We start from the raw sequence: 243,793 nt of genomic DNA, 5'->3' as shown, positions 1-243,793 counted from the left end.
CTGGGTCTTATTTCCCCAGGTCTTACGTGTTTTTAAATGAGGCTTCTTTTAATTCACTAATGTGATCACTTAGCCACTCAACACGGAATTCCAGGAGGTATGCGGAATCGCACGTGCGGCATTTGACCATGTGTTAAGAATGTTTTACACTGGTTGGGAACGTTTACCATATTTTTAGACACTCTGATAAAATATATACAGAGTAAATACGTTGCTATGTATTAGGTGGAGCTGGCGACGATAGTCGCTAACCATTGGTAGGCAATGTGTAGGCGGGGTTTCCCAGTACCTTTGCCGCTCCCCCCTCGCAACGAACTATGGGTAATGTAGTCCGGCCGGCCAGATGCCGCGCGTCTGTGCTTTTTCCGCAATCCCTCCCCTTGACCTCTCCAAACACAGGCGGACGTGACACCCGGAAAGGGCGGGGCTACCTCCCGCATATACCGGATGTTTTCAGCCCGCCTCAGCAATAGGAGCGCAGCGTGACCAAGCGTCTAGTAGACGCGAAACGGCCGTCGCAAGCCCCGACTGACACCTGGCACCCCCACCTCCAACTCACCACCACCAGCACATTGATGTTTAGCTGACAGCTCCAATGGTATGTGACCTGCTATAACCAATAAACACCGCCACGCATTTAAAGACGGATGGTGCCCGGATGTTTCCTTCTTTCTCTCCCTGATCCATGTTTGACAGTCTTTGTTCCTGCCACGATCCGAGGAGCACACGTCTGTGCAGGTGGACGCGAGGTCACTGGAGGAAGGGTGAGAGACATATTGTTTGCTTGTTGCCACATACACGTTTCTTTGCAATTCTGTAAGAAGGGAGTGCCACTCAATACATCTAAGTCTCACAAGGTATTGGTACACATACAGATAGTCACTGAATGTGCTGGGCCTGGCAGTGGCACACACACAGTATGAATTATCAAGGCTGTCTATGCAACACAAGTGTCAGTGAGAAAAAAACAAAATAGATCACAAGAACAAGATTAACTCTCAAAAGAGCTGTTGTGGGGTGCTATTTTAGCAATAAGAATCAGCAAGGAGCAAGCTAAGAAGCCTACAAGAGCCTAACTAATCTTTCCCTATGAGAGAGTCCGCAGCAGCTGTCCCTTCTCTATTTACTGCAGGCACACGAGTGAGTAAAATGGGCGGCGATGCCTGCCTTTTATAAGGGGGGGAGTGGCTCCAGGAGGGAGTGTAGCCTGATTGGCTACAATGTGCCTGCTGACTGTGATGTAGAGGGTCAAAGTTGACCCTAATGGTGCACTATGGGTGCGAACCGAACTTCTGGTAAAGATCGCGGTTCTCCGCGAGCGTGAACCCCCAGAAGTGCGCCTTGAACCGTTCGCCGGCGAACCATTCGGGCCATCTCTAATGGTCACTGCCTAGAATAGGATTTTCTGCTTTTCCTTTATAAAATTCACAGGAATCATTACGTGGATAGCACAATACACGTGTTATGTAAGTAGAAGTAGTATTTATCTACTTATATATGTGTTTTTTATTTGTAGGTTAGCATGGGTGTCGCTTGTTCTTTAACCACTCTTACTGTAAAGAACCCCTTTCTAAATTGACGTCGCAAAACTTTTTTTCCTTCATAGCTTTGTACACGCCTCTGGACAAATAACTCATCTGCCAATCTGTTGTATTGCCCTCTGATGTATTTATACATGTTAATAAGGTCACCTCAGGGTATTCTTTTTTCCAAGCTAAATAAGTCCAATTTGGTCAAACTTTCTTGGTCATTTCTGATCCCTTTGATTAATTCAGCTGCCTGCCTTTGTACATGCTATAAGGGGACAGGCAAAAATGGCGCACAGCGCCAATAGTGTCAGAATGGCGCTGGCGCTGCACTTAAAACGATATTTATCGTTTCATATGTTAATATTTTTTTTGCAGTGATCGGGCTGGAGAGGCAGTGGGCTGGCAGCGGGGGTCAGGCTGGAGAGGCAGCGGGGTCAGGGTGGAGAGGCAGCGGGCAGTGGGCTGGCAGCGGGGGTCGGGCTGGAGAGACAGCGGGGTGGAGGGAGGATTACGCAGCATGTGTATACATTACCTCGTCCCGGCCGGCGATAGCTCCTTCACTTCATAGCTTGCACGAGTCCTGCATCCAGCCAATCACCATGCGGAAACTGAAGCCGCATGGTGATTGGCTGGATGCAGGACTCGTGCAAGCTATGAAGTGAAGGAGCTATCGCCGGCCGGGACGAGGTAATGTATACACATGCTGCGTAATCCTCCCTCCACCCCGCTGTCTCTCCAGCCCGACCCCCGCTGCCAGCCCACTGCCCGCTGCCTCTCCACCCTGACCCCGCTGCCTCTCCAGCCTGACCCCCGCTGCCAGCCCACTGCCTCTCCATCCTGACCTCGCTGCCAGCCCGCTGTCTCTCCAGCCCGACCTCCGCTGCCAGCCCGACCCCCTCTGCTAGCTCCCTGCATTGTTCAATGGCACACCATTCTGCTGTTTTATAAAACGCTATTTACCATTTTAATGTATTTACATTAAAACGGTAAATAGCGTTTTATAATCGGCAGAACGGTGCGCCATTATTTCCTCCGCGCCATTTTTTACTGTATGCTGTTATAAAAGGTGAATGGCTTTGCTACAGTATAGTGAGGTGCCCAGAACTGTATCCCATACTCAGATGTGGCCTGTGGATTTATACAGAGAAAGTCGTATACCAGCATCTAGTGATTTTTATGCATTCAAAAATTTTATATGCTTTAGCTGCTGCTGCTTGACATTGTGTATGGTTGCTTAAAGAGACACTTAAGCCACAAAAAAAAAATGAGTTTTACTCACCTGGGGCTTCTACCAGCCCCCTGCAGCAGTCCTGTTTACTCGCAGCCACTCACTAATCCTCTGGTCCCCCGCTGCCACCAAGTTTCGTTTTTACCGACAGGCCCGTCAGGACTGGCCACGCGTAGCTTTTTCCGCATTCCTGACTGTAATTAGCGATATTGCGGGCCGCAACTCTTACAAAAATACGCGTTGCCGCATTACGAATGCATAGATATGCGCAATATCGCTAATTACAGTCGGGAATGCGGAAAAAGCTACGCGTGGCCAGCCCTGACGGGCCTGTCGGCAAAAACGAAACTAGCTGGCAGCGGGGGACCAGAGGATTAGTGAGTGGCTGCGAGGGAACAGGACTGCTGCAGGGGGCTGGGAGAAGCCCCAGGTGAGTAAAACTCATTTTTTTTCTGACTTAAAGGGAACCTTAACTGAACGGGGGGTAAAGAGTTTCACTTACCTGGGGCTATTACCAGCCCCCTGCAGCAGTCCTGTGCCCTCGGAGCCGCTCTGGAACCCTCCGGTCCCTGCTGTCATTTAGTTTCGTTTTTGACGACTCACCAGCTGGCCGGCCGCCATGCGTATAATTGTACGCATTTCATACTACAATTAGCGCGGTTGCGGACCGCAACGCGTACAAAAATACGCGTTGCTGCGTTCCGCACACGTAGATATGCGGCAACGCGTATTTTTGTACGCGTTGCAGTCCGCAACAGCGCTAATTGCAGTAGGGAATGCGTCCAATAATACGCATGGCGGCCGGCCGACTGATGAGTCGTCAAAAACGAAACTCAGTGACAGCGGGGGACCGGAGGGTTCCAGAGCGGCTCCGAGGGCACAGGACTGCTGCAGGGGGCTGGTAATAGCCCCAGGTAAGTGAAACTCTTTACCCCCCATTCAGTTAAGGTTCCCATTAAGGTTCACTTTAAAGGTGTTGAACCATATATATATATGCTTTTTTTCTTACCTTGGGCTTTCTGCCAGTCCCTAGAGTGGCTCTCGCCGCAGATACCTAGTAATGGGAACATTTGTAATAGTCCAGAGATTTCCTGGATTCTCCTGGTGTCTGGTCCCGTTGAACATATCTGATAAGAGCTTGCCGGATATGCTTTCATGACTGCCCATGCACGAACCAGCTTCTATCTATTGGGCATGTGTACCCTTTTCCTCACACATGCCCAGTATGAAGAGGCTTGTACTTGGGCAGGAGCATAACCATGAAGAAGAAGAAGGTCCTGAGCAGCTAGTTGTGGTCTCAAGGAGGGTCTGGGAAACCTCTGGAGCATCGAGAGGCTCCCTACTACTTAGGTAAGTATGATTTTTTTCCCCTCAAAGTTTTGCTTTGATGTAAGTTATAAAATGGACAAGCAGCCATTTTGATAATTCAACATTTATTTAAAAAAACAGTATACATTACAGTGAAAATGGTATCAGATGTTTAGTGCTCTAACAACACTTGAATACAAAATAATGCATTGTGGAATCATACAAATTATAATAATAAAATCTTTGACCATATACTGCATAGACAAGTAGATCGTAGAACTCTGAGGTTTATTGAAGTGTGTACTAGATTCAGTCTAGACAAGCTTATTTCATTTGTTGATGCAGTGCAATGTTAAAATATTTAAAAGTATTTTTTTCTAGAAAGAATACAATTTTTCCAGTTTACATCATTTTATAGCTCGAGTTTCATCATAAGCATATCTATGAATCATGGAACCCCATAGCAACATTTTGTTGGGGTCCCCAGCTGAAGGCACACTTGTATAATAATAACAGAGAAAAAGGAGCAAGAAGTCACCATGGTAAAGTAAATGATTACCTTGAAGTGTTAATGTACAATAAGTGTGGTTAAAGAGAAACTGTAGTGAAAATAAGATAATGAATACAATTCTTTATATTTTACAATATTCATTTAAAGATTATTTCCTCTCCCTGATTTACATTCTGAAATTTATCACTGGTAGTGACATGTTTAGTTCTGCCAGGTGATCTGTATGGAATGTTTGTTACTGAGAGTTCTATGCACAGAGGGAGATACTGCTTGCTTGGCATTCGTTACTTCCCACAATGCAATAAGGTACTGTAATGACCATGGTCAAGGCATCACAGTGTGGGAGGGGTCAGCCATACACACCATCCCCCTCCCCACCCCATCCATGATCTATTTGAGAAAAGGTATATATTTCTCATGGGTAAAGGGGTATCAGTTACTGATTGGAATGAAGCTCAATCCTTGATTAAAGTTCCTCCTCCAGTGTTCAAAAATGTATATTGGTCAAATTGGTGATCTACATTACTATTACTATTTTGAGGTCACCTGACCCCAAAGTTGTGCCCCTTGGAAGGGTCTGAGGGGCACAACCAGGATAATTGGGGTGAGAGGGAGTTAAAGTATAATTCTTTGACATATGTTGTAATAATCTGGTATATTGCATTGATGATTTTAAGATATTAGTATTTTACTTCTAGTACTTACAGTAAAAACGGACTCCTTGCAGGGGCATAACAATAGAACCTGCAAGGGATGCATCCGCAGGGGGGCCCACAAGCCACAGGGGGCCCCATGGGGGGGAGAGTTTGAGAGACTGACAACTAAGGGCATGGAGAGAAAACACTTTCTGTTCTCGTACCATTGTTATATTGACTGCATGTGTCCACCACACAGATAAGGAATCATACACACTTTGAAATTTGTACACTGTCCCTGCTCCCTAGGGTTCGTAAAAAAAAAAATCTGTCTCACACTGCAGCAGTTCTGCTGACTTCATGTACAATGTTACAAACAAAGGAGTCACAGGTTGAAAAAAGTTGTAAACTGGCCCTTTTTAACCTATTTTAGTTCTTGGACGTTGAAACTACGTCCAGGAACCATGCGCGCTCCCTCGGCCGATCGCGCGCGTGCACACGCGCTGCCGGCCGCGGTTCGTTAGCCAGGCAATCAGTGAATCGAGCTATGGTGCCCGATCACTGATTCCTCTCCCCCGCTGAAAAAGCGACAGCTTCTCTCTGAAGCTTTGCTTTTTCTGGCTGTAGCGTCCCCCATTCGTCTCTCTAAGCGTATGTTACGCTTAGAGTGACGTCATGTAAACAAACTCATGGCCGCCATCTTGTGGCCAAAAAGTAAAACTACAACTAAAAGTAAAAAAAATAAAACTTAACACACATTTACATTATAAATCTATTGTTTACATCCCACCCTCCCAAAACTACCCAAATAAAATGTTTAATATAAAAAAAAACATTACAAAAAAAAAACAGACATGTAAATATTTACCTAAGGGTCTAAACTTTTTAAATATCAGTGTAAAGATGAAATATTTCTATATTTTTTTTATTTTAAACTTTTAAATAGTGATAGATGCAAAACGGAAAAAATGCACCTTTATTTCCAAATAAAATATTGTCGCCATACATTGTGATAGGGACATAATTTTACCGGTATAATAACCGGGACATATGGGCAAATACAATACGTGAGTTTTAATTATGGAGGCATGTATTATTTTAAAACTATAATGGCTGAAAACTGATAAATTATGAATTTTTTCCTTATTCTTCCTGTTAAAATGCATTTACAGTAAAGTGGCTCTTAGCAAAATGTACCCCCAAAGAAAGCCTAATTGGTGGCGGAAAAAACAAGATATAGATCAGTTCATAGTTATAGGCTAATGAATGGGAGGTGAACATTGCTCAAGTGAAAACGACGGAACGCGAATGGGTTAAGCAATCCCTCAGAAGAGATTCCTAGATTCTTATCACACACAGGCTAGTGACCTTATGGTGTCTGATTATGGACACAGTGAGTTGGTAAGTCTGATGTCTGACTGTCGCTGCCTCATTGAGAGCCTGTTGTCTTGTCTCATACTGAGTCCAAGATCCTGTAATAACAGTATCAGTGACATTCTCAATGTTTTGCCAAAGTTACAGTGAATACTATATCTTATGTTCAGCATGTCATTGTTGTTTCTCCATATAGCATGTGCTCTCATGTAGTAAAATAAAATGGCTGTGTGTGTATGTACAGTGGTGGAAATAATTATTTGACCCCTCACTGATTTTGTAAGTTTGTCCAATGACAAAGAAATGAAAAGTCTCAGAACAGTATCATTTCAATTGTAGGTTTATTTTAACAGTGGCAGATAGCACATCAAAAGGAAAATCGAAAAAATAACCTTAAATAAAAGATAGCAACTGATTTGCATTTCATTGAGTGAAATAAGTTTTTGAACCCTCTAACAATAAAAGACTTAATACTTAGTGGAAAAACCCTTGTTTGCAAGCACAGAGGTCAAACGTTTCTTGTAATTGATGACCAAGTTTGCACACATTTTAGGAGGAATGTTGGTCCACTCCTCTTTGCAGATCATCTCTAAATCCCTAAGGTTTCGAGGCTGTCTCTGTGCAACTCTGAGCTTGAGCTCCCTCCATAGGTTTTCTATTGGATTAAGGTCCGGAGACTGACTAGGCCACTCCATGACCTTAATGTGCTTCTTCTTGAGCCACTCCTTTGTTGCCTTTGCTGTATGTTTTGGGTCATTGTCGTGCTGGAACACCCATCCACGACCCAATTTCAGTTTCCTGGCAGAGGGAAGGAGGTTGTCGTTCAGGATTTCACGATACATGGCTCAGTCCATTTTCCCGTTAATGCGTTTAAGTTGTCCTGTGCCCTTAGCAGAAAAACACCCCCAAAGCAAAATGTTTCCACCCCCATGCTTGACGGTGGGGACGATGTTTTGGGGGTCATAGGCAGCATTTTTCTTCCTCCAAACACAGCGAGTTGAGTTAATGCCAAAGAGCTCTATTTTGATCTCATCAGACCACAGCACCTTCTCCCAGTCACTCACAGAATCATTCAGGTGTTCATTGGCAAACTTCAGACGGGCCTGCACATGTGCCTTCTTGAGCAAGGGGACCTTGCGAGCCCTGCAGGATTTTAATCCATTGCGGTGTAATGTGTTTCCAATGGTTTTCTTGGTGACTGTGGTCCCTGCTAATTTGAGGTCATTCACTAACTCCTCCCATGTAGTTCTAGGATGCTTTTTCACCTTTCTCAGAACCATTGACATCCCACGAGGTGAGATCTTGCGTGGAGCCCCAGAGCGAGGTCGATTGATGGTCATTTTGTGCTCCTTCCATTTTCGAACAATCGCACCAACAGTTGTCACCTTCTCTCCCAGCTTCTTGCTAATGGTTTTGTAGCCCATTCCAGCCTTGTGCAGGTCTACAATTTTGTCTCTGACATCCTTGGACAGCTCTTTGGTCTTTCCCATGTTGGAGAGTTTGGGGTCTGCTTGATTGATTGATTCTGTGGACAGGTGTCTTTTATACAGGTGACTAGTTAAGACAGGTGTCCTTAATGAGGGTGACTAATTGAGTAGAAGTGTCTAACCACTCTGTGGGAGCCAGAACTCTTAATGGTTGGTAGGGGTTCAAAAACTTATTTCACTCAATGAAATGCAAATCAGTTGCTATCTTTTATTTAAGGTTATTTTTTCGATTTTCCTTTTGATGTGCTATCTGCCACTGTTAAAATAAACCTACCATTGAAATGATACTGTTCTGAGACTTTTCATTTCTTTGTCATTGGACAAACTTACAAAATCGGTGAGAGGTCAAATAATTATATCCTCCACTGTATATACTGGGAGCTGAGCTGTAACGAGGGACTTGTCGGCTGCAAGGGGCTGGAGGAAGCCCCGGGTAAGTTTCCTTTAACTCAAACTGTTTTTATCTGCATGGGGAACACACATTGGTCCTCAGTTTTTCTATGCAGAAAGCGAGGCAGGTGGGGGGGGGGGGGGGGGGCATCTAAAGTTTACCTTTAGCCCCTGGTTACCTCATTTTCAGTGTGTGCTAAAGTTTTAATAATAAGGATAAGGTGTGCAGAGGGATACTTTACAAATGGGGAGGGTAACGTATATTTCTTGAGGCACACTTTTGAAGTAAGGATCATTACACGCTGTACCTAGTTTACTATCAGTATAAGCATAGAGTAACAGCTTTTAAGGTGCATTTTGTGGGGTGACATACTAATCTGTAAATGAGGCTAAAATCAATATAGCAAATTTATGGTATTATTGATCAGAGTGTTATTTTAAGACATTTTAACCACACTTAACTACATTAACACTGTAACAGCTTTATCCAAAGAGGAGAAGGCAGTAGTAACCAATTTTAAATCAGTTTTCACCATGCTTTCTGCAAAAATAGCCCACCTAATTGTATCTTGTGGATTATTGTTAAAGTGACACCGAAGTGAAAAAAAAAGCTTTTGATGTAAGGATTTGTATGTGTAGTACTGATAATTAATAAAACATTAGTAGTAAAGAAAATAGTCTCATATTTAAATTTTTAGATATATAGCTTTTTTTTTATAACAATGCATCATTATCTAATATTAGTAATTATAAGCAATTTTCTGTATTTTAAAGGATACCCGAACTGACATGTGCCATGATGAGATAGACATGTGTATATACAGTGCCTAACACACAAATAACTATGCTGTGTTCCTTTTTTTCTTTCTCTGCCTGAAAGAGTTAAATATCAGGTATGTAAGTGGCTGACTCAGTCCTGACTCAGACAGGAAGTGACTACAGTGTCACTGATAAGAAATTCCAACTATAAAACACTTTCCTAGCAGAAAATTGCTTCTGAGAGCAAGAAAGAGATAAAAAGGGAAATTTCTTATCAGTGAAGATCACTTCCTGTTTGAGTCAGGACTGAGTCAGCCACTTACATACCTGATATTTAACTCTTTCAGGCAGAGAAACAAAAAAAGGAACACAACATAGTTATTTGTGTGCTAGGCACTGTACATACGCATGTCTATCTCATCATGTCACACGTCAGTTCGGGTATCTTTTAAACTATAACACAAGCAGAGCTAATGACCCTTTTAACTTCCTGGGAGTAAAAATGTTATCTAAATCTGTCTCTGACTGTTTCTTTGATGTGTTAGTGCTCCAGAAAGCAGCGACCAAGTTGGTGGTGGAGCTCAGATAAGCTCTTTGGCATAGATAGCAATTGAGGTTTCTAACCTCAATTCTGAACGGGCATGCGCGGTTCAGAATTAGAAAACCGCGCATGTGCAGGACTGTCACGCCAGCCGCCGTGATGACGCATAGCGGCTGGTGTGATGATGCAGAGCGTCCCGGTCCAGGAAGTGTTTGGCTGGTAGAAAGTCGCTGGTAAAGGAGCCGCCACAGGGACCCAGAGAGGAGCCAGGAGGATGCCGGTGGACCTCGCGGCCTACGGTGGGCTAGAGGAAGCCCCAGGTAAGTACCAATTTCATTTGAATCCACTGCTCAGGGTCCCTTTAACTCTTCCTGTACTGGAAACAATATGAGACTCATAACTGTGCTACTAATGTTCTATTTATTAGCTGTACTACACATACAAATCATTATATCATAAGTTTATTTTCACTTCAGATTCCCTTTCAAAGAAATAGAATTCTGACACAAGTACAGCTGGTCAAATTTTTCTTCTTTGGTGCAAAAGTGAAACATGCAAAGTCATCTTGCACAACTCCTGCGGTCTAATGACGCTTCTTCCTTGGAGACAGACACATTGCCTGTTTGCATTTATGAACCACTATTGAAAAAAGATTAAATTGCATCCAATTTACATTTGTACACACACAGTCCCTATAAGCTATAATTACCCAGGGTGAAATGCACTGCAAATACTTTTCTCCTATGTTGCTGTCACTTACAGTAGGTTTTAATCCATCTCTACATACTGGATTTTCAAAGTTTATTTTATTCTTTTTTAAAGCACTCCCTGGAAAAGACCTACACAAAGATGAGAGTCAGCCTGCCTATTTGCATGCCTAACATTTTGGCAGTTAGACTGTGCCTCTGCTGTGCAATAATAAAGAAATTGCTGAGAAACCCCCATGAGGAGATGGACTTGTCCAAAACCTGTCAGTAAGAAGTTGATAGCTGTCAGATTAATGCTACCTTCTTTAAGTGACAGCTACATAAGAGAAAGTCATTTATGTTACATTTTATTCTAGGACAAATCTACCTCTCTTATGTATGTGTATTATACATTTTTTTGTTGTTGTTATAGTGGTCCTTCAGTTGAGTTGAACATAATAAGCTCTACTAGTGAACTAAAGTTTGCTTCACCATCTTACTCGAAGCTCTCACTTTTGGCATAGGTGGCGGTTAGGCAGTAGCATAGCCTGGAACGTTAATTGCTGCTATGGTGCGCTAAAGGTGTACATGTAAAAAAGCGCCGGGTATAGCCGCTAATAGCGTGTCAGTTAATTACTGAGTTGAACATAATCAGCTCTACTAGTGTCCTAAAGTCTACTTCACCATCTTACTCGAAGCTCTCACTTCTGGTGTAGGTGGCGGTTAGGCAGTATTATAGCCTGGAACGTTAATTGCTGCTATGGTGTGCTAAGGGCGTACATGTAAAAAAAAGCGCCAGGTATAGCCGCTAATAGAGTATCGGTTCACTTAGGTGCAGGGGTAGGAAGGTTAGTGTTGGTTGTAGAGGTAGGAAGTTGAGTGTTAGAATAAATGGCAATGAAGTTAGTGTAGGTGTAGCGACAGTGAATAGCGGTAGTAGAAAGGTTAGTCTTAGGAGAATCGGTAATATAAGGGTTAGTGTTAGGTGTAGTGGCAGTGAGTAGCGGTAGTAGAAGGGTTAGTGTTAAGTGTAGTGGCAGTGAGTAGTGGTACTAGAAGGGTTAGTCTTAAGACAATTGGTAATAGAAGGGTTAGTGTTAAGTGTAGTGGCAGTGAGTTGTGGTAGTAGAAGGGTTAGTCTTAGGAGAATCGGTAATATAAGGGTTAGTGTTAGGTATAGCGGCAGTGAGTAGCGTTAGTAGAAGGGTTAGTGTTAAGTGAAGCAGCAATGAGTAGCGGTAGTAGAAAGGTTAGTGTTAGGGGTAGCTGTAGTAAATGGGTTAGTGTTAGGTGTAGCTGGAGTAGGAGGATTAGTTTTGGGTTTAGCTGGAGTAGGAGGGTTTGTGTGAGAGGAGGAATTAGGATAAGTTTGACAAGCATTACATTATTAAAAGTATAATATTGGTAATATAAAATTAACTATATTACTAATGGCTACTTGCACCAAACTCATTAGTGTCTGTAATAAATGTACGCGTTTTAGTTTTCTCGCTGAAAGAACATGTTGGTTACACTTTATGTATTTTCATATTTTCATAGTGAAATACAATATTTAATTCAGCTATATCTAGTTATATATAATATTCCATGTAAAAAATAGGCACTTAAAATGCAATAATGTGAGTTTAAGTAACTAAATTCATTACATTCCGCATACTGAAATAATCGAATGATTAAATGAATGCCACAGACTGTGGCACAAAACACATGAAATGTACATTTATCTACTGCAAACATATTTACATGATATGAACAAAAGTATAATTGTAGTGTTTTAAATCATCAGAAAAGACATTATATGTTACGTATAAATCTACACAGTGGAGGCTGCAATTATTTATAACAGCAATGACAAGATTTATGTTATCTACATTTCAGAGCCTACTTACAAAAATCACAAAGGTAATTTAGTCACAGTCAGTAATCTTGATGCACAAAAAAATGGGTGACTGGTCCTTTGGGAGCTCATTATCACAGTATCCACGCTCTAAATAAGAATTGATAGATTTTCGGTAGGTAAGATCAGGGAAGACTAGGGTTAATGGGCATCCTGGGACTTAAAGTGGAGCCAGACTCTTGTACAGCACACAATGAAAAATCTATATTCCACATCTAGTTGATGAACTGCTCTCTGTTCTGTGTTTTTTTAGACAGATCAATGCGTCTAATTAGTTCTAATATCAGCTGTGAATAGACTGCATATTTCCTTACACTGTAATGAAGAATTTTTGCTCCATAAAGGTTATCATGCTGTGGCTAATCTTTAAAAACAGAGAGGATGTTCTGAGTTTAGTTCCACTTTAAGTGTTCTGGACTAGAGATTGGATAGGCTTGGGTCAGTATCTGCTTTACTTCCTACAAAATGTTGATGTCCTGAGGATTTTTTGGGGTATAATTTACGAAAGCCTTTCCCAGAGGTGTATCTATAGGGGAAACAGCCCCTGCAACTTAGGGAGAGCCTGGAGAAGTGTGAGGTTCCAACATCTCACTCACTTTTTCTCCCTCCAATACAGGGCCCATCCTCCAGATCAGGAGTTGTTGTGTCTACCCTTATTATTGGTGGGGGATCACGATGGTCATACATGACCTTTTGCAGATAGACCCCCCCGGGATATGGAGGTCACCAAGGGGCGGGGAATTCACCATCGGTCAGCTGCTACTCTGCCATGGGCACTTGGTAGTGCTCGGCATGAGCATTCGATAGGCTTACCTTCTATGGTGTTATGTCTGTGTGTGGCAGTAGCCATCCTTGGATGTGAGCTTTTTTGCTGCTGGGCGACACCCCCACATGTCAACAATGACACACATGGTGTTACATGGTGTTGCCATTTGGCTGCATGAAATTTCAGCTTGAAGGTGCTTGTGATTGCCAGCCGGGAGGCGGAACTGCATGACGAGTACGCAGTGCAAACATAAGTGAAGGGGGGGGGGGGGGGGATTGGTGAAAATGGCGAATTCTAACCACTTAACAGTGGCTGGATAGTGTACTGGTTAAGGGCTCTGCCTCTGACACAGGAGACCAGGATTCAAATCTCGACTTTTCCTATTCACTAAGGAGTCCTTGGGCTAGACTCCCTTTCACTGCTACTGCCTACTGAGCATTCCCTAGTGGCTGCAGCTCAAGCGCTTTGAGTCCGCCAGGAGAAATAAAAGTTATTTGACTTGTCTTGATTAGTAGCCAATGCTTATAAATCTAAGGAGTACAGGTTTGTTGGATACCTTGGCCCATATGCAATTTACTTTTTCTCTGGAGTTTTCTCCTAGGAGATAATTTTTTATCTTCTATTTAGAATAACTTTTCAGCACTCTGTAAGTGAAAAAGTATCCCAAAGTAGGCGAAAAAGTACTATTTAAACTATTTTAAATATTTTCTTGTTTGCTGCTAGTGATTTAAAAGGCATTTGACTGACAAGTTTAAAAATATCACTTACGAGAAAACTAAGGAGAAAAAGTTAATTGCATATGGGCCCTTATGTGGAAATGCTTGCAGAAAGTTGGCGATGCCTTGGAAAATCCCACCCTAAAACCAGGTGTGTGAGTATGTGAGTGCCTGCATGTCACTAGATTAAACAAACAAACAAACAAAAAACAAGGGTTTATTTTCAGAAAAACTGATAGATTCCAGTTTGGTTGCCCCCACATAGTGTAGACATTCAGTAAGCATAAGCAAGTAACCAAGAACAGGATGTATGTGAAATGCTATGATGTTCATATGGTGTGCAAAAGCTACATACAGTATATAAAATGTGACTGGGACAAAACACCTATAAATAATGAGTGATGCGCTGTAGAGTATATCATTTTATTGCTTCCAGTGTTCATTTTTGTTACACCCAGGCACTAAAATGTATATGGCCCGACTATTACTGTTAACCGTAAAATTGAACTTGAACTGTAACTCATTAAGCTGCTCACTGTTGTCATTTCTAAGTCGACGATGTATTCTCTTGGCCCGGCTAGTGGTCTGATCATGACGAGCATCGCGCTTACTGGACTCGTTTGCTGAAAAACAGGAATATATACGGTAAATGAAGTTTCAGGAGTCATGTTTCTGTGCAGATAAAATCAATGCTTCATTAACCTCCCTGGCAGTCTATTAGAAACTGCCAGGGGGCAGCACTATTTAAAAATGTTTTTTTTTTAAATCATGTAGCGAGCCTAGGGCTCGCTACATGATAGCCGCTGTACAGCGGCATCCCCCCGCCCGCTTCGAACGCCTCCGGCAATCTTTGATCAGGAAATCTCGTTCAAAGAACGGGATTTCCTGAAGGGCTTCCCCCGTCACCATGGCGACGGGGCGGGATGACGTCACCGACGTCATGGACGTCGTGACATCTAAGGGAGTCCCCGATCCACCCCTCAGCGCTGCCTGGCACTGATTGGCCAGGCAGCGCACGGGGTCTGGGGGGGGGGGGGGCGACGCGGCGAGGTGAACAGCGGTGATCGAGCGCGGAGCGGTGACGATCGGAATGCACACGCAGGTAGCAAAGTGCTAGCTGTGTGTTGCAAAAAAAAAAAAAGTAAGTAAATCGACCCAGCAGGGCCTGAGAAATCCTCCTGCGCGGCATAGACCGAGCTCAGCTCGGGCTTACCGCCAGGAAGGTTAAAAAAAGCGTGGTGAAATTTGCCTTCTTAAAACAGAAGGAAATTTGCAATAATTCAGCTATAAGTGAACATTTGTGGTTACCCACAATGCACCACTACTGAATATGCAAATGATCTCTTTTCACCCCTGTAAGCCAGTAAAGCATCCAGAACCGCTGGTGTATAGCAAGCCTATAGGTTTATATATTACGCAGCCACACCAACCCCACGTGTAGACAGCCTGCTTTGGGCTTTTGGTCCTCATCAGTACATGGCAGGGATTGATATGGGTGTATGGAGATAGGGCTTGGACCAGTACAACAGAGTAACCAAGCAGCTCGGGGTGACCCAAACCACTAGAAATGTATGGGGGATAAAAGGAACCAAAAAGCCCTCCTACTAATAAGCAATGCTTGGTGAAAAACAGAAGGAAATTTGCAATAATTCACCTATAAGTGAACATGGTTCCCCACAATGCACCACTACTGAATATGCAAAATTATTGCACATTTCCTTCTGTTTTAAAAAGGCAAATTTCACCAAGCATTGCTTATTAGTAGAACGGCTTTTCGGTCTCTTTTATCCCCCTATACCGGGGGTGCCCAATAGGTCGATCGCGATCTACCGGTAGATCGCGACCGCCTATTTGGTAGATCGCGGTCTCTTGGCCGCGTCCCATCACATTTTGCGGCTGGCAGCTGTCCCATCGAATTCTGCTGCCAGCCGCTGGCCAATAGGAAGCAGGGGAGGAGAGAGGAGGCGCGGCTGAAGAGGCCATGACGCGACGTCATCGCTGGAGGCAGCGCCGGGCACGCATGTCCGCCTCATGCAAGCATGCTGCCCGCCTCATGCAAGCACGCTGCCCGCCTCATGCAAGCACGCTGCCCGCCGGAGCGCTCCGAGTCTGAGAGGGGAGACCAGACATCGCCGCTGGAGGGAGGTAAGTGTTTGAGCACCCATCCTACCTACGCGAATGGCACCTATCCCCACCTATGCTAATGGCAGCTATCCCCACCTATGCTAATGGAACCTATCCCCACCTATGCTAATGGCACCCATCCCCACCTATGCTAAAGGGACCCATCCCCACCAATGCTAAAGGGACCCTTCCCCACCTACCTATGCTAAAGGGACCCTTCCCCACCTACCTATGCTAAAGGGACCCATCCCTACCTACCTATGCTAAAGGCACCCATCCCCACCTACCTATGCTAGAGGCACCTATCCCTACGTACCTATGCTGACACCCATCCCCACCTACCTATGCTAATGGGACCCATCCCCACCTACCTATGCTAGAGGCACCTATCCCTACCTACCTATGCTGACACCCATCCCCACCTACCTATGCTGACACCCATCCCCACCTACCTATGCTAATGGGACCCATCCCCACCTACCTATGCTAAAGGGACCCTTCCCCACCTACCTATGCTAAAGGGACCCATCCCCACCTACCTATGCTAAAGGGACCCATCCCCACCTACCTATGCTAAAGGGACCCATCCCCACCTACCTATGCTAAAGGGACCCATCCCCACCTACCTATGCTAAAGGGACCCATCCCCACCTACCTATGCTAAAGGGACCCATCCCCACCTACCTATGCTAAAGGGACCCATCCCCACATACCTATGCTAAAGGGACCCATCCCCACCTACCTATGCTAAAGGGACCCATCCCCACCTACCTATGCTAAAGGCACCTATCCCTACGTACCTATGCTGACACCCATCCCCACCTACCTATGCTAATGGGACCCATCCCCACCTACCTATGCTAGAGGCACCTATCCCTACCTACCTATGCTGACACCCATCCCCACCTACCTATGCTGACACCCATCCCCACCTACCTATGCTAATGGGACCCATCCCCACCTACCTATGCTAATGGGACCCTTCCCCACCTACCTATGCTAAAGGGACCCATCCCCACCTACCTATGCTAAAGGGACCCATCCCCACCTACCTATGCTAATGGGACCCATCCCCACCTACCTATGCTAGAGGCACCTATCCCTACCTACCTATGCTAGAGGCACCCATCCCTACCTACCTATGCTAGAGGCACCCATCCCTACCTATCTATGCTATAGGCATCCATCCCTACCTACCTATGCTATAGGCACCTATCCCTACCTACCTATGCTGACACCCATCCCCACCTACCTATGCTAAAGGGACCCATCCCCACCTACCTATGCTAATGGGACCCATCCCCACCTACCTATGCTAATGGGACCCATCCCTACCTACCTATGCTAGAGGCACCTATCCCTACCTACCTATGCTAGAGGCACCTATCCCTACCTACCTATACTAGAGGCACTTGTACCCAGTGAAGGGACCTGTACCCAGCTACCTTTGCTGAAGGGACCTATACATAGCTACCTATACTGGAGGCACTTGTACCTGGGGGCTGTTCATGATCGGGGGGGGGGGGGGGGGTTGTCTGCAACACTTTTTAAATGTTGGTAGATCTCCTGGACTTGGCAAATTTTAAAGTAGCTCGCGAGCCAAAAAAGTGTGGGCACCCCTGCCCTATACACTCCTAGTGGTTTGGGTCACCCTGAGCTGCTTTGTTACTCTGTTCTTCATTAAAAAAAATTAAATCTGCAATCAAAGACATAAAAAGGGACCAATACAATTCACCTTTTCTCCTAAGTTTTCTCCTATGAGATGATTTTTCATCTCTGCAATTGAAAAAGTACCAAAAGGTAGGTGAAAATGTAAGGTCAAAGTTTTTCTGAGTATTTTCTTGTTTGCAGCTGGCTTAAAGGGTATTTTATTTATTAGGTGTGAAAAGTATCACCTAGGAGAAAACTTAGGAGAAAAAGTGAACTGGATTGTGTCCATGGGGCCAAATGCAATTCACGTTTTCTTCTAGGTGATACTTTTGCATCTTCTCTTTAAAATAACTTTTCAGCATTTCACAAATGAAAAAGATGATATCTGCAATCAAGCTCGGATACTGGTGTGGGATCATTTCCGACGATATTGGATTGGGAACCTTTTTTTTAAAGGTAAGTATTCATGGTTAATTTAGAAAAATAAAATCCTATTTTCGTGGTTTTTATTTTTTGTAACCCTTTGTGGAAATGGTTAAGGGGTACTATGTACCCTTATACTAATTTTTCCAAGGGAGTGGGCTGGCATCTGGGGGTCCCTTTCTTGAATGGGACTCCTAGATGCCACCATGAACCTCCCTGGGCGTCATCGGCCCCCACCTCCTCCTAGGGCACCAGAGGTGTAGAAGAGCCCTCTTGTCCATGGGTTGGGCAAGGGCTCTGTGGGAGAGGGGAGGCTTGGCCACCCCTCTCCTCCAGAGCACCCCAAACCATGGACCATGCAGGCTGGTATAGCTCAGGGGGAGAAGCCCCACACGGCCGAGGCTCCGCATCAGAATCAGAATCACTTTATTTCGCCAAGTACAGCAGGAGCTGTAATCGGAATTAGTTGTGGTTCACATGGCATAGACAGAGTATAAGACAGACAGCGTGTACAATTTAAAATGCAGAATCAGTTCATATCGTCCAAAATTTCACTGCTGTGCAAATACAGTCCAGTAAATAATAACAATGATAATAATAATGGTGGTAAAAGTGATAGGGGTGCAGGTGGTAGCCCCGAGTCTATCTGGACAGGCAGGCATCAGCGGGGACCGGTTTGATCGACCCAGCTAGAGCGCGATGGTGTGCGGGCCCGTCAGGGGGAGGTTGGAGTTCAGTAACCGGACAGCTTGGGGGCCATGTAGGCTCGGACAGCTCTGGCTGTCCGAGCCTACATGGGTGTAAAGGGGTTAAGGAAGCTCGGGAGGGGGGACCCCACATAATTTTTTTTTTATTTCTCACACTCTGAACATTTATTTCCCACACTATGAACTTTAAAATCGATTTTCTCCAAAACCACAAGGTCTTTTTGACCGTTCATCACTCATCACTGCAAAAAAGGACTCAAATTGAACTACAGGGCGTTGCTAGGATTCTTAGAGATCCGGGGCACTTTTGGGCACTCCAGCTGGAAAACGGGTGTGGCTACGCACCAGAATATGGATGTGGTCATGAGTGGAGCCAAATTTACATGAACTTAACAGTGGTCTAAGTAGGCCTGCCCAGCAAAATCTTGGATGAAGCCCCCTCTCCATTAATACAACCCCCCCCCTAAATGCAGCACATCACATAAATAGGCAGTGTTACATAAACATAACTAGGCAGAGTTACCTGGCTTCTGTGCTGGCTGGTCTGGCTTTCTGCTGGGTGAGCTGGCCTGCTACCAGATTATCTGGCTGTTCCCCCCCATAGCATTCCCTGACCTTCTAGTGGACCCCCTCCCATGCTCCCACGGACCTCCCATTAAAGCACCACAACTCCCAGCATGCCCCCATAGAAGAACCAAAGCTCTCTGCATGCCCAATAAAGGCATCACAGGACCCAGCATGGAACCACAGCACCCAGTATGCCTACGTAGAAGCACAACAGCGCCCAGCATACCTCTAATTGATGCACCACAGCTCCCAGCATGTTCGCCATTGAAGCACCAAATTTGATCCCTGGGGGACATTCAGGGCACACCAGAATAGATCCGGGGGCCCATGCCACTGATCTTTGGGGCTAGCAAAGCCCCAGGTTCTTCATAAATGTAATTTTCATAATTTTTTTTCACCTTACTTTAAAGTGAACCAGAGACAAAGCATCCTCATGTATTTTACCATACAGGGAGTGCAGAATTATTAGGCAAGTTGTATTTTTGAGGAATAATTTTATTATTGAACAACAACCATGTTCTCAATGAACCCAAAAATCTCATTAATATTAAAGCTGAATATTTGTGAAAGTAGTTTTTAGTTTGTTTTTAGTTTTAGCTATTTTAGGGGGATATCTGTGTGTGCAAGTGACTATTACTGTGCATAATTATTAGGCAACTTAACAAAAAACAAATATATACCCATTTCAATTATTTATTTTTACCAGTGAAACCAATATAACATCTCAACATTCACAAATATACATTTCTGACATTCAAAAACAAAACAAAAACAAATCAGTGACCAATATAGCCACCTTTCTTTGCAAGGACACTCAAAAGCCTGCCATCCATGGATTCTGTCAGTGTTTTGATCTGTTCACCATCAACATTGCGTGCAGCAGCAACCACAGCCTCCCAGACACTGTTCAGAGAGGTGTACTGTTTTCCCTCCTTGTAAATCTCACATTTTATGATGGACCACAGGTTCTCAATGGGGTTCAGATCAGGTGAACAAGGAGGCCATGTCATCAGTTTTTCTTCTTTTATACCCTTTCTTGCCAGCCACGCTGTGGAGTACTTGGATGCGTGTGATGGAGCATTGTCCTGCATGAAAATCATGTTTTTCTTGAAGGATGCAGACTTCTTCCTGTACCACTGCTTGAAGAAGGTGTCTTCCAGAAACTGGTAGTAGGACTGGGAGTTGAGCTTGACTCCATCCTCAACCCGAAAAGGCCCCACAAGCTCATCTTTGATGATACCAGCCCAAACCAGTACTCCACCTCCACCTTGCTGGCGTCTGAGTCGGACTGGAGCTCTCTGCCCTTTACCAATCGAGCCAAGGGCCCATCCATCTGGCCCATCAAGACTCACTCTCATTTCATCAGTCCATAAAACCTTAGAAAAATCATTCTTGAGATATTTCTTGGCCCAGTCTTGAGGTTTCAGCTTGTGTGTCTTGTTCAGTGGTGGTCGTCTTTCAGTCTTTCTTACCTTGGCCATGTCTCTGAGTATTGCACACCTTGTGCTTTTGGGCACTCCAGTGATGTTGCAGCTCTGAAATATGGCCAAACTGGTGGCAAATGGCATCTTGGCAGCTGCACACTTGACTTTTCTCAGTTCATGGGCAGCTATTTTGCGCCTTGGTTTTTCCACACGCTTCTTGCGACCCTGTTGACTATTTTGAATGAAACGCTTGATTGTTCGATGATCACGCTTCAGAAGCTTTGCAATTTTAAGAGTGCTGCGTCCCTCTGCAAGATATCTCACTATTTTTGACTTTTCTGAGCCTGTCAAGTCCTTCTTTTGACCCATTTTGCCAAAGGAAAGGAAGTTGCCTAATAATTATGCACACCTGAAATAGGGTGTTGATGTCATTAGACCACACCCCTTCTCATTACAGAGATGCACATCACCTAATATGCGTAATTGGTAGTAGGCTTTCAAGCCTATACAGCTTGGAGTAAGACAACATGCATAAAGAGGATGATGTGGTCAAAATACTCATTTGCCTAATAATTCTGCACTCCCTGTATATACTGTATCAGTGAGAACATTAGAGAAAACACCTACTCTGCTCTCTGTTTCATTCTTCACTGCTCAGCCTGCTTCTTACCAGCCCTGATAAAATGCCCGACTGAGCATTCAGTCTGGCTTTGCTCAGGAATCATTATAGCTGAGTCATTATAGCAGAGCCAGAAGGGGGCAGGCTTGGGCTTGAAAAGACATCAGAGAAGATATGACATAATGACTCCTGAGCAAAGCCAGACTGACTGCTCAGTTGGGGATTATATCAGGGCTGATAATAAGCAGGCTGAGCAGTGAAGAATGAAACAGAGAGCAGGGTAGGGGTTTTCTCTAATGTTCCCCATGATATATATGGTAAAATACATGAGGGTGCTTCATCTCTGGTTCGCTTTAAATACTTTTTGGTTTTGCTCGGTGCCAAAAAGAATCGAGGTAAATATAAAAAGTTGCAAGATAACACATGAGATATGTCCTGCCATATTAGTACCAGGGCCAGATTTAACATAAGGCACTGTAGGCACGTGCCTACGGGCCACTTATGATGGAAAGGTGGCTCTTTTCCCTTCCCAAGTCCTCCCTTCTGCCTTGCCTATGCAGAGTCCCAAGTGAATTATAAATGAGAGGTTAATCACACGGGTCTCTGCATTCCACTGACCAGATCTCCCTGCAGTCAGGGGCTCCCTTCACTTCCTAAAACTTGGGGGCAACTCTAGCTACTTAATACCAAGAATAGCTTTGGCTACCTAATGCTAAAGGGGCACCTGTAGCTACTTATGATGGGCAGGGGAAAAGGGACAGTGGGGACAGCAGCACACTAATGGTGCGGTGTGGTTCAGCCGGTGTTTGTAGATTCATGGAAGGTGAAGTCTAAGGTGCCAGAACATCTGTGCCTATAGGCTCCTGTGATGTAAATCGGGGCCTGATTAGTACCATACCTAGCAGAGCAGCATTCTTTATTCATGCGATTTGACATTTGACCAAGCAATTCAATTTCATGTCAAGTCAGAAATGTATGATTTGCCTTTATTTTTCAACATATAATAATAATAATAACAATAACAATAACATTTGTAAAGCGCTTTTCTCCCATAGGACTCAAAGCACATAGCTGTGTCTCAGATTAATACAGGGTTGCAGGCTGGGTTGTGTTACAGAGGAGATAGTCAGATGTTCATGAATGCCAGACTGAAGAGGTAGGTTTTCAGTTTAGACTTAAATGCTTCCAGGGATGGAGCTGTCCTGATTGGGTGTGGCAGGGAGTTCCAAAGTGTAGGGGCAGCATGACAAAAGGCTCTGTCTCCAAAGGTTTTGAGGTGGACTCTGGGGGTGACCAAGGTGTTACGTCCTTTTGATCTAAGATTGTGGGGGGTGTGATGCAGTTGCAACAAGTCCTTCAGGTATCGAGGGCCCAGATTGTGCAAGGATTTGAATGTCAGTAAGCCAATCTTAAACAGAATTCTCCATTTTATCAGTAGCCAGTGGAGTGAGCACAGGGTTGGTGTTATGTGGCAATGGCGGGGTTGGCTCGTTAACAGCCTTGCGGCGGCATTCTGTACTAATTGCAGGCGGCGTAACATATAAAACAGCAACAAGCCAATAAACTCACCTGTAGTAAAAATCTTTAGCTTTTTTCCTGAATAACAATAAAAATAAACAGAATACCCAAGCAGCTCGGGGCGACCCAAAACAACTAGCAAAGGATATGGGACTAAAACAGACCGAAAAGCCTTCCTACTTAAAGAGATTCTGTAACAAAATTTTGAGCCTTATTTCTTCTATCCTATAAGTTCCTATGCCTGTTCTAATGTGGTCTGGATTACTGCAACCTTTCCTACTTGCACTGTCTCTGTAATAAATCTTATCTCCTTTCCTCTGTCGTGTCTGTCGGGCTGAGGCTGGAATGCGTGGAATGTGCAGCCCTGCTTGTCATTGTCAGAAGCTTTACACACAGGGGGTGTGTAAAGCTTATGCCAATGACAAGCAGTGCTGCACATTCCACACATTCCAGCCTCAGCCCAACAGACATGACAGAGGAAAGGAGATAAGAGCTTTGCATGAGTCACACAGTAAGCTAGTTCTCAGCCTATGATACTGTGGTTAGAAGCCAGTCTTTTGTTTGTAAACACTGCCTAAAACTGTTAATTACAAGCCAGGATTGCAGCAGGGAGTGGCAGAAACAGCACAGAGGGGTCCGGGAGAACATAAGGAATAGAATGGTATGCTTTTTTATTGTAAGAATTCTAGAGTACAGATTCTCTTTAAAACCAACGCTCAGTGTAGTTTGCCTTCTTAAAGAGACTCTGAAGCCTCTTTAAAAATCAGTTTTTAACTTTTATTTAGTTTAAGGATCATTGCCAGACCTAAAACGCAGCTATGCCGCGGCCAACAAGGGTTTTATCACCCTCAAATCCTAGGGCAAAAATCCACGTCTTTCAAAGTTGTAGATTTTACTGCCCAAGAAGGCAGAGCTTAGCGATGTAGCTCAGCCTCCATTTGCGTCAATCCACAGCAGATCTTTGCCTCTCTCCCGCCCCTCTCAGTGAAAGAAGACTGAGAGGGGCGGGGAGAGGTGGCGATCAGTGGGGATTGATCCGAGGAGAGGCAGAGCTACTGCAGAAAGCTCTGCCTCTGCCAGGAAATAGTGCCCGGTTTTTGCCCCGGGGATTTGGGGGTGATAAAATCCTCGTTCGACCGCAGGAATGCAGCGTTTTAGGTCTGGCAATGATCCTTAAAGAGAACCCGAGGTGGGTTCTAAGCAGGGCAGTTTCTAGGCCAAAATGAACCCAGGGCGAGGGTGTAAAAATTGCGCCCCCCCCCCTCTTTGCGGAGCCAGGTATACATGCCCACAGTATAGGTTAGCCAGGTCTAGTTGCACTCAGTATAGGTAGCCGGCTATAGGTACCCCCAGTATAAGTAACCAGGCATAGGTGCCCCAGTATAGGTGCCGGGCTATTGGTCCCCCCAGTATAGACAGCCAGGCATAGGTGCCCCAGTATAGTTGCGCCCAGCATAGGTTAGCCAGGTAGGTGCCTCCAGTATAGGTAGCCGGTATAATTGCCCCCAGTATAGGTTAGATAGGCAGGTGCCCCCAGTACAGGTTAGCTAGGTGGGTGCCTCTAATATAGGGAGTCAGAATAGTTGCCCCCAGCATAGGTTAGATAGGTAGATGCCCCCAGTATAGGTTAGTTAGGTAGGTACCTCCAATATAGGTAGCCAGTATAGTTGCCACCAGTATAGGCTAGGTAGGTAGGTGCTCCCAATACAGGTTAGATAAGTAGGTGCCCCCAGTAAAGGTTAGATTAGGTAGGTGCCCCCAGTATAGGTTAGATAGGTAGCTGTCCCCCAGTATAGGTTAGATTAAGTAGCTGTCCCCAGTATAGGTAAGATTAGGTGGGTGCCCCCCAGTATAGGTTAGATTAGGTAGCTGCCCCCCAGTATAGGTTAGATCAGGTAGGTGCCCCCCAGTATAGGTTACATTAGGTAGGTGCCCCCAGTATAGGTTAGATTAGGTAGCTGCCCCCAATATAGGTTAGATAGGTAGCTGCCCCCCAGTATAGGTTAGATTAGGTAGCTACCCCCCAGTGTGGTTAGATTAGGTAGGTTCCCCCCAGTATAGGTTAGATAGGTAGCTGCCCCCAGTATAGGTTAGATTAGGTAGGTGCCCACCAGTATAGGTTAGATTAGGTAGTTGCCCCCCAGTGTGGTTAGATTAGGTAGGTAGGTGCCCCCAGTATAGTTTAGATAGGTAGCTGCCCCCCAGCATAGGAGGAGACCCGTGGCGAGTGAGCGGTGATTGGAACGCAGGCAGGTGAGTTGCCCTCTGTACACAGTGCTTCCTTGCGCTCACTCTTCAGTCAGACTCGGAGGGGGGAGCACGGAGGGCAGCCCGCGGAGAGGAAGGGACAGAGAGGTCGGGCTGCCCTTCCTGTGGCTGACTCCCTCTTCCATTACAGCGCCCCCACTCCTTCAGCGCTCAGGGCGGCCACACGGGTCGCACGGCCCTAGAAACGGGCATGGTTCTAAGTACGCTATTAGCACACAGCAGCTGGGTCTGCATGATTGGAGGGAAGGGACACGGGCGGGGACCGGCGCTATAGAGGAAGCGGGGAAGCGGCGAGAGTGACACATCAAGAGGTAAACAGCCGGCTGCGACACGCTGTGTGTTGCTAACTTGGCGTGTGATTTATGGGGGGCAAGCAGAGAGCAGGGGGGCCTGTGGGGGAAACTGTATAGCAACAGAGGCTGGGCAGGATATGCAGACCCAGCCTCTCTGTGCTAATAGTGTTCTTAGAACCCACCTTGGGTTCTCTTTAAACTAAATAAGAGGTAAACACTGATTCTTAAAATGGCTTCAGACTCTTTAAAACAAGGTATTTGCAATAATTCAGCTTTAAGTGAGCGACTGTGATCACCCACAATGCATCACTACTGAATAAACAATTGATCACTTTATGCTGCTGAAGGCCTCTTGCATACTGCATGCATTTCAGATTCCGATTCCGCTTTTTAATCTGTTTTTACATCCGATTCCGATTCAGATTTTTAATCTTAACTGCATGCTGCGTTTTTTGATCCGTTTTTCTGTTGAATGTATTCAAGGAAAATCGGAAACGGAATCGGAATCGGAAACGGAATCGGAATCGGAATCGGAAAACGGATTTGCAGTGTGCAGGGAGCCGAAGCCAGGTGTACATCTACAACCTCTGGTGTATAACAAGCATATAGCTTATAAAATGTACAGAGCCACATCGACCTGAAACAGGCTTGCTATACAGCGGCAGTTCTGGATAAAATTAAACCGACCAACGCATGGACATATTTCACTTACCCGTAAATAAAAATCTCCATTTTCATTTCCAGCTTTAATCCTAAATGTGTTGATTGTATTAGAATAGATCAGTGTGGCCTGGATTTGAAAGATATCAGATGGCACGGTCCTGCCAGATCTGATGCTCATGTATTTGTAGACAATGCTGTACGGCTGATCCCGACATAAGGGGTTTGTCACATGGCACACACACCGGCTGTAAAATAAAAGGCAAAATTGTCATGTTAGCATGAGAAAGTATTAACGCAAATGGTTTAACTTTTTTTTGCTGTAAATATGAAAGCTAAAAGAGGAACTGTAACCAAGGATTGAACTTTATCCCGATCAGTAGCTGATACCCCCTTACTCATGAGAAATCTATTCCTTTTCCCAAACGGATCACCAGGGGGCTCTGTATAGCTAATATTGTGGTAAAACGCCTCCCACAGTGTGATGTCAGGACCTAGGTCCTGACAGTTTCCTTTCTGTGAGCATTGTTGCATTGTGGGAAATAATGGTGGTCTCCAACTGCCAAGCAACCAGTATCTACCTCTGTGCATATGTATATCTATTTAAAAAAACAAAACAACCATTTAGCCTATTGCACTGTTAATGGGTGTGGTTATAGATATTGGTAGTTGAAGCTGTCAGTTTTTTTCATGTCTACCAGTAGTAAAGATGATGATGTGCAGGCTGATTGTGGACCAAACAATATGATCAAATTACATGGAGAATATCAATAATTTATTTGTCTCTCTTCTATTTTTTAACTTCTCACTTGCAATGTATTGATTTAGTTTTTTCCCCTTTTCACTTAAAGGGAATCTGAAGTGAAAATAAACTTATGATATAATGAATTGTATGTGCAGTAAAGCTAAGAAATAGAATAATGGTAGCAAAGGAGAGTCTCATATGGTTTCCAGAACAGGAAGAGTTAAGCCGCATCTACACGAGTAGATGCGGCCGCGATGCTCCTTATCAATTGATAAGATCCGACAGGACGGATCTCCGCACCGCCGATTCCCTGCTCGCTCCCCGCGAGGGGACAATGGCAGGGAATCGAGCGGAAGATAAGCGGCGCCGGCGGGGACGAGCGGGCACGAGTGGGGAATCGAATGCGGCGCACGCGTAGCGAGCGGGGACGCGGCGGGCACGCGGAAGAGGCGATCCGGCGGCTAATCGAGCCGCCGGATCGCTACAATGTCCCATAGTCTAGATGGGGCTTTAAATTACTTCAGTTGTTATGTAAACAGCTGTTATTCCCCATAATACAATGAGGTTCACAGACAGGAAACTGCCAGGCCCATGGTCCGGACATCGCACTATGGAAGGGGGTTAACCATAATATCAGCCATACAGAGCCTCCTGATGATCTGTTTGTGAAAAGGAATAGATTTCTCATGGGAAAGGGGGTATCAGCTACTGATTGGAATGAGGTTCAATCCTTGGTTACGGTTTCTCTTTAAGTTCCTCTTGAAGCAAACCTGAGGTGGTTTAACCTCCCTGGCGGTAAGCCCGAGCTGAGCTTGGGCTATGCCGCGCAGGAGGATTTCTTTGGCTCTACTGGGGCGATTTGCCCCATTCAAAGTGCTGTGCGCGCAGCCAGCACTTTGCTAGCCGCACGCACAGCTTGATCGCCGCCGCTCTGCGGCGATCGGCCTCACGCAGCGGCGAAAGAGGGCCCCCCCCGCCAGAGCCCTGCGCTGCCCGGACCAATGAGTTCCGGGCGCCGCTATGGGCTGGATCGGGTGCGCCTGACGTCAGGACGTCGGCTGACGTCCATGACGTCATCCCGATCGTCCCCATGGCGACAGGAGAAGCCAAACAGGGGAACGCGTTATATACTTGATGCCGGCGACGATCGCACTAGAGGGACACATGCGCCCTCTAGTGGTGTTTCATGTAGCTACCACTCTGGTAGCTTTACATGAAACAAAAAAAAAAATAAAAAAAAAAGGATTTTTACCAATTTGGCAAAAAAAATTAACCGCCAGGGAGGTTAAAAAAAGTTAGAGACTTGCCTAAGAAGAGGGAAGCCTCTGGATCCTCCTCCTCCAGAGGTTTCCCACGTCCTCCTCGAGACCACCACCACTGCCCGGGTCTCTCTGACAGTGCTCTTCTTTATGCATGAGTGTGGCAGTACTACACTTGTGTGAGTAAAGCCTTGCCTGAGAAGTGACATGAAGCCAAAGTGTGCCCCTCCATTCCTCCCACCCCAGCCATCACACACTGATTACTATTAGACTAAGAGGCGCTCCAGGGCACCCAACCTCCCAACACCTTAATCTCTAGTTATCTGGCTTGTAGTCACAGCCAAGTATCCCCTTTTCTTATTTCTCTCTGCTTCAAACTCAATAGGGGAATGATAGCTGAGTGACTTTTGCACCCCCTCCTACAATGCGCCCTGAGGCTGGAGCCTCTCTCGCCTCTGCCTCGGCCCGCCTTATAGCAGCAGACTTTGCAAGGTGACCTTCAGTGATGATCGTAATGAGCTAATTACGACTATACGAAATTTTGTGTAAATTTTCGCAATTACAGCGGTATGTAATGGCATATTGTTAATTCAATTTATTTTGTATAATCATTCGTAATTCTGCATGAATTTTCACATAATTATTGCGTAATTTTGTGCAAAGCCCCCAAACATGATGTTCTCACTAAAATTGCCACATATGTTCAGAAGAATAGTGGATACAAGTCTAAAAAATAATTTTTCAAAAAGACCTTGCAGTTTTTTGAGAAAATCGATTTTAAAAATGCAAAGAAAAATGTTTTTTAAACTCAGAAAAATGACAGTTTAGAAACTATTTTTCTATACATCTGTTTGAAAAATTCCTTTTTAGACTTGTACCCACTACCCACTATTCTCTATAAAGAGGAACTCCTGTGAAAATAATGTAATAAAAAAAGTGCTTAATTTTTTTACAATAATTATGTATAAATGATTTAGTCAGTGTTTGCTCAATCTTTCCTCTTCCTGATTTGCATTCAGACATTTATCACATGGTGACATTTTTACTGCTGGCAGGTGATGTCACTGGAAGAAGATGCTGCTTTCTTTTTTGGCAGTTGGAAACAGCTCTTATTTCCCACAGTGCAACAAGGCTCCCACAGTGTGATGTCAGGATCTCAGAGCTGTGAGGCGCTGACATCACATGTGGGAGGGGTTTCACCACAATATCAGCCATACAGAGCCCCCTGATGATCCGTTTGAGAAAAGGAATAGATTTCTCATGAGAAAAGGGATATTAGCTACTGGTTGGGATGAAGTTCGATTCTTGGTTACAGTTTCTCTTTAACAGATGTAGCAATTTTGGTGGCAATAGCATGTGTGGTAGCTTTGCTATTAACCGCTAAAGTCTTAATTTTACGTAAAGAATTACGCTAAATTAAGAATAATTACAATTACATATGAAATTAATTACGATTTTTCTTGAAATTTCGCATTAGGATAACAATGTGTAATTGTGAATTACAACGCGTAATATTTGCTCATTACTAGTGATCTTGTTACAGAGTGCCCAGTTAATTCCTGGACACCAACACCCAAACATTTCTTAGATCTTTATCTAGGTAGAAGGAAGCCTGTGGATAGTCTCCTCCTCGACCTGACTGTTGCCATGCACGGACCCTCTAAACATATCCGACAAGAGTTCGTTGCATATGCTCTCGTAGCCGCACTCTCCTCCATGTATGAGCATGGCTGTACTGAACCTGTGCGAGTATGCGAGTTAGCTGAAGCAGCTCGTCCGCGAGTGTCTCTGTGCTGCTGCACAGATGTGGCTATACATGCGCAGGTGCAGTACAGTTGCACTTGTGCACATAGAAAAGAACGGCTGCAAACTGTCAGAGGATCGAAGGCAACAGCAGTGGTCGTGAGGAGCACATGGGAAGCCTCTGGTTCCAGAGGCTTCTGTCTTGTTAAGTAAGTATCTAACTAGCACTTTTACAGCTACGTAACACATCTAAATAATTGTGGGACACATACAACTGAAACAGTGCCTTTTCTGCTTCCAAAGAGTGAGAAGTGGGAGGGGACACACCCTAGTGCTTCTGGTATGATTTGTTAATGCAATCAGGGGCGTAACTAGAAATCCCCCTGCCCAAAAAAAAATCTGGCCCCCCTTCTCCCCCGGCCTGCTCATCGGACCCCCCCCCCCTCTCCTCCCTCACCTCGGGCTCTCCTCTCAGTGCTCCCCCTCCTGCAATCATTAGTGGCAGCGGGCGGGCGGCGGCAGGCTGAACACATACCTTTATTGCACAGCAGGTTCCGATCAGTAAGTGCTTCATGTTACTTCCTGTGTAAACAGGAAGTAGCAGGAAGCTCTTAGAGATCGGAGACCTCCTGCACGATGGAGGTATGTATCCAGCCTGCCGCTGCCTGCCTGCTGCCACTAATGATTGCAGGAGGGGGAGCACAGAGAGGAGAGCCCAAGGTGAGGGAGGGGGGGAATGTCCCCCCTCCCCGCCGATCTGCCACACTCTCCTCTTATGTTGCGACCCCTCCTGCCCCCCCAAAAGGCCCTGAGCGGGGCAGGGGTTGCATCCCCTATTGTTTTACGCCCCTGCATGCAATTGTAAAGTCTGAAAAGCATTCAGTTAATAGGATACAATACACATGGTTTGCCCCTTTCCAGGTACAAGATGTACGAACTTGCCAATAGAGTCATAATGATTGTTTCTTAATCTGCACCCGCACTGGGTGAAGAACACGCCCGGATTTACATCACAGAAGCCTATAGGCACAGATGTCCTGGCGCCCTAGACTTTGCCCTCCATGAACCTACAAACACCTGCCGAGCCACACCGCAAGTGTGCTGGCTGGCCCAGCTGTCACTCCTCCCTTTCTTCCCTTGCCCATCATAGCTACCCCTTAGTAAGTTAGCATTAGGTCCTGAGGAACCTTCAGTATTAAGTAGCTAGTGGTACCCCCACTGAAGGGAGATCTCGTCAGTGGAATGTCAAGAGCTGGGTGAGTAACCTCTCATTTAAGCTCTGCTCGGGACTATGCATTAGGGATGGAGGGAGGGTGGAACTAAGGGTGGGGAGTGAGCCGCCTTAGCATCATCAAGTGCCAGTAGGCACGTGCCTACAGTGCCTTATGTTAAATCCAGGCCTGGTGAAGAACATCTAATGACTTAAAGTGACCGTGTTGTAAAAATACTTAACTAAGTCCATCCCCATGTAGCACAGGTTGTGCCTAAAGTCAATGCTATCAGCAGAGTCTGACCAGGATGTAGTGGTCAATAGAGATGGCCCGAACCTCCGATTTTCGGTTTGCGAACCTGGTCCGCGAACTTCCGCAAAAGTTCGGTTCGCGCGAACCTTCACGAACCGCAATATACTTCAATAGGGAGGCGAACTTTGAAAACTAGAAACACTTATGCTGGCCACAAAAGTGATGGAAAAGATGTTTCAAGGGATCTAACACCTGGAGGGGGGCATGGCGGAGTGGGATAGATGCCAAAAGTCCCGGGGAAAAATCTGGATTTGACGTAAAGCAGCGTTTTAAGGGCAGAAATCCCATTGAATGCTAAATTGCAGGCCTAAAGTGCTTTAAAACATCTTGCATGTGTATACATCAATCAGGGAGTGTAATTAGAGTACTGCTTCACACTGACACACCAAACTCACTGTGTAACGCACCGCAAACAGCTGATTGTGTTGTGACGGCCGTGCTGGACTGGTGCGCACCATGGCGAGATTGCTCTTCCTCAGTGATATCAGGTAATGTCTGACTGCCTTATCAACTTTCGATGGTTCTTTCTCTACCATTGTTAAAGCTTACATCTGATTTTTTAAATACTTGTTCTGCTTGCTGCTCAGTACCTGCAACGAGAATCTGTTATGGAGGGCAAGTTTGCCATTGTGAGTGACCACGGGTAATGGCCGGGGAATCAGGGTTCGATTCCGGTCCGGAGTGGGAGCCTAAGAAACTGCTACCACCACCACGCATCAAAGGAAGGCAACAGGCACGCTGTGGGCAAAGGAGCAGGAACGGCTACCACACATCCAAGGAAGGCAGCAGGCATGGCATGCACGCCCCGAGGTAGTGACCAAAAATAACAATACAGGAGGACTTTTGAGGCTCTGCTGTATATGACACTGATCGACTTTACTACCTGTACTGAAAATCTGTTATAGAGGGCAAGTCTGCCATCCATTCAAGTGAAAGGTATGCACTGTCCGCCAGGTATAATACAATGTGCAGTCACTCACAGATGCAGTGACTGCAAACAGCTGTTTGTGTAGTGACGGCTGTGCTGGACTGGTGCGCACCATGACGAGAGTGCAGGTGATGGCGGCTTTCCAGCCCATATGGTCGCCGGGTTAAGGTAGCTGAATGACAGAACAGTGACTGTCCAGCTGAACAAATTTGGTCTGTCCACACTGAAGCAACGACCTTATTATCGTGGGTGTGCCCCCCCCCCCCCCCCCCGGAGACACTCATATAGCCGTCAGTCATTGCTTCATTGTGATACGCAAGCTCCTTCGCCGCGGCAAGGTAATGATCACGAAGGGGAATTGGCACATGTACATGCCTTTTGTTTTGTTGTTGCTGCTGCAGTGCTGCAAGAAAAATTAGGCAGGCATGTACACGCACCAGAAAAATTATTATAGCGGCCGCTGGACCCTGTTGGTGGTGGCGGAGAAGGCAGTCAAACGGCCTGCGGGCAGAGGTGCTGTGTGGGGAGCGACTTAGTCTTGGGGCAGGCAGTCAGACGGCGTGCAGGCAGAGCTGCTGTGTGTGGGGACGGACTTAGTCTTGGGGCGAGCAGTAGGCCTCCGGGATCCATGCTTCATTCATTTTGATAAAGGTGAGGTACTGAACACTTTTGTGACTTAGGCGACTTCTCTTCTCAGTGACAATGCCTCCAGCTGCGCTGAAAGTCTTTTCTGATAGGATGCTTGAGGCAGGGCAAGACAGAAGTTGGATGGCAAATTGGGACAGCTCTGGCCACAGGTCAAGCCTACGCACCCAGTACTCCAAGGGTTCATCGCTGCTCACAGTGTCTACATCCACACTTAAGGCCAGGTAGTCGGCTACCTGCCGGTCCAGGCGTTGGTGAAGGATGGATCCGGAAGCGCTTAGGCGAGGCGTTGGACTAAAGAATGTCCGCATGTCCGACATCACCATGAGATCGCTGGAGCGTCCTGTCCTTGCCTACGTGGACATGGGAGAAGGATTACTGGCAGTGGTACCTTTATTGCATTGTGCTGTGACATCACCTTTAAACGCATTGTAGAGCATAGTTGACAGCTTGTTCAGCAAGTGCTGCATCCTTTCTGCCTTCAGGTGTGTTGGTAACATGTCCGCCACTTTGTGCCTATACCGAGGGTCTAGTAGCATGGCCACCCAGTACAGCTCATTCCCCTTAAGTTTTTTTTACACAGGGTCCCTCAACAGGTTGGACAGGATGAAAGACGCCATCTGCACAAAGTTGGATGCAGAGGTACTATCCAGGCATGGTCGGAAGAGCCAATTTCCGATTCCGTGGTAATTCCGCATACCGCCACTACCGAAATTCCGCTACCGTTTCATTCCGACGGAATTCCTGAGCTGTTCCGCGGAATTCCGACAGAAAATTTTTAAAATCTCTCCCTCTCCCTCTCCCTCCTCCTCCTCCTCCCCCTTCTCCTCCTCCTCCTCCTCCCCCTCCCCCTCCCCCTCTCCCTCTCCCTCCCCCTCCCCCCTCCCCCTCCTCCTCCTCCTCCTCCTCCTCCCCCCTCCTCCTCCTCCTCCTCCTCCTCCTCCCCCTCCCCCTCAAACAGCTGCATGAGCCTGCATGCATTTTGCATCAGTGTCCAGTTGTTGGACCAGAACATCCCCATCTCCCCAGATTGAGTCCTTCTACTGAAATTGTAGAGGTACTGGGTGACGGCTTTCTCCTGTTCTAGCAGGCGAGAGAACATAAGGAGGGTCGAATTCCAGCGAGTCGGGCTATCGCAAATGAGGCGTTTCACCGGCAAATTGTTTCTCCGCTGAATTTAGGCAAAGTGTGCCATGGCCGTGTAAGACCGCCTGAAATGCCCACACAACTTCCTGGCCTGCTTCAGGATGTCCTCTAAGCCTGGGTACTTTGACACAAATCTTTGAATGACTAGATTCAGCACATGTGCCATGCAGGGTACATGTGTCAGCTTTCCCAAATTCAACGCGAAAATGAGATTGCTGCCGTTGTCACACACCACGTTGCTGATCTCCAGCTGGTGTGGGGTCAGCCACTGATCCACCTGTTTGTTAAGAGCAGCCAGGAGAGCTGGTCCAGTGTGACTCTCCGCTTTGAGGCAAGACATGTCTAATATGGCGTGACACCGTCGTACCTGGCATGCAGCATAGGCCCTGGGGAGCTGGGGCTGTGTAGCTGGAGAGGAGATGCGGCACCAGTAGAGTTGAACTGCCACTCAGCCAAGGAGGAGGAGGATGCAACAGGAGGAGAGGAGGTGGCAGGAGGCCTGCCTGCATGCCATGGAGGTGTCACAAGTTGGTCCACTGCACAGCCACGTACTCCCTGTTTGCCATCGGTCACCAGGTTGACCCAATGGGCTGTGTAAGTAATGTACCTGCCCTGACCGTGCGCGGCAGACCAGGCATCCGTGGTCAGGTGGACCCTTGACCCAACGCTGTGTGCCAGAGATGAAACCACTTGCCTCTCAACTTCACTGTACAGTTTGTGTATCTCCTTTTTAGAGAAATAATTGCGGCCTGGCATTTTCCACTGCAGTGCCCCAATGGCCACTAATTTACGGAAGGTCTCAGAGTCCACCAGCTGGTATGGTAACAGCTGGCGAGCTAACAGTTCTACCAAACCAGCTGTCAGACGCCGGGCAAGGGGGTGACTGGCAGAAATTGGCTTCTTCCGCTCAAAGATTTCCTTCACGGACACCTGGCTGCTGTGGGCAGAGGAGCAGGAACCGCTCAAGGTCAGAGGCGGAGTGGAGGAGAGTGGCTGTGAAGGTGCAATGGAGAAAGCGGCTGAAGATGATGCACCTGAAGGAGGAAGAGTAGAAGGAGGGTGGCTTTTCTTTTGTGTGCTGCTTTTGCTCTGGTGCTCTTCCCATTGCAGTTTGTGCCTTTTCTCCATGTGCCTTCGTAAGGCACTTGTCCCTACGTGGGTGTTGGCCTTTCCACGGCTCAATTTTTGGAGGCAGAGAGAACAGATGGCATTGCTCCGATTTGAGGCAGACACACTAAAAAATTTCCAAACGCTGAGCCCCCTGGGGTGATGGCACTATGGTGGCATCAGCAGCTGACATTGATGGGCATGTTGGCTGGCTGTACATAGGTGGCGATACATGCCGCCGGACACTGCCACCAGCTGTTTCTGACGACGAGCTCCCCCTGCTTCTTTCAGGAACTCGTCTCCTCCTACTCCTCTCTGACTCCCCCTCTGAACTGTTCCCCTGTTCATCTACTCTATTGGGAACATTCATTGGGATCCGTATCATCGTCATCATCATAATCATTCTGCCCAGCTTTGTTTGTCTCGCACACCTCCAAAACTCCACCAACAGCAGGTACTTCATCATCCCCCTCCGTACACGTTACGTCCATAGTGTCGCCTAACTCAGACATATGAGGTGGTGTAACTTGCTTAGCGCCTTCATCTGGTTGTAACAATAATGGCTGTGCATCAGTGATTTCCCCACCAAATAACTCCTGCGAACTGTCAAATGTAGCGGATGTGGTACTTGGAGTAGCGCTGGTGGCTGCGGAAGATGAGGTGTTCTGTGTTATGTGTCAACCACGACCTGACAATCTTGGGAGTTGATGGGACGTGCCTTCTTCTGAGCACTGTACTTTGGTCCAGGGCCGCACAAAATCACATAACCACGACCTTGCACAGACCTGCCGGGTGGTCTTCCTCTGGGTCTGCCTCTACCTCTGCCTCTACCTGTTTTGTCCATATCGGGGGGGGGGGGGGGGAGGTGAAGTGAAATGTATGCACTGACTTGAGTAATACAATGTGCAGTCACACAGGTGCAGTGAAAGGTATGCACAGAGTGGTATATCACACTGCGTGCGCTCACGTGGGTAGGTCGGTGGGTGCACTGAAGTGAACAACAGGTAGGTATATGCAGTGATGGGTATTACAATGTGCACCTCTCACACACAAACAGGTACCAGACAGGCACAGTGACACTGCGTGCGTTCACGTAGGTGGGTGGGTGCACAGTGAACAACAGGTAGGTATATGCAGTGGGTATTACAATGTGCACCTGTCACACACAGACAGGTACCGGACAGGCACAGTGACACTGCATGCGTTCACGTGGGTGGTTTGGTGCACAGTGAACAACAGGTAGGTATATGCTGCAGGTATTACAATGTTCATCTGTCACACACAGACAGGTATCGGACAGGCACAGTGACACTGCGTGCACTCATGTAGGTGGGTGGGTGCACAGTGAACAACAGGTAGGTATATGCAGTGGGTATTACAATGTGCACCTGTCACACACAGACAGGCACCGGACAGGCACAGTGACACTGCGTGCGCTCACTTGGGTGGGTTGGTGTACAGCGAACAACAGGTAGGTATATGCAGTAGGTATTACAACGTGCACCTGTCACACACACAGGTAGTAGTCACTGAATGTGCTGGGCCTGGCAGTGGCACACACACAGTATGGATTATCAGGGCTGTCTATGCAACACAAGTGTCTATGGGACACACACACACACACACACAAAATAGATCACAAGAACAAGATTAGCTCTCAAAAGAGCTGTTGTGAGGTGTTTTTTTTACAATAAGAATCAGCAAGGAGCAAGCTAAGAAGCCTACAAGAGCCTAACTAATCTTTCCCTATAAGAGTCTGCAGCAGCTATCCCTTCAATAATTACTGCGGGCACACGAGTGAGTGAAAAGCCTGACGCTGCCTGCCTTTTATAAGGGGGGGCTCCAGGAGGGAGTGTAGCCTGATTGGCTACAATGTGCCTGCTGACTGTGATGTAGAGGGTCAAAGTTGACCCTAATGGTGCACTATGGGGGCGAACTGAACTTCCAGAAAAGTTTGCGATTCTCCGCGATTGTGAACCCCGGAAGTTCGCCGGTGAACCATTTGGGCCATCTCTAGTGGTGGTCAACTCGGCTTCTCTCTGCCTACATAAGGATGCCACTCCTTACCCACCTCCTTGTCACCAGTCTGTCTCAATGACAAGGGGAAGGTGGACGAGGACTCACAACAATGTGATACTACAGGGGTTATGTGGCCACTGCATACATAGGACACTGGGAAATAATATACTATACTAACACATTACATACATTTTCCCCTAATGCTAGGCAGAATTGGCCTGTTGCATCCTATAAAGAGCCATGCTTCTGCTGGCCTCCAGGTTGTGGAAGGGACCCGAGTGGCGGGACCAGTGGTGGGATCAGCAGGGGCAGCAAGAGGTGAGCAGCGACATGCGCTTGGACCGGAACGTGCCCTACCATCCAGATGAGACTTGTGGCAAACCGATCAGTTTTTCAGAAAAACTGATCAGTTTGACACAGATCCGATCTGGAACCGGACAAGTGTGGACCAGTCCTTAAACGGTGCTTTATTAGGGTGGGCTTAGAGTTTAACCTCAATAAGGTATCATTTGAGCACATTAAATGGGAAATCCACATTTAAAAAAAAATAACATTCATTTTTAATGAAAATTAGTTTTCAATTACAATTTTGTTTACAAGCCTGACACTAAGTTGTTTAAGAGTATAACCACTGAGCTCAAAGAAATTCCCATCCTGCTACATTGCTATAGAACTCAGTTTTTCCATTTAGGCTACAAAACTGAAGCATTGTATACGTAATCTACTTACTTGTCTGACATGCGCACATAAGGCTCTTGGCAAGGGTTGGCTGGATAGCATCTGAATCCACCATAGTAATTCCAGCACATGCCTTCTTCACCACAATCGTGAGTGTTCGTTTCACATTCATTTATGTCTACAAATAGTTTAGAGAAGAAAGATATCACTCGTTGCGAGTCATTGAATTTACAAAATATGCTCAATATCTTGCTATCATGGAAATGACATACCATTAGATATGTAAAATAAATATGCTGAAAACAACACTTAGCTGCCCCATCGCAGCCCAGTCAATACTTTTTTTGATTAAGGACTGTGAGTCTCAGCTGGATGTTATTGTTGTCTGTGTCCCTGTTTCTCTTATGTCTCATCTCAGTGACATCAAGGGCTCTGTTGTAGCTCTAATGTGACTTCTGTGTGACACTGGGACAGGAAATGGAGAACAGTAATAGTCTGTCTTCTCCATGATTTCACCTCTGCTCCTCTTTACAAAAATGTATATTGTCTTTTAGTGTTGCTGTTCGAATCTGGGTTTCCTAATTTGGAAACCTGTATAATGCCGTCCGCAGCACTTGAGAAGTTTACCATGTATACTCGACTATACGTCTAGAAATTAGGGTCTGACTCAAGAAATAAAAGTTTAGGGGTCGACTTGTACATGAGTCAGACCTAAATTTCGGACTCAATAGTCAAGGGGGTGGGTGACGCAACTCTCTCTCAACCTTTGCAGAGGGAGGAGCAGCAGCCAGCATGCTTTATAGTTGACTTACGAGGTGAAAATTAAAAAAAAAAGTTCAGTACCTGCATCAAATTTGAATCCACAAAGGACTCCATCCGTGCTCTCCGTGTAGTTCAGCCAGGTCCGCGCTGTTTAATCGCCCCCCCCCCCCTCGGTCTGGCTCCTGACCCCACAGCAAGGGTCAGGCTCTCATGCCACAAGTAAAATGGCCGCCGGAGCTTGCCGCGGCTGCGCAGTCTGCATAGACGCGAGTGCGGCTGCACAGCTCTAGGGCTCCTCCCACCACATCTTTGGTACAGGCTGTCTCCTGTGTGTGGATCGGGAGGGAAGCCCTAGAGCTGCGCAGCTGCACTCACGTCTATGCAGACTGCACAGCCGCGGCAAGTTCCGGTGGCAATTTCACTTGAGACATGAGAGCTCGACCCGGGCTGTGGGCTCAGGACCCGGTGGAACTACACAGAGGGCACGAATGGCATCCTCCGTGGATTCAAATTTGATGCTTAACTTTTTTTTTTTTAACCTCGTAAGTCCTTTAACCACTTTGCCACCTGGGTACAGTATATCTATGCCCCTTTTAACTTACTTTCCCTGCCTGGGGCATAGATATACGCACCTCCGCCGCTACCGCCGCTGTCCGTGCTCCTGCTCGCTTGTGCGAGCGCTCCCATGCTCGTGCACGCTGCCGCCCGTTTGCCATAGATCAATGAATGGGCCCGTTCGCTGATCTAAGTCACCGCAGCAATGATCGGCTGCTTCCATGAGAAGCTGCGCGATCATTGTGTAAAAAAAAACAGTTTCCCATCCTCACTACACTTCCTGTAAGCGTACTTACTACGCTTACAGGACCATGCACAAAAAATTACTGTGGCCATCTTGTCGCCAAATTGTAAAACTACAGTCAAAAGAATTTTTTATATACAAATACATATTTTTACGTTTTAAATTAACTGATTACCCCCCACACTTCCCAATTGTTAACAATTTTTTTTGTAAAAAAAAAAAAAACGAAATAAAAAATTTACAATTAAAAAAATACATAAATATTTACCTTAGGGACTGAACTCTTTAAATATTAAATTCACTACCTGACGCAAGTCAGGAAGAGAACTCTTTGACCCGGAAAACGCGATCACAATTGCTGCACAAAGTGATTTTGTGAGCGTTTGCGTTTTTTCCTATACCTTCCATTGAGGCAGAATGGTATAGGCAGCGCTTTGCTGAGCGGATTTGAAATGAAACGCTCAGATGTGAACTCTCTCATAGGGAGTCATTGCACAAGTGTTTTTAGGGCGATTTTGAAAATCGCCTGCGCTTGGAAAAAGGGCAAAAACGCCCTAGATGTGAACGAGCCCTGTATGTCGACTTTACTTCTGATATCAAATTTATGTCAGAATAGAGAGAAAAATGAATGCATAATACAAACCTTGACAAGATCGTGTTCCAACAAGCTGATATCCTTCCGGGCAAACACAGGAGAACCTCCCTGGTTCATTAACACATTGATATTGGCACAGATAGCTGGATGTTCTGCACTCATCAATATCTGTTAAACAAGACAATTACAACAGAGCTTTGACAATAAATTAATCTCAGTGTATCCACGGGCAATTTGTGAATTAAAGAGAACAATGAAGTTGATGGCAAAATAATTAAGCATATTGAGAAAATCCATTGTGTACTTTTATTGGTAAAGACCATTAGTAGAATGCGTTAGCTAATTACTTTAATTAAAGATCAGCCACAGATTTTACTTAAAATAATGATGACCTATTTTTGAAGTTTAATCGGCATCACCTCTTCTGTGTCACATTGTAAAGCATTTTAGTTCTGCCAAAGATGTTATCGTACTTACAGATAACAGACATCCTCTATAATAAAACCCCTGTGTCCGTGCGCTGTCCCTGTGTAGCGTTGTCCGTGCTGAACCGTTGTGCGCAGCATGGACAACGCTACACAGGGATAGCGTGGGACCAGGGAGCCGAGCGGGTGGCGTGTCAGCGGGTGGCCGGGCGTGCGGCGGGTCAGCGGACGACTGGGTTTGCGACGTGTCAGCAGGCGGCGTGCGCGCGCGAAGTGCGCGTAGTGTGATTGCGCGGCGTGTGCGCGCATGCGCAGTGACACTGCGGCGGAGAGTGGGAGGGGAGTGGAGGAGAGGGGAGTAGAGGGGAGTGGAGGAGAGGGGAGGTGGGAGGGGAGTGGAGGAGAGGGGATGGGGATTCCACACAGACCTAGAGCACGTTTTTAAACAGGCTTAGGTCACCTAGTAAAATTATAATAAGTCTTTATACAGCCAAACATGCCCAAACTGATTGTCCAATATGTTTTGTAAATAAATGCGTAATAGGTCCAGTGTTTATTTAGCATTTAGCCTCTTTGACCTCTTTAACCTTTTGGGTTCCGCTGCAAGTAAATCCTACGCCACACTTGTGGCTGCCTTACTCTGATGCGGCGTATGATTTACGCCACCTGCCATTTCCGCTCCCAACATGAACAAGTACAGTTTCGCTTCTGCCTATCCCTATCCAGGATAACAGATGAATAATGAGATTTCAATAATTCTGTCACGGAAACAATTTATAATAAAATTTGCATGCATGTCAAAATAATTAGTAGGCAGGCCCGAATTCACACCACAGAAGCCTATAGGTACAGACGTCCTGGTACCCTAGACATTGCTCTCCATGAACCTACAAATCCCCACCGAACCACACCGCAAGTGTGCCGGTTGTCTCAGCTGTCACTTCTCCCTTACTTCTTTTGTCATAGGTAGCTACAGGTGCTCCTTAGCACTAGAAAGCCAGAGGTACCTCTCATTTATGCTCTGCTCAGAACTTTGCACAGGGAAGGATGGAGGGAGAGAGGCACTAGGGGATGGGAGTGAGCCGCCTTCCCATCATCAGGCGCTTGTAGGCATGTACCTACAGTGCCTTATGGTAAATCTGGCCCTGTTAGTAGGTTAAATAGTCTAGACTTTTGAAATCAAAATGGCATTTTAATATCACAATGGTTTGGAATGACAAAATCCAGAATGTGATTGAAGTGTAATTTAAGGATTTAAGGGGTGGGAAAAAAAAAAAAAATATATATATATATATATATATATATATATACATATATATATATATATATATATATATATATATATATATATATATATATATATATATATATATACAGACTAACCAGCAAGCTCTCATGGTGACCCAGAACTCATTGGAGTGTGTAAGGGACTACAATGGTCCTAAAAGCCCCCTTACTAAGATGTTAAGAAAAACAAAGGTTTGCTTTCTTAAAACAAAAAGAATATGCGATAATTCAGGTTGGAGTGAGCTTGAGATGTCTCCCAGTGCATCACTGCTGAATATATGCAAATTAACCATTGTAACCTTAGCAGCTAAACACACCTCCAGAACCGATGGAATACAATGATGTGTCAGCTTGTTAATTTGTACAGAGCCATAATAATCCAACATGCATACTGTAACGATTGTGGAATTCTCTCCGTGATCAGTGCACAAGACGTGCGCTGACACTGCAGAAATCCTCCACAAACGTGTAATTTGAGGGAACCCAGCAAAAGGTGCAATGCACCTGTAGAGGCAAATTCCTGTCGGCAGGTGGAGCTGTGGAGTGCAGAGGAACAGCTCCACTGCCCTGCCACACACGCCAGACAGGAATTGTACGAAGGGAAGAACCGCAGGGCAAGATAGCCCTGAAAGAGAGAGATCAATGCGACAGAGGGTATGTGTGTCCACCAAACTAGTCGCCACCCTGCGACGATGAACACACAACCATGAAGACAAAGTGAGAAGGCAATTGCCAGAGATGGCGATTGCTAACAGCGACACAAGACCGAATAAGCACAGATGAGGAATGTATGTATGTCCACCAATCTAGCCGCCAACCTGCGACGGTGGACACACAACAGAAGAAACCAAGTGAGAACGCAATCGCAAGAGAAGCGATTGCGGAAAAGAATGAGCACAGGGACAGATTGTATGTGTGTGCACCAAACTAGTCGCCAACCCGTGACGGTGCATACACAACAGCAGATATGAAGTAGGAACGCAATCGCGAGAGAGGCAATTGCCAGAGGTGACACAAGGCTACAGCAAGGCAGAGCACGAGAGTAGCAAAGGCACAGCAAATAATACAATAAGGAGACAAGGAAAACAACAAACGCTAACTAAACGCGAACACCGCACTCATTCGCAACACTGCACGCGTTTATGCGCGGTCTACGCATGATAAGCACAACAGAGACAAGCACGCCTAACTAACCACCGACAGACAAACATGAAACAGAGGACGCGAGTGCTTGCTTAACGGTTACCTCACGGAGCCTCCAGCAAGCGTTCGTAGCAGACAAGACAGATACACGAAAACAGGAATAAGCGAGAGATAGGATCCACAGCACTAGCGCAAGAGGCTAGTGCGATCCAGGAAGACAGAACAGAAGGATCCACAGCACTAGCGCAAGGCGAGTGCGATCCAAGTACAGCAAGAGAGTAGCAGACCAGAAGGATCCACAGCACTAGCGCAAGGCGAGTGCGATCCTGGCAAGACAGATCAGATGAGGTAGCTGGTAGCAACCGCTGCTCCAGCTATACTCCAAGAACAAAGATCAGAACGACTTCCTGTCGACCACCGCTGGGATAGGACAATCGCAACAGACAAACAAAACAGATATGCAATCCTAACTGCACTAGGGAACCTGCCTAGTGCAGTCCCAGGAATTACTCTAAACTAATCTTCAAACAATGAGCAAGGCTGACACTCAGGAGTGTTCCACAGGACTAACTCTTATGACCAGCACAGGTCTGTGATATCACATGGTATATATAGAGCAAGCCTACAAAGGATGTGGCTAGGCAATCTGCATGACAAACGTATGCAAATTCCTCAGCAGCAAGCTGCCAAACTGAAAAAAGGTCTCTCTTCCAGAGACCTGCAGAATGCAGACCTGAACAGTGGTCAAAAGGCTGCCTGCCTGCGCAGGCAGCCGAGCGGATCCTCACACCTACAGAGTGTTTCGGATTGCTTGATCCTCATCAGTGCATGGCATGGATTATTTTGGCTCTATGCAGTAGGGCTTGTAAAACCGAGAGGTACAGACTAACCAGCAAGCTCATGGTGACCCAGAACTCATTGGAGTGTGTAAGGGACTACAATGGTCCTAAAAGCCCCCTTACTAAGATGTTAAGAAAAACAAAGGTTTGCTTTCTTAAAACAAAAAGAATATGCGATAATTCAGGTTGGAGTGAGCTTGAGATGTCTCCCAGTGCATCACTGCTGAATATATGCAAATTAACCATTGTAACCTTAGCAGCTAAACACACCTCCAGAACCGATGGAATACAATGATGTGTCAGCTTGTTAATTTGTACAGAGCCATAATAATCCAACATGCATACTGTAACGATTGTGGAATTCTCTCCGTGATCAGTGCACAAGACGTGCGCTGACACTGCAGAAATCCTCCACAAACGTGTAATTTGAGGGAACCCAGCAAAAGGTGCAATGCACCTGTAGAGGCAAATTCCTGTCGGCAGGTGGAGCTGTGGAGTGCAGAGGAACAGCTCCACTGCCCTGCCACACACGCCAGACAGGAATTGTACGAAGGGAAGAACCGCAGGGCAAGATAGCCCTGAAAGAGAGAGATCAATGCGACAGAGGGTATGTGTGTCCACCAAACTAGTCGCCACCCTGCGACGATGAACACACAACCATGAAGACAAAGTGAGAAGGCAATTGCCAGAGATGGCGATTGCTAACAGCGACACAAGACCGAATAAGCACAGATGAGGAATGTATGTATGTCCACCAATCTAGCCGCCAACCTGCGACGGTGGACACACAACAGAAGAAACCAAGTGAGAACGCAATCGCAAGAGAAGCGATTGCGGAAGAGAATGAGCACAGGGACAGATTGTATGTGTGTGCACCAAACTAGTCTGTGATATCACATGGTATATATAGAGCAAGCCTACAAAGGATGTGGCTAGGCAATCTGCATGACAAACGTATGCAAATTCCTCAGCAGCAAGCTGCCAAACTGAAAAAAGGTCTCTCTTCCAGAGACCTGCAGAATGCAGACCTGAACAGTGGTCAAAAGGCTGCCTGCCTGCGCAGGCAGCCGAGCGGATCCTCACACATACAGAGTGTTTCGGATTGCTTGATCCTCATCAGTGCATGGCATGGATTATTTTGGCTCTATGCAGTAGGGCTTGTAAAACCGAGAGGTACAGACTAACCAGCAAGCTCATGGTGACCCAGAACTCATTGGAGTGTGTAAGGGACTACAATGGTCCTAAAAGCCCCCTTACTAAGATGTTAAGAAAAACGAGGCAAATTAGGGAAATTGTATAAATGCCAAAGTTGTATCTGTCTCATGTAGTCGGTTTTATTTTATTCACAAGGAATCTCATTTTTTTGCCCACACAAATTGGCTTGTAGGGATTACCTCTCGAAATGGGAACAGTTCTAAGTTCTTATTTTCACATTGGAATTTGGCCATTCCAAGTAAAATTGCGAAAATCAAAAATTACTCTGTTCAAAGTACCGCATTCTGCATTGCGCTCTGCCGATGCGAAAATTGGCTTCAGAAACAAGAATTTTTGGCAAACACGGCGTTAAAGGGACTCCGGGCACCTCTAAGGGCATGCCTTTAAGACAGACGTCTTCCAACAAAGTCGTGCTATGACCCCTCTGGAGGAGCCTCTTGCAATGGCCATGCGTGTCACTTCCTCTTCCTGCTACATTCAGTGATGCACTTCTCTAACAGAGAAGACAGGGGTGACCCGGAATTTATAACATAGCCAAGATGGCAGCAGCGATTTTTAAACTGAAATCGAACGAAAACTATTTGGTGTAGAATGGCGATTCAGGCATCAAATGAAAGAGGAGCAGTACTTTGCAGTACTAGTCGGAGTCTTAAAGGCATGCCCATGAGAGGTGCTCGGAGTCCCTTTAACACAATGGCTAGGAAAGTGAAAATTGGCTTCTAAAACAAGAATAATGATGTCAACAAAATTCCCTGGTACCCAGAGGCCACACTAAAGTGGCAAAACCAGCATCTTTTCACATTTATGTGGAAAACGGCTGTTTCTGCCACTGTAATGTGGCCTCTGAGGACTGGGTTTTCCCCAGCAGCCATCTTGTTGGTGTCACTGGTTGCCGAAACATCTTGTTTCAGAAGCCAATTTTCGCATTCCTAGCCTCTGCAATACAGATGCAGAGGCTGTCTATGGCCATTCAGTTTGTCAGGATGACTTTTGAGTATATTTGCGCTCGACTATCGAAAGGCATTAATACTTATTCACCGTTAATTTAGAACTGGGGTGCCCACACTTTTTCAGCTCATGAGCTACTTTAAAATTAGACAAGGCCAAGAGATCTACTGACATTTCAAATGCATGTACCGCCCCCCGAAAGGTAGTTAGGTATAGGTCCCTTTAGTATAGGTTAACTAGGTTTGTGTGTTTTAGTATGGTAGTTTGGTATCTGTGCTTTAGTATGATAGTTAGGTATATGTGCCTTCAGTATAGGTTAGCTAGGTATATATGCCTTCAGGATAGGTCGCTAGGTATATGTGCCTTCAGTATAGGTTAGCTAGGTATATGTGCCTTCAATATAGTTTAGCTAGGTATATGTGCCTTCAGTATAGGTTAGCCAGATATATGTGCCTTCAGTATAGGTTAGCCAGGTATATGTGCCTTCAGTATAGGTTAGCTAGGTACATGTGCCTTCAGTATAGGTTAGCTAGGTATATGTGCCTTCAGTATAGGTTAGCTAGGTATATGTGCCTTCAGAATAGGTTAGCCTGGTAAAGCAATCCCCCTCCCCTACCCACCACCAGCACCATAATTTAAAATTGCCCACCTCGGCAGCAAAGCCTTTAGCCTCCGTTCTCCTCTTTTCACAAGATGGAGGAGCATTGGTTAGCAGATCCGCGGGACCTGGGAGAGGCGTGGCCACATGGTCTGCACTCTGCAGCATCATAGAGGAGGGAGAGGAAATGCTCACAATTGTCTCCTCTCCCCTTCAGCCACACCTCTCCGCTTCAGCCGCGCCTTTCCCCTTCAGCCGCGGCTACACAGTTTTGACAGGCCGCCGCAGCTATATTTGACAAGACACGGCCAAACGGCTGCGATCTACCAAATAGGCGGTCGCGATCTACAGGTAGAGCGCGATCGACCTATTGGGCACCCCCGATTTAGAACAATAAAAGACTTTATCTGTGGTTGTTTTTTTTATTTCTTCCTTTAACTCTTTGTGGAAATGGGTGTACAGCACTACCACCATACTCATTTCACCTGGGGAGAGGGCAGGCATCTGGGGGTCCACTTGTTATCCACTTGTTAAAAGGGATCCCTGGATGCTACTATGAACTCATCCAGGGCGGCAACGGCCCCTACCTCCTCCTAGGCACCAGAGGTAAGGAGGAGCCTCTTGTCCATGGATTGGACTAGGGCTCTGGGGGAGGGGGGAGGCTTGGCTGCCCCTCTCTTCCAGAGCCCCCATCATACCATGAACCATGTGGGCTGGTATAGTGTTAAAATTGATTTTCTCAAAAGCCATAAGGTCTTTTCTCAAATTTTTTTGAGAAACCACGAAAATCGGTGCTATTGGTTTTAATAGAAAATGCTTTCGGAACACGAAAATCAGAACACAAAATTCGGTGGTTGCCTGCAGAACACTGAATCTTGATGAAATCGAAATTCGGCAGTTCTTATTAACCACAATAGTGTGGCATTGCATTTATCATGATTACTGTATTTGAGATCTGAATTGTTGTATAAAAGGCCCTTTACATTATATCTATTGTTAAGTCCATATTAATGCATGTCAAGCAATCCCCTCATAGGTCAGCATAGCACAGTAACAAATTATCACCACAGAGTCCACCAAAATGAAAAGCACATACATACATTTTTCACCCCGCTGGATATCTAGCCAAATTGGTCATCTGAGGTCATCTGCTGAATATTACATTGTTAAGCCAAGGCCTGCTAAAATCTTGTTTGCTAAGGCTCTCAACACACACATATTGTTATTATTTCAGTTAATGTCCTAATACTCCTAGAAATATTGAACCTCGCTGAATCTCACATATGTCATTTGTTGAAACAAGCCAAACTGGAAAAAATAATTTGTTTATCTCTCAATCACTTTCGTTTTTGCTAAACAGATGCAGCAATAAAGAGGAACTGTGACCAAGGATTAAACTTCATCCCAATCAGTAGCTGATACCCCCTATCCTATGAGAAATCTTTACCTTTTCTCAAATAGATCATCAGGGGACTCTGTATGGCTGATATTGTGCTGAAACCCCTAAAAAAGTATGATGTCATGACAGTTTCCTGTCTGTGAATCTTGTTGCATTGTGGGAAATAAGGGCTGTTTCCCAGTATCTTTCTCTGTGCACATGTATATCTATAAAAAACAACCTTTTACCCCATCGCATTGTTAGGAGGTGTGGTTATAGATAAAGGTAGTTGGCGCTGTCGGATGCCGCCTCTTGCCGATGCGCTGCACACTGCTCTCCACCTTTCTGATGCATCCAGTTTCTCAGCAGAGCTTGGTAAGTACTACAGTTTTTATATGAAAACTGAAAGTTCACATGGAAACTCACACAAATTTTACATGAAAACTCAGTTCCAGAAAACAGTGTTGGACACCTCCTATCCAACTTGGCAGGGGCAGTTGAAGTCATACTGGGGCCCCAGGGCACTTGGACTTCCTGCCCCCCCCCAGCATATTCACCCCTGGGGCCCCTGAGCTGGGCTTTGCTCCCCCCCCACCAGATCTCCTCCCTCAAATTTGCTTTACTCACCAACCACACATACACCGTTTTTGTAGCAACTCACCTGTCCCGGGACTCTGCTCCAATCCACGTGCTCTCATTTTCCTCCTTGCAAGGGCGCCTGCATAATAAATTGTGTTTAACACACAACGGGTCATGGAGAAGGGCCAGCCAGCAGAAATGAAGACACAGAGCACAGACGGAGCAGTGTGCTGGGGCAGGTGAGTTGATATGTTGACAAAACTTTGCAGAAGCCCCATGGAGCACAAGGAGGAGGATACCTGTGGAGACCAGCAGCACTCAATGGCCTGGGGAAAATTACCCCCTTTGCCTGTATAGTAGCACAAGCCCTGCAACTTGGACAGTTGCATGTTGCCTGAATTCAGCGTTTGAAGTCAAGCTGCTGAGTTCAGGTACTGTTGGGCTAGAAAATCCTAAAAGAGTCGTCATTTCAGAGATGCTAGCACCTGCTCTTCTTGCTCCTTTGATCATCCCTCATTCAAAGTCACTTAAATCTTTCATCTTACCAATTTTGGCATTAACTTTCGTGATAACTACTTCGTCTCAAGCCGAGCGCTCCTTAACCACTTGAGGACCCAGCCTTTACCCCCCCCTTAAGGACCAGAGCTGTTTTTTATGATCTGTGCTGGGTGGGATCTGCAGCCCCCAGCACAGATCAGGTTGCATGCAGAGCGATCAGATCGCCCCCCTTTTTTCCCCCCTATGGGGATGATGTGCAGGGGGGGTCTGATCGCTCCTGCCGGCTGGCATGTTGCGGGGGGGGGGGGGGGCACCTCAAAGCTCCCCTCCGCGGCGAAATTCCCCCCCTCCTTCTCCTTCCTCTCACCCCTGGTGATCGGGGCTGCACAGCACGCTATCCGTCCTGTGCAGCCTGTTACAGGATGTCCTCTGTCACATGGCGGTGATCCCCGGCCGCTGATTGGCCGGGGTTCGCCGATCTGCCTTACGGCGCTGCCGTTCAATGTAAACAAAGGAGACAAACGTCTCCTGCATTTACATTTAGTCTGCGAGCCGCGATCAGCGGCTCACAGGCTATTCACGGAGACCCGCTCCGTGATCTAACAGGAAATGGCCGCTCGCGCAAGCGGCCTTTCCTGATTAATTAGGGAGGCACCTGGCGACGGAGATGTGCGTCGCTGGTCCTCCAGCTACCACTTTGCTGCCGCACGGTATAAGTGTGCGGTCGGCAAGTGGTTAAAAGCAACTCTGCATTGTTACATCACTCTACGTCACTGTTGGACTGGTTTACATTCAAATAAGGAGTGTCTAATTTTTTGGTCACTCAGTTTAAATATTTATATATACTTTTTTTTTTTTTTTACATTGTCCTTCAGAAGTTAGCAGCTTCAAAGCTTAACTTTATAATGCTAGTCACATCACTAAGAAGGGAAAGATAATTTCACAAATGGATTCGGTCTCTGAAATAAAAGAACATCCTGTAGATAAAGAAATGTGTAGAGGGATATGCAAATATAATTACCTTCACAATTAACTCTGTCCCTGCTGAGTTCATAACCAGGATTACAAAGGCAACTATAGGAGCCAATCACATTGTAACATTCTTGTGCACAAGGGCTGCTGGTACTGCATTCATCAATATCTGCAAAAATAGAAATATTGTCTTTTTTAACAGATTTCAGTCTGAAATTATAAACAGATTTTTTTTTAAGTAAAGCCATTTATACTTGAAAACACATGTTGGAATAATTTTCAGCTGAAATATGTTGTATAGTGACGTGCAAACAAAACGTGCAAACTCAAATTTGCAGCAAATCCAACTTGTGGCCTAAATTCAAGGCTTATTATTGCACATAAGCACATAATTGTGTGCTTCTACTGTTATTGTGCACATTTGCACAAAAGTGTGTATTACTAATGTTAACAGAAAGGTTAATATTGTGCACATGTGGGTTGATATTATGAAAGTATTTACAGCATTTCTCTTTATTACTGCTATCGTAATGGTTGATATTGCACATATTTGCACCTTTATCGTCAAAGTTTTAGGGTTGCTCGTAAACTACGCCAGCGCGAATCTACGCATCGTAGTCCGCAACTATGCATCGTAGTTCATAGACGAAGTTTAAAAGCTTTGCGTATGTATTTCCGCGTAGTCGTAGTCCCGCTATGCGAAGCTTCACCCGCTATGCGTAGTTGACATATGTATTGCGAAGTCAACTACGCGTGCGGTAATTGCGTCTATACGGATCATTGCGCATGCACAGAAATATTATTGCCCTTCTATACATATACAATTCCGCATTGGAAGGTGGAATGTACGCATATATTAGTTCACCCATGCGCATAGTTAGAGGATTATTGCGGCAATTTTTCCGCATAAGGGCATAAGGGTCCGCATCAACTACGCTTCGAACTATGCAAAGCTTCCGTATTTTAACGCGTAGTCTACGACATGCAAACGTAGCAAAGTTTCTGATTTCGTAGCCGTAGTTTGCGAAGCGTAATTGCGGAAAACATTGCGTAGTTCCAGTGTAGTGAAGTTGGCTGACTGCGACCATCCCTACAAAGTTTATATTGCACACATTTGCACATAATTGTGCTTTAATATCAGGATACATTCGTTATCATGACACCATCTCTTTCTTCTGCTATGTTTTTTACTTTAAAGGGGCACTATGGCAAAAAAAAATTGTAAAATTTAAAATATGTGCAAACATAGACAAATAAGAAGTACGTTTTTTTCCAGAGTAAAATGAGCCATAAATTACTTTTCTCTTATGTTGCTGTCACTGACAGTAGGTAGTAGAAATCTGACAGAAGTGACAGGGTATTCTCAACAAGGCTTTTATTCTTTATAAAGATATTCCCTAAAAAGGATTTAAACAATGATGCTGGCCAGCTTCACTGCTCGCTACACCGTTTTTTGGCATTTGGACAGAGCAACTGCCATTAACTAAGTGCTTTTGAAAATAAATAAATCCCAGAGAATCCCCCATGAACAGATGGACTAGTCCAAAACCTGTCGCTTCTGTCAGATTTCTATTACCTACTGTAAGTGACAGCAACATAGGGAAAAGTAATTTATGGCTCATTTCACTCTGGAAAAAAACATACTTCTTATTTGTTTATGTTTGCACATATTTTAAATTTTAAAATTTTTCGCCATAGTGCCCCTTTAATGCAGAAATGCTGGTATATATAGTGTGGCACTGATTGTACTTCTACCTGAGTGTCATATGATCACATTCGGGACTACCCCTCCAACTGCCAATAAAAGAGGATGGATGAAATATGAATGAAAACCCCAAGCTCCTGTCTCTCTCCAGCAGTAACCTAAATGTTCCGCTACTCTTTTACTCTGAAAAGTGGTGCAGCTGCACGAATCCATGGCATAGACATCAGCTTTCAGAATACCCCTTTAGTGCTCTGGCTCTCTAGTTTGCATTTAGGGCTTGTCATGTGACTTTGCTTACTTACATTATGTTTTGTGACACAGAACTGGATGACCAGGAAACCAAACCCAACACCAGGGAGCAAGGCTACGCTTCCTCACAACCAGCTGTGCCACTTTTAATTTTTAGGTAGGGAGGGAGGTGGCGAGCAAAGGCACATGTCACAAAAGAAGCTTTTTTATTAACAGCAGCTGAGGTAAATAGAGCTTTCAATTTCAGTGTGCAGGGTAAGGGAGTGCTGTGGACTTCACCTTCATTAGGCCTGGTTCAGCCTAGGAAGCCAGTGCGCAATCATCCTGTGGGTCACCAATCCATTAAGATGTAACACAATAGACAAGAAGGAGGCACTCAAATTGCTCAATAAATTTGCATTTATCAAATTTTCAACAGTAACACGACATGTTTCGGGGTTACCCTCTTCATCAGGTGTACGATTACAGGTATACACCTGATGAAAGGGGTCACCCTGAAACATTTCGTATTACTGCTGAAAATTTGATAAACGTAAGTTTATTGAGCCATTTCAGAGTACAGCCTGGTGTTTGTGTCACAACTGTTAGGCAATTTTCCCACAGAAAAAAAAACGGTACTTTTTAGTGCTTTGTGCATAATATCCACCATTCAGAAAACACCCCATGAGAACCCCTCTTCCTACATTTGTAAATTAGCTGTGTTGAAGGTCTGGAGGAGCATCGCCGGTTCTACCCAGAAACCGATCACACCCAGAACTCACTTTGCATAAAAAATGTCTTGTGATGAGAAGAGCAGAACTTTTTTTTTTAAATCCAAAGAGTGAAATTTCATGTAATCGATAAGAAGTGCAGGAGATAGAACCTTAAACTTAGTGGTAATTGCCACAAAAATTGGTAAATATGGCAATGAATGATCTCCAAAGACACTACACCAGTATTACTTACCTACACAACTGTAGTTATTAGCTGCAAGCTGAAAGCCAACATTACACTGGCAGTAATATGATCCCAATGTATTGAAACAGTGATGATGGCAAAATGAAGATAATGAACATTCGTCAATATCTATATTAAGAAATAAAAAAAAAAGAATAAATTAATAAAAAATAATGCAGAGTATGTTTAATTTTACATGCATTCAAGAAGCCAATCATTAAACTTTGTAGTTGATACTGGAAGTTTAGAGCATTACGCTAGGTTTCCACTCGAGCTGAACCACGAATGGCCAGCGGGAGTGGACAGTATAGTGTCCGCTCCAATGGTCTGTTTGGTGTTTGGGGCAGATGTTTTTCAACCATAGATTATATGGGAAACGCAACCATTCTCCTGCATAAAGTGTGGATGGCACAAAAAGTGCAGTCCGCTTACTGCAGCTGCTTCAACATATCCATTGTAGTCTAACAAGAGGGAGCGGATCCTATTTATAAAAGAGGACCTGTTCACAAAAAAATATATTTGTTTTCCGTGTAGTTGCAACACAGACTAAGTGCAAGAAGCTTGGCACTGCCAGGGACATAAAATTCCTGGAGCCTCACTGTGAAAACTTTTATGGGGGTCCTACCATAAATACATATTTTGACACTAGTTGGGCAGTGGGTGCCAGGCCCCTTTGACCACTGCTACTTGATCACAGGGCCATGTTACAGAAACTAAATAACCACAGAGACACACTGCACACACTAAGTTACTCCCCAGTCCCCACACAGTCATGCTACATTGATACAATAATCACACAGCCATGCTACATAGACTGAGTGACCATGTTACAATGTTAATGACCACAGGGCCATGTTACACAGACCAATAAACTGAACTCCTCCATGTAAAGATGCACAAAACACGGTTTCACCAGCTTGCGTCTGTCCCAATAGTGTATGAATGTTGAATTTTACCAAAATAGACATCTGCGTAATGACACTCACCAAGGCATTGCTCGCCTCTTTTCTGGTACCCTCTGGGACACAGACAGCTAAATGATCCCCTCACATTACTGCACACTTGATCTGGCCGGCAAGTGTGTGTTCCAGTGAGACACTCATCAATATCTGTAACAAATAAAGCAATTATATTTTTTAATGAAATGCTTAATGGTTCAAGGAGTACTGTTAGCTATAAAAAAAACAGCTCTACTCTTATAATGTATGCGTTCACATATTGGAATATAATGGATCGATTTGTAAAGCTTTGAATACCATTTCTGGGCATGAGCAACCTAAGCACCAAGTTAGTACACCACCTACTGTTGAGAGCACACAGATAAATAAATTGCTGAAAGCCAGACACAATGGCAACGGAGGGTGAATTGATACTGTCTGTCCAATTGTTCGAGTCCTACAATAACACCCCAACATATGTGTCTTCCTCTGCTGCTCCTCTCTGTCAAGCTCTTCATTGGCTAGTGGCTACCAATTAAATAGAGGATCCAGTTCAAACTCTTAACCCTAACCTACAAAGCTTTCCACAATCTCTCTCTCCTGCACATCTCCTCACTGGTTTCCAGATACTAACCCAACCACAATCTCAGATGGCCTTCTTTTGTCCTCCTCTAGAAGTACCTCCTCACATTCACGTATCCAAGATTTCACACCTGCTTCACCACTTCTCTGGAATGCTCTTCCACAACACATCTGTCACTCTCCAACCTTTGATATCTTCGAACGCTCCCTCAAAACTCACTTTTTCTGACAAGCATACACTCTTCCTTAGGCCATTCCTCCTTTGACCTAAGGCCAAGTTGCACTCCTACTAGATATTCTTAAAACACACTGCCACCAGGTATGGTTTTTTTTATATACTACCCCACCTCTTGTTCCCCCTATTCCTGTAGATTGTAAGCTCACAAGGGCAGGGCTCTCTCATCCTTTTGTGTCTTGAAATTTGTTATACATTTTATTCATCATGTTACTTTGATCACTGTAATTACCAATTCTGTGTTTTGTATATTGGTGTACACCATTGCCTGTATTATTATGTACCCCATGTTTGTTTCTTACTTTGTACAGCGCCACAGAATATGTTGGTGCTTTATGCTGGGAATACACCGTTCGTTTCTGCCATGCGTTTCTGCTCTCAGTCGTTTTTTGCTGCTCAATTCTGCAGTCGATTCTCTTATCTCCCGCTCGTTTTTCTTATTTTTTTCTATTCACTTCTATCAGAAATCGAAAGGGGGATCGGACATGTCGGAAATTATCTATCGAAGCATCTCGGAAATTATCTATCGAACCATCTCGGAAATTATCTATCGAACCATCTAATCAGCTAAAAAACGAACCGTGTATTCCCAGCATTACAAATCCATAATGATAATAATAACAAAAATAATATTAATATGTTTCAAACAGTGCTGTCATTTAGACAAAGAGCCAAATAGCTGTTATTTGGTATAACTCTGACTTCAGCCAAAATCCAAATAGCAACTATTGCATCAGGTCACTTGCATACCTCCCAACTTTTTGAGATGAGAAAGAGGGACACTTAATCCACGCCCATGCCACACCCTGACCACACCCCCGCCATGTCCCTGGTCACGCATACCATAAAGATTTCATAAGAAAAATATTGTTTAATAATTCAAACCACACTGGTCTTTTCTATCCTGCTTCATTTTCCTTCATTAAAAATTAGTAATATATCAATTTAAAGGATGGGAATAAAGTTTAGAGTCAATCAAACACATTTTTAGTATACATACATTTTTCTTTACATAGAAAGAGGGACAAAGTCCTGAAAGAGGGACAAATGAGGAGGAAAGAGGGACAGAGGGACAGGGCTCCCAAAGAGGGACTGTCCCTCCAAAAGAGGGACAGTTGGGAGGTGTGCACTTGGTTGCCGGTTACAGGAGGCATCTCATTGACGCAAGCTGTAATTGCTTTATTTGGACACCGGGAAGCCAGTGAATGACGTCAGAAGCAAGTGGCTAACGTCAGCAGGGTTTGGCTATCACTAGCCGGGCTCTGGTCATCGGCAGCAGCAAGCGACTAATGAGGGCGAGTTCAACTATCACTAGCTGAGCTCCAGACATCGGTGTCAGTAAGTGGCTAATGCAAACCTCCCAATATTTTGAGATAACAAAGAGGGACACCTTCATCACGCCACCACTACTCCTAGTCCCTAGTCAGGAAACCATAAAGAATTAATAACCAAAATATGTAATTTAAACCCCATTGGTCCTTTTTATCATGAATACTTTTCCTTCATATTCACATTTTAAAATAAGAAATATATTATTATTATTATTATTTATTTATAAAGCGCCAACATATTCCGTGGCGCTGTACAAAGTAGGTAAATAAAAAAGGGGTAATGATACAGACAATGATATACATCAAATATGGACACTGGTACAAAATACAGAACTGGTGATTACCATAACAGATGTAACATGATGAATAAAATGTATAGCCGAGTGCGGGCTATGAAATGAACAGCAAATTCCAAGACACAAAAGGGTAAAAGAGCCCTGCCCTTGTGAGCTTACACTCTAAAGGAGTTGGGGGGGGGGGGGGGGGTAAGAGGTGGGGAAGTATGCAGTATGCAACAGGCAGTGCATGTTTAGATTATTGAGTAAGGAGTTAAACTAGATGTGAGGTCGAAGGGGGGATGGCCTAAGTTAGAGCATATGCTTCTCGGAAAAGGGGCGTTTTGAGGGAGCGTTTAGAGATTTCAAAGGTGGAAGAGTGACGGATGTGCTGTGGAAGGGCATTCCAGAGCAGGGGTGAGGCACGCAAGAAGTCTTGTATACATGAATGCGATGAGATAATTCTAGAGGAGGATAAAAGAAGCTTAATTTTATAAAGCAGAGAATAAAGTTGAAAGACAATGAAATATATTTTTCAGGAGTAAAATACATATATTTGTATAGATCTTTACATCAGTCCTGAAAGAGGGACAAATGATGAAGAAAGAGGGACAGAGTGACTGGGTTCCAAAAGAGGGACTGTCTTTCCAAAAGTGGCACAGTTGAGAGCTCTGCTAATGGCACCAGGGTTCGCTACCTCTAGCCAGTTTCGGTCATTGGTTTCGGTTTGGCTTCAGCTGTGGTGTACAGACAATTACCCATCAACCCTCCAATATACCATACTACACACAGATCAGCTCACAGATAGAAATTGCTGTTATAATCCTCTATGATAACAGCCTTGTCCGTTTTGCCTATATAACTGCATTCCTTATTTCAGAATAAAAAATTAAATCGCATGCACAGTCTTGTAAATCTGGAATGTAAATAGATGTTGTTACGCAACTTTTTCAAAACAAGCCCAGGAAAGTAAAACTGCTTTGAAGAGTGAACACTTCTGGCTGCTGCTAGCTGACACAAAATAACGAGGAATGCTTAGTCAGGGGCTGCCTTTGTGTCACTAGACGTTGAGAATTTGAGCTGCAGTCATTAAAATGTTGCTAAAACAGGTGTTATCACAACATTCTAGTCTGTGGGTGATTTATGAAAACTTTAGCAAAGGGAAACTAGGCCTGTTGTTTATAGAGCTGTTCAGGTTTAAAGAAAAATTCCACAAAGTTTCCTTGGATTGGGCACTGAGTAAGAATAACATTCATAATTTAACACTGTTTGTCCTTTAACAGTTATTTCTTGCATAAGTTTGCAATACTAAACTGTTCGGTGAGCTCTTAGGGGGCCATTTCTAAACAGTGGTGACCTGAAAACATACCGTTTTTTAAAACCTGATTACCATTATCATAGTACAGTCATTGGGCTGCACGGTGGCGCTCTCGTGAGCCCTTCTGAGGCACAGTTAAGTGACAAGATTATATACTCTGTACAACACTGTATAAATACTAAAAATTAATAATAGTACAGACAGTCCGCTACTTACAAATGAATCAAGTAATGAAGTTTCATACATATAGTACAAAGCTGTGTTCACATACAAAATTATATACAGTGGAGGAAATAATTATTTGACCCCCTCACTGATTTTGTAAGTTTGTCCAATGACAAAGAAATGAAAAGTCTCAGAACAGTATCATTTCAATGGTAGGTTTATTTTAACAGTGGCAGATAGCACATCAAAAGGAAAATCGAAAAAATAACCTTAAATAAAAGATAGCAACTGATTTGCATTTCATTGAGTGAAATAAGTTTTTGAACCCTCTAACAATAAAAGACTTAATACTTAGTGGAAAAAGCCTTGTTTGCAAGCACAGAGGTCAAACGTTTCTTGTAATTGATGACCAAGTTTGCACACATTTTAGGAGGAATGTTGGTCCACTCCTCTTTGCAGATCATCTCTAAATCCCTAAGGTTTCGCGGCTGTCTCTGTGCAACTCTGATCTTGAGCTCCCTCCATAGGTTTTCTATTGGATTAAGGTCCGGAGACTGACTAGGCCACTCCATGACCTTAATGTGCTTCTTCTTGAGCCACTCCTTTGTTGCCTTTGCTGTATGTTTTGGGTCATTGTCGTGCTGGAACACCCATCCACGATCCATTTTCAGTTTCCTGGCAGAGGGAAGGAGGTTGTCGTTCAGGATTTCACGATACATGGCTCCGTCCATTTTCCCGTTAATGCGATTAAGTTGTCCTGTGCCCTTAGCAGAAAAACACCCCCAAAGCAAAATGTTTCCACCCTCATGCTTGACGGTGGGGACGGTGTTTTGGGGGTCATAGGCAGCATTTTTCTTCCTCCAAACACAGCGAGTTGAGTTAATGCCAAAGAGCTCTATTTTGGTCTCATCAGACCACAGCACCTTCTCCCAGTCACTCACAGAATCATTCAGGTGTTCATTGGCAAACTTCAGACCGGCCTGCACATGTGCCTTCTTGAGCAGGGGGACCTTGCGAGCCCTGCAGGATTTTAATCCATTGCGGTGTAATGTGTTTCCAATGGTTTTCTTGGTGACTGTGGTCCCTGCTAATTTGAGGTCATTCACTAACTCCTCCCATGTAGTTCTAGGATGCTTTTTCACCTTTCTCAGAACCATTGACACCCCACGAGGTGAGATCTTGCGTGGAGCCCCAGAGCGAGGTCGATTGATGGTCATTTTGTGCTCCTTCCATTTTCGAACAATCGCACCAACAGTTGTCACCTTCTCTCCCAGCTTCTTGCTAATGGTTTTGTAGCCCATTCCAGCCTTGTGCAGGTCTACAATTTTGTCTCTGACATCCTTGGACAGCTCTTTGGTCTTCCCCATGTTGGAGAGTTTGGAGTCTGCTTGATTGATTGATTCTGTGGACAGGTGTCTTTTATACAGGTGACTAGTTAAGACAGGTGTCCTTAATGAGGGTGACTAATTGAGTAGAAGTGTCTAACCACTCTGTGGGAGCCAGAACTCTTAATGGTTGGTAGGGGTTCAAAAACTTATTTCACTCAATGAAATGCAAATCAGTTGCTATCTTTTATTTAAGGTTATTTTTTCGATTTTCCTTTTAATGTGCTATCTGCCACTGTTAAAATAAACCTACCATTGAAATGATACTGTTCTGAGACTTTTCATTTCTTTGTCATTGGACAAACTTACAAAATCAGTGAGGGGGTCAAATAATTATTTCCTCCACTGTATATATATATATATATATATATATATATATATATATATATATATATATATATATATATATATATATTTATTTATAGACTGAGCGGATAGATTGATACAATAGATAGATAGATAGATAGATAGATAGAGCATAATGCAAATGACTGTGGTAATATTGCCATGCACAAACAGCTCACAATAATATTACCGTTACTTCTGCCAGCTAGTTCAATGAGTCCCGCTATAAGCATGGACCGCGGTACTCACGTACGTTAACACTTGTTACCATAGCAACAGTCAGGCTACTTGAGTACTACAATGGATATAAGGGCAATATTGCCGTGCGCTGTCTGTGCATGGCAACATTACTGCAGTGACGTGCATCCGGCCCATAGCTAGATAGATAGGCTGATTTTTGTTTTAGCAAATATCACCTCACCCAGCTGTAACAGCCTCCTGAGATATCTGAATGTCCTATGTAAATAAGCAGATTCTTGAGCAGCTTCCAGAGATGAACATTCTTTCAGCATTATCCTGCTGATCTTGTTTTCTCATTTCATGTCTGTGCTTATTTTCATCAGGCTTCCGAACAAATGAGCACTTTACACCTCCTTCTTCATTGCAGCATTTCTTTTAGCTCCATTAGCAAGTACAAGGTTTTCATGAGTCAAGGTGAGCTTGTCTTCTACATCACACAGCATTTCTATTGTTGGTATCTATAGCTTGTTACCGTAATAGTTTTGTAGACTCACTTTTATTATTGCCAAGGCAACCATTGCTATAGTCTAACCTGCTGTGCATTAATGATATTTTAAATCTAGATTGTGTTAAAGGAAATCTAAAGCCCACTTAAAAAAAGTAATCATCCTGAAATATAGCAAACTCACTGCAATAACATTTTTAGAGAATGTCAATAATGTAAAGAACAGGTCCTGTATTCACATTTCCCTCCTTCTCCTGCAGTGCAGGGGAGGGACATTATGTAAACACAGCTACATTTTAATGCTCGTACACTCTTGCAACTTTTCTGCCCAACTATCATTTCAGCTTGGTGTTCTGGACGATAGTTGGTTGTGTGCACAGGCAGGAAATGACTAGACTCCAATACGTAGAAGAAGGCACTCCACAGGCTCCAAACTTGCTTTTGACTTCTTTATTGTGTGTTGTTGCTTAAAGTCAACCTCCAGACTAAAAATCTACTCAGCAGCACTGAAAAGGGTTGGTGTTTCTTTAACAGTTTCACAGCATCAGAACTTTATTTTTCTTACCCAAGCCTCATTTTTAGCTGCACAGAAGAAAACTGCCCGGGTATTTTTCTCCTGATGCTGTGCAAAGCATGATGGGATTTCTGATGTTGTTCTCGTACTGCTGTTTTGGTGCACTTTTTATTTTTTGAATTTGAGATTTGAAGCCTAGCGCGCTCAGCTGGGAGGGGTGATCAGGGCACAGGACAGTTGGAACTGTGTCTCATGCTCCCTGTCACCACCTTTCAACCAAAAAGATGGCTGCCCCCATGAAATCACAAACATTTGCCTGTTCTGGGTGGGTAAGAGATTATATTACTTATCTATTTTAATTAACATAACTAATGTAACTTAATAACAGTATGTTTGTTAAGGCTGAAGTTCCCCTTTAATAAAGAAGTGGAGCCTGTGGAGTGCCTTCTTCTATGTATTGGAGTCCACTGGTTTGCAGGAGTGGTGTACCTGCAGGAGAGGAGCACCGGCTGACGCTACCTAGCAAAGGTTAGCGGTGGTGAGACTCAAGGTGAAAGACTCTAGGAAATGACTATATAACCAACTGATAATGGGGGATTTGCTCGATTCAACTGGCAGATCAACTGACTATGATTGGACATGTGTGCAAGTTGTTTGAACATCTTTTTTTTTAATGCACATATGGTGCGTGCTCAGTATTCAAATGAGTTGGTTGTTTAGTTGGTCCGCGCGTGTGTAGTACAGTCTAGTCGTGCAAACAATAAGTTGTGCGGTTCGTCATGTTTGTCAGTTGGTCGCGCATTAAGTTGCATGTTTGTACGAGCCTTTAGAGACAATGGCCCATATGCAATTAACTTTTTCTCGTGAGTTTTTTCCTAGGTGATATTTTTAAACTTGTCAATAAAATACATTTTAAGCCACCAGAAAGCAAGCAAATACTCAAAATACATTTGATAGTACTTTTCAAACTACTTTTTAGTACTTTTTTAGTTGAAAAGTGCTGGAAAGTTATTTTAAATTGAAGATGAAAAATGATCTCCTAGGAGAAAACTCAGGTAAAAAGGTGAATTGCATATGGCCCAATGAGTGACCACAAATTTAAAGTGCATGAACACACTCAATTTCACCTGAAATTGTTAAAGAGGAATGCTGTATAGATGTGTTGCTAAGCAACAGCCGGGCAACATGTTCTGTCTCTGTGGAGGTGGGAGGTGGTACGACGGAATGGCGCATGAGGGGGTGACTTCCATGGGCAGGACAAAGAGGGGAGCAATGGAATCAGCTCATGATGATCACTTAAAGACAAGGAAAGGTTTTAGGTAAAATGGGGCTGTCACAGGAGCCCTGGTGGCTGACTGCAAATGGCCTTCCAAACGGTGCCAGCGCACGGTTCTTACGAACTCTGGTCGCAGTCAATGCGCAGGAACCGTTGGGAATTAGCCGCAGACCATCCAGAAGGGAGCCTGTGAGATATGGGTAATTACAACTCACACACGATTCAGGGTATAACTGCCACCACCACGGGTAGGGGCCCGTGGACCCGACTGCCTGACTAGTCCTGCGAATAATAACGGTTAAACACACTCTATTCTGTCTAGCCAACAACAAACAATAGTAGTAGCGTCTCTCCAGAGGTCTGGTTCAGTGGTGCGGCTGATAAGCAGGGTAGCGGACAGTGAATGACTTTGATAAAGTCGTTTATTCACGGCAATATAAATAATTAATATATACAGACAATTATTAAAATCAACAATTATTAAAACAGTAATAGCCAGTATGAAATAAAAAGGGAGAAAATACTTAGGGTTTGTGGAAATATGTCCTTTTGTGGGAAAATCATCAAGTCCAAGCAAAACGGTTTCAAGTTCTCAAAGTTCTTTGTTCCAGAGATAAATTCAAAGTTCAGTAAGATTTAAAATCCAAACAAAATGGAGGATGTCCTTTGTTTCAATTCAGACAAGATGGCCGCTAGCCATGTGCCCTTTGTTTCAGCTCCGGCAAGATGGCCACCACTTGTTCCTCACAGTGGCCGTGTGTTCATGAAGATGGAAAATGGAGGAATGCCTGAGTGGTTCCTTCCAAACACTTTTGAACAATGCCCACCTTTGGGTGGAGCCTCAAGTACAGCCCAGGGGTTGGACAGGGGCGATGAGCCCCCTGGCTGGGTGCTCTCTGCCCACCAAATATGACATTTGTCATATCTCGGCTTACGCTTTCCTCACACACATGACCATCATATATTCATATTTCTCAGACTAGGCCAGTTCATATGATACCAAACTTGGGCATGTTTGCATGCCCGGTTAAAAAACAGTGGAATCTCTCGAATTCTGGTTATGCCAGTGGCCCCGATTTAATATCAAAATACTCACAAGATCCGGACCAGCAGAATGATATAACTTTCACATTCCTCACCTGAACGGTATTCCTTAAATATGCACAGAACCATATACAACATTCATTTCTTCCTGCTTATTGCTGCAGCCAGGATGTCTAGCTCCAAGCTGTGACTAGCTTCCTGGGATGCCCTGTATGAAAGGGACCTTATGGTTCCTGTAATTAGCATCTGAATGTGAAATCAGCTGGGACGAGCTTTCTGAACTCAAGGGTTTGTCCCTGCTCATTAGCCTATCAAAAGAGCCATCCTGCAGTTAAGGTGATGCTATCTCTCTGCTGAGAAAAGACTGCAGACTCTCCTACACAATAAATCCAGATTCTATTGATCTGAAGCGCAATCGATGCAGAGAATCGAGTGCAATCACTTTTTCTTTACGGGCGGTTCCAGGACGCGTCTGCGTCCCCGCAACCGTCCGTGACAGCCCCCCCCCTCTTGTCTGCGGCTTAGACACACATCCGCAAGATGTTTGGCGGCGCCGCTAACCTGGCTGATGAGTCTCGAGCTGCCGGCGCGGCGGGAAAACCCATTGGCGCCTGCGGCTCGGTTCCACTGGACAGGTCGCAGTCTGCTACCTTCAGGTTTGACCCGACATGGACCGTTCTGGACAGGGCATTTACGCCACTGCGGTCGGATGTGGTGTCTGCCGGGACTGCTGACAACGGGCAGTGGTTTGGGTAGGTCAACAGCCAGCCCACGCAGGAGTTCCCTGCGAAGTGGCTGTGGACCTAAGGGAACCCCGCGGGAATCCCTGGACCTTCCCAGCTCCTGACAGACGGCACATGCTTTGCAGTGGTTTGCTACATCCCTGTTCATCCTGGGCCAATAAAACTGCCTCCGAATACATGCAAGTGTCTTGCGGACCCTAGAGTGTCCTGTCAGGGAATTATCATGTGCGGATTTCAGCACATGTCCCCTGATCGTACTCGGGACCACAAGCCATTTGGTATTAGTATGTGATCTACCGGTAGGGGGCTGTACAGACTCGCTGTACAGTCTCCCACCTTCCCAGTACACCTTAAAAGCGGCCCCGTCTGCGAGGGGCTCAGCGGCTTGCTGCCTGAGCACCTCCAGGCTGGGTCCCTTTGTAGTGCTGCTGTGAGTACCGCGCTGTCAGTTTCAGCCACCTGGCTTATGTCACATGAGGCCAGCGGCTGAAAGGTCTCATCCCTGCGGTCAGAGGAGGGGGAGGAGGCCGGAACCTTAACACCTGTTCTGAGCTCGGGTTCTGAGCAGTATAGCTGCGCGGTACTGCTAGTACAGGTACACCTTCAGAAGGGCACAGACGGGCATTACTCAAATCATCGTTGCATGCATTAATGACATTGACAGGTATAGACATTTTTTCATTACAGACAGGTTGTACAGTAAACTCAGGTACAGTTACATCATCATCACAACAGACAGTCTGTACATCAAACTCAGGTGCCTTTGAAGCAGGCACTATTGAACGGGGTACCCTTGAACTGGGCACATTCAACCCACCTCCCCCTGGTGCTCCCCCAAGTGTATAAAGTACCTGGTGGTGGGTGGAGAGTCCGTCTCCTTCCGTGAGCGACAAGGCGGTTGTGGCAGGTTCGTAGTAGGACACAAGCTTGCCCAAATCAGTCCCCAGCAACACAGGGACTGGGAGATCCTTCATAACCCCAACAACTCTTTCTTGGATTCCCACCCCCCAATCCATCTTCACTCTCGCGTGGGCTATGTGAAAAAGGGTGCCCTCTACTCCAGTAAGGGCAAGGGATCGGCTGGAGCTGATGCTCTCCTTTGGCACAAGGTGTGAGTGAACTAACGTGATGTCAGCTCCGGTGTCTCGGAATCCGGTGACAACTTTGCCGTTCACTCTAACAAGTTGCTGCTGGTCGGTTCGGTCGCGGATTCCCTTTCCGCGGGCAAACAGAACAAAATCCGAGGATCCAGGCTGTGGTTCGCTGGTGGGTTGCCTCTGCTGTGGGTGAGGTACAGGTGATACAGGTGATGCAGGTGCTGGTGGTGTCTGTCTCCGCTCCGGGCAGTCGAATTTCATGTGTCCGGGCTGACGGCAGTAGTGACAGGTGACCTCTCCAGGGGCTGCAGGCCTGGGGGCAGCAGCTGCGCTGGTTGGCCTCGGTGGCTGATGGCTCACAGGGGCAGGAGAGTCTGCCAGAGTATTGGGCTGACCTTCTCTCCAGCTGGATGGGACAGTTCTGCGTGTATCAGACACCCAGGTAGTTGCAAAGGTCTCAGCGAGGTTTGCCGCGACAGTTGCTGACGCCGGCTTGCGCTCCAACACAAACTGTCGTACCTCAGCAGGGCAAATGTTCAGAAATTGTTCCAGGACTATCAAGTCCTCCAGGACATCATAAGACCCTTTGGTGAGGCCTAGAGTCCACTGGCGGAGTGTGGTGAGCAAGCTGCTGACCACATCTCGGTACGAATCAGAAGACTTTTTCTGCCAGGCCCTGAACTTTTTGCGATAGGCTTCTGGCGTCAGCTGGTACTTAGTAATGATAGCGTCTTTTATAGCAGCATAATCATTATCGTTCTCCGCAGGCAGTTCTGCGAAAGCATCAAGCGCTTTGTAGCGCAGCAAAGGTGTCAGATGTCTGGCCCACTGGTCTTGGGACAGACGATACTGACGGCACGCTTTTTCAAAAGATCGCAAAAACAAGTCAATGTCTGTGTCTTTTTCAATAGCAGCAAATTTAAATTTTGCACTTACGGGTGATGCTCCTTCCGCAGGGAGGCTGGGCGGCGAACTCCGGCTGGCCTGTTGAACTTTTGCCAGGTTCAGCTCATGCTGTCGTTGCCGTTCCCGTTCCTCTCATGCCTCTGCAGATTGGCGCTCCAACTGCGCTTGCATGTACTGCAGGTACTTGTCCAGGTCAGTCTCCATCAGCTTTCGTAATGCCTGCTGCATTACCGGGTCAGTACAAATGGACAGTCCAGTACTGGCCGTTTCCGGGCGAGTACTTCCAGAAACTCTGGGATTGGGGTCCACACTGACAGCCTCCTGCGTAGCCGTTAGTGCAGGGCCCTCAGGATGCACAACCTCTGTACGGTCAGGATTCTCAGTCTCTGGTTCCCCTCGATTGTCAGATGGGCTGGTATCCACTTCAGCAGACACTCCCGGCTCCCGCAGTTGCTGGGCATCCCATCTGGACAAGTCTGCTTTCAGGTCCCGTTTTTTCTTGCGGAGGATGTCAATACTTCTCTCTTCGCAAAGATTTTCCAGGTCGGCTAGGCACATATTCTGGTAGTTCCCGGACATTTCCATGCCAAATAAAATAAAACTTTTGGGGAGGGGTAGTGGCTACACAGTCTCTCTGTATATATAAAAAATATATTGCCTTCCAGCTACACCAACGAATTAGTTCGTTTCTGGATAGCGCTAGCGCTATCTTAGATACTTTTCAGCACAACACAGGTCCCAACCGCTGCCTAACACTGTCACAGGAGCCCTGGTGGCTGACTGCAAATGGCCTTCCAAATGGTGCCAGCGCACGGTTCTTGCGAACTCTGGTCGCAGTCAATGCGCAGGAACCGTTAGGAATTAGCCGTAGACCAACCAGAAGGGAGCCTGTGAGATATGGGTAATTACAACTCACACACGATTCAGGGTATAACTGCCACCACCACGGGTAGGGGCCCGTGGACCCGACTGCCTGACTAGTCCTGCGAATAATAACGGTTAAACACACTCTATTCTGTCTAGCCAACAACAAACAATAGTAGTAGCGTCTCTCCAGAGGTCTGGTTCAGTGGTGCGGCTGATAAGCAGGGTAGCGGACAGTGAATGACTTTGATAAAGTCGTTTATTCACGGCAATATAAATAATTAATATATACAGACAATTATTAAAATCAACAATTTTTAAAACAGTAATAGACAGTATGAAATAAAAAGGGAGAAAATACTTAGGGTTTGTGGAAATATGTCCTTTTGTGGGAAAATCATCAAGTCCAAGCAAAACGGTTTCAAGTTCTCAAAGTTCTTTGTTCCAGAGATAAATTCAAAGTTCAGTAAGATTTAAAATCCAAACAAAATGGAGGATGTCCTTTGTTTCATTTCAGACAAGATGGCCGCTAGCCATGTGCCCTTTGTTTCAGCTCCGGCAAGATGGCCACCACTTGTTCCTCACGGTGGCCGTGTGTTCATGAAGATGGAAAATGGAGGAATGCCTGAGTAGTTCCTTCCAAACACTTTTGAACAATGCCCACCTTTGGGTGGAGCCTCAAGTACAGCCCAGGGGTTGGACAGGGGCAGTGAGCCCCCTGGCTTAGTGCTCTCTGCCCACCAAATATGACATTTGTCATATCTTGGCTTACGCTTTCCTCAACACATGACCATCATATATTCATATTTCTCAGACTAGGCCAGTTCATATGATACCAAACTTGGGCATGTTTGCATGCCCGGTTAAAAAACAGTGGAATCCCCCGAATTCTGGTTATGCCAGTGGCCCCGATTTAATATCAAAATACTCACAAGATCCGGACCAGCAGAATGATATAACTTTCACATTCCTCACCTGAACGGTATTCCTTAAATATGCACAGAACCATATACAACATTCATTTCTTCCTGCTTATTGCTGCAGCCAGGATGTCTAGCTCCAAGCTGTGACTAGCTTCCTGGAATGCCCTGCATGAAAGGGACCTTATGGTTCTTATAATTAGCATCTGAATGTGAAATCAGCTCGGACAAGCTTTCTGAACTCAAGGGTTTGTCCCTGCTCATTAGCATATCAAAAGAGCCATCCTGCAGTTAAGGTGATGCTATCTCTCTGCTGAGAAAAGACTGCAGACTCTCCTACACAATAAATCCATATTCTATTGATCTGAAGCGCAATCGATGCAGAGAATCGAGTGCGATCGCTTTTTCTTCACGGGCGGTTCCAGGACGCGTCTGCGGCCCCACAACCGTCCGGCTCCCACATTTTCATACTGTACTGACAGTAAACTTTGCGACCTCTACTGTCTAACTTTTGGGGTGGAAAAGGAGCTTGGGGCCCTGGGTAATTGCCCAGCTTGGCCCTATGGAAACACTAACCCTATTTAGAGATCATTAATGTGTCCTAGACGGATGTAGGGGATACTGTAGTTAGAGCTAGATTCTGGACCGATATAGTCCCAACTGGCGGCACAGGCTGAGCACACTCTAGCATTTGTACGAAGGACCCTCTAGCATGTGTACTGGCCTTTGGGGGCCATTCAGCACTGGACTGCTAATGCAAAAGGCAAATTCTCAAAACCTTTGATTGGTTACATTTGCTGAGCACTTTATTAGGTAGACCATAACAATACTGGATAGTTCCTCTCTTTGCCCACAAAACAGCCTCAACTTTAGTGGCATTGATTCTACAAGAACTTGAAAGCGTTCCAAATTCAAAAGGCTATTTTGTCCTCTTCAGCTGCCCAGTATTGGTGAGCCTCAGTTTCCTGAACCACGGAAATGCCACTCATAGGATACTTCTCTTACCTTTTTGAGAGATCTCTAGAGACTGTTGTATGTGAAAATGCCAGGAGATCAGCAGAATATTCAAACCAGACTTTCTGATACCAATAATCATAACAAGTTCAAAATCCCTGAGACCACATTTTTACCTTTAGCATTGTCTGGACCAGTATTAGCATTATTTTATATAGTACAGTGCTACACATGATTGGTTAATTCAATATTACCATGAATAAGCAGGTGTTGGCACTCCTAATAAAATGCTTATTGCATACACATTTGTTTTAAATAGTGGCATTTCTTCCATGACTTTCTATATGATGAGTTGCTTTCTTTATCTGACTTCAGCTCTGCAGTAAAACAAAGAACCTTCATTGCAGGTGTTATTATGTGATAAAAATATTCCAAGATAATGTCAACCTGTCATTGAAATGCACTGTTCTCTAGACTGCATTAATAATTACATTTCAGCAAAGGAACACTGAAATCAGTTTGAGTAAATTAGCATGGAAATATATTAAGTAGACACAGACATCCTGCACAAGGTTTTCTTTTCCGTTCAGGCATTTTCAGAATATACAAGCCCAGTCAGATTTGTAAAATCCAACGTTCAGTGTGTTCGGTGAACATCTCATCCCAGGCTTTTGAATTCGATGTCCAGGGATTAACCGTCCCGCTGCTAAATATCTTATTAAAATTTAATGATGTGTGCCTGGGATTGCTGTGATTGAAATGATTACAGGCCAAATCTGGACATTCTGACTTGTATACCTCCTAATCCCCTTCCTTCTTGCCTTGTCAGTTTTAATTAGCAACATTTTACAAAATATGTACCCAATATCCAGGTTAAAAAAAGTAAAGCTAAATCAGGCAACATCATATAGCCAATGCATGTTTTTATTGATCTGTGGCTTGGATACCAACTGTGTCAGTGGGGTGCCAGTGCCCAACTATTGTATAGTTGAGCACCAGGTACTTGCTATAGAGCATAGGTGAGTGCTCATTATCATCTAAAGCCGAACTACTGCTATTGGCTACCAGAGGGCCAACGCTTAAATAAGAGACTTGTCAGCTAAGATGACAGACGATGAGTATTGGTGAGGGTAAGTGTTTAGGGTTAGATGCTATTTAGGATGTCTCCAAGCCACTATTCTCCAGATTGTATCTAGTGTTGGACATGGGGAAGGACATTAAAGTTACACTCAGGGAGGGAGGTTTGTGTTAGGCATGGAGGGGAAGGTTAATGTTAGGTGTGGGGAGAGAGGTTAGTGTTAGGCGTGGGGAGGGAGGTTAGTGTTAGGCGTGGGAAGAGAGGTTAGTGTTAGGCGTTGGGAAAGAGGTTAAAAGTGGGGAGGGAGGTTAGTGTTGGACATGGGGAATGAGGTTAATGTTAGGTGCGGGGAGGGAGGTTAGTGATAGGCGTGGGGAGAAAGGTTAGTGCTAGGCGTTGGGAGAGAGGTTAGGAGTGGGGAGGGAGGTTAGTGTTGGACATAGGGAATGAGGGTAATGTTAGGTGTGGGGAGGGAGGTTAGTGTTAGGTGTGGGGAGAGAGGTTGGTGCTAGGCGTGGGGAGAGAGGTTGGTGCTAGGCGTGGGGAGAGAGGTTAGGAGTGAGGAGGGAGGTTAGTGTTGGACATGGGGAAGGCGGTTAATGTTAGGTGCGGGGAGGGAGGTTAGTATTAGGCGTGGGTAGAGAGGTTAGTGCTAGGCGTTGGGAGGGAGGTAAGGATTGGGGAGGGAGGTTAGAGTTGGGTGTGGGGAGGGAGGTTAGAGTTGGGTGTGGGGAAGGAGGTTAATGTTAGGTGCGGGGGGGGGAGGTTAGTGTTAGTCGTGGGGAGAGAGGTTAGTAATTGGCGTTGGGAGAGAGGTTAGGTGTGGGGAGAGAGGTTAGTGTTGGACATAGGGAAGGAGGTTAATGTTAGGTGCGGGTAGGGGAGGTTAGTGTTAGGCGTGGGAAGAGAGATTAGTGTTAGGCGTTGCTTGGGAGGGAGGTTAGGAGTGGGGAGGGAGGTTAGTTTTGGACATAGGGAAGGAGGTTAATGTTAGGTGCGGGTAGGGGAGGTTAGGCGTGGGAAGAGAGGTTAGTGTTAGGCGTTGGGAGGGAGGTTAGAAGTGGGTAGGGAGGTTAGTTTTGGACACGGGGAGGAGGTTAAAGTTAGGTGCGGGAAGGCAGGTTTGAGTTAGGCATGGAGAGGGAAGTTAAATATCTCTTAGTATTTTGCACCAATGTTCGCCTGCAACACTAAACACACTCTAGTAAATAAAGTGAATGATGCTGTAAAAATACTATTTTAGTGGTACCAAGAAAAAAGTCTAACAAGAAAAGTTCAAAGTTATCTTATGCATGATTCATACCTGCGTATCCATTTACTGCGAGCCAAGAAATCAGGGGAAAAACGGCACTGCTTATATTATCAGATTTAAAGGCTGCAATGCTCAGAAGGGAGTGGATGACTGTATCTACACAGAAGGTCCTTCAGTGTTCAGCATGATGTCAGTAAGAGCGTTATGGCTCCCTTGGGTCAACTATTATTTTTAAAATGGGTCCCACGACATCACGTTGCTCGTAAAATATAATTTAGTGCCGCTGAAGTGGAAGAAACATGTCATACATCTGTGGATAATTACAAGAGGGTGCACATCATGTTTTCATTAACCCCATAATAAAGTCAAGTTAAAGTGTGACTCTTGCTCCATGCGTGTGAGCTGTTTGATTTCCCTCATGCATAACTCATTTACCACATAAACTAATGAAACTTCACACTTAGAGACTGTGGTAAGCTTTGTACTTCAAAAGGAAATTATCACGTATTTTAGTGAGTACAGCGGTGATATTTAAAGTGTGCCCGAGGCGGCACGGTGGGGGCAGATGGGACACAAAGGCACGTTCCCTGCTCTATGCCATGTCTTTGTGTCCCCATGAGCTGCTCTTAGCCCCCCGTGCACCACGCTGTGTCCCCTTGAAATTGGCGACAAGCTGCTTGTTGGCAGTCTTGAGGGTAAGGGGCTTCCCTTGCAGGTGAGGCACTCTTGCAAACCGCCCACTCTGGCATTAGGACCCTAGGGCCCTTCCCCAGCTCTGATTGGCCTGCTCTGCCTTTCCCCCACATCTCTCATGCTGCTCTCTCGCCTTCCTGGCTCTGTGTTGACACACACAGAGCCAGAGCTGCAGCATTGTAACCCCAGGGGTTGCAGTCATGGTTTTTTATTTTCTTTCTACCTTTTTTCTGCAATTGTGGGATGCAGGAGTCCATGTAGTAGAATCGGCTTTCTTGCTAAAGCAACATACACACCACTGATTTTTTTTCAGTCACTTTAAGGGAAACTGTATCGTGTGTACAGGTGTCCTCCCCAACATTGGCTGCCTCCCATTTAGAAGTGGCCAAGGTGGATAATTCTTAGCAGGTACTACTGTGGTTCTCATAGCAGGGTTTGTCCAACTTGTCCTCTCCTCTCCTATCTCTTATCAGCACTGATTGAACAGGTGCTGAAACCTTGAGAGTAGATTGTGTTTTCACTTTCCAGGCTGCATATTGGCAGAACTCTCACTCTTTCACTCTCCTACTACTCCGTCTTTTCTTTTCCTCTTCTCTGCTCTAGTTTACCTCTTCCCTTTCTCAGGAACGGATCTAGACCAAGTTGCGCCTGGGTCAAGGTCAGGTTTTGGCGCCTAACTGCCATTCCCCATCCAAATTTTGCCGCCTTATTAAGAATTCAACAAACTGCGCCTGGGGCAAGATACCGCTTGCCCCCCCCCCCCCTAGATCCGTCCCTGCCCTTTCTCACAGCTCTGTCTTCTCCTTCTCTTCTTCTTAACTCTGTCATCTCCTTCTCATTCTCCTGACTTTGTCTTCTCCTTCTCATCCTCTCAGCTATGTCTACTACATCCTCTCAGTTATATAACTTCTCGTCCTCTCAGCTCTGTTGACTATCCTCTCTCAACCCTGTCTTCTCCTTCTCATTATCTCAGCTCTGTCTTCTCATTCTTCCAGAATTCTCTATTACCCCTCATCCTCTCATCTATGTCTACTATAGTGGCTAGATGGTGAAATGGTTAAGGGCTCTGCCTCTGACACAAGAGACCAGGGTTTGAATCTCAGCTCTGCCTGTTCAGTAAGCCAGCACCTATTCAGTAGGAGACCTTAGGCAAGTCTCCCTAACACTGCTACTGCCTATAGAGAGCGCCCTAGTGGCTGCAGTTCTGGCGCTTTGAGTCCGGCAGGAGAAAAGCGAGATATAAATGTGATTTGTCTTGTCTACTACCTTTTATTATATCAACTCTGTCTTCTCATTCTCATGTTCTCAGCTCTATCAATTCTCATCCTCTCAGCTCTGTCTATTACTTTTCATTTTCTCAACTCTGTCTTCTTCGTTTCAGCCTCTCAGCTCTGTTTTCTTCTTCTCATGTTTTCAGAATTGTCTTTTACTTCTCATCCTTTCAGCTTTGTCTTTTCCCTTTTCACCTTCTCAAAATATCAGCTCTGTCTTCTTCTACTTATTCTCTCAGTTATGTCTTCACCTTCTCATCTTGACAGCTCTTCCTATTACTTTTCATAATGCAAGCTCTGTCTACTCATTCTCATCTTCTCTACTTCTCACCCTCTCATCTCTATCGTCTTCTGCTTCTCCTTCACCTTCACCTTGTCTTCACCTTCTCATCCGAACAGCTGTGCCTATTACTTTTCATCCTGGGAGCTCTTTCTACTCCTTCTCATTTTCTCAACATTGTCTACTACTTCTCATCCTCTCAGCTCTATCTACTACCTCTCACCCTCATAACTCTATCTACTACTTGTTATCCTCTAATCTCATCTTCTTAGCTCTGTCTACTACTTGTCATCCTCTCCACTCAGTTCTCCTTCTCATCTGCCCAGTGCCCAGCTCTGTCTTATCCATTTAATTCTCTCAGCTCTTTATTTTCCTTTTCATCCTCTTAGCTCTGTCTACTGCGTACGTTAAAAAAGGGCGTCGGGGAAAAAAGGGTGCAGGGTTTTAAACGATAAGCATGAATAACGTTTACAAAAAATTGTGCTATATTTCGTTTAAAAATAATGTTTTATAAAGTTATAAATCATTAAATAATGTGTATAAAATCGGCAATTATAAAAACGTTAATTTTCCCTGTTTAAAAAGTGAAATGTATAATAACATTTTATAAAAGATTAATAAGAATTTTACTAAAGCTATACCTAACCCTACTCTCATACAGAACCCTCCCTGTACCTACCCCTAACCCCTAGACCCCCCTGGTGGTGCCTAACCCTAAGACCCCCCAGGTGGTGCCTAACCCTAAGACCCCCCAGGTGGTGCCTAACCCTAAGACCCCCTGGTGGTGCCTAACCCTAAGACCCCCCTGGTGGTGCCTAACCCTAAGACCCCCCTGGTGGTGCCTAAACCTAAGACCTCCCTGGTGGTGCCTAACCCTAAGACCCCCCAGGTGGTGCCTAACCCTAAGACCCCCCAGGTGGTGCCTAACCCTAAGACCCCCCTGGTGGTGCCTAAACCTAAGACCCCCTGGTGGTGCCTAACCCTAAGACCCCCCTGGTGGTGCCTAAACCTAAGACCCCCCTGGTAGTGCCTAACCCTAAGACCCCCCAGGTGGTGCCTAACCCTAAGACCCCCCAGGTGGTGCCTAACCCTAAGACCCCCCTGGTGGTGCCTAAACCTAAGACCCCCCTGTGATAAGCATTAATAACGTTTGAAAAAAATATTGTGCTGTTTTTCGTTTAAAAATAATGTTTTAAAAAAGATTGTACTGTTTTTCCTTTAAAACTAATGTTTAAAAAATTATAAATCATTAAATAATGAGAAGCAGTTATAAAACAATAAAAGTCTCCGGACGCCACTTGTAAAACGTTATTTTTCTCCGGCGCACTTTTTTCCTGTTGGGTGCCCATTAAACGATATTTATGATGGGAGTGAATGGCGGCGCCCTTTTTGTCCACTTGCCTCAGGCGCCCGAATTTACTGTTTCCCTGTCTACTACATCTTATCCTCTCAGCTCTGTCTTCTTCCATTTATACTCTTAGCTCTGTCTTCACCTTTTCAACATCTAAGATCTAGCTACTACTTCTCGTCCTGACAGCTTGGTCTATTACTTACCATCCTTACCATAAAATAAATAAAAAAAAATCACTTTTATTACAAAAAAAACAACAACAAATAAGCAACACAGCAGTGATCAGAGCCCACCAACAGAAAGCTCTGTTGGTGGGCAGAAGGGGGGGGGGGAAATCACTTGTGCACTGAGTTGTATGGCCCTGCAGCAAACCCTTAAAGCTGCAGTGGCCTATTTTGTAAAAAAAATAGCCTGGTCACTTGGGGGGGGGGGGGGGGGGGGGGGTTAAGGCCAGGGTCCTTAAGTGGTTAATGGATATTTGTTTTTCCACTTTGAAGTGAGCAAGATCATCACATGATCTTCCTGAGGGTTCTGGTGCTGAAGGCTGCATGACCTCATAGCCTACACCTAACTTTATTTGTACAGCAATATATAGATGTGAGCAGCATTTCTGTCACTAAAACCAGGATAATTAAAGGAACCCTTAAATTATAATAGAAAAAGGCAGTTTTACCTACCTGGGGCTTCTACCAGCCCCCTGCAGTCACCCTTTGCCCGCGCTGGTCCTCAACGATCCTCCGGTCCCCCACCGAGTATCGGTTTTGTGTCGGTGACTGAGCCTGTCACTGGCCACTGCGCCTGCATGGCCCTGGTCGTGTGCGTTTCACATTCCCATCACCGGGAGCATCTTGCACAGGCGCAGTATGAGAAAATCTCTACTGCTCGTGCGCTGGACGCTTTTGGCGATGGGAGCACAAAGGAGTATGCGTGTGGCCAGGGCCACACAGGCGCATTTGTAGGGCAACAGACTAAGGGCCCTTTTCCACTAGCGGCGTTTGCGATGCTGAATCGCAAAAACGCAAACCGCTAGCGATTTTACAATCGCTACGGTTTGCTTTTTAACATGGGAATCGCGGTAGGTCATTTCCACTACCGCGATTCGTTTTTGCGGGGAACGCGAACGCGCGGCGGAGCGATAATTGCCGCGATTTTGCTATGCAGTGCATAGCATAGCAAAATCGCGGCCGCAAACGTCGGGGGAATCGCCGGTTTTGCGATTCAGCAATCGCTAGCGTTCAGCGTGAACGCTAGCGATTGCAGGTGGAAAAGGGCCCTTAGAGTCTGATCACATTTTTTTTAAAAACGTATCCGTGGCTCCGTTTTTTGGCCCGGACCAAAACCGGAGCCACGGGTACCAATGTTAAAAATAGCGGCTGTCTTCACACATTTCAGAAACAGATCTGTGGGCGGTCCGAGGGATCCGTTTTGAAAAACAGAAATGAGAGTTTAGATTTGTTGGGACTTCACAGACTCCCACAGACCTCAGATACACAGAGGGGTAGCGAAAGGCAATGCAAAAATGCTTCTCCCTCTACACAGAGAACTTTGCACACAAAAATGGAGGGAGATCTGGATTGCCTATTGCCTGCTCCTCCCCCCCAACGTCATAGATTTCCCCAGGTAGGCTGAAGGGGGAAGCAGCCAGGAAGGGGGGCAGCAGGCACAGCGGCGGGGACCTCACCTGGATTCCCCCTTCTGCGCTCCCCCTCCAGCTAGTTTGGTTACAATCAAGCCAGCGGCGAGTGGGGAACCTACTAACTTCCTTGTGTTTTACCGCTCTCTGCATCACATCCTGCAATGCCGCCCTCTGTACTTCAGTGGGCGGCATTGCAGGAAGTCACGTGGTGAGCAGTACAACAAGGGAGTGAGTTACCCGCTCACTGCTTGCTTGATTTTAAGGAAACTAGCTGGAGGGGGAGCATGGAAGGGGGGACCCAGGCAGGGGCATAATTAGAAGTCAATGGGCCCCCTCTGCAATAATTTGAGCCCCCCCCGAAGCTCGCTCAGGGCAGTTTTGGGGGGCAGGAGGGGTTGCAGCATGAGGGGAGAGATTTTGCACATCGGCAGGGAGGGGGGACAGTCCCCCCCCCCTCTCACCTCAGGCTCTCCCCTCTGCGCTCCCCTCCTGCATCTCTTACTGGCAGCAGCGGAGGCAGCTCTACATATGTCCATTCACCGCCAGAGGTTACGATTTGTAAGGGCTTCACATAACTTCCTGTTTTAACAGGCAGTGATTGGAGGCATGTAGAGCTGCCGCCGCTGCTGCCAGTAATAGATGCAGAAGGGGAGCGCAGAGGGAAGAGCCCAAGGTGAGGGAGGGGGTGGGGACTGTCCCCCCTCTCCGCGGATATGCAAAGTTCTCCCCTCATGCTGCGACCCCTCCTGCCCCCTCAAAACGGCCCTGAGGGGGCCCCAGGGGGGCCCGGGCCCCCACGCAGGTTCAGGGGCTGCTTCCCCTATTGTTACGCTCCTGGACCCAGGTGCCGGTGAGGTGTCCAACCCCCTTCCCCGCCGCTGTGCCCGCTGCCCCCCTTCCTGGCTGCTACACCCCCAGCATGGTGTCCCCCTCCCCACCCACAGCTATGGGACACAGATACGTTTTTAAAAACTTAATCGGACTGGAAACGTGCTGAAAAAGGGCAGCACAGATCCGTTTTTAATCCGTTTACGTTCCGGTTTTTGAAAAACGGATCCTGGACCACGGATCGCGTTCTGCAACCACACTAGTGTGGACCCAGCCTCAGTCGGCTAAATTGAAACTTAGCCGTGGCGGGGGACAGGAGGATTGTTAAGGACCGGCGCGGGCAAAGGGCGAATGCATGGGGCGGTAGGAGCCCCAGGTAAGTAAAACTGCCTTTTCCATTTTGACTTAAGTATCCCTTTGAGGTAAAAAAAAATTATTACATTTTACTATATCATTACAGTTACTCTCTAAGGTAGATTTTTTGGCTACAAAAAAGGTTGTGCCAAACAATTTTTTTACAATGCTTCTGAGCCTGATCTCTAGTCTCAATGGGAAAGAAGCTGAAAACTGCCTAATTTCCCACCTTGCTGTCATGTCCTCTTTTCTTGATCTTATCGCAAAGTTCCACCCACCACAAAGCCAGCCACGGTTACTGATTGCATAAGAGGTTCAAGATTCATAACTGTACTTTAATTACTCTTTTAAAGCCAATGGGTACCGGATTCAAAAAGAAAAAGTCAGATACTCACCTAAGGAGAGGGAAGGCTCGGTCCTAATGAGCCTTCCCTCTCCTCTCCCGGTGCCCTCGGTGCTGCGCTGGCTCTCCCGTTCGCGTCCGCCGCCGCAGGGACTTCGAAGGTCTTCGGGAGCACTCGGGCTTCCGTAGACGGGCCGCTCCATACTACGTACGCGCGAGTGCGTCATAGAGGGCGCTCGCGCATGCGTAGTATGGAGCGGCCGCGTCATTGGGAGCCCGAGTTCTCCCGAAGGCTTCCGAAAGCTCCCGAAGGCATGCGGAAGTGGCAGTATTTGACCGAACTGGTCGAATACTGCCACGGGGGATCCTGCGCGGGACCGGGCACCGGGAGAGGAGGGGGAAGGCTCATTAGGACCGTGCCTTCCCTCTCCTTAGGTGAGTATCTGACTTTTTCTTTTTGAATCTGGTAAACATTCACTTTAACACATTCTCTTTCCCTAAAAATAAAAAAATAAAAAAACCTTACCAATCATCTCTATATATTTCAAATATTTTAACAAACCACACTATACTGTCATAGTTTGGGCAATTCACACTGGCATAAAACACGGATGTGAATCAATAGAATCCATTCACATTGCTCCATTCGAACATATCCATGCTCACGAGCAACTAAAAATCTTGCGAATAAAAGAGATTCTGATTCTGATTCTGAGACACAAGGATGCATAGAAAAGGAGGAAGTGGGGCACTGTCCGATGTTTTGGTTTTACAGGTTTAGGCACTAAGCAGGCGAATACAACGCAGAAGATTTGGGCGCAGCCGGCGCCACCATAGACCGTAATAGGAATTACAGCTATAGTGGCATACAGTGAGTAACTTCAGCGCCGTCAGAGGACGAGCAGAAGTTACTTTTAAAGCACTGTCATTCGGCTGCCAGCAGTAGCTGGCAGCCGTATTACATCATTCCTTACCATCCATGTCGACCTAGAGGGGGAATGGTAATTAACACTGTACAGGAGCAGGGTAAGCCGTATATCGGCATCCAAGTCTACCGACGGCAATCTCATCAGTACGCCTAGGCAGGTGCCTGGTGTCTGACCCTATACCTCATCTCCCATTTGCAATGCACTGATACTGTGTTTGCATTTCCTTCATTTACCTTGCTGTATCTAGCTGCAAAATTAAAACCAAAGCATCGAGCAGTGGTGATGTGTCGAAATATTGTATTGTGCTGTGCAATTACGACACATACTCACATAATGTGTAATTCATTTTACTGTAATTCATAATGTCCTAATTTTGCATGAACTCGTAATCTTGCATTTGATTTCGTGTTACTCGTAGTTCCATAATTTCACGTAATTTTTATAAGTACACTAAAATTATACGTAATGATGTATTAGCTATCACAAACATTACGCATATAGTCATAATTACGCAAAATGTTGTGTAATTTCCCGATTATGATTTACTATTACGACTGTAATCATAATTACGAAAAATTACGCAAAATTTTGCTAATTCGTAATTTGCACAATACGATCATCACTCTCCGACAGTGCCCGCTCCGTTTCATTCTATACCTATGATCACTTCTATGCTTTCTTCTGATTCTCTCTAGTGGAGAACATCAACGAGATGCAAATAATTCTGGTTGACACCCTAACTTAAAGGAACACTGTAGGGGGGTCAGGGGAAAATGAGTTGAAGTTACCCGGGCTTCTAATGGTCCCCCACAGACATCCTGTGCCCGCGCAGCCACTCCCCAATGCTCCAGCCCCGCCCCTGGTTCACTAATGGAATTTCAGACTTTAAAGTCTGAAAATCACTTTGCCTGTGTTGCCGTGTCCTCGCTCCCGCTGATGTCACCAGAAGTGTACTGCGCAGGCCCAGTATGGTCCGTGCCTGCTGCACAGTACGCTCCTGGTGACATCAGGGGAAGCGAGGACACGGCAACGTAGGCGCAGTGGTTTTCAGACTTTAAAGTCTGAAATTCCATTAGTAAACTGGAGGCGGGGCCGGAGCATCGGTGAGTGGCTACGCGGGCACAGGATGCCTGCGGGGGACCATTAGAAGCCCCGGGTAACTTCAACTCATTTTCCCCCGATCCCCCTACAGTATCCCTTTAATGAGAATTGAGATTCCTGTGCGTAACTGCTGGTGCAGCTTTTTACAAACCATCCAACACAGTTTTTTTTTCCTGAACTGTGCACCCATTTGGAACAAGAAGCAGAGATGGGGACATTTTACAAAAATAATAATAAGAAGAAAAAATCAAGCAGAATATAGTTTTCTGCCAATGCAGGTCAAACAGAAATCTCTACAAGAACACTATAAGGGCTGGTTCACATGGGCGATTTTCAGGCCATTCAAGTACTTTTACCATCCAAAGGCCTTGTTCCAATCCTGAGTTTTCCCGTTGTTTCGGCTAAACCTGGAAGCAACATGCAGCTTCCAGGGGTCGCTTTACCGCTGCATCTTCGTGTCCCCCTACAGGGGTGAAAAATGCTGAGCATTGCAGTAAGCCGCTGAAAGCCGCCAAATGCTTTCCTGGACACTTACAAACAAGCATTTGACCGAGAGGCTGTGGGATGCCAGGCAGTCACCCCTGTGAACCATCCCTTACATATAATATGATAGTGCAGTCCAACTTCATGGGCAGGGGTGTGGCAAGCACCAAGATTTTTTTGGCTGGAGGAGGCAGAGAATCAATGTCCCAGCTTCGAGGGCAGAGCCAAGTGTGAACAAGAGGTGGGCCTGCCAGAGTGCAGCCTGTGGGTCACCAGTTGGACAGCACTATAACATGACATCGATATAGCACATGTATTTTAGACATATATTAGGATATGAAAGGAGGTGAAGCCATTCTAAATGAGAACTAACCAAGTGTGTCACCATCGAGAAAACTTTGTGTAAGAAGTTTTACCTGCCCTGACCTCTAAATACACACAAAATGATCTCTTCTCGCTCCCCCTCCCGCCCCATTGATACCCATATCCTCAGGTTATTTACCTTGGCACATGTTTTGTGCATTGAGTTCATAGCCGGACGCACACTGCAATAACTGTGCTGAATCCCTGGGAACTGAGCGTGGTACCTCCAGAGGGAAGCTGGGACTACGTCGTGGTACATCCAGAGGGGAGATGGGATTAGTTTCTGCTACATCCAGAGGGATGCTGGGATTAGGCACTGATCGTGGTACTTCCAGAGGGATGTTGGACCTCTCTGCATATGTGTTTTGGCTGCTTGTCCCACCTTGCTGTGGTCCAGAAGGCTGTGAGGCCACTGTATCATCTTGTCCATTATTTACCAATATCTGGGCTGTTCTTGGTAGACAAAGGTATCCTCCATAATGGTTTACACATTTCATTCCTCCCTTACAAGGTTCTTGCATTATCCCACATTCATCTATATCTGCAACAGGAAATAGTGTTAGTTCACAGTGATCAAAACACACAATTCTTATTAAAGTGATAAAATACAGAGACTACCATTGCTGATATTTTATAAAAATGTATTTGTTTTCTGTTTGTCTGTGTTATAATACCAAATCAGTGTTGGTAGTTTAGGCAGTAATGTTTGGCACAATAGACTTGTTTTAGCAGTGCTTCGGTGGGTGAGGCACCCAACACTGATACTGAAAGTTTGGCTGTGAGGTCAGGTGCCCAAAAGATTACTAGTAAAGGGACAGTGCTGATACAGAAAGATGACAACATGTAATTATCAGTTAGGTTTAGGCAATCATTAGGAGGGTACGTTAAGGGTAAGTGGAGGTTAGATTTAGTAAATGAGGTTAGAAAATGGAGGTTAGGTAAACATCAGGTGAGACAAATACACAACCGCCATCATAAACAGTACAGGAGACCCAAAACACAATGCAAAACTGTGTAGTTTAAAGCATGACACACAACCCAAGCCATCAGCATTAAACTCACGCATACATTCTAGCCACCCATTGCTTCAAAATGTAGTCATTCAGGAGCTGGAACAAGTGGATGCCCAGTGCAGACAAAAAGATCTGATTTGCGTCCCTTTTTCCTGATATGCCTATCAATCATATAGTATCTAAGCTTGCATGTTCCAATCATGGTCAATGTATTCTTCTGTGGTCATAACTGTCTGATACTTCATGTAAATAAGTCTGTCTGCAGTTTGCCCCCCTTACTATTTATCCTCTAGTACCACATAATGGGCTTGATTCACTAAGACAAACAGCATGCCTTATCAAAGTTAACACGCCTTATCAGAGTAGTATAGCAAACTTATGCCTGCTAATTGGCAATGACGAGAGAGCCACTCGTCCTGCCCTGAGCCCCTGCGGGTTCGTAGCGCTCGCTATGCTACTCTGATAAGGCGTGTTAACTTTGATAAGGCATGCTATTTGTCTTAGTGAATCAAGCCCTATATGTTGACGCTATACAAATAAAGGACAAAAATAATCAAATATTAATAATCATTAGTACTGAAGCTATAGGAAACACAACAGCCAAGGAACTTGAAACCTCTACATAAATTAGAAATGGCATTGTGCAGATTTTTACGTGTATGGCAAATAAAGGTGCCTGGAAATTTGGGCAACCAGTAATGCTGATAGTAAAACATCAGTATTAAATACCGATACTTTACTCTAAAAGTGTAATATATCGATATTAAATACCGTTATTTTACTATGGCCAAACCTAACCCTACTCTCACACAGAACCCTCCCCCCGACTCCTATTGGTTTTTTGACCCTGCATAGTTTGGCATGCAAAAGCAAATGCACATGCACATTTGCATGAGCATTGCCTCATGAATAGCCAATTAGGCAAAACCAGACTTGCTAGGGTTAAGCTTGGTGTTTGAGCACGCATACATTTTCTCATGGAAAGCGTAAACCTAAACTCCCCCCCCCCCCCTCGCACACAAACTACCTCCCTAATACCTAAACCAAACCCCGCACCAGCACACACTACCTATGTATCTGTGAATCACCCCCACACTAGCTGCAGTGTGATGCGATGATCACATCACATGCGCGGGAAAAAGCACAAAATCTCTGGCTCTGCAAAATATCTGCAGTTGGGCACCCGATATATAGCTATTTACTCAATCGCTATTTACCATGTGCCCAAATTTACCGGTTGCCCAGTAAATAGTGGTGCTATTTACCAGGCGCCCATGACTCTGTATGCTTTTATATGAGGCGCTCACCCAAGCCAAAGAGAAAATCAGGAATTTAGTTCTCAATGTGCGAGAAAGCGAAAGGTATACTTTAAAGGGAACCAGAGACGGATCGCTCCCACGCCACCATCCACCGCTGTCTGCATCTACAATAACCGGCTGACGTCATCGGAGCCAGGCTACGCAGGAGAAGTGTGCCCGCTGCTGCAGAGATACGCAAAGAGCGCACTTCTCCTATGCTAGACTGACTCCGACTGACGGAAGAGCGAGGAGCCGGTTCTTGTAGTTGCAGGCAGCGGTGGACGGCGGCGTGGGAGCAATCCGTGCGTATGGGGCTGGAGGAAGTCCCAGGTATGTATAAAATATTTTCTTTAGATTGTCTCTGGTTCTCTTTAAAGGACCGCTGTCACGAAAAAAGTAGGCAAGTAAAATCTGACAGAACCGACAGGTTTTGGGCCAGACCATCTCCTCATGCGGGATTCTCAGGGTTTTCTTTGTTTTCAACAGCATTTCCTGAAAAGCAGTTGCAAAGTCTAACTGACAAAATAGCGTACAAGTAAGTAGGGAAGCTGGCTGGTATCTTATTATTTTGGCAGTTAAACTGCTGTTCAGGAAATACTTTTGAAAACAAAGAAAATCCTGGGAATCCCCCGCTGAGGAGATGGACTGGCCGAAAACCTGTCGGTTCTGTCAGATTTTAACTGCCTACTTTTTTAGAGATAATGGTCCTTTAAAACTGGAGCAAAGCTATTCTATAAGAAGGATGTCAAAGAATAATCAAGATATAATATAACAAAGCATTCATTTCATATTGTGCAATCCCATTCAAAAATAACTCTCATCCACCATGGATAATCAGAACCTTATTGTTAGCAGCTCAGCGTTTATTTGTAAATTGTAATTTAAGCACTATTATGCTGTAGCTTAGACCCCCTTATCTGGAAAACAGATATCATATGTTCGTGACTCAACATTTATAGCCTTTTAGCTCTTGTTTTTTTTTCCCTTTTTTGGATGATCTTTATTTAACAAATAGAGCTATTTATACAACTATGCAAAATTCTTCATGGTCATAAAAAAAGGCTGCATTTTTCATAAGTTCTTGTGTGATGTCCTACACACAGTATGTACACAATAGTGGCAGATGTATCTTACCTTTGCATTGCTGCCTTATTGGGTCCCACTCGTAACCATCAGTGCATTGCTAAAGGAGAGGACATCAAGAATGCAGTTAGTACTGTAATTCCCAGACATCAATTTAGGCTGCATTGCATCATATATTACGTTTTTAGAATTATTATTATTATGAATATTACACATTTGTATAACAGTACCATATACTGTATATTCGAATATATAAAGTGACTCTAATATAAGCCAATGTACTTGTTTTTTTACATCAGACACCAGAAAAATTGTTTGACTGGAGTATAAACCTAAGGTAGAGACCCAGTCCACTACTTTTAACATCCCAATATTGTTTCTCTGGTGGTCTAGTGGCCCCCTCCCTCCTCCATACAGTGGTAGGTTGACTCTAGATATTCCCCCTACCCCATATAGCATTACCTGGTGGTCCCCTCTCCCTACCCCATACAGTGCACCTGCATGGGGAGGGAGGTGAACCAGGAAACAGAGAATGAGCTGCAAACACTAGAGGCCAAATCTAATGGAATTGAAGACAATAGCCGCAATTCACTAAGCTTTATCGAACACTTTATCGAACGTTTGATAATTTACCTCATGAGTACAATCTAATTTTGAATTCACTAAGGTGCTATAGATTTATTGAACGTTTTATCGATAAAACATTTGATAAACTTATAGCACCTTAGTGAATTCAAAATTAGATTTTACTCATGAGGTAAATTGTCAAACGCTCGATAAAGTGTTTGATAACGTTCAGTAAAGCTTAGTGAATTGAGGCCATAGAGAGTCATGATGCAATGTCATCTGGCCTCAGTGCTTCCCACTGCTTCCGCTGCCATTACTCTGAAATTAGGGGATGCAGGGAACACTGTATACAAGAAGGAGGAGATCCACTAGACACCAGTACCAACATATGACCTGAGTATAAACCAAGATTTTGCTTTGAGGACATTTTAGGAGCAAATATTGTCAGTTTATACTAGAGTATATACAGTAATAGATTGTTGCACAGAGCACAATGGATAATACATGTTACAATTCAAATTCAATTTCAGAGAGATTGCAATCCATCCCAACAGGGGCGTTGCTAGCCCCAAAGATCAGTGGCACATGCCCTGGATCTTTTATGGGGTGCCCCGGATGTCCCCCTGGCAGAGCCAGCTGTATTGCCTCAATTGCGTGCATGCTGGGAGCTGTGGTGCATCAATCAGGGTGTGCTAGGTCCTGTGATGCCTCTGTGTGGGCATACTGGGTGCTTTGGCGCCATGCTGGCTGCTGTGATGAGGTCATGCCTTTATGGGGGCATGCAGGGAGCTGTGGTTCTTCTATGGGGCATGCTGGGAGTTGTGGTGCCTGAATGGGAGGGGGCCCACTAGAAGGTCAGGGAATTCTATGGGGGAACTGCCAGATAACCTGGCAGCAGACCAGCCCGCCCAGCAGAAAGCCAGACCAGCCAGCATAGAAGTCAGGTAACTCTGCCGGGTTATGTTTAAGTGACACTGCCTATTTATGTGATATGCTGCATTTTTTTTTGTATTAATGGAGAGGGGGCTTCATCTAACATTTTGATGGGCAGGCCTACTTAGACCACAGTTAAGTTCATGTAAATATGGCTGCACCCATGACCACACCCACATTATGGTGCGTGGCCACACTCATTTTCCAGCTTGGGTGCCCAAAAGTGCCCCGGTTCTCTTCGGATCCTAGCAATGCCCCTGCATCCCAGTAGTTCTGTATAACAGAGATCCTTATTTGAATGAATTATACAGCAGTCTCAACCAACCAACACAAATTAATTACAGTGGTGAGGTCCAACTTTTTAGGCTGTTTGTGGGCTCTGCTGTGCTTCTCCAAGGTGAATATACTTTCAACTACTGTATTTTAACATTTAATACAGAGTTTATGGTATGTATATAGAGTGGGGTATAGTACTGTATTAGCTAGGCTTATTTTGAGTCTCAAGCAACCAGAAAGCACATTTATGCGGTATCAACCGATCCCCATCAGTGCCAGAAAACTGATACTCTACTGTATTACACTATTCAGTTATAGTGTTTAAAATTTAGTGTAGAGGGGTCCTAGTTCACAAGTTCTCAAACTTCAACAAAGTTTTCTAAACTTTTATTATCAAAATGAGATGCACCCTTCTGGAATCCAAGTTTATACTTGAGCTGTTTCTCGTTGAAAAGTAATATCCAAGGTATCTGGCACACAGATGTTCCTCGCTGTGCTGTTTAAAGGTTCACTGCACTTCAGGGAGTAAAATAAAGTTCACTAGATCAGCTGTTTTGTTATGGCCGGTACAGGTACATTTGTATTTTTTTCCCCATACATTATGGTTTTCATCCATGTTCAGAAACCCTATACAGTATCTAAAATATCATTGCTGGCTGTGGTGAGCTCCCTCAGTCTGTTAAAGTAAAAAAAAAAATTGAGTTTAAAGAGTAACTGTCAGGCTGCAAAAGCTAATTTAAACCTCTATTCTCCTGTGTTAAACAGTTTAGAAGGAAGCCAAAAAGGCAATACTGAAGTTGAAACTCTCTCTTACTTTTGATGTGTGCTGAACAGCAAGGCTGTTATTCCCAAGCTCTTAAAAGGACGAGAGGCCACATAACATACTGCAAAGCATTCTGGGACTACTTCTCCCCACCTTGGGTCCTCCCCTCGGCTGCTAGTGAGAAGTTACAGGCTCATGTTACAGCAGCTTGTAATGCAGTCCAGCTCACAGCACTGAAAAATCACAGGGCAAAGTATACTGCATGAGTCCGCAATTGTTCCTAGCCACATGGCTAATTAATATTCACTGCACAGTAGTGTTGTCCCTAGGATCTTTTTTGTGAATTGAATCATCAGGAAGCAGGGAGGGCATGACGACACAATTGGCTTTATAGGAGACAGACAAACATGGAACCTGCCATGAGCTGTCAGGACTGGAGCATCATACTATATAAAAATTCTGTGAAATCCAAATGTGGACAGAGAAATGCATAATGTAAGTACAGCCAATATTTAGCTACTGATATATGTGTTTTTTTCTCTGAGACCTTATACCTAACAGCTCCTCTTTAATATAGCACACAGAGAGAATTTACTGTACATGAAGTCTGAGTGATATTTTAAGAAGGGTGCAATGAAAACTGGATCAGTTGCTGAAAGTAACCAATAAGGTATCAGATGTTAACCTCTTCTGCCTCTGCTACAGTAAATCTACGTCATTTCTGGAGCCTTTGTGTGCACCAGGCAGGATCTATGGCAGCTTCAGTAATGAGCACAGAGTTTCGTAAAGGCCAATAGTGGTTACTGCACCCTATTTGTAAAAAAATAGATTTGCAGTGATTTGTTAGTATACTTTGTACCGATGAGTCCAGCAATATTTGTTATCCTGAGCATTCAGAATGACAATTTCAGTAGTGATTGCTGTGTAGACATGCTGCTCATATGTAGCTGGGAACATTCTATTGGGCGGGGGTTGGTGGGTTAGTGAGTGTGCGGCACACCCAGCTGTAAGAACAATGGTTTCGCTTTTGGTTTAACCAATAATGATCCATTAAGATGAGCAAACAATGCAAATGTGTTATCTGTACAAAGCTGTAGCCAGGGCTGGATTTCTGGGAAGGCCACAAAGGCTAGGGCCTTGGGTAGCTGCACCACAAGGGGGTGGCTGGACATGGAATAAGGTTTGCTGAAAATGGAGAAGGAGGCTGCAAATAGGGAGCAACACGTGGAAGAGGGGTGCTGCTTCCCAGAAGAGCTGTACATGAAGGAGAGGGGCTGCTTTTCATGGACATAACATATGAATGAGTGGTCTGCACATGGAAGGGGAACAAGAAAGTTGGCCTAGGGGCACTAAAAGTATAAAACTGGCCTTGGCCATAGCTGGTAGTTTGCAGATTGGAAGCTTATGTCATGTAATACTGTTGGTTGAAGTATAAACATCCAACATATGCTTCTGAAACTAATGTGAACAAACCTTAGCATAACGTGCAGAGAACATCTTTATTCTAAAAATCCTTCCAATACATTCCAGCCATTTCGGATGAAATTACATCCGGTTAGAATTTAACACAGTGGGATAAAATTCGTTTTTATTCTGTAGTTACACATATTTAGTATCTCATGGCACTGATAATGTGGTAGGTTGCAGCTGAGTAGAAGCACTAATAATGTTTGATGTATAATGAGTTATTAATAACTGAGTGACAAGTATGTGATAAGCCAGAGGGGATGAAAGATGAATAATAAGCAGAGATGATGGGATCTAAAAAAAATCCCTTTCCATTTTACTGGATGTGAAAGATAGCGTGGATTCTCTTTATAATCATGGTGATAGCTCACTATACAAATGCAGATCAATTAACACATCAAATAAAATATTATTATATTAGATGATATAATATGCTCAATACAATTTGGATCTCGGATCTACAGAAGCAATTTGCTTATATCTTGTAACAAGGAATACAAAAAAGTCAATGAGGAAAAAAATGATTGTTCACAAATTGGGGTAAATTACAGAGAATAGGTAAATTCAGTAGTTAACCAATAAGTGGCTAGGTAGCCGGTTCAGCCTACAGTTGTTTTCACTTCAAGGATGGAAGCAATTTTCCCCTGCCAGCGCTCCTCCCATTCAATAACTTTATTGCTGCTCATCACATGTAAAAGCTCTATATCTTGTTTTTTTTTCGCCACAAATTAAGCTCTTTGTGGGCAGTACTTGTTTTCAGTAATTCATTTTTTTCTATGCATTTTATAAGCAAATACAAAAAAAGGGGGGGGGGGGGGGATACACTATTTCTCCTATTCCATCCCCTATAGTTTTAAAATAATGCAATTGAAGGCTTTTGGTAGCCCTTATTTGGGGACTTTAGCTTTGCCTATATATATGTTTAAACCTGCTATATCTGTGGTGTGGACCTATTGGTCCTTGTATTTTTAATTGTTTTTAAGGTTATGATTAAGGGCCGACTTGCCCGAAACATGTCAGCTTATGTACTTTTATACTTGCTTGAGGATATGTCCTAAATAAATTACGGTTTTGTGGAGAGATTTTTGTTGCGGACCACACCTTTCTTAATATTTGTTTTTAAGGTTGTTTGTCTCTTTTTTTTAGCTGATTATTACTAAAGTAAAGTACTTTGATACATTATATGAGTGGATGCTTGACTTGACTGTTTCCAGGTAATGAATGAATATTGCAGTGGTGCTGTTTCAGGAATATGTTTGCCTTTTTGTACATTGATCTTCTCTATTACTAGCACACTGTTGTCAGCCAATATAATAATTTACATTACAGTAGGGCACACCCTCTCTATTGTATTGTGGTTCAGTTAGACTTGAGCGGCGCCTATCTGGACGAGTATACTCGTCCAGATAGGCTGAAGTGGTTAAGGATGGGGTAGGTTGGGGTTCTACAGGGTTATTTTAATGTTAGTAAAGCAATGTTTTAATTTTGGTATGCTGTCAGAAAGGGGTTTATAATTAGGGATGCTCATTGGGATTTTGCTGAATTGAAATTTCCTGTGGAAAGTCTGCATTATTGAAACTCGGTAATTATAGGTTATAGCCCAATCACAGAACTCGTAAGCATTGGACCATTTAGAGAATTCAGAGTCAACTCAGAAGTATTTGGCCAAACAGAGAATGCACTACTCAGAAATTGGAGCTTGGAAATCGGAAAACAGAAATCAGTAATCCTCAGAATTGGTAATCGGCGCTTGCGGAAATTGGAATTTCGGTGGAGTCGGGAATCAGCATTTCCGACCAACCCTATTTATAATGTTGTTCAGATGTCATTTCTGTGCAGCCATGGTTATGGTACAGCGTTTGGTCTGCATAATCCAGAGATTCCTATATCTTTACATGTAATTGGATGTACAAGACAGGCAGGGAGTAAAAACTTTAGCATCTCCAGACTATATCCTTTGGTTCAAAGCAGTGAGTGTTTCCTATGTAGAGAGGAAAGATGTAGGCAGAGATATCAGAGTGTTAATAATCCTGTTTCTCTGAGGAAATAACCAAAATCACTTGTCTTAAAATATCGAAGGCCTTGATCAGAGTGGTGCATTGCGGTGCAATGGATGCTTTGTAACGCAGCTTTGTAATGCAGCCCTCATTCCTACAACAGCCCTGGTTGAAGATATTTGACCAGCTAGGTCTTTGGTACTCCTCGGGAAGCCTTTGAAACTACTCACATCCTCTGGTAGTTCTAAAGAGGAACCCACCTGTACTGCGCATACACGAGCCTGGAATCGCACATGCAGAGTACAGATGCGCTTGTCTTTACAACTAGCTTTTTCCAATAGAAAAGGTGGTCACTGTGGGGATACCACGGTCACCTGTATGACAAGGAGATACCAGGAGCCAAATGGTGCAGTATTGTGGGGTATTAGATGTTAGATTGTAGTACAAGAGTATTTATACTCACAAAGGTGGGTTGCAGTCCCTGCAACCACCGTATATCGCCAACGGGGAAATAACCATCCCCGCTCGGTATTCCAGGTCCAACTGGAACTGGATGGTCGCACTCCTGGTTGGTCCTTCTTGGTTGTAGATGACACCACACCTGGAAGGTGAACACCTCCAAAGAAGATGTAATGTATAGTACTGGGGGTGGAGGCGCCCCAAAAATAGGTAATGTAATTAAAACAAAAATAAGGTGGAGGGAGGGTGTCTTTACCACTCAAGATGGAAGAACCCAAACCAAAGGGTTAATGTAAAAAGATTAAATTATTTATTCAGCACGATAAAAAGGACAACGCGTTTCACGGGTCTCAGCCTGCTTCTGCAGGTCAATACAAGTACCTTTAAAATATGGTCACAAGCATGGACGCCATGCTTGTGACCATATTTTAAAGGTACTTATTTTAAAGGCACTTGTATTGACCTGAAGAAGCGGGCTGAGACCCGTGAAACGCGTTGTTCTTTTAATCCTGCTGAATAAATAATTTAATCTTTTTACATTAACCCTTTGGTTTGGGTTCTTCCATCTTGAGTGGTAAAGACACCCTCCCTCCACCATACTTTTGTTTCATTACATTGCCTATTTTTGGGTGCCTCCACCCCCAGTACTATAGTATTTCCCAAGGCTGCTTGAGGAGCACCGAATAGCTATTGGAATAACTTGAACCAGGGATGGCACAGTGACATCAGGATGGACCTAGGACTGGGAAGACTCTGTGGTATCCAGGTATGTATAAAACCTGAAGTGAGTTTCCAAACCTCAGATTCCCTTTAAATATACTCATATAGACTTGCCAGCAGAGCAAGGGTATAACTAGAGGGAAGTGGCCCCTGCGATTGCAGGGGGGGCCCAGAGCTTTGACCTAACCTTCCCTTCCTGTGATACGGGGACTATACTTCAGGTCAGGTGTTTTGTGGCTACACTTGTTATGGGTGTGAAGATTATGATGGTTTGTGACCCTTGTGGGATGGGCCCCAAGGCCATGAAGGGCACCAAGGGGAGGCAAGGGAAGGGCTGCAAACATTAAGGGGCCTCATCAAAGTTTTGCTAGGGGCCCACATGAATTGTAGTTATGCCACTGCAGAGTAGGAGTTTCTTCCTTTGCACAGAGTTGTCCTCTGGCCACACCCACTTCCTCCCTCTGCTCTCTCTCATGGGGCATACAGAGAGCAGGTGGACGAGGCTAAAGGACACCTGAAGTGAAAGGGATATGGAGGCTGCTATATTTATTTACTTTCAAGTAATATCATTCGCCTGGCTATCCTGCTGATCCTCTGCCTCTAATACTTTCAGCCACAGACCCTGAACAAGCATGCAGCAGATCCGGTGTTTCTGACACTATTGTCAAATCTGACAAGATTAGCTGCATGCTTGTTTCAGGTGTGATTCAGGCGCAACTGCAGCCGAATAGATCAGCAGGTCTGCCAGGCTACTGGGATTGTTTGACAGGAAATAGATATGGCAGCCTCCATATATTTCTCGCTTCGGGTTCCCTTTAACTTTGTGTTTACAGAAAACAAAAAGGCTAGTGCCCCGATTCCCGGCATCTCCCTTATTGTCTCCTGAGGGTGAGGATGTGTCAGAGGAAGGAGATTAGACAGCTCATAAACTGCTGTTCAGTCCAGGCAAGTATTGCAAGCATGTGACATTAGCACAGGAAGCAAGCATTGCAAACATTTCAAGCCATGTCATTAATCAATGATGCAAACATGATTATGTGCAGTGTATAAATCTTTGTGCTTTGCAAATTGTGATACTTTCTACATATGCATTAAAAACACAGGCCTAGACTAGAGCTTTAAGTTTTTGAATCTGAATAGTTTTCAAAAGAATGACTGCACAGACTTACCGTATATGTGATTGTCTCATCGGTGTCCTGCGTTGATATTGATTGAATCAAGGTGGCGAAAAACAGTATGCTCAGCATGCTGAAATGAAAAGAGACGCACATCACATGCTGTTCGCCTGAAAATGATTCAGTTCCAGGGAATCTCAGTATTTTGAAACTTCTCCTGACTAGACATATGAGTAATCTGACTACTACTAGTAATCTAATAGTAATCTACCATCAACTGATATAATTTTCAAAAGTAATTTAGTAAAAAGTAATTTAGACGTAAGCCGAGGGCTACATGAACAATTTTAATTTGCTCAGTTTCAGTTTTGCACGATGTATTGCGTTTACTATTTTCCTCATTAAAGTGTAACTGTCGGGCATAAAATAAAAAAAAATCAATTCTTTATTTTTACCTGTTAAACACGTAATACGCATGCTAACCAGGCAATCCAAAAGTTAAAATCTCTATTACTTTTCTTGTTTATAAATGATCATTCCCCAGTTTACCTGACTCTTATTTGGTACATTGCCGCACAAAGGAAGTTGCAGGGCATGCTGGGTTGTCTTTTTTTGTTTCTTTATTTCCCCACAGACTTAACTAATGTTCAGAAGCCAAAAAGGACAACCCAGCATGCCCTGCAACTTCCTTTTTGCGGCAACGTACCAAATAAGAGTCGGGTAAACTGGGGAATGATCATTTATAAACAAAAAAAGTAATAGAGATTTTAAATTTTGGATTGCCTGATTAGCATCCTTATTACGTGTTTAACAGATAAAAATAATGAATTGATTTTTTATTTTATGCCCGACAGTTACACTTTAAAGGGAATCTGAAGTGAAAATAAACTTATGATATAATGATTTGTATGTGTAGTACAACGCGGAATTCCGGATGCAGCTGTCACTACACTGCTGGGGGGAATCGGATGTGTGCTGCAGAAATCTGCAGCATGCAATACATATTTTTCCCCGCAGTGCACTGTATCGCTCTGCAATGGCACCAATGCATTTCATAGAAATGATTTCATTGACAAGCATTGGTTGCAGATCCATTGTGGAGAATCGCAATACGAATTCGCATTAAGTGGAAACAGGCCCTCGTTCTCCTGGTTTTTTATGCTGTATTCTGCTTGATTGACAATTTGGTACTGCTCAGATCTGTATATTGTGTATATAGTTGTGTCATTACTAGATATTTAGCCCTCTTTGGTGAGTGTGGGATTATTTCGCTGTGCTTATACTGTATTATCTATTAGATCAGTTTTTCACTGCTGTATATATTGAACATTATTTTCAATAACCACATCATTATTATATCTTTTGTCTCATCTAGTGTACAGATATGTGCTGCACAAAGTTGGCACCAGCTCCACTGTCAGTGAGGTTCAAAATAGGGATGGCTCGAACCTCCAATTTTTGGTTCGCCAACCTCGAACATGAACTTCCGCAAAGTTTGGTTCACGCAAACTTTTGCGAACCGCAATAGACTTCAATAGGGAGGCGAACTTTGAAAGCTAGAAACATTTATGCTATCCACAAAAGTGATGGAAAAGATGTTTCAAGGGGTCTAACACCTGGAGGGGCGCATGGCGGAGTGGGATACATGCCAAAAGTCCAGGGGGGAAAAAAAATCAGAATTTTACGTACAGCAGCGTTAAAGGGCAGAAATCACGTTTTATTGCTAAATTGGAGGCCTAAAGTGCTTTAAAACATCTTTCATGTGTATACTCATGTGTATACATCAATCAGGTAGTGTAATTAGTGTACTGCTTCACACTGACAGACCAAATTCACTGTGTAACGCACCGCAAACAGCTGTTTGTGTAGTGACGGCCGTGCTAGACTGGTGCGCACCATGGCGAGAGTCCAGGCGATAGCGGTTTTCAAGCCCATATGGTCACCGGGCTGAGGTAGCTCAATGACAGAACAGTGACAGTCCAGCTGATCGAATTTGGTCTGTACACAATGAAGCAACAACCTTATTATCTTGGGTGTGCCCCCCCCCCCCGAGACACTCATATAGCCAGCGGTCATAGCTTCATTGTGATACGCAAGCCCCTTCACCGCAGCAAGCTAACGATCATGAAGGGGAATTGACACATGTGCATGTCTTTTGTTTTGTTATTGCAGCTGCAGTGCAGCCAGAAAAATTAGGCAGGCATGTGCACGCACCAGAAAAATTATTACAGCGGCCTTAAAAATTCAGGAATCCGCCTGGAGTCCTGGACCCTATTGGTGGTGGCGAAGAAGGCAGTCAAGCGACCTGCAGGCAGAGATGATGTGTTGGGAGCAACTTAGTCTTGGGGCAGGCAGTCACAAGGCGTGCAGGCAGAGATGCTGTGTGTGGGGACTGACTTAGTCTTCGGACGGGCAGTAGCCCTCCAAGATCCATGCCTCATTAATTTTGATAAAGGTGGGTACTGAACACTTTTGTGACCTAGTCAACTTCTCTTCTCAGTGACAATGCCTCCAGATGTACTGAAGGTCCTTTCTGACAGGACGCTTGAGGCAGGGCAAGACAGAAGTTGGATGGCAAATTGGGACAGCTCTGGCCACAGGTCAAGCCTGCGCACCCAGTAGTCCAGGGGTTCATCGATGCTCATAGTGTCTACATCCAGACTTAAGGCCAGGTAGTCGGCTACCGGCTGGTCGAGGCATTGGTGGAGGGTGGATCCGGAAAGGCTAAGGCAAGGCGTTGGACTAAAGAATGTCCGCATGTCCGACATCACCATGAGATCGCTGGAGCATCCTGTCCTTGCCTACGTGGACATGGGAGAAAGATTACTGGCAGTGGTACCTTTATTCTGTTGTGCTGTGACATCACCCTTAAACGCACTGTAAAGCATAGTTGCCAGCTTGTTCTGCAAGTGCTGCATCCTTTCTGCCTTCAGGTGAGTTGGTAACATCTCCGCCACTTTGTGCTTATACCGGGGGTCTAGTAGCGTGGCCACCCAGTACAGGTCATTCCCCTTGAGTTTTTTTATAAGGGGGTCCCTCAACAGGCTGAACAGCATGAAAGACGCCATCTGCACAAATCTGGATGCAGACGTACTATCCATCTCCTCTTGTTCTTCCTCAGTGATGTCAGGTAAGTTCTCCTCCTCCCCCCAGCCACGAAGAATACCACGGGAAAGTTGAGCAGCACAAGCCCCCTGCGACACCTGCTGCGGTTGTTCTTCCGCCTCCTCCTAAAAAAAATCAAACCACCTTCCTCATCATCTGACTCCTCTTCCCCATATGACTCTTCCTCCTCCTCCTCCCCCCTCTGTGCTGCCGCAGGTGTTGAGGAAACATCTGGTACTGATGAAAATTGATCCCACAACTCTTCCTCCTGTTCCTGTAACTGTTCCTGTTCACGCTCCTCCACAGTTTTAACCACAGCTCTACACACGGCTTGCTCCCGGAAGAAAGCATATGGTATCGAGTCGCTGATGGTGCCTTCACTGCGACTTACCATGTTTGTCACCTCCTCAAACAGCGGCATGAGCCTGCAGGCATTTCGCATGAGTGTCCAGTACTTTGGCCAAAACATCCCCATCTCCCCAGAGCATGTCCTTTCACTGTAATTGTAGAGATACTGGTTGATGGCTTTCTCCTGTTGTAGCAGGCAGTTAAACATCAGGAGCGTTGAATTCCAGCGAGTTGGGCTATCGCAAATCAAGCGCCTCACCGGCAATTTGTTTCTCCGCTAAATATCGGCAAAGCGTGCCGTGGACGTTTAAAACCGCCTGAAATGCCCACACACCTTCCTAGACTGCTTCAGGATGTCCTGTAAGCCTGGGTACTTACACACAAATCTCTGAATTATTAGAGTCAGCACATGTACCATGCAGGGTACATGTGTCAACTTTCCCAAATTCAAAGCCAAAATGAGATTGCTGCCGTTGTCACACACCACGTTGCTGATCTCCAGCTTGTGCGGGGTCAGCCACTGATCCACCTGTTTGTTAAGAGCAGCCAGGAGAGCTGCTCCAGTGTGACTCTCCGGCTTTGAGGCAAGACATGTCTAAGATGGTGTGACTCCGTCGTACCTGGCATGCAGCATAGGCCCTGGGGAGCTGGGGCTGTGTAGCTGGAGAGGAGATCGCAGCAACAGAAGAGTTGTATTGCCACTTAGCCAAGAAGGAGGAGGATGACAGTGAAGAAGATGTAGCAGGAGGAGTAGGAGGAGAAAGAGAGGAGGTGGAAGGAGGCCTGCCTGCAAGCCGTGGAGGTGTTACAACTAGGTCCGCTGCACAGCCACATACTCCCTGCTTGCCAGCGGTCACTAGGTTGACCTAATGGGCTGTGTAAGTAATGTACCTGCCCTGACCGTGCTTGGCAGACCAGGCATCCATGGTCAGATGGACCCTTGACCCAACGCTGTGTGCCGGAGATGACACCACTTGCCTTTCAACTTTATGGTACAGTTTGGGTATCGCCTTTTTTGAGAAATAATTGCAGCCTGGTATCTTCCACTGCGGTGTCCCATTGGCCACAAATTTTCGGAAGGCCTCAGAGTCCACCAGCTGGTATGGTAACAGCTGGTGAGCTAACAGTTTCACCAAGCCAGCTGTCAGACGCCGGGCAAGGGGGTGACTGACAGACATTGGCTTCTTCCACTCCAAAATTTCCTTTATGGACACCTGGGTGCTGCTGTGAGCAGAGGAGCAGGAACCGCTCAAGTTGAGAGGCGGAGTGGAGGAGGGTGGCTGTGATTGTGAAGGTGCAAGGGAGAAAGCGGCTGAAAACGATGCACCTGAAGGAGGAAGAGGAAAAGGAGGGTGGCTTTGTTTTTGTCTGCTGTTTTTCCTCAGGTGGTCTTCCCATTGCAGTCTTGCCTTTTCTCCATGTGCCTTGGTAAGGCAGTTGTCCCTATGCGGGTGTTGGCCTTTCCACGGCTCAATTTTTGGTGGCAGAGAGAACAGATGGCATTGCTCTCATCTGAGGCAGACACACACAAAAATTTCCACACCGCTGAGCCCTGGGGTGTGGGCACTATGGTTGCGTTAGCAACTGACGTTGAAGGGCATGTTGGCTGGCTGTCCATAGGTGGTGATACATGGCGCCAGACACTGCCACCAGCTGTTTCTGACAACGAGCTCCCCCTGCTTCTTTCAGGAACTCGTCTCCTCCTACTTCTCTCTGACTTCCCCTCTGAACTGTCCCCCGTTCATCTCTATTGGGAAACCACGTGACATCCGTATCATCATAATCACCATCATCATAATCATCCTCCCCAGCTTCGTTTGCATCAGACACCTCCAAAACTTCACCAACAGCAGGTACTTCATCATCCTCTTCCTCACACCTTACATCCATAGTGTTGCCTAACTCAGACATATGAGGTGGTGTAACTTGCTTAGCACCTTCATCTTGTTGTAACAATAATGGCTGTGAATCAGTGAATTTCCCACCAATAACTCCTGCGAAGTGTCAAATGTAGCGGATGGGGTGCTTGGAGTAGTGCTGGTGGCTGCGGAAGATGAGGTGTTCTGTGTTAAATAGTCAACCACATCCTGACAATTTTGGGAGTTGAATGGACGTGCCTTCTTCTGAGCACTGTACTTTGGTCCAGGGCCGCACACAATCACGTCAGCACGACCTCGAACAGACCTGCCGGGTGGCCTGCCTCTCGGTCTGCCTCTGCCTATTGTTTTGTCCATATCGGTGGGGATGAAGTGAAAGGTATGCACTGACTTGACTAATAAAATGTGCAGTCACACAGGTGCAGTGAAAGGTATGCAGTAACTGGTATTACAATACAATGTGCAGCTGTCACACAGGTGCAGTTAACAGGTATGCACGGACTGGTATATTAAACAGCGTGCGGTCACACAGGTGCACTGAACAGGTATGCAGTGATTGGTATTACAAATGTGCAGCTGTCACACACACACAGGTACTGTGAACAGGTGCAGTGACTGTTATATAATATAACACTGCGTGCGGTGACGTAGGTAGGTGCACTGAACAGGTATGCAGGGATTGGTATTACAAATGTGCAGCTGACACACACACAGGTACCGTGAACAGGTAGTCACTGAATGTGCTGGGCCTGGCAGTGGCACAGTAGGAATTACCAAGGGGCCAAAGGCCAGCTGCGACTGACTGACAGGGCAGTATATGCAAGTGTCTGTGGGACACACACACACACACACACACACACACACACACACACACACACACACACACACACACACAAATAGATTACAAGAACAACATTAGCTCTCAAAAAAGCTATTGAGGGGTGCTTTTTAGCAATAAGTATCAGCAAGGAGCAAGCTAACAAGCCTAACAAGAGCCTAACTAAGCTTTCCCTATGTCTCTGCAGCAAGCTCTCCCTTCTCTAATTGCTGCAGCCACACGAGTGAGGGAAATGGCTGATGCTGCCTGCCTTTTATAAGGAAGGGGGGGGGGGGGGGGCTCCAGGAGGGATTGTAATTTGTAGCCTGATTGGCTACCATGTGTCTGCTGACTGTGATGTAGAGGGTCAAAGCTGACCCTAATGATGTAGTATAGGGGGAGGGTCAAACTCGCATATAGTTTGCGTTCGATCGCGAACCACGGAAGTTTGCGCGAATCGTTTCGCGGTCAAACCGTTCGGGCCATCTCTAGTTCAAAACAGTTATAAAGAGGGACAGCCACCAGGGGGAGAATTACATGGGGGTAAAGACAACTACATGGAGGGGAGCAGTGTTTTTGCAGCCAGAAGCTAAGTTGTGAGGATGGGCTCCTCCTGACTTGAAATTATTATCCAGGGCCCAACAATTTGCACTGCACATTATAGCTGCGCTGTGGCCAAAAATACAAATGCCCTCTATATAGGTAGGTCGCTAGTTATAAGTGCCCCCAGTATAGGAAGCGATTTATAGGTGCCCCCTGTATAGGAAGCCAGGTTTAGGTGCCCCTGTATAGGAGGCCAGGTACAGGTGCCCCCAGTATAGCTAGCCAGGTATAGTTGCCTCTAGTATAAGTAGCCAAGTATACAGGAGGTGACCCCAATATAGCTAGCCAGGTATAGGTGCCCCCAGTATAGCTAGCCAGGTATAGGTGCCTTCAGTATAGGAACCGAGGTATACGTCCCCCAGTATAAGTAGCCAAATATAGGTGCCCCCAGTATAGCTATCCAGGTATAGGTGCTCCCAGTATAGGTAGCCAGGTATAGCGGCCCCAGTATAGGTATCCGGGTATAGGTGTCCCGGTATAGCTATCCATGTATAGGTTCCGCCCAGTATAGTTAGCCAGGTATAGGTGTCCCCAGTATAGGTAGCCAGGTATAGGTGCCACTGAGTGGGAAGAGATGGGTGACACTGCGGAGAGGGGGGCCAACATCATTCCTCTCTCCCTCTCTATGGGCCTCCCTCCTGTCCTCTCCTGTGGCGCACAGCGGTTTGTAATTAACTCGCCTGCTCACACGCTACATGCGATGCGTCCGCTCCCAGCAGGCCAATAGTTTACATTACATCTTTGACCATTCTGTTGGTCACTGCACTGGCTAATGACTAAAAGGAACTATTTATGCCTAAAAGGAACCTCCTCCCACCTACTTGTCTCCTACAATGCAGATTCTGAGCCAAGGATATAGGAGAGCAAAGAACAGAAACAACAGTCATTACTAAAACTTTAAGAGTAGGAATCACACGCCAGTAGGTACAGTTGAATCTCGTTATAGTAAACTATGATATAGTAAACCTCTGGCTATTGTAATCTCTTTCCCCGGGTCCCTGCAAATGGGTCTGTATTCATATAAAATGCATGACAAATTGTGATATAGTAAACTTCTGGTCCCTTGAAGTTTACTATAAAGGGATTCTACTGTATTTCACTTATACTAATGGAGACAGGGAGTAGATTATGAAAAGGGAAGAAAAGATGGAGCAAAAACCAGAAGAAGAGTAATGGAAGAAACTAGGAAAGTGAGGAGAAGAAGAAAGAGAGGGAGGAGAAAGTCCTGAGTTTCAGGAGGTGGAGGAACTTTTCACCCATGCCTAAATTATGCATGAAGGACTAGGAGTCTCCCTTTTTATTCTGTTCTACAGCCTACTCATTCCTTTCCCCTTAAAGGCATATATAAATAATAGACAAGAAATACAAATCCCATGTCAAAAGGTACAGCTGTCCAAAAATAAAAAACACAGCTTTTTCCCATAACGTTATGGTACTTATACTTTCCTCTGTATTTGTATTCATGGAGTAAAATATATCAGCTAAATTGAAGAAAGAGGAGTCCCCAGTGATAAGTGCACTCTTGACATGTGAACATCAAAGATTGGTTATGCCGACAATCAGATTGAGTAATTTCCCTTACTATGTGATGTTTCAGCTTGTTGGCAATGTCCCTTGTATAACTCGGACGTCTGTAATATATGGAACTCAAGAGACACTTATAATCAGATCCACATGGCCTCTATTATTGACAGGAGTGAGCTGCACTGCAAGGTGTGAGCTGCAGCAGTCGAGATTCTTAAGCATAATTCATAGCAACATAATACACAATAGTACACAAATACAGCAACATTTAATAAAAGCTTGCAAAGCAGGAACTGGAGCAGCAAGTACAGGGAGCACTCCATGGAAAGCATATACAAACAGTCCAATCCTAAAGGATGAAAGTCTGCTGAGTAAGTGTTGCATTTCTTTGCCACAATTTTAAGTGGGAGATTAAAGAAGACCTGACCTAGGACATAACTAATAAAGTGACCACGGAAAAAATATATGTGTATGTTATGGGCATGGCCAAAAGTTGGCCAAAGTGGAAACTGACTGGGCATTTTCCAAACTGATTGATTTAGTTGTAACATCACTGGCCAAAGCTTTCCTGCAATTTTGCCCGATGTGACATTTTCTTGGACTTGGCGGAATTTGGACAAGAGACAAGGCTAATATTAGGCAGAGACGAGTGGAGGTTAGTGTTAGGCAGAGGAGAGGGGAGGTTTGTGTTAGGTAGAGGAGAGGAGAGGTTCTTGTTAGGCACAGAAGAGGGGAGGTTAGGGTTAGGCAGAGGATAGGGGAGGTTAGTGTTAGGCAGAGGAGAGAGAAGATTAGTGTTAGGCAGAGGAGAGAGAAGGTTAGTGTTAGGCAGAAGAGAGAGAAGGTTATTGCTAGGCAGAGGAGAGGGGAGGTTAGTGTTGGGCAGAGGGGTTAAGCACAGGAGAGGGGAGGTTAGTGTTAGGCAGAGGAGAGGGGAGGTTAGTGTTAGGCAGATGAGAGGTTAGTGCTAGGCAGAAGAGAGGGGAGGTTAGCATTCCGCAGAGGAGAGGGGAAGTTAGTGCTAGGCAGAGGAGAGAGGTTAGTGTTAGCAGAGGAGGGAAGTTACTGTTGGGCAGAGGAGGAAGGTTAGTGTAAGGCAGAGGAGAGGTTAGTGCTAGGCAGAGGAGAGCGGTTAGTATTAGGCAGAGGAGAGGGGAGGTTAGTGTTAGGAGTAGGAGAGGGGAGGTTAGTGTTAGGCAGAGGAGAGGGAGGGTTAGTGTTAGGCAGAGGAGAGAGGAGGTTAGGGTTAGGCAGAGGAGAGGTTAGTGCTAGGCAGAGGAGAGGGGAGGTTAGCATTAGGCAGAGAAGAGGGGAGGTTAGCATTAGGCAGAGGAGAGGGGATGTTAGCATTAGGCAGAGGAGAGAGGTTAGTGTTAGGCAGAGGAGGGAAGTTACTGTTAGGCAGAGGAGGAGGGTTAGTGTTAGGCACAGGAGAAGGGGAGGTTAGTGTTAGGCAGAGGATAGGGGAGGTTAGTGTTAGGCAGAGGAGAGGGGGACAGGGGTGTAACTACAAATCTTGGGCCCCCCAGCAAAATTTTGATGGGGGCCCCTTAATGTTCCCAAGTATCAACTCCTCCACAGTCTCCCCTTGGTGGCCTTCACAGAGTGGAGGGCCAACTTACATGGGCCATAAGTGCGGCCATCAGGATCTTCACACCCGCAACATGTCGCCATAAAAAAGAAAAAAGAAAAAAAAAGAGGGATTGGAAGTAAAAAATGGCAAAATGCAGAATCGCCAATACAAAAAAATGCCTGAAAAATGCAGTTAGAAATTACAGGGATAAGTGTGAAGGCACCCTTAGGCTTTCATTCTACGTTTACATGGACACGTTAAATTATGACGTACATGTAATGCAATGCAAACTGATTGATTTTATGGCTGTCAACCCCTTTAACTCAGGCATGTCTAGTATGGATGCTCTTGTCCACAGCCAGTAGAGTGGCTCCAAGATACATATTGGACTTGCTACAGTCAAACAAGTTTAGAAGGTTCCTTTGCCAGAATGGCGTAAGAAGATACAGAACATATCTACCTTTTAATTTCTGTGATTCTTCCTTTAAATCAAAAGGAAGAAATAACAATGTTATAAATGTTTTAAGAACAGAAAGGGTACCCTGTGAAAAATGAAAATGAAACAGGAAATAAAACTATGCAGGAGATAAATAATGTACTTCACTGTACAACTCACTGGTAAAACAAAAACAAAAAATGTACAAGAATCTATCTGTAGGAAAACTGGTTGCATCCAGAAGCAGTCAGTCCATGCTCAGGGCTGCCGACAGAAATTATTTAGTGCTTGTGCTTTCTCGGCCTTAAGATAACTCCCTCACCTAAATGAATGGATATAATGCAGAGATTCTAGTAAATGAACACCCTTTATCAACTCATACTAAATTCATTGTAAGCTCAAGACTATAGGCCTGTTCTGCAAATAGCATACAGTTTATATTCATATGCAGCTCCATTTTCAAATGAGGTTACAATGTTGATTTACCCTCCTGACGGTATGCAGTTTCAGTGGCTGCGTCTGCGGGAGGGATTTTTGTAATAAAACTTGTTGCAATAGTTGTAGCTGGAACTAGGCTAGCTACCAGTGTCCCCCAAGTCCCCCGCACCTCTCTGATCCCACCGATCGTCACCGTTTATATTTACCCAGCCGCGATCCTGCGAGAGCGCCAGGTGTGACTCTGACATACTGCTGTTGTGTACTCCTTCCCTTACTGCCTGATGAAGCGGGGATATAGACCTGTGAAACACATTGTGATTAACCCTTGGAGTGTACCAATAAATATATTTTTGTTGAATACACAGCTTGTTGTGTCTGCTTGAAGGAGGTAAGTCCACCACTGCCTCCTAAGCAATTTTTAAATATTTTAAATACTGCTTTTATTCTTTTGGCGCCTCTGTTCAATTTACAATATATTATACATCCACCCTTGGTGGAGGGGGATACCCCATCTTTCTTCATATCTACAGAGAGCGACATCTTAATCCTGAGTGAGGACAGGTTAATCTCCTCACCTGCCTATTACAGTGGTTGCCTGGAGGTAACCCTGGTTTGTGAGTATATATTTTACTCTTTCTCATCATATCAATTGCCTTGACTTACTACACTATATTGGGCTCTCGGTTCTCTCTTTTTACATTTTCAAATGAGGTTAGGATGTTGATTTACCCTCCTGGCGGTACGCAGTTTTGGTGGCTGCATCCACGGGGATTTTTGTAATAAAACTTGTTGTAATAGTTGTAGCTAGCACTAGGCTAGCTACCAGTGTCCCCCAAGTCCCCCACACCTCTCTGATCCCACCGATCGCCACCACTTATATTTACTCAGCCGCGATCCCGCGAGAGCCGCTGCCTCCGCAATCAGCTTCAGTTATTGCTATGGTGACAATCAGACATGACGTCATGCGCAGTCCCGATCCTCCCCATAGTGAAGCCTGGAGCTGATTGGGAGGCTGCGCCATCGCGGGATCCCTGGGGGGTATGTATTGTGGCTGCGATCGGGGGCGATCGGAGGGGACCAGAGGGACTTTGGGGACACAGGTAGCTGGCCTAGTGCTAGCTACAACTAATACAACAAGTTTTATAACAAAAATCCCTCCCGGGGCCATGCGATCCTCCGCGACGGCTACCCCGAGTGTAGGTCGGGGTTACCGCCAGGAGGTTAAAAAATGAGATAAAAATAATGGGCAACACGGTGGCGTAGTGGTTAGCACTCTCGCCTTGCAGTGCTGGGTTTGAATCCCAGCCAGGGCATTATCTACATAGAGTTTGTATGTTCTCACTGTGCCAGTGTGGGATTTCTCTGGGCATCTCAGTTTCCTCCCACATCCCAAAAACATAGACAGTGGCATAGCTAAGGAGCTGTGGGCCCTGATGCAAGCTTTACAATGGGGCCCCCCATGCACTCTATTCATAACAATTGATACGGCGCACCAAAACCTGCCAATGGCACCTACAGTGTCAGAGGTGCAAGAAGGGGATGGGGAACAGTTTGTTAATGATTACCACTATTCAAAGTATCTATACAAATGATTATTATGAGCACAGGACCAATAGAGAGCTAATACTGTAGTTGAGGGAGGGCCCTTCGGGGGCCCCTCTGGCCCAAGGGCCCCGATGCGGTCCCAACCTCTGCAACCCCTATTGCTACGCCCCTGCATACAGATAAGTTAATTGGCTTCCCCCTAAATTGGCCCTAGACTACGATACATATACACAACACGATCCATGCATAGACATATGTCTCATAGAGATTCGATTGCGAGCCCCTCTGTGGGACAGTTAAGTGACAGACAATATACTATGTGCAGCGCTGCGGAAGATGTTGGCACACTATAAGTAATAACAAAATGCTACAATATGCACATTATGTAATCCACATATTTAATTTATAATAGTTCAAAGACAAAATAATAAATGTTAAAACTGTAAAATAATTTTTTTTTTAAATTCTTTGCTCATTTTGAATTTGATGCCGTCAAAATCTTTAAACACACCTACAGTATACTGAAAGTTTAAATAAATGAGTGGGGTGCAAACACACAAGACTCTGATACTCTTTATTTTCACTTTATGCTCATTGACTTCGGGCCCCTCCCATCCCCCAGTCCAGAACCTCTTCCTGTCATGAAGGAAGAGACACCGAGAGCCCAATATGATGTAGTAAGTATTGGATAATGATGGCTAGTGTAGGTAAGTAAAATAATACTCACAAACCAGGGTTACCTTCTAGGCAACCACTGTAAATGCAGGTGGGGAGATTTAAGAACTGACCTGTGAGAAAACGCGGAAAAGCCGCCGCGTGTACTGACAGCAAGGCGGCTGATTCCGCGTCCAACGCGGCGGTCTGCACGCGGAAGCGTGCATCTAGTGACATGGCGGAATGCGGAAAAGCCGCCGCATGTACTGACAACAAGGAGGCTGGTTCCGCGTCCAGCGCAGCGGTTTGCACGCAGCAGCGTGCAGCTGGTGTGGCTGAGCCTGTTAGTTCACACAGGTTTAGGGCTACGCACGCGCGCGCCAGAAGTCAGGACTTTTATGCCAGCAGGAAATGTGTCAGCTGATCAGGATGATCAGCTGATTCCTGCTGGACTCCTGATTGGCTGAGTGGTTCGGGCGGGGCGGCTGTATATATACAGCTTGCTTGTCAGTTGCTGGTTGTCTGCCGTTGGGAACACTATGTGGAAGCACTCAGACCTTAGTCAGATCCTACAGTGTGTTTGAACCAGGTGGACCTGGGAATTCACACTGAGCCAGATTACTTGTACTGTTATTCTGTTTATGCTTAGGCTAGTTCCAGGGTGCTGAGACCACGGACCTCACACCCAGACTAGGGAACTGTATTATCATCTGTGTTATTCTCCAGACTAGTTCCAGGGTGTAGAGACCACGGATCTCACACCCAGACTAGGCATTGTTTGATATCTGTTATGACTTATTGCTTTCCTGACTACTCTTCTGTCCTCTGATTCGGTACCTCGCATATCTGATTCTCCGTTGCCAAACCCTGCTTGCCCTGGATACCGAATCAGTCTTCTGTCTTTGTACCTTATCTGTCCGTGTGTTACCGACCAGGCGTGCCTGACCTCGAGAGCTATCTCTCCTCTCAAGAGATAGTCTCCAGATCAGATAGTGACATCCACCTTCAGGTGTCACTCACTCTCTGGTCCTTCCTATCCCCAGCCTGACTCCACCCCTTGGAGAGTCTCAGGCTGCTGGAAGGTTCCTGTGTCCTCAAGAGCAGTATTCCTTACTGCCTATGATCACCTGCTTGCAGGTGCATAGCTCAACGTACTACTGTTACACCAAACACTCACATACCTATAGGTGTCCAGAGGTTAGTAATATATCTGTATTATCGGTGATTCTGCAGATCATCAATAATCGGGTATATATCTGCATTTTTGGTGATACTGCAGATCACCAATAATCAGATTCTCTCTGCGTGCTGACATCAATCGTTACATGACCCCACTAAGAGTTAAGAATTCACTCTCTGCATATCAGAAAGAAGGGGGTATCTCACCCCTCCACCAGGGGTGGACACAGATATCGTAGGAAGTGAACAGAGGTGCCAACAGGATAAAATATACTAAAAACTTAAAAATACTACGAGGTACCTCCCCGAAGCAGACATGAAACTGTCAGTTTTCAAAAAAGCATAGATTTATTAACATATTCCCAAACAGTGTTGCAACGCGTTTCACAGGTATAGTCCCGCCCCATCAGGCAATAAACAAAGGAGTATTCTTTCTGCCAATGTACCACACACGTATATTAAATTTCTAGAAAATCTTGAAAAAGAGATCGGATAATTCAGAAATATTGGGTTGTCGAAAAAATGTAAATAAATACCGGTAAATATTTCTTTCAATCTAATATGAAATTACGTTTTTATGCGCATTTTCTTTTTAATTACACCTGTGTGTGTGTATATGTATATATATATATATATATGTATATATATATATGTATATGTATATATATATATATATATATATATATATATATATATATACATATATATCAGTGATGGCTCAAGCTTTACATTTATTTGGGGGGCACAAAGGCTGGATGGCTGGATGGCTGGCTGGTGGGGCCCATTTGGGTGATCAAAATTGATGTTTGTATGGCGAGCTTTAGATATTTTTTGCCCACCTAATAAAATTAAGGCTAATGAGTTCAGAAATAATGGGAAACAAATGTTAACATCTCAAACAGAACTAGGAGGCTTTTGAGCAGAGCATATTGTCCAAATGATTCTGCTATCATTGAAGAACAGTTACCTACAGATGTACTTGGCTAGTTTGCTGGCATGCTTTAATCCTTACTTGGTACCAAGCTGCTCCCGTGTGATCAGATCACAGACAAATCATTCTAGCCCCCAGCCTGTGTCTCATCATGACTCTACAAGCAAGGGGAGGAGGAAGAGGCAGGAAGAAGAGAAACACTGTGTGTGTAATTCCTTATCTTAATATCTAAGCATTGCTGGAGACCAGAGCTTGTATTTTACAGACAGGAAGTTTTGAATCAGGATTATCCAGATTCAAAACTTCCTGTCTGTAAAGTACAAGCTCTAGTTTATTGGCTAATTTAAAAGAAAAACAGTAAGATTTAAAACTGTAAGCCTTCTACAGACTCTATTCTGTTGACTGACAATGTTAGAACCTACCATCAGAAGAGAGAATTTTTTGTGTGTGCAAATTTAAGTGTCATCCAGATACATTAATTACAGGGGATCTTGCAAGGATTGTGAGGTATTTATGGCCAATAGATAGACAATTGGTTTACTTAACATATAAACAGACTCAGGCTAACATGGAGAGTTTCTTACAGACCCTTGTTTATACTTAAAGTTATTCACAAATTGTATACTTCTGTTCGATTTTAATTGGTTGCACATCAATTTACAATCTAACACACACTATATGAATTTTGGAAAAACTGATGAAAAATTTCCATCGATAAAAATAAAAAATGGGAAATCCAATCTGATTTTTCAGTCAAATAAAAAAAAAATCTTTTGATTTTTTTGGGACAATCCAATCCTTATAATCGAATTGCCGTGAAATTGGATCATTTTATTGTATCATGTGTGGCCACCATTAGACTATGAGGAACATATGGCTATGGTAGGAATTCGATTGTGAGCTCCTCTGAGGGACAGTTAGTGACAAGACAATATGCTCTTTAAAGTGCTGCGGAAGATGTCAGTGTTATATAAGTACTAAATAAATACTGTAAATACAGCAGCCATTGCATTTAATTGTTTTAATCTGCAAGCTCAGTTTTCAAGCTGCATGAAATGAGTGACCATAACATTTACATGCACTCTGAATTGGCCATCCCCAAATTCTCCTTTTATATGGGTATGAATTACATGAATTAGAAACAATGGGAATTACAGTGGGATGTTTGGGCAAGCTTGTTAATCATCACGATTTTCCTGTATAAATCGTTGGTAAAAAATATCAGTTAAATATATCATATAGGAGACACACACAGTGATATTTAAGAATGAAATTAAGTTTATTGGATTTACAGAAAGTGCGCAAAAGTTGTTTAAATAAAATTAGGCAGGTCCATAAATTTGTGCACTGTTGTAATTTTATTGATTCCAAAACCTTTAGAACTAATTATTGGAACTCAAATTGGCTTGGTAAGCTCAGTGACCCCTGACCTACATACACAGGTGAATCCAATTATAAGAAAGAGTATTTAAGGGGGTCAATTGTAAGTATCCCTCCTCTTTTAATTTTCTATGAAGAGTTGCAACATGGGGGTCTCAAAACAACTCTCAAATGACCTGAAGACAAAGATTGTTCAGATCATGGTTTAGGGGAAGGATACAGAAAGCTGTCTCAGAGATTTCAGCTGTCTGTTTCCACACTTAGGAACATATTGAGGAAATGGAAGTTCAAGTTAAGGCTCGAAGTGGCAGACCAAGAAAAATCTCAGATAGACAGAAGCAACGAATGGTGAGAACAGTCAACTCACAGACCAGCACCAAAGACCTACAACATCATCTTGCTGCAGATGGAGTCACTGTGCATCGTTCAACCATTCGGAGCACTTTACACAAGGAGATACTGTATGCGAGAGCGATGCAGACGAAGCCTTTTCTCCGCCCACAGCACAAACACAGCAGCTTGAGGTAAGAGGTATGCTAAAGCACATTTGGACAAGCCAGCTTCATTTTGGAATAAGGTGTTGTGGATTGATGAAACTAAAACTGAGTTATTTGAGCATAACAAGGGGCGTTATGCATGGGGGAAAAAGAACCCAGCATTCCAAGAAAAACACCAGCTACCTACAGTAAAATATGGTGGTGTTACATCATGCTGTGGGGCTTTGTGACCAGTGCAGGGACTGGGAATCTTGTCATAGTTGAGAGACACATGGATTCCACTCGGTATCAGCAGATTCTGGACCATTGTCCAGGAATCAGTGACAAAGCTGAAGCTGCGCCGGGGCTGGATTTTGCAACAAGACAACGACCCTAAACACTTCTCAAAATCCACCAAGGCATTCATGCAAAGGAACGAGTACAACGTTCTGGAATGGCCATCTCAGTCCCCAGACCTGAATATAATTGAAAATCTGTGGCGTGAGTTAAAGAGAGATATCCATGCTAGCAAGCCATCAAACCTGAATGAACTAGAGATGTTTTGTAAAGAGGAATGGTCCAAAATACCTTCAACCAGAATCCAGACTCTTATTGGAACCTACAGGAAGCGTTTAGAGGCGGTAATTTCTGCAAAAGGAGGATCTACTAAATATTGATTTAGTTTCCTTTTTGTGGTGCCCAAATGTATGCACCTGCCTAATTTTGTTTAAACAATTATTTGCACGCTTTCTGTAAATCCAATAAACTTAATTTCACTTCTCAAATATCACTGTGTGCGTCTTCTATATAATATATTTAACTGAATTTTTTTTATCTAAACAACCAACGATTTATACAGGAAAATCCTGACGATTAACAAGGTTGCCCAAACTTTCGCATCCCACTGTACATGAGTTCTTTATCATTACATTTTAGGCAGGTGTACTAGGAATCTTGCCAAGGCAGATTTATAGATCTCTTACTACATCTGTAGTATAGAGAGAATAAAGGTAGCCATACACACACAGAATTTTGCCTGATGGTCCCAAACTATTGATTCTTATCTGATCAGATTCAGAATTAATTCAGAAAGGAATCGTCAGGGCCGGCGCTACCATAAAGGTAAAGGGGGAAATTGCCCTAGGGCCCCAGAGTCTGTAGGGGCCCCCAAGGTGTCTCCCCCTACTTAACTGTTGTTCCCCAGTAACCCTTGCAGAGTCTTTGAGTGAGTCAGGTGGTGTCAGCTCCTGCCTTAGGGGCATTGGGTGGAAATTTGGCTGCAACATAGGGTCCCCAATGCCAATTTTTGATTGGAGGGGTGTTTTTTGGGGGGCCCGGGATTCATTTTGCCCTGGGGCCCCCATTGTTACTAGAACCGGCCCTGGGAATCGGTTACATCCATATACACTGCAGAACAATTTTCAATAGTTTCCACCAGGTACTTTATTGAAAATCGATTAAAATGTGGCATTTCACTGTTCAATAATATGTAATGCTATGGACTGTTGACCCACCACCCCTCCTGTCCTGCCCATAATCGACCAATAGCATCCAAAGAGTTTGATCAAGGCTTCTGATTGATTTTGGCCTAAGAATCCATCGATAAGACATTTTTGTGGCAGCGATTGCCAGCAGATTTTCTCAGAGTTATGAAAATGACTGAGAATCGAATGGGAAAACTGATGTGTGTACAGCCTGCTTTATTTACATTGGATGTACTACAGAGACTCATTAAGATTTTGTATACTTCAGAGACGTACGTTTGATAAGGGCACAAGGAAACAAGGGTGCGGGGTAAAGCTGACTTTTCAAATGATTATTTATTTATTCATTATTTATCATTTCTTGATCATTATCTCCATTAGAATAATAAACATGTTAAAATACAGCATTAAAAGGGTGCAAGGTGAAACTGAAAAAAACACTGGTAAATATTACCAATATTTTACTACAACTGAACCTAACCCTACTCTCACACAGAACCCTCAGCCTCCCATGCCTAACCCTAAGACCTTCCTGACACCTAACCCAAAATCCCCTCTCCTGACTCCTTTCTCTTAACCCTAAAACTCCCCTGACGCCTACTCTGAGGGCGTGATTCCACTTGAGCACCGCGCATCTGCGAGAAGCGCGCGGCTCTTCCGGGTCTGTGGGGAAAGCAGACGAATCCAATCAACCGTGCCATGCACGGCTATGGGATCCGCAGCCTCCCGCACCGATTCGAATGGAAAAGAAGGCTGAATCGCTAGCGGTAGCGATTCGGCCGGCGTTACTATTGCTGCGGATTCGTGGAGGTTTCCGCTCAAGTGGAAGCGCTCCCTAAGACCCCCCCCCCCCCTCCTGATGCCTAGGCCTAAAACCCCCCTTGCCTAACCTTAAAGGGAATCTGAAGTGAAAATAAATAATGAATTGTACGTGTAGTACAGCTAATTAATAGAATATTAGTAGCAAAGAAAATATATTGTTTCCAGTGCAGAAAGAGTTAAGAAACTTCACTATCTATGCAAAGGAGCTTCTCTGAACTCTCTGACCCAACCTGGATTGGAGACAGTCCTGTTTTCTGAAGCACTTATACATAAAAAAATGGCGAGAGACTGCTTCAGATAAGGTTTTACTGCAGGGAAGTTCAAAGGTCATTAGCTCTGCTCTGTTTCATAGTTTAAAATATAGTGTAGTTTGTAAACTGCAAATATTAGAGAATGATGCAATGTTATAAAAAAAAAGCTATATAACGGAAAATAAAAATATGAAATTATTTTCTTTGCTACTAATGTTCTATTAATCATCTGTACTACACATACAATTCATTATATCATTTTTTTTTTTGCACCAATTTCACTTTAAAAAACCCCTACCTCGTAAATTCAAAAAATGATACGTTTCTAAAACAATTAATTTCAAAACTATCATTTACACAATGATAATTCTGAAAAAGAAATTCAATATTATAATTTTCAAACCGATAATTCTCAAAACGAGAATTTTCGATTGGATGGGCCCAGCACCCGCTAGTTATCGGGCACCCAAATTTCTGCTTTTGGTGTACAACAGCTGATACTTTGTATAAGCGCCTATTGGGCGCCCAAATAGCCAAATAATAGGGGTGTAAATCAGGTCTCGGCAATGGCCGGACCTTGAATTACTACGACTCAGAGGGGGAATAGTAATTAACCACTTCAGGACAAGAGGTTTATACCCCCCTAGTACCCAGGCCTTTTTTTTACAATTCGGTACTTCACAACTTTAACGATTTATTGCTTGGTCATAGAACTTAGCACCCAAATTAATTTTACCTCCTTTTCTTCTCACAAATAGAGCTTTATTTTGGAGGTACTTGATTGCTGCTGCTATTTTTAGTTTTTTATATTAATTAAAAAGACCTATATTTTTGAAAAAAACACAACAATTTTTTATACACCCCCCACTCAAATTGGCCCTACACTACGTTACATACAATACGTAATACATATATAGACATATGGCTATGGCAGAGATTAGATTGTGAGCCCCTCTGAGGGACAGTTAAGTGACAAGACTATACTCTGTGCTGCCCTGCATGAGATGTCAGCGCTATATAAATGCTAACATTGATAAATACTAAAAAAAAAAACCAGACTGCCAGCTCCGATCGACGGCTGGCAGGCTGATCGCTGGGGCCGGCTGTTTACAGTGATGAGAGCTCGCGCTCATGCGAGCTCCCATCACATCTCACTCCTCGCGAGATGACGCCATATGGCGGCGCTAAGGAACAACAGAGCCACTCTGCGGCCGCCAATTTGCGCTAGGCGGTCGCAGAGAGGTTAACGCTGCCCAGTATTTCAGCGGCAGCAGGGTGAGCCGTCATTCGGCTCACCTTGTGCCCAAGTGACCAGGTAGCAGAATGCATGTATCGCTTTTCCACTATCACCATTTTGCAATCCAACAGTCAAACCACGGCAATCCACTGCAAATATTTCCATTCGTGCAATGCATTTGTGGCGCAATTTTCCTGAGCACAATCGCAGTCCTGCTCCATTTTTGATGTGCTTCATTTAGCTCCTATACAAAGTATAGGAGAAAATTGCATAGTAATCAGTTGCTATGCAATTTTCTTGTGATTGGACTGTTATTATTTAGTATTTATATAGCGACAGCTTCCGCAGCGCTGTATAGATTATATATAGTCTTGTCACTTAACTGTCCCTCAGAGGGGCTCACAATCTACTGCCTACCATAGTCTTATGTCTGTGTATGTATCGTGTAGTGTGGGTATCGTAGTCTGGAGCCAATTTTTTAGGGGAATGCCAAATAACTTATCTATATGTTTTTGGGAGGTGGGAGTTCAGATTATTTTCCTGCCAGGGGCGTAGCAATAGACCCTGCAAGGGATGCAACCGCAGGGGGGCCCAGAAGCCGCAGGGGGCCCTGTCCTGAGAGGCTGAAGACTCAGGGCAAGGAGAGAAAAAACTTTCTGCTCTCTGCACAATTGTTCTAATGACTGCATCTGCTCAGCCACTTATAACAAATCATACAAAGTGTTGTAGACAAAGACTTGTAGACAGTCCCTATTAAGTGTGCAGGGAAAGGGGGGGCCCATCTAAAGTTTTGCAGGGGGGCTCAGTAATTTCTAGTTACGCCCCTGTTTCCTGCCGTTTTTTCTCTCACCATAAATCGCAAATGCACTGCAATTGCACCATACACCCCACTGATCGTACTGGAATTACGGTTGTAGAAAATAGAAAGAAACACGGTTGCGCTTTTCAGTGGAAAAGGGCCCTTAGGAGTTTCACTAACACCCTGTAATGAAGAAAGATTAGGCCTGCAGGTGTGATACATACTTGCATCAGATTATAGAGAATCTGAATACAAAGCAGCCTGCAATGTGACCTACGTTGGCACGCAGATACATTTATGCAAGGGAGTTGTATCATTCCATTCCACAAGGTATAAGCAGGGTCAGCATCGCGGATATGGAACACAATCATAATAGTTGTAATAGTCTTGTTTTCAAAGAGTTTTTTTAGGTAAATTATGCAAAATTTAAATTACACAAATACATTTCTGAAACCAAAACCTGGCATAAATTAAAACTAAATCAGCCAGCAGCGTACTATATCCCACTGCAGCAGAATACAGTGCCTTAGGCAGGAAGAAGGAGTTTAATAATCCAAAATGTAACATTCTACACGTGTTCAAATTAAATGAGTTTGAATTACATGAATTTTTAAAATAACATGAGTTCGGCCTGGTTCAGGGCTGGAACCCACTAGAGCAATTTTTTGAGCGTTTAGGGAGTGATTCAAAACGCTAGCGATTTCCCTAAACGCTCAGCTAATGTTAATGGATGTGCCAAATTCCACTGGAGCGATTGCGATTACCAAAATTGCAAACACAGGACATGCAGCATTTTTAGCGTTTAGCATTAGCGTTTCTGCAATGTAAAGTATATAAACGCCGGTGTAATTGCTCATCAAAACCTACACAGAGCGATTTTGCTAGCGTTTTTAAATTACTGCACACTGTAAAAAAATTAAAATGAATTGAAAGGACCAATCAGAATTAAAAACTCTAATCGCTAATCGCTACACAGTCGCTGGCAAAACGCTTACACTTTTAACAATCGCTACCAAAATCGCCAGAAAACGCTCATGAAATTGCTTACAAAACGCTCATTAACCCCCTTGGCGGTACGCAGTTTCTGAGGCTGCGTCCGCCGGAAGGTTTTTTTGCCTAACATTTTTTTTTGAATGCTTTAGCTAGCATTTTGCTAGCTAAGCGTATGGCCAAAGTTGCTCCGGTCCCCCCATGCCTGCCGATCGCCGCCGTCTCAACGTACCTCACCACGATCCCACGAAAAGCGCAGTTTCCTGATCGGCTTCCGGCGTTGCTATAGCGACGATCAGAGATGACGTCATGACGTCATCTGGAATCCCGATCGCCGTCATCGCGAAGCCTGGAGCCGATTGGGCAGCTGCATCGGCGTGGGAACGCTGGGGGGTACGTATAACGGAGGCTATTGCGGGCGATCGCAGGGGACCGGAGCAACTTTGTGCATACGCTTAGCTAGCGAACCGCTAGCTAAAGCGTAATGCACCGATTTAAAAAAAAAAAAAAACATCCTGGGGCCATGTGATCCTCCGCGGCGGCTACCCCGTATCTAGTACGGGGTTACTGCTAAGGAGGTTAAAAATGCTAGCGGTTGCGATTAGTGATAGCGCTTTGTAGTGGGTTCCAGGCCTCACACTGTGAGAGATTGTGCTACAGCAGTGTGACCCTATGAGGGTGTTCTTACTGCAGGGTTTCGCTTTTAAGAAAAACAAAAACAACTTTTTAGAATGATTTTTCATAAAGTAATGTGCAAAACCACACATTCCGTTCAAAATCACTCTGAAAATTGTTTTGCATTATCGCAATTGCTAAGCACTTAGCGATTGCATTTTGTAGTGTGAACTAGGCCTAAGGCCTCATTCACAATCAAGCGCTTTTTGCCCGCGATTCACACTTTGCTGACGGCAGGCGGTCAGCAAAGCGCTGCTGCACACGTAATTCTATGGGATTACCCTCACTGCAGCGATTGCAGTGCGTTTGCGATTATCACAGATTGCAAACGCACTGCATGCAGCATTTTCCTATTCAGTTTCTAGATTTTTCAAATTAAGTTCTTCAGAATAGCCATCGTGTTTACCTGCCTGAAAATTGTTACCGTACTTACAGCCACTGTAGCAGAGACCTTATATATTTGGCATTGACTATTTGCCATTGTCTTTTACAATATCACTTTATAAATGATTTAGTCAGTGTTTGCGCATTGTAATATCTTTCCTCACCCTGATTTACATTCTGATATTTATCACAGGCGGCAACATCTTTACTGCTAGCAGGTTCATCTCTGCGGAATGCTTGTTGATTTCCAAAATCAGTGGAAATATACCTGATCTCCCAGAATGCTCAGAGGGGGGCGATTGGTAGGGAGAATTCCACACAGCTAAGCAACCTTGGCTGTGACATCACTGGGAGGGCAGTACTACATACCAATATACAGCAATATATACTGTAGATAACGGAAGAGTTTCTAATGCTGAAATTTACTGTAAAAGTGGGTATCTTGAATAATTGACTGCCTTCTACTATATGTCTCTACAGTGCCTCTTTAAAGAGGAACTGTAATAAAGACGCCTGCACAGTAGAGCAGACCCGATCGGGCTCAGCGATTTACACCTGAGGCCCCGTTCACACTTGCGGTTCTCTGCCAAACGGACCGTACGGTTCTGATCCGGATCCGATCCGGATCCGGTCAGGTTGCATCAGGTGTACATCAGGATGCGATCCGGATCCGTTTGGCAAAAGATAGTAGAAATAAAATAAAAATGTTGGGGTCTGGGAGGTCAGCAGAAGGTGGACCTGTGGAATCAGGCCCTCCGCTGTTTAGAACTCACCTCCACCTCCGACATACTGCCAACATCTCCAGCACGTTTAAAGTCACTGCTGCTCCACTCCAAAATGCTTGCCCATGTGTCCCCATCCAAAATCGCCGCTACAATACGCATAGGAAGTGGGGTAGAACGTCCAGTTTTTATAGCCAGTGTGTTGTGCGCTCTCCGTTTCTCATTGGTTTCTATTGGCCGGATGCAACAGTCCGGCTCTGCTCCGGATACGTCAGCCGGAGGAGCCGGACCAAAAAATAGCGCATGTTGGGTCTTACGCCGGAGTCCGGATCGGCTCCAGTCCGGACGGAACGGACGCATGTGAACGGACGCATAGACTTTCATTGCTATGCCGTGCGTCCGTTCCGTCCGTTCCGCATGCGGTCCGGCTCCGGCACGGCGATTTCGGACGGCGACCACCAATGTGAACCGGGCCTGAGCCTGAGGGGAGGTGATGGTACTGAGCCTGTACAGGATCTCAGAGGTAAATATCTCTGCATGCTGCAGGCACTACTGCGCTTGCCCGGATCCGCTGAAACGAGTTTCAGGGTGTGTCAGTGCTGGATCGAGGCTACAAAGGAGGATGGGGGAAGCCTCATTAGGATCCAGAGGCTACTCGTCCTCCCAATGTATGTACCCACTTTGGGGCACTTCTTTCCTTACAGGTTCTCTTTAAAGAGACTCTGAAGTCTCATAGAATTCAGGTTTTTATTTTAAAAATCTCTTTAACATCAATGTCCTAACTAAAACACTGCATCCCTGCGGCGGAACACTGACTAGATCACCCCAAACTCCCCAGTAAAAATCCACAACTTTCTTGGTCGTGGTGGATTTAGCTGCCCCGGGAAGCTGAGCTTGGAGCTGCATCTCTGCCTCCATACGCGTCAATCCGCTCCTATCTCCGCCTCTCCCCCGCCCCTCTCAGTGAAAGAAGACTGAGAGGGGCGGGGATAGGTGGCGATCTGCGCTGAGGGACGCGTGTAGAGGCAGAGCTACAGCCTAAAGCTCTGCCTCTTCATGGAAACGCTCCCCGCAATGTGTCCCGGGGAGTTTGGGGAGATTTAGTTTGTGTGCAGCCGTGGGGATGAGGCGTTTTAGTTAGGGCATTGATATTAAAGAAATTTTAAAAATAAAAACCTGAATTTTGAGAGACTTCAGTCTCTTTTTAAGCTGATATATCCCTGGTTCCTATTTCCCATCAGTTGTACAGTCAGTGTAATAAGAAGTCACACAAAGGGTTGTGGAATGAAGCGGTTCTCTGAGGTAGTGACTCACCTCTCCCTGAAACAATTTGTTATTTCTTAGTAGCAGAGTTGGCGACCCTGGTGCACACTAAGTCATAGCTGCAGGAGATGATATAATGTAACCCCCTGCTGCTCACTGGCTAACTTCCTTTCTTGATATTCCGCGGTGGCAGACTTATTGGTGTTTACAATCATGAGTCACGATACATTTTCTCAGCAGGAGCTTTCTGTCAAATTCCCTAGAAGGAACAGGGCATCCATTATGATGATAACCGAATAATCAAATAATACAGGCAGGAGCAACGTTACAAAACAGGAGTTTATTGGCAGCTCACCTCTGATGGCTTATGTCATATTTCATCCACACTGAAACCAATCATTGTTTTGTACTGACATTTAGTGCATTTTTTTCAAATCCAATCTGCCTGATGCTAGTGCTACAATAAGACACAGGGTGGGGTCCTGCTAGCCGCGCTTTTGGGGCGCTGCTTTGCTGGCGATCGGCAAAGTGCTAGGACAGTGTGGAAGCCAATGTGGTGATTTCATTCAATCGCAAATGCGCTACCTGCAGCATATTCAGAGCCATCGCACTTGAAGGAATGCTGCAAAAGCTCTCATTCCTTATAGTATATGTAAGAGTTTGTGTTTACTTTCATGATGTTAATGACCACTGGCATCTCGCTCATGCCGGTGATCATCACTGCAAGTACTTTGATCGGCTTTGGGAACACACGTTCCCATTCACTGACCACTATTCTGCTGCAAGGTGTAGTGTGCACGCCACAAGTAAATAGAAAGATACATGTATCAACACCCCTGGTTGTTAAGTGAAGTATACAGGGACGTAGATGAACTGTCCAGTGGTTGGCAACTGCTTAATCTAGGAAATCCAGGCAGCAATAAAACAGGTATAGTCAGCTCAACTCTGTGGTTCCTGTCAGTCTAATTTGCAAGTGCCTGGAAAGTGACAACGTTCAGCTCCCAGAGCATTGCACACACTTCTGGTCACTGATTTGGATGGTGATCAGGATGGGAGAGGGGAGCCAGGAGGATGCCGGAGGACCTCGTGGTTATGGGGGGCTGGAAAGGTAAATCCAGCTTTTAAAGTTCTCCTTCTGCTCAGGGTCCTTTTAAATGATGTTGCAGCAGCTTCTACTTATGTCAAGAAATAACCCTGCTCCCTCACTCTGTCAATCAATTAGTAATTGTTTTCTGCATTGATTTCTAGCAGATTTGGACAAATAATCTAATCTACCAGTGTATGGTCACCTTAACAATGCACAGTGGGTGGGTCGGCAATAGGATAGAGAGTAGCAAATATATCGGCGCCAAGGGACAATGGAACCGCCGCTGAGAAGAACAATGTCCAAAAGTTCAGAAGTCAGGCATACATCAAAGGTCAGCGCAGGTTTAGAAAGTCATTGTATGTAGGGAATGGTAAATTCTTCACCACAATATATCAAATGCTCAGAGGTAGGTATCCGCCAAACATCAAAACTAGAAAAGGCTTACCAGCTCCCAACAACCCACATTATAAGGTTGTGAAATGGCTCAGGTCACAAATAACGTCCAGGGAACATCAGACGTCGTGAAGATCCAGTGGACATCCGTATGGAGGTAAAGTTTCAGGAATTTATATAGGAAAACAAAAACGGCAATATCTAAGCGTAACCCGTTTATTTAGATAAAATTTCTTTAAAAGGCAGTAGATATAAAAACGATAACTCACATACGGGGCCCATAAACAGGGAACCCCAGAAGATTAGCGCGCATGTAATGGTCAATCGTAGATCAATAGACAATGGTGCCGCCTGTTACCTTCCCGACTAGTTTCGCAGTCTTGCGTCATCAGGGGAGATGATGACGCAAGACTGCGAAACCGGTCGGGAAGGTAACAGGCGGCACCATTGTCTATTGATCTACGATTGACCATTACATGCGCGCTAATCTTCTGGGGTTCCCTGTTTATGGGCCCCGTATGTGAGTTATCGTTTTTATATCTACTGCCTTTTAAAGAAATTTTATCTAAATAAACGGGTTACGCTTAGATATTGCCGTTTTTGTTTTCCTATATAAATTCCTGAAACTTTACCTCCATACGGATGTCCACTGGATCTTCACGACGTCTGATGTTCCCTGGACGTTATCTGTGACCTGAGCCATTTCACAACCTTATAATGTGGGTTGTTGGGAGCTGGTAAGCCTTTTCTAGTTTTGATGTTTGGCGGATACCTACCTCTGAGCATTTGATATATTGTGGTGAAGAATTTACCATTCCCTACATACAATGACTTTCTAAACCTGTGCTGACCTTTGATGTATAATAGGATAGAGAGAATATGGTGCGCATGTTTTACATATATTTCTTGCTGCTATTCTCAGTCTTCCCACCTTTTTTATGGGTGGAGCAGCCATAGATCAAGGTCAGAAGAAACAGCCAAGTAGTAAGTCTAGTAGGAGCAGGTAAGTATGCTTTTTTTCTTGTTTACAAAGGTCAAAATATATTCTAGCCAATAATTCCACAATACATGAAATAATGCTACATTTTGTTCTTTATGTGCACATCTCTACAGTTAAGATTACAATTGATAATTGTTTACAGTTTTCACCATAAACAGTTGTCATGCAAGTATCTAGCTTGAAGAAATAACCCAACGTTAAAACTGGACTATCCTTACATTTAATCAAAAAAAGTGTTTGTCTCTCATTGAAGTTAGATGAAATATGGCTGGGCACACAAGCCATCACACAAGTTTCAAGAGCTGTTGCCACTTTTATACAGCCTGCAGCTACAATCAGCATATCATTTCCTTGTGAAGCTCACAGAGCAGTCATGTTTAGTACCTTAGTTACAGAGAGCCATATGATTTCCTTCTCATCATTTTACAGCAATCTGAACAGTGAATGGCTTTTGATTAGATGCTATCGGTTATTGTACTTTGCACATATTCTCCATCTCGGTATCTGTTCACATCAGAGGCAATTTATGCTTTTTGTTAAGGCTTTAGCGAGACTAAACTTTTACAGAATAAGATTGACTCTTATGTAAATAGGCCTCATTGTGATCTTCTGGTAAATGGGAGAGACTATTAACTGTAACCTTATGCTAAAGAGTATCTATATGGTCATCTGATATATTACTGTAATCATATTTCATACTACTCACTTTAACTGACGGATAACTGTTCTATGTCCCATTGGGCATGTACGAAGTGTATGAGTGCAGTTCAGTTTATTCCCCCAGCAACTGATTAGGAGCATGTACAGTATTGCGGCACCCTGGCATGAGCTACGTACAGCATATCAGTAATTCAGATTTATTTTCCTATACACTACCCAGCACCCATTCTCACTTGAACCCCCTCCTCTAAGTGCCTAACAAGAACCACCCACCTAATGCTTAGCCCTTAACCCCCCTCTAAGTGCCTAAAACGAACCTCCTAATGACTTCTAGTTGTAGCCAATCGTATATGGTCGGCTACAACCAATCATTTTTGTGTGGTAGCTGATCGGCTACTACCCACATCAGGTGCCCAACTCGCCATTTTGGTGCCAGATTACTGATGGTTAAAGAGAAACTGTAGCGAAAAGGAGAAAAATAAATAAATCAATACATTGCAAAGTGAGAAGGTAAAATAATAGAAAAGAGATCAAGAAATAATTGATATCCACCATGTTGTTTGATCCACAATCAGCAGACATGAGAAAATACAGATCACACCAATTGCCTTTATCTATGACCACACCCCCTAACAATGTGAGAGAGATCAAGAAATGATTGATATTTGCCATGTCATTTGTTCATATTGTTTGATCCACATTAAGCCTGCTCATCATCATCTTTACTACTGGAAGACAGGAAAAAAACAAACAAAAAAAACAAACAAACAGCACCAACTGCCATTATCTATAACCACACTCCCTAACAATGTGATAGGCTAAAAGTTTTTTATTTTTTATTTTTATTTTATAGATATACATATGGACAGAGGGAAGTACTGGTTGCTAGGCAGTTGGAAACAGCCGTTATTTCCCACAATGCAAAACAAGGCTCCCACAGTGGATTGTCAGGACCTAGGTGGTGATATCACAGTAGGAGGGGCTTCACCAATATCAGCCAAATGTCTGATGATCTATTCGAGAAAAGGTAAACATTTGTCATGGGAAAGGGGGTATCAGTTGCTGATTGGGATGAAGTTCAATCTTTGGTTACGGTTCCTCTTTAACACAGGCCTCTATTAGATGCCTGCCGATCTCAGTGCCCAAATGACCCAATCGGACCAATCAGTGTCACTCTTTCATACTCTAACCTGCTCTAATAACAGGGAAAGGAGAAACAGCTTATTGTTAGGCTAGGTTCATACTGAGGCGTTGCATTGCACTTGTTGTAAAAACAGGATCACAATGCAATACATGGGAAGTTACATGATGCGTTATGTGTGTCATGTGACGCATGCAGTGAAGCATGCAATACATGAAGAGTATGCTTCACTACAACAGTGAACTGCACATCATGCATCATGTTATACTGATGGATTCTGCTGCAACACATTATAGATGTGCCGATGTGAATGATCCTCTACAATATAATCGCATTTGTGATATTGTCCAATTGCAATGCACTGCAACGAGTGTTAAAGTAACTTTAACCTCTTAAGTACCAGCGGTCTCTGCCCCCTTAAAGGGAAGGTTCAGGGAAACCTTTAAAAAAATAAAAATCCATATCCACTTACCTGGGGCTTCCTCCAGCCCGTGGCAGGCAGGAGGTGCCCTCACCGCCGCTCCAAAGGCTACCGGTCGTCTTCGGTGGCCGACCCGACCTAGCCAGGCTGGCTGCCAGGTCGGGCTCTTCTGCGCTCCAAGGACGGGCTCTTCTGCATCCCACGCGGGCGCGCTGACGTCATCGGACGTCCTCCGGGCTTTACTGCGCCTGCGCAGTACAGCCCGGAGGACGTCCGATGACGTCAGCGTGCCCGCGTGGGACGCAGAAGAGCCCGTCCTTGGAGCGCAGAAGAGCCCGACCTGGCAGCCGGCCTGGCCAGGTCGGGTCGGCCACCGAAGACGACCGGAAGCCTCTGGAGCGGCGGTGAGGGCACCTCCTGCCTGCCACGGGCTGGAGGAAGCCCCAGGTAAGTGGATATGGATTTTTATTTTTTTAAAGGTTACCCTGAACCTTCCCTTTAAGGACCAGAGACCACTGGTACCAGAACGACAGAATCCCGATGAATAGCCGCGCATACCCGCCGCAACCGCCGTCATCGTCGCTCGCCGGGACCCCCAGGAGATAGACTCTGCCGTCTCTATAACGGCAGAGCCATGTGAGCCGGTCAGGAGCTGCTTTCATTGGCTCCTGACCCTGTCTTTCAATGTAAGCCAATGGGAGCGGTTTACATTGAAAGACACGGCCAGGAGCCAATGAAATCGGCTCCTGACTGGCTCACATGGCTCTGCCGTCATAGAGACAGTCAGAGCCTGTAAGATGCGGCGAAACTCGTCGGGTTTGAGCGGCGCGATCGGCAGGGAGCGACGGAAACGGCGAATGCGTGCAGCGGCTGCTAATTGAAATCTACGCCCTGCCAGCCAGGAGCCCACCAAAACAGGGCATAGATTTCAATTAGCTTGGTCCTTAAATAGTTAATAGAGAAAAATAAACTGTTACAAAACAATACACTTCATACACAATATTTTGTTTTTCTGCAGAAAAATCTATTTTAAACTCTATAAAAACAAACATATTAAGTATTCCTATAAATAGAAGTACTGTTTTAATTAGATAGCATAAAATGGAATGACAATAGAGAGTTTGTAGTGATTTGTAATAGCCAATCAGATGAAATCGCTTTGGTTGCTGTTAGTACACTCATTAAGAAGGAGCTGTTAACGTCACATACTCATTAACATATTGTAATAATCAGTTCAGAGCTAGAATAAAATAGTCCCAGTTATCCAGACCTTAAATAACCAGAAGTCTCAACCATCCAGCACAAATCGCCGACAGCACTCACAGTGTTGAAGGCCAACTTCTTAAGGTGGCCACACACCATACAATTTTTTAAATATCTGTTCAATTTAAGAATTGCAATCGATTTTTCTGACTGATTGTAACATTTCAAAAATCTGACCAATGTACCACACACCTATGTTCAATTTTTCCCCAATTATGATAAAAATGATTGGAAACTTAAAATTGCTAGGGTGTGTATATTAATAAATTGACAATCTAACACACACCATACAATCTTTAGAAAGATTGAAGAAAAATATCTGGCATTCCAGATTGATAAAAAACGAAGAAAACGGGAAATCCGATTGGATTTTTCAGTCGAATGAAAAAAAAGCTTTCGATTTTTTCGGGAGATCCGATCGTTTTTATCGAATTGCCGTAAAATCGGATCATTTTATTGTATCGTGTGTGGCCTTAAAGGGACACTTAAGTCAAACAAAAAAAATGAGTTTTACTCACCTGGGGCTTCCAATAGCCCGCTGCAGCTGTCCGGTGCCCTCGCCATCTCCCTCCGATCCTCCTGGCCCCGCCGGCAGCCACTTCCTTTTTAGGTGACAGGAGCTGACAGGCTGGGGACGCGAGTGATTCTTCGCGTTCCTGGCCACAATAGCGCCATCTATGCTGCTATAGCATATATCATATACCATATAGCAGCATAGAGGGTGCTAATGTGTCTGGGAACGCAAAGAATCACTCGCGTCCCAAGCCTGTCAGCTCCTGTCACCGAAACAGGAAGTGGCTGCCGGCGGGGCCAGGAGGATCGGAGGGAGACGGCAAGGGCACCGGACAGCTGCAGGGGGCTATTGGAAGCCCTAGGTGAGTAAAACTCATTTTTTTTTGTTTGACTTAAGTGTCCCTTTAAGGCTGTTAATGGGGGCTGCCGGGCTGGGTTTCCCAGATCCCCTAGGTTAATATACTTTCAATTACTGTATTTTAACGTTTAATACAGAGTTTATGGTATGTATGTAAACAGTGGCCCACATGCAATACACTTTTTCTCCTGACTTTCCTCCTAGGAGATACATTCTCATCTTCTATTCAAAATCACTTTTTCAGTATTCTGCAACTGAAAAAGTACCAAAAAGGAGGTAGAAAAGTACTATCAAAATTATCCTGAGTATTTTCTTGCTTGCTGGTGGCTTAAAAGGCATTTTATTAGTTTGAAAAGATCACCTAGGAGAAAACTCAGGAGAAAAAGCTTATTGCATATGGGCCATTGAGTCTCAAGTAACCAGAAAGCACACATACCCGGCATCAGCCAATCGGCGTCGGTGCTAGATAACTGAAACTCTACTGTATTGTGCATCTTATACTCCAGCATGAATTTGATACACAATTGACCACAATGCCACAATCTATATAAAAATATGACAGGCAGCAAGTTTAAGAATCTGTGCAAGTCATTCCCAGTGTGCCTGTAACATTACCATGTTTTATTGATGTTTTATTTTAGCGTTATGTCTATGTATCTCTTGCCTTTACTGGGCTATGTATTGTGCCAAACCCAATCATGCTTGGCGAAATAAAAGGATTCTGATTCTAATTAACATTTAAATCAGCAAATGCCCCATCTTCAAATATCTCAGGTCAGCTTCATGTACTAGACTGTCAGCCTCCTGGCTTCAAATTCCAGTCAGGGCACTATCTGCATGGAGTTTGTATGTCCTCCCCATGTCTGTGTGGGTTTCCTCCGAGCACTCCAGTTCCCTCCCACATCCCCAAAACATAAACATAAGTTAATTGTTTCTCCCTAAAAAATGACCCTAGACTATTAAACATAGATTACACAATAAATACATAGACATATGGCTGTGGTAGGGATTAGATTGTGAGCCCCTCTGAGGGACAGTTAAAGGGAACCTAAACTGAGAAGGCTATGGATTTTTCCTTGTAAAATAATACCAGTTGCCTGACTCTCTTGCTGATCCTTCGTCTCTAATAATTTTAGCCACAGCCCCTCAACAAGAATGCAGATCAGGTGCTCTGACTGAAGTCAGACTGGGTTAGCTGCATGCTTGTTTCAGGTGTGTGATTCAGCCACTACTGCAGCCAAAGAGATCAGCAGGACTCCCAGGCAACTGGTAATGTTTAAAAGGAAACATCCATATCCCTCTCATTTAAGGTTCCCTTTAAGTAACAAAACAATATACTCTGTACAGCGCTGCGGAAGTTGTCGGGGCTATATAAATACTAAATAATAATAATAATAATAATAATAATAATGATGATGTTTTTTCAGAATATTAATAGAGACAGTTGAATATACAATGCAGTTATAACTAGGCATGCACTGCACTGTAAGAAATGAAGCCAATATTAAACAGCTAACACACAATCAGAGGTGAGCATCTGGGATGCTGCGTAGGTGTCTAAAATAAAAACCTAGCATTGCAGAATGAAGTTGGAAGAGAGCAGTAATAAGCAGTTTAGTCTCTTACTTTCAAACAGGTCAGAGTAAGCTCCAGTTGGATATCATAAACGGTGTTTCCTGTGCAGGTGGGATGGTGGAGGCAGGAGTGCGATCAAGGCATGCAGCACACAGGGAGTATGTGCAGCAATTTAGGCAGTAGAGGGAACAGATAAACGCTCCAATGCTCCAGGCATGTGGATACTGTGTTGAAAGGAGGTATTCATTTCAGCCCCACTGCTGGGACACTCCTCTTTCTTTCTTTCTCTCTCAAATCCATATCCTCCCATTATCCGAGCATATGTGATGTGTTAACTGACTTTGCCAGCTCACATACAAACCACCTCTTCCAATGAAAACATTACGACCCACGTTTATGTGAAAAAGTGTATATTTTTATGATTTGGCATTAAATGTGCCGCAGAACGTAGGCTTTCCTTTTTATTGCCCCTTAGTCATCCTAAGCCACATATCAAGTATTTTATTGGCTTTCGTTTCCAAACCTGCTTGATTCAATTTGGCTGCTGAACATACAGAAGTTCGGCTGTGTTTGTCGTAATTATGACTAATAAGTTTGTCTGAAGTGTGAGGCTATGTAGGCATGACAGATCTCGCTGTTTGTGGCGGAGGCTGGTCCGGGATTAAAGTATAAATAGCACCAGGCAGGCTTACATTTATGACACAGGTAAATATACAGGGCCTCCGGTGTAATGGGGCAATACTAAAGTGCATCGCTAACAAACCATGTGGATGTTTTTTTCTTTTATTGCGTAATTCTCTTAGTACAATAGCACATTCCATTACATATCGGGTGTAGAGGCTGCAGAGAGGAGCTAGAAATCTCATGTCGTAGGTAGTATCCATTCTTCTATGGGCTAAACATTCCAAAGGAAATGCTAAACGTAAAGACCTAGATTATTGTCATCATTATTGAGTTATAAAGCGCCAACATATTCCATGGCGCTGTACAGAGTACGAAACAAACATGTGGTTCATAATAAAACAGACAATGGTATACATAAAATGTAGACAGCGGTACATAATACAAAATTAGTAGACATGGGGCTTGATTCACAAAGCGGTGCTAACTGTTAGCACGCCTTTGAAAACCCCCTTAGCACATCTAAACCAGCTTTTCGCGCATAAAACTTTATGCGCGTAAAACTTTACGCGCGTAAAACTTTACACGCACACTGCACAGAGCGCAGGGCGCACCGTGCGAAGTGCCCATTAAAGCCTATGGGACTTAGCGCGCATAAAACTTTGCGCGCGTAAAACTTTGCGCGCGCAAAGTTAGGGCGTGATCTGATTGAGAAATCCGGTGCTAACCTACTTAGCACCCTGGTTAGCACGTCTAAAGACTTTAGACGTGCTAAGTAGGTTAGCACCGCTTTGTGAATCAAGCCCATAATAGTTATAGTATGAAATCTTTTGTATGCAAACGATTTTGGAAGCTAACATCCTCAATTTTGACGCAGTTGTGTCCGCTTTTCGGTTAAACATCAATGTTAGAGATGCTGAAAAGCAGACAGAAGCAGATACAACTGCATCAGTGGGCTCAGGCCCTTAGTTTTTAGCCCCTGTTTCAGCTGTAACAAGCACAGTTGTGCCTTTAAAGGGCCTATGCAGAAAGTGACAGTCAGGTGCAGCTTGGTTTTAGATAATAATATTAATAATTCCTTTTTTTTTATAGCGCTTTTCTCCTGTTGGACTCAAAGCACTTGCAAGGCAGCCACTAGAGCGCACTCAGTAGGCAGCAGCAGTGTTAGGGAGTCTTGCCCAAAGAACTCCTTACTGAATAGGTGCCGGTTTACTGAACAGGAAGAGCCGATATTTGAACCCAGGTCTCCTATGGGCCCTTAACCATTACACTATCCAGCCAGATGCGCTTGCCATTTCTTTCTATATAGTTATTGGAGCGACAATTGTAACATTGTAGCAAATGAGTAGCAAATTCCAAGACACAAAAGGGTAAGAGGGCTCTGCACTTGCAAGCTTACAATTGAAAGGAATAGGGAGGAAACAAGAGGTGGGGTAGCACTGAATACGTATTATACAATATGCTTATCTGGAGACAGTGGCCCATATGCAATTCACTTTTTCTCCTGATTTTTCTCCTAGGAGATATTTTTTCATTTTCTTTTTAAAATAACCTTTCAGCACTTTGTATTGCAAAAAATGAAAGGACAGCTGTGTTTAACTGTTTCAATGCTAATACAAGAGACAGTTTCATTGACTCCCGATCCAGTAATCAGTATTCGCTGATCATAAACAGAAATAAATATAAGGCTCCGGTGCTCAAGGGGCCAGAATCAGGGACGTAACAATCACCCCTGTCAGCAGCATTGGAGACATAGAAGGCTGAGACACACAGAGCTCCATCGCTCCTTGGAATACTCAAGAGGTAAGTTCCTTGCCTGCTGCCGCTGCTGACATTTCTGGAGGGGGAAGCAGGGAGCACTGAAGAAGGCAGGTGAGGGGGGTTGAGCCCCCTCTGTGTGCCCGCTGCGCTGCACCCCTCCAGGCTACCTATCCTGGGGGCACCTGTACACCTGACTAACCTATACTGGGGGCACCTGTACACCTGACTAACCTATACTGGGGGCACCTGTACACCTGACTAACCTATACTGGGGGCACATGTACACCTGACTAACCTATACTGGGGGCACATGTACACCTGACTAACCTATACTGGGGGCACATGTACACCTGACTAACCTATACTGGGGGCACATGTACACCTGACTAACCTATACTGGGGCACCTATACACATGGCTAACCTATACTGGGGCACCTATAGACCTAACTAGCCTATGCTGGGGGCACATATACACCAGGCTAACCTATACTGGGGGCACCTGTACACCTGACTAACCTATACTGGGGTCACCTGTACTCCTGACTAACCTATACTGGGGGCACCTATACAACTGACTAACCTATACTGGGGGCACCTATACACATGGCTAACCTATACTGGGGGCACCAATAGACCAAACTAAACTATACTGGGGGCACCTATACACCTGACTAACTTATGCTGGGGGCACCTATACACCAGGTTAACCTATACTAGAAGCACCTATAGACCTGACTAACCTATTCTGGGTGGGCCTATGCCTGGCTACCTATACTGGGGGCACCTATGCTTGGCTACCTAAACTGTAAGTATGTTTTTTCTGAGTTTTTTTTTTTTTTAAATATCCCACCTAACCTGGATTTCCAATTTGTGTCTATGTGTTTTTTTCCGTGTATGAGTGTGTGTGTGTGTGTGTATGTGAGTGTATGTGTGTGCGTGTGTGTGTGTGTGGGGGGGGGTTGTGTGCGGAGAGAGGGCATCTAAAATTTCACAGGGACCCAGTGATTTCTAGTTACGCCCCCTGCAGGTCCAGTAGAAGTTTATATAGCGAACAGGTGAAAAAAAACAGTAGGAAATAATAATTTGTAAGATAGGTTCTGTGAATCACCCCTGAAGAACTCAAGATACCAAGCAAACACAATTTATAGGAAATTTTAAGTGTGAATAAAAAAATGAGTTGAATTTACCTTGGCCTCACTTGCACTTAACTTGTAGCTGTAACGATTGTGGAATTCTTTCCGTGGTCAGCGCACAGGATGCGCGCTGACACTGCGGAAATCCTCCACAAGCGTATAATCTGAGAGAACCCAGCAAAAGGTGCAATGCACCTGTAGAGGGGAATTCCTGCCGGCAGATGGAGCCGTGGAGTGCAGAGGAACAGATCCTCTGCACAGCCACAGTGTCATACTCACCATCATGGCCGTCCGCGGGGCTCTCGGGTGCGCTCTCTAGTGCGCACGTGCGGGGGTTCTCTGGGCCTTGTAGTCCCTCTCCAAGCCTGGCATATGGCGTTGCGCGCTGCCTTAGCAAAAATCTCTGACTGAAGAGTCATGAAGGTCGGGACAGCCCGACTAGGCCCACTTCCAGAGTGAATCCTGCCGAAACCGACCTCATCAGAAGCAGAAGCCACCGAAACATGCCCATCAGTACTACAAGTCTCAGCTTAACACCCATCAGAACTGTGAATGCCAGAGAAGCACCCATCGACACCCTCTGAGCCATGCCCGCCACCTTCCAGGGACCATCCAAAAATACCAAACCCGCCACAATACCTATTTGAAGTGTCCCTTTCCACATAGAAACCACTGTTGATCTCTTCCAGGGTACCAGTAAATATTTCTCCCAGAATCTCCCAGAACACTTTGAAGCTCCGCAGAGATCCCAAGAGGGCAGAACGATCACCAGGCTCACATGGAGAACTACCAAGAACCCCTATGGAACCAATGACAATTCCGGATTCAGGATTACCAGGACAAGCATCAAGATCAGGGCCTTCAGGGACCACTTCTGGGCATGCAAGCAGGCAGGCAATATCAGAACATGTCTCCACTGAGGAAGCATCTGAGCATGCTGGCAACCGAGACACACTTGCGCTTTCTGGGTCACAGAGCACATCGGGGTACACTAGCACAAGAGAAACCTCAGGACACGTCAAGGAACTGCCAACCTCAGAGTCTGTCACGACAAGATTAAAACCAAAACCGGGCAGAGAATCAACACGAGTAGTGGTCAAAAGCACTGGACAGGGGCGTAGCAATAGGGGGTGCAGAGGTTGCGACTGCATCGGGGCCCTTGGGCCAGAGGGGCCCCGTAGGGCCCTCCATGAAACTGCAGTATTAGCTCTCTATTGGTCCTGTGCTCATAATAATTACTTTTATAGATACTTTGAATAGTGATAATCATTAACAAACTGTTCCCCATCCCCTTCTTGCACCTCTGACACTGTAGTTGCCATTGGCAAGTTTTGGCGCGCTGTATCAATTGTTATGTATAGAGTGCTTGGGGGGCCCCATGTAAAACTTGCATCGGGGCCCAAAGCTCCTAAGCTACGCCACTGGCACTGGACTTACAAAAGAAGTCTTGGACTCAGACTTAGAAATTTCCGTGACTGTACTGGTATCCAACCAACCCTCATTATTGACTACGCATGACTGAAGCTCCCCAAGAGCTGTAAAAGTAGTCAATATAGCAGCGATGCCTACTGAAGTGGGCAACACCTCAGGTGACCCTGCAGGACAGGAGGCACCTCCTAAAAGTTCTGCACCCTTTGGGAGTAAGTCGGAGACCTCCAGAACAGCAGACAAAAGCTCAGGAGCATCGTTTCCCAAGTTCTCTGCCAAAGAAATCAAGGATTGTGAACTATCCATGTTACAGGGCAAAACATCAGATACATTTTGCGGACAGAGCAAATGTCCCAGGGATGGTTCTACAATCCGCTGAGACTGAATTTTATCTTCAAGAACAGGATGCACAGGAATATTTACTGGAACATACACTGACTCCCCAACTCTAATCTCACTGCACATAGAATTCTGCATAACAGTCAAACTGGACTGCAATTCCAAAATGGCAGAAAAACAGGTGAGAATGGTAGCAATACATAGACGAGCCTCCAGGGTCACTGCAGGAGATTTTATGCAAGGCAATATTGACTCATCCAGAGTACAGGGTGGAGAGTCAGTACTATCTGCTGAGCAAGAAAGGGGCTCACAAATGTCATTGTGAATGGACATCATGTCTTTATTCATGGTACAGGGCAGGCTCACAGAGATCCTCTCTGGACAAGGCAAAGATTTCCCAGTATCATATTCGCAAAACCAAAGCGCTGTCTCACTCTTAGATTCGGCTAACAATGTCGAATCCGAGGAGTCAGAACGCAAAATTTGTGAATCCAAGATCGCTTTAGGTTGTTAAACTGACGCTTCCATAGCGCAAACCTCCGCAATCTATGGGCCAGCCTGCAAGGTGTTCAGGACAGAAACACTGGAGCAACTGTCATCAGGCAACGGGCCATTACAGGTGTGAACAGGGTGAGACAAAGATTCATCTGCAGAAGAAGTTGCGACAACAACAGGAGAAACTTTATTAGACATATTAATATTACTTTTGATGCTGCATAGTTTAGGAACTTTCCCCAAAGCAGGATCATAGATGGAAGATCTGAAAGAATTACTGAGAGGAAAAGATCTGTTTTTAATTGACAAGGGATCCCACATATCTTTGACAAAACTGACACATTTATGTTGATCACAATCTGCAGAAACAGGAGAGAATCTTTCAGAATTCACACAGGTATCAACCACAGTGGTACACCCATTCATTTCAGATCGCACAATATCTAGACTCACATGCTTTACCCAGAAAGGCAGGAACAATCATCCGATAACGATGTCTCTTTATTGAAGTCAATTGATTGGTGTGTGTGCAATTCATCCAAAATCGTCTGCCACACACAAATCACCGGATCCACAAAACATTCGTCACACTCATCAGAGTCAATCAAAGCGTACACCGAATCAAGACAAGCATAAAGAATCTCTTCGCTTTTTGCGATGTAAAAATCGCAAAAAGCCTTCCAATCAAATTCTAATTCTTCCATCAAGGCCCCAATTTCCCATGAGGCAAATGGAGGCTCAAACAAGCCTGTATCAAAGTAAGATTCATATGGATTGAGATCATGAATATGTATACATTTTTTTACACCTTTAATATACCAAATAATTCTGGCTATCATAGGTTCCACATATGCTTTAGCCTGGGGCAACAAACCCTGAGACTTAGAAGTCTCTCTGAATTCATCACACCCAAAGGTTTTACACATTTCAGACTTGACAGAAATAATTTCCTTATTTGTAGTTGCTATGGGCAACGGATTTTTTGGCTGAAAAGCCAAATCAGCAGACTGGCCTGCAAGCACCAACTCATTAGCATATGGTAAAGACTGAGAGGTGTTGCATAAACCAATATGATAAGCATCTTGCACTGCAGGAAAAAACTCATAGAAATAGCATGGCATGGGAATTCCAAGCTTACGAGAGAACAAATGAGCAAGAAACCTGCGAGGGTTATGTCTCAGATTCTTGTATCTGGCATACTCAGCAGCCCACACAAACAGATCTCCTTGGAAAAGATTGTAAGCAATCTGAACACTCCAAGTGGAAATGTTGGTGGCCTGAAATTCAGGATTTGCCAAGAATCTGGAACATTCTGATATGAAATCATCTCTGGTTTCAGAGTCCAGTATCTTAAACTTCTTAAAGATACAGGACCCATATGCGACAAAATCGTACAAATCGGAAATTCCCTCTACACTGGGAATTTCGGTTTGGCTGGTCATACTGTAATGATTGTGGAATTCTTTCCGTGGTCAGCGCACAGGATGCGCGCTGACACTGCGGAAATCCTCCACAAGCGTATAATCTGAGAGAACCCAGCAAAAGGTGCAATGCACCTGTAGAGGGGAATTCCTGCCGGCAGATGGAGCCGTGAAGTGCAGAGGAACAGATCCTCTGCACAGCCACAGATGCCACTTAGGAATTGTATGAGGGGAAGCAATGCAGGGCAAGATAGCCCTTAAAGAGAGAGAGCACAGCGACAGGGTGTATGTGTGTCCACCAATCTAGTCGCCATCCAGCGACGATGAACCCACAACCGTGAAGATCAGGTGGGAAAGCAATCGCAAGAGAAGGCGATTGCTAACAGCGACACAAGACTGAATAAGCACAGAGAAGGAATGTATGTATGTCCACCAATCTCGTCGCCAACCTGCGACGGTGAACACACAACAGTGGAAACCAAGAAAGAACACAATCGCAAGAGATGCGATTGCCAATGAGAATGAGCACAGGGACAGAATGTATGTGTGTGCACCAATCTAGTCGCCAACCCGCGACGGTGAACACACAACAGCAGAAACAAAGTAGGAACGCAATCGCGAAAGAGGCGATTGCCAGAAGTGACACAAGACTGAGCAAGACAGAGCACGAGAGTAGCAAAGGCACAGCAAACGACAATGAGAAAATAAGGAAAATAACAAACGCTAGCTAAACGCGAACACCGCACTCATTCGCAACAGCGAACACGTTTACGGCGCGGTCTCCGTGCGATAAGCGCAACAGAGACAAGCACGCCACCCTAACTAACCAACGCCACACAAACACGAAACAGAGAACGCGAACGCTTGCTTAACGGTTACCCCACCGAGCCTACAGCAAGCGTTCGTATCAGACAAGACAGAGAGAAGGAGCAGCCAGCAGCAACCACAGCTCTGGCTTACACTCCCAGACAGAGTTCAAAAGGAACCACCGCTGCTACCGCTAGAGTGAGAGCGATCCAGACAGACAAACGAACAGAAACAGGAATAGGTCAGATAAGATTGTAAGCCTCTGGCAGGGTCCTCCACTCCCTAGTGTAATCTACAGGATCATGTGCTCCTGTCCTATGACAGCCTGTACTTGTATTACTGGGCCTACCTAACCAGCCCATATTGCATGATCATGTATTTTGTACAATTTGTATGTATAACTTTGTTCTATGTGTATAACCCTATGTATGTCATCCTTGTATCATTGTATATATTTATTGTCCAGCGCTGCGTAATATGTTGGCGCTTTATAAATACAATAAATAATAATAATAATAATAATAAGATCCACCACTCTTCCGCCAGAGCGAGTGCGATCTAGGTTCAGGGACAGGACAGGAAAGATCCACTGCTCTTTCCGCCAGAGCGAGTGTAAACCAAGTAGGGAAACAGAGTTAGCAGGATCCACTGCTCTTTCCGCCAGAGCAAGTGTGATCCAAGTACCAAAACAGGCTAGCAGGATCCACTGCTCTTTCCGCCAGAGCAAGTGTGATCCAAGTACAGAAACAGAGCTTAGCAGGATCCACTGCTCTTTCCGCCAGAGCAAGTGTGATCCAAGTACAGAAACAGAGCTTAGTAGGATCCACTGCTCTTTCCGCCAGAGCAAGTGTGATCCAGATTCTGGAACAAACGATTCACCATCGCCAACCGCTGGCGACAGTGCAATCGCAAGGACAAACAGAAGACAGAGCAGGCAATACAAATAATACAACCTGACTGTACTAGAGGGTTGCCTAATGCAGTCCCCAGGAATACTCTAAGATAATCTTTAGCAAACAATAGCAAGGCTGACACTCCAGGAGTGTTTCAACAGTGACAAACCATGATGACCAGCAAAGGATTGTGGGATCACATGGTATTTATGCTGCAAGCCTTCAAGGGAGGCGACTAGGCAATTTGCATAATCAGTATATGCAAATTCCTCAGCAGAGCAGGTCTGAAGCTTGCAAAGCAAAGACAGGTATATTATCCAGAGACCTGCATCCCACAGATTCAAGGAATGGTCAAACAGCTGTCTGCCTGTGCAGCCAGCTGAGCGGATCATTACAGCAGCATCCTGGAGTGATCCTGTTCCCATGCGGTCCTTCTGAATCCCTCAAAGCTAGCCGGCCACGCACCTCCTCACCGATGCTGGGACCGTACTGCGCATGGGCAGCACGTGAAAATCGTTACTGTGCATGGGCAAAGCGCTCCTGGTAGTGGGAGTACAATCAGGGTGCGTGCGGCTCAGGGCAGTAGCCGCCGACTGGTGGTGACCGGCTAGCTTTGCGGGGGGTCGTTGCTGCTGACCGCAGGGAGGGAGAAGGACGGCGTGAGAGCAGGATCACTCCAGAGGGCTACAAGAAGCCCCAGGTACGGTAAGTTAAACTCCTTTTTAAAAAAAACAAAAACAAACATAAGTCTCCCTTTAACAAGAAATATGTTTTTCAAGGTCAGGGTTACACACAACCAGTAAATGTAAGAGGCATTATATTAAGATACATTTCTTTCTATACAAACTCATGCAAAAACAATAAAAACAGTTTTCGTAATAAGTGTTTAGCTGTATGCTTGTATTTTATAACCGACATTGAAAAACTAGAACTGTTTACAAAAGGATTCATGCTTTCTTTGGCGCATAAAGGCTACACTCTTGATGAAATACATGTCCTTTTTTCTGCTTTCAAAACTTGCCTGGAAATTGACCTAGATAAAGTTGTACAATACGACCTACGGATATACTAAAATCTCAATCTACAGCATAAAACATATTTCACAAACTGTAATAACCTAACAGAGTTAACAAACCATATCAAAATACCCCTCTGAGAATTTATAGAGCTCAGGTGTCACAGATGAGGATTTACATTCTGGAGATACTTCAAACGACAGTATACCTAGCCCGCCAATTACACTGGCTCTCTTTTCTATGACAATAGATGCAAGAGTCAAATTTGACTATTTTTTTGGGGGTAAGAAAATCTATGTTCAAATGCTGTATAGCTTCTGTAACGATCGGTGAAGTACAGAGAGGTCTGATTACCGGTGACCTGCAGCGTCACGGGGAATACAGACGTATACCAGATTATATGTGATCTGCAGTATCACCGATAATCCAATATACTGGCTAACCTCTGTTCACCTGAGTAGAGTGTAGTGTTTGGTGTAACAGTAACACTAAGAGGCCGAGGCCTTGGTGCAGCAAGGAGAACTGCACGGATTCCTTCCGCAGACCTGAGCTCTCCAAGACGGGAGGAGTCAGACTGACAGTAGGAAGGAAAGTCCACGAGTGACCCTCAGAAGGAAGTATCACTATGAGGACTGGGAACCGCCTCCAATCGTGAGGTCGGTTCTCGAGGTCGGACAAGCCAGATCGTAACACACGGACAGATAAAGTACAAATACGGTAGGCAAAGGCGGAGTCAAAGTACAGGCAGGATTCGGCAACGGGGTATCAGATATATCGGGGTACAAAATCGGGAGGCAGAAACAGAGTCTAGGAACGAGCCGAGGTTCGGCAACAGGGTATCAGAAAATATCGAAGTACAAGATCAGAGTTCAGGCGGATAGTCGAGGCAGGCAGAAGTCATAACAAATAATCACAATCAAACTAGTACTTTAGCTATCAAAATCTATCTAAGTGTAGGATTACAGCTCCAGCTGGTCCCGGCACACTTAAGGATCTGACTACGGATCTGGGTGCTCCCACATATGTGATCGCAACGCCAGACACCAGATGAATGAACAGCCAGCAGTATATATACATTAGGTGTCCCCCAGCACCTCCCTGATTGCTGGACCAATGGGAAGTGGAGCTATGGTCAGCTGACCTGCCTGGTCAGCTGACTCTCCCCTGGTGTCATAAATTTTGTCTGAGTGTGCGCGCGCGTCACTCTGAATCTTGAGGGACCACGAGTCCCAGCCAGCACAGCCCCGCTCTGCGGTGTCTCCGCAGCGGGGACCTGCCGGCTAACCGCCGCATCCAGCGCGGTGGTTTCGCCGCTCTCTGCCGGCTGATGCACGGAGGTAGCCGCCTCATGATGTGAGGAGGCGGCTGCCTCTCCGTGCGAGTAGCTGCCGTGTGCGGAAGGAGCCGCCCGCCGCTGGCTCATGGCGGCGGCTCCTCCGCGCTTTCTCACAGTACCCCCCCCCCCCCCGAGGAGTGGACTCCGGACAGCTCCTTCCAGGTTTACCTGGATGTACAGTATGAAATTCTTTCACTAACTCGTCTGCATGCATGCGATTCCCAGGTACCCATTGTCTCTCCTCAATGCCGTACCCCTTCCAATGTACGAGATACTGCACCGAGTTCTGTACCATACGTGAATCTATGATCTTTTCCACTTCATACTCGGGTTGGGTATCGACTAAGACAGGAGGAGGAGGGGTGGGACCCCCCTGGGCTGCGGGTTTGAGAAGTGATACGTGGAAAGACCTTACTCCACGCATGCTGGTGGGAAGTTTAACGGAGTATGTGACATTGTTAATCTTCCTAGTAACCGGAAATGGACCCACGAACCTGGGACCAAGTTTGTCAGAGGGTTGTTTCAGGGTCAGGTGACGGGTTGACACCCAAACCAAATCTCCTGGTTGGAATTTCCACTCCAACGAGCGTCTCTTGTCAGCCTGACTTTTCTGGCTCTGGAATGCTTTTACAAGATTATTCTTGATGATCCACCACATATCCTTAAATGACCTTAGCCACGTCTCCAAGGCTGGGAACGGAGTGGCCGCAACTGGTAATGGGGAGAATTTGGGCAGTTTACCTGTCACAATCTGAAATGGGCAGAAACCTGAGGACGAACTCTTTAAGTTATTGTGGGCAAATTCTGCATAAGGTAAATACTTAACCCAATCACTCTGTGCCTCAGCAACGTAGCATCTCAGATTGACCCTCTCTGTCTGGCCATTAGTCTGTGGATGGTACCCTGAGGAAAACGACAATTTCATGCCCATTTGGTGACAAAATGCCCTCCAAAATTTCGAAATAAACTGAACTCCCCGATCAGATACAATGTCTTCTGGAATGCCATGTAACCTGAAGACATGGATAATAAATAAATCGGCCAGTTCCTGGGCCGAAGGGAGTCCTTTCAAAGGCACGAAGTGGGCCATTTTACTAAAACGGTCAACCACCACCCAAATAACTGACATGCCTTCAGATCTAGGAAGCTCTCCCACAAAATCCATGGACAAATGGGTCCATGGTTCACTCGGGGTGGGTAAAGGCTGCAAAGTACCTACAGATGCCAGCCGGGAGGGCTTGCTTTTAGCGCACACCACACATTCCCTGACAAACTCTCTACAGTCAGCGGCTAGCGAAGGCCACCATGCACATCTGGCCACGAGATCCTGCGTCCTAGCCGCTCCCGGATGCCCCGCGTTCTTATGGGAGTGAAACATCTCCAAGATCTGGAGACGGAATGGTAACGGAACAAATAATACCCCGTCCGGTTTCCCTTCTGGGATATCCTGCTGAAAAGGACTTAAAGTCTCTTTCCAGTCCTCCCAAGTCTCGGTGGCGGCCAACACCATACTACGTGGGACAATGGTCTCAGGAACAGGGGGCTGTGCTGTCTCTGGCTCAAAACACCTAGAAAGTGCGTCTGCCTTGGTATTCTTACTCCCTGGCGTATACGTGATCAAGAATGAAAATCTCGAGAAAAATAGAGACCATCGAGCCTGCCTTGGGCTTAACCTTTTAGCCCCCTCGATGTATTCTAGGTTTTTGTGGTCGGTATAAACTGTGATAGAGTGCTCAGCTCCCTCTAGCCAATGGCGCCACTCTTCAAAGGCCAATTTGATGGCTAGGAGCTCCCTGTTGCCTATGTCATAGTTTCTCTCTGCCGGAGAGAACCTTCGGGAAAAATAGGCACATGGGTGAAGTCTACCCTGTAGACCAGAACGTTGGGACAGCACAGCCCCCACCCCGATCTCTGAGGCGTCTACCTCAACAATAAATGGAACAGAAGTGTCCACGTGTCTGAGAATGGGTGCTGAACAGAACAACCTTTTTAACTTAGAAAACGCTTGTACTGCCTCGGGAGACCAATGAGTGGTGTCTGCCCCCTTTTTAGTAAGGTTAGTGAGCGGGGCGACTACTGTGGAGTACCCCTTTATAAACCTTCTATAATAGTTCGCAAACCCCAGGAATCGTTGCAATGATTTTAACCCCACCGGCTGCGGCCACTCCAGGACCGCGGAGACTTTGGCAGGGTCCATAGACAACCCTGAGGTGGAGATTATATACCCCAGAAAGGCAACCGATGTGACCTCAAAAATACATTTTTCGAGTTTGGCATATAAGAGATTCTGCCTCAGTTTGTCTAATACCATCCTGACATGGGTTCTGTGCTCTGGGAGGTTGCTAGAAAAAATGAGAATGTCGTCTAGATAGACTAAAACGAATTTTCCCAAGACCTCCCGAAAAACCTCATTGATGAGTTCTTGGAAGACGGCCGGGGCATTACACAACCCGAAGGGCATCACTCTATACTCGTAGTGCCCATCCGGGGTATTGAAGGCCGTCTTCCATTCATCGCCCTTCCTTATACGCACCAGGTTGTATGCCCCCCGTAAGTCCAGTTTTGAAAATATGCTGGCCTCTGTGACCTGTGTGAACAAATCGTCTATAAGTGGTAACGGGTAGCGATTTTTCACAGTGATTTTATTGAGGCCTCGGTAATCGATGCAAGGCCGTAAACCCCCATCTTTCTTTTTAACAAAAAAGAAGCCTGCCCCAGCGGGCGACCGAGACGGCCTAATGAAGCCCTTAGCCAAGTTCTCACGAATGTATTCCTGCATGGCAAGTTTCTCGGGGCCGGATAAGTTATATAAATGGCCTCGAGGAGGCATACAACCGGAACGAAGGTCAATGGGACAGTCGAATGGACGATGAGGGGGTAACTTATCCGCGGCCTTGGGACAAAACACATCGGCATAATCTGCGTATTGTTCTGGTACACCCTCCACCTGTACCTTAGTTAGGCCCAATGTCAGTTTTCCCAAACACTGCTGGAAACAATGAGGAGACCATGCTGTCAACTGTCCTGTGGCCCAGTCTATTTGTGGGGAATGAACCTGCAACCAAGGCATGCCTAGGATAATAGTGGAGGTGGACATGTGTAAAACAAAAAATGATAATTGTTCCCCATGTAGTACCCCTATGGTGATCTTCACCTCCGGAGTCTGAGACAGTGCATGATTCCGTTGTAGAGGGGAATCATCTACTGCCGTGACCTGAATGGGGGGTCTCACAGGAGTGAGGGGGATACCCAACTCCTGCGCGAACTCAAAATTCATAAAATTGGCCGCTGAGCCTGAATCAATAAATGCCTCAGTGGCCATAGACTTATTCTCCCATGTAACCGTACAAGGGAGCAGTAATTTCTTTTCCTTAAAGGGTGCAGTTTGTGTGCCTAGGGTGTCACCCCCCACTACTCCTAGGCAAACTCGTTTCCCGACCTGTTAGGACAGTTTCGCACTCTATGCCCTGCTGCTGCACAGTACAGGCACAGCTGTTCTGTCATTCTCCGCCTTCGCTCCACCTGAGTCAGTCTCGACCGACCAATCTGCATTGGCTCGGGCGGTGGTAAGGCCGGGGAGGGTGAGACAGGCGGAGAAGGTGTTACTAGGGGTGTAGCAGACGGTGCCGCGTACGATGTCACCCTTACACGGTGACTGCCCCTAACCTGCCTCTGATGGCGCAACCTGCGATCCACTCGAATGGCCGATGATATGGCCTCATCAACTGTCTTGGGTTCGGGTACCGTTAACATTAGGTCGGAAACCTCTTCCGACAACCCAGACAGGAAGTAGTCCATGAGGGCAAAATTATCAAATCTCGAGGTGACCGACCACCTACGGAACTCTGCCGCATAATCCTCGACCGACCCTCTGCCTTGTCGTAAGAGTTTGAGCTTCCGCTCTGAGGATGCAGCAAGGTCAGGGTCGTCGTAGATTATGGCCATGGCCTTAAAGAATTCCTCCACTGAGGTCAAGGCAGTATCGGTAGCCGGCAGGTTATATGCCCATGACTGGGAGTCTCCAGTCAACAAAGTTTTAATGAAAATGACCCGCTGGGTCTCAGTCCCCGAGGATCGGGGCCTTAACTCAAAATATGACAACACTCTACTCCTGAAATTCCGGAAGTCAGATTTGTGGCCGGAAAACTTATCTGGGACAGGCATACGAATGTCATCACTATGAGGGGATCGCACTGAATCAACTGATGTCTGGAGGGTTCTCACAGAGCCTGATAAGGCATCAATTAAGGCTTTGTGCTGGCTTAGTGATTGATGAATGCTATCCACCGAAGTGGCAAGCACAGTCAGAGGATCAGTGCGTTCCATCAGTATTTTGGTCTGGCGTTCTGTAACGATCGGTGAAGTACAGAGAGGTCTGATTACCGGTGACCTGCAGCGTCACGGGGAATACAGACGTATACCAGATTATATGTGATCTGCAGTATCACCGATAATCCAATATACTGGCTAACCTCTGTTCACCTGAGTAGAGTGTAGTGTTTGGTGTAACAGTAACACTAAGAGGCCGAGGCCTTGGTGCAGCAAGGAGAACTGCACGGATTCCTTCTGCAGACCTGAGCTCTCCAAGACGGGAGGAGTCAGACTGACAGTAGGAAGGAAAGTCCACGAGTGACCCTCAGAAGGAAGTATCACTATGAGGACTGGGAACCGCCTCCAATCGTGAGGTCGGTTCTCGAGGTCGGACAAGCCAGATCGTAACACACGGACAGATAAAGTACAAATACGGTAGGCAAAGGCGGAGTCAAAGTACAGGCAGGATTCGGGAACGGGGTATCAGATATATCGGGGTACAAAATCGGGAGGCAGAAACAGAGTCTAGGAACGAGCCGAGGTTCGGCAACAGGGTATCAGAAAATATCGAAGTACAAGATCAGAGTTCAGGCGGATAGTCAAGGCAGGCAGAAGTCATAACAAATAATCACAATCAAACTAGTACTTTAGCTATCAAAATCTATCTAAGTGTAGGATTACAGCTCCAGCTGGTCCCGGCACACTTAAGGATCTGACTACGGATCTGGGTGCTCCCACATATGTGATCGCAACGCCAGACACCAGATGAATGAACAGCCAGCAGTATATATACATTAGGTGTCCCCCAGCACCTCCCTGATTGCTGGACCAATGGGAAGTGGAGCTATGGTCAGCTGACCTGCCTGGTCAGCTGACTCTCCCCTGGTGTCATAAATTTTGTCTGAGTGCGCGCGCGCGTCACTCTGAATCTTGAGGGACCACGAGTCCCAGCCAGCACAGCCCCGCTCTGCGGTGTCTCCGCAGCGGGGACCTGCCGGCTAACCGCCGCATCCAGCGCGGTGGTTTCGCCGCTCTCTGCCGGCTGATGCACGGAGGTAGCCGCCTCATGATGTGAGGAGGCGGCTGCCTCTCCGTGCGAGTAGCTGCCGTGTGCGGAAGGAGCCGCCCGCCGCTGGCTCATGGCGGCGGCTCCTCCGCGCTTTCTCACAGCTTCCCTTGGTTTAGAGTGGTTGCTAGACAAAGACAGAGTCAAGTAGGGCCATCACGTGTGAATCAACAAGGTAGAATTATTGTCCGAACTGTTGGAACTGTAAAAAAGGAAGATTTTTAACCTGTTCCTGATCTGCTTATATTTATCCGTCAAGCCATAAACTACAGTAAGTCCTGATACTTCCTTCTTTCGTCTTTGAAAGAGTATCGGGAGGGTGTTCGTCAACTATAACCGACCATACAAAGAAAATACTTCAAAAAACATTAAGACAGTCCCTTGTACCACAGCTGATTGAAAAATTGATGTAGGAAACTCCTGCACTACTCCTAAATTTGGTAGACAGGACCTTTATAGATTTGCTTGAATAAGTGTTTTTGCTGTTGTTCACTATAGGTCCTTAAAGTGGGATTGTCACCATAAAAATCAAATTTTAACAGCAACTGGTCTGAGTGTATTAAGTGATATGCTAATCCTGCATTCAAAAACTTTCAAAACTTTTTCTGCAGTTATGGTGTGGAGTTATCGCATACCTTAGAAGCACTGGTCCTTTAATTGCCATTGCCATCGGCTGCCAAAACAGTTGCATGCTGGGGGGTCTTTTTATCTATAATATATTGCTCCTCTTCTCTCTATTTCCCCCTCCTTCTAATGACATAAGACAGTGCACTTCCTAGTATAGACCTCAGTGGGAGTGTCTGAAGACTCTGGGAGGAGTGCGGGTAACGAATACACAATTAGCAAGAGGAGAAAAAAAAAGTGAGGGAGAAAATTTTGTTAGGATTTGCTTCATTCAAAGGTAACCAAGATGGAAACTGTCTAGAATAGGATTTCCTGCTTTTCCTTCATAACATTCACAGGAATCATTACGTGGATAGCACAATACATCTGTTATGTAAGTAGAATTAGTATTTATCTACTTATATATGTGTTTTTTTTATTTCTAGGTTAGCATGGGTGTCACTTGTTTGTAAAGAAAACCTGAACTAAAAATTAAAAGTAAAAAACAAACATACACAAGAAATGCTTACCTCCCATACAATGTGACCCGCCTCAATGTGGGGGGCTCCCTGTATTATCCCCATTTTGTCCTTTACTGCACCGTGAGTCCTCCTCTGTCCCGTATATAAATATTAGAAGCCCACCTAATCCACAGCTCCAGCGGCGGCGGTCACAGACCTCTACTCTGCTGCACAGCTCCCCTTGTGCCGGCTTCTGCTGGTGGAGGTCAAATGGGGGAGCTGAGGATAAACGGGGAGGGAGGAGTTGAGGACAAGCAAGGGCAGAGGAGGACAAACAGGGGCAGAGGAGGACAAACAGGGGCAGAAGAGGACACACAGGACCAAAAAGGGATACACTGGGGACAGAAGGGAGCACACTCAGGAAAGAAGGGAACAGAAGGGGACACACTGGGTACAGAAGGGGATACACTGGGGAAATAAGGTGACACACTGGGGACAGAAGGGGACATATGGGGACACAGGAGTACACATTGGGGACACAGGAGGACACAATAATTGGGGGAGAGCATCTACTGCTCCTGGACCATGGACGCACCAGGTTTAGCATATATATTTGTTCTCTGTTTTTTGCTCTATAAACCTAGGTGTAGTCTGGAGCATCTTGTATGCCAAAAAATATGGTAACTCATGATGTATCTCTCCTTAACTGACTTAACTTATGGTTTATCTCTACTTAACTTTTTATCATTAATTATATGTCCTTATTTGTTTATCTCATGCATTAGCTCTCCCTACAGTTAAGGTGAAAGATGAGTACGCTTTGTGAATCAAATCAACGGTCCCCATATGGACATTTTTTTGTGTGACATTTTTCATACTTGTCACAGTGTCACTCTTGCTTCCTATTGCCTACGCCACAGGTGTTAAACTCCAGTCCTTGGGGACCATATCCAAGCCTGTGTTTAGGATGGATTAAGAAATGTGCTCTAATGAACCACACCTTTTTGTGATTTAGCACAATCAATTTTTCGGCATATAAGATGTTTGGCAATGGTGGCTTTGTGGGGACAGCACAGTGGCGTTGTGGTTAGTGCTCTTGCCTTGCAGCGCTGGGTCCCCGGTTTAAATCCAAGTCAGGTCAACATCTACAAGAATTTTTTATGTTCTTGTGATCTGGTTTCCTCCCACACCCCAAAAACATACACATAAGTTAATTGGCTTCCTCCTAAAAATTGGCTCTAGACTATGATACATGCACTACATGATACATACATAGACATATGACTATGGTAAGGATTAGATTGTGAGCCCCTCTGAGGGCCAGTTAGTGACAAGACTATATACTCTGTACAATGCTGCATAATATGTCGGCACTATAGAAGTACTTCAAATAAACAAATAAAAATAAGACGCCCCTAAGTTTAGAGGGCAAAAATCAGGAAAAAAAGAAAAATACTAAACCTGGTGTGTCTATAGTGCAGGGGTATCTTATGGGCCTCCCCCACCCCTAAACTGTCTTTATCCCAGCTACACTGCAAGCTACTCTGACTACACTCCCAGCTACACTAACTATACTCTCAGCTACACTCGCTACACTCCCAGCTACACTGATTACACTCCCAGCTACACTGACTACACACCCATCTAAATTAACTACACTACCATCTAACTGCATGCTTTTACGGATCCAGCAACGTGCTCAGAGTCCTCCATCCATCTCCTCCGTCCATCTCCACTGCTGTATACAACCTATTATGCTGCTGTATACAGTTATCCTGCGTGGCCTCCGTACTTCTGTGTTCACTGGCGCCCTCTAGCTCCGCACGTCATGCATGACCGAATGCCATGTGCAGCTAGAGGGCACCAGTGAACTCTGAAGGACAGAGGCCATGCAGGACAAGTGGATACAGCAGAGGAATCGGCTGGCAATTTGAGCTTTGCCAGCAATGTGTGAGGACCTCGGCCCTTAAGAATTGTAGTTTGACATCCCTGGCCTAGGCAATGGACAGACAGCATGACATAACATCGTGGAATGGAACATGCTTCAGGCCTGGAACCCACTAGAAAGCTTAAAACGCTATCACAATCGTTAGCGATTTGTGATAGCGTTTTGCAAGCTATTCATTAGAATGGAAACGCTCCCAAAATGATGCATGGCTATTGCGATTTCCTTAATCGCAATCGCTCTAGTGGAATCTGTCAAATTCATTTACATTGGCAGAGTGGTTAGGGAAATCACTAGCATCTGAAAGCGCTCCCTAAACGCTCAAAAAAAGTTCCAGGCCTCATGGTGTTTTGTGGAATCCATGGACAGAAGGGTAGTCCTACCTTTTCCATGTAGTACATATTTCATGTTGCACCGGATTTCAGAGTTGCATGAGAATCTCTCTAAACCTAGAAGTCCAGCATGGCGATAGCCATAGTCTTCCTGCTGATTTATTTCACAGGAAACAGTGACATGTTTTATCCCACCGACACACTTTGCTGTAGAGAGGAATAGAGTTGGGCCGAACGGTTCGCCTGCGAACGGTTCCATGCGAACTTCAGTGGTTCGCGTTCGCGTCCCGCAGGCGAACCTTTGCGGAAGTTCGGTTCGCCCCATAATGCACATGGAGGGTCAACTTTGACCCTCTACATCACAGTCAGCAGGCCCAGTGTAGCCAGTTAGGCTACACTAGCCCCTGGAGCCCCACCCCCCCTTATATAAGGCAGGCAGCGGCGGCCATTACGGTCACTCGTGTGCTGCCTGCGTTAGTGAGAGTAGGGCGAGCTGCTGCAGACTGTCTCTCAGGGAAAGATTAGTTAGGCTTAACTTGTTCCTGTCTGGCTGCATACCTGTTCTGTGAACCCACCACTGCATACCTGTGCTGTGAACCCACCACTGCATACCTGTGCTGTGAACCCACCACTGCATACCTGTGCTGTGAACCCACCACTGCATACCTGTGCTGTGAACCCACCACTGCATACCTGTGCTGTGAACCCACCACTGCATACCTGTTCAGTGAACCCACCACTGCATACCTGTGCTGTGAACCCACCACTGCATACCTGTTCAGTGAACCTGCCACTGCATACCTGTTCTGTTCAGTGGACCCGCCACTGTATACCTGTTCATTGAACATACCACTGCATACCTGTGCTGTGAACCCACCACTGCATACCTGTTCTGTGAACCCACCACTGCATACCTGTGCTGTGAACCCACCACTGCATACCTGTTCAGTGAACCTGCCACTGCATACCTGTTCTGTTTAGTGGAACCGCCACTGTATACCTGTTCATTGAACCCACCACTGCATACCTGTGCTGTGAACCCACCACTGCATACCTGTTCTGTGAACCCACCACTGCATACCTGTGCTGTGAACCCACCACTGCATACCTGTTCAGTGAACCTGCCACTGCATACCTGTTCTGTTCAGTGGACCCGCCACTGTATACCTGTTCATTGAACCCACCACTGCATACCTGTGCTGTGAACCCACCACTGCATACCTGTTCTGTGAACCCACCACTGCATACCTGTTCAGTGAACCCGCCACTGCATACCTGTTCTGTTCAGTGGACCCACCACTGTATACCTGTTCAGTGAACCCACCACTGCATACCTGTTCTGTTCAGTGGACCCGCCACTGTATACCTGTTCAGTGAACTCGCCACTGCATACCTGTTGTGTTCAGTGAACCTGCCACTGCATACCTGTTCTGTGAACCCGCCACTGTATACCTGTTCTGTTTAGTGAACCCGCCACTGTATACCTGTTCTGTTTAGTGAACCCGCCACTGCATACCTGTTCTGTTCAGTGGACCCGCCACTGTATACCTGTTCAGTGAACCCGCCACTGCATACCTGTTGTGTTCAGTGAACCTGCCACTGCATACCTGTTCTGTGAACCCGCCACTGTATACCTGTTCTGTTTAGTGAACCCGCCACTGCATACCTGTTCTGTTCAGTGGACCCGCCACTGTATACCTGTTCAGTGAACCCGCCACTGCATACCTGTTCTGCTCAGTGGACCCGCCACTGTATACCTGTTCTGTTTAGTGAACCCGCCACTGCATACCTGTTCTGTTCAGTGGACCCGCCACTGTATACCTGTTCAGTGAACCCGCCACTGCATACCTGTTCTGTTCAGTGGACCCGCCACTGTATACCTGTTCAGTGAACCCGCCACTGCATACCTGTTGTGTTCAGTGAACCTGCCACTGCATACCTGTTCTGTGAACCCGCCACTGTATACCTGTTCTGTTTAGTGAACCCGCCACTGTATACCTGTTCTGTTTAGTGAACCCGCCACTGCATACCTGTTCTGTTCAGTGGACCCGCCACTGTATACCTGTTCAGTGAACCCGCCTCTGCATACCTGTTCTGTTCAGTGGACCCGCCACTGTATACCTGTTCAGTGAACCCGCCACTGCATACCTGTTGTGTTCAGTGAACCTGCCACTGCATACCTGTTCTGTGAACCCGCCACTGTATACCTGTTCTGTTTAGTGAACCCGCCACTGTATACCTGTTCTGTTTAGTGAACCCGCCACTGCATACCTGTTCTGTTCAGTGGACCCGCCGCTGTATACCTGTTCAGTGAACCCGCCACTGCATACCTGTTGTGTTCAGTGAACCTGCCACTGCATACCTGTTCTGTGAACCCGCCACTGTATACCTGTTCTGTTTAGTGAACCCGCCACTGTATACCTGTTCTGTTTAGTGAACCCGCCACTGCATACCTGTTCTGTTCAGTGAGCCCGCCACTGTATACCTGTTCAGTGAACCCGCCACTGCATACCTGTTGTGTTCAGTGAACCTGCCACTGCATACCTGTTGTGTTCAGTGAACCTGCCACTGCATACCTGTTCTGTGAACCCGCCACTGTATACCTGTTCTGTTCAGTGAACCCACCGCATCAGTGCGCATACCTGTGCAGTTAAGTGAACCCACCTACCTACGTGAGTGCACGCAGTGTGATATACCACTCCGTGCATACCCGATATGGACAAAACAGGTAGAGGAAGAGGTAGTGCCAGAGCCAGAGGAAGGCCACCCGGCAGGTCTGCGCGAGGTCGTGTAAATGTAATTTCGTGTGGACCTGGCCCACAGTACAGTGCTCGGAAGAAGGCACATCCCATCACCTCCCAAGATTGTCAGGACGTGGTTGAGTATTTAGCAACACAGAACACCTCATCTTGCTCAGCCACCAGCGCTACTACTAGCACCACTTCCGCTGCATTTGACACTTCGCAAGAATTATTTAGTGGTGAAATCACTGATGCACAGCCATTGTTGTTACAGCCAGATGAATTTTCACCAGCTCATATGTCTGAGTTACGCGGCAACACTATGAATGTAACGTGTCAGGAGGATGAAGGACCTACTGATGGTGCAAGTTTGGATTTGTCTGAGGCAAGCGAAGCTGGGCATGATGACTACGATGATGACGGTAATAGGGATCCTCTGTATGTTCCCAATAGAGGAGATGAAGAGGGGGACAGTTCAGAGGGGGAGTCAGAGAGTAGTAGGAGGAGAGAAGTTGCTGAAAGAAGCTGGGGCAGCTCTTCGTCAGAAACAGCTGGTGGCAGAGTCCAGCACCATGTATCGCCACCTATGTACAGCCAGCCAACTTGCCCTTCAGCATCAGCTGCTGAGGTCCCCATAGTGCCCACATCCCAGGGTGGCTCAGCGGTGTGGAAATTTTTTAATGTGTGTGCCTCAGATCGGACCAAAGCCATCTGTTCGCTCTGCCAACAAAAATTGAGCCGTGGAAAGGCCAACACTCACGTAGGGACAAGTGCCTTACGAAGGCACCTGGAGAAAAGGCACAAACAGCAATGGGATGGCCACCTGAGCAAAAGCAGCAGCAGCACACAAAAGCAAAGCCACCCTCCTTCTCCTCTTCCTCCTCCATCAGGTGCATTATCTGCTTCTGCCGCTTTCTCCCTTCCACCTTCACAGGCACCCTCCTCCACTCCGCCTCTGCCCTTGAGCGGTTCCTGCTCCTCTGCCCACAGCAGCAGTCAGGTGTCCGTGAAGGAAATGTTTGAGCGGAAGAAGCCAATTTCGGCCAGTCACCCCCTTGCCCGGCGTCTGACAGCTGGCGTGGCGGAACTGTTAGCTCGGCAGCTGTTACCATACCGGCTGGTGGACTCTGAGGCCTTCCGTAAATTTGTGGCCATCGGAACACCGCAGTGGAAGATGCCAGGCCGCACTTATTTTTCGAGAAAGGCCATACCCCAACTGCACCGTGAAGTTGAGAGGCAAGTGGTGTCATCTCTTGCGAAGAGCGTTGGGTCAAGGGTACACCTGACCACGGATGCCTGGTCTGCCAAGCACGGGCAGGGCCGCTACATTACCTACACAGCCCATTGGGTGAACCTGGTGGTGAACAATGGCAAGCAGGGCGCAGCGGACCAAATTGTGACACCTCCACGGCTTGCAGGCAGGCCTCCTGCCACCTCCTCTCCTCCTGCTACATGCTCTTCGCTGTCCTCCTCCTCCTTGGCTGAGTGGCAGTTCTCCTCTCCAGCTACACAGCCCCAGCTCCGCAGGGCCTATGCTGCATGCCAGGTAAGACGGTGTCACGCCATCTTAGACATGTCTTGTCTCAAAGCGGAGAGTCACACTGGAGCTGCTCTCCTGGCTGCTCTTAAGAAACAGGTGGATGAGTGGCTGACCCCGCACCACCTGGAGATAGGCAACGTGGTGTGCGACAACGGCAGCAATCTGCTTGCCGCTTTGCATATGGGGAAGCTGACACACATACCCTGCATGGCACATGTCATGAATCTAGTGGTTCAAAGATTTGTGGCAAAGTACCCTGGCTTAGCGAATGTCCTGAAGCAGGCCAGGAAGTTCTGTGGGCATTTGAGGTGGTCTTACACAGCCATGGCACGCTTTGCGGAAATTCAGCGCAAAAACAACATGCCGTTGAGACGCCTCATTTGCAATAGCCCGACTCGCTGGAACTCGACCCTGCTCATGTTCTCCCGCCTGCTAGAACAGAAGAAAGCCGTGACCCACTACCTCTACAACTACAGTAGAATGAAACAGTCTGGGAAGATGGGGATGTTCTGGCCCGACAAATGGACACTGATGGAAAATGCATGCAGGCTCATGCGGCCGTTAGAGTTGGGCCGAACCTCCGATTTTAGGTTCGCGAACCTGGTTCGCGAACTTCCGCGGAAGGTTCGGTTCGCGTGAAAGTTTGCGAACCGCAATAGACTTCAATGGGGATGCGAACTTTGAAAAAAAAAAAATTATGCTGGCCACAAAAGTGATGGAAAAGATGTTTCAAGGGGTCTAACACCTGGAGGGGGGCATGGCGGAGTGGGATACATGCCAAAAGTCACGGGGAAAAATCTGGATTTGACGCAAAGCAGCGTTTTAAGGGCAGAAATCACATTGAATGCTAAATGACAGGCCTAAAGTGCTTTCAAACATCTTGCATGTGTATACATCAATTAGGTAGTGTAATTAAGGTACTGCTTCACACTGACACACCAAACTCACCGTGTAACGCACCGCAAACAGCTGTTTGTGTAGTGACGGCCGTGCTGGACTGGTGCGCACCATGGCGAGAGTGCAGGTTTTGGTGGCTTTACAGCCCATATGGTCGCCTGGCTGATGTAGCTGAATGGCAGAACAGTGACTGTCCAGCTGATCAAATTTGGTCTGACCACAATGAGGCAACGACCTTATTATCGTGGGTGTGCCCCCCGAGACACTCATCTAGGCGCCGGTCATTGCTTCATTGTGATACACAAGCCCCTTCACCACGGCAAGGTAATGATCACGAAGGGGAATGGGCGCATGTACATGCCTTTTGTTTTGTTGTTGCAGCTGCCCGCAGTGCAGCCAGAAAAATTAGGCAGTCATGTTCACGCACCAGAAAAATTATTACAGCGGCCGCTGCCAGCAGCGGCCTAAAAAATTCAGCAATCCGCCTGGAGTCCCAGACCCTTTTGGTGGTGGCGGAGAAGGTAGTCAAGCGGCCTGCAGGCAGACATGCTGTGTGGAGGGACTGGGAGCGACTTAGTCTTCTTGGGGCAGGCCAGGCAGCCAGTCACACGGCGTGCAGGCAGAGATGCTGTGTGTGCGGGGACTGACTTAGTCTTGGGGCGGGCAGCAGCCCTCCGGGATCCATGCCTCATTCATTTTGATAAAGGTGAGGTACTTAACACTTTTGTGACTTAGGCGACTTCTCTTCTCTGTGACAATGCCTCCAGCTGCGCTGAAGGTCCTTTCTGACAGGACGCTTGCGGCAGGGCAGGAGAGAAGTTGGATGGCAAATTGGGACAGCTCTGGCCACAGGTCAAGCCTGTGCACCCAGTAGTTCAAGGGTTCCTCATCGCTGTTCACAGCAGTGTCTACATCCACACTTAAGGCCAGGTAGTCGGCTACCTGCCGTTCCAGGCGTTGGTGGAGGGTGGATCCGGAAGGGCTACGGCGAGGCGTTGGACTAAAGAACGTCCGCATGTCCGACATCACCATGAGATTGCTGGAGCGTCCTGTCTTTGACTGCGTGGACACGGGAGGAGGATTAGTGGCAGTGGTACCTTGCTGGCGTTGTGCCGTTACATCACCCTTAAAGGCATTGTAAAGCATAGTTGACAGCTGGTTCTGCATGTGCTGCATCCTTTCCACCTTCCGGTGAGTTGGTAACAAGTCCGCCACTTTGTGCCTGTACCGAGGGTCTAGTAGTGTGGCCACCCAGTACAGGTCATTCCCCTTGAGGTTTTTTATACGGGGGTCCCTCAACAGGCAGGACAGCATAAAAGACGACATCTGCACAAAGTCGGATCCAGTACCCTCCATCTCCTCTTGCTCTACCTCAGTGACGTCAGGTAAGTCAACCTCCTCCCCCCAGCCGCGAACAATACCACGGGAAGGTTGAGCAGCACAAGCCCCTTGCGATGCCTGCTGAGGTTGTTCTCCTGCCGCTGTCCCCTCCTCCTCCTCCTCCTCCTCCTCCCCCAAAGAAACACCTTGCTCATCATCCTCTGAGTCTGACTCGTCTTCTGCACACGACTTCTCTTCTTCCTCCTCCTCCCCCCTCTGTGCTGCCGCAGGTGTTGAGGAAACAGCTGGGTCTGATGAAAATTGGTCCCATGCCTGTTCCTGCCGTAACGGTTCCTGGTCACGCTCATTCACAGCTTCATCCGCCACTCTACGCACAGCACGCTCCAAGAAGTAAGCGTAGGGAATTAAGTCGCTGATGGTGCCCTCACTGCGGCTCACCAGGTTGGTCACCTCCTCAAACGGCCGCATGAGCCTGCATGCATTTTCCATCAGTGTCCAGTTGTCGGGCCAGAACATCCCCATCTTCCCAGACTGTTTCATTCTACTGTAGTTGTAGAGGTAGTGGGTCACGGCTTTCTTCTGTTCTAGCAGGCGGGAGAATATGAGCAGGGTCGAGTTCCAGCGAGTCGGGCTATTGCAAATGAGGCGTCTCACCGGAATGTTGTTTTTGCGCTGAATTGCCGCAAAGCGTGCCATGGCTGTGTAAGACCGCCTCAAATGCCCACAGAACTTCCTGGCCTGCTTCAGGACATTCGCTAAGCCAGGGTACTTTGCCACAAATCTTTGAACCACTAGATTCATGACATGTGCCATGCAGGGTATGTGTGCCAGCTTCCCCATATGCAAAGCGGCAAGCAGATTGCTGCCGTTGTCGCACACCACGTTGCCTATCTCCAGGTGGTGCGGGGTCAGCCACTCATCCACCTGTTTCTTAAGAGCAGCCAGGAGAGCTGCTCCAGTGTGACTCTCCGCTTTGAGACAAGACATGTCTAAGATGGCGTGACACCGTCTTACCTGGCATGCAGCATAGGCCCTGCGGAGCTGGGGCTGTGTAGCTGGAGAGGAGAACTGCCACTCAGCCAAGGAGGAGGAGGACAGCGAAGAGCATGTAGCAGGAGGAGAGGAGGTGGCAGGAGGCCTGCCTGAAAGCCGTGGAGGTGTCACAATTTGGTCCGCTGCGCCCTGCTTGCCATTGTTCACCACCAGGTTCACCCAATGGGCTGTGTAGGTAATGTAGCGGCCCTGCCCGTGCTTGGCAGACCAGGCATCCGTGGTCAGGTGTACCCTTGACCCAACGCTCTTCGCAAGAGATGACACCACTTGCCTCTCAACTTCACGGTGCAGTTGGGGTATGGCCTTTCTCGAAAAATAAGTGCGGCCTGGCATCTTCCACTGCGGTGTTCCGATGGCCACAAATTTACGGAAGGCCTCAGAGTCCACCAGCCGGTATGGTAACAGCTGCCGAGCTAACAGTTCCGCCACGCCAGCTGTCAGACGCCGGGCAAGGGGGTGACTGGGTGAAATTGGCTTCTTCCGCTCAAACATTTCCTTCACGGACACCTGACTGCTGCTGTGGGCAGAGGAGCAGGAACCGCTCAAGGGCAGAGGCGGAGTGGAGGAGGGTGCCTGTGAAGGTGGAAGGGAGAAAGCGGCAGAAGCAGATAATGCACCTGATGGAGGAGGAAGAGGAGAAGGAGGGTGGCTTTGCTTTTGTGTGCTGCTGCTGCTTTTGCTCAGGTGGCCATCCCATTGCTGTTTGTGCCTTTTCTCCAGGTGCCTTCGTAAGGCACTTGTCCCTACGTGAGTGTTGGCCTTTCCACGGCTCAATTTTTGTTGGCAGAGCGAACAGATGGCTTTGGTCCGATCTGAGGCACACACATTAAAAAATTTCCACACCGCTGAGCCACCCTGGGATGTGGGCACTATGGGGACCTCAGCAGCTGATGCTGAAGGGCAAGTTGGCTGGCTGTACATAGGTGGCGATACATGGTGCCGGACTCTGCCACCAGCTGTTTCTGACGAAGAGCTGCCCCAGCTTCTTTCAGCAACTTCTCTCCTCCTACTACTCTCTGACTCCCCCTCTGAACTGTCCCCCTCTTCATCTCCTCTATTGGGAACATACAGAGGATCCCTATTACCGTCATCATCGTAGTCATCATGCCCAGCTTCGCTTGCCTCAGACAAATCCAAACTTGCACCATCAGTAGGTCCTTCATCCTCCTGACACGTTACATCCATAGTGTTGCCGCGTAACTCAGACATATGAGCTGGTGAAAATTCATCTGGCTGTAACAACAATGGCTGTGCATCAGTGATTTCACCACTAAATAATTCTTGCGAAGTGTCAAATGCAGCGGAAGTGGTGCTAGTAGTAGCGCTGGTGGCTGAGCAAGATGAGGTGTTCTGTGTCGCTAAATACTCAACCACGTCCTGACAATCTTGGGAGGTGATGGGACGTGCCTTCTTCCGAGCACTGTACTGTGGGCCAGGTCCACACGAAATTACATTTACACGACCTCGCGCAGACCTGCCGGGTGGCCTTCCTCTGGCTCTGGCACTACCTCTTCCTCTACCTGTTTTGTCCATATCGGGTATGCACGGAGTGGTATATCACACTGCGTGCACTCACGTAGGTAGGTGGGTTCACTTAACTGCACAGGTATGCGCACTGATGCGGTGGGTTCACTGAACAGAACAGGTATACAGTGGCGGGTTCACAGAACAGGTATGCAGTGGCAAGTTCACTGAACACAACAGGTATGCAGTGGCAGGTTCACTGAACACAACAGGTATGCAGTGGCGGGTTCACTGAACAGGTATACAGTGGCGGGTTCACTAAACAGAACAGGTATACAGTGGCGGGTTCACTAAACAGAACAGGTATACAGTGGCGGGTTCACAGAACAGGTATGCAGTGGCAGGTTCACTGAACACAACAGGTATGCAGTGGCGGGTTCACTGAACAGGTATACAGTGGCGGGTTCACTAAACAGAACAGGTATACAGTGGCGGGTTTACTAAACAGAACAGGTATACAGTGGCGGGTTCACAGAACAGGTATGCAGTGGCAGGTTTACTGAACACAACAGGTATGCAGTGGCGGGTTCACTGAACAGGTATACAGTGGCGGGTCCACTGAACAGAACAGGTATGCAGTGGCGGGTTCACTAAACAGAACAGGTATACAGTGGCGGGTTCACTAAACAGAACAGGTATACAGTGGCGGGTTCACAGAACAGGTATGCAGTGGCAGGTTCACTGAACAGAACAGGTATGCAGTGGCGGGTTCACTGAACAGGTATGCAGTGGCAGGTTTACTGAACACAACAGGTATGCAGTGGCGGGTTCACTGAACAGGTATACAGTGGCGGGTCCACTGAACAGAACAGGTATGCAGTGGCGGGTTCACTAAACAGAACAGGTATACAGTGGCGGGTTCACTAAACAGAACAGGTATACAGTGGCGGATTCACAGAACAGGTATGCAGTGGCAGGTTCACTGAACACAACAGGTATGCAGTGGCGGGTTCACTGAACAGGTATACAGTGGCGGGTCCACTGAACAGAACAGGTATGCAGTGGCGGGTTCACTGAACAGGTATACAGTGGCGGGTCCACTGAACAGAACAGGTATGCAGTGGCGGGTTCACTAAACAGAACAGGTATACAGTGGCGGGTTCACTAAACAGAACAGGTATACAGTGGCGGGTTCACAGAACAGGTATGCAGTGGCAGGTTCACTGAACACAACAGGTATGCAGTGGCGGGTTCACTGAACAGGTATACAGTGGCGGGTCCACTGAACAGAACAGGTATGCAGTGGCGGGTTCACTAAACAGAACAGGTATACAGTGGCGGGTTCACAGAACAGGTATGCAGTGGCAGGTTCACTGAACACAACAGGTATGCAGTGGCGGGTTCACTGAACAGGTATACAGTGGCGGGTCCACTGAACAGAACAGGTATGCAGTGGTGGGTTCACTAAACAGAACAGGTATACAGTGGCGGGTTCACTAAACAGAACAGGTATACAGTGGCGGGTTCACAGAACAGGTATGCAGTGGCAGGTTCACTGAACACAACAGGTATGCAGTGGCGGGTTCACTGAACAGGTATACAGTGGCGGGTCCACTGAACAGAACAGGTATGCAGTGGCGGGTTCACTAAACAGAACAGGTATACAGTGGCGGGTTCACTAAACAGAACAGGTATACAGTGGCGGGTTCACAGAACAGGTATGCAGTGGCAGGTTCACTGAACACAACAGGTATGCAGTGGCGGGTTCACTGAACAGGTATACAGTGGCGGGTCCACTGAACAGAACAGGTATGCAGTGGCGGGTTCACTGAACAGGTATACAGTGGCGGGTCCACTGAACAGAACAGGTATGCAGTGGTGGGTTCACTGAACAGGTATGCAGTGGTGGGTTCACAGAACAGGTATGCAGTGGTGGGTTCACAGCACAGGTATGCAGTGGTGGGTTCAATGAACAGGTATACAGTGGCGGGTCCACTGAACAGAACAGGTATGCAGTGGCAGGTTCACTGAACAGGTATGCAGTGGTGGGTTCACAGCACAGGTATGCAGTGGTGGGTTCACAGAACAGGTATGCAGTGGTGGGTTCACAGCACAGGTATGCAGTGGTGGGTTCAATGAACAGGTATACAGTGGCGGGTCCACTGAACAGAACAGGTATGCAGTGGCAGGTTCACTGAACAGGTATGCAGTGGTGGGTTCACAGCACAGGTATGCAGTGGTGGGTTCACAGAACAGGTATGCAGTGGTGGGTTCACAGCACAGGTATGCAGTGGTGGGTTCAATGAACAGGTATACAGTGGCGGGTCCACTGAACAGAACAGGTATGCAGTGGCAGGTTCACTGAACAGGTATGCAGTGGTGGGTTCACAGCACAGGTATGCAGTGGTGGGTTCACTGAACAGGTATGCAGTGGTGGGTTCACAGCACAGGTATGCAGTGGCAGGTTCACAGCACAGGTATGCAGTGGTGGGTTCACAGCACAGGTATGCAGTGGTGGGTTCACAGCACAGGTATGCAGTGGTGGGTTCACAGAACAGGTATGCAGCCAGACAGGAACAAGTTAAGCCTAACTAATCTTTCCCTGAGAGACAGTCTGCAGCAGCTCGCCCTACTCTCACTAACGCAGGCAGCACACGAGTGACCGTAATGGCCGCCGCTGCCTGCCTTATATAAGGGGGGGTGGGGCTCCAGGGGCTAGTGTAGCCTAATTGGCTACACTGGGCCTGCTGACTTTGATGTAGAGGGTCAAAGTTGACCCTCCATGTGCATTATGGGGCGAACCGAACTTCCGCAAAGGTTCGCCTGCGGGACGCGAACGCGAACCACTGAAGTTCGCATGGAACCGTTCGCAGGCGAACCGTTCGGCCCAACTCTAGCGGCCGTTGGAGGAGGTGACCAACCTGGTGAGTCGCAGTGAGGGCACCATCAGCGACTTGATTCCCTACGCTTACTTCTTGGAGCGTGCTGTGCGTAGAGTGGCGGATGAAGCTGTGAATGAGCGTGACCAGGAACCGTTACGGCAGGAACAGGCATGGGACCAATTTTCATCAGACCCAGCTGTTTCCTCAACACCTGCGGCAGCACAGAGGGGGGAGGAGGAGGAAGAAGAGAAGTCGTGTGCAGAAGACGAGTCAGACTCAGAGGATGATGAGCAAGGTGTTTCTTTGGGGGAGGAGGAGGAGGAGGAGGAGGAGGGGACAGCGGCAGGAGAACAACCTCAGCAGGCATCGCAAGGGGCTTGTGCTGCTCAACCTTCCCGTGGTATTGTTCGCGGCTGGGGGGAGGAGGTTGACTTACCTGACGTCACTGAGGAAGAGCAAGAGGAGATGGAGGGTACTGGATCCGACTTTGTGCAGATGTCGTCTTTTATGCTGTCCTGCCTGTTGAGGGACCCCCGTATAAAAAACCTCAAGGGGAATGACCTGTACTGGGTGGCCACACTACTAGACCCTCGGTACAGGCACAAAGTGGCGGACCTGTTACCAATTCACCGGAAGGTGGAAAGGATGCAGCACATGCAGAACCAGCTGTCAACTATGCTTTACAATGCCTTTAAGGGTGATGTAACGGCACAACGCCAGCAAGGTACCACTGCCACTAATCCTCCTCCCGTGTCCACGCAGTCAAAGACAGGACGCTCCAGCGATCTCATGGTGATGTCGGACATGCGGACGTTCTTTAGTCCAACGCCTCGCCGTAGCCCTTCCGGATCCACCCTCCACCAACGCCTGGAACTGCAGGTAGCCGACTACCTGGCCTTAAGTGTGGATGTAGACACTGCTGTGAACAGCGATGAGGAACCCTTGAACTACTGGGTGCACAGGCTTGACCTGTGGCCAGAGCTGTCCCAATTTGCCATCCAACTTCTCTCCTGCCCTGCCGCAAGCGTCCTGTCAGAAAGGACCTTCAGCGCAGCTGGAGGCATTGTCACTGAGAAGAGAAGTCGCCTAAGTCACAAAAGTGTTAAGTACCTCACCTTTATCAAAATGAATGAGGCATGGATCCCGGAGGGCTGCTGCCCGCCCCAAGACTAAGTCAGTCCCCGCACACACAGCATCTCTGCCTGCACGCCGTGTGACTGGCTGCCTGGCCTGCCCCAAGAAGACTAAGTCGCTCCCAGTCCCTCCACACAGCATGTCTGCCTGCAGGCCGCTTGACTACCTTCTCCGCCACCACCAACAGGGTCCGGGACTCCAGGCGGATTGCTGAATTTTTTAGGCCGCTGCTAGCAGCGGCCGCTGTAATAATTTTTCTGGTGCGTGTACATGACTGCCTAATTTTTCTGGCTGCACTGCGGGCAGCTGCAACAACAAAAGAAAGGGCATGGACATGCGCCCATTCCCCTTCGTGATCATTACCTTGCCGTGGTGAAGGGGCTTGCGTATCACAATGAAGCAATGACCGGCGCCTAGATGAGTGTCTCGGGGGGCACACCCACGATAATAAGGTCGTTGCCTCATTGTGGTCAGACCAAATTTGATCAGCTGGACAGTCACTGTTCTGTCATTCAGCTACATCAGCCAGGCGACCATATGGGCTGTAAAGCCACCAAAACCTGCACTCTCGCCATGGTGCGCACCAGTCCAGCACGGCCGTCACTACACAAACAGCTGTTTGCGGTGCGTTACACGGTAAGTTTGGTGTGTCAGTGTGAAGCAGTACCTTAATTACACTACCTGATTGATGTATACACATGCAAGATGTTTGAAAGCACTTTAGGCCTGTCATTTAGCATTCAATGTGATTTCTGCCCTTAAAACGCTGCTTTGCGTCAAATCCAGATTTTTCCCCGGGACTTTTGGCATGTATCCCACTCCGCCATGCCCCCCTCCAGGTGTTAGACCCCTTGAAACATCTTTTCCATCACTTTTGTGGCCAGCATAATTATTTTTTTTTTCAAAGTTCGCATCCCCATTGAAGTCTATTGCGGTTCGCAAACTTTAACGCGAACCGAACCTTCCGCGGAAGTTCGCGAACCTAAAATCGGAGGTTCGGCCCAACTCTAGAGAGGAATGTTATTTTGTTGCCATTGCAAAACTCACCATAAACTTCAGAACTTTCAGCAGCATATTTTTCATCTCCTAGATTACAGTTATTTTTGGCCTGCATTGCAGATTGGACTTAGTAGCGATTAGTCATTAATTGCATAATAGTGACTATAAAGATAAATCCACTTTGTATGAAACCCATTGTGATTCAGATACGGCTCTTAGTCTTTGGGGGTATGGAAGTGTCAGTGATGGCTTTTGATGTGGGAGAATGGGCTGCCTAACACATATGGTTAGTTTCCATAGCTGAATGCAATCTGGTTATGATGATGTTAGCCTGTTCGTGCAGTGTTAGTAAAACACCTTGTAAATATATTAAAAATGTGTTATTTTTCTATGTAGTAAGCTGCAGAACAGGCTGTAGTAAAGCAAAGCACCAAATGCTCTCTGTGGAAAGAGGTTTGAATGTCTTTTGAGTTTTATTGATGTCTAAAGTGGGAAAATTGCTCCATCATTTGGTACAACGGGGAAAGGCTAGAAGAACCCTGTCATTGTTTTATTGCTGTCCCTGATTTCCTGACCGTAGGACCACCAGAGTTCAGCTTAAAACTACGGAGGTCCACGAGTTTTTGGTAATGAGGGTGGTTTCAAACTGGCAAAAAAAAAAACAGTTTGATCACTTGCACCATTACACTAAACTAATATATCATTTCCATTAAAATATTTGCACTACATAATGGGCATGATATCTGAAAGTGGTGAGGACAAACAATTAGAAAAAAAATCCCAGTATCTGATTTATTATTAGCAAAGGGCAAGCCAAATACAACTGCTATATCACTTTGGAAATTCATTGGCAGGCCCTTATTCAATTAAATTTTTCTCCAACATTTTCTCCTAGGAGATAATTTTTAAAAACCAAAACCTAAGGAAAAAAATATACTAAACCTGGTGTGTCTATAGTGCAGGGGCATCATATGAATGTTTTCCCCCCAAAATATTGTGTCCCCTTGTACTTCTTGTGTACCCCTTTTATTTCTTGTGTTCCTCTGTGTCCTCCTCTGTCACCCTTGTGTCCTTTTGTGTCCCTCATATGTCTGCCTCTCTCCCCCGTGTGTCCTCCTCTGTCCCCCTTGTGTCCATCTCTGTCCCCGTGTCCCCCTTGTGTCCACCTTGTGTCGTTCTGTCCATCTTGTGTCGTCCTGTATAATGTATAGGGGGACAAAAGAGAACTAAAAGCCCTCCTACTAAAAAGCAATGCTTGATGTGATTTGCCTTCTTAAAACAGAAGGAAATTTACCAAAATTCAGCTATAAGTGATCATTTGTGGTTACCCACAATGCACCACTACTGAATTATCTCTTTTCACTCTTGTAAGCAAAGCTCAGATCCAGAACCGCTGGTGTATCGCAAGCTTATAGCTTTACATTTTACACAGCCATATCAAACCCACATGTAGACAGCCTGTTTCGGACTGTTGGTCCTCATCAGTATATGGTAGCAGCGTCGGACTGGGCCACAGTAGTACAGTTTTTTCCCTCGGTGGGCCCCGCCTCCAGGTCTCTGGTGGGCCCCCCTCATTGTCTGACAAAGCTCCAATTGCTGCCTGCAGCACAAAAATTCTCTTCTCAATGCTGTTCTCAAGGGCCCCGATGAGGTTGCAACCTCTGCGGTCGCAACCTCTGCAAAGTAGGACATTACTTTATATTGAAGGAGGGGACTCTATGAAGTTTTGCTGGGCAGCAGTGTCTCTGAATTACAATGCTGCTAAGATCATGTACATTTGGCTCTGTCCATAATACATCATGACTAGTGTTGGGCGAACATCTAGATGTTCGGGTTCGGGCCGAACAGGCCGAACATGGCCGCGATGTTCGGGTGTTCGACCCGAACTCCGAACATAATGGAAGTCAATGGGGACCCGAACTTTTGTGCTTTGTAAAGCCTCCTTACATGCTACATACCCCAAATTTACAGGGTATGTGCACCTTGGGAGTGGGTACAAGAGGAAAATTTTTTTTAGCAAAAAGAGCTTATAGTTTTTGAGAAAATCGATTTTAAAGTTTCAAAGGGAAAACTGTCTTTTAAATGCGGGAAATGTCTGTTTTCTTTGCACAGGTAACATGCTTTTTGTCGGCATGCAGTCATAAATGTAATACATATAAGAGGTTCCAGGAAAAGGGACCGGTAACGCTAACCCAGCAGCAGCACACGTGATGGAACAGGAGGAGGGTGGCGCAGGAGGAGAAGGCCACGCTTTGTGAGACACAACAACCCAGGCCTTGCATGAGGACAAGAAGCGTGCGGATAGCATGCTTTGTACCGCCATGCAGTCATAAATGTAATAAAGATAAGTGGTTCAATAAACAGGGACCACGCGGCAACGCTAACCCAGCAGCAGCAGACGTGATGGAACAGGAGGAGGCGCAGGAGGAGAAGGCCACGCTTTGTGAGACACAACAACCCAGGCCTTGCATGAGGACAAGAAGCGTGCGGATAGCATGCTTTGTACTGCCATGCAGTCATAAATGTAATAAAGATAAGTGGTTCAATAAACAGGGACCACGCGGCAATGCTAACCCAGCAGCAGCAGACGTGATGGAACAGGAGGAGGCGCAGGAGGAGAAGGCCACGCTTTGTGAGACACAACAACCCCGGCCTTGCATGAGGACAAGAAGCGTGCGGATAGCATGCTTTGTACCGCCATGCAGTCATAAATGTAATAAAGATAAGTGGTTCAATAAACAGGGACCACGCGGCAACGCTAACCCAGCAGCAGCAGACGTGATGGAACAGGAGGAGGCGCAGGAGGAGAAGGCCACGCTTTGTGAGACACAACAACCCAGGCCTTGCATGAGGACAAGAAGCGTGCGGATAGCATGCTTTGTACCGCCATGCAGTCATAAATGTAATAAAGATAAGTGGTTCAATAAACAGGGACCACGCGGCAACGCTAACCCAGCAGCAGCAGACGTGATGGAACAGGAGGAGGCGCAGGAGGAGAAGGCCACGCTTTGTGAGACACAACAACCCAGGCCTTGCATGAGGACAAGAAGCATGCGGATAGCATGCTTTGTACCGCCATGCAGTCATAAATGTAATAAAGATAAGAGGTTCCATAAACAGGGACCGGCAACGCTAACCCAGCAGCAGCAGCAGCACACGTGATGGAACAGGAGCAGGCGCAGGAGGAGAAGGCCATGCTTTTTGAGACACAACAACCCAGGCCTTGCATGAGGACAAAAAGCGTGCGGATATAGCAGCAATGCTTTTTGCCGCCATGCAGTCATAAATGTAATACAGATGAGAGGTTCAATAAACAGGGACCGGAAACGCTACACCATCCCAGATGTTCATTGGTCATGTTACTTGGTTGGGGTCCTGGAGTGTTGCGTAGTCATTTCCAATCCAGGATTGATTCATTTTAATTTGAGTCAGACGGTCTGCATTTTCTGTGGAGAGGCGGATACGCCGATCTGTGACGATGCCTCCGGCAGCACTGAAACAGCGTTCCGACATAACGCTGGCTGCCGGGCAAGCCAGCACCTCTATTGCGTACATTGCCAGTTCGTGCCAGGTGTCTAGCTTCGATACCCAATAGTTGAAGGGTGCAGATGGATTGTTCGACACAGCTACGTCATCTGACATGTAGTCCTTGACCATCTTCTCCAGGCGATCGGTGTTGGAGGTGGATCTGCACGCTTGCTGTTCAGTGGGCTGCTGCTGCATGGGTGTCAGAAAATTTTCCCACTCCAAGGACACTGCCGATACCATTCCCTTTTGGGCACTAGCTGCGGCTTGCGTTGTTTGCTGCCCTCCTGGTCGTCCTGGGTTTGCGGAAGTCAGTCTGTCGGCGTACAACTGGCTTGAGGAGGGGGAGGATGTCAATCTCCTCTCTAAAGTCTCCACAAGGGCCTGGTGGTATTCTTCCATTTTGACCTGTCTGACTCTTTCTTCAAGCAGTTTTGGAACATTGTGTTTGTACCGTGGATCCAGAAGGGTATAAACCCAGTAATTGGTGTTGTCCAGAATGCGCACAATGCGTGGGTCGCATTCAATGCAGTCTAGCATGAATTGAGCCATGTGTGCCAGAGTCCTACCAGAATCCTCATCATCCTCTTGTGAGCGTTGTGATAATTGTTGTGATGCATCATAGTCGTCACCTTCCTCCTGGTCTGCTTCTGCTGACCATTCGCGCTGAATTGTGGAAGTCCAACGTGCACCGCTCTGGCCCTCGTCAGTGGTGGCATGAAATTCCTGCTCCAACTCCAGCTGTTCCTCCTCCTCTTCTTCGTCATAGCTGCTGGGGCCAGCGTTCCCTGAGGCGGATGGCCTGATGTTGGTACCATCACGCTGATCGTTTTCTCCTTCAGATTCCCCCAGTTGCATCATGACAGCTGTTTCCTTGATTTTCAACATTGACCTCTTCAGTAAACACAGCAGTGGTATGGTAATGCTGACTGAAGAGTTGTCACTGCTCACAAGCAACGTGGATTGCTCAAAATTTTGGAGGACTTAGCAGAGGTCCAACATGTTGGCCCAATCGGATCCACAGAAGCTTGGCAGCTGTCCGGATGCGCCTCGGTACTGCGCCGTCATGTACTGGACCACTGCACTCTTCTGCTCACAAAAGCGTGCTAGCATGTGCAGCGTAGAATTCCAGCGCGTAGGGACATCACACAGCAAGCGATGGTGGGGGAGATTGAAGCGCTCCTGCATCTTGGCGAGTGCCCCCGAAGCAGTACTGGAATTTCTACAATGTTTGGCCACTCGACGCACCTTCAACAGAAGATCGGCCACGCCTGGGTATGTCCTCAGGAACCGCTGAACTACTAGGTTCATCACGTGCGCCAGGCAAGGGATGTGTGTCAGCTTAGCCAACCTTAAAGCGCGAATGAGATTACTCCCATTATCACACACAACCATGCCCGGTTTCAGGTCCAGCGGTGCCAGCCACAAATCCGTCTGTTCCTTTATTCCCTTCCAAATTTCCTCCCCTGTGTGCTGCTTATCCCCAAGGCAGATCAGCTTCAGCAACGCTTGCTGACGCATGCCAACAGCTGTGCTGCACTGCTTCCACGATCCTACTGCTGCTGGGTTAGCGTTTCTGGATGAGGTACAGCTTTGAGATGCGTTGGAGGAGAAGGAGTCAGAGAGGTAGGTGCTGCTGTTGTTATCCAGTGGGAGGGACGGCGGTGCAGCTGTTTGCGGCGTGGGCAACACCCGCGCCGTAGCAGGTGAGGAATCGCTGCCAGGCTCCACAAGGTTCACCCAGTGCGCGGTAAGGGAGATGTATCGACCCTGTCCGAACGCACTCGTCCAAGTGTCAGTGGTGAGGTGAACCTTGCAGGCAACGGCATTCTTCAAGCTTCGGGTTATTTTGCTGACCACGTGCTCATGCAACTCAGGCACTGCAGAGCGCGCAAAGTGGTAGCGGCTGGGAACCACGTAACGTGGGATGGCCACTGACATCATGCCCTTGAAGCTGTTTGTCTCCACCACTCGATATGGCAGCATTTCGCAGGCCAGAAGCTTGGCTATGCTGGCTGTTACTGCCACGGCCCGGGGGTCATTTGCTGGCAATTTCCTCTTGCGCTCAAACATCTCCGACACAGACAACTGAACCGTAGCGCTGCACACGGAAGGGCTGTTGGTTGTTGTGTTTGATGAACACTGGGAGACCTCAAGAGCACTACTCCGGAAAGTGACAGTGTCAGCGTCGTCTGATGTTTGTGAATGTTGTGAACCACGCAATGGCTGGGCTACTGCTGCTGCTGAGGCGGGTCTGGTGGTGAGTCTGGTGAACCCAAGGGAGGCAGTGTTGCTGGTACCCTGTCCTGCCGCGTTTGCCCACAGAGTGGGATGTTTGGATAGCATGTGGCGGCTCATGCTGGTGGTGGAGAGGTTGTTAATACTTTTCCCCCTGCTCAGGCGGGTCTTGCACACCTTGCAAATCGCCATGGTAACATCCTCAGTGCAGTCTTCAAAGAAAGCCCAAACTTTGGAGCACCTGCCTCCTTGCTGGCGATTTCTGTTTGCTCCTCTTTTGCCTCTCACTTGAACTTCCACGCTTGTGGTGCCTGAAATTGCGCGCCGCCTACCTTGTGGCACAAGGCGAACTCGTGCAGCAGTGGGTTCTTCAACAGACTCATCTGTGCTGCTGCTACGATGGCGATGTTCTCGTTCACAAACAAAATCTGGGTCTATGTCCACATTGTCCATACCCTCCTCTTCCACCTCCTCAAACTCGTCATATGTCATTGTGGGGGGCCGCCGCCGTGGAGTAGAGCTCCCCAGAACAACCTCTGCGCAGCTCACTCCAACGTCGTCTTCCAGATCTTGTCGGCCGACCTCCTGCAATTGCAACCCCTCCTGCCCAACTTGCTCTGGGATTTGGGTTTCCGAGTCCTCCTCGAACTCGCTTTGTATTTCAGTGCGCGGTGCATTTCCCACAGTTAATGGTTGTGAATCCGGGCACAACATTTCTGGCTGTTCCTCCATTGACCTTTGAAAGGTGGAAGTTTGTTGGGCTGGGAATAGCTCCTGCGAATACCCCATTGTGTCCTGAGGTAATTCATCGGACTGGTTATCTGGCAGTTGTGTGCGTGGTGTCACTGCCGGTTGTGTCAGCTTTGTGCCCACTGGCTCCTTGTAACTGGCTGAGGACTCGGACCTCGTGCGTGATGTGCTGGTGCTGCTTAACCCACTGCTGGACGCTTGAGAGGTCATCCAAGTAATTATCTGGTCCTGTTCTTTTCGATTTGTGAGGGTTGTTGTCCTGGACAACATGGGCGGTATTGAGTGGGTTTTCTTGGGTGCTCCCCTGTGGCCTGTACGTGAACCGTCAGGGGAAACACCTCTTCCCTTGCCCCTTCCTCTTTCACCGGATTTCTTCCTCATTTCACTTATCCTTACAGTACACGCTGACTGGTAGCAGTACAGTGGCAGTACAGAAATGCTATACAGTACCACTATTCCCAGCAGCGACACAGAGCACAATGCTATACAGTGGCGGGTGAGCGGTGTACCACTATTCCCAGCAGCGACACAGAGCACAATGCTATACAGTGGCGGGTGAGCGGTGTACTACTGTTCCCAGGCCCAGCAGACACAGAGTGGAAGTAAACACAATGCTATATAGTCTGGCTGAGCGGTGTACACAGAGTGGCAGTACACACAATGCTATATAGTCTGGCTGAGCGGTGTACACAGAGTGGCAGTACACACAATGCTATATAGTCTGGCTGAGCGGTGTACACAGAGTGGCAGTACACACAATGATATATAGTCTGGCTGAGCCGTGTACACAGAGTGGCAGTACACACAATGCTATATAGTCTGGCTGAGCCGTGTACACAGAGTGTCAGTAAACAATGCTATATATAGCGTGGCTGAGCGAGGTACACAGTGGCAGTACACACAATGCTATATAGTCTGGCTGAGCGGTGTACACAGAGTGGAAGTACACACAATGCTATATAGTCTGGCTGAGCCGTGTACACAGAGTGTCAGTAAACAATGCTATATATAGCGTGGCTGAGCGAGGTACACAGTGGCAGTACACACAATGCTATATAGTCTGGCTAAGCGGTGTACACAGAGTGGCAGTACACACAATGCTATATAGTCTGGCTGAGCCGTGTACACAGAGTGTCAGTAAACAATGCTATATATAGCGTGGCTGAGCGAGGTACACAGTGGCAGTACACACAATGCTATATAGTCAGGCTGAGCCGTGTACACAGAGTGTCAGTAAACAATGGTATATAGTCTGGCTGAGCGGTGTACACAGAGTGTCAGTAAACAATGGTATATAGTCTGGCTGAGCGGTGTACACAGAGTGGCAGTAAACACAATGCTATATATAGCGTGGCTGAGCGAGGTGCACAGTGGCAGTACACACAATGCTATATAGTCAGGCTAAGCCGTGTACACAGAGTGTCAGAAAACACAATGCTATATATAGCGTGGCTGAGCGAGGTGCACAGTGGCAGTACACACAATGCTATATAGTCAGGCTGAGCCGTGTACACAGAGTGTCAGTAAACAATGGTATATAGTCTGGCTGAGCGGTGTACACAGAGTGTCAGTAAACAATGGTATATAGTCTGGCTGAGCGGTGTACACAGAGTGGCAGTAAACACAATGCTATATATAGCGTGGCTGAGCGAGGTGCACAGTGGCAGTACACACAATGCTATATAGTCAGGCTAAGCCGTGTACACAGAGTGTCAGAAAACACAATGCTATATATAGCGTGGCTGAGCGAGGTGCACAGTGGCAGTACACACAATGCTATATAGTCAGGCTGAGCCGTGTACACAGAGTGTCAGTAAACAATGGTATATAGTCTGGCTGAGCGGTGTACACAGAGTGTCAGTAAACAATGGTATATAGTCTGGCTGAGCGGTGTACACAGAGTGGCAGTAAACACAATGCTATATATAGCGTGGCTGAGCGAGGTGCACAGTGGCAGTACACACAATGCTATATAGTCAGGCTAAGCCGTGTACACAGAGTGTCAGAAAACACAATGCTATATATAGCGTGGCTGAGCGAGGTGCACAGTGGCAGTACACACAATGCTATATAGCCAGGCTAAGCCGTGTACACAGAGTGTCAGAAAACACAATGCTATATATAGCGTGGCTGAGCGAGGTACACAGTGGCAGTAAACAATGCTATATATATAGTGTGGCTGAGCGAGCGGTGTACTACTGTTCCCAGCAGCGACACACAATGACTGGGGGGGACCCTGGCTAGCGTGGCTGGAGAGCGAACTACCCTGCCTGCCTTCCCAAAGCTAAACCCACAGAGAAATGGCGGAGATATGACGTGGTTCGGGTATTTATTTACCCGAACCACGTGACTGTTCGGCCAATCAGAGCGCGTTCGGGCCCGAACCACGTGACCCGTTCGGCCAATCACAGCGCTAGCCGAACGTTCGGGGAACGTTCGGCCATGCGCTCTTAGTTCGGCCATGTGGCCGAACGGTTTGGCCGAGCACCGTCAGGTGTTCGGCCGAACTCGAACATCACCCGAACAGGGTGATGTTCTGCAGAACCCGAACAGTGGCGAACACTGTTCGCCCAACACTAATCATGACCACGCCCACCTTCCGGTGCATGGTCAAGCCCTTTTTTCACTGCAATCATGGGATGTGTGGGCCCCAGGTTGAAATTTCTTTGGTGGGCCCCAGTGTCCCAGTCCGACCCTGCATGGTAGGGAGTGATATGGCTGTATGGAGATAGGGCTTGGACCAGTACAACAAAGTAACCAAGCAGCTCAGGGTGATCCAAACCACTAGCAGTGTATAGGGGGATACAAGAGACCTAAAAGCCCTCCTACTAAAAAGCAATGCTTGATGTTTATTTCAATAGTTTATTTTCAACTTGGGTGTCCTTTAAAGCAAATGTCAAGATTTACCATTCACCATGAAATGTTGAGGAGAAAATGCAAGACTGTTTTGGAGGGACCAGCTGATAGTGTTTGAATTTGAGACCACATATTTCAGAACCTGAATACAGGAACTCAGCACCAAAGAGCAGGATTTAACTATGGTACTTCCTCCTTCCAGCTTGAATGAAATGCACCCCATCCTTTTTTTCAGTGCTTAAATGGTGCTGCTGAATGCATGTCTTCTGGTACTGAACCACGTGGTCCCAAATTAGAACACCAACACTACCAACTGACTCTAGATCTTAATCTCATTAAACCCTTTGGACTATCAAAAAGTTTAAAGGAATACTGTAGGGGGGGTCGGGGGAAAATTAGTTGAAGTTACCCGGGGCTTCTAATGGTCCCCCGCAGACATCCTGTGCCCACGCAGCCACTCCCCAATGCTCCGGCCCCGCCTCTGGTTCACTTCTGGAATTTCAGACTTTAAAGTCTGAAAACCACTGCGCCTGCGTTGCCGTGTCCTCACTTCCCCTGATGTCACCAGGAGCGTACTGCGCAGGCCCAGTATGGTCTCTGCCTGCTCCGTACACTTCTTGTGACATCAGCGGGAGCGAGGACACAGCAACGCAGGCGCAGTGGTTTTCAGACTTTAAAGTCTGAAATTCCAGAAGTGAACCGGAGGCGGGGCCGGAGCATTGGGGAGTGGCTGCACGGGCACAGGATGCCTGCGGGGGACCATTAGAAGCCCCAGGTAAGTTCAACTCATTTTCCTCCGACCCCCCTACAGTATTCCTTTAAGGACCACTATCACAAAACTTTTAACATTTAGAATACATGTAAACACATACAAATAGGAAATACATTTCTCCCAGAGTAAAACGAGCCATCAACTACTTTTCTCCTATGTTGCTGTCACTTACAGTATGTAGTAGAAATCTGACAGAACCAACAGGTTTTGGACTTCCCCATCTCCTCATAGGGAGGTTTTGGGGTTTCCTTTATTTTCAAAAGCACTTTGTAATCCGTCCAAATGCCAAAAAAGTGTGCAGCGACTAAGGAGACTGGCCAGCATCTTTGTATAAAACCTTTTCAAGGAGTGTCTTTGAAAAGAATAAAGGCCTTGCTGAGAGTCCCCCATGAAAAGATGGACCAGTTCAAAACCTGTCGGTTCTGTCAGATTTCTACTTACCTACTGTAAGTAACAGCAACATAGGAGAAAAAGTAATGTATGGCTCATTTTACTCTGGAAGAAACATACTTCTTATTTGTACGTGTTTACAGGTATTTTAAAATTTACAATTTTTTTTTGCGATAGTGGTCCTTTAATTCATGACTATAAGAAGGTCTTGATTTTCATTATTCTTTTTAAGGGTGTGCTACCAAATACTAAGTCAAGGATATCAATCATTTCGACAAAGTCCATTTTTAACTGATTCAAGAGGATAAAATTAGGTTTTGAATATAATACAAAACAAGATATAATGGACTTATGCTTAGTTAGGTCAGTGTCATTTCCACTAGACATTTTTTGGGTGGAGTTAATGGAAGAAAAGTGCAAAGGTGCCAGCCTTGTTATCAAAAGTAACTGCACAAGTTTGCATCTGAATGTTATTAAAGGCAGTTATGGTTCTCTAAAACTGCCCTATAGATGTGTAACTACTCTTGCTTGTTGTAACCATAGAAACAATATACCGGTGTTCAGATTATTCCTGAAATCTAATGTCTCTTTCCAAGAAGTCTAATTGCTAGGTACACACCATACAATTTTCTGTTAGATTTTCTCTTAGATTTACCTGTTAAATAGCTTTTTTCAATGTTGTAGGTAAATCTAACAGAAGAATCTAACAGAAAATTGTATGGTGTGTACCTAGCAGAAGCTGCACCTAAACAAAGCTAGAGAGATATGCTCTCACCCACCCAACATAACTTGAGAGCTGGAACTTGTAGCTCTGAGGCCCAATGCACACCGAGCGGATTTGGATGCGATCCGCCAGCCGCATCCGCCTGTAAATCCGCTTGGGTAATGTATTTCAATGGGCTGGTGCACACCAGAACGGGTCGTTTTTAGCTGAAACGCAAACTCCTGCAGCATTTTTGGGATTTCGGAGGCGTTTCTGCCTCCAATGTTAAGTATAGAAAAAACGAAAAACGCTTGATAAAACGCCAGATCAGAGCGGGTTTCCAGGTGTTTTTGTTACAGTAGCTGTTCAGTAACAGTTTTACTGTAACAATATCTGTAATCTGCTACACAAAAAAACGCTGCACAAAACCGCAAAACACTAGCAAAACGCTTCAAAATAATAAGAAAATCAGCTTCAAAATCCGCTGGTGTTTTGCGGATCTGCTAGCGGTTTTTGGTGTGCACTAGGCAGTTAAAACATTTCAACAAAACACTTTCAATCCATTATGAGTTAATAGAAAACTGTTTACAAAGCATGTTAGGCTTTCAAAAAAAAAAGCCTGACACTTCCATGCCTGGAGGGATCCCTCTGTGACATAGAGACAAACAGGAGTCTAATGTCCTTTGCTGGGATGGGGGGGACATGTTATTCCACCTGCAGTATGTTATAAGATGATCGTTTCTATTTTCAGGAATTTTTTGGTCTACCTGACCCTTCCTTTAGCTAGCCTAACGTTGCAGTCTCTATGCTCAACTCTGAGGGTCTTCATGGTCATGTGACACCACCATATGGATGGACAGCCATGGAACAAACGCCACCCAACCCATGCACCACATCTTGAGAATGCCCTCTTGTTCCCCAAAATGCAGCTCTCCTTGTGGCACCACAGTACTTAAACCTCAACCCTGCTGTCCATTTTTTTTTGGGGGGGAAGTCTGTGCCAGTGCCAGCACCAACCACACCTGAAGGCAGGAGGTGAGGGATATGAGTGCCAAGCTCCATCGCAGATATCATCTTGGAAGGAATCACTAGGAATCACTGTGATGGTCCTCCATCAAAAGCTGATGGATAACCACACGGAAACCCTAGCTTGATGCTATGGCAGGAATATTTGTGGGGTCTACTGAGTATAACAGATTTTTTTAAGGAAGGGGGGCCGGATTAAGTTCTTTACAGAAGTGCTTCCTGGAAAGGAACTGTATAATCATGGCAGCTTCCCTACCCGTTTGCACACTAATTTGGCAGTTGGACTGAGCAACTGCAGTTCAGTAAGTGCTTTTGGAAATAAGGAAATAACTGAGTTTCCCCCATGAGGAGAAGGACTAGTAAAAAAACTGACAGATTGTCAGATTTTCACTGCCTACTGTAAGTGACAGTGACATAGAAAAAAAAATAATTATAGTGAGATTTACTCTAGGGGAAGTGTACAGTCTTAAGCATGTCTATTTGTTCTTGATAATTGTACTTTAACAAGATTTCTGCTTTCCAGAGGAACTGTAACCAAGGATTGAACTTCATCCCAATAAGTTGCTACCCCTAGGTCCTGACAGTTTCCTGTCTGTGAACCTTGTTGCATTTTGGGAAATAACAGCTGTTTCCAACTGCCAAGCAACCAATATATCCCTCTGTGCATATGTATAGCTATAAAAAAAACAAAAAACTTTTAGCCTATCACAATGTTAGTGGGTGTGGTTATAAATGACAGATGGTGCTGTCTAGTTTTTTTTTTCTTGTCTGCCAGTAGTAAAGATGATGGCATGGAGGCTTATTCTGGATCAAACAACATCAACAAATTACATGGCGAATATCAATCATTTCTTGATCTCGCTTCTATTTTGTAACTTCTCACTTTGCAATTAATTTTTTTTTTTTTCCCCCTTTTCACTAAATTTCCTCATTAAAGGGAATCTGAAGTGAAAATAAACTTATGAGATATTGAATTGTATGTGTAGTACAGCTAAAAAATAGAAAATTAGTAGCAAAGAAAAGAGTCTAATATTGTTTTCAGCACTGGAAGAGTTAAGAAACTTTATTTGTTATCTATGCAAAACAGCTTCTCCGAGCTCTTTGACCCAATTTCAGTTACAGTGCTGTTTTCTGGAGCATTATAAATCAAAGTAACAGTGAGACACAGCTTCAGGTGAGGTTTTACTGCAGGAAAGTTCAAAGGGTCATTAGCTGTACTCTGTTTCATCGTTTAAAATACAGAGTGGGGTTTGTAAATTGCAAATATGACAGAAAGATTCAATGTTATAAAAAAAAGCTATATAACTGAAAATAAAAATATGAGACTCTTTTCTTTGCTTCTAAAGTTCTATTAATTATCCGTACTACACATACAATTAAAGAGAACCCGAGGTGGGGACCTTAGAACGAAATCTATACACAGAGGCTGGGTCTGGCTATAGTTCCCAGCTTCTGTTGCTATTAGAATCCCCCCTAATTCCCCCCTGTGCTCCGCTCTCCCCCATAAATTACAGCCGCGCTGGCGACACGCAGCGTGTCGCAGCGGGCTATGTTTACCTCCCTAGTGTCACTCACGCTGCTCTCCCGCCTCCTTCAGAGCGCCGGTCCCCGCCCGCATCCCTTCCCTCGCCGCTGATTGGAGGGAAGGTACGCGGGTGGGGACCGGCGCTCTGCAGGAGGCGGGGGGAGAGGCGTGAGTGACATTAGCTAGGTAAACATTGCCCGACAGTGAGGCTGTAATTTATGGGCTAGAACGGAGCGCAGGGGGGACTTAGGGGGGATTCAAATAGCAACAGAGGCTGGGCACTATAGCCAGACCCAGCCTCTGTATATAGATTTCGTTCTAAGATCCCCACCTCGGGTTCTCTATAATTACATCATACAGGGTTTTTATTTGCTTCAGTGTCACTTTAAAACTCTGTTTTCCAGACTACGATGCCGATGACAGAATACTTATTGTGAGTGAACTCATCATGCAAAAAATTTGATAAACAAAAAATGGAGAAGCTAATGAAAGTATGAGATTATGCAAACCAATCCTGACAATTACTCAGCGAAGTGCAATGAATCAAAAAGAGTCTGTAAATGACACTGAAGGGATGATGTAATAAGGTCACAGCGTACCAGGAAGGTTAATGAACATCAAGAAAGATGAGGAGGTAATGGGGTGTGGAAAATCTGACAAGCCAGTTGAAAAGGACAAGCTAAATATTTGTAGTATGTGATAAGGGAAGAGAAAGTGGTGTATGTAAGACTTGGTTTGATAGCTCTAATCCTCTATTTGTAACATTAGATGTTATCTGCTTATGCTATGCATTGGAATGTTGGGAAGAATATTTTCACACCTTCTGCAAACGGTGTCCTACCTTCTGCAGCTCAGGACAAGAAAGTATAGCCAGCACCCAGATCTGCTGGGTTTCCTCTTAGGGCTAGTTCACACTTGTTCAGGAACCATATCCGTGTTGTACGTTTTTTGATGCAGACAAAAACGGAGCCACGGATACCAATGTTAGCGGCCGTCTTCACTCTGGTCAAAAAATGGATCCCTGGGAGAGGTGCATGAAAACTGAACGGAGAGTCCAGACTTTGCACTTTCTCCCGGAGCCTGGATCCCCGCGGAGGCAATGAAAGGCAACACAAAAACGGACCTCCCTTCAGACACAGAACTTTGCACACAAAATGGATGTCAAAGCGGATTGCCTACTGCCTGCTCCTCCCCTTAGCATCATCTTTGCGGACCTCTTATCCAATAGAAACACACATAAAGGAAGGACATGTTTTTGACATATGTTTAAACGGACTGTAAACATACTCTGCTGCAAAAGCACAACATTTTGAAAAAGGGATGGCTGTTTAAAACGCATTCCGATCTGCAACCTGACAAGTGTGGACAGAGCCTTAAGGTAGCCATATACACTTGTCGATTTGCCATCAGATCCGACCAACAGATAGATCCCTCTCTGATCAAATCTGATCAGAGAGGGATCGTATGGCTGCCTTTACTACAAACAGATTGTGAATCGATTTCAGCATTAAACCGATCACAATCTGTGAAGTTGCCGCTGCCGCCACCCCCTTCCCCCGCATACATTACCTGATACGGCCGGTGCGTGTCCCCCGGTCTCCGCTGTCTTCTTCTCCGTGCTCGGCTCCTCCAGCTTTACTGAACTTCCTGTCGGGGAAGTTTAAACAGTAGATGGCGCTCTAGTGTTTAAACTTCCTGCCGGGACAGAAAGTTCAGTGAAGCTAGAGGAGCCGAGCACGGAGAAGAAGACAGCGGAGACCGGGGGACACGCGCCGCCCGGAGCAGGAAATGTATTGCCGCTAGCGTCGGTCGTCGGGCATTCGAACGCCGCTATCGACGCACTCCCAACCCACCGGCGATCGAGCGAAATCTTCTGCACGGACGGATCGATGGGAACGATTGATTTCGGGTGGAAATCGATCGTTCTGTCAGCGTTTGCGCAATGATTTCACAGCAGATTCGATCACAGTGATCGAATCTGCTGTATATCGGCGGAAAAATGGTTAGGTGTATGGGCCCCTTTAGAGCAGGTCCAGCATCTGATCAGCTATGATCACCAGCCTGTGCCTTGAAGGCTACTGCTTTCTGTCAGTCGGTTGCCTGAACATGTCCCTTGTCCAGGTAACCTGGCACATCTACAAATGGTTCTTCAGCAGCTGCTCGCACACTGCATACATATCACTACTGTGAGTGCGTAGAGGTGATTCCACCCGGACTTCTCCATCTACATTATGGAGCAGCAGACAGACTTTTGCCATTGAGCATTTCTTGCCTTGATAAAGGGACCTAATATGGTCCCAAAACATTGGAATTTTTGTTTATTGTTTATTGTCTTGAAATGAATGGCAAATATCAATCATTTCTTCATCTCTCTTCTATTTTTGAACCTCTCACATTGCAATGTATTGTTGTATTGTTTTCCTCATTTGGCTAAAGTTTCTCTTTAACCATTTCAGCCCGCAGGTATTTTTCACCTTATGGACGAGAGGAATTTTCTCATTTTAGCACTTGAAATACTTATCACAAAGAAATGATCTATACCTTGTTTTTTTCCGCCACCAATTAGGCTTTCTTTGGGTGGTACATTATGTTAAGAATTATTTTATTCTAAAAGCATTATAATGGGAATAATAAGAAACAATTGAAAAAATTCATTATTTTTCAGTATTCAGCCATTATGGTTTTAAAATAATTCATGCTACCATAATTAAAATCCACACATTTTATTTGGCCATTTGTCCCGGTTATTGCAACATTAAAATTATATCCCTAGTATAATGTATGGTGAGAATATTTTATTTGGAAATAAAGGTGCATTTTTTTTAGTTTTACATCCATCACTAAATTTTAGCCCATACATTTATAATAATATTGCCCTCTTTACATACATATACATTTTTTTAAATCCCTAAAGTCAGTAGTTGTAATTGTACTGTTTGTCCACAAGATGTCCCCGCTGAGCAAATCCATATGTAGCGTACAAGTATGCTACATAGGAAACAATGTGTCGCTACATTGTAACTAGGGAAGTGACGCAGACTTCAATGGAAGCCTGCATCACAGGTGGCCTGCGGGGAGATTAATGAATGGGAAGTTTGTTCTCATTCATATTTTAGTGATTTTTCTACAGTAAAAATAGAGAAAATCTATCTTAGCATTTCCCATTTTAAGTGTGGCTATTTTGAAACCAATCCTGATGTCATTTCCTCCCTTACTCTCCTCTGCCTTATTGTGCATGCATTGCCCGCCCTCCACTATAGAAAGTGCATTGTCTCAGCATGAGAAATATTGGCCAATCAGAGAGGAACAGAGGTGTGGGAGCGGAAAACAGAAGGGAAATCAGGCTGCATTACTTAAGTCTGAGGGGGAAGAAGAGAAGCAAAAAAGGAGAACCCAGCATGCCCTGCAACTTCCTTTTTGTGTACCAAATGGTGTATGTACTACATAAGGGTCAGGTAAACTGTGGAATGATCATTTATCAACAAGAAAAGTAATAGTGATTTTGACTTTTGGATTGCCTGGTTAGCATCCTTATTACTTGTTTACTGCAATGATCCGCTCAGCTGCCTGCGCAGGCAGGCAGCTTTTTGACCACTGTTCAGGTCTGCATTCTGCAGGTCTCTGGAAAAGAGACCTTTTGTCAGTTTTGCAGCTTGCTGCTGCTGAGGAATTTGCATACGTTTGTCATGCAAATTGCCTAGCCACATCCTTTGTAGGCTGGCTCTATATATACTATGTGATTCCACAGTACTTCGCTGGTCATAAGGGTTTGTCCTGTGAAACACTCCTGGAGTGTCAGCCATGCTTAGTAGTTAAAGATTAGCTGAGAGTAATTCGTGGGACTGCACTAGGCATCCTTGCTAGAGCAGTCAGGATTGTATTATTTGTATTGCCTGTCCTGTCTGTCGTGCTTACTCTAGCGGTAGCGGCTGTGGATCCTTCTTATCTACTATTCTCTTACTGTACTTGGATCGCACTTGCTCTGGCGGAAAGAGCAGTGGATCCAGCTCGCTCTGTTCCTATACTTGGATCGCACTCGCTCTGGCGGTAAGAGCAGTGGATCCTGCTAGCTCTGTTACTTTACCTGGATCGCACTCGCTCTGGCGGAAAGAGCAGTGGATCTTTCCTATCCTGTTTCCCATTCATCTGTCTGTCTTGTCTGAGACGAACGCTTGCTGTAGCCTCAGTGAGGTAACCGTTAAGCACGCGCTCGCGTTCTCTGTTTCATGTTTGGGTGGCAGGGGTTAGTTAGGCGTGCTTGTCTCTGTTGTGCTTAACACGCGGAGACCGCGCAGTAAAGCGTTCGCTGTTGCGAATGAGTGCGGTGTTCGCGTTTAGTTAGTGTTTGTTATTTTCCTTATCTTCTTATTGTATGATTTGCTGTGCATTTGCTACTCTCGTGCCCTGTCTTGCTTAAGTCTTGTGTCACCTCTGGCAATCGCCTCTCTCGCGATTGTGTTCCTACTTTGTTTCTGCTGTTGTGTGTGCACCGTCGCGGGTTGGCGACTAGATTGGGGCATACACATACATTCTGTCCCCGTGCTCATTCTCATTCGCTTCTCTTGCGATTGCGTTCTCACTTGGTTTCCTCTGTTGTGTGTCCACCGTCGCAGGTTGGCGGCTAGATTGGTGGACATACATACATTCCTCATCTGTACTTGTTCAGTCTTGTGTCGCTGTTAGCAATCGCCATCTCTTGCGATTGCCTTCTCACCTGATCTTCATGGTTGTGTGTTCATCGTCGCAGGGTGGCGACTAGATTGGTGGACACACATACCCTCTGTCACTCTGATCTCTCTCTTTCAGGGCTATCTTGCCCTGCGTTTCTTCCCTCCGTACAATTCCTGTCTGGCGTCAGTGGCAGGGCAGAGGATCTGTTCCTCTGCACTCCACAGCTCCATCTGCTGACAGGAATTTCCCTCTACAGGTGCTTTGCACCTTTTGCTGGGCTCTCTCAAATTATACGCTTGTGGAGGATTTCTGCAGTGTCAGCGCACGTCCTGTGCGCTGACCACAGAGAGAATTCCACAATCGTTACATTTACCAGATAAAAATAAAGAATTGATTTTTGATTTTATGCCCGACAGTTACACTTTAAGTGCTTTTGAAAAACTCAGAGAATCCCCCATAAGTAGCTGAAGTTGTCCAAAACCTACTCCATCTGTCATCTGTCAGATTTTTACTGCCTAATGTAAGTGACTGGAACATAGGAGAAAAGCAATTTATGGTGTGTTGTAATCTGGGAGAAATGTACTTCATAAGTATGTGTACACATGTATTTATAGTAAACCTGTAACAAAAAAACAGCCCCTATAGCAGAGTTCCCCAACCCTGTCCCCAAGGCCCACCAACACTATATGTTTTGCAGGAAACCACAAACATGCACAGGTGAGGTAATTAGTGTCTCAGCAGAGCTGATTAACTACCTCTGTGGCTTTCCACAAAACATGCACTGTTGGTGATACTCGAGGACAGGGTTGCGGAACACTGCCCTATAGGATACTTACCTCAGGAGGGGGAAGCCTCAGGATTGTAATGAGGGTTCTCCATCCTCTGTAGCCTCGGGGATCTAGCGCTGACACCCCTGACAATACCCCCCACAAGCACTGCACAGGGACAGCTGCACGCGGCAATATTTACCTTCACGGCTCCAGCGCAGACGCAGTAGTGGATTTCCGATTGTCTCCTGCGGAATAGCCTACCCTGATCAGTCCACTCTACTGCGCTGGATTGCCGGGATGGAGGATGGATGCCATGGGAAGTCTCATTAGGATCCAGAGGCTTCTCCCTCCCAGGGTAAGTATCCACCAGAGGGTTTTTTTTCTTACAGATTTCCTTTACATTTTTTTGGGGTAATGGTCCTTTAACCTCTTGAGGACCACAGTGCTAAACCCCCTAAAGACCAGGCTATTTTTTTCAAAATAGGCCACTGCAGCTTTAAAGAAAACCTGAACTGAAAATTAAAAGTCAAAATAAGCATACACAAGTCATACTTACCTTCCATGTAGTCTACTTCTCAGTCTCTTTCTCCTCTCCCGCGTCCTATTTGTTCACTGTGATCAAGGGAATTTTCCGTCCTCCATTTTGAAAATGGCCATTACCCATAACAGCTTTCTGGTCAGCACACTGTTAAACTGTAACATCGCCCACTTGAGCCATAGGGAAACATGGACATTACCTGGTACATTCAGTTTTCCTCTCAGCTATAACTGACAGCAACTGATATTTTACTGACAGCAACTGATATATTTCAGATCTGACAAAATGTTGTCAGAACTGGAAGGGATTATTGTCAGAGGAAAATGGTGAGCTTCTGAGAGGAACTGATGGCAAGGTAACTATGTAATGTTCATTTGAAGTTACCTCATGTGTTTATTTTTAATATTTTTACTCAGTACAGGTTCTCTTTAAGGCCAAGCTACAGGTCCGCACAACACAGCACACTAGTGATCCCCCCCCCCCCCCTTTTCTCCCCACAAACAGAGATTTCTGTTGGTGGAGTCTGATCGTCCTCCAGTTGTTAATTATTTTTTTACAAATATTTATTTTATTAATTATATTTTATTTTTTTAATTTTTTAAAATACATTTACGTATTATTTATTCTATTTTCTCCCTCTGCCTCCCTCCCACCCCCACCAGCCAATCATAGCGATCGGCTGTGATAGGCTTCAGCCTATGAGAGCCAATCGCTCTCTTGTGCCCCAGGGGGACAGATGTGTCACACGGCTGTCCCCAGTACAGTGCTGCTGCAGATCGCAGCGCTGTACTAAGTAAAAAGACGGCGGTGTCGGCGTCTAACAGTCTCCGAGTGGCGATCGACGCTGGGAGACTGAAGGCGGAGCCCCGCTCCGCCTACCAAGCAGGAGATGCACGCAGCTTGCGCGCGATCTCCTGCAAACTGAAGCCCCAGGACTTTAGGGCGTTAGGCAGACCTGGGGCTGCCACGGCGGCCACGCCCATCGGCGTGACGCCGTCGGCAAGCAGTTAAAGAGAAACTGTAACCAAGAATTGAACTTCATCCCAATCAGTAGCTGATACCCCCTTTCCCATGAGAAATATTTTCCTTTTCCCAAATGGATCATCAGTGGGCTCTGTATGGCTGATATTGTGGTGAAACCCCTCCCACAGCGTGATGTCAGGACCATGGTCCTGATATGACACTGTGGGAGCCTTATTGCATTGTGGGAAATAACAGCTGTTTACAGCTGTTTCCAACTGCCAAAAAAATCAAGCAGCATCTCCTTCCATGGACATCACCTGCCAGCAGTAAAAATGTCACCATGTGAAAAATGTCAAAATTTAAATCAGGGAGAGGAAAGATTTTACACTGACTAAATCATTTATACATAATTATTGTAAAAATTGATTACTTTTTTTATTACATTATTTTCACTGGAGTTCCTCTTTAGGTAGAATGGATCAACCATCTCTTATTAGTAAAGTGGGGAGCCTGGATTTGTACTTCCTATGGACACAGAAAGCGAGGCACATGTCGCTGTAGCATTTGAATCAAGTGGTGATGGTACATACTGCTCACAGTTCAAATTTCAAGTTATCCAATATCTGGCATGCAGTAAATAATGAATTCACAAACTGAACAAAAAATGCACACATTTAAACATCCAATATAATGTATTTCTCCTTTTGTCAAATCAGGCATAGTTTTTTTTACATTCAGCTGTAAATTGTATTAAAAAGACCACTTTTTTTGTTAAATCTAGATTGAGATCATAATAAACACGGATGGGAGGCTATTGGGTAATTCCCCACATAGCAAGAAATGAATCATGTTTCTCCCTTGGGACTCAAATGCATTATGTTCAAATAATTCTCTGAAAACAAAATAATTCGTTTTTTGGAGGCCAATCAGAATGAGTAAGCAAGCAATGTGAATTAAGTAATATTACGTTTTAGGTCATTTAAACAATTTGACATGTGTTTGAGATTTGCAGCTTTAAGTTTACATAAGATCTGTACTAGGTTACATAGGCCCAGAAAGGTCGTCAATGTTTAGTTTGCTTAGAGATCATGATTCTTTTTTTGACATATAGTAAAACCCCCATTATCCGGCACCAACAGGGATCGGCTAATGCCGGATAAGTGTAGTTTCTGGTTGGTTGGGAGTCAATGTTAAAAATAGAACTAGCTAAAAAAACATTACTGTACCCCACACTGTATACTTACCATAAACTCTGTATTAAAGAGACTCTGTAACAAAATTTTCATCCTTATTTCTTCTATCCTATAAGTTCCTATACCTGTTCTAATGTGCTCTGTCTAACTGCAGCCTTTCCTATTTGCACAGTGGCTGTATTATCTCTGTTATATGCTCTAATGTTCTCTCCTCTGTCGGCTCTGTCGGGCTGAGGCTGGAATGTGTGGAATGTGCTGTGCTGCTTGTGATTGGCTAGAAGCTGTACACACCCTCTTCAGGCCCCCTGCACACTCTGTATGCCTCACACACTCAGCTCTTCTCAGTGTATCACTTGCTATGTCTTTTGTTAGTAAACACTGGATAAAAATGGCAATTACAAGCCAGGATTGCAGCAGGGAGAGGCAGAAACAGCACAGAGGGGCCCAGGAGAACATAATGAATAGAATGGTATGCTTTTTATAGTAAGAATTTTAGAGTACAGATTCTCTTTAATGTTGAAATACAGTAATCAAAAAAAAATTAGGACAAAGGACAGACAACACAATGTAACAGAGGTTTATTGCTGTATAAAGAAGTGTAAAAGTAGATTTATGTACCCTGCAAGGCCAGGATTTTGTTTCTGGTTGCTTGAGACTTCTGGTTAACTGAGTTATGGATAACAAGGGTTTTACTGGATTATCTTTTGGTAAAGTTTTAAAGCAGTAACTATACATGTAGAACAGTACAGAAATCTCCTAGGTGATATTTTCCTAACTTGTCATAAAATGCTTTTTAAGCCACCAGCAAGCAAGAAAATACTCAAAATAAATTTGATTGTACCTTTTCACTAACTTTTGGGTACTTGTTCAATTGTAAAATGCTAAAAATTTAGTTTAAAGATAAGTTGAAAATGATCTCCTAGGAGATTACTCAGGTGAAAAAGTTAATTGCATATGGGCCATTGTAGTTAAATGATCAAATCCGCTTATAGAGAAACTCAGACCAAGAAATGAACTTTATCCTAATCAGTAGCTAATACCCCCTTTTACATGAGAAATCTATTCCTTTTCACAAACAGACCGTCAGGGGGCGCTGTATGACTGATATTGTGGTAAAACCCCTCCCACAAGAAACTCTGAGGACCATGGTCCTGGCAGTTTCCTTTCTGTGAACCTTGATGCATTGTGGGAAATAGCTGTTTACAGCTGTTTCCAACTGCCAAAAAAGCATGCAGCAGCTACATCACTTGCCCACAGTAAAAATGTCACCAAGTAATAAATGTCAGAATGCAAATCAGGGATTTAAAAGCTTTTACAATGGGCAAACACTGACTAAATCATTTATGCATAATTATTGTAAAAATGAAGCACATTTTTATTACATTATTTTCACTGGAGTTCCTCTTTAAATCAACCTGTTACAAGGGCAATAAAAATACTGCAAAAGGCAATCCATATTGATAGAGGAAAGAAGGAGATATGAACTCCTTAATTTTAGAAGGTCAGAATTGTATTAAAGGGGCACTACAGCGAAAAACTGTAAAATTTAAAATATGTGCAAACATATACAAATAAGAAGTACTGTAACGATTGGTGTAGCAACACAGACGTCTGATTATGTGGTGATCTGCAGAATCACCAATAATACAGACACTATACCTGATTATGTGGCAATCTGCAGTATCACCAATAATGCAAATATAGCTGACAGGATAGCAAGATGTATAGTGCTTGATGCAACGGTAACTGATTAGTTTAATGAGACCTCACCAGAGGAGCTGGTGGGTACTATCAGAAACAGTAACTGAGTAGATATAACTAAACCTCACCAGAGGAGCTGGTGGGTACTATCAGAAGAGCACCTCACCAGTGGCGAGGGCCCACTGGTGAGCAGAGAGGTCAGGCAGGCTAGGTTCGGCAACTGAGAGGCAGAAACAGTACAGAATCAGTAGGCAAAAGAGTAGTAGGTATTCAGGCAGAGGTTCAGCAACTAGATCAGATGGGCAGAAGTACAGAAACGTGAAGCAATAGCAGAGTCAGAGATAAGCCAGAGTCATACACAGAATATCAATAATATAATACAAAGCAATAGTCCTAGTCTTGCGTGAAATCCCTGGTTTCCTCCCAGATCAAAGCGCACCGGACACTAGTCTAAGGTCTGAGCGCTAACACGTATGTATTCGCAACAGCAGACAGGTTGCGACTGAAGACTGAAGGCTTTTGAAGCAGAGGAGACCCCACGGCCGCGCCCACTACCAATCAGCCAATCCTGAGCGGCGTGAGTCCTCTCTGACGTCAGCCGACCAGCGGGTCAGCTGACTGCCCTCCTCCCAGCATAAAGGTCCTGTCTACACGCGCGGCCGCGCGATACAGCAACCCTATGTGCTAAGGACAATTCCGTCCCCGGCGTGCTAGACGCCGGCGGAATGGAAAAAAACCTCCGAGCAGGGAACTGAGGCGGCTGTGGAGACACCCTGCGTGCCCGCAGCTGCAGATGTTACAAGTACATTTTTTTCAGAGTAAAATCAGCCATAAATTACTTTTCTCCTATGTTGCTGTCACTTACAGTAGGTAGTAGAAATCTGACAGAAGTCCATTTCTTTATACTTCTTATTTGTATATGTTTGCACATATTTTACATTTTACAGTTTTTTGCTGTAGTGCCCCTTTAAGCAGGATTTCCATAATCTTCCATATTTCTCTATATATCCCAAGGTTTCCAGATATTGTGGACTTTATTATGTAAAACCACGATCCTTTTTGCTGTACTGTGCTGTATATTAATTGAAGGGAATGAACAGTGTTGATTTCATTTTCATTTATTTGCAATGTTTATTAGATGTATTATTAACATTTTATTTTTAAGTATTTTTCATTTTTTTTTCTTTTTTAGATTCTTTATATATTTAGTCTTAAAAAAAAAAAGAAATAACAGCAAATACAAAAGTTACATTATAGGTTTGCAACATATTTGCATCAGCAAATCAGTTCAATTATTATTGTTATTGATTTAGAAAGCGGCAACATATTCTGTGGCACTGTACAAAGTAAGAAACAAACATGGGGTCCAAAATAATACAGACAATGGTACACCAATATACAAAATACAGAGTTGGTACAAAATACAGAATCGGTGCAAAATACAGATTTGGTACTTACAGTGACAAAATTAATATCAATAAATGTGAAGCAAATTCCAAGACACAAAAGGGTGAGAGAGCTTACAATCTAAAGGAATAAAACTCTCACCATATCCAAACTAGTATTTCCCTGCAGTGAGTGGCCACAATGCGCAGCTGGAGGTCCTCCTCACTGAGCTCCTTTGTCTTAGCCCTGACTGTCCACAAACCAACTGCAGAGAGCTGCTGTTTTTCACCTGTTGAGTTGATTAAAACAGCTGTTCCCAATTTATAAGGATAATTAGGATGCTTTAGAACAGCTTGGACTATTTGGAATAGTATAGAACTATAGATTTTCCCACAGGCTGAGACAGTTTGTGAAGGGTATGAATAATTTTGGACTGGACAATTTTTGCTCAAATGTAAATGAAAGCTGAGAAATGGTTTTTTTTCCACACTAATGCCTCTTGTACATCGTCTTATCTTTTGGGAGACACCTTTGTCATTTCCCGTCAAAAAATGACTTGCTGGTTGAATAAAAGTAACTTTATGTCAAAATTTGCCAGAGGTATGAATAATTATGGGCAGCACTGTAGCTACTTGGAAGAAAATGTTGTTTCTTCCACAACAATTTTGATATCCTGTATTTATTATCCATTTTCTATGTGATATTTATGTGTTCGAAATTGTAATAACATGATACATGAATAATATAAGATAAATTTCAACTTGAACAATACCCAGGTTACACAATTCCTGTCTAATCTCGGACCTGCTTCTGTTTGGCTTTGTTCAGAGCTTCATTCAGTGACAAATCCTGACCCAAAGCAGCAGATTTTGATAATGAGGTACTTTTTTCATTTTTTTTTCTTTTTATACTGATGATCCATCAAAAATAAGTCATCAGTCTTGAAAATACAAAATGCTTTAAATGCTGCTAAAAACTTCTGCTTCAAGGTAATACCAGGGCTGTGGAGTTGGAGTCGAGGAGTCGGAGCAATCTGCATCATTAAATCAGCTGTTATCAGGAACAGCTTATTTAATGACGCAGCTCAGCTGTGTTGGAGAGCAGAATTTGTGTTAGCAGCTATTTTTTTAACACAAGCTCTATGATGAAATGTATGCTGTCTATATCAAATAACTGATGGTGGAAATAATGGAACATTATCATTTTCACCATAGTGCCCCTTTAACCCTCCTGTCGGTTTGCTAAAAATCCGCCAGGGGGCAGCAAATCCGTTTAAAAAAAAAAAAATTCTTTTTCATGTAGCGAGACAAGGTCTCGCTACATGATAGCCGCTGCTCAGCGGCATCCCCCCAGCCCCTCCGATCGCCTCCAGCGATCGGAGATCAGGAGATCCCGTTCAAACAACGGGATCTCCTGGAGGGCTTCCCCCGTCGCCATGGCGGCGGGCGGGATGACGTCACCGACGTCATTGATGTCAAAGGGGACTCCGATCCACCCCACAGCGCTGCCTGGCACTGAATGCTCAGGCAGCGCACGGGGTCTGGGGGGGGGGGCGGCCGCGGTGCGACGAATAGCGGCGGATCGGCGGGTAGCGGCGGCAATCGCATTGCACACGCAGCTAGCAAAGTGCTAGCTGCGTCTAGCAAAAAAAAATTATGCAAATCACCCCAGCGGGGCCTGAGCGGTGCCTTCCGGCGGTATAGCCCGTGCTCAGCATGGGCTTACCGCCAGGGAGGTTAAGGATAAACCTCCTGGTAAGACTACAACATTAACTTCCTGGCACTGCTGCCTGCAACTATAAGTTATGACTTCTACCTTGCAAAAAATGGGGCCCACTTTGTTCAATTTTCCCCATCCCCCCTTTTCCCTTGTGAGTCCCATGGCCTAAGAGCCATCTGCCAGAAGTCATACACTAAGAGTAGTCACTATGATCCCCTCCCACAACAGTGCAGCCACAATGAATCCCCCAACCCATAACAAACATGGGCAACACCAATTCTAGAGAAGAGACCTTTATGAGATAGGCAATAAGATGGTGCCCCCCTGCATCTACAAGGTCTGATCCCCCAATAAATATGCCTGCACTTCCTCGCTGTAACATCTGATTTTATGATTTTTATATATATTTTTTAAATTACTTACCAGGACCAAATCTTCAAATCAGGTGTTCTTTACTCTCTTTTGACCTTCATGATCGTTGTTCCTGGTCTGTAACTAGAGAAAGGCCCAGCACTGAAGTTAGGCAACTAGAAGGATGTTATCAGTTGCCCTTTTATCGATCTGACTGTCAGGATCACTCCTGTAGCATGTTCTGTCGGTTGCAGTGGAACTGCAACTGAGCAGTTCTGACTTATCTGCTTGCATGCGGTTGCGCATTCGCAATAAGTCTCATTGTCATTTGCAATCACTCTGCAGTTCAGAGCAGTTCAGGATGCTATCAGGATTCCTCCTGTTGCTTGCTGCGGTTGAACTGTAGCCAGATATAGCCCTAGATTTCTTACATGCATATTGTTGCATAATATTGCATGTATTTGTTATGAGAGTCCTTTTTCAAAGTTGGCTGGCAGCTTGTGATCAAGCTAGCTCAGGACTGAGTGATTACTATTCAACTGTGTGGGAATTTGCATACCTGCATCCATTCGCTTATGTCCACATAAAAGTCTGCCTCCCATTTCAGACTCTGCCCGACATAGCGTTCAGCTCCCTGAGTTGTTGCTGGGTCATTCATGTGTATTGTATATTGCATTGTTTAAACCTTGTTTCTTGCTTGGACGTTTGCTGTATCCACGGGGATACAGTGAATTCCTTCTTCCCCTGTTCCTGAGGACGTAACTGCCACAGCCAGGGGCGCCTCTGGCCATTTTGTCACTCCAGGCAAGAAAACCTGTGGCGCCCCCTCCCCCGCCGCCCTCTCCATGAAAATACTCGCAATGCGGCAGCATTTCACCAGAAAATAATCATAGTACAGTAGTGGTTCAGTGCAATACTACGAGCCGCCTATCTACCACCACTATACCACTGTGTCCAACTGTAAAAATGTACTGTTTGATTGTACTTTTGATACATTTTTGCCATGGATTGATTGAAATTCTGACCGATGTGGTGGTTGATAATCGCCAGATTCGATCATTTTGAAAGAATCTGTCTGTAAAAATGAATGCATGTATTGACAGCTATAGGCTAGGGTTACTAATAACATTCTTGGGTGATTCAATTGTAAGGGTAAGATTGGGGGGGGGGGGGGCAAAGTAGAGAATAACAAGGAACATTTATAATTACTTTTCTCCTGGCAGACTCAAAGTGCTGACTTGTTCAGTAGGCAGTAGCAGTGTTAGGGAGTCTTTCCCAAGGTATCCTACTGAATAGGTGCTGGCTTACTGAGTATTAAGAAGCAGAGATTTGAACCCAGATTGCCTGTGCCAGAGGCAGAGCCCTTAACAATTACACTATCCAGAGAGAGGAGCACTTTTATTTAGCTTTCCTTTAAGACAAGAAGACAGCCAGCACTAGGGGAAGGGGGACACAAAGGTGAATGAGGGAGAGAGCAGGAGTGGAGAGAGACTGAGAATAGCCTGAGATGGAGCAGAGAGCTTATCTGTTTTTCAGCCACATCACACAGAGGCTACTTGCCTGTAATGTGACTCCTGCCCTGCCAATCTCTCACAGAAGGCTGCAGCAGCCCACATGGAGTCTAGGGACTGTCTAAATCTTTTCACCCTGTGTAATACCTTATCTAGCTGACCACATGCAGTCTTTACAATGGTGAGAGAGCAGACAGAGTTTTTTCTAAGGACACTGTAGGAGGCAAACCTCTCTTCTGCATCATGCTGTGTACATTTACCAGCTTGCCGTCAAATTGTTCTTTTATTTCCTTCAACCAGCCTAATTGCCTTATACACTGTACCAGCAGCCTGGGGGAAAATCTCCCTCCTTTCTCCTGTCCAGTCCGTTCTGGAATGCACACAAAGACACCATCCTCATGGGACTGGGGTCACACAGACACACTCTAGATCCCTAGATCCCACAGGAAAAATAAACTTTTTTTCCCCTCAAAGCGCCCCTAGATAAACCTGCCTCTCTAGGCAATTAGCTTATCAGCTGGTCTCTAGAGGTGCCTCTGGCCGCAGCGGTTGCCATTAGTTTTGCTTCTACCTGTTTGTCTTGTCTATGTCAGTGTGAATGTTTGCCGTCGCTGGGACAGCGACTAGATTGGCAAAGCATTCCGTCTGTCTGTCTGTTGTTTGTCTTGTTAATTGTTATTACTTGTGCTTTAGCCAGTTTCTTGATAAATATATATGCAGATCTGCGATATATATTTATCCGTTAGTTGAGCCGTTTGTTATTTTTCTGAATTAACGTGTATGACCTTAGCCTGTTACTGACTCCGATTCCGCCTAGTCCATTGTACCGCAGCCATCTGATCTAACGTGTATGACCCTAGCCTGTTACGGACTACATCTGTTGTGTATTGTATCTATCTATCTAGCGTGATAGGTGATATCGGAAGCCCAGAGCTGAAGTTGCTCTGGGCAATCTTGCTCCCTTTTTCATTACTCCTGTGGCCACCTGTGGAGCCTCTTCCATTACCCAGCTACATAGTCTTGAGCACACACGCTGACTCAGAAAGTAAACCCCTTAAGCATTACACTGACATTACAAGTTTACTTTGATATTATGATAAAATATTTTCCATAGCTTAGGCAAAGTAAAACCTTTTTGTTTTGAAAATGTACAACCTCTGTTAGCGCACAGGATTTTTTTCTTTTAAATTAGTACAGATAACCCTTTTACAGTGTATGTAAAGAGTAAACGCAAATGTAATCAAAGTACGTGTAAGTTTGCATTAATGCATGACACATCATTTGTTACCGCCTTGATTTTTATTACATAACAGGATAAAGCATTTTCTTTTATCATTTTCAAAGCACAGTAAAAGCCTCCTGCTCTCTGAAGGGTCCGTTGCTTGATTAGATGCTGGAGGCAATGCATTAGGAACTGATGGTAATTGATAATCATCCAATCAGTTCCTGATGCAGTATCTTCGACATCAAAATCAAAATTGCTGACTGTATGGAAAAAGAATTCAAAACCTTCATGCATTCCTAGCTTCACAACACGTATACTTCGCTAGTTAAAGGCATTTGCTGATTGTGTCATGAAGTGAATTTAAAGAATAATGTCAGAAAACAAGTAAAGGCAGTGCTAACCAGGAAGCAAAGGATTCATTAGGAAAACATTGAAGAACATTGGAAAATATAAGTTATTTTACAAATTTGTACTGAATTTCTTAAAGTTAACCTCCAGACAAAAAATCTACTCAGCAGCACTGAAAAGGCTTGGTGTTTCTCTAACAGTTTCACAGCAACAGAACTTTGTTTTTCTTACCTAAACCTAATTTTTAGCTGCACAGAAGTTAAACTCCTCCCCATCAAAGAAAACTGCTCAGGCATTTTTCACCTGATGCTGTGCAAAGCATGATGGGATTTCTGATGTTGTTCTCGTTACCTAGTACGCGCAGCTGGGAGGGATGATGATCAGAACACAGGACAGTTGGAACTGTGTCTCATGCTCCCTGTCACCTCCTTTCAACCAAAAATATGGCTGCCCCCATGAAATCACGAACATTTGCCTTTTCTTTTAAAACAGGATGAGTAAGAGTTTATATTACCTATCTAGTTTTCTCCTGGATGATATTTTTAAATGTGTTAATAAAATGCATTTTAAGCCATCAGAAAGCAAGAAAATACTCTAAATAATTTTGATATTACTTCTTCATTTACTTTTTGGTGCTTTTTTAGTTGAAAAGTGCTGGAAAGCTATTTTAATTTGAAGATGAAGAATTATCTCCTAGGAGAAAACTCAGGTGAGAAAGTGAATTGCATATGGCCCAGTATGTTTGTTTCGGCTGAAGTTCCGTTTAAAGTCTTACTGAAATAAAATTTGAAAAACTAAATCAGCTACTCATCTAAGGAGAGGGAAGGCTCTGGATCATATAGAGCCTTCCTTTTCCTCGCTCAGTCCCCTCATTCCAGCACTGTCACCCCCATTCCAGGTATTTGACCAACTAGTCAAAAAAGGCCTTCGGGGACCCTAGGAAGGCTTAAGAAATACTTGTGTGCTTTAGAAGACAGATGGCTCCGCAAGCACAAGTATGCACTCGATAACTCCCAGATGAGGCAAATTCAAATGGGTACAGTGCAGGAACTAGTCTAGGACACCCACAGAGGACATGAAAGGCTCTATTGGACCCAGAGCCTCTCCTCTCCATAGGTAAGGATCTGCCTTGTTTTTATGCGCTAAAGATTTGCTTTAAACATCACCTGTAATGAGATAGAAATAACTTGTTTAGGTTATATTAGATCATAGAAAAGACTGCTTGATTTAAAGGCAAGTTCCAAGAAGAAGAAAAAAATAATTTAGAATACTGTGGTAAGGTGTTAGAATCTGTGTTGTTGTGTTTTGTTTTATTGTTGTTGAGTGTTCCCATCTGTGATCATTTCCTGTTAGGAAATCATCCCAAGAGTGACAGAAAGAGCAACAAATAAAATATTTTTATAGAGTGAGAAAGAGTTATAATCCTTCACCAGTTTTTATTGCAGTCCCTTATTTCCTGCCCTTGGAACATATTAAATGCCCAATGCTCAAGGGAGGTCCCAGAGGGAGGAAGTGAAGGGAATGCGTTTCCCTGGGGGTAGCCAGGAAGAAACGCCTTACAGTTTCTAACCACTCTCCACACTATTTAAACAAATTTTTTTCTTATTTGAAATGAAAGTTTAAATTAATCTTAATTTTAACAATTACTGCTGTTGCAGTTCTCAACTACAATATACCAATTTCAAACCCAGTGGTAGTGTTGGGCGAACACCTGGATGTTCGGGTTCGGGAAAGTTCGCCGAACATGGCCGCGATGTTCGGCATGTTCGGGCCGAACCCCGAACTCCCCGAACATCCCGCTTTTGGGGGCCCTATGGGGTCACAGGCATAAGGGGGGAGCATGCCCCGATCGCGGGGGGGAGGGGGGGTCGGAAATTCCCCCCACCCCCTCCGCTAGCGCTCCCCCCTCTGCCCGCTTCCCCATACAAAAGTTTCAGGAAGTAAAACAGTACCGGTGGTACTAGTGGGTGGCTGGCAGTGGGCGGCACTGTGAAGTGAGTGACTGAGGAGGAGGAGTCCGGAGAGTGACGGGTTGAAGGAGGCTGGGCAGCGTGCGGTTCAGCAGTAGTACGGTACTACTGCTGAACCGCCCGCTGACCGGCCTCCCTCAACGCGTCACTCTCCGGACTCCTCCTCCTCAGTCACTCACTTCACAGTGCCGCCCACTGCCAGCCACCCACTAGTACCACCGGTACTGTTTTACTTCCTGAAACTTTTGTATGGGGAAGCGGGCAGAGGGGGGAGCGCTAGCGGAGGGGGTGGGGGGAATTTCCGACCCCCCCCCCCCCGCGATCAGGGCATGCTCCCCCCTTATGCCTGCGATCCCATAGGGGGGCAGTATTCGGCCGAACAGGGCCCTGTTCGGCCGAACAGGGGCCCTGTTCGGCTAGTCATTCTGCAGTTCGGGCGAACCCCGAACAGTTTGGCCGAACACCACCAGGTGTTCGGCCGAACTCGAACATCACCCGAACAGGGTGATGTTCTGCAGAACCGGAACAGTGGCGAACACTGTTCGCCCAACACTACCCAGTGGTTCCAGCATAGCATATGCAAATCCATGCAAATCTTTAAGAGCACTGTCACACCTAGTGACAGCAAGGAGTTCATATTAGGTAAGTATAGTTTAAGTTGGTGCCTTACGAACATGTGGCTGTCCGATTTCATTCACTTGTATGCATTTTCTTAATTGATTTTATTGTTTAAAAATGTAAACTAATCCACATTACACTATTCATTTTTTTCTAAAAATTGATCAGAGTGAATCATAGTTTTCCCTCACGGTCAATAGATAAAAATGATCAAAAAATCTTGAAAATCAAACATTTTGGTTGAATCCTGTTACAACAATTACGCGATTAGCCATTGTCAATTTAATCTGTTTAAATTCTGCCTATTAAAATTGAATGCTATTTTTTTAGCAGTGTTTTTGTCAAATGGATGTTGATGTGACTTAATCCACATAGATTTTAACCACTTCAGCACCACAGGGTTTTTTGCTTAAAAACCAGAGCAATTTTCACATTTCAGCGCTCCTCCCATTCATTCACCAATAACTTTATTGCTACTCATCAGATGTAAATGATCTATATCTTGTTTTTTTTGCCACAAATTATGCTTTGTGAGGGTGATATTTGCTTTTAGTAATTATGCTATTATCTGTGCATTTTAAAGGGAAAAATTAGAAAAAAAAGAAAAAATACACTATTTCTCCATTTCCATGCACTATAGTTTTCAAATAAACAATGTTACCATAGGTAAAACCCACACATTGTATTTGCTAATTTGTCCTGGTTATCTCAACATTTAAATAATGTTCCTAGTACAATGTATGGCGATAATATATTAGTTTCTGGTTTGTGTTTTTTGTTTTCTCATTGTACTCTATCAGTAATTAAAAGCCCTTATCTTCATGATTAACAGTAATACACTCTCATGGCATACATATTTTAAAAGCTAAGTCCCTAGGGTAACTATGTATTCTCTTTTCAATGCTGTCACTTTTGTTTTTTTTTTTACAAGTATTTATTTAGGGGTATAGAGTACAGGAAAATATCAGTTTTATTGCTTTTCATTCAGTTTTCCGGTAAAAAAAATCACATGACTTAGCCCTCAGTTGTCAAACAACACAAAATCTATTCTCTCACTTGTCACGGTTAAAATGATACCCTATATACATAATCAGATAGCTTATTGGGCATACAGCACACTGTTTACCACAAGTACGCCTATCTACTCCCCTGAGCTTCAAGTAAAGTTTTGTGGGGAGTAGATAAGCGTAGCAAGGGAGGTGAAGTGGTTAAAGTAAAACTCTAGTAAAAAAAAATCTGCCTTAGTAATCCCAGCCCCAATAATTGTCTAAAAATGTACACATTTATGAGTCTCAACTTTGCAAAATTAGAATTGAATTTTATTTGTTTCATGCAAATTTGCAAACTAAAATGGAATGGTTGGAAGGGATTTAGATGGTGTTGGAATAATAATTATCAGGTGGAGGAGGTTCAGTGTGGGTAATGCTTCTACATTTTTATGTTACATGAGCAGTACTTGATTTAAAGAAATCTAATTAACCACTAATGATTTTTGCCTATTAAAATGATAGATTCAACTGTTACAACTTATTATTTTTGATCATTGAATTCAACTGTATTTGTTCAAGTTTAGAGAGATTTCAGACTTCCATGCAAGTATACACATATAATTTTGTAACCAAAGTTATATAGTGAGACACAGCAGTTTGATTTTAAAAATTTACCATCAGAAATATAACTGCTTCTATTCCACAATACAGGGGTCTATACACCTTTCTTGCACCAGTCTGTTTTGCTGTTCGCACTTGTGCTACAGGCTTTCCACATCCTCCTCCTGATCGCGGGTACAGCACTGGGACACTCTGGAAGTTTTCAGCCGTGCTCCCATCCATGAACGAGCATGGATGGACTAAGCAGGTATGGGATGTCTCACGCCTGTTTACTAGCTCGGGCTCAGCGGAATAAGTCATGCCCGACCAGTTTCGTGCTACTGTGCAGATCCCACTGCCGACAAGGGCATATTGAGGAGTTTTCTGGGGGTCTCAACCCTGGATCAGTGACTTGGATGGGAGACTTCCCTCTTCTGAGATAACTACCTATTGGTGGCACTTTTTCCCCTTGAGGTTCACTTTAAAGGCAATGGCATAGACATGGAGCTTTAGGACCCAGTGCCAGTTTTACATTGGGAACCATCAATCAATAAATATATATATACGATCTGATACGGAGCACCAACATCTGCCGAGGACAGCCACACTATCAGAGATGTTTAAGCTGGGAAGAGGAACAGTTTGTAATAATTTAAAAACCATATCAAAGTCTTCACTAGCAGCATAACACCTATGAAAAGTAAATACAGCTAGTATGGTAAAAGCAAAATAAAGATAATGGTTGAAGGAGGACTCCTGTTAAACCCTTCTGGTGCAGTCACAATTTCTACATCCCTGATTGATATATCACTGCTTAAAGGACCACTACTGCTAGAAAATGTAAAATGTAAAATACATATGACAGAACGCATACAAATATTAAGTACACGTATTCCAGAGTAAAATATGCCATTAATTACATTTCTTTTATGCTGCTATCACTGACAGTAGGTAGTAGATATCTGACAGAACCAGTAGGTTTTGGGCAAGTCCATCTCTCTTCGTGGGGGATTCTTAGCATGGCCTTTTTTCTTTAAAAAACTGCCTCAAAAAGATTTATACAAAGATGCTGGCCAGCCTCCCTGCTCGCTGCACACTTTTTGAGCAGTTGAACGGAGCAACTGCCATTCACTAAGTGCTTTTGAAAATAAAGAATCCCTGAGAACACCCTATGAGGAGATAGGCTATTCCAATCCTGTCGGTTCTGTTCAATTTCTACTACCTATTGTAAATGACAGCCAGTGACGTGGCTAAGAAGCTGTGGGCCCCATTCAAGTTTTGCATTGCCTCCCTACCCCCAAGCGCTCTATACATAACAATTGATACGACACACCAAAACCAATCAAGGACAACCACAGTGTCAGAGGTGCAAGAAAGGGTTGGGAAGCAGTGTGTTAATGATCACTACTATACAAAGCATCTATAGAAGTGATTATTATGCGCACAGGACCAATAAAGAGCTAATAATGTGGTTAAGAGTGGGCCCCATGGGAGTCCTCTAGCCCAAGGCCCTGATGCGGTCGCTTCCTGTGCACCCCCTATTGCTACGCTACCAGTGACAGCAACATAGGAGAAAAGTAATTTATGGCTCATTTTACTCTGAAAGAAACATACTACTCATTTGTATGTGTTTACACGTAAATTTTGCAATTCACGATTTTCATGATTGTGGTCCTTTAAAGGGCAAGTGGACTTTTGCACAAGAAGTTTATACCCTTGTGGTGTTGTGGATTAGAAGTATAGCTGAATAACAGAAAGTGACACGCACACACTCACGGATAGGCAGCCTAAAAACACCCAAGACATGCTGTGATTAGTAGTTCTCCGACAGCCAGATTGTGTAAATGAGCAATACTTGCCAGTTATTATTAGATGCTATTGTTAATATGCATAGTGTTTAGCCTTTTACAGCTCCACCAAACGTTGATTGAGGTGACGGTGTAGACCTATTGATCCATAAAAGCGTATGAACTGCAGTGTTTAGCATAATCCCAGAGACCACTGTGAGATAATTTATTAACTGCTCACAGTTGCCAGCTGAGATTAAGCCAATTCACAGCCACTGAGGTTATCCCTGCAAGTGAGGTCTTGTCAGGCGCGTTCCTCTTCTATATTCCTCCGTAACGGCGCATGGCTCCATTCCACACATGAAAAACACCTGGCGACTGAGAAGATAGGCAAGCCTTTAAAGTTCTCATTATTTATGAGTTTCATTTATGGAAATGCAATTATATGAAATATTTATTCAGGCCTGGCGAAATGAAAAGGGAACCGGCAGTGATGTGAAATAATGATGAAGCAGAATCCAACTATAGCTGCATAATAGGAATTTAAGCAGATGGGAGCCATAATAATGCATCGACACATAGGAGAAATGATCCCCAGATACGTTCAAATCTTCAGGCTTAGCATCTGGATGATCATAGAGATAAATTCTTAGATTACTTGTTGTTCAATTATTGATCCAGAATGTAGATCACTAGGCCAAATGTTTCCTTGTTCTTAGAAACAGCTGAACGCTTTTAGCAGCAGTGTGTTGTTAGCTGAAGAACCATAGTCTTATCATGTAATAATGTATAGACAATATCTACGCATTGGGTGACAAGACACAAAATCCACGTTGGTCATCTCCCAAGTTATGACGCTTAAAGTCTCGTACACACGCCTATCTTACCGCCTCACTTACCTGCTGCCGCTGCCCCACGTGTCTCACCTGCAAGTCCCGACTCCCACTACTTCCACGTGTGTGATAGCTCCCCCCAAGGCCGGATTTGTACTTTTTACCACCCAAGGCCCACTATCACCTGCTGCCCCTGGATGGACAGCATCCTAACCCCCAAAACATGGCAGGGATTAAACTATAGGCTCCGCTGAGGACAGTTAGTGACATGATGGCAGGGATTAGACTGTAAGCTCTTTGGCGAGGGGCACATTCGGTGAGTGACAGGCAACTCAGAGATCACTTTAAGTGCCTGCTCACTGCCCCTTCATCCCGAGTGCCAGATCCGACTGTTGGTAGCCACCCATCGCTATGTGCAAACTCTGTGTAGCAGGACAAAGGTTTGGCAGGCTAACTGCTACTGCCACCCTGCTGCCCACAGCCCGCCCCTTGCTTTCCTGGTGCCCTAGGCCAAGGGCTTTTGTGGCCTTGCCTAAAATCCAGCCATGGCTTCCCCTACTACTTCCCACTACTTCGCACACGTGGAAGTAGTGGAAGCTGGGACGCAGGTGAGGGACGCAGAGCAACGGCGGCAGATCAATGAGTAGCAACAAAGGAGCCAGTGGCGGTGCCTGATGAAGAGGTAACAGGGGAGAGCCCGTAACAAAAACTCTCGGCAATGTAATGTGATCGGAACGTGAGTGCAATCCTCTATAATAAAACCCCTGTGTCCCTGCGTCACGCTCTCACTGTGTAGCTTGGTTTGTGCTTTTTGCTACTGCGCATGTGCGCAGCACGGGCCCAGCCTCAGAGAGACAGGAGGACGGGGCCAGGGAGCCGGGCGGGCGTGTGAGCGGGTGGCCGGTGGGTGTGCACATGCGGCGGGGGCGTGCATGCGGTGGCTGTGCGCAGCAAGTGCGTGCACGTTTGGGGGGGGGGCGTTAAACACAGACCTAGAGCCAGTTTGGCTTGGGTCTGCTAGTATTTTAATGAAGCATTTACATTTTAAAGCAGTATAACGCTATGGGAGTGTTTTCACTCTATTCAGCTATGAAACTGCCAATTTTTCTCCAGTCGGGATCCAGTTGAATTACTGATAAGGAATTACAGCCATAAAATACTTTGCTCTAGAAAGCCCAGTTCTCTGCCAGTAGAGGATAGATAAAAAAAGGTCAATAGTTCATATATTTGAGCACTCTGATACACAAAGACAGTCAGACAGTTACATTCAGCTGAGACAAAATAATAAATCTGTTTTTTTAAGTTTTTGAACATAACATAAAACTGTGGGATATCTAAAAGTAATTTTTAGGAGCAGGAGGATAAATACAATTGTTTATCTCTTCACTGTTTTTTTCACATATGAATCACTTTAAGGACCAGTTTTGATGATTTAGCTATGTTCCTATTCAATCAGCAATAACTTTATCACTTCTTATGACTATTAAGTGGTTTGGGGGGGGGGGGGGGGGGGGGGGCAACAAACTACTACTGTCTACTTTATACTGAGCTCCCTGGTAGTAGTTTAGCGGTTTCTCTACGTATATGTTTCCCTGGTGGTTTGGTGAGTTTCTGGTGGTTTGGGGCATGCCCCTGGTGGTCTGGTGAGTGTCTCTGGTGGACTGGTGGGTATCCCTAGTGGCCTGGTGGGTGTCAATGGTGGCCTGACTGGTGTACCTGAAGGTCTGGTGGGTGTCCCTGGTGGCCTGGCAGGAGTCCCTAGTGGTCTGGTGAGTGTCTTGATTGTCTGGTGGGTGTCCCTTGTGGTCTGGTGAGTGACCCTTGTGGGTGACCCTGGTGGCCTGGTGGGTGTCCCTGGTGGTCTGGTGGGTGTCTGCTGGATGTCTTTGGTGATCTGGTGGGTTTTCCTGGTGGTCTGGTGAGTGAGTGCCCCTGGTGGTCTGGTGGGTGCCCCTGGTGATCTGGTGGGGTGGTCTGGTGGTCCGCCAATATAAAGAGCTGGCAGCAGGGAGCATGCTGGATAAGTATTTACCCACCTCTCCTAGATCCAGGAACAAGCTATGGTTAGATGTCAGGAAGAGGTTACTATGAAGCGGGGAGGTTAGAGTTAGGTGTAAGGAAAGTGTAATGTAATGGGAGGGGGGTCTGTTGTCAATAAGGGATTATATTAGGGGAGAGGTTAGGGTTATATTAGGTTGGAGATTAGGGTTAGGTGTCAGGAATGGGTTATATTAAGGGAGAAATTAGTGTTAGGTGTCAGGATAGGGATATAGCACCACAGCGATTAAAAGGATAGAGATAAGCTTTTTATAGGCATTAGATTTATGTCACCTGAAACAGCTGTTTATTATTGCTTTGGATGGCCCTGATATCTATAGAGGCATCCCCTGTCATCTGCTATTGAGCCTTTTGGATGAAATACCAATTGGCAAACTGAAATGTTTTACTCAACCCCCATTGTACTCCACTTTAGCCGGTGACCTCCTGCTCTTCTGCCTTCTCCATTTCCCATGGTATACTCTCTGCCTTTCAGTATAGCTGAGGTTGTTGTGCAGACAAAGAAAATAGTTGTATTGCACATTGCATGGACAACTTTGTCAAGGTCATTCGGCTAACCAATCACACCACATTGAACTGAACATGGCCCAATTCAGCATAACTTTAAAGAATAAAGCTATTCGGTAGACAGTGGCGTACCTAGGGCATTTGACACCCGGTGCTGGGTATTAAATGACACCCCCTCACCCACCCAAAAAGGTAAGGAATGAGTGCAGCGTGCTAAGTGCGCCACGGCGAGTAATGCCAGTAATTGCCCCCAGTATAGGTAGCCTGGAATAGTTGCCCCCAGCATAGATAGTATGGAATAGTTGCCCCCAGCCTAGATAGTCTGGAATAGTTGTGCCCAGCATAGATAGCCTGGAATAGTTGCCCCCAGTATAGGTAGCTTGGAATAGTTGCCCCATGCATAGATAGAGAGCCTGGAATAGTTGCCCCCAGCATAGATACCCTGGAATAGTTGCCCACAGTATATGTAGCCTGTAATAATTGTCCCCAGTATAAGTAGCCGCATGCAGAGTAAAGCGCAGCTGGAAGATGTTCTGTTTAGCCTATCTGCTACATCGCACAGTCCACCACTGTCGACAGACTTCCTGTCACCACTCAGCTCTCCCCTACTACCTGGCACCACTTCCTACATCACATGATTACACACGTGCAGGAAGCAATGCCAGCACTAGGGGAGAGTTTAGCAATGACAGGAAGTCTGACATCGCTGGACTCCAGGAAACAGGTGAGATAGTGGCACGTCTACTGCAGCAAGCTGTACTCTGCACAGCGGCGGTCACTGAAGATGGAAGGGGGCCTATTGTCACCCCCCCTCCCCTGCTGAGACCCTGGGCAGGCCACTCTCAGCGCTAGCCCCTTCAAATGCCACTGTCGGTACAAATGTTAGGCGACCATATATCATTTTTTTTATTTTCTTCCTTTTTATTTTTCATAAAATAAACTAGCATACTTTGTCAATGTCTTCAAAATCAGGGGATAAAATTACAGCCTATGATTTATTTAAATCGTTAAATAAATAGTCAAGGAATGTTTTGAGAGTTATGTTTTAGAACTTGTTGTGTTAAGGAGGACAACATTGTTCAAAGCCATACTTTAAATTCTTTACAAATCTGTGATGAAAGTTTCAAGGCTTGCTGTAACAAGTTTAAAATACAATTTATAAAACCAGCGCATATTAAATTGCATAACCTGTGTTATAAAGCCTTTTTTATTTCATTATAGATTAATCAGAGTGCAAAATCAAATAAAAGCACATAGTACTCACCAGACTGGCAAACCTTACCAGCAGCTGCACAGAGTAATCCACCAGCGCTCTGTGTATAGATTCAAAAAAACACAATAATCAATTCAGTTTAAAAAGAATAAACAGTCACTTTTATGTAGCGTGTGCAAGAGTAAAGACAACAATATCATTATTTTGCAATAAATTAAATGAAATAAACAAACATAAATGGTAGATGATAAAACTTGGTAACTTTCTTCTCCAGCTTAAATGAAACGTACATCTCTGCACAAAAAATGGTTTGATTATCTTAAAGGGTGGCTGTACTTTTCCTATGTGTGGTCCCAAATGAGGGGTTAATCAATAATGCAATTACATAGCATTATTGATTTTTCTCTTTTTCCTAGATTTCCCTCATCTATTTAAACCCCCTGAAAGCCAGCTGCTAAGTCCTTACATCATCTGCAGAATTTGCTGTGTGTGGAGGCTACATTTACTTTGGCCCCTACTTAAAGTGGGATAAAACTCTGACATAACATTCAATAAAAATGTGTTTTCCTACTTTTTGTTACCCCTACGGTTACCCTATTTGCATTTGTGCACAAGTTATAATGTCTGTTTACAAATTACATGGTCCCAAAGTTCAGTTTATCTGCTCTGAAAGCGGTCATTGCATTTTAGTGCATAGTTGCTGTATTTGTATACTAAAATCTATCAAGAGATCACTTCTCAATGGCGCACATACTACAAGCAGAGAGAGCTCAGCTTCACCACTTTGCTAATGTTTATATTACTTTGTCAGACACATTTAGTAAACAAAAGATAATGTTATTATCCCCTCTTCGGATGCAGCCAGAAGCTTTTCACTGAAGCAAGGAGCTTTCTACTGAAGAACAAAGTGCTGTGTTTAACTGGTTGAATGCTGCTCTGTTACATTTTTTTTTTTTGAGGTAGTAGGTTTAAGGCTTTAAATAATCTTCTAGAGCAAAGAAGAAATACTGAGTTTCATACTACTTTAAAGAGGAACTGTAACGACAAAACGGCCCCTGGGGGGTACTCACCTCGGGTGGGGGAAGCCTCAGGATCCTAATGAGGCTTCCCACGCCGTCCTGCGTCCCTCGGGGGTCTCGCTGTAGCCCTCCGTACAGCCGTGACGCAATATTTACCTTCCTGGCTCCTGCGCAGGCGCTCTGATGCCTCTCGGCGCCGAAGTAGGCGGAAATACCCGATCGCCGTCGGGTCTGCTATACTGCGCAGGCGCAAGTTTCCGGCGCCTGCGCAGTAGAGCGGACCCGACGGAGATCGGGTATTTCCGTCTATTTCCGTGCCGAAAGTCGCCACAGCGCCCCCGCTGGAGCCAGCAAAGGTAAATATTGAACTGACAGTCGGCACAGTCGCCGGCTGTTCGGAGGGCTGCGGCGAGACCCCCGTGGGACAGAGGACGGCGTGGGAAGCCTCATTAGGATCCGGAGGCTTCCCCCACCCGAGGTGAGTACCCCCCAGGGGAGGTTTTTGTTGTTACAGAGTCTCTTTAAGTGTTTTTTTTTTTTTTTTTTTCAAAAGACTAGTAACTACTTTTTCGGCCTGTCTGTGAGGATTTTTTTTTTCTTTGCTGCTCTCCTAAACATATCATGATTTATGCAGAGAGCTTATGGAGACCTAGAACCGGTATGGAAGTATAAGGGTTAGCCCCTTAGAGGCCAAAGAAACCTCAAAGCCCTAAATCCCTAGTCGTTTCAACACACCAGCGTGTCTTTGTCAAGTCAGGATCAGATCCTGACTTGACAAAGACACACTGGTGTGTCGAAACTCGTTGCCATAATCACCCGCCACATGGAGCTTGCCTGGACTTCAGACCGACCAAGTACCCCTGTTGATGTCCCGCGCTGCCCACGGTCAAGGTCATAGGAGTAGAACATTGGGCATGTGAGATACGCTTGCAAATTTTTGCGATCTTGTACGTACATTTCTTTTGCAATATTCAAACTGAATTAAAGGCATTGCACCATAGAGGCGCTCTCTTCTCTCCTTTTCTGATACAGACACCTGTCAAATCCCACCACTGAGAGAGCTACGCTGGATGCTACCTTTCCTCCTTTCATTGTCTGACACTGGCATTGGAGAACTGATTCACTTTGGACATTATATCCTTTAGTCCTGGTTGTAACAAGCAGCGCGCATATATTTGTCTATGGTGTTTCTGACAGTATTGTCAGATATGACAAGATTAGCTGCATGCTTGTTTCTGATGTTATTCAGACACTACTGACATCAAACAGATCAGCAGGGCTGACAGGCAAGTGGGATTGTTTAAAAAGAAATAAACATGGCAGCCTCCATATTTTTTTCACTTCAATTGTCCTTTAAAGGAATACAAAGCTGAGTTGAAAAAGTATGCTATGAGTTTCCTGGGGCTTCTTCCAGCTTCCTTTAGTTTTGAAGGTCCCTCACTGTTCAACTGGCCCCTTCCGTTAATGTGCTTTCAGCCTCGGTAAAGTTCGTAAGTTGGCTGGGTGGGTCACACACTACTGAGCATGCTCTGACCCGGTGGCGAGCCTCCTCAAATGCGCTACCATTGCCTGGAGAATACTGAGCTTGCACAGTTTGTAGAGGCTCAGTGCGCTGCCGGGTCAGGGCATACACAGTAGTCTATGACCCAGCTGACACGCAGACTTTTCCAGGGCTAAAAGTGGATTAACAGAGGGGAACGGCAGGATAGTGAGGGACCTTCACTTCAGTAAAAACATGTGTTTTCACTTTGTCTCAGGAGTTCATTTAAGCAAAAATATCAGTTTTATTTCAGTATAGGTAGCCCCTTTTCAATATACATAGCCTGATGACCCCCAGTACAGTATAGGTAGACGCTTTTCAGTATACAGAGCCACATGACTCTCCCTCTATCTCTGGTAGCCCCTTTACTACCCCCCAGTACACTATAGTTAGCCCCCTTCTGCCCCCCCCCAGTCCAGTATAGGTAGCCCCTTTCTGTCCCCCCTGTACAGTATAGGTAGCCCTCCTCCCGCGATCTGAGTAGTCACTCACCCGTTCTCCTCCTCGCTCACCCTCTTGACCCTCGCCCGCTGCCAGGCATCAGATCTCTGATCAGCACTGGCCAGTGCTTACAGTGATGACAAAAGAGAAAGTGGTGCTGTGCACAGTGCAGTGGCAAATATTTAAAATACAGGAAGTGATCAATGATGTCACTTCCTGTATACAGTGCTGCACTGTGCTCAACACCTCTTGCTCTCTCGTCATCACTGTGAGCACCAGCCAGTGTTGATCTGAGATCTGATGGCGCGAAACAGGCAAGGAGGGGTGACAGCTCAGACATGGATAGTGGACAGTGGGTGGACGGACAGCAGAAACAAACGGGCACAATGATGCACACTGTCGCAGCATTCCCAGCACCCTACGCACCGGTCTCTGTGGCCTGTACACTAATCTGGCCCTGAGGATAAGACATCACTCTCAGGGTAATATCAGAGTGCAGGTTTGATTAGTCTGCTGGGAATAGATCTCCCAAAAATGTCTGATTGTTCTTATATCGATCATCAACGGAACAGGGTGGAAAATCTAGGTCGATCAGGGTAGGAACGGTAGTTTATCGCTAGGCCATTGAACAGCGCACCACTGTCGTTTCATCAGTTTTCAGTAGATACCTTGCTGGAACCTATTGAACATGTGCTGTGTGTGATAGATTCTTTTCAGAGAGAAATCAATCATTTGCCACATCAGGTAACAATCTATAAGTGTATGGCCAGCTTTATGTAAATAGATTGTAAAACCTGAAACAAAGATGCTGAAATCTCATTTCTATGAGTTTTACGATGGGAAGCATTTTGCTGTCAGTCAGCCACGATCCAGGATTGAACAGCTTGTAACTGGTTTGATGATCCTGTGAGTTGGAAAATGGATTAACGCTGAGGAATGTAGGGAGATGGCACATACTTGGCATTACTCCCTCCAAGCAGATATCTTCACATCAGATTATAATAGAGATGCGAGATCGTGCCTTCAAGCACTTGTTCGAAATCAGAAGCAAAGTATATTCGGCAGTGCTTGCTATAGAGCTTTTCTATTTTTTCCTTGTTACTATATTGTATGAGTTTATTCACAACCACGCTGTTGCATTGGCCATTTAGCATGTTCTGAAATTTCCCCTTCGCATTCCAAGTTTCACTGTGCTTGGGAGGGGTTATGGAGATAAGAGAAAATTTGCAGCATTAAGTTAAAGTATTTAAGCTATGCTGCAGATAGGAGGAAAAAAATGGCATTACTTCCAATCCAGAAACGAGCACAAATTTTGAGCGTGTTTCGGAAAATATGCTAGAAAGAAAATCAGTCACTGAAATGTCATATTTTCACTTACACAAGAGGAGAAATATTCCGTGCTGGTTATGCAGAGGACAGCGGCTTATTCTTTCATGCTATTTTCAAAACGTTCTGTAATCTTATACATCCATAACCCTAAACAAAAGTGCTAGTGACATGTGCTGAAAGGGGGTGGATAGTGGGATTCTTGGCAGGGCAATAAACACACGGTTATGGCACCTACAACCTGTCTCTTAGTAAATTAAACATACAATAAAAATGATCCTTTGAAATGCCAGTGATTTACAAGAGAAGTGGTGGTCAGATGTTCCAGGCCACTTAAAGAGTAACCGTCAGGCTGTAAAAGCTAATTTAAACCTCTATTCTCCTGTGTTAAACCGTTTAGAAGGAAGCCAAAAAGGCAATACTGAAGTTAATAATCTCTTTTACTATGATGTGTGCTGAACAGCAAGGCTCTTTATTCCCAAGCTCCTAAGGAGGACGCAGGCCGAATAACAGATACTGCAAAGCATTCTGGGGCTGCCTCTTCTTCCCACTGCAGTACCTTGGGTCATCCCCCTTCATTTCCCTATCACGCCTAGGCTGCTTTCTCAGTGAGACGTTACAGGCTCATGTTACAGCAGCTTCTAACAGCAGCCAGCACTGAAAAATCACAGGGCATATGTTCTGTTAGAGTATACTGCAGGAGTCCACTATTGTTCCTAGCCACATGGCTAATTAATATTCACTGTACAGTAGTGTTGTCCTTTACCATCTTTTTTGTGAGTGGAATCATCAGGAAGCAGGGAGGATATGACATCACAATTAGCTTCATAGGAGACAGACAAACATGGAACCTGCCATGAGCTGTCAGGAGCATCATTCTCTGCAAATACTATAAAAAAATTCTGTGAAATCCAAACGTGGACAGAGAAATGCATATGTAATGTAAGTACAGCCAGTATTTAGCTACTGATATATGTGTTTTTTTTCTCTGAGACCCTATACCTAACAGCTCCTTTTTAATGCTGTTACTGGCAGTGGCGTAGCTACAAACCTCTGGGCCCCGATGCGGAATCTGGATGTGGGCGCCAGCTATAGGTACCCCCAGTATAGGTAGTCAGGCATAGGTAAGCCAGTATAGTTGCCCCCGGTATAGGTGAGATAGGCAGGCGCCGCCGGTATAAGTTAGATAGATAGGTGCCCCCAGTACAGGTTAGCTAGGTGGGTGCCTCTAATATAGGTAGCCAGAATAGTTGCCCCCAGTGTAGGTTAGATAGGTAGGTGCCCCCAGTATAGGTTAGTTAGGTAGGTGCCTCCAATATAGGTAGCCAGTTTAGTTGCCACCTGTATAGGCTAGCTAGGTGCCCCCAATACAGGTTAGATAAGTAAGTGCCCCCAGTATAGGTTAGATAGGTAGGTGCCCCCAGTATAAATTAGATTAGGTAGGTGCCCCCCAGTATAGGTTAGATGAGGTAGCTGCCCCCAGGATAGATTAGGTAGCTTCCCCCCAGGATAGATTAGGTAGCTGCCCCCCAGGATAGATTAGGTAGCTGCCCCCCAGGATAGATTAGGTAGCTGCCCCCCAGGATAGATTAGGTAGCTGCCCCGTCCCCATAATGGAGGGGGGGGGGGCCCAGCTGCGGGGAGGGCAGCCCGACCTCTCCCTCCCTTCCTCTCCCCGGGCCCCCCCCCCCCCCTCAGATGCAGAGTGAGCGGCTCACGGAAGCGCTGTAGGCAGAACTCACCTCCGTCCCTAGTTCCAATCGCCGCTGATCTCCTCTCTGGCTGGCTCTGCATAGATGCTTACACACGCAGCTTCCTGTTTAGCCGGAAGCTGCGTGTGTAACAACATCTATGCAGAGCCAGCCAGAGAGGAGATCAGCGGCGAGTGGAACGCAGGGAGGTGAGTTCTGCCTATAGCGCTTCCGTGAGCCGCTCACTCTGCATCTGAGGGGGGGCCCCGGGGAGAGGAAGGGAGGGAGAGGGCGGGCTGCCCTCCCCGCGGCTGCGGCTCCCTCCTACCAGCGCGCACAGGCGCATGGCCCTCCAAACGAAGATGGGCCCCCCGGGCCCCTCCCCCGCCTCCTCAGGAGCCGAGCCCGGTCGCCAAGGCGACCGCTGCGACCACGGGCCCTACGCCCTTGGTTACTGGATATTTATACAACTTTTACAGCTTGCATTGAAAACTGCTACAAACATTTATCAGTGTCCATTAACCACCCTGGCGTTCTATTAAGATCGCCAGGGCGGCTGCATGAGGGTTTTTTTTAAATAAAAAAAAAACTATTTCATGCAGCCAACTGAAAGTTGGCTGCATGAAAGCCCACTAGATGGCGCTCCGGAGGCGTTCTTCTGATCGCCTCCAAGTAACACGGAAGGCCGCAATGAGCAGCCTTCCGTGTTTGGCTTCTCCTGTCGCCATGGCGACGAGCGGAGTGACGTCATGGACGTCAGCCGACGTCCTGACATCAGCCGCCTCCGATCCAGCCCTTAGCGCTGGCCGGAACTATTTGTTCCGGCTGCGCAGGGCTCAGGCGGCTGGGGGGACCCTCTTTCGCCGCTGCTCGCGGCGGATCGCCGCAGAGCGGCGGCGATCGGGCAGCACACGCGGCTGGCAAAGTGCCGGCTGCGTGTGCTGCTCTTTATTTCATAAAAATCGGCCCAGCAGGGCCTGAGCGGCACCCTCTGGCGGTAATGGACGAGCTGAGCTCGTCCATACCGCTAAGGTGGTTAAAACCTTTCACACTTTTAATCTAATTGTTCTAGACTTTTTTCTGCCTGGAGCAAACTTGCGGGCATGGACCTCCCCCCCCCCACACCCCTAATTTGGAATGATTGCACAGCACCCGACAATTTGCACTGAACGTTACCACCAAAAAACCCCCTCCTTAGTATAGGTGAGGTAGGTAGGTAGCCAGGTATAAGGTATAGCAGTTAATTTCCTTGTTTTCCATAGGCACCATTTTACCCAAATACGCCTCTGCAGCTGTAAGAAAGAAATATTTTTCTTTAAAGGTTATTATGCCGCTGCTTTTCTTTTAGAGCAGAGAGGGAGTTCTGGGTTCAGGACCGCTTTAAGTGACAAGACAATATACTTTGAGAAATTGTCGGTGCTATATAAATGTTAACTACGGTAATAATAATAATAATAATACAGGGAAAACTCAGCCACATTTCTACATGTACACATTTCCTTTTATTGCTTCAGGTTCATTTTCCCTTAGACGTTCTGCTACCTGAAGCAAACTTTGGAGTATGCAGGCCACCGTAGATCCCCCCTCTTCCCCCTTTTCCGCCATGGTGGCTATTGTTACATCACCGAATATGAGCACAGCATAACTGATCATGCTATACATAATAGGTTTGGAATGCCTGTAGCCAATAAAAACAGGTGTAAAATAACAATGCTTATTCCATGATTGATCAGGGCCAAATAATAGTTATTAAAAAAAAAAAAAAAACATACACTTGGATTTAAGTCCACTATCACTTTAAAATTGTTTTCTTGCTTTTATTGGTGTGTGTGTGTGTGTGTGTGTGTGTGTGTGTGTGTGTGTGTGTGTGTGTGTGTGTGTGTGTGTGTGTGTGTGTGTGTGTGTGTGTGTGTGTGTGTGTGTGTGTGTGTGTGTGTGTGTGTAGTGTGTGTGTGTGTGTGTGTAGGTAGTGTGTGTGTGTGTGTGTGTGTGTGTGTGTGTAAATGCACATGTGTGTAATGTCATGTAGACATGTATGATTTAACTATGATCTGATCTATCAAATATAGCTTTAAGCTGGTATGGTTATGACACGGGACTTAAGCCAAGCAGAGCTCTGCTACATTTTATTTTATTAGGTTTTTATCTACTGGGCAGAGTGCCCACAGACATAAACATGGTTAATCACAGCTTCAAATGTAATCCAAGTCAGAGGCCACACAGCAACAGTCTGTTTAATACCAAAATGAAATGCAGCACTGATACATTTATATATGTTATTCTTCCCTTATGTGATTTAAAACAATCCTGAAACAAAAACAAAAAAATTGAAACCAAGAGAAAGGCTGAGCAAGAGAGATTGTTAATTACCAGTTTGCACTGCTACCTTTCAGGAGCAAAACTCCAATATGTCGGACACATATGGCCATACGTCCTGAAAGGGAAAGTACCTCCATGCGGGTACGTTTAGCAAAGGATTCTGGGTTCAAGATATTACTGATAGTTAAAACAATGGTAATGTCTGCATGCTCGCCCTTCCTTACACCAACCTCCATCCCCACGCTGAGCCAGAACCCACAAAGCAATTATAGGCAGTTGCCTAGGGCCTGGGGAGAGTCTAGGGGCCTGGTGGATGCTAGCCCCCCACCAAATTATGCTAAAAAAGCCAGGTGATCATTAGCACTGGTTCTAGTAACAATGGGTACCTAGGGCATAATTAACCTGGGGGCCCTCAAAAGACACTCCCCCTGACCAAACTTAATTGTGCTCCTCGGGGTCCCAGCAGAATATTTAGTAGTGTAGCATCTCATATTCCCACCAGCACAGGTGAGATGCTACTCTGCCAAAAACTCTGCAGAGGTAGCAAAAGTTAAGATGGGGGAGACACCTAGGGGGCCCCTACAGGCTCTGGGGCGATTGACCCCTTTGCCTCTATGGTAGCGCCAGCCCGGACCTTAATCCATTTCTGCTCCCACACCTAACAGTAACCAAACTCACAACTGATTTGTGTGCTGTCCCCACCACTATATGAGTTTGGCTATAGTGTAGCCAAACTCATAACCATTCTGTGTGCTGGTGACCAAACTAACCATCTAACCATCCTCTGATCCATACTGGCAAATCATGTGCAGTTCCTACCACTATATCGCATATGGATACACTGGAGCTTCCGTGCCCAAACTAACCCCCGGTCTATGGAGGTGCGGAGTTGTGACTGTTACTTTCCTAAATCATGTACTTTGCCCCTACACCCGTTATTCTCTGTACTCTGTACCAATGAAAAGGTTGGATCATGATCAAACTGGGTAGAGTACGCACAGCATCTGTCCTCAATAAGATTCAACGTCTTTCATAGATGGAAGAATTTTTTTTTTCCAGAAAGGCGGAAGACTGGGAAAAGTGATTGCTCTGTACACTAAAGTAAGACATACACAGGTTAATTAGGCCCTAATTTGCCAAGCCAATCAATCCCTCTCTGATCAAAAAATCAATCAAAATGTGACTGATTGGGACGTCACCTGGCATACTCAATATCAATAGATTCCAGCAGAAATCTGAGGAGTATCAATTGAATTATAGGTGTTGTGCCGCCTGATGCTATGCAGCCATTGATCCCCTGGTGGCTCACAAGGAAACATACCAGCATGTCTGATCCCTTTCAAAATCCAATGAAACGGAATCGATCGGATTTGTTAGGGGTGGATTTAGTGATGATCGTAATCAGCTAATTACGATTACTTGAAAATCTTCGCAATTACGCCTATACCTAATTACAAATTGTAAATTCAATTAACTTTGTATATGCATTCGTAATTACGCATGAATTTACGCGTAATTTATGCGTAATTTCGTGCCGACTGTGACGGTGAATAGCAAAGCCCCCATACAAGCTATTACTACCAAAATTGCTACATATGTTAAGTAGAATAGTGGGTACAAGTCAAAAAAAGAACAACATTTTTCAAAAAGACCTTGTAGTTTTTGAGAAAGCCGATTGTAAAAATACCAAGAAAAATGTTTTTTAAACTCAGAAAAATGTATTATTAAAATCGATTTTCTCAAAAACTACAAGGTCTTTTTGAAAAATTTTTTTTTCTACTTTTACCCCCTATTCTACTTAACATATGTAGCAATTTTGGTACAAAATTACATGTAAATTACTAGTAAATGTATGCGTAATTACAAATGCTTAAAGTGAGATACAAAATTCCTTACGCTTTTCCCCCAAATTTTGCACTACGATTACGGTGCGTAAATGCGTATTATGATGCGTAATTACGCATAGGCGTAGTTTCTGCTCATCACCAGGGGTGATAGATAACAAACAGGTTTTAAGATTTTATCAAACTGGAAAAACATGTGAATGGCCAGCTAGATGGACTAGTAGCATTCACTACATCTGTTCAGAAGAGAGCAACTTTGTCTAGGCAGTCTAGCAGGTCTTCAGCCTTCTCTACCTCCAGCAATGACAAGAGGAAAAGTAAAAGAGCCAGTAGAGGGATATGAAGGCTGCTAGTTGGCACACATCACCCATCTATGATGTTTCACCATATTTCACTCCAATGTATATCGTATTGCCATCTCAGCCCCCATCTCCAAACAGTGGCATAGCTAGAAATCATGGGGTTCCATAGCAAAACTTTCATGTGGCTATCAGATGTAGGCACTCTTAGGCAATGCCACCTACCCCTACCCTATGGATATGAGTTAATTTGGCAATTTGCATTCTCATCCAATCAACACTGCACATAGTTCATGGACACTGAGACAAAGCCAGAAGGTGGGGAAACACAAGAAAGTTAATGGTGAATGCATTAAGTACTACCTGGGCCCCCTAGGCTCCAGGGCCCCATAGCAGCTGTTATGGCTGCTATGGCTATTGCTATGCCCCACCTCCTAAATACTCCACACCCAGTGCAAGGGCACCTGATCACAATAAAAGGTCTTGTAAGCGTGGGTAGGGGTAGTACATATTTATTATAGCACACTGGGCAAGCAAGCCACAGACTACACTTGCTGAGTTAATGGTACCAGTGCTAGTGGTGTTAGATTTTAATATTATTATTTAGTATTTATAGTATATATATATATAGCACTAACATTTTCCACATTGCTTTTACAGAGTATATATAGTCTTGACACTAGTTGTCCATCAGAGTGGCTCACAATCTATATTTGATTATCTTTGGTATTTTCCATTTCATTGGGGCAATCTGGGCAAATGCCTCAGAGCCCCGAGCCGGCTGCCGTGCCTCTAGGTCACCCTCCTAACTTAACTGCGCTCCCTGGGGTGATCACAACATTTTGGCAGAGTAGCATCTCACCTGCCGGCTTCTGCTGATGATGCGATCAGCAGAAGCCAGCACTAGGGAAGCAGTGCGGTAGAGGAGAGGTCTGTGAGCTAGAGCTGATGGATCAGGTGAGCTAGTACTGCTGCTGCTTGTAACTACGGTATACACACGGAGTGGAGGGGACACAAGGAGCAGTGGAGGAAGACACACAGGCACAGTGCAGGGGGTCCCCGACATTTGGGCACGTTGGCGGTTCGTATTGGCGGTTATTTTTTAGTCGGGTACTCCCTGTATTTGTCATATAAGATACAGGGACTTTTTCTCGCCTTCTTTGGGGGAGAAAAAGTGCATCTTAAATGCCTAAAAATATGGTACTTGGATGCTCCAGAGGCTTTCCATATGGTCCTTGACCCCACTGCTGTTGCCTGCAACCCTCTTCTATGAAGCTGCCCTCCTATCTGAACAAGCACAATTGTACTGCACATGCACAAATACCATCCGCACCTGCAAAGCAGTTCGAACCCGCTCATGCATGGAGGAAAAAGACATGCACAAGTGGCTTTGTGCTTCCGTGCAGCCGTGGACCAAGATTCCGCATGGGAGAACACAAACCAGAGCATGGCCATGAGAACATATCTGACCTTGTTGGATATGCTTAGAGATCCCAGCGTTGGATCAGTGGTGTCAAGAGCAATGGGGCACCTAGTAAGGTAAGTATCTCGCTCTTACATTATGATCAGCTTCTTGTTCACTTTAAGAGTATCCATTCATGCTGGTAAACTCAGAGGAAAAAAATGATTTTAAAATTATTTATTTGTAAATGAATGAATACATGTGATGTGGTCACGGTGAGACAACCACAGCGATCACTTAGTAAAAAGAAAACAAACAAAAAAAACACTCTAGTCATTAAGGGGCTACAGCCTGCCAGTTCTACAGTGTTTAACCTTCTGGGCACCGGCAGTCTAACCCCCTAAAAGGCCAGAGTATTTTTACATGGGGGGGGGGGGGGGAGGAAAGGGGTGTGTAGATAGCCAGGCAGCAGTGTCCCCAGTATAGATAGCTAGGCATGGGTGTCCCCTGTATAGATGATTGTCCCCCGTATAGCCAGCAGCCATTACTCACCTCCCAAGCTCCTGCGTTGAGTAGCTCTAGCCCACCCCCCCCCCCCCTTCCCCAGCATCCCTGCTAGCACTACTGCTAAGAGCCGGAGCGAGCAAGGATGCCAGGCAGAGCAGAGGGAAGCGATGATCGCTGGGGGAATGTCAGGAAGGTGAGTCCCAGTACTCTTCTTCCCTCCCCCTCGGCCGGAGATTGTAGTGATCACGTGATCAGGAGCCAATAGCCATGGCTCCTGATCACTGAGGGAAGATGTCAGCTGTCATACAAAGCTGGTGGCATAAATCCTACACTGCAGCCAGCCACAAGTGCGGAGTAGGATTTCCTACGTGTGGTCCCCAGGAGGTTAAACTTATATCCAGTATGGATACATAATGTTTTCAATAGCATAATTGCTATTTTCAGCAGTATAGCAATGAAGAGAAAAAAACCCTATAAAGATTATTAAGCTCCTCCTGGAGTCCTTTAAACACACCAAAAGGGGAAATATCAAGTAAAAATACAGTTATATTCAGTGCAGGCTTCTTAGGTTAAGCTGTGCAGTCTGTGTCTTCACCTAGTACATCGCCTTTGCCATATTCATTGTCAGTGGCATCCAACTGCTTGTCTGCAGCAAATGTTAAATAACATGTGGCACGTGTCTCTTGACAAAAGCCTGATTAGGACAAAGCCACCACTGCTTGACTCCAGTTTCTGTAGCAACAGTTCACCCGCACGCGTTTCATTGTTTCACTAGGGCGACCCCCTCTGTCTGTGCAGGTGTGAGTCACAGAATGTCACAGAGGAGGTCACAGAGTTCTCAGTTCTGCGTATTCATAGAACACTGATGGAAATCCAGAGCGCGTTCTGCAAATCCCATTAAATGGCCATTAAAAATAGATGACATGTTCATTTGCTATAAAGATCTATATACGCATGCGATTTACAATCTTGTAGCTGATATACTACCATTGTGCTGTATGTAGCCAGTGTATATAGCCCGGCAGGTTTTCTAAAATGTGTACCATTTTTCAAACTTGAACCGGAGGTGAAAATAAACTGATGAGCTATATAATTATATTTATCCTCCTACTCTTAAAAATGACTTTTATAAAGGAATACTGTAGGGGGTCGGGGGAAAATGAGTTGAACTTACCCGGGGCTTCTAATGGTCCCCCGCAGACATCCTGTGCCCGCGCAGCCGCTCACCGATGCTCCGGCCCCGCCTCCGGTTCACTTCTGGAATTTCAGACTTTGAAGTCTGAAAACCAGTGCGCCTGCGTTGCCGTGTCCTCGCTCCCGCTGATGTCACCAGGAGCGTACTGCACAGGCACAGACCATACTGGGATTGTGCTATACACTCCTGGTGACATCAGCGGGACTGAGGACACAGCAATGCAGGCGCAGTGGTTTTCTGACTTTAAAGTCTGAAATTCCAGAAGTGAACTGGAGGCGGAGCCGGAGCATTGGTGAGTGGCTGCGCGGGTATAGGATGTCTGCGGGGGACCATTAGAAGCCCTGGGTAAGTTTAACTCATTTTCCCCCGACCCCCTACAGTATTCCTTTAAGTATCCCAGGTTTTTCTTTTATATTTAAATATTTACAAAGTAGATTGAATGTTTTATTGTCTCTAATCAGAGACCACCTTTTAAGTGTCTCAGAGTTAAGGGGCCCATACACTGTTCGATTTTTAGCAATCGATTCTAATCGATTCTTTCTAATTCCTGATCGATTTGCGGCCGTTTTCGATCAATTTCGATAAATTTGATCTATCTGACAGGATGGAAAATCTAGGTCGATCTGCTGCTGGCAGTAGATCGATGGCCCATAGAGTTGCATTGAATCTCATGGTTCAATAATGCATTTAGATCGATTTCCAATAGATTTCATTGTGAAATCTATTGGAAATCAGTTCCTAGTGTGGGGCACACATCAGATAGATTCCTGTCAGATTCAACTTGACAGGCATGTGACAGAAATCTATCTGATGTCGAATCTGCTGCAAATCTATAAATGTATGGCCACCTTTAGAAAAAGGTCAATGTATTATATCTCTCCCTGCTCTCAGAAGTTGTATTCTGCCAGCCTGCCAGGGAATCTTATGGCTGTAATTTGCTTATCAGTGATGTTCACTATATTCCTGACAAGGTACCGACAAGACAGAAGCTGTCACTTCCATTGCTAGAAATTAACTTTTTCAGGCAGTAAAATAATACAAGTTAAGGGGCCCATACACTCAGCCGATTTTCTGGCCGACCGATCGATCCATCGATTGATCGTTTGCAAATCGGTTGGCCAATCGACCGATCGATGGCCGATTTCAATCGATTTCGATGGATTTCCATCGAACTGGCAGGGTGGAAAATGTAGGTCGATCTGATGAGATTGCTTATCAGTTTGCATTGGCCTTAATGGAAATCTGATGGCAAAAAAATGCCATCAGATCGAATTTCAATAGATTTCAAACTGAAATCTATTGGAATTCTATCCTGGTAAAAAATGTTCTAAAAACGCATCAGATAGATCATCAGATGCATTTCTTATCTATCTGCTGCCAATCTGACGAGTGTATGGGCACCTTAAAGCAGCCTGGTTTTAATATGTGTTATACTGTACTTACACATTTATTTCATCACATCATCTATCGCCTCGGGTACACTTTAAAGCCAATGGGTACCGCTACAAAAAAAAAAAGTCAGATACTCACCTAAGGAGAGGGAAGGCTCGGTCCTAATGAGCCTTCCCTCTCCTCTCCCGGTGCCCTCGGTGCGGTGCTGCGCTGGATCCCCCGTTCGCGTCCGCCGCCGCAGGGAGTTCGGAGGTCTTCGGGAGCACTCGGGCTTCCGAAGACGGGCCGCTCCATACTACGTACGCGCGAGCGCGTCATAGAGGGTGCTCGCGCATGCGTAGTATGGAGCGGCCCCGTCCTCGGGAGCCTGAGTGCTCCCGAAGGCTTCCGAAAGCTCCCTTCGGCATGCGGAAGTGGCAGTATTTAACCGAACCGGTCGAATACTGCCACGGGGGATCCTGCGCGGGACCGGGCACCGGGAGAGGAGAGGGAAGGCTCATTAGGATCGAGCCTTCCCTCTCCTTAGGTGAGTATCTGACTTTTTCTTTTTTGAAACGGTAAACATTCACTTTAAGGAAAACATGAGTAATCAGGCAAAACACATCTCTTTTATTTTTAATGGGATTTAAATCAAACTATAGAACATCTCAAAATAACGCAATTATTTGCGCTAATCGCCGCAAATCGCCCCAAATCGCGAAACGCACACCGCCACTGCCTGGAGGAAACTAACGCAGATGCAGGAAGAACATGTAACTTCAGGGCACTACAGTATCTGAACTCTGTATGCTTCTACTTATGCTCCTTTTAGCTTCTTCTCACATTGTTTATAGATAATGGCAGGGGATGTTGTCTCCTTTTTTCTTGTCTGTCAGCAGGATGCTGACCTGCAGACTCATGGCGGATCAAACAACATGAACAAATTAGACAGCGAATATCAATCATTTCTTAATCTATATTCTATTTTTTAACTTCTCACTTTGCAATTGATTGATTTGTTTTTGCCCCGCACGCACTATTATCTTTCGGTAAAGTACCTCTTTAAGCAGGAAAAATATCCATCAATTTTCCCTGGCAAATTTGATCAATCTGATCGAATCTGCTGGAAATCACAAACACAACATGTCACATGGGTTGTAATTTTGATTCATTTTTGGGGAAACACTTAATTTTTGGGCAAACCAATTCTCCTGGCAGTTCTGGCAGAAATTTTTGTTGGTCTGCTGAAGTGTAACTTGGAGTCAACAGAACCTTTCAATTGCCATTTATTTACCATTTGAACACTATTGATTAACATTCTCAACTATCTTGATATTTTTTTATTAGGTAGGTAGCCTGGGGTGGTTGCGGGGTATGAGTTCCCATACATTAGTATGCATCACAGTGCATAGCTTACAATTTTACCAAAATGTATGTTGGCGGTGTTAGCGGTGTACACTGATTTTGAGCACGTGGAGTTACATGAAATTTTCAAACATGCCTGAGTTGTGAATAATATAATTCATTTTGCTTTGATTAACAAATAGATATACATTATCTTGAGAGGTTATTCTGTTATTCTGTTTGGCATTGTATTCGGCCTGAGGAAGTGGGCAAGTACCCATGAAACGCATTGCCAAGTGCTTATTAATAGTTTGTTATCGATTATACAAATTTGTCGTCATTTGAAGTAAGCCACCTCATCTTTTCTGTTTTTAGCTGTTTTTAACACAGTTGTATTACCCATTGGGCGTCTTTCCTTACCTTGTGTTACCCACCCTCCCTTGGGAGAGGTGTTCTAATTGGTTAGGTGTTTACCACATGTGCAACCATCTGGAATCTTTTACCTGGAGAGTGACCAAATCCAACTCGTCTGGACACCCGAGTGGAGTCGGGTTTGTTCATTTCCACCTGCCTTAAATGGCCCATTTGCAACCCTCTTTTGTGAGTACCACCATCTATTACATCATCCTACTCATTGTTGCCCCTTACTACACCATTGGGGCTCCCTTTGTCTCTGTGTTCTTTTTTCATTCCAGAGTGTTCTTTGATCACCCTACACATCTGTGTGATGTGGATGTGGCATATGTAAAGGGGTGAAGTTTAAAAAACCAGGATTCAAAGTTGTATATTTTTTTTACATTTTTTTGGTGTACTTGTGACCTTTACCATCAGCACATGATTGAAGTGTTATGGGCCCCATATTTTTTTTGTGAACTAAAACCCCGGCTTTTAACTTAGCTGTAGGGATAACAGTTGTGCCTGGATGAGTGAATCTGTGAATGCATTTGTTTGAACATTTGCATGCGAGAGTGCGAAGGGTTAATAGATTTTTCCATATTTTTTCTTGTCTGGGGACCCATACCTAAAACCAGCCCTAGATTCAGTCATGTAAACTAGGCCCTAAAAGCTGGACATGTTTTTGCTGTGCTGTACAGGGCCACAATCAGAAATTATAGGGCCCCATACTAGGCGATCCTACTAAGGCTGCACCCCCACTCCCCACTGGGAAATCTGCGCCCAGGAAATAGCCACTAGTAAAATATTGGTAAATTTACTGATATTCTTCTATTGTGCAATGCTAATTCCAAAAAATCCAGTAAATGTTGCCGATACTTTACTACAGCCAGGGCCGGCCCTAGACTTTTTGCTGCCTGAGGCAAAATTAGAAAAAATTGGGGGGGGGGGGGGGGCCGCCGAGCTGTAGGGGTAGCTGGCAGAAAGGGGGTATTGGGCCTAGCGGTGGGGAGGGGGGTCGGACCCCCCTCCCTCGCCTGGGTTCCCCGATCTGCGCTACTCCTCCAGCATAAACTACCAGCCTGCATATGATGAAGAGGCAACGGGCGGGGGAATCACTCACCTCTTCCGCGTTCCATCGTGCGCTCCACTGACGTCACTTCCTGCAAGGCCGTCCACTTACAATACAGTGGGCGGCGTTGCTGGAAGTGACGTCAGTGGAGCACGCGATGGAACGCGGAAGATGTGAGTGATTCCCCTGCCCGTTGCCTCTTCATCATATGCAGGTTGGTAGTTAACGCTGGAGGAGGAGCGCAGATCAGGGACCCAGCAGCGGGTGCCACCCCCCCAGATCTGCCGCCTGAGGCAAATGTTTCACCCCGACTCATGAGCGGGCCGGCCCTGACTACAGCTAAATCTAAGCTGGGGGAATTAGATTTGCCTACCTGGGGCTACTTCTAACCCCTAGCAGTCTAGCTGATCCTCGGGCCCCATTCACCATTCCCCCCAGTGATGCCCTGATGGCGGCCCTGTGCTGTGTAATTTCTAGTACCCACAGGGCCAGTTTAAGCTACTATGGGGACCTGGAACAAAAGTAATCTTGGTGGCCCAACCCCACACAGCCCACAGCAAATGTACCACTATGGCACCTGAGCCGGCTGCCCCTGCCTTCCTGGTCTGTGACCCTTCAACGTTATTATTCTCCCCAGGTTCCCTGCACTGTTTTTGGTAGCATAGCAACCTGTCACTGGAAATAAATATGGCAGCCTCCATATTCTTCTCACCACAGTTGTCCTGTCCTATAAGCTGCTCATCATTCTACTTATCTCTAATTGATCAGAACTAAATGAACAATAAAATACTGGTATTATCAGTAAGTATATCTATTTTTTCATTATAGCATTTGATTTCTCAATGTTACAGCCACGAGTCATTTAGGCTGTATCTATCAACATGTTCATTAAGGTCATTTTAAAATCTCTTTCTTTGTCCATGCGAAGCCTTCACAGCTCGCCAACACACTTTTTCAATTACAATGAGTACAGAACGTAACATCTTGATCCACCCCCCGCTAGCATCACTTTGTGCAAGTCAAATTGTAGCAGTTAGTCATCAAGGGCGTACTCTGCTTGTAACTGTACTCTAGGTCAGCAAACACATGGGGGAAAGAAAGGGATATATCATTTTCAGCTATATACAGTACATGGAAGAGAATAAAACGGAATGATGTGAAGGTCGTTGTGGTGAGCTGAAACACAGCAGAGGTCATTCACTGTTTTAAATGATCCCTGGCTTTGAAATTCACCAAGTGAAAGAGTTCCAGGTTGGGTAAACAATACAGTCATGTCAACTGACAGTAATGTATTTTTCCCTCAATTTCCTCTCTTCCCATCAGTGGATTTCCTGCAACTGGGAGTTCCCTTCTCTGTTGTAGACATTTTAATAGCCTATGATGATAAAGGCTTCTCCTGAGCTTTGCAGCAAATTCCCACACATAAAGGCCTCCCCAATGCACTAAGGCTGGGTGCCCACATAACATAACTTGAACGTGTGTTTTATGTCCAGTTTTATGTTAATGTTGTGTGCTTTTTGCTGCGTTTTTGGTGTGTTTGCGTTTTTCAATCGTTTTGTGTGTGTTTTCATATTTACATTTATGCAAATCACTAAAAAGACAAATCACATACAGGTAGTCCCTGGTTTACGGACACCCGACTTACGAACAACACGCTGATACAAACCCCCGCCGACCCGCCGCGATGACGTGCACGCCGCCGGGGACTACCTCTTCTGCTGCCGTTTTTAATGCAGAGTAGGTGCAGTGGAAGGTAGATAGAGGACATCTCACCTGTTCCACGGCGGTAGAAGGTCCCGTCGTGCTGCCCGGAAGCTGCACGGCCCGTCCTCTCTCTCCGTCCACTGTCCTCCCAGCGGCTTCTTATGCGTCGCACAATGACGCAATAAGGAAAAGCCCCCTAGTGGCGGCGCCTCCTAATGCGTCATTATGCGACGCATGTGAAGCTGCCCGGGGGACAGTGGACGAAGAGAGAAGATGGGTCGCGCTGCTTCCGGGCAGCACGATGGGACCTTCTACCGCCGTGGAACAGGTGAGATGTCCTATATCTACCTTCCGCTTCACCTACTCTGCATTAAAAACGGGGGCAAAAGTGGCTGTCCCGACATAAAGGGATACTGTAGGGGGGTCGGGGGAAAATGAGTTGAACTTACCCAGGGCTTCTAATGGCCCCCCGCAGACATCCTGTACCCACGCAGCCACTCACCGATGCTCCGGCCCCGCCTCCAGTTCACTTCTGGAATTTCTGACTTTAAAGTCAGAAAACCACTGCGCCTGCGCAGCTGCATCCTCGCTCCCGCTGATGTCACCCGGAGTGTATTGCACAAGTCCAGTATGGTCTTTGGTCTGCGCAGTATGCTCCTGGTGCCATCAGCGGGAGCGAGGACACGGCAATGCAGGCGCAGTGGTTTTCTGACTTTAAAGTCAGAAATTCCAGAAGTGAACTGGAGGTGGGGCCGGAGCATCGGTGAGTGGCTGCGCGGGCACAGGATGTCTGCGGGGGGCCATTAGAAGCCCCAGGTAACTTCAACTCATTTTCCCCCGACCCCCCTACAGTATCCCTTTAAGGACAGATTCAGGTTAAGAACGAGCCGACAGTCCCTATCTCGTTTGTTAACCGAGGACTACCTGTATAAAAACGCATAGAAAACGCATTACAAATGCATTCCATTGCATTCCCATTGACTTTCATTATGTGCGTTTTTGATGCATCTATGAATATTATACAACAAAACCTGAGTTTCCAAAACGCATGCATACAAAACGCATATGCGTTTTTTATCCGTGTTTTTTCCTGCAGCCCATAGACTTCCATTAGTGGCAAAAACGCAGCGTTTAGCTTTTCTGCTATGTGTACACCTAGCCTAAAGCAGAGGACACACTTGTCTATTTTCGTGCACGTTATCTCCACAGAAAAAACTGATTTAACCACTTAAGGACCGCGGTGGTAAACCACCCCTTTTCACCTGGCCATTTTTTTTTACAAAATAGGCCACTGCAGCTGTAAGGGCCCGCTGCAGGGCCATACAACTCAGCACACAAGTGATCCCCCCCCTCCTTTTCTGCCCATCAACAGAGTTTCTGTTGGTGGGGTCTGATTTCTCCCCAGGTGTTTTTTTTTTTTTACAAATATTTATTTTATTAAAATAACATAACATTTCTTTTTTTTTTTCTCCTTATTTTTTTCTTATTTGATTATCCCTCCCTCCCCCTGCCAGCCAATCAGTGCGATCAGCTCTCATAGTCTCTAGCCTATCTTCAGTCTTCAGCCTATGACAGCAGATCGCTTCCTTGCCGCCCAGGGGGCTACTTCAAGTAGGAAGGAGGAAGTGCGCCTTGGTGAAGCTTGCAACGCGACCAATAGGACGCGTGCAAGCTGTTGGAACGCAGAGTGGACGGTGGAATTATGGGTAAATAACTCATTCTCATGCAGCAATTAAACATCATTTGAATCACGAGTAAGCACTCGTGATTACTTGTGAGAGCATCACCACCGATAGGTGACAGGCGGAAACCATATGGAAATATATATATATATATATATATATATATATACTGTATATATATATATATATATATATATATATATATCTATATATATCTATATCTCAATAGAAAAAACAAGATGTGGTAATGTTAATCAAGGTCAAAAATTCCTACGAACCACCAGAATATATAAGCAAAAATATAATAGAGACACCTATAAAAGTGATAATTGCCATGTATAAAAACAATGATGGTTAATGGTTACAATCATCAATAAAGAATTAAAAATAAGGATACAACATAGTGTAAACCAAGACATATAAATTGCACAGAATAAGTGTATGTAAAAATGTAAGCCCAAGTAGGAGATAAGGTGGTCACAGTAATGGTAATATATATGTGCATAAAAAAGTGTAAATTGGCGTAAGAAAGGACCACCAGGAAAAAGATTCCTGCAATATCTAAGGACAAGTTGCAAGAGTGCAAGCAAAAAAATTAGGTATATTTCAAGAGCAAAAGTAGTGTATCACTCCCCTATTCTTGTGTCAGTGCAGTGTAATAAACAGAGAAACATAAATACTCCCACCAACATTACTGTGATCTTGATTGCTGATGCCTAGGACATGTGCCACATGAAGGTTACGAAGAAGGAAGAGGAATGGAATCTATAACTGTAGAAAAAAGATACCTGCACCAACCGTCCGTTTTGTGTGGAGGAGGATGCAAAACGGTGGTCGCATGTCCCACCTCGGTGCCTGCCACCCCACCTCTTCTCCCACAGCAGCCTTTTTTGTCTTAACGAATGTGGACATGAAGGTTTGTTCTTGATGCAACTGTACTTGATGTTTACGAAGATGCAATAAACCACACGAAACGGATGGTTGGTGCACGTTTCTTTTTTTCTACAATTATAAAAAATGAGGTAGTTAGACAATGGCAGTAAGATAAACAGAAGGTGCTTACAGATGAAGACGTCCAAAAGGACGCGAGGATAACCAAGGTGGAGACCGCCTAAAAGCCTAAATGCATCGCGCAGGCTACGTCCTGCTTCAGAAGAGGCCAATAGTTTGTAGGATTTTTTGACCTTGATTATCATTACCACATTGTATATATATATATATATATATATATATATATATATATATATATATATATATATATATATATATATATATATATATTTACATATGGTTTCCGCCTTTCACCAGTTGTTGACTTTTTGAATTGTTTTTATTCCTGTTTTGAAAGTATTGTCCAATAAAGATTGAATTTAAATGGTAATTTTGGCCATTCTGGTGCAGCTTATAGGGCTTTCTTTTGGCATACTACTGTACTACTAAAACATCAATAAAGACCCCCACTTGGGTCCCTCAGGTTCAAGGGCTGCAATGCGATCACAACCTCTGCATCCAATATTGTTAGAACACTGCTTGTCTCTTAGTAACATCTGCAATCAAATGCATAAGACAAAGACTGGTAGGAGATGCAGCAGGCAGGCCAATATGAGAGTAGTCCTACTGAAGTCCTACTGAACCACTGCATAGTCCATTTCCAAATATTTCTTTCTGCCCAGCAACCAAACATCTGCATCAAATGATTGAAAATGTAGCTCAGAAGAACATATTTCTTATAATTATTGTTATTATCACCATCTTTATGTATGTATGTACCTAGTGCTTACAGATTTTATTTGGTTTTTAATAACACATCAGTTTATATACCCCACTAACTGTCCCTCAGACTTGATCACTATATTAAAAAACTCATACAACCAGAAACCACACATTTGCAGCTCAGATATAGCACATTATAGATTTTTTTGGAAGTAGAGTTTGGGAATTAAGCAGATACTATAACCATCCAGTCACACTACAGTCAAGTAGGCCATAGGAAACCGAGAAACCTTTAGCCAAAAGCTTGTAAAGTACACAATTGCATTCCTAATACAGAGGGCAATCAGCAGGTCATCATTTCCACCGTCAGTCCAAAAACCAAAGGATTTGTTCTTCATTTTAGGTGAAGGATGAGGCCACCAAATTTTTTCTCTTATGACCCAAAGGCCAAACATCCATGTAGATGTTATCTCGGTGAAACTTAAAGCCCCGTCTACACGGGGAGATGTTGTGGCGATCCGGCGGCTCGATTAGCCGCCGGATCGCCTCTTCCGCGTCCCCGCTCGCCGTGCGTGCGCCAGATTCGATTCCCCGCTCGTCCCCGCTGCTGCCGCTTATCTTCCGCTCGATTCCCTGCCATTGTCCCCTCGCGGGGAGCGAGCAGGGAATCGGCGGTGAGGAGATCCGTCCTGTCGGATCTTATCAATCGAGCCGCATCAGCGGCTCGATTGATAAGGAACATCGCAGCCGCATCTACGCGTGTAGATGCGGCTTAAAGGTGCATACACACATCCAACTTTATGCCTGATTGTTATTAAACTGGTCATCTGAACGACTTGAAGAGCAAACAAGTCATTCAGATGTCATGTACACACTCACCAACAAAGCGGGTGGTATGCTAATTTACCTAATTTGCATGTCGTTTAATGGACAACAGACTGGAGAACAATGGACTAGATTCAATGACTGATCAAACGACTTGTTGTTTGAATGTCTATTAGTTGGACAGATGACTAAAAGTTGTTTGTACATATGTATGGACCTAACGCTGGGAATACACGGGTCAATCAGGCGGCCGATTAGCTGCCGGATCGACCCCAGCCTCGTCCCAGCTCATCCGTGCATGCGCACGGATCGATTGCCGCTCATCCCTGCCGGCGCTTCCTTATCAGCGCTCGAATCCCTGCCATTGTCCGCCGGTGGGGATCGAGCGGGCTTGAGTCGAGCGGCTTGATCGGGCCAGCTGAGTATTACAGAAACGTACCGTGTATCCCCAGCATTACAGTTGTTTGAACAACAGTTGGTAAAACGGATCCGCTGAGCAGATCGGGCAAACTGGCTGTTATCAGTCGCTCAACAGCGCGTACACATATCCAACTTGTCATTCAAATGACAAGTAGGAAGACAAGTTGTTTGAAAAAGTTGAACATGTGTATGTACCTTAAAGATTAACGCTATTAACAAAAATAGCAAAAAAAAAAAAAAAGAAAAGAAACAAAAAAAACAAAACACACCCACATTAAGCAGAAAACAGTAATTCAGAACAAAACAAAGATGAGAGAATTACATTTTAGTTCAGGTTTCTTCATAAAAAAACAATCCTGTCATTAACTGGTGCAAATGAATTATACTGTAAATTCTGTGAACTGCTATCTGGTTTTATTATTGTAAAAATGTTGTAATTGTTTTTGATTGCTGAGTGCATTCTTATAAACCAAAGACAAAAGAGGGAGCAGTTTTGGAAATTTGTCATTGGTTTAAACCCATTTGTCACATATGTCTTGTATAAGAACACCCACATGATGTTGAGTGGTGTGTCAGCAATGCATTAAAGTGTTGATTTGGCACCAAACTAGAGACACTCCCATTGACACATTTTAGTGAATAATCCCCTCTAAATCCGGTTTGACTCATGCGTTCCCATTTTGTTAGCACATGGCTTTCTGTTCATAAACAAGATTCTTTATTTGCTTTTTTTTGTGTTATTGCCTGTTTTAGAAATGCATATTGTGTTTTCCTGTAGCGTTTTATGTCAGTACAATGGTTTTAGTCCATGCTGGATCTAAGCACGTTATGTAAATGAGAACCTGAATTATTAACCACTTTTGTTCTGATTTGGACACTTGCCCCCAGATTCAATAAAAATTGGCAATCTATCCAAACCATCCTAGCTGACCTTTAATGCTTAACTTCCTTTTCCTCGGGACATCATGCATGGTATACCAGATTCTTTTATGCATCTCCTACACTTTCTTCTCACAATTTTCAAAATGTTTTGTAGCATTTATGTAATAAGAAATGTAGTCCTTTATTCCTCTTGAGAATGTTTTTGAGATATAGTAGAAGTTTTGTTGCTCTGTGGAGAAGACTGATTTATGTACATTGAAGTGTTCACTTTGTTTAAACATCAAGTACCAGAACTGCATGCTTTTCTGGGTTTGTTTGCATTTTGTCGGTGTAGTTCTAACCTTTTTGTGGAGAATTGGAACAGTACAAATTCACCGCAGTCTATTTTGGAAACTAAAATCCTACATTTTGACAGCCTAGTTCAGGGGTCACAATCTGTGGCTCTAGAGCTAATGTGGCTCTTTAGTCATTTGAATGTGACTCTGCTAGCAGCTGGGGTAACCTGCCATTATGATCTACTCCCCCTGCAACATCCTCAAGCTCCTCCCCTCTGGGTCTCTCTACAGCGGCACCATGTGACTGTGTGTGTGACCCAGGCTGTACTCCACTGTTCAGAGCCTCCATCAGACTAGTCCTGGACTCCGCCAGCAGAATCAGCAGCAGCTGAGATGTAATCAGGGGCGTAGCAATAGGGGTTGCAGAGGTTGCGACCACATCGTGGCCCTTAGGCCAGAGGGGCCCCAAAGGGCCCTCCCTCAACTACAATATTAGCTCTCTATTGGTCCTGTGCTCATAATAATCACTTCTATAGATACTTTGAATTGTGGTAATCATTAACAAACTGGTCCCCATCCCCTTCTTGTACCTCTGACACTGTAGCTGCCATTGGCAATTTTGGTGAGTTGTATCAATTGTTATGTATAGAGTGCTTGGGCGGACCCCATTGTAAAACATGCATCAGGGCCCACAGCTCCTTAGCTACACCACTGAATGTAACGGTACGCTACCCGGGCTGCTGCTGCCTGTTATCATAGCTCTTAATGTGTTGGATGTAACCGGGCGGGTCCGAGCACTACTAGGGAGCCTCATGTTCCATCATAACTAGAAAACTGCTGAAAGATCTAAAGTTGGCCAGTCGAAATTATTCAGCTTGCATGGGACTACAAGAACCAGCAGGAATCTACATGATTTATTTTGGTATACCTTTAATTTATATAATAGGAACAGATAGGGACTGTATAATAAAGCATGGCAATCTCTGCTGGTTCTTGTAGTCCCTCGCAGGAAAAACAATGTAGACTGGTCAACTTTAGACTTTTCAGCACTGTACTGGTTATAACTAGTACACTGCTAAAAGGTCTAAAGTCGGCCCAATATCTCTCAGTCATTGGGCCAAGTGTCACCCACCATTATCAATGCAAGGCTGTGTCAATGTATGTGAGTGCTATTCATTATTATTGCAAGGCAGTGGCAATGTATGTGAGTGCTATTGATTATTATTGCAAGGCAGTGGCAATGTATGTGAATGCTATTCATTATTATTGCAAGGCAGTGGCAATGTGGGGCTAATCATTATTAATGCAAGGCTGTGCCAATAACTTTGGGGGCTAATCATTATCAAAATTCCAAATGCGAGGTCATTCTTCACATTAAATGTGAGTGTTGTTATATTTCTATTTAGTATAAAATGTCGTTTTTGGTCATGATGTACGATTATTACTATAATATCTGGTTTTACTTAGTGTCAGTAGGTACCTTAAACAGATTCCCACAAACATGATTCTTGAAAAGAAATTTGCCTCTCAAAAGAAATCTTAATTGTTGTACTGCAGAACTTTGGCTCTTTTGACGAATGAGTTTGCAGACCCCTGTTCTAGTTGTTTTTATTGCTACTAGAGTTCCAGCTTGTTGTGGGCAATAAGCATGTGTTTTGAGTGAAGAGATTCACTGATTCTTTCTTGATACCTCTTGAACATGTCATTGATGTAATTTTTAAGTTCAGAGAATACGCACAGGAACGTTTAAAGAGGAACTCCAGTGAAACTAACGTAATAAAAAAAAGTGCTTCATTTTTACAATAATTATGTATATATGATTTAGTCAGTGTTTGCCCATTGTAAAATCGTTTAAATCCCTGATTTACATTCTGACATCTATTACATGGTGACATATTTACTGTTGGCATGTGATGTAGCTGCTGCATGATTTTCTGGCAGTTGGAAACAGCTGTAAACAGCTATTTCTCACAATGCAGCAAGGTGTGTGTGTGTGTGTGTGTGTGTGTGTGTGTGTGTGTGTGTGTGTGTGTGTGTGTGTGTGTGTGTGTGTGTGTGTGTTCGAGGCTTAAAGAGAAACCGGAACCAAGAATTGAACTTCATCCCAATCAGTAGCTGATACCCCCTTTCCCACCAGAAGTCTTAACTTTTTCTCAAACGGATAATCGGGGGCTCTGTATGGCTGATATTGTGGTGAAACCCCTCCCACAGTGTGATGTCAGCACCAGGGTTCTGACATCACATTGTGGGATCATTGTTGCACTGTGGGAAATAACAGCTGTTTCCAACTGCCAAAAAAACTCCTTCCACAGACATCGCCTGCCAGCAGTAAAGATGTCACCATGTGATAAATGTCAGAGTGTAAATCAGGGAAAGGAAATATTTTACAATGGGCAAAAATTGACTAAATAATTTATACATAATTATTGTGAAAATTAAGCACATTTTAAGCACATTTTTTTCTTATGTTATTTTCACTGCAGTTCCACTTTAAGTGGCTTGCTCTCTCACTTTGTAGTGCTATAGGCTTCCTCTTCTTGCTCTGTGATTACATAGCGCGTCATGTGACTAGTCCCATGACACGTCATGTAGTCATGTGAGGTGGAAGAAGATCAGGGGCGTAACTAGCCATCACTTGGCCCCCTTGCGAAACTTTGGATGGGCCCCCCCACCCGCCTCGCTTTCTGCACAGGAAAACTGCTGACCAATGTGTTTTCCCCATGCAGATAAAAACACTTAAAGGAAATGTCAGGCAATCTTTGCTACCCCCAGATCTACTTACCCGGGGCTTCCTCCAGCCCCTTGCAGCCGACAAGTCCCTCGTTGCAGCTCTGCTCCCAGTACATACATACACACACAACTGTATTATTTTACTACATGAGAGCACATGCTATATGGAGAAACAACAATGACATGCTGAACATAAGATATAGTATTCACTGTAACTTAGAGCAAAACATTCAGAATGTCACTGATTGATACTGTTATTACAGGATAGACTCCATGTGAGACGCAAGCTCTTAATTAGGCTGCAACAGCCAGACATCAATCTCCACTCCACTGTGTTGTAAAAGTAATCAGAGCCATAAGGTCATTACCCTGTGTGTGACAAGAATCTAGGAATCCTTCGCCGAAAAGGGAAAGTCTAAAACTTTTTTTCAAAATGTGACTCCTTTGTTTGTAAAGTTGTACATGAAGTCATCAGAACTTTACAGCAGTGAGAGACAGATGTTTTTTACGAACCCTAGGGAGCAGGGACAGTGTACAAATTCCAAAGTGTGTATGATTCCTTATCTGTGTTGTGGACACATGCAGTCAATATAACAATGGTGCGAGAGCAGAATACGTTTTTTCACTCCATGCCCTTAGCTGTCAGTCTTTTCCCCCCATGGGCCCCCTGTGGCTTCTGGGCCCCCCTCCGAAGGCATCCCTTGCAGGGTCTATTGTTACGCCCCTGAAGAAGATGGATGCCTCTACTGCTGGCCTTTAGGTATGTATAAGAGGCCCGGTTCACCCTCGCTCACCACCCGCCCTGCTGCTGCACCCTCCCTCACCCTCCCGCCACTCAGGTTTGCATCCCCACATCCCCCATCCTCCCTCCATTTCTTTACTAGTGTGAAGAAACTTTCCGTTACCCATTGTCCCAATGCAACAGCATTTTTTGTCCGGTTCCATTCCGCTGGGCAGAACGGTCTGGAAAATGAGGGCCTGCAGCATTTTTTTGGTCTGGGGAACGGAACGTACAGAAGGTATCCGTACCAACGGACGCATGTAACCGGTCCAATAGGTTAACATTGGATCCTTTGACAACTGTTCCGTTGTACAGTATACATTCCGGTTACGTTCTGTAAAAAAACGAAGATGTGAACCGGGCATTAATAAATAATAATGCTTCTTTCACAGTATTACTTAAAGGCTGACAGATACGCTTTAATAAATAGTCAATGTCTTCTCATTGAAAAAATAATGTCTTCATCCTGATTTACATTCTTAAATTTAAATTTATCACAGGTGGCAACATCTTTACTGCTGGCAAGATGCATCACTGTGGGATGTTGTTAAATGAGCAACACAGGGCCTCAATTCACTAAGCTTTATCAAACACTTCACCGAACATTTGATAATTTACCTCATGGGTAAAATCTAATTTTGAATTCACTAAGGTGTTATACATTTATCAAATGTTTTATCGATAAAACCTTCAATAAATCTGTAACACCTTAGTGAATTCAAAATTAGATTTTACCCATGAGGTAATGTATCAAATGTTCGGTGAAGTGTTTGATAAAGCTTAGTGAATTGAGGCCCTGGGCCTCAATTCACTAAGCTTTATCAAACACTTCACCGAACATTTGATAATTTACCTCATGGGTAAAATCTAATTTTGAATTCACTAAGGTGTTACAGATTTATTGAAGGTTTTATCGATAAAACATTTGATAAATGTATAACACCTTAGTGAATTCAAAATTAGATTTTACCCATGAGGCAAATTATCAAATATTCGATAAATTGTTTGATAAAGCTTAGTGAATTGAGGCCCTGGCCGCCCATGCTACACAGGAAGTTCCTGATCCCGAGTCAACAGCTCATTATCGTGGCGACGCTGCATGTAAGTCCGTGGGCGATGCAGAGGTTTTAAATTTGTTGGTGGCGGCAACATGAATAAGACGGGGAAACCCAGGAAACTTTCTGTTTAGCAGGGAGTATGTCACTGGGGGTGGAAACAGGTGGCAAAGGGCGTGCAGCGGGCGTGCAAAGGGGGTGGCGGTATGCATAGGGCTCTGTTGGCCCACTCTGCCACAGGGTCATATGAATTAAGTTTTTGGCGTTGAGCTGAGATGCAATGGGGCGGAGAATTGCACCGCAATGCTAAGGCCAGCTTTAAAACTGGCCTCATAGTAAGTTTTTAGATTTGAAAAAATGCTAAATCATATAGAAACACACCTGAATAAGTAGTTATAGTTAAGTAAAAGATAAATAAAATTTTGTAAAGCATTTACACATAGTATTTCTTACAAATAGACATGTGTAAAGGGGTAGCTAATATCATGTTAGCCACAATAAGGGGTACTTTGCCAGTAGAGTCATTGATAAAGGGGTACTTGCAACAATAATGTTGAGAATCACTACTGTAAAACACTGCTAAAAATTGTCAGTGCTACTGTATGTAAGTAAATAATAATAGATGGTTGTGAATATACTCCTTATTACACTTTTTATTTTGTAATATATATAAAAGACACAGATGAGCATGCACAGAACAAAAACCAAGCCCCAATTATAACCTAACAACCAATCAGAATAACTCAGACAGAAATAAGTCCAAATGTAATAGTTTGCTGTAAGCGTCTGGTCTCTCTGTGGCAATATTGCTCTTTGCAGCTTTTTCTCTGTTAGTCTATAAATGACTTCACAAAATATGTAATATTAACACATTTAGACTGTGGGGGTTAATGCAGTAAAATTTGCCATAATTACAGATCTGCGGAAACCTGGTTAAAAGCCAAGGATTTTCTCCTTAATTAAATCAATCAAGGAGTTTTTGCTAGTTTAGAGCATTTTCTTTAGTTTTCCAAAACTCAGCAAAAAAAAAAGAGAGAGAGAGAAAAAAAAATCATGCTTTTTCCCTTGATGCTTAATTTGAGGACTGAGCAGTTGGAAAATATTTCATGAAATAATAGCTCCCTCTCCTGTCTCAACCGCTTAGAAGAAGAAAAAATTGTTAGAGATTGCTTAATGAAACATAGAGAATGTCTGTGTGCTGCTGTGAGCAAAGCTGCAAAGACATATATTCCCTATTCCCAAGTAATTAAATTAAAGAGGAACTCCAGCTAAATAATAATAAACCTCCCAATACTTCTTGAGTAAACCTGAGACAATCAACACAAAAGGATTTATACTTACTGTACCTGGGGCTTCCTCCAGCCTCCTGCAGTCCATTGGCTTCGTCGGTGGCTGTTTGGTCCCATCCGTTCTTGCTGTCAGCTGGTAGTCGCTAACTTTTGGGCATTCGTTGCCCTAATGCATCTCCTTAGTTGCACTACCGTGGCCAAGAACATTCTGCTGCTGCACAATTAGTTAAAGCGGCACAATTGCGAAAAATTTTAAAATTTAAAATATGTGCAAACATAGACAAATAAGAAGTACGTTTTTTCCAGAGTAAAATGAGCCATAAATTACTTTTCTCCTATGTTGCTGTCACTTACAGTAGGTAGTAGAAATCTGACAGAAGCGACAGGTTTTGGACTAGTCCATCTCTTCGTAGGGGATTCCCAGCAAGACTTTTATTCTTTATAAAGATATTCCCTAAAAAGGATTTAAACAGTGATGCTGGCCAGCTTCCCTGCTCACTACACAACTTTTTGGCAGTTGGACAGAGCAACTGCCATTCACTAAGTGCTAGTCCAAAACCTGTCGCTTCTGTCAGATATCTTTATAAAGAATAAAAGTCTTGCTGGGAATCCCCTACGAAAAGATGGACTAGTCCAAAACCTGTGGCTTCTGTCAGATTTCTACTACCTACTGTAAGTGACAGCAACATAGGATAAAAGTAATTTATGCTCTGGAAAAAAATGTACTTCTTATTTGTATATGTTTTGTATATTTGTATATGTTTTCACATATTTAAAATTTTACAATTTTTTTGCCATAGTGCCCCTTTAAGGCTTGTAACAGCACAGTTGCAGAACACCTCCAGCCTGGGGAGCTGGATTGAAGAGGCGCACTGCCAGATATGCGTAGCTGCAGTAGTTCCTGAATGTCTCAGTCGGGGACATTACTGGGATTGCCTACAGTGGAACGGAGGGGACTGGCAGGACATCCAGGGAGCCAAAAGACTACGGGGGGGGGGGGGGGGGGGGGTTCGGAGTGTGGCTGGAAGAAGCCTCAGGTAAGTAGAAAATCCTCTTGTGTCCCTGGGACTTTACTGGGATTGCCAACGGAGCAATAGGGGGAACTGGCAGGACATTGAGGGAGCCAAAAGACTACAGGGGGGCTGGAAGAAGCCCCAGCAGGTGCGTAGCAACAGCTATCATTCCCCTACTATGTTTTGAATACGAAAAGGGGATACATGGCAGTGACTGCAAGCCAGATAACTAGAGATTAAAGAGGTGGGGGCCCTGGGACGCCTTTTAGTCTAATAACAATCAGTGTGTGACGGTTGGGGTGGTAGGGATGGAGGGGCGCACCTTGGTGTCTCAGCCTTGGGTGCTGGAGGACCTTGTCCCAGCTCTGCTCCAAGCTAATGCCCCTCGCAGCTCACACATCACCCCAGTACTGCAAACTCTCCACTGGTTGCCACTGCCAGTTAAATGAAGAATCCATTTTAAGATCTGCCTGCTGACATTCAAGGCTCCAAACCACATGGGACACAAATACATAGCGGATCTATTGGAGCTTGATACCCCTCCACGCACCACCCGCTCTGCCAACAAGATGAAGCTAGTTATTCCCAGGACACACTTAACATTTGGTGCTCAGGCCTTTTCCTACGCAGCCCCTACTCTATGGAACTCACTTCCACAATCAGTACGAGAGGCTCCTTCTCTGGACTGCTTTAAAAAAGGCTAAAAACTCACCTCTTTTCCCGAGCCCTTGAGACTGTATAATGCAGGTCACAGCGCTTTGAGTCCCCAGGGAGAAAAGCGCTATAAAAATATTATTGTTATTGTTAAATGGAGGGCTGCTTTCCAGGCATAAACAGAGATAAATATACACTGGATAGTGTTGGAGGTTCTCTGTGCTGAATGGTCTCTGGCAGGGCCGGGCCGAGGCATAGGCTGGAGAGGCCTATGCCTCAGGGCGCAGTGTAGGAGGGGGGCGCACAATTCATTCAGCTGTCATTCCTAATTGTGTTTGAAGCAGAAAGAAATAAGAAAAGGGGATATATAGCAGTGACTGCAAGCCAGATAACTAGATATGAAGGTGTTGGGGAGGTTGTGGGCCCTGTGGCACCTCTTAATCTAATAGCAATCAGTGTGTGACGGCTGGGGTGGGAGGGATGGAGGGGCGCACTTTGGTGTCTCAGCCTTGGGTGCTGGAGGAACTTGTCCCGCCTCTGGTCTCTGGCATGCTTTCCTGTCGAGATAGCCAATTCAAAACATCCGAATACTCTTGACTGCCGCTGCTCAGCACCGAACAAGTGAACAGGAGTTTACTGCCTTATGAGTCATGTGTCTCTGATACTTCCTCCTCTTAAAACGAAAGCATTAGAGCCAAGTGAGACGCAATATGACACGCAAGGCAGTGGACTCCTCCTGACCCTGTCCGCTTGTTCAGTGGCAGTCGGGAGTATTTGGGTGTTTTGAATCGGCGATGCAAAATTCAAAAACCAACACTATTTAGGAGCATGAGAAGTATAACCCATGACATCACATGTAGGTGCACTGTTTCCAACACATCCACCACAGTGTCAATATATGTCTTACTTTGTGCTCCCCTAATGATTGTTGTTATATAATTTCTAACAACTACAAAATATGTTGCTTCCACACCTAATTACAGACCCCCAGCCCTGCTGGTTCCCAAAAAAATGGTAACAACCATATCTCAGGAACCTGGTGAGCTGAAATTTGGTTTGAAAGAAGCCTACCCTAAAAATCTGGGAGGAGAGTCATGTAATTTTTGTGGGGGGTGGGGCAAGGAAGGGAAACTTGGGATCTCGCAGCGCTAAATAAATATCGGGATTCGGGGCCATAGGGTTTAGGCCTTAGTAAGGAGGTTTGTGCAGGGGGGCAGTTAGGGTTAGGTGTCGGGATTGTGTGTGTGTGTGTGTGTGGGGGGGGGGGGTAAAGTTAGGGATGGTTAGGGTTAAGTGCAGAAAGGTTGTTTATATGAGAGGGATGGTTAGGGACAGTTAGGGTTATACATCAGGAAGGGTATTTGTGTGAGGTTGGTGGTTAGGATGTCAGTAAAGTTGTTTGTGCGGGGGGGGGGGGGGGAGGGGATTGTTTATTGTTTAGGGTTAGGTGTCAGGGCAGGGGGAGGGTTCTGTGTGAGAATAGGCTTAGGCTTAGCTATAGTAAATAGTTTTTAATATTGATATATTACTAATGTTTTTACACTTTAATAGTAAATTATGGGTATTACTTGATGTAAGCCTCCTTGGCTTGTAGTTACGTACATCCCTGACATACTACTTCCAAAAACAGAGATTGTTTGCTCCACGTATCCACAGGTATAAGAGTGTCAAGTGAGAGTACAAGTTTCCAATGAAATGGACAGCAAGTCCCTGGGATTACCTGCCTGCGTCACAGCAGACACACAAGAGCATCTGGAGAGTATGTGATGATGATCAACATCTGAATGTAGTTCCTGGCATGCTGTGCAGTGACGTCTGTTACTGTGTCCTATGGACATCAGTCGCACACAACATCCAAAGACAGTTACAGTCTTGTTAAATAAAAAATAGAAGCTGTTTTTGAAATTCTCTACTGAGCCATATCAGTTAAAAAACAGGTAGGGGACAGAGACGATTGCTTGGATTTGTATATTATAAGTAATACAATTAATGCAAGGGTGCATTCTGTGTAAGATACACCTTGTGCATATTAACGAATGACATTGGTAATTAGTATGCTTAAATGTGTCAGTTTGTGGCAATTTTGAGTTAACTTCTGAGACTCCATCAGAACAGGAGGGTACAATGCAGGTCATACCCCCTCAGGGCCGACTGTGGCAGAGGCTGGATAGGCTCCAGCCTTTGGGGGCAGAGCTGTGAGGGCGTGCATAATAATACAGTGATATACTGTACATCAAAAATGGACACTGGTACAAAATACAGAAATGGTAATTACAATGACAAATGTAACATGATGAATAAAATGTATAACAAATTGCAAGCCACAAAATGAATAACAAATTCCAAGACACAAAAGGGTGAGAAAGCCCTGCCCTTGTAAGCTTACAATCAGGCCCAGTATGCCCATGATGCCAAGCAGGGGCGTAACAATAGACCCTGCAAGGGAAGCATCTGCAGGGGGGCACAGAAGTCATATCCTGAAAGACTGGCAACTAAGGGCAAGGAGAGAAAAAACTTTCTGCTCTGTGTACAGTTATTCCAATGACTGCATCTGCTCAGCCACTGATAAGGAATCATACAAAGTTCTGTAGACAAAGGCTCTTGTGTACATCGCTGCTTTACCCCCAGCCTCTCTACACCTCCCCAAGTGCTGTGTCCTGGGGGGTTTGGCGGGAGGGGGCCCCATCCAAAGTTTCGCAGGGGGGCCCAGTGATTTCTAGTTATGCCCCTGATTGCCAAGTCAGGCGGAAGAAGTCTGGGGGTGGTACCAGGCAGAAACAGGAAGTGAAGAAAGTGCCTAGCCGACCTATACTGGGGGCAACTGTACCTGGCTAACCTATATTGGGGGCAACTGTACCTAGCTACCACAACTGAGGGCACCTATACCTGGCTACCTACCTATACTGAGAGTGTTTTTTGGGGAGTTTACCACAACTATAACATGTGGTGCAAATTGTCAGGTGCTGTGCGATCATTCCTGCTCGGGAGGGGGGCACATCCTCACAAGTTTGTCCCAGGCAGTATATGTAGGTAGAGAAAAACAAAGTCTTGTAAAAGTAATACCTTTTAATGGCTAACTGATAAAGTTAAATAATGCAAGCTTTCTGGGATCTAGTCCCCTTCTTCAGGCATATTTCTAGATGTTAGCTGTAGTAAAACACTGATGCAGGGAAGCTGCATGAAGATGGCAGTTGTACAACTGCCATCTTCATGCAGCTTCCCTGCATCAGTGTTTTACTACAGCTAACATCTAGAAATATGCCTGAAGAAGGGGACTAGATCCCAGAAAGCTTGCATTATTTAACTTTATCAGTTAGCCATTAAAAGGTATTACTTTTACAAGACTTTGTTTTTCTCTACCTACATATATTGTTTGGCTAACACGGTACAGAAACATTTTTACTACTATCCCAGGCAGTAGAAAGTCTAGAACCGGCCCTGCTTACACTCTAAAGGAAAGAGACACTCACCTCCTCCAGGCTCCAGCCACTAGAGGTCCATGGCCTCTTGGCAGTGGCACCCATGCTCTAGTTCCCAATTTAAGAATCAAGAAATAGTTTATAAGCTGCTCTGAAGAGAAGATAAATAGGGTCTGGCCCTCTAGCGGCTGGAGCCCTGAGTTGGGCGCCATAACTCTGCAAATGGGGGTGCAAAGAAGGTGGGCCTTTGTAAGGATGTGCACTTTGAAATGTCTGCCTGTGGTGCCGGAAACCCTTGTTACACCCCTGTTGCTTATTGGTATTTCATTTGAGAAGTCTAGATTATCAGTCAAAGTGGAGCATTTAGCCAAAGCTCCCAACTGCCCCTCTTTTGGAGGGACAGTCCCTCTTTGGGAGCCCTGTCCCTCTTTCTTCCTCATTTGTCCCTCTTTCAGGACTTTGTCCCTCTTTCTATGAAAATATATATATTTCTCTACTAAACAGTGTGTTTGCTTGACTCTAAACTTTATTCCCATCCTTTAAATTGATATATTACTAATTTTAAAATGTTAATATGAAGGAAAATGGACCAGGATAGAAAGGACCAGTGTGGTTTGCATTATGAAAGAACATATTTTTCTTATGAAATCCTTATGGTATACGTGGCTAAGGGTGTGATGGGGCGTGGTCAGAGGCGAGGCAGGGGTGTGGCTTAAGTGTCCCTCTTTCTCATCTCAAAAAGTTAGGGGGTATGATTTAGCCCTCTGTATGGCAGGCTTTACTGAGTGGAGCTGCATTATGTTCCCTGTCAACACAGGAACGCAATGCAGCGGAGGGGAAAAGTCACATGAAAAATATGCTTCACTGCCTGTCAGCGTCAATGCGTGTTATGCGGTAACCCAAAGCATGCTTCACGTTGGGAAATGGAGTCTGTTGGATCTCATTGAACCGGATGCACTGTGAGCATTGCATAAACTTACAATGGCAGTGCTTTACTGTACGTTAAATTGCCTTTGTTACGTCCCACTGCCCTGCGCCACAGCGAATGTAGCCTTAGAGCGGACCTGAATTCATGACTTCCTCTCTGCTGTAAAAGATAAGCAACAGCATAATAACCTTTAAAGAAAAACATTTCTTTGTTACAGCTGATACAAGTCCTGCAATAAATCTGCAGTTTGTCTACGTCCTGCTTTCATGGAAGCAGATATATTTTTTTAAGAAAATTAATTATATTTCTGCAAAATATCTGAGGCAGCTGAAAATGTGAATTTCAATGCAAAAATGACTTAAAGAGGCAATGTAGTGACATATAGTAGGATGTACTAAATTATTCAGGATACCCACTTTTATGATAATTTTCTTGGTTTTAGCATCAGAAACGCTTACTATAGCTACATATTGCTGTATTTTAGTATGTAGCTCTGCAAGACATAGCCCAACCCAGGCTGTTTAGCTATGCAGAATGTTCCTCCCAGAGCATTTTGTGAGTCCAGGGGCCATATGCAATTCACTTTTTCACCTGAGTTTTCTCCTAGGGGATATTTTTACAACTTGTAAATTAAATTATTTTTAAGCAACCAGCAAGCAAATAAATCCTCAAAATAATTTTGACAGTACTTTTTCGCCTACTTTTTGGTACTTTTTCCATTGCAAAGTGCAAAAAGGTGGAGCAGCAGGCACAGCGGTTGAGAGGGGCGTCAGACCCCTCCCCCCTCAACCAAGTCCCCCCCCCCTTATCTGTGCAGCGGCGGGCAGCGGCAGATACATACCTTTCCGCGCGTTCCTCTCGCTAGCCTCTGACGCGACTTCCTGTATAAACAGGAAGTTGCGTCAGACACTAGAGGGAGAAACATCCACGCTGGAGCGCACGGAAGGTATGTAGCTGCCGCTGCCCGCCGCTGCACAGATAAAGGTATAGATGCTGGAGGGGAGCGCAGAGGGGAGAGCCTGAGGTGAGGGAGAGGTGGACCGTCCCCCCTCCCTGCCGAAGTGCAGCATGGCTTTCCCCTCATGCTGCGACCCCTCCAGCCCCCCAAAACGGCCCGAGCGGGCCCCAGTGGCTGCAGACCCTATTGTTACGCCAGTGTTTACAAGCATCATTGCATTCCAGCAGATCTGAAGGTGTGTTTAGCTTTCAGGGATGACAAAGGATGATTTGCATATTCAGCAGTGATGTATCGTGGTGGGAGACATCATATGCTCACTCCAACCTGAATAATCCCAAATGCCTTTTGTTTTAAGAAGGCAAACTTTTGTTTTTTCAAAGCAATTCAGTAAGGAGGCTTTCTGGGGTCTTCCAGAACCCCTTACACACTCCTAGGAGTTCTGGTTAACCGTGAGCTTGCTGGGCAACCTGTAATGCTGTGTAATGTGAGTGTATATCTTCCACTATTATGTAAAAATCTGTAATTGATTTATTCACGGTACAATGTAGTACTGTTATCCTATTGTACATTGCCAACACTATATAATAATATAATCATATTAGTAATAATAATCACACACACACACACACACACACACACACACACACACACACACACACACACACACACACACACACACACACACACACACACACACTATACACACACACACACACACACTATACACACACACACTATACACACACGCACGCACGCACGCACGCACACACACACACACACACACACACACACACACACACACACACACACACACACACACACACACTACACACACACACACACGCACGCACGCACGCACGCACGCACGCACGCACACACACACACACACACACACACACACACACACACACTATACACACACACACACACACTATACACACACACACTATACACACACACACGCACGCACGCACGCACGCACGCACGCACACACACACACACACACACACACACACTACACACACACACACACACACACACACGCACGCACGCACGCACGCACGCACGCACGCACGCACACACACACACACACACACACACACACACACACTACACACACACACACACACTACACACACACACACACACACACACACACACACACACACGCACACGTCATCATTGTGCTCATTTAGATATTTATATATTTTTTTTACAGTTCAGCTGTGTTTTTAGGCAGCTACATGACAGCATGTGCCTGGTGCACAGATCTGATGCAATGCCATACGCTCTGTTTATAGACAGATAACAGTCACATATGTGAAGTGGCAGCTGCAAGGACATTAATCACACATTGTGGAAAATATCCCTGTGATTCTACTGGCCTCTGACTGCTGCTTATGATCAGCACACTGCAGTATGGAGAGCTCACTTAGCCTATACTGACCACTGGATGCACTTGTTGCACTGACAAACAATCCCTCTGGGACCCAATTATGCCTTTTGTATTCTACATACGTGAATATCTCTAACTACATTTTTTCACAAATAAAATAATCATATATCTCACTTTCTTTAGTATGATTAAGCCCCAAAAAGCCTTTTGGCCTTCATCTGGTCACAATCATCACTGCAATGTAAGTGAAAAGCTTTGTATTTCAGCAGAGAAGCCTTGACATAATCATAGAAAGAGAACTATACCTTTGTGGCTGTTTTCTGTCCATCTTCTCCACCAGTAGGAAAGGAAGGGATTTCCTCTGGACACGTCAGCTCTCAGGTGATGATAGGCTCAGAGTGCAGAAAACTCATCTGGAAATCAAAAAAAAAGGGGGGAATCTATTAAGTTTTGTGTCTGAATTAAACTGCCGAGGCAATACTTTGTTATTCAATTGGAAGACAGAGTCCTTCTGACAGTCCAACATTGTAAGCTGGGGCCCCGCTGGGCACAGCAGGAGTCAAACGCTGAGTACCATCTGTCAGCGCTTTAGACTTTTAGCATCCACACCTTTACTACATGCTGTAAAAAAAGACACTGAAAGCCACAGCAGCACTCTCTCCTTTTGAGGAGATCACAGAGGCCCCATATTTATATTGATTTTCCATGGCTGAGATAGGACAGCAACATATTGCCAAAGTGAGCGTTTGGGGAAGAAAAATGTATATGTTGACACTGTATTAAATCAGCACTAAAATCATTACATGAGTTATTATCTGGCTTGTGGCTCTGGGTTTATGTGTTTAATTAAGCCTTACATTTATTATTATTATTATTATTATCTGTATATTTCTTTATATACTTTTTCCAAAACATATTTTATATTATCAGCTTTAGTTTTCATCATGATTCATTTTACACAGTACCATTCCCAGGGCCTCTTTCTACCAAAGAAACGCACAACCTAATGTCCTTGATACACATATTAGGGGGGGGGGGGGTCCCAGAAAGGATTAAGGTGAAAATTGTGGCTAATGAAACAACTTCTTAGGTCTTTTTGGTCCTGTCGCCACTTTCACTTATCTTCATTCCTTTATTAAAGCGGTATTGTCACCATAAAAATCAAATTTCAACAGCAACTGGTCTGAGTGTATTAAGTGATAAAGATGCTAATCCTGCATTCAAAACTTTCAAAACTTTTACTGCTGTTGTGGTTTGAATTTATCACATACTTTAGGAGCACTGGCCCTTTAATAGTCAATGCCAAACAGTTGCATGCTGGGGGTTCTTTTTATCTATAATATATTCCTCCTCTTCCATGTATTTCCCTGCTTAGCTGCCTATCTGAAACGCGATCCTCTGCTCACTTATGTTTACAAGCAATGCTGAGGTGACTCAGCGATTGGAGGAGAAAAGAAAAAAAAGTTAAGGGCAGAAATGACAACAGTATTTAGCCTCAAACTGTGGGCAAAAGACATGGTTCCCACCAGGAACAGAATTCTCTTCATTTACTATATAAAATTCACTGAAATCAAAACGTGGACAGTATAATACATATGTTATGCAAGTAGATCAAGTATTTATCTACTTATATATGTGTTTTTTTTCCCTGGCATAGTATGGCTGATCCTACTGCTTTAACAATGCCAGTTGCCTGACTGACATGCTGAGCTTGCAGGCTTTAGTTGTTTTTGAGGCACACACCTGCAACAAGCACCAGAGTCAAAACATCTGATCTGCATGCCCGTTCTGGGCCAGTGGTATTAGAGGCAGAGCAGCATGCGAGCCAGGCAACTGGTATTGTTTATTAGAGAGTAAAGGTAGAAACCTCATATTCCTCTCACTTCAGGTTCCCTTTAAACAAGTGATGGGGATACTTTAAAGTAAGACACAATGGCCCATATGCAATTCACTTTTTCTCCATAGTTTTCTCCCAGGTGATATTTTTAGACTTGTCAATAAAATGCCTTTTAAGCCACCAGAAAGCAAGAAAAGGCTCAAAATAATTTTGATAGTACTTATTCACCTACTTTTTGGTACTTTCTTTGTTGAAAAGTGCTGGAAAGTTATTTAAAATTGAAGATGAAAAATTATCTCCTAGGAGAAAACTCAAGTGAAAAAGAGAAGTGACTTTTCTTCTACGAGAAAAATTTTCATCTTTGATATAAAACAACATTTTAGCACTTTGCAATGGAAAAAAGTATCAAAAAGTAGGTAATAAGTACAATCAAAATTATTTTGAGCATTTTTTTGCTTGCTGGTGGTTTAAAAGTCATTTTATCTACAAATTTCTAAATATCACCTAGGAGAAAAGTCAGGTGAAAAATTCAATTGCATATGGGCCAATGGCCCATATGCAATTTACTTTTCTCCTAAGTTTTCTCCTAAGAGATCATTTATAATCTTCTGTTTAAAATAACTTTTCAGTACTTTGCATTTGAAAAAATACCCAACATAGGTGAAACAGTACTGTCAAAATGATTCAGTGTATTTTCTTGCTCCCTGGTGGCTTAAAATGTATTTTATTGGCAAGTGTAAAAATTTCAACTTTGAGAAAACTAAGGAGAATATGCAAATTCATTTTTTCAGCTGAGCTTTCTCCTAGGAGATAATTTTCCATCTTCTCTTTCAAATAACTTTTCAACATTTGCCATTAAGAAAGAACCAAAAAGTAGTTGGAAAAGTTATTATTCTGAGTACTGTAATTTTTTGCTTGCAGGTGGTTTAAAAGACATCCTACAGACAAATTTGAAAATCTCGCCTAGTAAAAAACTAGGTGTTATTCTCATATTTGTCAATAAAATGCATTTTAAACCACAAAAGAGAAAAAAAACAAAACAAAAAAAACTCAAAATCATTTTGATATCACCTTTTAATCTACTTTTTTTTTTTTTTTTTTTTTTTTTTTTTAGCATATTTTCCATTGTAAAGTGCTGACAAGTTATTCTAAATTGAAGATGAAAATTATCTCCCAAGAGAAACCTCAGGCAAATGTTTATAGTGGAAAGGAAAAATACAAACAAAGAGAAAATAAAAAACACACAAAACCCCAGAAAAAAACAGCATGCAGTACTTAATAAAACTGATTATTTTTGTAAATTGTAGAGAAATGGAAGCGGGAGCACCAACTCAGCTCATAGGGTTTATTTGTAGTTACACAGGCATACAGGCAACAAGCAAGGTATAGGGTTGAGATACCGGCCTTACAGCCGTTTCACGGCTACTGCCGCTTCTTCAGAGACCAGCAAAAGTATACCTTTGCAGGTCTCTGAAGAAGTGGCAGTAGCCGTGAAACGGCTGTAAGGCCGGTATCTCAACCCTATAGCTTGCTTGTTGTCTGTATGCCTGTGTAACTACAAATAAACCCTATGAGCAGAGTTGGTGCTCCCTCTTTCATTTCTCCACAATTAATTGAATTGCTTTACGTGAGCACAACTCCGGGAGGTAAGCTGCACAAAGCCAATCCACAGCCAGCATCTGGTGCCAACCATTTCTGTCTCTACTACACTTTATAAAGAATTTATGTGTGCATCAAACTAAGTAACACCTGACAAAT

General features: G+C 45.2%; 1 protein-coding gene across 1 annotated transcript; it reads right to left on the bottom strand.

Annotated features, from left to right (window-relative positions):
- Positions 1–14,236: 14,236 nt before the first annotated feature.
- Positions 14,237–126,289, bottom strand: EFEMP1 (EGF containing fibulin extracellular matrix protein 1). Its single transcript, XM_068232422.1, has 11 exons — positions 126,007–126,289; positions 92,086–92,164; positions 83,786–83,834; positions 80,480–80,881; positions 53,788–53,910; positions 52,811–52,930; positions 49,961–50,080; positions 40,078–40,197; positions 37,925–38,051; positions 26,133–26,328; positions 14,237–14,450 (listed from the first exon to the last, which is right to left on the bottom strand). The coding sequence occupies exons 2-11, from the start codon at positions 92,161–92,163 to the stop codon at positions 14,289–14,291; spliced, it is 1,497 nt and encodes a 498-aa protein (XP_068088523.1). The 5' UTR covers position 92,164; positions 126,007–126,289; the 3' UTR covers positions 14,237–14,288.
- Positions 126,290–243,793: the final 117,504 nt, after the last annotated feature.

Source organism: Hyperolius riggenbachi, chromosome 4 (genome assembly GCF_040937935.1).
Source record: "Hyperolius riggenbachi isolate aHypRig1 chromosome 4, aHypRig1.pri, whole genome shotgun sequence".
NCBI lineage: Eukaryota > Metazoa > Chordata > Amphibia > Anura > Hyperoliidae > Hyperolius > Hyperolius riggenbachi.
This window is presented reverse-complemented; position numbering and strand designations above follow the sequence as displayed.

What these genes read in the sequence shown, in the direction of transcription:
- EFEMP1 (XM_068232422.1), bottom strand. Translation starts at nt 92,163, where the DNA reads ATGCTGAGCATACTGTTTTTCGCCACCTTGATTCAATCAATATCAACG. An exon ending in TAATAACTACAGTTGTGTAG is followed by an intron (nt 50,081 to 52,810) that starts GTAAGTAATACT and finishes CTATTTTTGCAG; the next exon opens with ATATTGATGAATGCAGTACC. An exon ending in GGACAGAGTTAATTGTGAAG is followed by an intron (nt 40,198 to 49,960) that starts GTAATTATATTT and finishes CTTGTTTAACAG; the next exon opens with ATATTGATGAGTGCAGAACA.